Source organism: Amblyomma mixtum, chromosome 10, assembly GCF_055824585.1.
Source record: "Amblyomma mixtum isolate Tamu chromosome 10, ASM5582458v1, whole genome shotgun sequence".
NCBI lineage: Eukaryota > Metazoa > Arthropoda > Arachnida > Ixodida > Ixodidae > Amblyomma > Amblyomma mixtum.
The window spans coordinates 121470087-121723275 of NC_143021.1; the positions used below are offsets into that span (position 1 = coordinate 121470087).

Below are 253189 nucleotides of genomic sequence, written 5' to 3' on the forward strand. Positions count from 1 at the left end.
CAACGCGCTGAAATCAGACACATTTCATCAACGCTTCTACATTTCTCTTTAAAACGTCCTGAAAATAAAGGGGGAAAGACGGGTGTGAGAATTCAAGGAAGCGCCCATCGCTTAGAAACACCTCAGAAAAGTCTCAAACAGCCTGGTCCTCTGTGCGATTAACATCTCCCATTTATACCTTTGCAGTTTGTATTCACGTGAATAAGTTCACCGACGCAACAATCAGAAAGCCAGTATTTTTCGTTCCTACCCTTGCACCTGTTGCTTCGGAGCCGATGACACGCTGATGTCGAGCATATCAGTTTTCTAAACACGAACACACGCAAAAAAGACGTTATGCTATGCAACATTATAATTATTATTTGAGAATTGTACCACATACTATTCGGTGGGAGATGCGGCGCGTATACAGTCAAGCAGTTAGATTTCGGTTCTCTTTTCACGAAAACAATAAGGTTTTTAGAGGGTATGCGAAGAATTCACGCTTATAAATCAGTTACCTTCTGTGGTCTTGGATATCAGATCAAGCTCCACACGGAAAGAGTGCGAGCGATAAAGATACGACCGTGAAATGGGTTTCTGTTTCACGTTTTACCGTTTTACCACGAGACGGCGGAAAATCATTCGGGCTGCAAACAACCCTGTGCGTGGCTGCATCGGTGGAGTCGGCGTTTTTTTCGCGGATTACGTTTTCTTCAAAATCCAGCTGCATCGTTCGCTTACGGTAAGTCTATACGTTTATATTTTATTCATTTGGTCTCCTAAACCACTCTAAGCAGAGCTGTGTGTGCAGAACAGATTATGTGCGCAGTGACAAACGTCCTATCTTCGTTTCTAAGGCGGAAGCCATCGGGTTCTCGACTAATGCCGCTTATCTCTGTGCCGCTGTCTTTACTAACGCGCGGAAAAGCAGTCTGTGCGATGCCCTTGATGATAAGCCGCTCCTCGCGAGCTGTCTACTAGAGTTTTCGTGTTTCAAGGTAGACGCGCGGCCAGAAATGTCGTTTAGCCTGTGAATGACGGCCGAAATGGAACTGTGCGATAGTTAGCGCCGTGTGAGCTCAATTTACTTTGCACCTCCGAAAACGTACTTACATACACTCTCGTTCTGTGGTGGATTACATTTATTTTCTAATCTTTGTGTTATCGCTTGTCTGGACCTTGGAGTGCTGTTCTTTTTGAGGTGTGCATTTCCTTCCTACGTATATGGACGCTCGCTCGGTGCGCGTCGTGGGCGCCGACGTTTCAGCAAAGGTGTCTTGTAACGCTACAGACTGGAGCGCGAGACGTTTGTCAAAGTTGTAGTTAAGCAGCGCTGAAGGAATTCTTTTAGTGTGATGGTATAAAATTCATTGCCCGCGCGATTGGCCGGCGTGCTCAAACACCGCGAAGAACCCACGAGCTCCATCCCGTCTCCCCGCCGTTGCACACGTACGGATTCCTCCATGTCTGTCATCAGAGCCGTTGGCCGCCCCCGCTCGCCTGCGGGCACTTCATTTTGAAAGCTGGGTAAAGGTCGGCTCGACAAGAGGTGGCTTACATTTCTTTCCGAGTGGTTCGTGCATGAATCCCGCTCACGCGTGCACAGATTTCTCTAATACCATTTGCGCGAGAGGCAAAGTATGTGTTTCTGATTTTAGACTGCTAACTTACGAAAGCGCCGATGTAATTCGCCGCTTATTTGCGCCTAAAATTAAATTAAGCTCTCGTGTTACTATAGCTGCACCTCTTGAAAGCGTTAATTGCTTCATTTAAATACTTCGTACTTTGAGCGCGTTCAATGCTTTCGTTGATTTTTCTAGCAGCGTTGGGTTAGGCTACCTCCATGCAAGAAACACACCTCTTTACGGCGCTGTTGGGGCTGCACTTGAAGGAAAGACTAATTGCATTTCAGACGGTATTTTATCGTGACAGTAATTTGTTGTCTTAAACTCGCGACTGCTTTTGAAACGGCGCAGCTGCAGCCTCTGTGTGCAGTATGGGTTTTCTGAATAATGAGCGCGGCATGGAAGCGCTGCAACCCGCTTGTTTCTAAGAGCACGCGCAGATGTATGAGTATGCTGTTCCATCTTTGTGCTTCAAGTTATAGGCGCAAATCTGTGGTGAACTGGTCGCTTCTGCCTGCCGGTTTTGTATAGCTTGTGCCCGTTTGAGTATCGACTTACGTACACCCGGCCAAATCTTTAACTGGCTCTGGTGTTGCATCGATAAATGAACCTTGTAAAAAAGGTGCCTTTTGGCTACACTGCTGGCATATTCATGTTGTAATTTGACACGTGAGATGGCATTTCATAGTTTCTTTTTGTTAATATAACGTTTGAGTGGAGTACTTGCGTGTTTCGATCAAAGTTATCAGAAATATTCATCGTCTGCTGCTACGACCAGCCGAAACAAGCGGAATACGCACCAATGGTTCTGGTGGCGCATTTGCACTTACTCTAGGTAAACGACTTGTCCGCCATGAAAGGAGTGGTAGTTTACCCAGATGATGAGGCCATATGGACCAGATTCATTGCTGCGTCTGCCGCTTGTTTCAGCTGTTGTAGTGGCAGACGAATATTTCTGATAACGTTGATCTAAACACGCAAGTGCTGCACTCGAACAATATATGAACAAAAAGGAACCACGAAATGACATTTCACTCGTCAAATTACAGCATGAATATGCCAGCAGTGTAGCTAAAAGGCACCTTTTTTACAAGGTGCATTTAGCGATGCAACACCAGAGCCAGTTAAAAATTTGGCCGGGTATACCAGGCTTCACGCAGGGTATTTTGAAGCGCTTCTTCTATAGCGGTTATAAGAATAAATGCTGCAATATTCTTCTTTTTGGATCCCTGTGTAAGGTGCGCTGAATCTGTATTTTATGGAGGTGGCATTCTTAACACCTCCTTGCGAGTCAATGCAGATATGTGGCACAATTGTTCAATGTCTTCTGTTACAAATAATGTAAAAGGATTGCCATACAGAAATCAGTATCAGTACTGGATTCAGAGTAGAGTGCTCTAGGGATTACGGGTCTTTGTTACAATGTTTTGTGATGACACTTATAATCTGTCGTGTATTTACTGAAATGATTGCGCCGGCGTGATAGCTCAGTGGCTATCATGTTCGTCTGGCGACCTGAAAGGTGCAGGTTCGATTCCGGCCTATGCGGTCGCATTTTAATAGAGACAAAATGCTAAAGGCTTGTGTACTCTGCAGAGTTGGCCGAAATTATTCCGCAGCCTTTCACTTCAGCGTCTTGTAGCCTGTGTCGCCTTGGGTCTTTGAACCCCATAAAACCAAACCAAAAGATCAAGATTGCCTTTCTAGAATGGCATAGCCAGGATATGCCTTTCATTGTAAAGCACATGTGTAGAGATGGTATGGGATTTTTTTTCAGTTCCTCTGTTATTTTTTTCCTTTGTGCTGTACAGGTGAACATGCCCGGATGATTGACTGCAGACAACAGGCCTCAAGAATGCTTCTGAGGAAACTAGCGGGACTGTTACTTTCAACATTTATGTTATTGTGCATTCTTATGGTCCATGTATTGCATATTCCCGGCCTGGATAGCTTGGAAATAAAACTAAATTTGTAAGTATATTGATTGTGTCATTTGTGAACTCTGGTGACTTTTTTCAGTGGTTGTAGACTGTCTATAGGCAGTTTATAGATAATGGTCTACTAATAGTTTAGTAGACAGAGGTCTATAGACTGTCTATAGACAAAGGTCTATAGCACTGCCAGGCCACACACCTATGGAATGTCTATAGACAGACTATAGACATATGTCTACTGGACCAGTAGACTTTTGTCTGTAGACTGTCTATAGACAGTAATCTACAGGAAGTCCATGGCCATAAGTCTATAGGTCGTCTATAGTCCGTCTATAGACAAGTGTCTATAGACGGTCTATAGACAACTCTATAGGAAATGTATGACCATAAGTCTATAGATCGTCTATAGACTGTCTATAGACATGTGTCTATAGACTTCCTATAGACCTATAGACTTTCAGTAGACACTTGTCTATAGACTGTCTATAGACAAAAGTCTACTAAAAGTGTATGGCCATAAATCTATAGACTGTCTATAGACCAGTCTAAAGGATTTGTCTATAGACAGTCTATAGACTTCATAGACTAAAGTCTATAGACAGTCTATGGACTTTCTATAGAAATTTTTATAAGGGACGTCACTCGCTGCAGCATAATCTCCGCATGACCCAGTACGTCATGCAGCACACTGTATATATATGCCATCTTATCGGCAATAAACGTTGTTCATTACCCGATGCCGGCCCGTGAACAATGATTACGCGCAAACATGCACCCAGTAAACATAATGCTTTCGTGTTCCCGCAAGCATGTAGTCATAGGGGTCTCGGCCGAATTTCTTTCGCTATGTTGTATCGCACTGTTTAGGCCTACTTGGAGGTGAGAGGTTTTCGTCACTTCAAACAGTGAGTTAGAACACTAGAAAAAACAAACGGAAAGCAGTGCATCCTATACCTATCGGGGGAGGGGGGCGGGCTTACCCCTTACTAATTATTTCTTAAGTGCTCCTTTCAATTTTCCAAACATTGTAGCGCTTGCAGACGAGGGGCGAAAGAAGGACGAGAGAAGCGGTTGAGGAGAGCAAGCTGTCGGGCTAGTTGGTGATGCATTTTGTGATTAAGTTAGCGCAAAATACGGACAAGGGACAGAAAGAAAGGACACATAAGACATTCACGAGCGCTACTACCAAGTGTTGATTCCTGCGGTCGTACAAGACGTATAAAAAGAAAAAACAGCGAGCATGCTTGTAGAGAGGGCAGAAAAGGCACTTTGGTGTAGCAACAAGTTATTTAAAAAAACGAGTCGAAAAAGCACATTCAGCCGAATACACGTAAACAGATGTGTCACTCACACAATGCTCGGACAACATTTTAAGTAATAAGCCTCTAGAAGGAGCCTAGCCTTATCATTCCCGCTCTTGCCAAGAATCGTAGTTTTCTCAAATCTTGCCCTATACGTGCTGTCGCACGTAGCAAGGTGCCGTACGAAGTTCGCATTTGTGTCCTTATTTTCTACGGTATTAGCGTTCTCCCGTAGCCGGTAATTAATGCAGCGGCCAGTTTGGCCAACGTATGAAGCCCCCAAGAGAGGGTGATGCGGTAAACCACACCTGTGGCACATTTAACAGAGGCGTTCCCATTCTTCTTGTTGCAGCTCCGCCGGCACAACCATTGATGCGAGGGCAAAGATTAGACAGCTTGTTGTGTGCAGAGAACACCAAGGGCACATGGTGCCTGCCAGCCACTTTTTTCAGGTTGTGGGTGAGTTGGTGGACATAAGGGACCATCACCGGCTTTGAGGAAGGGGGCTCAGTTCGTTTCCGGGCGCCTTTTTCTTTGTGCATGAGTGTTTCAGCCACAGCTGAAACGACCGGTCCAGGGAAGCCTGCTGTTACGAGCTTCGAAACCTGATCATTTCTGCTCGGTTGAATTTTATGAGGGCAAGATTTTTGAAGAGCAGAATCCAAGCAAAGCGAGGCTATAGCTATTTTACCATCTAGGAATGCCCCGAGCCATAGCTGAGCAACACTTTGTTTGCTATGGGGAAGTACATCCAGCAAAGATGGTCTCGGCAGAACGTAAGCTTAAGGTCTAAAGAACGTAGCAACTGATTGTGCGGAAGTACGTGGATAAAAACGAAACCTTTTCACACTTGATTACAAGTAGTTAATACTAGTGAAATATGGTCAAGAAATGTAAAGTTCCCTGACCTTAAAAGAATTAAAAAATCATCAACATACCTGAAAACTTTATAAACTGGTCCCCTTGAAAAGTCAGTTTAAGTAGGCAGTCAACTGAAGGTTAAAATGTGTCACATAAAATAGGAGATACACATGAGCCAATACATATATGCCTTTACGCTGCAGAAAAAACTGGTTGTCAGAAGAGATAAAAGTGGCCTGCAGGTAGTAATTTATTAGTCTTAAAAAATTGTTTACCGAGATACTAACTACGTCAGAAAAGGACGAGAGACACAGGGCGCTGAACTAGCAACTTTAATATCGTAGGAGGGCGATCCGCACATTCTTATACAGTATCTTATATAGCATAAGTTCTTATACAGTGCTTATACAGAATACAGCACAGTGGTGAAGAAGTCCGGTGTTTGCAGATGAAGCCGGCGCGCGGGCGGGAAATTTGAACTGCACTCGGGGCAGCACACTCCCCGTCTGGTTGTAGGGACGCGCCTTACTCGCCCCTGTGGTTCACTTCCTCGCCATGTACCCTCCTTTGCCGTTTTAGTTACTTTAACAGCGCCACGAGCGCCACGGATGGCGCGGTTGCTGCGCGCACGCGTTGGAGAGACAGCCCTCTTCGGCTCGGGATTTGGCCGCGTGCGAACGAGTCACCGCAGTCTCGGCTCTTCGCCAGCGGGCGGGCGGCCTCGTGGTGGGAACAATCTCCCGCCAGCTCGTCCCGTACGGCCTCGGAGCTTCCCCCTTGCCCTTATGTGGGCGAACGTTCGCTCGCAGGCGTGATGGTGAGTCCAACGTCGTTGATTCCTCAGCGTATCTTGGTGCTAGTTGACGTTATTGTTGTTGTAGCAATAAATTACTTTTTTTGTGTCAGCCAGAGTGTCGTTCCTGTGTTCCATCAGAGCAAACCCCGCTGTGGTCGGCGTGCGATTGCTGGCGTACGCGCGATCAAGGGGTGGGTTCGGGCGGGTTTGAATTGTTGTAGCCGCGGTTAAGCGGGGAAAAACGTATCTGCAGCCCCCCCCCCCCTCCAAAGTGGGGCCCGCACTTGGGAGAATGGACGACTGTCCGCTTCCAGGAACGCTCTTTGTCCGGATTTGACAAGCGTGAATTTTGATCGCTAGGACCTGCGGTATGCTTTCTTGAGTGCGAGGTATATTGCGCTGCAGCATGTTTGAACTTTTCGACATCCTCAGCACATTTTATGCAAAGCATACTAAAATAGCCCAACCCAGCTCCTCGAGCGCGGCGGTGTCGTTACCATTGACCTTTCGTGACCTCCATGTCATACCACGTGATGCGTGACGTCACAGCAGATGAAAAACGAGGGCCCAACTCGCGCCGTCGCGCGAGGCATCGTGACCAAGGGTGACCACGGAGTGCGTGACGTCACAGCAGATGAGAAACGGGGGCCCAGCTGGCGCCGTCGCGCGAGGCGTCGCGACCAATGTGTTTCCTGCTTTTGCCGCTAGGTGCGCTGTAGTGAACACGTGATGCTGGAGCGGCGGTATACAAGGGGGTGCGCCTGCCTCTGCTAGGCGTACACGGGATAGAGATGCCTCCTGGAGACAGGGCTGCTCGTTGGAATGAGAAGCAAAAGTTGCGGCGTGCTGCAGAGACTGGTGAAGAGCGTGAAGAACGCCTAGCCAAGCGGCGTGCTCGATATGCAACTCGGCGATAATATGCTTCGCATCTGACTAGGCTTAACCTAAGCTAAGCCTCAGCCATTTTTTTAATCAAGTTTTTCTGCCCTGGAGTTTCTTCAGCACGAGAACCACTTGGTCTGCATCGGGGAAGCGCGAGGCCTAGCGCCCGCGGAGTTGAGTGAGTACGGACGCCGCGTGGGTGGTTCGAGTTTTATGCACATATTTCTGAGTTGTCTCTGTTTCGACTCCGGGAGTCCCGGCTCCGGGAGCCGGGCGGCCTGGGGCCGCGGGTCCCGCTACGAGCTCGATGGTGTTACAACCGGCACCGGATGCTTTGACACCGTCTGATATGGTGGGCGCCAACCACTGAGAAGCTGCTTCCTGCAGTGAGGGGGTAGTACCACCCCACAGTGCTCATGTCTCGTCGCGGCTGCGCGCACGTAAGTAACCCGTTTCGGGTCTTTCTTTTGTTGAGGGTCGTTGTCACTATGGTAGTGAGGCTTAAAGAGACAGTGAGGAGAGCTCTATTAATATATCTTTATAGCAAAATCCGATAGTTCAGCATTTTAGGACTTTGTTCCCGCTTGGCCGGCAGCGAAAGATGAATTTATTTCTAAGAAATTTGGATTCGAAGTTGGAAAAGTTTTTCCCGCCGCTGTTTCAAACTTGGGACTCTCTTATGGCGACACAGGACCAAGTGTCGTGAAACATGACGTGAAGCATGACGTGCACATGACGTAACGCAGACTCCGTGATTTCTGGCGGCTAGCGGTGCGGCCTAGCAGCAGCCGGAATGAAAGCTACCGCCGGCCGCACGTTGAAGGCATCTATAGACTATTGCGGCCGTCGCTACCGTCGCTTCGTTTACGTTTGCACCGGCTTTTTGCCAGCGTTACGATGTATCCCGCTCTCGAAGTCGTCAACGAAGTTCTCGCAAATAGACACCTTTAGCATACCGTGCACCTTGTTACCGTTAGCGGAGTACCAGGAGCCCGCCTACCGACGGTGAGCAGGCGCTGATTGGTGCCGATGCCGCAGGCGCGCCCATAGCTGCCGGGTATGTGGCGCCATCTGGTGACGTCAAAGAGATTTGAGCATGCATTGGCTGCGCGCGGGCTTTCGGAACTCAGGTACCGGTAACGGGAACACGGTACACGGTATGCTAAAAGTTTCTAATTACTTCGGCCTTCATTTCACTGACCTCAGCCCCACAACCGGGAACGTTTCGCCGGGCGAGCGTACGAAAACTCAAGGTGCTCTTTACACTGCCAACTGCCTTGTACGATCACCGCAAATCGTGCCATCATAGTTTTTCATCGACCGTGGCGATCATCTGACCAACCTCAACAGGCTCTTTTAAAAGTTAACTAGCATTTGGAGCGGCACTTGGAGTTCCTCTCCTGTTCCGCGCTTCTAAATCGAGGCGGGTGAAAACCAAGCGGGCATGCAGAGCGCATAGACGCGAAGCGCCATGATATACTGAAACTCCTCTGGCCGCCTGTGGCGCCGCTACAACATTCTTCGCTTACAACATTCTGGTTGTCTTTTGTCGGTCTTCCTTGTGTGATAAAAGGGAACTATGGGTTTCAAAACAAGACTTACTTCAGTATGGAACCGCGCAACCTCCGTTTGTCAGCCTCAGTGATTTGTGGCTTCTCATGTCCCAGTGGTGCTAGAACCATTGGTTCTAGCAACACTGTCTTGTCCTATGACGTCATCACGCTTTTACTTGCGAGTTTGGCCTGCGGCGGCGATACCTGTGTTTTCTCCTCAGTGTCCCTTAATGTCGCGTTTACACTTGGTCATTTCGGCGTCGATGGCCGGCGAAATCCACCGCCGCTGAAATATTGCCTCGTTCACATTTGCTGGCCACCACGTTTCCGGTCTTCGTCTGTGTGTCGTCTTCTCACGGCTTACAGAGATACGGCAAGAGGTTAATCGATGCTGTCTATATGCCGTAACCGTGCGCACGCTTACGTACGCTAAATACAGCTATTTTAACGGACTTTAAGCCATTTGTAACATTCTCACTCTTAAAACAGAAGCGCGACGGCGTTTAGCCTAGTGGCGCCACCTGGTGGTTAAGAGGGGAACCATTGTTGTCAACAAACCGACGCACCTCTTAAGCCTAAAGGGGGAAGAATCGTCACCCTAAATAAAAAATAAAGCATTTTATTTATTAATCGTAGGTTTTCTCATGGGCGAGATCAGACGAAGCGAAAGACCGGTGGCCCATTTATGGCCATTGAACGCGCTGAGGAAGGGAGTAACAGCATGGAGGAAATAACTGAGGAGGGAGCGTCCGGCGACAACCTTGAAGCCTAGTCTTAACAGTAAAAGATATAGTATAGAAAAAGAGAGTTTATCGCTCTGTGATCACACCACGTGATAGTGTGCGGTAAAATCTGGCGCGGATTAGCGCGGCAGACTGACTGTATATCAACCTCCTTGCTGTAGACGCCCGCGCCGCGGGTCGCGCATACGCGCGCACTAAAACATACCAGAATCAAAACATAAAGGACTGACTGGGAGAGCGAAAAACTGAAGGAGAAAACGGCTTCACTCGGCTTGCGAACGCTGGCCGTGTGACGTCACGCTCCCTTAGTTTTTTTTTTCCTCCATGAGCAATAGCGACGAATTCAGTCCGATGCGAGGCGTCATGCATCGAAGGGCGCCGCCATATTTGTCGCCACGGGAATGCAACTTCGTACTCGCCGTTCTATTGGCCGATGAGAATCGGCGGAACTTTTTCCGGCGGCAGAATTCGGTCCTGGACCAATCGGGCTTTCCGCTGGGTATTCCGACGGAATCTCTGCCGCGGCAACGGATTCCGCTCGCTCTCGCCGCCGAATTCCCAAGTGTGAACGCGCCTCAAGGCTTCTCGGAGCTGCCTGCACCATGTTGGAAGGGACACGACCACCAGACCGTGGTGCCGAGAGCGGACGCACCTTGCTGTCCACCACGTTTGTAACCTCGCACAAACCGAGCAGTCTCGTTCAACTCAAGAAAGGGCTTTGTTCATTCGAACTTTGCCCTTGCACGGCCGCCCGACACGTTTTGCTAGCGAGTTGAGCATTGCGCCACGTGGCCCTTGCGGACGCCGTTTCCCTTCCCGTGACTTCTGTAACAAATGTGTGTAAAATTACACATATTTTACAGAAAATTTTGGTTGCCACTAAGAAAATATCTTTTAGCGACCCAAGACGGAAAGCTTTTCGCGAATAAAACAGGCATTTTCTGTTCTTACAGAAGCTGCACCCGAAGTACCAGTCACGTGGCCCTCAGTTTTAGGAAAAATATACTTTAAAAATTCAAGCAACTCAATATAACTCAGTTTCTATGTCTGTACACTAAAAAAAGCCAGCGTAGGCAATTTTCCGCATGTGCGTTGTGTGCTGTGCGGTCTTGTTTTGCTGCGGTCCTGCTCTCTTCAAGATGGTTGCCGTCATAGAGACGCACAACACGTGCATTTTCTGCCCGGTTTTACCGACTGGGGTATTTCCGAAAGATGGTAAGCGGTGCCAGTTCCTACTGTTTGGTATGGATAATGTGCTATGACGCATGGTTTACAACAGTAAGTCTTTAATATGAGTCTTTAGCGAAACTAACCTTGTATGGAGCAGAATTTGCTAGCTCCACACGTAACTGGATGCTTCTATTTAAAGTAAGTTGCAGTTAAAAAAAAGCGTGCGAAAGGACTTGTTCTCCCTATTAAAACCTTCGGTCAATTGCAGAAAATTACTGCATTTTCACAAGGCACACTGGGTGAACTCGCCCAAAAACGTGACTTTATTTACTGAATGTTCTGATCAACCTGCACATTTATGCAAGCCACAAATTTAGCCATTTCTTGAATATGCAAGTCCACACATCGAACAATAGGGCTCTAGGATCGGTTGTCACTAAAATTCTTAGGTTATGTTTGGTTTAGTGGGGTTTAACGTCCCAAAGCGATGAGGGACGCCGTAGTGAAGGGCTCCGGGAATTTCGACCACCTTGGGTTCTTTAACGTGCACTGACATCGCACAGTACACGGGCATCCAGAATTTCGCCTTCATCGAAATTCGGCCGCCGCGGCCGGGATCTAACCCGCGTCTTTTGGTTCAGCAGCCGAGCGCCGTAACCAGTGAGTCACCGCGGCGGTGCACTAAAATTCTTAAATTTTACCAGTTATTGCACAAGTGTGTCTGGTAGTGTAGGGTATTCGTAACATTCTTGAGGTCTAAGCCGTCATGTAAAATAAAAAAAAACACGTAAATTGCTCAATTAGATCAGGTAAACTAATAAAAAAAAGCCGGAAAATGAGTTTTGGTCCACAGAAGACCACACGATATTCTAGCCTGGTGAGGGCGGTGAATGATGGAAGGAACTGATGGCGGTTCTGCTGAAAGTGGATTGAAATTTGCATGCAGGACGGACCTCGTTACGTTTGCACGTACATTGTTGATGCGCTTTCTATGGTGTAAACGGAGTCAATGATGTTGAGCTTCGTTGCGATCCTCTTGACATTGTTGCCGACAGTGGCAACATGGTTTTCGTGCGCACTGAATGCAAACTCGCAGCCACGGCGCTGAAATGTTGGCACTCACGAGGCCACAGCATGAATTTACGAGGAGGAATCGACTGCATGTTCTGCTCAACATTACATCAGTCGTCAGCTGCCAGAGAAAATCCCGGCACTGCCACATTGTGTGCACGGACGTACGTTTGCGGCGTTTTCTTTCTTTTCTTAGTGCTGAATGCAGTGTACATAAACGCTGTTACATATTATGCGCTTAAATATTGCATTTTGAGTTTTTTTTCTGGACCCAGACATCTTAAAATGGGTTACGAGGGTAACTGTGTTAAGTGCAAGAAACATTGAAGTGCTGAGTACATCCTGTTCGAAGCATGACAGGCCAATAAATGTGCATAAAGTAGAATCTGAGGGCACCGTACAGTCAAGGGCGAAGGTTATTATAATTGCTGTAGTATATATACTTGTAAGCAAATTTCTTGCCGCGTACTATCTGCTGCTGATTTTACAATGAGAAATGAATTCTACCGACTACAAATTGCAAACCACGCAGCGCCAACTTGAACGCCGAAAGGCCAGCGCGCGCTTCCAAGGCGCATATTTTTATGGGAAGTGAGCTCCCAGGCATAAAAGCACCATTATTTTCGGGAATATCGGGCAGAGGGGGCTGGTTTAACGGCCCTCTTAAAGTTCCGCGTCGTACTGGTAGTCGCGAGTTATTAACGGACTTTGGCTGCTGCAGTGAAGCGACCCTCCCCCCCCCCCCCCCCAAAAAAAAACAAACAAAACAGATGCCACGCGACTGGGCCCAAAAAGACAAAAACCAGCCTGCCCAGGGCATCTGCGTCCGTTTGAGGGATTGCCACTGCGGCCTTACGCCGGCAGACGAAAAGAAGAGCTAAACACGCAACGCTGCGTAAAGCACTCGGCGGCCGTTTCCAGCCGTGCCGAAGTAGTTTGCGCCTTTGCTCGCGGTGTCGGACGGCCGTATCTTCTCCACGTTCCATCCATCGCTTAAACGCGGCCGCGGCTGACGGGACCCGTCGGGACCCGCAGCGCGTCTGAAATACGGCCTCCTAAAAGACCGCTGCGGGACACTTACTCTGACCGCTGCGCCCTTCCCTCTTGCTCTGTGCCGACTGCGCCGTCGCCTGTGCACGCAGTTGCTTTTATTCTTCGGCAATTCTACTGCCGAATGAATTCTCCGTCAATAAAATTCTGAAGCGCACGTGCAACCCGACGGAACCACCTATTAAACATTTGTTCTTGCAAACCACATATAGATTGCTTTAAATTTTCTTTTTTCCCTCTAACTATTGAAATTTGGAATGGATTGGAGGCTCACTTCTCTCATTGCCAATTGAAGAGTTCGTTGCTCAGTTGCCTGACAATTTGACCGGTTGATCTGTTTTTAATACTTCTCTGTTACCTATTTCTATGCTACCCATGTTACCCATGTTACCCATGTTTTTACTAATGTATGTACCCACACCTTCTATGTCTCTCCTCCGAGACAGCAGTATTTCTAAATAAAAGAAATAATAAAAATGAAAGAGAGCACATTGAGACATTTAAGCAGAAAGAATATTTACCGTGCGTTTTGCCTTCTGCATCGCATAAATGGTAGCGCTATTTGGTGCTTTCTCTACAGAGACCTAGATTTAGCAGCTACTCTGTTCCACTTCGGTCATCGTGTTCACTCTCTGCGTCTTGACTACGCGGCGCAATCAAAGAGCCAACAGGAGCCCGTATGACGCCTAGTAGGGCCATCGAAGTTGCGACGGCGGGCGTTCAAAGTGAAAAAGTTTCAATGAAATGAGTAGCCCTAGTCAACCTTATTCATTTATCGGTTAGCGGGCTGAATAAAGTTGGCTAAGAGAGTCGGAACAACTACCCACCAAAATTTGGCTCAAAACTATTTGAAAGCTTTACTGGGAACTTTTGAACACTCTCTATAATCTCTTTTTTAATTTTCTACCTCAAGACCATAAAAAATCACTTCGACAGGAACGAGATCTCTCGCAGCCTCTTCGATAAAATCTGTAATGCGACAGCAAAACAAATAGAGAGAAGACGAGTACACAAGACATGGCGTTCGACGATCCCCTAAGGATCACTGCCATTCCATTGAAACTGTATTTATTGATTTATTCGTAAAACCTTACAGGGCCTTGAAGGAATTTGAGTAAGGAGACAGAAAATGATATATGTACAAGAGGAACTAATTAATACCGCATGAGATGCAAAGCAAAAACTAAAAGGAAACTGCAGTACACGGAGAAACTTAAAGGGCAAATATCCATTAATACCACATGAGACGCAAAGCAAAAACTAAAAGGAAACTGCAGTACTCGGCAAAACTTAAAGGGCAAAATATCCATAGGTGCAGAGTACTTCATACTAGAATGAATGCACGTCATATGGCAAATACACAGCGCTCAAGAACTCAGCTGCGGCGTTAGCAGGAAGCCTGCTCGGCAGCTGCCGAAGAACAGATGCACCACCTCTTTCCACAGCGATCAATTTAACGCCCGACCGTTGATTCCAGAAAAAAAATGCTGATGGTTTAACTTGGCTTAAGGCTGATGTGTAAACGAAAGCTTCACAGCATGGCTACGCTAAGGCGCCGCTTGTGGTTAAGCAATGATTAGGCAGGTGGTTTGGCTTTCTTGAACTTGCTTTCTTGCTTCTTCTTGGTTACTCCTATGTACTTTGTATTTTCCGTAAAAAAGATTCGAAATAAAATTAATTTGAATTTGAATTGGAAGCCGCTGAGGTGAACCGTAAAGTAGTGAGACTTGGTTTGAAGTTGGCTATCGTAGCATGCATGACTCACAAGACTCAAATCTTGCTTGTGCCACAGCCTTTCGCAGACTCCGCACACACACACTGGATTTCCGTAAACGTGCGGTGAAACTGTCTGGTCGCAGCCTCCAAGTCGGTCAGTCGTATGACAAACCTGATAGGCGTCATGCGGTAGGCGGTACGCACGGGCAATCAGCGATCTGGTCCTGCCATCAGAGCGCACATTAAGGAGCAAGGAACAACAGTGATCATCTCAAACAACGCGGAAACAGCAGCCAGTGATTATGACTTTCTGAGAGCGCTCTGGCACTTAACCTTTTTGACGTCATCACAGCCTGCCCTCACAGAGGGAACGCACATGAAGCGGCTATGCATCTGAGTGGAAGCTGCACTGCTAGCGGACTATAAACAACTGCATGCGTCCGACAGTATCCCAACCCACGGTCTATGCAACTAGCACGCGGTGCTCTACCACATTAGCTGTAACTTTTTAGTGCGTTAGCATTAGGAGGGTTAGGAAGGCGAAAATTGTCCGGCGGCATGGGCGTGTGTCCGAAGCCTCCGCCTGGTGTTTGGGAGAACCTGCCTCTCTCCACCTGCCAGCCGTTCCCATCCCCTCCCTCTCTACACTTTCGGGGGAGAGAATCGAGACGCCAGACGCCGAATGATTAAGAAAATGACCGAGCCAGAGGCAGGCTTTTATGCAAAACAGCCTGTTGGAAGGAGGCAGCGTGTCGTCCAAGAAGAATGCGCACACGCTGAACCGGAAACGAGGCCTGCGGGAGCTATTCTCTCTCGCACAGGTCGGAAACTGCAACGTGGCTCTCACGTGCCCCACGAGCGGCTGTGTTGCGATGCGCCACTGCAGTGGCGCATCGCATAAACGCATCGCAGTTGCGCCTCTACTGCTACGAGGACTCGCAGCGCTATAACAGTTCGAGGCAGTTTGCGTAGTTGCGCAGTCGGAATTACAAAGGAATTACAACTGCGAAGTCAAAAGCAATGAACTCATAATTGGAATGGAATCAGAACTGGAAGAGATAGGCGAGTGAAAGAGGAATGCTGTTGCGTTCCCACTGCATCAGTTCAGTTAATTTCCTTTAAATTTGTTTCCGTTGTAGATCGGTTTGGTTTGGTTTATTTGGGGTTAACGTCACAGAGCAACTCAGGCTATGTGGGACGCCGTAATGAAGGCCTCCGGTAATTTCGACCAACTGAGGTTCTTTAACGTGCACTGACATCGTACATTACACGAGCCTCTGAAATTCCGCCTGCATCGAAATTCAGCCGCCGCGGCCGGGATGTAACCCGCGTCTTTCGGGTCAGCAGCCGAGCACGATAACCACTGAGCCACCGCGGCGGGGTGATCTCTTTGTTGCCTGGAAAGACCTAACCTTGTGAGTTTTCAACAGCACTACCCTCGAACATTGCGGTAGACGTTTGAGCATCCCGCTATTGCAGAAGTGCCATAAGAATGTAGTGGAACGAGGGGGGGGGGCCAGCTAGGCGAGAATTCTCGTATGCTTCTTATGCAATGGTGACTGAGAGAGCCGAAGCCTTGGTTATGATAAGTATATAACAAGCATAGGGAATTGAGGGCTTCGTGACGAGGCACTTAAAAAAAGGCAAGACTCAATGAAACCGAAGAAAGTACAGGGAAATATTTCTTTTTTTTTTAATGTGTAGTTCATCAGTAGGAAATTAAAAGTTTTGTTGTGTTGGTTTTCATGGCACATAGGCGGCTAAGATCATGGAAGACAGTTGGGCTAGTTGGTGTGAATTCGTTAGTGACTGCGACATTGCAACTAGCGTGGAAAGCGCAAGGACAGCGACAAAAGGAACCGACGGGACAGCACGCTAGCGTGCTGTCCCGTCGGTTCCTTTTGTCGCTGTCCTTGCGCTTTCCACGCTAGTTGCAATGTCGCAGTCACTAATAGGCGGCTAAGGGCATCATGCGCCAAGCTCAGGAAATTAAAAGTGTAGCCACTTATTTCTGCACGCACTTATTAATGTCCAACATGTGCGCCCTTTAGACCAAGGGGCTCTAAAAATGCATCGAACGTTTTGCTATCGAAGAGGGGAGTTCTGTTTGAGCAAATAAAATGATAACAACTTCGAAAAAAAGATAAAAAACGCAAGTACAAAGAGGGTCCAATTTGTTGTGCTTATCAAGCAGCGCATACCACTATGCCGGCCTTGTTAATATTCTGGGTGTGATCAACGTTTTTAGATCCCTTTCAGTTTGAAAGCTGCTGTGCGCGGATTGTCGCCTTTCCGTTTCCTTCCGCGCGGTGGCGCTCGCCACGCTGTTTGCCCGACCAGCGTGGCCCTTCGCGTGTGCGCCATCGTCGCCGCCGCCTGATTTGGAGCAGCCAGCAGATATCAGCATAGAAGATATCAGCTGTCCTGTGCCAGTTGTTGGCAGCGACGCTTATCTTACAGTATACAAAAGCTTCAAGCAAGGGTGCTTAAAGCATCCCACCAAAAAGATGCTAGAGTTTACCAACATTGTAAACAAAGCAATCCCGATTTCTTTGAAGGAAGGTCTCGTTTTTGAAAGGGACGTTTTTTGGGAGGTGCTAGACGAGCTTGAATTGCAAAACCTTGCTCGGCTTGGATGTGCAGAGGATATGGCCACTTTTACATGCCAAGTGCTGCATTTTGTCATAGTGACACGCATGCACTTCTCTGCGAAAGACGTGAACCATCGGCTAGAGAACAGAGAAAATGTTGTCATTGCAAATAAAAAAGCTCGCCTTCAAGTAGCCATTCCCTCCGTGCTTCCGACTTAGTGTGTCTGCATTTAATGCTTGTCTGTGTTCAATGAAATTAACATTCTAAAAATGAAAGTGCAGGACGCTGCTCCTGCCTGTGCTATCATTGCAAATAAAAAGCTCTTCTATAGTTATTCCCTCCCTGCATCCAGCTAAGTGTGGCTACATTTATACTTGTGTTCACTGAAATTGGAATTCTAAAGAACGTGCAAAATGCTGCTCGCATATGCTGTGCTTCGTTGATAATATAGCGCGGAATTTCGTGACTGATCTAGAAGCGGAACATCGCTAGTTTTATCCTTTCATTAATGTTTCGTGCATTCTCCCGAATAAATATTGATAGCTCTACTCCAATATACGCATATCATCAGCGCTAAACGTCGCAAACGTGATGCGATAAATCGCAATTTAAACGATTGGTTTTTTTTGCGAACTGGCAACAGCCTGCTCTTTATCTCACCCTTACTAGTCAGGCGAAACAGTTCTTTAACCATGAGACCGAAGTTTCACCGTGACAGCTCCAAAAGTACAGCAAATCTGAGTTCGACGTGTTCGCTCCCAATGTTATCGCGGCTGAGAACAGGCTGTCACAGCAACTGCCAAGCGCGAGCGCTCCGGCGCCTCCGGGCCGACAGCGACAGCAGCGCCGCGTGGTGAGTGGAAGCGGACGGGGGCCGCTTTCTCGGGCGCGGCGCGGGGGAGCTTGCAAACTGAAAGGGATCTAAAAACGTTGGGTGTGATATGAAATACATTCAGCCAATGCTCTCTCAAAGCAGCTCGCGGTCTGAACCACTTTACAAAATCCTTCTCTTTGTCAGTTGTGCAGTGGTGGAATACTTTTGAAGGATCCAGAAGGAATTCATTATATTTAAGAGCGCGAAAACAACGTACACAAAGGGAAAAGCCAACAACAAAATAGTGAACATTAACCAACCAACTTGCTCAACATGTGCCGTCAGTAGAGGAGGCCTGTGATCTCGTTCCGATGGGACAAGTCGCCAGCAGGCCGCTGCGGTGGCTCAGTGGTCATAGTGCTCGGCTACTGACCCGAAAGAGGCGGGTTCGATCCCGGCCGCGGCGGCCTAATTTCGACGGAGGCGAAATTCTAGAGACCCGTGAACCGTGCGGTGTGAGTTCGCTTTAGAGAACCCCAGGTGGTCGAGATTTCTGGAGCCCTTCACTACGGCGTCCCCCATAACTGAGTCGCTTTGGGACGTTAACCCCCCCCCCCCCCCCCCCCCCCCCCCACGAAGAAATAGAAGTGAGCAGCAATATTCGAACGCTTCCACTGGAATTTGCTCGCTGAAAAACATGGAGGCATGACAAGGAAACTGAGTACCCGTTTCTTGGCTATAGCCTCCAGTGTGTAGTCGCCAAATCAGCTGCTGCTTGGCGCCAAATTACATTTAGAGTCGAAAGATTCAGTTGACGGATTACAGCCTCACCACAATTAATTTAATTTTTTTTTCTGGCAGAATTTCGAACGGCCCGCTGCTCGTGGGTGTCTAGCTTTGCAGAGTAATGCCCGGTCCTTAAAGGCCACACAGAAGTCTAGAGACTAATCCTGTTGTGACAGTGCACGAGCAGGAGAATTTAAAACCAATCAGCTTGAAGTAAAAACCCATGAAATCCCACTAAGAATAACGAATGGAACAGCATGAAACAGCCCATGCCTGCCAATTCGCGCTGTTTTATTGGCATTCAAGATTAAGAAATTAAAAAAAATTAAATAAATTGACACTAGTAGCTGTTTGCTAACAAATGTATGTTATTTTTACACTTCTGCAAGTCAGGAAACATTCGTGAGGAAATCACGAAGAAACCCTTCGTGAGGACATCCTAAATGTTCATTACTTTAGCTCAACTTTTTCAACGCTTGGGCAGTAATGGCTTAAATTGTGCCACCGCTTGCGTTGCGTCTCACTCTTTTTATTTGTCTTTGGGTTGTTTCCTTGATTTGCAGTATGATTTCGCCTTGTTTTGAGGTATTTTCTTGGTTCATAGTTATTCTCTCGTTGTTTATTCGATTGACAATGGAGTGCGTATTGCAACCGCGCAAAACGAAGAGGGACCCTTTGCGCGGCTGCAATACGCACTCCATTATCAACCACCAACTAGCCCGCCTTCGTCTGTTACTTATTGGATTGGGAAATGCGCCACTCTTGTTAGTTTATTTCACAGCTCTTCGAAAACATAGCGCAAAAAAGGACACGGACGACTCAGAAGTAGACAGGACAGGCGCTAACTTGAAACTTTGTCTTAGTGTGGAGGCTTGTACACTTCCTTCATCATTTTTGCCGCGTTATTTATTTGGCTCTTAACCTTGAAAAGCTTGAAAAGCGCATTTCTGCAGTAAGCTTCAGTACGAGATGTCTCTTTTCTGCTCGTTTGTTGCCCCGGCACCGTGTTTTTCTTTTTCATTTTCTTATTTTATCGTAATTTTTTGCTTATTTTCCACACGCTGTAATCTTGATTGTGCTCTTCTTTGCACATGCTCTTTGCTTGATGGCGGCGATCGGCTCCTACATAATTAGACGTGGTGGCACTTCGAAAATAAAGTTGCAAGTTAGCGCCTGTCCTGTCCACTTCTGTGTCGTCGGTGTCCTTTTTTTGCGCTATGTTTTTGAAGACCTGTTGCCAACTAGCCAAAACCAAGCTACTGTTATTTCAAAGCCGTCTTACTCGATGGTCTACAGGGCTCAGGAGCAACATCAAATAAAATACGAGGCAACAAAACAGTCGCTTGCCCTCAGCACCTCTTGGAGATCGCACCACCGCCGATGCCCTGTGGGCGACTTCTTTCGGCGCTCCCCAGCACGTGCTCGGACCCCGTGCACGGCGCCTTCGTTCCGCACCCGACCTCCCGCCGGAAGAGTGAGTGCGCTCGTCGGACAAGCCCCGCTTCTTCCACTGCGTCTTCCTTTCCACGCGGCGCTTTATTTAGGGCGTTGCGGCGCACCCTCGCTCACCGCTGTGCGACGAGGGCGCTGAAATGACGCTGCTAACGAGAGCCGCACGGGAGTGGAAAGCGCGCGCTTCCGTTGTGCTCTGTGCGGAAGTTGGCTTCTGGGGATGCCTCCCGCGACAAACGGAAGGGGGCGCATCAAGATAGTCTGTAAGCCGAACAGTGCATGCGCTGTTACCCCTTTCATAAATTACGCGGGCCTGTCATAGAACACAGGTATGGTTATTCGTCAGGCATCAACCCTTGCGAAAGGGGTCGTAGGAAAACGCAGCGGCAGGCACAGTGTATTTTTGGGCGAATTGGGCCTCTTTTTTTCTCTTCTGTAAATGGGCCCTGTTTCTTGAAAGACAGTTCAGTAATGCCGTGTACGAGGAAACATTCCTGTGTATTTGGAACGTTCGCATTATGGTTTTCGATCGTCCACCTGAGGAGGATTGTGACAGTTAAACTCCGCCTGTTTTAGGGTGCAGCGCAAAGGCTGCTGATCGTGTTCTATGATTCATGCGAGGCAAGCAACCCAACGAATGAAAATACAATGTGGATAATTACATTTCAAAAGGGCTTCCCCAGGGCTGGAGACACGTGAACCGTCCACGACGGAAACTAGTGTGCCTCAAGTAGGGCCCGGCACGGGCAGGAGAGTTCATTTTTCTACAAATGCCTGTAGACGTCGAGACGCTGCATTCTAAGAGATTTAGAAACTAAAAAGTGAAAAACACGTAAATATCACTAACCAAAAGGGAGCGCCAGCGTACCAGAAAAACAACGTTCACCTGTCGTTTCCAAGTTGCCTAGAGACGGTATTTTCGTGTTATGAAGCTTGAGAAATGGCTAGTGGAAGCAAACAGGTTTATGGTTCAAAAATGTTGTACAACTTTACAACTCGCACCTAAGGATTACAGTGCCGGAACAATGTTGGAGGGTCCGAACAAAACATGCTGACATCCACGCTTTCTGAATGAGAGCCCCTATGCGAGCGAATATTCAGGGCAAGAACGCCTTGGTCTTCTTCAGGCTCACATTATTGCATCGGCCTTTCCGGCGAATGTATATTGCTGCCATATAAGATGAAAACTGTTTACGACTGCCCAGCTGTGCACGCAACAAATCTGGACCTATGTTCGATCGATCATTGATCGACCGCAAAGGCTGCTACAAGTTCGTTGTCAAGCGTAGGTGGGTTATTTTCAAGGCCTTGGGGAAATCATTTCACGTGGTGCAGATCATCGCGTAACTTTTCTCCTTGTTCGGCGCCTGTTAGCCTTGATTCACAGCAGTAGGGCCTGCTCAAGCTAGCCTTCCAACCGACTATGTTTACAGTGTTGCTCCCGAGAGGTTTGTTCGAATTCACCCACTCGTGTTTGAGTCAGGGGGGAACTGCAGCTTGAGAAGTTCTAGTTTTAAGTGCAACACCTCATCTGAAGCTCGCTGATGCACGCTACCATCAAATCCAGCGTCACTTCAGGTAACACTCTTTAAAGGAACGCGGTACTTGGAGGCTAATGGGAGAATTGAACCGTTATACGGCGAAGGATGTAGCCGTAAGAATGGTCAGATCAGAAAATGAAATTAAATGAAATGAAATCGAATTTAGTTTCTTGCAACTGGTTGGTGACCTGGGCTAGAAGCTGTGCAAAATCTTGGAATAGGCCCTGGAAACAATTACATAGCATGCCAGCAGCAAACAGTGCGAAATTTTTTTTGAGAAGCTAGCGCAAAAAACGGACAAGGGAGAGAAAGAAAGGACACACAAGACATTCACGAGTGCTCGTGAATGTCTTATGCGTCCTTTCTTCCTGTCCCCTGTCCGTTTTTTGCGCTAGCTTCTCTCGAAAAATGCATAACCAACTAGCTCGGCAGCTTGCTCTCCTGAAACAGTACGAAATCGCAATTTAACCTAAATATATATAATTAGAAATTCATACACGCATACGTCAGTGCAACACTAAATAAAGAAAGCAACAGAGGGTTCTCAACTAATTAAAGAAATAGGAATAGTTCAGCAGTAAGACAAAACATCGTAAAGATTTCGACAATAATTGAAGTAACGACCGATGAAGGGACACAGACTAAAATTGCCCAAATTAGGGTCTCAGTCGCTTTGGGCTAAGTCCAACAGTGCCTTTATATTTGCTAAGAAAAAATTTAAGCTTACAGCCGAAGGTTGTAGTGTGTAATTTGTTCTAAACGGCGGCAGATCCCAAGTGTTAACACATCGAGTGTTGACAATTGTAGTTCCGCAGTCAACAGATGCAAGTTCAACAAAACTTCCTGCTGGGCTAGTTGGTAGGACGTAGTTGAAACATAGCTCAGCGCAGATGTTATATCTTGTCCTTTTGTCATTTTCATATTCAGAGTTACCTACTTTATCCTGTTACCCGCGCTTTTTTTAGAGACATAAGGTTATCTTAGGTAAGCGTGAGCCATGTGAAACTGTTAAAGTAGCCTGGAGCCGCCCGAATGTGCGCATGCGAAGTGAATGACTATATCATCGTGAATCATCGTGAAGTGAATCATCGTCACTTCGCCTATTCGCAGACGACTGCATTCTGTATCGACGCATATAATCAAACAACGATCAAGTCCTCCTCCAAAATGACCTCGACGAAATAACCAACTGGTGCACCCGGTGGCTGATGACATTAAACGTTACAAAATGCAAGTACATGACAGTATCACGCAAGCGCAATAGCTTAAATTACCAGTATTCTTTAAGGTCAATCCCCCTAACACAAGTCGAGTCCTACCGGTACTTAGCAATAACAATCACTAGCAAACTTTCATGGTCCGAGCACATCTAAACATAGTAGCTGAAAGTTCAAAATCGCTCAACAGACTGAGAAGGTACCTAGCCGTGTCCCCTCCATTCATCCGCAAACTCGCTTATGAAACATTCATTCGTACTAAACTAGAATATGCCTCACCCATTTGGAACCCGCACCAGTCATACCTAATTGAAGCATTAGAATCAGTACAAAGTCGTGCAGCCCGATTTATTACTTCATGTTACGATCGCAGAACCAGTGTTTCTGGCATAAAATCATCGCTTGACATACCGCCACTGTCTCTTCGCCGTAAAATTTCCCAACTCTGCCTTTTCCACAAATTATACTACAGTTTTCCTCAATTGCACTGCACACTTATACTCTCTCCCAATAGAACATCTCGTCGCATTTTTAACAGCCTGAGCCTACAGCGTTTACATGGTTCCACCAATGCCTTTCAAAAATCCTTCCTGCCATCTGCCATTGAACTGTGGAATGAGCTGCCTGAGGCAGTTGTAACTGAGCGCGATGCAAATAAATTCAAAACCCTGCTTTTATCTCGTTCTTTTCGTTAGCACACTTACAGTGTAATGCCCGACAATTTTCAGTACCACCTAAGCACATGTTACATTTTTGAACCCTTCTCTGCTAATCAGTGTTCCCGTTTTCTTCCTGTATATATAGCGTGATGGCCACTGTGTACCTGTGATTGTTCCCTTTTTCATTTTTCAATGCTCTTTTAACAATTGTTTTGCCTTCTTCACTGTTATATTTCAAATGTTCCTATTGTTTGTGATTTCGTATTTTTGCTCCCCCCTTATGTAATGCCCCACCTAGGGGTCCTTAAGGGAAAATAAATGATGATGATGATGATGAAATGTGTTTCTTGCATCCGTGAATAAATAAGTTCTTAGTAGCGCTCCGTGTATATCGTTTCCTTTCTCTGTGTTCGTCTTTTGCGCAGAACCAAGATGCACGTTTGCTATAAATTACTCATGCTTGTGGAAAAAAAGTACTTTATTTGCAAAAAATGAAACAAACGTATTATCACAATACGTTGATAATACTGTTATCACAATATTATCACGACGCGTCGCCTGCTCATCTACGGCGGTCATTGCTCCGGACAAAAAAAAAAACTTCTGGCTCGTGCCAGATGTCCGAACATCGAGGTGGTGGTGGAACTTTATTACCAGCGGATATGGAGGAGCGACCCGAAGTCGCCCCCCGCTTAAACGGCGGCCGCTATCCCTTGGGCAGCGGCGGCGTCTTCAGCCAGCTGGAGGAGCTTGATCTGTGTCCCCGGGTCCCATATGCTCCGGAAATGCCTGCACATGGTGCTATTTCGACAGTGGCTACGTTGCATCACGTGGCCCAGCAGTCGCATATAAAAGTGAGTGGTGTGAAGGCGTTCACCAATGAGCAGGTCAGCAGCAATATCGGCAACATGCTCATCATGCATTTCTGCCTTGCTCTACGGGTTAGTGAGAACGTTCCCACTTATTGCTATCGTAGCGACGACCGGTTTTTGTTGCTGCGGCCCCGCTCACTGGGCTTTATATGCATTTTGGCGCATGTAGACTCTGCTTAATAGCACACTACTTTCGGGTGACATCGAGGCATAGCTAGGGCCCACCGAAAAGGTGTTGCTGTGAGAACTACTCGATGGTAAAAAAAAAAACTCAACACACTGTATCAGGAATAGTTATTTCACAAAATGAAATCGAAAATGAAACGACAGCCATCACCGACACAATAGGTGCTATTGAGTAGCAGTGATAAGGTTTTGTAAACTTAAACGACAAGTTAGCGCAATCGAAAAAACAATCTCAGATATCGATGGGTCGGATGATTTTCCTGTTGGATAAAGTAGACAATTTACAAAAGTGAAGCTGGAGCAGAAATCTGATCTACGGGATTGAAGATGAAAAAAAACGAAACATTTCAGAATCTTGACAGAAAGTTGAAAGGAGATGTAATAAAAGAGAAATCGGGTATGACGCATATGAATGTAGAACGATTTCACAGAGTTTGGCGCATCAGAAAACAAATCACGGCGGGTTATAGTCACAATTCTGGACGAAAGGGAAAAGACGTTCATATTAGGCGTAGCCCACAAGCTAATAGGCTCGCCGTACTCTCTGTCAGAAGACTTCTCAAAGCGAATTCGCGAAGTGCGCAAATTTTTGTGGGACAGCGCAGCTGATGATAAAGCTAAAGGAGCTAAGGTAAAGCTGGTCTGTGACAAACCGATCATAGACGGGGTTGCGCTTTCCTGGGACAGTGAGAAAGGAGAACCTATTATACTAACACAAAAAAAATTAATGAGATACAAAACCTGAACCTAAAGCCGTGAAAATTGTGAAAACTAACTACCCAAGGTACGAAGCAGTGCTCCATTTCCAGAAAAAAACAGTCATGTTGTACACTGATTCTATGTACATAAACTGCACACATGCGCACATTAAACATAAAGACATTGTTTTCCACAAAACATTGTCTTTGGAAGCAAGTTCTCGGTCGATGTTGAAGATTTATTTTATTCTATCCCACACCAAGAGCTGTTTGCTTCGGTTCCCGAGTGTATTGTAGAGAATGGGCTAGTAACCTTTCCAAACGCCACTGGCATTACTGTTGAAGTCTTTCTGTCACTTCTAGAACTTTATCTGAGTGCGACAATTGTTACCATTGAAGGCAAGTCATAAGTGCAAAAAGTGGCATATGTATCGGATCTCGTGTGGCGCCTGTCGTCTGCAAGATTTTCGTCTCATGTATTCACAGAGTTTTAAGTGACGCATTCAGGAAGAACAAAGTAACCAAAATTATTATGTATGTGGAAGATTTTGTAGTCATTTTACGGAAAGTGATCCTTTGACCTACGACGACCCTGTGGTAGAAGTTTTAAACCTTCTTAGACAGGTTGAAAGTGGGTTAACTTTTACGCATGAAGTTCAGAAGGATAACAAGTTGCATTTCCTGAACCTTCAGATCTCGGTTCTAGAAGGCCTGGTTTGCTGGTGCTATAAGCCTCGCGCACGTATGGAAATTATGCCGTACAATTCATCACAGTCCAACATGGTGAAAAGGCCCGTTGCAGCCATGTGTTTACTTGAAGCTATTAATAAGTTATGTTGTCATGCCATTCAGGAAAGTTTCGACTCACAGATTTCTAGGCTGCTGTCAGCCGACTTTCTTTTAACCCTTTTATCTGCAGTGGCGGAAACAGTGTTGTGAAAAGTTAACGAACGACAACGAGCCAGCAGTGAATGCAGTAGATAAGGAAGAAAATGAAACGAGATCCAAGAAATAGGCCCAGGTAATTTCGTACTCACCGTGTGGCCCGCAACTTAAAAAATGTGGCCAACAAATACCAAATTCCAGTTGTTCTCGCTGCACCCTGCAAGCTGAAAAGCCTTTGCAACAGGGTGAATGGTGAAGGAAGAACGGGAGGATGCCTAAAGAAGCACGAATTCGGATATGTGGGTTGCAAGGTTGGAATCATTTATGAAATACCTCTCGCTTGCCGAAGAGTGTATGTTGGGAAGTCTGGATGTTATTTAAATAAGCGCGCACGGAAACATGAAAGGTGCCTTGAGCAGGGGATCGGAACGAACTGGGCTGTTCATTGTAGGTCTTGTGATCGCACGGTGAGATGCGCGCCGTTGCTGAAACAGAAACGAGCAGTCGGAAGAGGCAATGACGAGTCAACGCTGGTGTTGATTGGTGCGTTCCACATCAGGAAGAAGGGGTCTGATTGCGTCAATAGCCCTAACGAGAACAAGTTAAAAGACTTATCTACAAGTGAACAAGTACAAGGCTTATTTGACGAGGGTGTGTGATCCACAGATTCCTTGGCATTGCGCATGTACGCACTCTTTAGCATGGGCGCAGTCTCTTTACATAGAATCAGTGTATAAAATGACTGTTTCTTCTGCAAATAAAAAGAGTTTACAGCCGCGCTCTTTCGCGTCTTGTGATCTCTCCTCGTCCTTTCTCAGTTGTTTCGCTCTAAATGTATTCGTTTTCCACGGTGAAACAACCCGCCCAACAGAACGTTTTTTGACACTTCTGTAGTTGACATGTTAGCTTGCCATTCTGACAATTTTTCTGCTCCTGCGCAAATGCGCAATGACTTATAGACATCTTTGAAAGATCTTGTTACGATATGTAGTAACCGCTCTGTGGCAGTTATTGTTAAGGAGAGGAATCGAGAGAATCCCTGGATTGTTCTTAAGTCATTACAAATCCGCAGGATATTAAAAGAATAAAAAAGAAGCAAACAGTTACAAACACTGGTTCTTGCAAGAAAAGATTTTAGCTTTGTCATTACAGCTGAAATGTCAAATAGCTGTAGGTACAGCAGAATATTTTCGCCAGTGTTTACCTTAATATATCTTGCCCTCACGTCTTGCCCTGATAAATCCAGCAAACGCGTGCTTTTTCAAACCTAATACATATATCAAGGAACTGTAGCCTATCGTCGTTTGGAATTTCTGTTGTGAAGGTTAGACCGAAGCTACAAGAATTAAAAACATCGAGCACATTTTTCACCACATCGTCCAGTTTGTCAGACTGAGTTAGATTCATTACTACAAGGTAGTCGTCAACATATCTAAAAATGCGTTTAACTTTGATATATGCATTAGGTTTGAAAAAGCACGCGTTTGCCGGATGTATCAGCCGAGGACAAAAAAAGAAATTCGCATTTATCAATCGGCGCACTCTAAACTTGCGAAAAGGGGTATTGCCATGAATGCCTTCCGCGCTGCTCTCCATAAGTCGTGCGAGCATTGCATCACTGAAAGTGTGACACTGCAAAAGCTTCGCCTAGAGAACGCCGGGTTTCCGGATGAAACTCTGACATCTGTTGCAGAAAAGCTGCTAAAGGAAGTGAGACCTGGGAGGCAACAAAACCGTGTAAAATCCCCAACGACGCACTCAACTTGTGGCTATGCCGTATGTGCACAATATGTCGCAGCGTCTAAAAAAGGTGGCGAAGAAGTGTGGCGTCGATCTTGTATTGACTGCCCCGAGGAAACGTGTGCGCTTGAGCCCGCTCGTGAACGGCGAGGTAAGAAAGCCAGTGTGCACTACGAACCACCAAAAGAAGTTCGTTCCATGCAAAGTCGGTGTGGTCTACAAAATCCCGCTCACTTGTGGCAAGGCGTGTATTGGGCAATCAGGAAGATGCATAAATGAACGACTGAGAGAGCACCGCTTGGCAACGGAATCCATATCGGCGGGGGCGAATCTCGCTGCGCACTGCAAGCGCTGTTTTATCGAACGGTACCCTGGCGACCCTGACTCTGTACCTTGCACACCAATATTTCCAGAAACAATCATTCTAGGTACAATGAAAACTCAAGCGGAACGTGAAATTTTTGAAGCTATGTGATTTGATAGTGAAGGTTCAAAATGCGTCAACACCCCGTCTGTTAATCTGTCAAAAAAAGAAATCATGTTCCTGAGGCGTGGCGTTGCAACTGCGCATGTGTGAGTTCAGCTATTTTTCAGATGTCATATATTGATTGTTTTTCGAATAAACGGCAGTTGAAAACTAGCGTCTGTCCTGTGTATTTGTGTTCTTGTCCCGTGTGTTTACTAAGCGCTAGCAAATATGATGTCAAACGCTTTCCAACTAGCCCAAGTTTCCGCCTTAATAAGACGACGGGAAGCTGGCTAAATAGAAATACTTGGCTAACAGCACTGAAATACATAGATATTTCTTAAACACTAATAATAAAGCACCGGCATGTTTCTTACTTATTTGTGTAGTGTAGAAATGGCACATTTATACTCGTATTTATACATTTTACGGTTTGCACGGCGAGGTCCATCTTCAGGAGATAACGTTCGGTTTGGTTTATGGGGTTTCACGTCCCAAAGGGACTCAGGCTATGACGGACGTCGTAGTGAAGGACTCCGGAAATTTCGACCACATGGGGTTCTTCAACGTGCCTTGACATCGCAGAGGGCCTCTCGAATTTCTCCTCCATCGAAATTCGGCAGCAGCGGCCGGGATCGAACCCGCGTCTTTCGGGTCAGCAGCCGAGTGCCGTAACCTCTGAGCCACCACGGTGGGGCTCAGGAAAAAACGAACTTATTAGTAGAAGGAGACGCTATGATTAGCCCTAAATATACAAAAATAGCGCTAACGGCCCTCTGCCCTATTGCGCATGGAACGCCACATGTGCGCAGTTTGGCCGCTTCATGCGTTTCCAAATACACCGGTGCACCGCCTGGCGAAACTTTCCAAGTTCGTACCGTGGCGCTCCATCTTATACGCTGCCCGGCCCAAATGAAAAGTCAACACTAATCCCTCAATTGTAACGAAGCGGGACTCCGTTGGACGGTGCAGCGGAGACAGAACGGAGACAGAACGGGGGCAAATGTGGCGCTCCAGTTATTTGTGGCGCAAAGCGGCGGGCGCGAGCTGCTCCGCACTCTTCGCTCATAGCGAGATCGCATACCTACACACTGCGGGGACAAGGTCTCGGATGGATGGATGTGTGTTGTTCCGCAGCTTCCGACACGAGGAGCTGTACGTTTTTGGAATGGTTTAGATTGAAGAGCTGCGTCTAGTAAGCCACTCCGAGGCTCATTTGAGCGAAGACGTGAAAAACAAGAAAAACGAATTAAATATAGATTGCCACACGCACTCTATGTGTTTTGTTCTGCTCTCACCTTGTGACGACGAGAAAAGCAGAGATTAGAACATCTTCAAGCACAACAGAAGTATACGTGGCACTAAAAGCTCCTTGACAGAGCTCTCGTCCCAGTACAAAAGTGAGAAATACAAATATTGACGAAAGAACACTTGGAAAATTGCAAAGATGTATTAAGAATGATGCGAATTTCAGCGAAAACTGGTCGCTTAACGAGGCTATGATGTCAGCGCTGCAATGACACTGTCCTCATGGCCGAGAGTTGCAGCACCTTGAAAAACAAGTCGCGAACTGAACGTGTATGTGAAAATGGCTTGAAGCTTGAAATCACGCTCGAGTGCCGCTGGGACGCGATGTTCGCTTTCTCTTGATATTAGCAGGTTGGGATCAGGGGACGGACGCTTTCTAATCCCGATGAAATTAGCCGCCCGACATTCGTGTACTCTTTACTAAACGAAGCTCGTACGCAACGTTCCGTGTGAATCGGTTCTCAATAGCGGACATTCTTCGATAACACTGTTTGGAGTCCATCTCCGGAAGATGAATGATGAAAAACGAGGCGCGAATGTGCGACTTCCTGCCAGCGTTCAATTATTCCTCGTCTCTTATTTTCTCAGAAATTTGGTTCAAAATAAAATTTGTAAGGTTTTTTGAGCCTTCGACTTGGCCTGGCACACAACTCGAGGTATGTACGCAATATGCCCATGGCTTAATGCCAAATGACGAGATGCCGTGGTCTTAAACTCGAGCGGCGTTAAGAAAATTTAGTGCTTTCTTTTAAATGTGGCCGCATAAGCAAGCATGGTCTGCTTTTGATGAATTTTTTTCGTTTGATTCCTATATACTCTGGGCATTAAGCGGTTGTCTGATCTTTACTGCACTGCAAGTAAACTAAGCTCCATTTCACTGGTCTCTAACCACGTATTTCCGCGTAGTGATCATTTGTGCTTGAGGCGGTGTTCACGAAGTTCTCCTTCCGGGTACTGCCTTGGGCTTCCCTCATGCTCTGCCACGGTAGCGAGTGACTGAGTGACGGCGCAGTCATGAGCGACCATGTGCCACTTGATGCTGACACCACAAGAGCGCACTGGCTCGACGACCCGGAAGTGCCACACATCCTAAGAGGCTGGGAATCCATCGAGTAAAGCTGAAATTTGGGCGAGCTGGTAAGTATTTATCTTACGGGGAACAGTGCAACAAAGGCGGGACACACAGAAGACAAGAGTTGAGTAGCAAATGGTTTTATTGAAAGACGGAACGTGGAATATATGCAGGGGAAAAAAAAAGACAACGAAAACCTAGTCAAATGAAACTATGTCATGTGGGAGGCAAGATAGTCTATTTCTTTGTCAATCAATGTCACGGAAGGCTGGCTGACGCACTTCGTTCCTTGACTGTGGATAAAATACGCCTCCATGACATCACGTGTCACCTTGTGCCTTTACACCTTCACCTTGAAAGCAGTGCTTTTTCGCCACAAAGACAAGGTGACGCGCGAAGTCATGGAAGCGTATTTTATCCACACTCAAGGAACGAAGTGCGTCAGCCACCCTTCCGTGACATTGATTAACAAATAGAATATTTTGCTTCCCACATGACATAGTTTCATTTTACTAGCTTTTTGTTGTCTTCTTTTTTTCCCTGCATATATTGCACGTTCCGTCTATCAATAAAACCAGTTGCTAGTCAGCGCTTGTCTTCTGTGTGTGTCCCGCCTTTGTTGCGCTGCTCCCCATAAGATGGCAAATCCATCCTCATGAAATTCAGTAGCTACGCCTTCCTTCTCGCTGCACTGAGGGCCAAATTTTAAAACCCTTCTAGCCTTTATTTTTTCTTTTAGAAGATCAAATCAAATTTATCCAACATCATTGATGCTGGAGGGCACAGTCAAAAAGACAGTTAGTGGCTTGACAGGGACGGTGCCCCCTGGAGAAGGCAACCGTAGCGCAACATTTAGACACATTCGTATAAAAATGAAAAAGAAATAATATAGAAGTACTCACTGCGCAAGAATACTAATTGTACAAAAAAATAACAAGTGTAATACAGTTTACCATAGTGTTGAGCACATCGGCAGACATGCCCTAATAAAATCAGGAACATGCATGTAAACCATCACAATATATTTTACACACTCAATTAATTAAATATAGTCATTAGTGAGGATAAAGTTAAGTTGTGTATTGACGCCTACGCTACATGAAATCATTGTGACGATGAATGTTCTTGTTTAGCACGTTGGGTATTTGATACCGCAGCGTTTTTTTGCCAGAATTAGTACGAGGACGAGGCGTGTACCATGACTCATTCATTCTAGTAGTGTAGGAATTAGTTCTTATTGTCAATTCTGCCCATGTAATAAAGAAATTATTCCTTGTTCTGCGGTAAGTATGAGAGCGACGCATCAATATATCATGTCATAATTTTCTGACTAGCATAACTTCGAGTGAATCGAATATAGGTATCATATGGTACGCCAGCAATAATACGAACCGCTTTCTTTTGTAATTTAGCAAAGTTTGTAAATGTGGAGGTACCCCAACTAGTTAGCTGTAATTTTTTTGAAAAAGAAGTAGTTAGTTGTAGATTAGCTACTTAACCACGATGGGCAATAGATAGCGAACTTTATATAGAATGCCAATGGTCCCTGAATGTTCACCAGAAAGGTTATTAACATGCAGATTCGAAAACATGTTTTCCTGTATTATGGTTCGAAGGCTTTTTATTGATTTAACCATCGCTACTACAGGACAGGCTTCCTAAATTAATCTATATAAGCAATCTACGGCCAGCGTCATGAAACCCTTCGGTAAAAGCAGCTGCACTCCCTAAGTCCAGCAAAATACGTACTGCATTCGTCAGTGCAATTTAGCAGCGCTGCCATAGGGGCCCCGTGGTTGTAAAGCAAATAACGCGGCGGTCATACGCTCTGACCACGTGGGAGAGAAAAACGGCGCGCAAGCTGGCTAGATTCTAACTCCATTCTAACTGGCTCGAGTCTAGCTTAAGTTAGTTTTTCTATCTTCTGTTTATTTCGAGTGTTGGGCTGCCGTAAGCTTCAATACTCAAGCACACTTTAGGCTATCTGCTTAGTTACGTGACCAAGATAGCGAATAGATTTATTTCGTCTAGTGGCGATCGTTTCAAGAAAGGAAAGCTTGGTTCGACATCCCAATTCTATGGCATGAAACTAAAATAATATTGCTACTAAGACGAAGAAGAGGGTAGTGGCGCGGGACGGAGCGCTCGCGCTAGGCCCACAGCCATTAAATCATATTATCATCTGTCATCATGTCGTCCTTTTCCTAGGCTTGCCACCTTGTAACATCTGGTGGAGGTGCGGGTTCGTTCTCCTCATCCTGGTCCCTGGAGCATCGTCACCTTCTGCCCACCTTTGTCGTTGGCCGAGGGGACCTGGACTCCGCCGCCGGCTGAGCCCGAGCCCGACCTGACCAGAACCGACCAGCCGCTTTCCCCCGCCCCGTCCCCAGCCCCGACCACAACACACGACGACCAGGACCAGACGCAGTATGGCCCGACGACGACCCGAATCAAGACGGCACCCCGCCCAAGCTGTCCGGCGAGTCCTTAACACGTTCACTGCGTCGTGGCCCCCCGGTGGGTCACGCAACGCAGTCCAGCTGTGCTGGTGCAAACAACGAGGCGTTTCGTGCAGTGCGGCGACGATACGCTTCCACAAATGCATGGAAATGCGTTTCCACTATCATATCACAGACGGCGGTAGAGATATAAAACCCGCCTGTATTTATTGACACTGGCGCTTGCAATGCGTCTGATGATAAAGCTGACGGCTATCAAGAGACGCCGCAGAAAATGTTCCAGTCACCTGCTCCAGCCTTTTGTTCCGGCGCTTTCCACATGCGCAACGTACTTTTGAAAAACGCTCACAATGTGTGCAAGAGCTGAGCTGAAGGATTAGTCTGTCCTATTCGCCATAACTCGGCTCACTCTGAGTGCCAAGCCTCCTGGTCCTCATCCTTGTGCTTTACATTTTTTACGAGCATTCAAAAATCGTGATGGACTGTCAAAAATTCGATGGAGGTAGAGAAAACCAGAAGAAAAAACGCTGCGGTGGAAGCGGATCCGCCAAAATACGTTGCCATCCACTTCGTGCGGCACAACTTCTGCTCCAGCGAAAGTTAAGTGTTCAAGCAGGGACGATGACAGCCTCGAATAGTTATTGAAAGGGTCTTCTAAACTGTGGGATGGTAAGTCAAGCGTTTTCGGTGAAGCGGTCTCTGAGGATTCGGAAAATGGTGACGTTTAGGCTGCATTACCTGCCGAAAGCTGGAATGCGATAATGACTAGAGTTGGAGCGATGTCGTATTCTAGCTCTCCTGTGTTAATCAGCCTGCCGACCAATTTGTTTTCTCTTTTCTCGACTGATGACATTTGGGACATGATGGTTCATGAGACAAATAGGTATGGGAAGCAGTACATAGACTCGAACGTCCTACAAGAGAAATCGCGCGTGAAGAAATGGACTGAGACAAACGTGCAAGAAATGAAAGTGTTCGTTGGTGTACCGATCTGCATGGGTCTAGTAAGGCTTCCTGGTCTGCAGCAGTACTGGGCAAGAAGCGATCTGTACGGCATAAACTGCATTCGCCAGAACATGGCCTGCGACCGGTTTCTGCTGCTACTAAGGTTCTGGCATTTCGCAGATAACGAGGAACCGAGCGCACAGCAGGATCGTCTCTATCGTATTCGACCCCTGATTGAAAAATATGAGACGCAATTTCTGCTCAGTGTTGGAGCCAGGCAAAGAGATTGTGATGAAACGATGACTCCGCGGCGTGGGCGCCACGCCTTTAGGCAATACATCCCTGGTAAAGCCCACAAGTATGGAGTAAAGCTATACAAGGCCTGCACAGGAGGGCTATACACTGAAAGTACAAATATATGCCGGAAAATCTAGCGCATAGCGGGCATGGGGCATGCTGAAGAAGTAGTAGTAAATTTTATGGCTGGCTTCACCTGCTGTGGTCGCACACTTTTTGTCGACAACTTGCCGACAACATGCCGCTTGCGTCACGGCTCTTGAAAGATGATACATTTTTATGTGGCACTCTCCGATCGAACCCAAAAGGGCTTCCGAAAGAAGTTACACAAGCTACAGTAAAAAAAGGGGAAGTCGTTAGTCTTGAATCCCACAACGGCGTAAAGGTGCTGAAGTGGTTGGATAAACAGCCCGTTCTCATGATGACAACGTTGCTCAGTGTGATGCCAGCCTTGTTGATACCGGAAAAAAAAATTGGAGGCTTATCAAGGTTAAGCCCAGTGGATGCGAAGCATGTCCTTAGCGTTTGGAGGCATCTGGACCGCATACACGCCCGGCACAGAGACTGACGCGACGGCGGGCGCGCGCCGCCTCATCCCTGGCGTGACGTAACATATCACGTGATGCAGCGATGGTGGCGCCGCCGCAGCGTCGCGCGCGACGGCGCGAACCGAAGCGTGGAGGCCTCCGCCGGGCGACGTCCGACGGCGCGATATGAGGCCCCATCTGCAGCCGGCGTGACGTCATCACGTGACGTCACATCATGTGATCTCACTTCAAGGTCAATGGTGGCCACCGCCGCGAGGCGACCGACGGCGCGATATGAGGCCCCATCTGCAGCCGGTGTGACGTCATCACGTGACGTCATGTCACGTGACCTACTTGAAGGTCACTTGAAGGTCAATGGTGGCCACCGCCGGGCGTCGCGCGAAGGCCCGAAACCTACGTTAATATGCTTCGCAAAAAAAAACGAGAAAGGGTGAGCCGATCATGAAACCGCGCACAGTCCTCGACTACAACGCGGCGAAAAAGGACGTAGACTACAGTGACCAAATGACGTTCCACTACTCCTGCCTAGGGAAAGGGCTCAAGTGGTATAAGAAAGCTGCGGGGGAGCTCATCGTTGGAACTGCAGCTGTGAACGCATGGGTTGTCCGTTCAATGGTGGACGGTAAAACGTCGCCAATCATCGAATTCCGCGAAGAGTTGGCACGCGCACTGTTCGCCACAGCTGAGATTGAGACCGAAAGGACACGCGGAAGAAAGCGCGCCCATACGCCGGAAAAGGCCGATGGACCTGCATGGTCTGTCCGAAGGAGATGTACTGGATGCTACGCATGGCTCAGAGCTCGCAGAAGCTCAGAGAAGGCAAGAGTAATGGAGAAAGAAGCTGTTACATTTTGCGCAAATTGCGCGGGAAGGCCATTTATGTGTTTGCCATGCTTCAATCTTCTGCGCGAGCAGAACTCCTGAACATAGACTACGTTTTAGACATCGTGAGCTGGTGGCACGTAAGACGTTTAGTTGCAAATGCTGTGATCTGAACTGTTTTTTTTTCCTTGGGAAAATTATTCTGGAAGTGCTTCAATAAAATGTCGAGTTTGAGGTCTTGTTCCTGAGTCTTGGTGCTTAGCGAATGCTCAAACACAGGGTCACGTGGCGTTGCCCCACAAAGGGGAGCTGGTCGGTGGGTAGTAAACGTAGCAGGCAACGGCTTCAAAACGCTAACTCTTTATTGTGGAAACTTGTGCATGCCCAGGAAAAGAAAGAAGAATCCAGGGCGCGAGAGCAACAAGCCCCTCTGACACTTGTTCGGACCAGAACGACCGAAACTCTTAGCCGCGCTCTAGTTGCATAAAGCAGAAATTTTGTAGAAAGAAAGGGCGCCGTTTTTCTAGGACATCGTTCAGAACGTGCTTCAGTCGCGTTCACTGGGGATGAAGCGAGCACAGTCGCGGTAATAAAGACTCGATAAATTCTCCAGATGCCGTATGCTACGAGGATCTATTATCCATTTTGTTCTAATGATCCATTTGGTACTCTACGTCAGGTCATTATTTTTAAATGACGCAGCCGGGCCGTTCAAACGTCCATGGAACGCGACCTGACTATTGGCTCATTGAATATTGAACCGAAGCACGCAACGAATGGCGAAAGCTATCGTCAACGAGAGTATCCGCTGCCTTTCATTTATGTAATTGGTCGACTACTGCTTTCTTCTGATAGTTATGTCTCGCTTACGTCACGCGAAACACAGCGGAAAATGGACAGCGGATTCTTACAAAATACGGCCCCAGGTAACACAACTTCCTGGAAATGCACGGGCCAAGTGAACCACGCGATGACTTTCTGCGTTAGCACACATGTTTCAAGTTGCCCTCACAAGCTATAGAGCACCGAAAATGCCAGTAGAGCCATCTTTCAGCAGGTGGAAAAAATAGATGCAGAAGTGTGCCCCACCGGTGTGTCACGGCGCACCCGTGGGGAGCATCAGGTGATCCACCGGTGGGCCACGACGCGCAGAGATCACAACTATGCTAAGGAGCTACGCAGCGAACGTGTTAAACCCTGACCTTCGGCTGTGGGCGACCAACCGCAACCGTTCACCTGATCATCTGGTTCATCTTGGTGGCAAGCATTTCATCTTCTTCTATCCTTTGTGATCATGGTCATTGCCACCTCACCGTCCAGAGTTCAAGCAATCGATCGGGGCGATCGCTCGGAGGACTCGGGTCATGTTACGAAGACGAAGAGGAAGGCAGTGGCGCGGGACGGAGCGCTCGCGCTTGGCCCACAGCCATTAAATCATATTATCATAGGTCATCATGTCGTCCTTTTCCTAGGCTTGCGACCTAGTAACAATATATCTATTGCCCTTTATACACTTGCGTTCGTCTTTTATTTTCTTCATTGCAGCTGTTAGATGCAACATTTTTTGTGCTTGCGAATTTCAGAACTTTTGCGACAGAACTGTCCGAAGCCGAGAAGAACGATAATACATCAATCAAATTGGAACTTCAGACGCGCTAGGCTTTTCGATGCCTTGGAGCCCTCGGCCATCGCTGCAGCCCCTCGCTCTCCCTGTTCGGACTGGTAGCCACTATTTAAGCGAGCCTTGTTTGCACTCCTTCTTCTGACTTCCTCTCCCTTTCTCATTATGCCTGATGACAAATATCTCGAAAAAACAAAACAAAACTGGTAGCCTCTCGCGCTATGCTTAGGAAGTCGTCATCGCCGCGAATGTTACTTATGGCCTCTGAAGAGCGGGCGAAGGCTATGGCACGTCAAAGAGCGAAATCAAGCGAGAGACGCCATGCATGCTGCCTAGCAGTTGGGAAAGGATGCGGCTGCGTGCGGTGGCACGTGCTGCGTCAGTAGTAGCCAAGGAAACCTAAGATAGCTAATAAATAGCAAAACATAAATTACCCGGGGCATTGGACCGCAGAGTGCATGCACGGACCATTTTATCCCTTAGTTGTCCAGATTCTTCTTACAGAGTGCAGAAATAAAATAGACAATTGAAGTCAATCAAGCAAGGTCTATATAATGCCCTGCTTTTTAATGAACCAGCGAAATGAGCACTGGCTATTTCCAAAGGTCGCTGCCGCATGGGTTGTGGTTTACCTTTTGCGGTTACGGCTATCACAGTTCCCCCCTCCAGCAGCACTGCACCGTATTCCGGTGTGCTATTTTTTCGTCAAGCTGTTTTTACCCTGCTCTCTTCTTTCCACGTGCTATTTTTCCCTGAGCTGTTTTGACTGGCGCGCTGTTTTGGCGCGTGCTGTTTCTTTTCCTTTGCTGTTTTGTCGCTATGCTGTTCTTTCCCTGTGCTGTTTTGACGCTGTGTCGTTTTTTTCCCCTGTGCGGTATCGTCGCTGTGCTGTTTTTTTGTGCGCTGTTTGGACGCGTGCTGTTTTGACGTGGGCTGTTCTTTCGTGGCCCCAGCAAAAGGTATCCCGCAGGAACTATCCTATTAAAAATTAGAGGTATTTTCTTCCGTTACTGAGGTGCGAGCGGAATATTTGTCTTGTGGTGTGACCTGACTCCGCCAGGGCCGAAAGGGTTAACCTCGATGAGGGCATAACCTAAGCCTAATACCCTCGCCAGAGGAGGCGACGACGAACCAAAACCGAATCATGAGCCAACCAGGCTAAACACATGCTTCTGCTCGTCCTCTCGGTTTAACTACGTTGAAACCCAACCATTTTTTTTTCTTCTATATTTTTACCTTTCTGCAAGAGCGTCTCAATCACGCAACAAATGATTGATTCCCGAGCCTACCTTCGACTGATTGGTGGAAGATTTCTGCAGGGCGGATTCAAGGCGAAGAGGGACGATGGCTGTTTTTTTTTAGTCGGAGAATTCGCGTTGTCGCGGGGAAGTATAGGTGTTTTCGCACGTGTGGACAATAACGCCAACAAAAATGATTATGGGTTATAGAAATCTTTAAGTATAAAACTTCCGACAATCATTATCAGGAGGTCGTGTGTAAAAGATATCTATGCCCTTTTCACGTTCTGTAAACCAAGTTAAAACATCGTGTATTGTGTCTGTACAAGGGATAAAATCTTGCTTCTCTAAAAGGACTAAGAAATCGACCAAATATCTAAAAGGCCGGTGAACTTTCCCGTTTTGGAACATTAAAACTTTTGCATTAATGATTTGCTAACCAAAAGGGAGCGGAGAATATATGTAACCATTGTTATAATCACAGGCCCAAAACTTGATGTATCTCTAAAAGCTATCGGCGCCCGCTGCACTCCACGCTTCTGTCGATTTGGTACATTTCTGGAAAAGCCCCGCCGCGGTGGCTCAGTGGTTACAGCGCTGGGCTGCTGACCCGAAAGACGCGGGTTCGATCCCGCCGCAGCAGCTGAATTTTGATGAAGGCGAAATTCTAGAGGCCCGTGTACTGTGCGATGTCAGTGCACGTTAAATAACTCCAGGTGGTGGAAATTTCTGGAGCCTTTCACTACAGCGTCCCTCATAGCCTTAGTTGCTTCGGGCCATTAAACCCCAGTAAACCAAACCAAACCATTTCTGGAAAAGCCACAAATGATTGCGGGCAACAAACGACCAAACGCGGGATTCGTAGCTCAAAGGTGCACACTATATATAGCGCGAATGCCCTCACAGGTGCTCAAACAAAAGCATTCAGTGGACCCCGTGCGCAGGCGCATACTAAGAACTGGCTGATCCCGCCGAAGGGGTAATTCTCTGCATCGCTTAGAAGCTGCCGCCCTCGCATTGAAGCATAATTGCGTGAAATGGGCCATTCAGCACAGTCCTTTGAAGCTAGCTGTAAGTGCCCGTGCGTGCCGCTTGTTAAAAGATCAAAAGCTGTTAACAAGCGCAAGGCTCCGATGTGGTACATGGCTCCATTTTAGGCCCGCTTGTCTTCTGGTTATTTCTTATCACGTGCCGCTCTTTGTGTCCGTTAAAGCTCGCCTTTACACTGATGTCTGCGTCAGTCCATCATGAACTACTGAACCTTTTGTGGGACATCATTTATTTTTTTTCGAATTGATGAAAAGCTTTTCATTGTATAAGTGATGAGGTGCACAGAGACAGTTTTCAACAGATGGGATAAATTTGTTTCATTGGCACAAAATTTAGATAAAGAAAGCTGAATGCATTGGTCCCTTCACCCATATGGATTTCCTTACTGAGTTAGCCTGTAGTAACCACTTCATGAACATGTCCGCACTTGTTCGTTTGTTGTTGAACTTGTTCGCAGTACTTTTCTTGTCGTGGAACATCACTGGCGTCTACGCCTTTGTCCAACTTGCACAGTGTTGTGTTCTTTGCCGATGAGCCGAACAACACTCGCAACGCCAGCAATTTCTGATCATTTGTTTACCCTCCTTTTCAATCGGAAGGGACTCTGCTACCGGTGGTTCTGATTGCTTGGTGACTGATAATATGGTGCCCAAGAACAAACTCTAGATATCATATTTGAAAATTCACACAAGTTTCAGTAATTAGGCTCAGCCAAAATGGTAAAAAGTGCATTCCTCTTGTTAGTTGCCTAAATCTTCCGAGCAAGTGCACTTTGTGGTCGAGAGTTCTTCTATATGCAGGAAAAAGTAATCGCTTGCCGTGCATTATTATTTTTTTTTTGACAGATTGAATACAGCCGAAAACATGCAACATGGAAGAAAAAAAAGACATTTTAAGGGCTCGACTCGCTACCTCATATAGTGGTCACGGCTGAAACCATTTTTAAACAAAGGATTGAAACCTTAAGATAGTGGACAACGCAGCATAAATGAGACTACTGTGTCACACTGCCTGTTACGAGCAATTTAGTATGGGAAGCGATGTGGGACGTATATCTCCAATTTTCTCAAAAACCATAAGAAACACATTTTCCGAAGCGTTTTCAAAGGTCATGATCTCGATGGTCTTGTTTTGAAGGGATTTCGATGGTTCCAAATGTGATGAGTATATGTGCCTGTAGCTAGTGATGCAGTAGTTAATATGAGTGAATATGATTTCATTGTAGATCAGAACGAGGGTAAGCACGCAGAAATAAGAATAAAACCGTATGATTATTACGGAAAAAGGTGCGAAATATGCGTATGCGACTTTGTAGAAGCGTCTACGTGCTGGAAGTCAAGATCATTCAAAACGAACGGTAATGAATGCTAAATTCTTTCAACCCTGTGACCAGTACGTTAAAAAGAAATAAACCACGGTGGTGGGTACAGAAAAGTGTAAGGTTTTGTATTGTTTCTGAACAGGCTGCACAATTTCTCGAGTTAGCTGAGCTATACTTCTGGCCACTATCGAGCATTTATGAAGAAACGGCAAGTAGCCAACCTTCTTGCATTAAAAAGCAAATTACTTCCACAGTATTGTGAGAACAGTACAATGAAGGGGACATGAAAAGGGGCCACAGACAGGGTGCTGTATTCTTTAGGGTTTTTTTTTCGCATATCTATCGCTGATATTTCTAGCTTATATCGTTGTATATCTTTCTGAAAACATTTTGAAAGAGATATGTGAGAGAGAACGAGAGTCGCCTTAGTCCAGAGGAAATATTAAACAGAAGATAGCTCTTCTTTCTTACATTCATTGACTATCACACAAACTAAAGAAGATTGACAAGAAAGCAGACATTGGCATTTATATTTGAGCTAAGGGTCTGCAAAAGAAACATTGGGCACTATTCAAACTGAAGGCACAGCGCACGAAAGACAGGATGACTAAGACGGCACTAGAGTGTTTGTCTCTGCCTTAAGCAGGGAACACATGTCCGGCAACGCGTCCGGCGCGCCGCTCCGGTCGCCGCTTCCGAACTGCCGCACCACAGCTAACAGGGACACACAGGGAGCGGTGAGCATCGCTGCGCCGCTCAACTCAAGCTCCGCCCACAACCGGCGTCGCACTTCGCCGCCGCGCAGCAGTGCCTGAGCGCTGCTTGGCTTGGTGTACAAATATTGCAAGAAAAGACGGCATCGCCTTGTTATCAGAAAGACTGCCAGCTATAGTCGAGCGGCGACAAAGCATGCCTGCTTATATTGCGAGCTTTCGGCAACAGCACCGCTCGCGGGCGCTCCGGACGACGAGCTCTGCTGCTGACTGTCTGCCGTGGTCGTCGCTAGGCCTATAGCCTGCTTCGCATCGAAGCGGCAGGGGCCGGCGCTTCGGAAGTCGCCTGCGCTATAATTGAAGGCCTATTCTTCACTCCGCTTTGTTGTCCACAGCATCATCTCAAAATAAAATAATAGTATGGTCAGTTTTCGTGGCGCCTTCAGCAGCGGCTAGCGGGCGCCAGTCGAGCCGGACCCCAGCCTCGGGCCAGCTAGCGGCAGCTGCGAGGCGGTTCTCGAAACTAATTCGGTTTGGTTTGGTTTATGGGGTTTAACGTCGCAAAGCGACTAAGGCTATGAGAGACGCCGTAGTGGAGGGCTCCGGAAATTTCGACCACCTGGGGTTCTTTAACGTGCACTGACATCGCACAGTACACGGGCCTCGAATTTCTCCTCCAAAGAAATTCAGCCGCCGGGGCCGGGATCGAACCCGCTAATTCGCTCGTACCACAGTTGTTACTGTTACCAGCAACTCGGTATTAGCCAATGAACCAGAAAAATGATATAATTTTCTCATTTCCCTATCCCAGGGTTTATTATTTACGTCAAGAACACTCATTCGCTCGTTTTTATGACGCCGGCAGACGGGATCCAGGCTGGCCGGCCGGCAGGCTCGGCTTACTTCACGTTCGCACAAGAAAATACAGAACAGCCATGCTACCAGAAAGGATCCTTCCTAGATTCGAGCAACGGCAGTATGCCTGTGCTAGCGTGGAGCTTTCGGCAACGGCATCGCCTGCGGCAACGCCGGGCGATGAACTGCGCGCTAGTCCCCGACTGCCCTAGTCGTCGCTAGGCCTAGTGGTTTCGTATCGACGCCGCAGCCGAGGGCTCTTCGGGACTGGCCAGCGCTCAAAAAAGGTGCTACACTAGGCACCCCTTGTTCGTTCTCCCAAATCCGGGACTGTTTGAACGAAGACATGGTGTTTGGTGAAAACAGCGCTGTCCAACTAACCCTACAATTCAGCAGCCGACACACCGCTCACCACTGTACCTCTGTCGTGCTCACCTGTGACGTCGCGAACTCGACGTCATCGTGACGTTGGCGCTCTGCGCGCTCGCATTGGCTGCCACTGCCCGCCGGAGCGGCGTGCCGGACATTCGCCGGACGCGGTGCACCGGACATATCTACGCGGTTTGACGCGTCCGGCGGTCGCCGGCTGGCCGGGGCGGCGCCGCCGGACGCGGCGAGCCGGACCGGATTCGGAGCGCCCGCCTGACATGTGTCCCCGCCTTTAGTCCTGTCTTTCGTGCGCTGTGCCTTCAGTTTGAACAATGTACCGACTAGCCCAGACAAATACCTTACTGCATTGGGCATTGTTTACAACATCCCGCTTTCTTGTGGTGAGCAGTATACTGATACACCCAGGGGTTGCCTAAATGAAGTTTCCGAGCACGCTGAAACGACAGTATATAAACAATTTAATTAATTTGGTCTTTGCACATTGAGGAGTGCGGTTCATGCCGTTTCTTGATAAGTTCTGGACCGTAGCCAGAAGCAGAGATATGTCAACCCCAGCAACTGTGACAGCTGTTCAGATCATCGCTCTGCAGGAAAAAATGGGTCAGCATGCCCTATATATCTCCGGCAAAAACAGAGCTGACCTTCTTGGGCACCATAGTCAGTGATTCCTCATATCTTTTTTTTCACCAGTGGCATTTTGTGGTTGCTTTTCCTTCTTTCCTTCCTCTTCGTAAGGCGCAAATGCCTGTTAGTTCTCACGTGTTGTGTTCGCCATGGTTCTTGTCAATATAAAGAGCGTGTGGTGTTTTTTTCGGGTTAGCCCTTTCGGGTTTTTGCGCTGCAGTCGTATGTCTTGCAATGGCGGTTTGCACAACTATCCACTCTCACCACTAGCTAACAACCTCAATCGGATTCCACATGTTCCCACTCTTAGAGTTAATTTTCTCTAAACCGACAACTAGAATTGAATTTACAAATTATTTCGCCAAGAACTGCGTGTGGGCTGCATTAGTGTGCAATATCAAGGAGCTAATAAAAGCGTTGTTCGTTTTCAGTTCCGTGTAGATATTAATTTTTTGGCTCTTATCTTTATTTTGTTTTCAAACTTCCTGCCTCGTGAACTGCGCTATTTTCATATAATATGTAGAGATGGTACCCTTTCCAGTCTCTGAACTCCAAATCTTTACTTGCATCTGTGTCTTTTAACGTTTTACAGGTGTCACGAATGAAAGTTCCTCGAATGATTGATAAACTAACATCGTGTGTTGGGCGTACTACACTCGAACCCCGATATATCGAACACTATGGGGATCAAGAAATAGTTCGATATATTGTCACGTAGCGGTGACGAAAATCCAGCGAGCAGGTGCAGCGAAAAAGCCTTTCAGACGAAAATCTTTATTCTTGTGGACTTGCGCCCACAATGAACTGAATGACTCGGCGGCGGCGTAGCAACAAGCGTGCTCGGCGCATCGTTGAACAGAATGGCCGCCGCTCTCAGCAGGACTCAATTTAAAGCTGATAGCGAACCTTCCAGATATGCGTGCAAAGTTACCACAACGTTCTGGAACAACGTAGATTCGGCTCCGCCTTGATATGAACAATCGAGATAAATCTAGTCACGTCAAGCATCCCAAGCATAGTGATAAAGCAGCGTGCCGGCAGCTTTGAGGAGTGAACAAAGACTAGAAATATTCGTGGCAATATCGGTAATTCAATGTATAACAATGACAATACACGAACTTTAGAGCTACATAGAAGAGTACATTGCACCCGCGCTTCATTCATTTTTGCAACGATGTGCTTTATAAGGTGTACTGGCAGCTAACCGCTCGCTAGGCCTTTCTATGCCTAATCTGCTTTGCATCTAATCTGTAACTTAAGATGGTTTGCAGCTAGCCACTGCATATCAGAAAAAATTCAGGGGGAACTTTGACTGTCTAAAGTGCGTAGAAGCGAAAGCGTCTTCCACACCACTTTGACTGCCTCTGTGGCACTGGTGACGTCACCACTGGATGACGTCACACATAATTATTGACTAATTACTACGTAATGACCAATTACTAATTAATAGCTAATCACTGGTTAATGATTAAATACTATTTTCCTGCCAATTTATGACGCTTAAGCTCCGCCTTTTTCGAGTGGAACGCCTGAGCGTGTTGTAGCGCTGCCAGGGAGTCCACGGAACGCCACCACCCGTTCAGCGCGATGCCTTGCCCTTTGAACGCAGCGCTTTTTGAGAAAAAAAAAAATGGCGCAGTAATTCTCTGCCATCTTGGTGGATACCTGAACTGCACCGTACAAGAAGGGAGGAAGTGGGAGTGAAAGAAGAAAGAGAAAGAGGGGCCGTAATGAAGAAAATGAAAATTGTATTTGAGGAAAGGAAATTAAGCGGTAACTGTCCTACATATTGTCACGTAGTTGTGACTGCAGTCATACGAAAAGGGGACGCTGAGGGCGCGCGTAGGGAGAAGACGTGCGCACATCGCCTCCGCTTCTGATCGCTCATTATTGCGGTCTGTCAACTCGGACCCCACGAATCTTGGCACCATCGTCTCCGCGAAGATCAGCGGCACAAGTGGGCACCACTTTCATCAAAGTGGGCCCATTTGTGACAAAATTCGGAGATTTTGAAGATTTCGCCCACCGCCGCGGCGCTAAGCCTAACGGCGGTGGGGCGTTCGCCGGCGTTCGCCAGCCCCAGCTAGGGATTCCCCGGCGATGGCGGCTCCCAATACGGTTACCGGCTATGATCCGCTGTCCATGCAAGTCGTACGCATGGAGACAGCTCAACCCGAGGACCTTCCAACATCGGAAGATGACTATTTGGCCGATATGGTCAAAATCTGGAGACGCCGGCAGAAGACGAACGCTCCCAAAGCAAATGGAGCCGCCGCCCAGCACCAGGCGGCAGTTCGGTCCCCGAACGCTTCGCCAGGGAGTGTCGGTGGCGCGGCCTTGAAGGCCGCAACATGCAAACCCCGGTGGCGGCCGCAGCAGACGCCACGCAATGGACGCGACGAACTCATCGTGGTGCTCAAGCCACGCAAGACGCTGGATCTGAAGGCCACCTTCGCTCCAGGTGAAGCCGGAGTTGCCGTGCGCAGCATCATACGGGACTGTGGAGAGGTGCAACTCTCTGTGTGGCCCGTGTGGGACCAAAATGTGCTAGTGTGTGGGCTGAAGTCTGTGCCAGCTGCTGAGAAGCTCCTCGGCGATGTCACGCTGACGGTCGGCGACCGCCAGCTTCTGTTTTGCGGGCACGCCAAGGCTTCTGGCGAGGTCTGCAAGGGAGTGATCAACGTTCACCCCGGCGAAACGTCGGCCTCCTTCAAGCAGAAGCTGGAGTGGGGACACGGAGAAATCCTATCTGTGCGCAAGCTGGGCGGCACCGCCATCGCAGTAGTCACCTTTCAAGGGAAGAAGGTACCCCGCCAAATCTTCTGCAGCGACCAGGGCATCCCCGTGAGGCTGTACAAAAAGACGATCCCCGCCTGTCATCTATGCAGCACGGTGGGGCACCGGGCTGACATCTGCCCGCGGCCGCAGTCGGGACGCTGCGGCCTCTGCGGCTCTCAGGTGGCCACCACACCCGAGGGCATAGCACAACATGAGTGCACCCCCCGATGTCTGCTGTGCGCGGCTGCCCACTTCACCGGTGCTGCCGGCTGCGTCGGCAAGTACCGCAAACCGATCAAGCCAGGACCATCACCGACTCAAAGCAAGCGGAAGATGGCTCAGAAGCAAGCTCCGCCCACCAATGCCAAGGACAGCAAGTCCACTTCTGCGCCGGGCAAGTCCGGGCATGTCAAGACGGCTGTGAAGTCCGGGACCCAGGCGAGGTCGCCGAACTTCAGCGCTGGGGATTTCCCGTCTCTAGCGACCGCCCAAAACAAGGTGAGCGATTGGGCTAGGGCTGCCTCCGGGCCTCTCTCTCCCTCTCTCTCTCCAACAGAAGCCGCCCTACAGAGGCAAAATGTTGAACTTAGGCGCCAAACAGAATTCTTAGCGCGGAAAATTCAGGAGCTGGAGGCTAAGTTAGAGGGACGTAAAGAACCTCAAGCTGGTCCTTCCGAGCCTATGGAACTAGCCGAGCCGGAGGACCGAGATGAGAGTGCCTCGGTCGCATCCGGGCTGACTAGCGTGTCGCAGCAGGCGTCCAACACAGTGGTTGGTAGGCTTCCAATGGTGGAGTGCCGCCTGTACAATCTAGAGAGCGAAATTGATGCTCTGCCAGGTAAAATCATAGAAGCGGTCCGGTGCTCCATTCAGCAGCTTCTACAGGCCGAATTGGCAAAAATCATGCCTGCTATAGGGGCACAGGTTGCTGAGACAGCTCTCTCTGTCATTCAGGACCAAATTGGAGCTCAACTCAGTCAAAGCCGCTCTCGCTCGCGGTCTCCGCGACCAGACCTCCGCAGGCGGAAGGTGGTCCTTCGCCAGGCCACAGGCTCACTAGAAAACATTCCGGCCGCTCTCTCTCCGGACGTGCTGGTGCCTCTGCCTGAGGCCCCATCATCTTCGGGGATGGGACCTGCCCCCCAAAATTAAACAATCACGTTAACGATGACTAGCCGATCCCAGCGGAAAGCCAACAACAATTCGGAGCAATTCGAGATCATACAGTGGAACTGCAGGGGTCTACGGAGCTGGAAGAAACGGTCGCACCTCCAGCTCTACCTGCAGTCTCTCGGTACCGCACCGGCGCTCCTAGCTCTTCAGGAACCCGGCGCAGATGCTAAATTCACAGGGTATAGCTCGTTTCAAGGGGGTCCTACAACGTGCATCCTGGTGAACAAGGCGTACACCGCAGTCCCAGTAGACCTCGAACTGGAGACTGAACAGGAATACAGTATGGTGAAGGTCCTCCCGCTTAAGCGCCGGGACCCATCAATACATGTCCTTAACATTTACTGCCCCCCGCATAAGCCGCGCGTGACCTTCAACGAAATCTTCTACCGCGCGCTCAAATCGGCTGACAAGGAACCTCTAGTGATCGTTGGGGACTTCAATGCTCCCAGCCTACATTGGGGCTACCACTTTGAGAAGGCCAGAGGACGCAAGCTGGCAGAGCTCATCTCCACACTTCGTCTTACACTCCTCACGGATCCGTGTTGCCCCACACGTGTGGGCAACTCGGTTACGCGAGACACATGCCCTGACCTGACTCTCGTTACGAACACCAGAGACGCTACCTGGGAGAACCTGGGAGAGACTCTTGGTAGCGATCACTGCCTTCTCCGGGTTAGTCTTCTGGCGAAGGCGGCTCGCAAAAAGTGGAGCCACGCTAAATTGACCGATTGGCATAAGTTTCGAACACAAGAGATACGAGAGGGGAGACGCAAAGACAGCTCCGGCGGGCTTTGCACGGGTACCAAGGTACGACGGCTCAACTCGCGGACACCCTGTGCGACAGATATCTCTGCCGCATAGAGGACCCAGTTGGGCCCGAGTACGAGTACGCGGGAAAGCCGAATCCCGACATTGATGCCCCTTTTGAGTTACACGACCTTAAGGCGGCTTTAGCTAAAATGCGGCGAGGTACGGCTCCAGGTCGGGATCGCATAACAGTCAATCTGCTGGCCAACCTCCCAGATTCGGCCTACCTCCACCTGCTAGTGTACATTAACTAGATTTGGGACGGGCGTCCACTCCCTCCCGAATGGAAGACCTCCTTGGTCACTTTCATCCCTAAGCCAGGCAAGCCAGTGAATACCGACAACCTGAGGCCCATCTCACTAACCTCTTGTGTGGGCAAGCATATGGAGACGATGGTTAGGGATCGCCTCTCTCCACACATAGAGACCAAGGGCCTCTTTGCAGATACTATGTTCGGGTTCCGACCGCATATGTCTGCGCAGGACGTCCTCCTCCAGTTACACCGCTACATTATACGACCCACTGCCATGCGCCACAACGACAAGGCCATCCTTGCCCTCGATCTTAAGCGGGCCTTTGACAACGTGTGTCATGGCAGCATCTTGGCTAACTTGAGTACCACCGATTGTGGGCGCAAGGCATTCACATATGTAAGAGACTTTCTCTCGAAGCGTCAGGCCTTCCTCAAGATTGACGACGACGAATACGGACCATACACGATGGGTACACGGGGTACACCCCAAGGGGCGGTCTTGAAGCCCCTTCTTTTCAACATTGCCATGATGCAGCTTCCGCACCAATTGGCCCGGGTGGAAGGCATTCATCACGCACTCTACGCGGATGACATAACAATTTGGACTACAGAAGGGAGCCTTGGGGAAATGGAGGACCGCCTTCAGCGGGCCGCCACCATAACCGGTAGCTACGCTATCGGCTGTGGTCTCCAATGTGCTCCCGCAAAATCGGAACTTCTGCACATCAGATGCAATCCTAAAGACAACACGAGTTTGCAAATCCCTCTGACGGGAGGTCCTATCAAAGAGGTCGGGGCGCTCCACATACTAGGTCTGTTCATCCATAACCGGCTCAGCCCGGAATCCACTATTGCCAAACTCAAGCGCGTAGGCGAACAGGTAGGACGCATGATCCATCGCGTTTCTAACAAGCGCGGCGGGTTGCGAGGCAGGGACGCGCTTCGGCTCGCCCATGCCTTCGTGACCAGCAGGATCCTCTACTCCGTTCCCTACCTTCGCTCTACGAAAAAACAAGAAATAAGAATCGACACCATCGTTAGGAAGGCTACAAAGCGAGCACTGGGCCTCCCAGTGGCCACCTCCAATGCTAAGTTGTCAGCGTTGGGGGTGATCAACTCCTACCAGGAGTTACGGGAGGCCCACCTCGTGAACCAATATACGCGACTCTCACAGACGGCATCCGGGCGCCGCCTGCTAGACCGCTTGCACATCCAACACGAGTGCACTCCAGAGGAGACGTGTCGGATTCCGGAGTATGGCGTCACAAGCTCTGGGTCCCTCCACTCCCGCGCAACATGGACACACATACACACGAAGGCAGACGAGAGGCGCGTGCTCGGGCACTCGAACACCAACACGGATCCAAACAGGGTGTATACTACGTTGACGTGGCAGGGCCGTCGCCCCAATGGATTCTACACGGCCGCAGTAGTTCACCAGGATCAATGCGTTAACGGGCTCTCCTTTCGAGCTCGAAATTCAGCACAGGCCGAGGAAGTAGCCATTGCGCTTGCCGCCTCGGACTTGAATTCGAAGGTAATCGTGACAGATTCGCGTCGAGCCTGTCAACACTACCTGGCTGGCGAGATTTCACCTTTAGCCTACAGTATATTAAAGCGCGCAGTGAGGGAATCGGACCCTTCGCCCAAACGCATAGTTTGGACTCCAGGCCATCAGGGCGTTAGAGGAAATGAGGCTGCGGACGCGGCTGCCCGAGCGCTTACATACCGGGCACCTCATCCAAGCTCTTCCGGCTCGGAGATTGTGCAACCGCTTCTGCGGTTCAGAGAAATTCTGGACTACTATTGCAAACGCCATCGGCTTTTCCCGGTCCCGGCTAAGGGCCTACGTAAAGCTGATGAGCGACCTCTGAGGCGCTTGCAGACCAACACTCTGTTGTGTCCTGCAATAGTGAAACATTTCGACCCCAAAATTGATGGGCGCTGCCCTCACTGTGGGGAAGTATCCGATACCTTCCACATGGTTTGGGCCTGTCAAAAGAATCCTTCCCTTCCCCCCAATCCTTCCCCTTCCCGAGAGGCATGGGCGGCAGCCCTGCTCAACTGCTCGGGGCTGGAGTCTCAAAGGGCTCTAGTCCAACGGGCGCGAGTAGCGGCCTTGACCAGCGGGGTCCCGGACTAAGGACTCCACCTATGTAAAGGGCCATTTTTGGTCTGCAAACTCTCCTTTTGTTTATTAAAAAGCTTTCACCACCACCACTAGTCATACGAACTGAAAAACAGCGAGAATCGCTTCTAAACGGAACTCCTTATTTGGGCTGACTTGCGCCCGCAAAGAACTGAATCACTCGGCGGCGGCGGCGTAGCATCAAGCGTGCTCGGCAGCCGTCTAACAGAATGCCCGCCGCTTGTGGCATCGCTGAATTTAAAGCCGGCAAAGAATTTAAAGGTCTAGGAATTTAAAATTTACTGGTCAAGATCATGTACAGTAATCTGGAAAAACGTAGATGCAGCTTTTCATGGCTGGGATCAATCGAGTTTAGCCTGGTCGCTTCTCGCGTCATGAACAAAAATGATAACGCCCCTTTACTGCGGCCTTGAGCGGGAAGGAACGGACACTACAATGACACGCGGCGATATCTCAGCGGACACCCGTCATCGGTATGTAGAGGAAGGGAGGAAGAGGGAGTGAAAGAAGAAAGAGAAAGAGGAGCCATAACGCAGAAAATGAGAATTGTATTTGAGGAAAGGAAATTACGCAGTAACTGTTTCATATTTCGATGGACACCAGTAAAGGGTATGACACCTCTGCTGACAGGATTCTGATGTCCATAGGCTCCCTAGCAGCTAAAGTGCAGCTAGAAAGAGCAATCGACCATACTGAACAATACGCCAGGGCCAGAGGACTATCGTGCTCAGCAGGAAAATCAGAATACGTAAGAATAAAAAAAAGTACACGGAAACACAGCTCCCAAATCACCCTGAAACTCGGAAACAAGACAATACCTGACAAAACTGAACTCAGGGTATTTGGAATGGGGCTGCAAAACACAGAACGATGTAGCTAAACCATCGCCTCTATTAAGATGGTTGGTTGGTTTATGGGGTTTAACGTCCCAAAGCGACTAAGGCTATGAGAGACGCCGTAGTGGAGGGCTCCGGAAATTTCGACCACCTGGGGTTCTTTAACGTACACTGACATCGCACAGTACACGGGCCTCGAATTTCTCCTCCAAAGAAATTCAACCGCCGCGGCCGGGATCGAACCCGCGTGTTTCGGGACAGCAGCCGAGCACCATAACCACTGAGCCACCGCGGCGGCACCCTCTATTAAGAATACAACAGAGCAAGTCGCCGGAATCGTGAGAAGAGTCAGCAGTAAAAAGAAGGGGATGAGAGAAGAGGACACCCTAAGACTCATAGACAGCCTCCGCACGAGGAGGGTAACGTACAGCCTCCTCTACCACGAACTAAACATACGGACATACGCCCAGAGCTATGTCTCTCTTGACGTCGGACTCCGCCGTACCTTTCGCTGGGCATTTTTCATCATGCACGTACGCTCGCCAATCATCGGCGCCGACCTTTTATGGCGCTGCAGGCTCCTAGCTGACATGCGGCAAAACTGCATCCTGGATCCTGAAACGAGCCAAGTCGCCCAAGGGGTCTTTTGCCGCGATCTACCTCTGCAGCTTCTCCAAACGAACAGCACCGTTTCTGAGCCTTTGTCCAGCGTACTTGCCGAGTATCCGGATGTCTTCCGTCCCCTGTCTCTTCAAGCGCCGGTCGCTCACAGCGTGATTCATCATGTTGTGACGACTGAGCGTCCCGTGTTTACTCGCGCTCGTCGCCTCGCACCGGATGGCGTCGCTGTCGCCAAACAAGAATTTTAGCACATGCTGCAGCTTGGCTTCGTCTGTTCCTCCTCCAATCTTTGGGCATCACCTAACCACATGGTGTCCAAAAACACTGGTGACTGGCCCCTTCGGCGACTACCGGGCTCTCAACAAGGTCACAGTCCCTGAACTCTACCCGGTTCCCCACATCCAGGATTTTACATTGCCCTTGATGGCTGCACAATCTTCAGGAAAGTCGACATTGTGAAGGCCTATCATCAGATTCCTGTGGAACCTTAGAATATCCCGAAGACCGCCATTATGGGGTCTTTTGGTATGTTTGAATATCTGAGGATGCTTTTCGGTCTTCGCAATGCGGCCGAGACTTTTCAGCGCTTTGTTGACCATGTCTTACGCGGTTTGACGTGCTGCTTTCATGGTGAGAACACAGCGCAAAAGACATTCTGTCTTGAAGACATTCTCATCTTCAGTCTTATGGCAGAGGCCCACAAGTACTCGCAAGACTCAGCCGCTTCGGTCTTGTGGTCAACGGGCCGAAAAGCGAGTTCGGCGCTGCAGTGTTGGACTTTCTCGGCCATCGCGTCAACGCCCGTGGCATTAGCCCGTTACCGGCCCGTGTCACCGCCGTAAGTCCGTTTCCCCGGCCCACCATCACGCGGCAACTGCGCGAATTTCTAAATATACTGTAGCGCACCAAAAGACGAGGACACACGAGACGAGAGACGAACAACACGCCTCGCCAACTGTTATCGGCGCTTCATTCCTCGCTCCGCAGCAGTACTGCAGCCTCTACACGACCTTCGCTCGGGCCACAGCAAGCCGACCGCTCTTGCTCCTTCGATCAATGCCGCTGACCGCGTATTCAGCGGCATCAAAGTAGCCGTTGCCGCCGCGACGCTCCGGGTTCATCCGAAATGTGACGCGCCCTCGTCTCTCATGGTTGACGCATCGGACACTGCTGTCGGCGCGGTCTTGCAACAATCCGTCGCTGGTGCTTGGCAGCCAATCGCCATCTTTTCCATGAAGCTTGCGCCCACTGAGCGCCACTACAGCACCTTCGGCCGAAAGCGGCTCGCAATATATTCAGCCGTGAAGCACTTCCGCCATTTCCTCTAGCGACTCACCTTTCATATCCTTACTGACCACAAACCTCTGACGTCCGCGCAGGCATCCGGCAGCACCTTCTATGCCCCTCGCGAAATACGCCGCTCGCCTACATTTCCGAATCTACCTGCGACATTTGTCACGTCAGCGGCAAGTCCAACATAGTTGCCGACACTCTTTCTCGTGCTTAAGTGAATGCGACGGACCATGGACGGCCAATAATCGACTTCACTGCTATAGCTAATGCTCAACGAGCCGATGCCGAGCTGCAGCGGTTTTGCCTTCGCGACACCTCTCTGGTGCTGGAGGACGTCTTGCTCCCTAAATGCACCGTTCTCCTCGTTTGTGATACGTCGACCGGTCGCCCTCGCCCTTACGTGCCTCCACCATACCGACGAACCATCTTTGATGCCCTCCATTCTTTGGCCCATCCTGACATTCGCGCAACACAACGCCTTGCCACGGCTCGCTATGTCTGGCCTCGCATCAACGTCGACGTTCGCCGCTGGTCGCGCACGTGTCTCAGCTGTCAGCAAATGAAACTGCATCGACACACTGCGACTCCGCTTGGCACCTTGCCGTCTCCGGACGCACGCTTCAGCCACCTGCATGTCGATATTGTCGGTCCCCTTCCTCCCTGCGTTAACTACAGCTACCGGTTAACCTGCATTGACAGGTTCGCGAAGTGACCTGAAGCGATGCCCATTTTGCACATAACGGCGGAGTCAATCGCAAGAGCACTCATCACACTCTACGGTGTGCCTTGCACCATTGCGACTGATCGTGGTCGTCAATTTGACTCCACCTTATTTGCTAACCTTTCTCGGCTCCTCGGCGCCAATCACATCAAGACGACCTCTTACCACCCGATTTCCAACGGTGTCATTCACCGTTTTCACCGCAACTTGAAAGCTTCACTTATTTCGCCCGCTTTTCCTTCGCCACGGACTGAGCGCCTACCCTTTGTCCTGCTTGGTCTCCGCACCACAATTCGCAGTGTCTCCTCTACCTACACAGCAGAGCTAATGTTTGGCTCCGTGTCCCTGGCGAATTCTTCGAGCCGTCGCCAACCACGCCTGCTGACGTCTCAGTTTACACCTACCGTCTATGCAGCGCTATGAGCACTGTCTATCCCCCTCATAAGTGCCAGTATTCTCGTCGTCTCCACGTCCCACCCCCCGACCTTCAGCGGCGCACTCATGTCTTTGTTCGTTACGGTGCCGTACGCCCACCCTTACGGCCACCATACGATGGTCCGTTCCAGGTTATTCGGCGTGTTCCTAATCACTTTCTCTTGCTCTTTAATGGCCAAGAGGATATGATCTCGGTTAACCATCTTAAACCTGCCCACCTTCACTCTGACGTCATCGCCAACTGTGCCGCTGCATCCCCTCCCGACCATGCCAGTACTCGCCGCGTGCGATTCGCGCCAGCAGTATCCGCTTTTCGCCATTCACACTTCGCTCATGTCTTCATCGCTATACGGGGGCCCTAAGCGTGCCATCGGGGGCCGGCCGCAGAAGAGGACGGCAGCTCCAGCATGCCTGCCAAGCACGCGCCGACTGGATTCCGTGGCTGCTGAGGTGAATGCCGGCGTCGCGCTGTCCCGTTCCTGCCTGGCTGAGCGGGTCCAGCCAGATATATTAGTGGAGACCCGACAACGACCTGTGTCTGTGATTCCTCCCCATACAACAATGGGTTCCATGTCGCCGTCGAAGCGCCGAGGCGCCGGTGGTCTTGGCGTGAAGCTGCGTCTCTAGCGGCGTTCGGTACCGGTGGCTGCTGCGCCGCGAGGCTTAGCCTCGTAGCGCAGCACTGTGAGGAAAAGATATGGACTTGCCTCTTGGCGTGGTAGTAAAAACTGGGAAAGGTTGGTTTCCGCATTTTCCTGACAAGAACGGAGGCTGATGATACTAGTTTCAGACGGCTAGGATGAGTTAATCCGGTTGTTAAGGAAAAAGGTTGCGGAGCTCATGCGAAGCGCGTCCGCTCACACGGCCTCCGAATTCCCGGCCAGTTGTTTCAACATGACAGGAAGGCAGAGCGTGGACACAGGATGAAGGTGAGGATGTTTGACCTAAGACTGCACAATTTCTCAAAATAACGTTTTTGAGCGCTTTTTTTGGCATCGCATTGTCAGCGGTGCAGTACATTAGAATACAGCCGAGAGGTGCTACGTACGAAGACTAGGTAACAAATATTAAATACTTACCGTTATAACTATTAATGTTTGGCTGCTTAATTTTAGACAAGCGTATAGCGCAGACTAAGTAATATCGATATCAGTCTTCAGAATTTCGGAAATGCGGTTACCATAGATGTTGTGGGCCAACAAATTTGGCCACTTGGCAAGTTATGCGCACTGGAGAAATTGCTTTGCCTGCAAGGTTCTCAAAAGCACATGTATTTTGGTGCGATGTAGCCGTGATCTGTTGTGCCACAGCTCTTAGGGTAACCGCTATTTTGAAATTCTAATTACTGATATGGGTTTTACTTACGATAGGCTACAGACCTGCCAATAATTAACAATAAAGCCTAGCAGTAATAGTTAAAAATTATATATTCTATATCAATTAACAAGCTTGCTAGGTAGCACGTCTTAGGCGTATTGAGATGTAATACAACGCTGGCAATGATATGCTGAAAAAAGTGCTCTTCTAACTGAAGAACACTATTCTTAAAAATTCTGTAAAGTCTTACATGAAGCACCCTGGCTCTTCCGTTCAACTTCAGTATACTGTGTAGACGCTGTTCCCTTCTGTGTTTAAAAAAACATTCTCTGCAAACTAAGAAAAAGAACTGAGGGGTTTTTCGCGGAACTCATAAGAAGAAAGGCAAAAGTCACTGAAAGGAAGAAAGGCACAGGCAAATGTTTGAAAATTTTAGTATTTGTAGGGCTGCATCAATAAGATATTAGCTTTGTAAGCACCTGTTAAATGCCAGAAAATTGATTACAATGCAGAAGAAAAACAACCACTTGTCGCAGGCGGCATTGGAACCAACGACCTCAGCATGTCACATGTGGTCCTTTAACAACCGAGCTACGACTGCTGCTCGCCAATCTTCTATTTTCGGGGAATTTATGTTCCATGGAACATAACCTTGAGAGTGTTCAACAACCTTCACTGTGGGGACGGATGTCTTGTTACAACCCATTGTCCACGTAGCAGGTGATGGAATGGTTAGGGGAGCAGTTGCGCCAGTAACCCTCTTATGCTTCCTACTGTATCAGAGTTCTGGAACTGAGGCCCTCGTGAGGCTAATTAATCACCAAGGAAAGGGAATCGAAGGGCTCAATAAGATACACGCATAAAGAAAGCCTACGTCGTTGAATCCAATGGAGTCAAGGAAATGTTTGCATTTTTTTTACTTGCAGTTTTAAGCAATGGGACATTCATAGACACAGCCGCATTTTTTAATAGAGGCAGCAAAAAACAAAGGAGCGTTTAAAATGTGCCACTGTGCAGTCACATTAACAGTTTAAATAACGGTATTCTACGTAATGCTATTGAGCCTCTTTTTTTCTGTTGTGTGCTTCAGACAAGACGCTCCCCTCTGTTACATGAGGCAAAAAAATGTGGTTGACTTCCTGGCCCAGAGCACTTCACAGTCAGGCTTCCTCGCCGGAATGAGAAAAGTTATAATTAAATGCACTTGAAACTTACATATAATTGTCTAGGAAAAAGGAAAGATAATAAGGAGAGCGAAGGGGCAAAGCAGCGCAAAGAACACGGACCACTGAAGAATGACAAACCCACACGCTGATTACACCAACTGAAAACAGTTTCTCTCTATTATGTACTCCATGTTCTTTGCGCTGCTTTGCTTCTTCCTAATAAACCAACTAGCCCAAATTGCCACTCTTGAATAGAAGCGGAGCCTCTCGTAAGTTCTTCTCCAGTGTTACAGCCGCTTCGACTGCTTTGACCGACAAGAGGACGGCGCTACGGTGACCCTTGTATACACAGGGAGCCGACGCGTTCAGCAGCCAGTCATCGTAAAACATGAGATACTATACGACGACCGCCTGCTCGGCGAGTGGGATGTGCTCCTCCGCCTTGCGCCTGCCACGGTTGAAAGACGGGGCTACTTGCAGCGCGTGCAATGGGCAGCTGTAAAGGAGTGGAGGCTTCAGAGCGTAATCTGGGGTCGCTGGAAAGCTGTGTGCAAATAGAATGCCACATGATTTAATTATTTTATGCTGCAATAAATATTTGACGTCACTGCATGAGTGAGCAACGTTGGAAGCAGAGGCGAAGCTGGCTGAACTCGGTTGCAAGCATCGCCCAGGGCTTAGGTCGAACGGATGCTTTCAGTATTCAGGGGATAACATGTCGGCGTAGAGCGCCCGTCTCATCAATTGGAGTTTGTTTTATGGTTACAGCTCTGAAAGAGCTTAAACCTTTCTATGCTAGGGTAGCATGTAGTCACCATGTACCGAAAACATTAAGGGCCCTTGTCCAATCATTCAATCCGCAAGTTACCAAAAGTAAAAAGTTCACTCCCTTAGTCCCGTCCACTGGGTATGCGTAATCATGTTGTCGGCTTCTCCGTGTACGCATGCGAGAGCGGTTTAGTGCTTGGCCTCAAGTATGATGAAATTTCCTTCCTGGTGGGCAGCACAGCGCATTCTGCAAGAATTAACAAACCGGACACCGGGGGCTGCCGCAGAAAGGCGACAATTCAGTCACGCACTCTTGTCGTCTGCACTAAGTTATCGCCATATCTGATCGACGAGGTGAATAAGTGCATTAGGCGGCGGTGAAATTGCGAGGCCAGCTGCTGTCTAACGCTGTCGGCGCGCAGTGGACCGAGCCGCAATCAGAATAGAATTGTGCTGCGACGAGCCGCCTGTAAAGGTGCCCGCGATGCTGCGAAGGTGAGCTTGCCAGAAGGATCTGTGTTACAGTGTTTGAGAAAAACTTCTGAAGCTTATTCTTTCGAGCAAAGGCTGATGTGGTAGAGGAGTTGTTTGCGAAGTCTAAGTCACTTCAGTATTTGCTGAACAACTCGCCTGCGTTATAAAGGCGTGTTCCGTGACTGATTTCTGGTAGTAATGACCTGCATCCAGTCGCACCACGGCAGCAGTAAACCTAATTTCTTGCGAGCTGCCCTTGGGAATTGAGGATACTTCGCGGCATTCAAGAGCCTGTAACATCTGATAGGGGACTTGGGACATCCAATGACAACACACCGGAAAATTGTGGATGCGCATAAATATTTAAGATCACTCTTTTCTGTGCGATCTGTTGCTTAGTTTACCAACCGACATGTTATAATGCCGTTCAGGCAACATAGAAGAGTTTTATAGTATTAAGGAGAAGGTGGCAGCTATTGGAATTAGGCTTAATAAGTGGTGGTCCATTCCAACGTTCTTACAGTTTCAGTTTCGCAGCTCCTCTGGGGAGGAGGCTAAAGTGGCGGTCGTGGGAACTAGTGGCGCTGTAGTCGAGCTTTTCTGCATCGTCTGCTGTCGCTTGAATTTCGCTCGCTGCAGTTACGAGAGGCTAGTCAGATTTTTAGGCTGATTTGTCGTGTAATGGTGCTGTTAGCGTTTTGAAAACATATTTGGGGTGAAATATGTGCACTTGGTGACTTAAAGCGAGAGGTACACATGCCATCCTGCTTTGCGCCCAGCTGCACAAGTGGCAACAGAAACGATATCAACGATCATCATTTTTTAGAGCGCAGCTCTTTGGCGTCCGTTCCTGGGTTTCGCGTCGTCGTCGGCGTTGTCGTCGGCCTCGTAACCAGCTCCGCCCCCCTTTCATCCCCCCAGCGCTAGCAGCGACCGACTGATACCGCTGGATGCCGCTGACGCCGCTAGAGAGTCAAGATAACGTGACTGCATAGAACACCGTCGCCGCCATGCAGAAAGAGGAGGAAAGGGTCCCCCCCCCCCCCCCCTTGTTCTTGTGTGGCGGATAGGGTGCCCTTCAGTTGCCGACGCGCCGGTTATTTCACGTAGGCCCCGGCACGTCGACGAATACGTGACCACCTTCGCACGGCTAGACCTGGTTCTTAGCGCTGCGGAAGCGAGGGTATCATATTGTTTGTGTCGGCATCGGCGGCGTTGTCCCTGAAACCAACTCCGCAGCTGGGGTTGACTCACTATCGAAAATGTGAAACAGCTTATTTGCTGCGCTCAAATTTCGCATTAGGAAGTAACGTAATCGTCGGTAATTTTTTCAAACCGCCTCGCGATGAAAGCGAATTCAGAAGGTGGGAGCAGAAGTCGCCAAGAGCGCGTGCTGTGATGTAGACTGATAAGTGTGAAAATCCTTGAAGCGACAGTATACGTCCTCCACAGGCGATGCTTGCCTAGAGGCAGTCAGCCCGAATGAACTGATGCCTCTTTCCCGCTCGGCGGAAACCAGTACTACGCCAACTGCACTCACGGTTGGTGACCTGGTGACTGCGACTCTACCATCTACGGAGTGGCAACATGAATCCATACAGGACGAAATAACTGCGAAGGTGTGTGCAGTTTTCTACTGGAGGAAGCTAGCGGCAAGCCGTCTAGTGATTTCCTAGGCTGTTGTCGTGGAAGAAGATGGTAGCTGCTTCGTGAGCGGCTACAACAAACTGCACAAGAAGCTGTTCAAAACTGTATAGCTTCTGTCACTGACCTTGAAAACATTCTGATGGAAACAGATGGCTTATAAACATCTGTCCAGGAGTAAATACAAATATTAATGAACAGCCGACAAAGTCGGAAGGTATTCATTTATTTTATTTATTTACTTATTTAACAAATACGTCAGGCCCCATGTGGGCCCTAACAGGAGGGGCGAAAAGAATACAGCATTGTGAATATGAATTCATCGCGCGAAAATCACAAACACTGGGGCGCTATGCTGGAAGGCCCGAGTTTGCTGAAACTCGGAATCTTCCCGAGCTCTGGCGACGCCCTCAGATGAGTGAACTAATGGTAGCAAGACAAAATCCCACCCTTGTCACGCCTCCAACTTCATTGGGTTATCTCGATATATTCCGTGCTTTATCATCACATCGGCGCCACCTCATGGGCTTCTTGGGCGGTCTACAAAGAACGGGCCACGTGAGCCAACCGCCGGTGCACTTTTCATTTGTGTGTCGCTCCACCAAGTGCACTGCGTGTGCAATTAGACAAACGAGGTTTGTTGAACTTTATAATGCACTTAATACACCTTTATAAGCATTTTATAGTGTGCAAGATTTGGATTTAAAGCGCTTTGGAGTGATTTATGCATTATTAAATTTTGCTTTCTACCGCGAGGGAACGCTACCAACGCCCGTCATCAGCTGACCGCCAATGGCGACGAGGTACATGTGCAACGCTGTGAAGGATACGGAAGTAGTCCGCCAAAAAATAAAGAGAGGTGTATCACTCCGCGCTGTTCTGTGGCCGTGTGGTCTAACGCGTCACTCCGGAGAGTAGACAGGCAATGGGAGCGCGTGGGTTCAAATCTCGCATGGTGAAACTTTTTATCTCACATTTTTTTTTCATCGCAAGTTGAATTTCGCGTGACTTGAATGAGAAAACTCGTTTTGTTCAGAATCCCTTGAAGATTATGCCGTGTTCTGAAATGAACTGCATGCATCTGTTCATTTCATGCATTCCGCGTTAATGTGAGCTGTCCGAAATTCGTTGTCAATGAGATCGCACCGGCTTTTGGTCAGCAGTGGCGGTTATCTTCCCGATTCTGCAGCATTGTGACTATACTTTTTAGATGCAAGTGAGAGGTTTGTGCGAAAGATGACATTAGTTCGTCGGATTTAATTAATTAGCACAGTGGTGTGTGCTCTGCAGTGGCCCGATTAACAAGTGGCCATCTGCAACTTTCGATTTCGCCGTTGCCGAGGAGCCCACTTTTTTTTTGTGTGCCTCTCTTAAGGTACCTGGCATGTTATGAATTGTTCTGTGGAACCGGTAAGCGGCTGATCCAGTCTTCGCCAAAAGAGTCTGGGACCGACTTTGGCACTGTGCTGTAGAATAGCCCAAAGGACTTGGCGAGAACAATTATTTTTTACTGATTGCAATGTTCAATGCATAATGTGCCTTCCTCGTGAAATAGTTGGCCTTCACCATGTCAGGGCTGAACTTCGAAGGGGCCTTTACGCCAATGTAGGTCCGGTGGACGCATCCCACGACGTCTGTGATGCCGCCGCGCAGAAGGAAACGCTCCCCAACATACGCAAGCTCGGCCGCAGTCGTGGGCAAAGCGAGCCGCCGCTTCTGCAAAGCCGCGTCGATAAGCGCGTCGGAGACGTCCCTCACACAGCGGGTCACATTGCTTTGGTGGCGTCCAATAAAGCGGTCTGCGCCGACGTTCCTCTGGAAGTTCCCGGTCGCGAAGAACCGGAGGGCGCAGAGGACTTGCTCTTCGACTGAAAGCGAATGAAGCCCGGTACGCACTCTCCGCAGGCGTGGGTCGTCGTCTAACTATTTACACAACCATCGTACCGATTTTTTGGACAGGCGAAAATGTCGCTGGAATTCGTCGTCGGCCAAGGCAGTAAACGGGTCCAGCCGGCCGTACTGACATTTGCCGTCAGAGGAAGCGATTACACAGGCTGCTGCTGCTGCCGCCATGACAGTCCCGAGATGAATTCGGGGCACTTCACCGTTCACGAGTTTAGCTCCGAGTTCACCTGTCAATCAAAACCATTGGTCACGCCCCCGGCGTGCCGTACATAAATTATAGGCGTACGCGCTATGGGTGGGCCACTCCCAACATCCCTGCCGGCTACAGGTATGCTGCGCGGCTGTGCTGATTGCTGACAGACATGGACGATGCGGACCATCGAAATATAACAGGCAAAACGGACGTCATCGCTGATAAATCTAAGCACCTCTGCGAAGGGCACGCAACGTGGCGAAAGCCGCCGATTTCTTCGCTCGCATACCAAGATTGCACAACACTATAGCCTGTTGCAACCACGTAAGACACAGCACAACGCTGAAGGCGCGTCACACTTGCTTGCAAGGCGTCAAACACGGAGCACGACGAACCGGTGCTTGGAGCACGTCCTACTCCAACAACATCGCATCACAGGTATTTGGCTTGGCCGTCCTTTCATCGGTGATAAAGCTCAGCATCAATGTGTCAAACACATCTGGGATCGACAAACGATCGCTGCTCCAGACCCAGTGCAATAAAATGTTTGTAATTTCCAGCACGCAAGCACTACGTACTTCACAACCGTAACACCTTTCTCTGTTATAAGTCCGATTCCATTATTACAAACAGGATCCCTCACCTGCTCGAATGATATTAATGCGATGTCCCTGCGGTATACAGCGGCGATCGACGTTAGTGACCAAACCAGTCCGCAAAACCTTGAAGTGCGCGACGTTAACAAATACTTCGCAGATACGCGCGCCACCCCCTTCACAGCTTTTAGTCAGCGTCTGATGACATAGGATGAGTTGTGTCGCTGGGTAGCACGCTCTTCGCATCCGCAGTGCACTAAAGAGGCGTCACACACAACAGGCATACGTGATGAATCATTGAATACAGCCAAACAGCAATTTTTTTTCTCACACCGCATCACAGCCGCTCGCACGGCCAATTTCTACCGCTGAGATTCGCCAAGAGCGTACTAAAAGCAATGGTTGGCCATAGCGAGGTGCGGCAGCGGCCGTAGCAGCGGAGAGCTCCACCTGAGGTCACTGCAGAGAGCAGCAGTGACGCGGGGGTGCAGTGAATTTCAGTTTTTTGCTTTTGTTTATTATGCAAGCCAAAAGATGCATGACAGTTATATTTTGATATACGACAAAAGGAAATATATTATCGCAATGGCCGAAAAATAAGACAGATTCAGCGTGTAGTAGTTGCCCAGTATTTCCAGTCGAAGGCAGCGCTACCGGCGGCGTGTCAGCGCAGGAGCTCTCTTGTTTTCGACACGGTGGGCTGCCGCTCTAGTTCGTATGCAAGCCACGCTGCAAGCAATGGCCTCACTATCGCTTCTAGCGGAAGAAAGTGTCAAATCTTTGTTAATTTCCTAAAGCTATGCTTTTCAACCACGCTTCATTGGATTCAGATTTTAAAATACATTTGGAAATGAACAAAATGTTCATAATATTATCTGTTGCCTTTTAACGTATTCGAGAGAAGAGAAAGGGTTGATGCAAGAGTGCACCTAGTGCGCACAGTTCGTCTTCGGAAATGGAGAGACAGATAGAGCCTGAAAGAGAAGAAACGCCTTTGACGCGCCCGAAAAGGCGTGTCAAACAGCCGGCGGCGAGTGTGCAGATAGATAGCAGAGAAGTCACGATTTAGCGATTGCTGATATGGCGCTGATAACTTCAGGTAGCGCTGCGGCCTGGTATTGCGCAGTGTATTGTGTTTGAAGAGTGAAACAGGCGCGCAGGGTGCGCTTGTATCGCCTTTACGTGGCTTTATCTCTACATTTTATTGTCCGCTGCCTGCGCACGTTCCGCGCTATCTTCGTTCACTGACTGGCGTCATCGCAAACTCGGATGAAACTCGGGCGAGCGCCAAACTCGGGCCTTCCGGCATAGCGCCCCTGTTATGTTTTTTTTCGGTGCTGCTAATCTGCGCGTGTTGCTTGTGTTTGCGAAGATAGGTTCGAGCGAGGAAGAAAACGGCAGTGCGCCTCGTGCAGTGCCTCGTTCAGATATCGTTCGCCCCAACCTTATTGGTTGTACCCTTGTGCCATCCAAGCGGAACAGCCTTTCACCACGTATCAACAGCAGTTATGCCATATTCTTGTTTGCTCACGCCGGAGAAAATTAATTTACCTGCAGGTATGGGCGCGGCGCCGCCCCTCTTTACGAGTGTGTAGCGGACGACGCGCGAGATGTGTAGAAAAGCGCGACTGCAGCGCCGTTAGTTCCAGCGACGTCCACGATAGCACGCCATCAAGCGGCGAGTATAGGGAGCTGCGAAACTGAAACCGTCTAAGAACGTACGTTGGGGAAGGCTTACGAGCCTACATCAAGCCATGATGACCAGGTTGTTCAAAGCTTCTATGAAGATGTTGAATCGGTTGGTTGGTTTATGGGGTTTAACGTCCCAAAGCAACTAAGGCTGTGAGAGACGCCGTAGTGGAGGGCTCCGGAAATTTCGACCACCTGGGGTTCTTTAACGTGCATTGACATCGCACAGTACACGGGCCTCGAATTTCTCCTCCAAAGAAATTTAACCGCCGCGGCCGGGATCGAACCCGCGTCTTTCGGGACAGCAGCCGAGCACCATAGCTACTGAGCCACCGCGGCGGCAATTGGCAATGACCAAAGTAAAATCACAGTAGACTATACAGATGGGTGACTTCAATGCAAAGATAGGCAAGAAGCAGGTTGGGGACTATGTTGCAGGCGACTATGGCATAGGCTCTAGGAATAGCTGCAGGAGTTAATAGAGTGCGCAGAGAGAAATAAATTGGGGATCATGAATACCTTCAGTTGAGTTCGGTTCCGTTTATTTCAGTCATTTACAACGGCTGAGGAGAAAGGAAAAAAGCAGCGCACGCGGCTTGACAAAGCTGTCGTCTCCCGTAGTGATTCGACACTGGCAGGTAACAGCAGACGATGGCGATGGCAGGTAACAGTAGACGATAGAACAGAAATTGAACATAGAAGAGCCTGAAGGTAAGACAAAAAAAAAACAGAAAGACTTCATGCATGTGCAGTATGTGGAGGTCTTCGGAAAGGTGCATTTTAGCGACTCAGAATAGAAAGGTCTCGAATTAGCCTTGACGAAGAGGAAACGAAAGAAATTAGTGTAGCGGAAGCCCATTACTGTGTTAACGGCAAGGTGGAAAGTAGAGAAATTTAGGATATCGCTGCAGAACAGATATTCAGCTTTAACTGAGGAACTCGATGTCACAAAATTCGGTTCATTTTTGAAACAAAGAAACAAAAACAGCGCTGCACGGACGCATCTCGCCAGCGCGGGTCGTAACACCGGGGAGAAGGAAACCCGGAGAGCGACTAGCTTGGTTTGTGTGGCTGCCCCCTCCACCACCACTCGCCGACAGAACGCGCCGAGGGATTGCGTCAGCCATGACGTCGATTGTTCTAGACTGTCGGAGACATTTCTACTCGAAACCGACGGAGAGGGCGTAGCCTTGCGTGCGCTAAGAAAGGCCCTCCCCTTCTTCACTGGCGCGTCAGCGGCGGCGCCGCACACGAAATTTCTCGATGCTCCTCGAAGCCCCTCCTGGCGTTTTTACCAAAGGGGACGCGCGCCGGGGCGAGAAAGAGAAGGAGACTGCACAACTGATACGGTGTATAAGTCAGCGCTTGCCTTGGCGCGAAGAACAGACAGACGTGGAGAGAGCCTATATAAGAAGGGCGTTGACCGCTGTAGACTAGTCCGGGCCGCCGTTCAAGCTTCATCGAAGCGCTCCCGCTCGACTTCCGGGACAACACCACTCGCCCTAGCCACGGTCCAACGAGGCAGCGGGCGCCAGTCTGCGGAACGCATCGTCGTGAACTTCTGGTCGTCGGACTGTGGCAGTGCCCAGTGAACAAATTGTGTTTTGTTTGTTTGAATCTATCCTGTGTTAGTGCACTTTAGGTGCAATAATTATTTTGAATTTTATTCTCTTTCGGGTGTATCTTTGCACGAGTTAAATTGTTTTGTTTGTCTCTTTGTATGTGCTTGTACTAGTGATTGTGAAATCCTCTGTATCGTCTCATTGCTGTATAAACGTTGTTTTGTTTGTGAACCTCTGGCTCCGACCCATCCTCTTGCTTGCGACCGGCGAAAGCTGGGCACCAAACGGCCAAACCTCTTGTCACTTGGTAGCAGGTCTACCTGAGCTTGCCATGCTGAGTTGAGGGCATCGTCTCTGAGTCCGAGACAGCTACCCCCCCCCCCCCCCCCGCCCGCATCCTAAAGGTGTCTGGGAACGCATGCTAAAGCGCGCCAAGTTGGGTGATACACGATCTTAATGCTGAAAGAATAAATGATAATCTCGCAGCTATCATTAGAGAGTCCGCAGTAGAAGTAGCATGTGGTAGTATGGTTCGACAGGACACCGGCAAGCTATCTCAGGAGACGAATGAGCTGATTAAGAAACGCCGAAACACGAAAGCGTCTAACACTACAGACAAAATGAAACTGGCAAAGCTATCAAAGTTTAAAAATAAGCGCCAGGTAGACGACATGAAGAAGTTTAACGTGGAGAAAATCGAACATGCACTAAAGAACGGAGGTAGCCTTAAAGCTTTGAAGAGGAAACGAGGCATAGCTAATTACTAGATGTATGCGTTAAGACACAAAGGGGGCAATGCATTTATCATTTGTTTAATGTAGTTAATGTACCGGAAGAGTTCTACACAAACCTCTCCAGCAGCCAATGTAATAAGAACGTTAATGAGAGAGGCAATAGCGCACAGCAATAGGACATCCAGCCAGGACCGAAACAGGAAGTAAAGAAAGCTTCAGGACCAATGCACAAGGATACAGCAGCTAGTGAGGATCACGTAACAGCTCTTCTGCTGAAGGACGGAGGGAAGATCATGCTAGAGAAACTAGCGACCGTATATACGCAATGGCTTGTGACCTTACAATGGCTTACATGTTTTTCAGAGTATGTAAACATTTTATCCGGGCGCGGCATTTGAGTGAGCACAGCCTTGCTTGGTGTCGTCGAATTTGCGTTCCGAGTGTCGTCGTATGGAGCAACCTAATTGTCGTGACAGAGAACACACATCAGTACCGTAGTCATCGCCATTTTTCTTCAGGAACTCGTGGCATGCTCGTGCGACACCGTGCACTCTTATTTTCCGGTAAATATAAAAGTACATATTATGTTCTTTCAAATTTTGAACGTCCTGGACGCGATGTTCATCAGAAAAAAGAGACTAAAGTTGAGACCACGAAGCTGCTACCACCAACGCCCTTCAGCAACGACAAACAGGATCGCCTGGAAACAAGCCGCGATTATCGGAAGGGGAAAAAAAATATTTGGGTGTCATGCCGATATCTGGAGTCTTTGATGGTCCTGGCTATAGACAAGACCCTAAGACGCATTGAAGTCTAGTGTCTGACGGAAACCAGTCTGGTCGGGATGGTACATGACGAAATTATACGCCGCCGACCAAAAGAAAAGATGAGATGATGTTTCGGCTCCCCACGGGTGCCTTGTTCACGATGAGGTAGAACGTAGCTGCGTTGTCCATTTTATACACGGCACAAGAGCGAACCCAGGCACCTAGCGTAGAGGGGGGGCAAGTTTCCGTCATTCCGATTAAGTGTATGCGCTGTCGTTTGAATAATCAGTGATTCCAGATAGAGGCGTAATATCTTGTCCTTTTCTTTTTCGATGACACGTGCCTCTGCCCAGTCTATGTGGTGTTTGGCGGATACTGAGTGCTCGGCAAGCACATTTTGATCTGCGCGCCGGTTTTTGACGTCACTCTTGTGATCACGCAGTCTCCGCTCAAAGTCATCCGACTCGCCAATGTACAGGCGCCCAAATCTTTAACTGGCGTGCGCGAGCGGCGACTTTTCTGTGCGTCAGCGCCATATGACGGAGCGAAGTTGGAAACAGAATGAGGCTAAGCGCATGCTCACAAAGCACGCTCAGCTGGGCCCGTCGTCTGCCAGGCTGTTCCTTATGGTGTCTTCGACTGGTCGTTTCAGATCGCTCTAGAGCGCTCTGAGATGCAGCCGCACGTTCGGCTGGTCGAAATCAAGCGTTCTGACTACATTCGGCTGGTTCTTTCAGAGCATCCGCCTACAGCTCAGAGCGCTCTGAGGCGCTCCGAGAAAAACGTCGGAGCGGCCCCGAGATGTGTTCACGTGACAGAGCCACTTCCGCCGTTTCGCGGAGACGGATGCGAAGCCAGGGTAGCCAGGACACACCACGACCGGTCTGGCGAGGCCTAACGCGTCGGTTTTTACGCATCCGTTCAAGCAAGTTTAGGCGCTTAGGTATTAGACGCATTTAAAACGTCCCTGCTGTGTGGCTCTGTGAGGCGAAATGTCGAAAAAAACACGAATCATTACGTTGGGTACGCCATTACGAAAGTTACGTCCTTTTTCTGCTTCCTGCGCTTTCGCTCTGAAAGCTTGCTGACCATTCGGCTTGACCGGTCTCGCTATGCGCTCGGAGCTGGAGCGGCTCTCACTTTGCCAAATCCGAACCGGATCGTGGGAGCGACCAGTCGAAGACACCATTATTAAGGACGTCACCCCTTATTATCGCGTTTCGAGGAGCCGGCAGCGTGAGTAGGCGAATGGTTTTGCTCGCATTTTACGTTCCGAAGAACAGCGTTGTAGCAACGAAGCGAGGAAATAAAACTGAAAGACAGGCCGAACACTCCCAATTATGCGATAAGCCGGAGAACATGGATCGTTCATGTGTTACTGGCTGACGCGAACGCTTTTTTTCATCTGCATGAAGGGCGCTTATCAACACTCTGCGTGCTTTATGCTTTAGCGTGGCAACGAAACTAAAAGGCCGCTGTGAAACTGAAGTGAAGCTGCTCTGCAGCCGTGCTCGCAGCAGTTTGGAACAGTTATCATGATGCCACTCCGTGTATGTCAAGCGACAAGACTCCGAATTATAGGGATGTCATTGGGCGGCTCATCGCAGAAGGCCATGCTAAAGAATCCGGAGTGGCTGGGGCTTCAGTGGGCAGAATCATACGTGCCTACTGGGACGAAGGTCGAATCGAAGATGCTCCTCACTACCTCATCAGGAAAACAACAGAAGAAGAAGACTTGCAGATTGTTGCCTGAGCTAGTGATAACCCTTTCATAACGATAATGACCCATATATTCCATTCATAATGAACGACCCATGTTCTCCGACTTATCGCATGACTGGGCGTTTTCGGCATACCTTTCAGTTTTATTTCCTCGCTTGGTTGCTACAACGCTGTTCTTCGGAACGTAAAATGCGAGCAAAATCATTGGCCTACTCACGCTGCCTGCTCGTCGAAACGCGATGAGGGGTGACGTCCTTAAGAAGGAACAGCCTAGCAGACGACGGGCCCAGCTGAGCGTGCTTTGTGGGCATGCGCTTAGCCTCATCCTATTTCCAACTTCGCTCCGTCATATGGCGCTGACGGACAGAAAAGTCGCCGCTCGCGCACGCCAGTTAAAGTTTTCGGCGCCTGTACGCAGACGGGCAGTCCGCACATGGGATCGAATAAATGACATCTGGGAACTTTTTCTTCTTCAGCTTGTCTTTGACGTGCACAAGCTGACTCCTCAGCTTTCGAGCGGGTACATGCGCGGTCTTTACATCGTATGACCGTAATATGCGCGCCAAAGTTTAGCTGATGAGAGGGACATAGGGAATCGCAGCTCGTTTCTGGGTTGCGGGATTTGCCTGCAGCCTGGGACGTTCCAATTGACGCTGTACAGAGTCCATGACGTGTACAGGATAGCCACAGGTGGACAAGTCTCGCCGTACACGTACATATTCAGCAATCCGGTCTTTCCTCTGTAACACACTTTTTTTCGTCGGAGGAGCGAAGACACCACAGAACGTTTCTGGCAATCAGGGTGAACGGACTTAAAATGGAGATAACGGCCGGTGTGCGTGGGTTTCCTGTAAACGGTGAAATTTAGACGTGAGGACTGTCTGGAAACGAGAATATCTAAAAAAGGGAGATGGCCGTCGATTTCCTCTTCAGCGGTGAACTGTATGGTAGGTTCCAAACTGCTAAGGAGAATAGCAAAGTCATGTAAGTCGAGGCTCCCGTGAGGGAGCCGAAACGTCATCTCACCTTTTCTTCTGGTCGGGTCCTTCTAATTTCGTCATGTACCATCCCGACCAGAAGGGTTTCCGTCAGACACTAGACTTCAAGCATATTCGCCAGGCGTATGGCCAACCAATCATCACTGAGACACGACGCTATGTTTCGTTCACAACCCGGATCGCAGCATTCAAGGGGCACCTCAAGTTCAACCTCGACTGCAAAGCCCAAGGTTTGATTCCCCGTTCCTTACTTCTGCATCGGCCGGTTTGCAAAAGATTTGGGTTGAGCGTAGTTTCAAAGGCGGAACGACAGCTTCTACAGGCCAGGATCCTGGAATGCAAGGACAAAATCAGAAAACTGGAAAATGATGTATTTTTCGCAAGACGACGGCTAGAATTCAACTGCCCGGAAGAATTAACTAGCATACAACTGCATGCAAACTTCTAAGCTGGCCTTCGTTCGCGACAAGCTGAGCATGCTCACGAGAACAAGTTGGAGAGGCTTAGGCTGTGCCGGGGGAATAGTTCGTCGGATGCCCCAAAGCGTTTGTGCGGAACTTTTCCTCCTACCAGCCGAACAAGGCGGAAATGTCTGTCTTGAGCCTGGGCCTCAATGTCAACACTGGTCCCACCCCCGACGCCAAGAAGGTTATATGTGCTGCAGAGAATGCTTTAAACCAGGTTGAACCGTCGCGTCGAGAAGAAGCCCGCACACGCGTGGTGAGCGTCCTTTCAAAGCTACACTTGCATTCATCGATCTCTCCCCTCACGCGCCAAGAAAAAGAAGCTATTACAAGCCCCTGTATTGAAACAGATATTGTGACACTTCCGGCTGACAAGGGGAATGCCACTGTGCTTCTAGATAAGGGCGACTACAAAAAGAAAATGCTGGCCCTCTTGGAGGACGGTAGCACTTACGCTCGTCTCGCTCGAGATCCGACGGCCAAGGTGCAGAGAGAACTACAGAAATTGCTGGCTGATGTCTTTCGAATGGTGCCCCCGCAGCACAGGTCGCTGTATTACTACCTCTTATGCCATAATGGCTCAGCCCCTGCGATCTACGGCCTACCAAAGATTCACAAGCCCGACGTCCCTTTGCGTGGATTTTACGCAATAGTGGATTTCACGCGTTCGCCGCTTCAGAATCTGTCCAAGTTTCTGCACAGAGTTATGTCCCCTCTCGTCAGCAAGAGCCTTCCACACTTACGCAACACCCATGACTTCATCGAAAAGGTTCAAAACCTTGAAATCAACGCCGAAGAAATCATGGTTTCATTCGACGTAAAGTCACTCTTCACGAGTGTGCCGATTGACCTTGCCGTGGAAGTATGCACAGCTGCCCTTGAATCAGACCCATCACTGTCAGAAAGAACACCGATAGATGTGCATGACTTGACCCGACTTCTCAGATTCTGCCTGTCAAACACGTACTTCACTTTCGAGGGTGTCCCGTTCAGGCAGATTCATAGAGCCGCCAAGGGTGCATCGATTTCCGTGACGATCGCCAACTTGACCATGGGAGAAATCGAATGCCGCGCCCTTGCGTCTTTCACGCCTGCCCCGAAGGTGTTCCTGAGGTACGTGGATGACTGCTTTTGCATCCTGAAGAAAGAAGCATTACATCACTTTGCTATTCACCTTAACAGTTTGGAACCTAGTATACAGTTCACCGTTGAAAAGGAAATCGACGGCCATCTCCCATTTTTAGATATTCTCGTTTCCAGACAGTCGTCACATCTAAATTTCACCGTTTACAGGAAACCAACGCACACCAGCCGTTATCTCCATTTTAAGTCCGTTCACTCTGATTGCCAGAAACGTTCTGTCGTGTCTTCGCTCCTCCGACGAAACGGAGTGTGTTCCAGAGGAAAGACCGGATTGTTGAAGATGTACGTGTACGGCGAGACTTGTCCACCTGTGGCTATCCTCTACACGTCATGGACTCTGCACAGCGTCAATTGGAACGTCCCAGGCTGCAGGCAAATCCCGCAACCCAGAAACTAGCCGCGATTCCCTATGTACCTGGCATCAGCGAACCTTTGGCGCGCACATTACGGTCATACGATGTAAAGACCGCGCATGTACCCGCTCGAAAGCTGAGGAGTCTGCTTGTGCACGTCAAAGACAAGCTGAAGAAGGAAAAGTTCCCAGGTAATATTTATTCGATCCCATGTGCGGACTGCCCGTCTGTGTACATTGGCGAGTCGGGTGACTTTGAGCGGAGACAGCGTGATCACAAGTGTGACGTCAAAAACCGGCGCGCAGATCAAAATGCGCTTGCCGAGCACTCAGTATCCGCCAAACACAACATAGACTGGGCAGAGGCACGTGTGATCGAAAAAGAAAAGGACAAGATATTACGCCTCCATCTGGAATTGCTGATGATTCGAACGACAGCGCATACGCTTAATCGGAATGACGGAAACTTGCCCCCAATCTACGCCAGGTGCCTGGGTTCGCGCTTACGCCGTGTATAAAATGAACAACGCAGCTACGTCCTGCCTCATTGTGAACAAGGCTCCCGTGGAGGAGCCGAAACGTCATCTCATCTTTTCTTTCGGTCGGCGCCTTCTAATTTCCTCACCCTAAGCTGCAACAACGGTAATCTCCCGCCTACGTATGGAATATACCTAGGACGATTACTGCGACGCACTTCAGCTTTTTAATTTTTGGCTCAGTCAACAAGGCTTCCGTACGGAACCTGAAACGTCATATTACATCTTTTTGACCGCTGCCTTTTGGTCGGCGCTATTTCTTTCTTTTCACATTGAATCTAATACCGGAGATTTCGTCAAACCTTAGATTTCATCAGCGGCCTCCTACCGAAATGCTTCGTCTGACGCCTGAGCCGATGCCCGCGGCCGCGTCGTATTCGATGGTGGCTCCGATAAGCTGCTAAGACACAGCGGAAATAACGGTCCTACTTTCGCACGTACTGTAAATGCGGCTTTGCGTGAAAGCCACATTGACTGGTAATACCAACACTCTCCATGTTGCCTTGTTTTCGCAGCCCTGTGGAGCCTGTTGGACAAAACTTCATACATACACATTTGTGGACTGAACTCCACAAAGTGTCACTCCGCAATTTCGTTTTCAGGTACTTTCAAGTCGGGTTTATCTGCCTCCTGATGATCGAAGAGCCAGAAGGAACATTCTTTCTCCGGCGTCTGCTGAGGCCGTTTGACCAAGGAAGACAGATCCTGAGGACTAGGTTGACGCGCTTCAAGAGTGTTACTACTGCTAAACAACCTTCTCCGTCCGTGCAAGGTATGATGAATTATTTCTTGCGCAGAACAGAATTTTTGAATGTTTGTATTCAGGAGCGACATGTCTTCGGAGACAGTGTATTAGCACTTAGGAAAAAGTTTTCTAAAATATGAAGCAAATATTTTATAAGCGTTACAGTTCATCGATTTCAGCAACTCTGTTCACTGCTTGGATCACAAAATTGTAACAAATTACATTCATGAGGGATAGGCTGAAAGGTGTTACTATTACTTGAAATGTTTCGCGAAAGCAAGCCTCCATGTGCAAACGTCCGCAGAGAAATCGCTGAGTTTCTACAAATGCGCTTTTGGGGTACCACCTGGAAGTATACTAGATCCTTTCATGTTTGGGGTCTTCATTAACGATATTATTAGCAAAGACAACAGATTTCACTGTATCGCTGACGACACCACATTGGCATAACACCGCTCTAGATAAATTGCCAGTCTCGTGTTTGCTAAATCAGCTTCATTTAAAAACAGTGAAAAGCAGACACATATACTTCCGACAAAGAATAAGTTGTGCACGAAGATTACGCGCTAAATTCTGAAAGGCAAGTCTTGAATACACTTGAAGAGCATAAAACACTCCGAGCATATTTTATGTTTCACTCGATTAAGGAACGTAAAATTGATTAGTTTCATGAAAACTTTCTCTCTAGGTAGCTGCACTGTAATGATCTTGCAGCACTCTGCCTATAAAATGCGAACTTAAAATTACAGAGCGATCTGCTTACTGTCCGTTGCCTATCGGGTATTTAATAAGGTAATCGCTAAGAGAGTCACAACAACCTTAGAAGTTAATCAACCAAATGATCAGGAAGGCTTTCGTAAAGGATGCTCAACAATAGGCCATATTACCACTATCAGCCAGGTGACAAAGAAATGCGCCGAATATAAGCAACCCCTGTATAAAGCCTTCATTGATTACGAGAACGCGTTTGACTTAGTAGAAATCTCAGCAGTCATGTAGGCATTGCGGAATGAGGGTGTAGAAGAGTCTTATATAAAAATACCGGAATATATCTGTAACGGCTGCACAGCCACTGTAGTCCTCCACAAAGTCAGCAATAAAATCCCAATAAGGAAGTGTCTCAGGCAGGAAACACTATCTCGCCAGTGCTATTCACCGCCTGTTTACAGGAGGTGTTCCGAAACGTGGATTGGGAACAGTTGGGGATAGAGTTAATGGAAAACACTTTAGAAATATGCAATTCCCTGATCACATTGCCCTGCTGAAAGTCAGGAGAGGAACTGCAAAGCATGATCAATGAGTTCAGTACCAAAACAGAACTATGGGCCTAAAATTAATATGCAGGAAACAAATGCTAATGTTCAATGTCTCGTAATGGAAGACCTGTTTACAATTGGTAGGGAGGTGCTGGAAGTGGTAAGGAAATACGTGTACTGAGATCCAGTTCAGGAGGGTGAAATAAATCGAGGAATAAGAATGGGCGGTGCGCATTTAGCAGGCTGTCTCCGGTCACAAATGGTGGTTAAAAAATATGGCTAAAGTGAAAAGTATGCAAAAGCTACATCTTATGTAGTGTGCCTACTGTGGCCAGTTCCGCTGCTAACATGCGCCGACACTACGCTGCGCCTGAAGACGAAGTTGGCACGCTCTCTTGGTGCTGACTACGCCTGAATACGCTGCAAGATCTTACGTAGCAGCCCAGTTTCTCTGAGGAGACATAATAAACGCACCCCTACACTTGTCAGTACTCACTTATGTGGAAAAACCGCGGAAACACACGAAAAGGGTTCAACTTAAGGTAAGGACAACGCAGCGAACCATGAAAATTAAAATGATAAGTGAAACGTTAAGAGATCGGAAGAGGGCCGGGCGGGAAATAGCGCGGGTCAATGACATCCTTGAGCGGGGCATGGAATGCGAAAGCAAAAAACCGAGGGTCTCTTAAAGTTAACGGAGTGGATTCCAAGAGAAGACATGCGTAAGCAGAGAGAGGCCGAAAGCTAGGTTGGTGGTTGAAAGTAGGAGTTTTGCGGGGATACAGTCGCCGCAGCTGGCAAAGGACAGGGTTAATTGAAGAGACATGGGAGAGGCCTTTGCCCTTCAGTGGGCGTAGTCAGGCTGGTGATGATGATGATGAGAAAGACTAACATGAGCAAGGAGCATCATAAGAAAACCAATAGTCTTCCACATTGCGACTCTTGCTATCATGTCCAAAAACAGTCATTACGTGTAGACAATCTTTCTGAATTTCGCCTTTTTTAAACCGTGAATTTTTCATCTACCCATGTCACAAACTATTGATAAGGTTGTGCATTTTGAGTGGTATGGCACAGTTTTATGAAAACTAATGAGGATGTACGGACAATTAAATTCATTTTCTGAGCAACCGCAAATTAAATTCTTTAGCTTATAGCTTTCGCGTATTTGAATAGCCTCTGGAGCTATTTTGTTATAGAGTGAACAGCAGTGTACTTTCTTCCGTTTACCGGTGAGTCCGTTTTCTTGTATTTTGTAGTGTCAGCGCAAACGGATGTGCTGTTCTATTCTTAACAGTAGAACATCTCGTAGGAAAGTTAATCCTCTTTCCAGTCGTAGCCTCCATGCTTCTTGTTTTTTTTCCTTTAATGCCGTACAGTCATCACGATGCAGTCATCATGTCAGCCCAAAGACTGGCCGGCCTATGCAACAAGGTGCAGGGAAAGGCACAAGGAAGATAGCGGTTTTAAACATTTAGACAGATTTGCCCCGTGCATGAGCGGAGTCGTTTACCGAATACCCCTGTCCCGTGGAAAAAGCTGCACTTGACAAATTGGACGATGTATAAACGTCAGGCTACAGCAGCACCATGCAGGAGTAGGCGCATTAGAGGGGGGTGGGTATGTGGCCTATCATTATCGTCAGTGCCATGGTTGCACGTTTCAGTTCCGCGAAACGGTGATCTCAAATTGTTCGCGCCTAAACTAAGTAAAGAAGTGTACGAAGCCTACTGTCCATGTCCTCGTGCACACTTGCCTTCACACATAAAGTTAATTTCAATTATAACCGTGCTGACTACCATGCAATTAATCTTCGCTTGCAAAGCTTTTGTGCTACATACTTACCGACATTTCGTCACCTTTCGCTCAATGACAGCTTGCTTCTGTTTAAACATCGCTTTCTGGAATTAGTACAGTCCCACATACCATTACACTCATTTCGCTTGAACGCAACTAAATCATGGTTTAACCGGATGTTGCAAGCACTAAAAAACAAGAAAATACGAATTTTCAATGCTGCCAAATGCCTTGGCACTCCGGCATCATGGCAAAAACACAAAACTGTCGATTAAGAGTACTGCGAAATTTCGTAAAGCGAAGTTTAAATATTACTCCCACGACCTTCAATCGCTTCTGACGCACAGCCCCAAAAAAGTTTGGAACACCATAACGCCCACTGACACTCCTGCTCCGAGTTCCTTGTTGAATGAATGGTGTTGACATCCATCAAGGTAAATTCCAGCTTATATTCATAATTATTTTACTTCCGTATTCACGCAGGAGCCGCCGCGGTGGCTCAGCGGTTATGGTGCTCGGCTGCTGACCCAAAAGACGCGGGTTCGATCCCGGCCGCGGCGGCCAGAATTTCTTTGGAGGAGAAATTCTAGAGGCCCGTGTACTGTGCGATGTCAGTGCACGTTAAAGAACCCCAGGTGGTCGAAATTTCCGGAGCCCTCCACTACGGCGTCTCTCGTAGGCTAAGTCGCTTTGAGACGTTAAACCCCATAAAACAAACCAAACCATTCACGCAGGAAGACCATTCCAGTATTCCACCATTAGCAGATATAGATTAACAATACATCAGCCGCATATAAATAAGTGCCACTTGTGTTGCAGCCTTAATTAACAGTCTCAAAATATCAACTTTCGCCGGTGTAAATAATATGAATACGCAAATTCTAAAAAAAACACTGTTATATTCAAGCAGTATTCTGTTCCGTATCTTTCGTCAGTCACTGTTATCGGGAGAAATTCCAGAGGACTGGAAAATTAGCGAAATTATCCCCATCATGAAATGAGGTGACAAAACAAGCTCACGTAATTACCGCCCCATATCACTGACATCTCTCCCATGCAAGATCCTCGAACACATCATCGTATGAGGCGCTGAGCAGCATCTCGATAGTAACAACTTCTTTTTTACTAACCAGCATGGGTTCAGGAAAGGCTTCTTATGTGACTCCGCTAGTGGAGTTTACTAACGAACTGCTACCTAATATGGACGAGGACTTTCAAACAGACTGCGCATTCTTACACTTCTCCAAAGCATTTGACCGCGTCGCGCATTCACGTTTAATAGCTAAAATCACCTGCCCTAGCCTAGACTCATTAACGACCTCATGGATAGAAACTTCTTGCCATCTCGCAAGCAGTTTACAGTTGTTAACGGTTACCAATCTTCATTTAGCGACGTCCTGCCTGGAGTACCTCAAGGTAGCGTCCTGGGTCCATGCTCTTCCTCATTTACATAAACGACCTGCCATCAAACATTAATTCCACACTTCGCTTGTTCGCAGATGACTACATCATTTACCGCCAAATGCGCTCATCTGCCGATCACCTAGAACTTCAAAGAAACCTCGATCGCTAACCGCTTGGTGCACATCATGGCAAATATCACTAAGCACCAAAAAGAGCAAGTTAATGATATTCAGCCGCAAAAAAACTAACTCTTCTTTCAATTACTTACTGAATAATAATTCAGTGTTCCTCATGTGTTCATAAAAATACCTCGGCGTGCATTTCTGGAGTAACCTCTGTTGGTCCACTCACGTACAGAAAGTGACAGCTAAAGCATCACACACATCAGGGTATCTAAAACGCAATCTTCATGGAACTACAGCCATTACCCGTAGGCTCGCCTACCAAACATTTGTTCGTCTACAACTCGAATACGCATCTCCCATCTGGTCGCCTCATTAGGCTTAGTTATTTAATTTTCTGGAATCGTTTCAGAATCGGGCTGCACGTTTTTTTTCCAGAAACTACAATCATCCCTCGAGCATAACGAACATCAAATCATCGATCTCTCTCTCTACACTGCAATTACGGAGATTGATGGTCGTCATCTGCCCACTTCCCAGAATAGTCTATAGTGCCTACTCTTCAAGGCTGCCTCTTGTACAACTAAACCGCACCTCACGTCCTTTAAACAACCCTGTTTCGCATCTCTGCGAGAACCGTTGCATTTTACTCATCTGCCCTGCCGCCGGCTATCATTCACTGGAATGGTCTTCCGGATCACATCGTGAATATTCATGGCTCAACTCGTTCGAGGGCCGAAATAAATGCCATTTTTTCAAGTTACTAAGGTGTCATTAAACATTGCATAATGATGTTGCTACTTTTCAGTGAAGGTACTAACAGCCAAAAAGTTTTATATAAACGTGTTTCTCAAGGCCCTGTGATTACCCTTATATATGTAATCCCCCCCCGCGCGCGCGCGCACGCACACACGCGCACACACACACACACACACACACACACACACACACACACACACACACACACACACACACACACACACACACACACACACACACACACACACACACACACACACACACACACTCCATTCTTGGAACTTGTGAGGCGATATGAATTATTAAATAAATAAATAAATGTGGTCCCGTTGAGATTAAGGGGAAAATACATGCCTTTTTTCAGGACCGTTATGTGTCTTTCATGGGTTTCAGTCACTTCGTGATGGACGTGAACGTACACCATAAGTCTTCTATGTATGACCTAAATTTTAATCAAATTCGTGTACATTAGAGTGGTCGAAATTACTTTCCACCGCTTCTTTTTTCTTCACATGATAGAACCTGAGCACGTAAACATGTTTCTTGCGCCTCAATCGAATTTTCTGACTGGAGCCTGGGCCAGATCCGCTTAATTATTGCGCAGCAGTAGAACGTCGTCCCCACTAAGCTAACTCGGAGGAGGCCCGGTCCCACAGGAGAACGGTCCAAGCTACATTTCTCATTCCGCCGACGCCGCAGCGCTTTGGCCAATCTCCAGCTGGAGTTCTGCGACGCACCCTGATACAACAAAGTCGGATTTAGACGCTGCTTTAACGAGAGCCTGAATGCGGCATATACTTACGGCTCTAGAAGCATTTCAAACCATCATGAGTCCCAACGCTGGGGCCTTTTCAAAGCAGGCGTCGATAAATTTTCGTTGCAAAAAGCACATGGTCTGGAAATTAAATCGCGAAAAATGGTCGCTCCTCACGATGCCACACTACACATTTGCTATTAAATTGCACGTCAGCAGTTTTATGAAAGTGAGCATAATATAGTTCTATTGACTTCCGCAGCGCGCTTATATACAAGATGTGGACAGTGTTGCTCCCTATTGAGATCCACATTTTTACGGCAAATCTCGTGAGAATACGTATTCGCTATGATTCAAGTTTTTATTTTATTTTTTGCTTTAACATGCATCGGCAGTGGAATATAGTTGAGTAAAACCCCAAGTTGGGCGAGTTGGTTCACGGTGGAAAAAATAGCGCCAAGAAAACGCAAACGTTGGACAGGATGACGCAGACCAGAACTGTCCAAGTTCACCGCCAAAGGACGATTTCCAGACTAGCCTTTAGAAAACCGAGCGATCCGCGTCAACTACCTCGTTTATGCAATCAAATATTCCGTTGGATGGAGCCTGACGCGCGGTTCATAACATCCGTCATGGAGCCAGATGCACGCGAGCCCATCAAAGGTGCTCTTACTTTTCCATGTCACACATTCCTGCTATTGCATGGGCCTGCCCACTGGATCCAGCTGAGCCACCACTGCTGCCACGTGCAGATAGAGAAGAGCTCAAAGATGTGAGGAAGGAGGGAAAGAACAGGCGCGCGTCGCAACAACCGCGTCGGCCGAAGCGACGACGCCGGCTATCGTTAGATAATGTCCACTTATAAGCGTATGTGGGCATTGTGTCTGTAAACAGGGATGTTTGCCGGCGGAGGGGTCTCTAAAATGCAAGGAGATCGGTTTTTCTTTCTTGAAAAAATCCGCCGCTTGGCCGCGTAAACGTGTTGCCGCTAAGCGAGCGCACTGATTAGTAAGGCGGGAAAATTCCACTTTTTTACCGCATAAATATGTCGCAATTAATTACGTGTCCGCTTAGACTCTTAGCCGCAGAGCAACAGCGCCGTTGAAAAAAAAAATCCCGCCTCCGCTGCGCGCCGCACACACGAGCTCCTTAGAGCCATCCTAAATTTGACCCAAAAATTCACGGGGGGGGGGGGGGGGGACACCTTGTTGACCTAAATTGCGGTGAGGAGAAAGTCTTTAGCGCGGTGATGCTGCTTGTGTCACTGATGTGTGGTTAAGGTGTTAATTAAGTACACAAGTGTTCGTGAATCTCAAATGCTGGAGACACTGGAGGGCGTTTGGGAATGCATCCCTCTGCTTCGAAGCCTTCCTGCAAACACTCTCCAGCGTCCTACACAAGGAGAACTGTATATGCATTGGCAGGAAGTAGCGTAGCCATTAGCACACTCGGCTCCGGAACGGAAAGGTGGTGCACAATCTCATCGTGCATAAAGATATTTTTTCAGCTCTGAGCAGAAGAAGCGTGACAACCTACTTCTGACAACCTTCTACTAAAACATTCTGTCGACAACGATGAGGCATTAAAGGCTTGCGCCTTAAAATCCCCCGCCTACAGTGCGCGCTATATGCCTGACTTGACTAACAGTGCACCACCGCGCACTGAAGTTCGGTTTGACCTTGTGAAACACGGAAGGTAATTGTCTCATCCACATCGACATCGGAAGCTGTACCCCGAGACGTAGAACTCTCACTCTGAGTTGGGTTGACCTTCGCTGTGACTCTCGCTCTGAGTCACTGCGAGTTGGGTTGGCACGTCTTCAGCCATTTTTGTGCAGACATATTTTGCCACAGTTATGTGCGTCGTTTTTTCACGGCGGAACAGCCATTACGAAGCGAACCGCAAGCCGTTGCGTGGATGACGCCCGTCCGAATTCGCCCGCCGAAGCGGCCAGGAGGAAGAGATGAGATAACGAATGGAGAAGGGGCGATGAGAGAAAGAAGGGAAGAAGCAGAGGGGCGTTGTAGCCGACAGAAAGTTTGGATGTCTGCACCGAGGTCATCTTCCTAGAGACGCCAAAGCGCAGGAACGTCTCGTCGATCCCGGCTTTTTGACTCTTATATAGACCTCGTAAATGATGTTTTGGCTACAACTCCCGTATTAAAAAAATCCAACTGTGGCCCCACCTGGTATTATATCCTGGTCAAGCTGGTGTACAATATCCCAAAAGACGCGGGTTCGATCCCGGCCGCGGCGGCTGGAATTTCTTTAGAGGAGAAATTCTAGAGGCCCGTGTGCTGCGCGATGTCAGTGCACGTTAAAGAACCCCAGGTGGTCGAAATTTCCGGAGCCCTCCACTACGGCGTCTCTCATAGCCTTAGTCGCTTTGGGACGTTAAACCCCGTAAACCAACCAATATATTGTAACGTGGCGGCCAGCCGAAGAATGAAGTGCGATGAACCATGAACAAGAGATGATTTAATGGCCGCTGGCCTAGCGCGAGCGCTCCGTCCCGCGCAACTGTCAGCGTCGTCTTCTTTGTAACAATATACTAACAGCTTTAATTTCCCAATTTTAAGGCGAAACCCTTAGCTGCCCCATTAAGCGCAAACCCATCTGTGTGTGTGTGTATGTGTGCGTGTGCGCGCGTGTGCGTGTGTGTGTGTGTGTCCGTCCGTCCGTCCGTCCGTCCGTCTGTCGGGCAGGGCACTTTTTTCTTATTTCGTTTTTTTAAAGCCCAAACTAATGTCCGCCCGCCCGCCCGCCCGCCCGCCCGTCCGCCCGTCCGTCCGCCCGTCCGCCCGTCCGTCCGTCCGTCCGTCCGTCCGTCCGTCCGTCCGTCCGGCCGGCCGGCCGGCCGGCCGGCCGTCGGTCGGTCGGTCGGTCGGTCGGTCGGTCGGTCGGTCGGTCGGCCCGCCGGCCCTGCCGGCCCTGCCGGCCCTGCCGGCCCTGCCTGCCTGCCTGCCTGCCTGCCTGCCTGCCTGCCTGCCTGCCTGCCTGCCTGTCTGTCTGTCTGTCTGTCTGTCTGTCTGTGACAACACTCGATGGTACCCATAAAAGTCGGCGTTATCATCTGGCGAACGAATAAATTAATGATTGGTCGCACGAGGTTTCTCGGGACAACCTGGATTGCCCACGTCTCACCAGCGGCACCGCATGGCATCGCAGAGCAGTGGCGCGCCACTGCACCATTTTATCACTGCGCCAAGAGTGGTGTGAGGACTCCCAGGCATCTACTAATGCAAAGTAGAAAGACCAACGCTGCGTATGGGGGCATTAACCCATTTCCTGTCGCGTCATGCTCCTAAGGCGCAGCGCGGGCCGCGGTAAGACAGCGGATGCCTTCACGAAGTTAGCGCGCACGTCCGAAGGGGGGCTGCGGCGTTGCAGCGCCGGCTACGTGGGGCCATGCAGAGGTCGAAATGCAGCTGGATGGCATCATCATGTTGCATCACGTCACAGCGTGCGGTTACGCGTTCACAACGTGTGTGGACGGCGGGCTTACGCCTTCTAACACGTATGCAGTCTTCAGTGTCTCCGTCGGCTTTTTTTTAAAATACGCATGGCTTTTTCAAAACCCCAAGTAATGTTGCGAGTCACGCAATCATCTTTTCACGAACTAAGTATCGATAGGGCCTCCGTGAGCATCATTCCACACTGACTGGTTTGTCTAAATGAGACTTCTGCTCCCGGCGGCTAAAGACCTCACAGGTTTCCCTTACTTTCTCTTGAAATCGTTCGTAATTTTGATTTAGAATACAGATTCTGTTTGCATGTATGTGACTGAATATACATCGTGAGACGTTCCCGCAATGCGCTTAGTTGACCCGGGAGCCCGCAGCAGAGATCATCAAGAAAACCCACAAAGGAAGAGCCGCTCGATCTACGGCTGCAAAGCTAATTGCGTTCATTCGAGGGAATACTTTCACTCGATAATTGTATTTCTATTAAGGCTGATCGATGTGGTTTACGATCCGGTCTTACTATGATATGAAGATAGCTGATTTTAAGGACCGCATTCTTTTTGTTTGAAAACAATTTAAAAGCCACTTTATTGATTCACCCACGGATCCCTGTTGTCGGTTTCCACGTGGAGACGATATCGGGTATTGGTTACTGCGGAGCTCATGTTGAGAAAAAAAAAAGAAAAACTCGTTGTCGCTGCTTCATACATATTACTTTGTGTAAAATCACTGCGAGGGCTCCGTGCAGGTGTATTCACAATAAAACAAATCAAGGTCGACCACCTCGAGACTGTGCCGAAGAATATCATGCAACATTACATCTGCACCATGCGTATCATACCTTGTGTCTGATTTGTCTTTTCCGCATGTTTCGAAACCGGCAGAGAAAGACAGTACAGCTCTGGACGGAATTAGCATAGATGGCTCTACACTGTCTTGGCATTGATCCCAAACGAAGAACTGTTATGGGGTTATTTGCTTCCTGCAGCATTGTTTGTGGCCTCCAGTTCGCTGTAGAGAAAAATGTACACCCTTCCAATCATTAAATATTAGAACGTGCTGCATCGCTAAACGCCCCGTCTAAAATGCTTCTGTCGGCTACACAACCTGCTTATTTGTGTAGCAGATGAACGCATGACGTGGCCTTTAATTGTGCCTTTTGTCTAATAATCGGTCACTTACCTGATTAAGTCAGAAATAATTGAAAACCCCCATCACCTGCTACAACAGCAAAAAAAAAGTAGCATATGCTGCAATGCAAGAGAGGAATAAGCCGGGCTAGTTGGTTCATCATTTGAATAGAAACCGCGCATTAGACGGGACCAAGAACACTCAGACACATGCAGCGCCTGTGTCTGAGTGTTCTCTCTTCTTGGTCCCGTCTACTGCGCTGTTTCTATTCAAATGATGTTAATAATTCTTGCTACGCATCGACCCTAAAGGAAGTGGACGGCCACTTGTACATTAGAGCGGTCGTTACACAGAGGAAGCGAGATGGATCAGAACCACGGCTGTCTGGTTTGGTTTCACTCTTTGTCGGTGCTGAGGATGCAGGTTTTTAATCAATCCTGATTACATCAGAATCAGATTCATGTTTATTTAACATCATGTTGATGTTGGGTGCATCAACAAAAAGCCAGTGAAAGGCTTGACGAGGCTGACGCACTCCACAGAGGCATTGCAGTGGTACATAACATCAAAGCACTTTCGAAGAACAAACAAACAAACAAAATAAATAACAGATTTGGCATTAGCTGCACAATAATTCGGACTACTTATTTAATTGATGCGGGAGGGTGTAGCTCTGCATTTGATAGCCGTAATTTGTTCTCATCCTTGGTATATACCATTTGGGTGTCGCATCGTGTAGAGTACTTTGGCTCTTTGCATTATAAACCTGATTGCTTTACCATAGGGCAATTATTTTTATTAACACTGGATTTATAACGTCATCGAAGTAAAGTTTAATACAGTTGTGGTAGGCGGGTGATTCGAAGTAAATTGAAAATCGGTTCAGTGTGCCCTAGCCGAGGAGCATTCACCGCATTTCGTTATTGCTGCCATGGCACACATTGAAACAAAAGATCTTTTGCTGCAACATGCACCATCTAGCTAAACAAGAAGTTCTTCTAAACAAGCACGCATTTAATTGCTGCACGAACAAGCAAGCTGCGCAACCGAGAGAAGGATTGTACGCATTGCATTTAGAGACGCAACATGTGTTTTACAAAAAACTGGAAGGGTGTGCATAACAAGGTCATGCATGCGCAAAACTTCAAGAACTTGCTTGTCGTTATCCCGAACTTCTGGGCTCAATAGCGAAACGCCGCCTTGTTTTTTGGCAAGGATGACAGACCCCACCAACATTGCAAAACCATAGACAAGGCGACGTTCGACTGAGCCACCTTTGTAAAGTTTCTAATGAAAGTCTGGACATACTTGAACACCATATCTTTATTCAGTAGAGTGGAGAGCTGGGAGAGTCGGTACGCGTTTGTAGAAAGGAAACCGGCGCAAAGGCTGAAAACACAAAAAAGGAAGTCCATAGTCCAGCGTCGTCCTGTGTTCCTGTTCTGTGTCTCCGTCCTTTGCCATGGTTTCCTTCCTAAAATATCTTTATTCTTCAGTTGGTGGCAAGCAAAAGCTTGTTCTGGCCACCTTCTGCCCTCGTGCACACCGTTGTGCCTACGAGCAGCCTTCTCTTGCGAAGTGGTGGTCAGCATTGTAGCTGAATCATGTCGAGTTGTCTTTTAGTACGCGCCGAGAGCGCTACATAAGGTATGCAAGGGACCTTTGACGAAAAAATAAGCCTCAGTGAAACCGCATTGCACTTCCTGCACATACACACAAAGAACAGTTATATTTTGGCTCGAAGCATAAATTATAAGCACAGTGGCTCAGACTGAAACGGCATGTCTGCTCGCTCCGAAAGCATGAAGAGATATGAAATTTGCCTTGGCGTATTTTGTTTCCATTTCGAAATTAAGTAGGACGAAAGGCGGTAAATACGAGCAGGCATGCTGTTGTTGTTGTTGTTGTCTTGGTGGCATGGCAAATAAGCAGGCATGCATATCTCAAAGTGCCGACCTAAGAATTCTTTCTCTTCAAAAGCTGCCAACGCTTGAAAGCATTTCTTGTGCCTTGGGATCAGTCATTGGCCAAGACGGACTGGGCGCCTTCAAAAGGTGCGCTGTCTGAAGGGAAAAGTTTTTTTTTTTGTATATGAAGACTTTATAGAGATGAGTGAAACTAATTCTGACAGGGGAACATATTTGGAGCCACACTGTGCCCCCTACTGGTGCATAACCAGAGCTCAGAAACGCTTACTTTACGAATAAACAAATGCAAGAAATGCCCAATGCCAGTAATAACTAACCCTGTCTTGACATTTACGCGAATTAGATAGGAACTAACATACCCCAGCTTCTGAAAAGGCAGAGCCACGCCGGTGACCTAAACCTATTCGATATCGTTTTTCTTTCGCTGCGACGGTGACTGTTACTGACGAGTGATGTGTGCATGTCTAGGAGGCGTGACGGTGTCCGCAGGGTCGGGCTGTCCCTTCAGTGGCAGCGCACAGTGCAAGCTGTCTGGCGTCAGCAGGCTGCCTGAGGAGAAACGGCGACGCGAGTTGGTGGAGTTCTTTGAAAGCACCACCCTGGACATCATCAAAAGGTCAGGGACACTATTACAGTTCACTAAAAAGGGTGAACGCTGCGTTTGTTTTAATAGCGTTTGTATTAACTCCTTTATCCCTCGCACTGCCAGTGAATGAAACCGCCTTTCTTCCTGCATCGTTAATACTGTCGACGCCGAAATAGTGAAAAATGTCGCCGCCGGCTTTTTACGCCGCTTCTTTCTGTAGTGCTATACTGCCTTGAACAGACACTAAACAAATAAAAATTCATAGAGGTTTAACCCTGGCTACGCCCAAGATAGACCAACATGCTGTACAACGGTACATATTTTCCGATTTCTGCTCGTCGAGGCCTTTAAAACGACTTATGACCATTGTAGCTTAATGTTCCGTTTTAGTCAAAAATAACTAATTAACGGTAATTAATTACGACGTATAATCAGTACAATGCAATTCTAATCGGTATAAGCTGTCCAACAATATATGAGTCGAGATTATAGCCTAAAGTTTCATTTTAGTCACAATTAACTAAGGAACGGTAATTGACTAAGGCATGTAATTAGTGCAGTCTTATTGTCCGCAGTAGAAGTAGGTGGCAGCATAATCAACAGGATACCGGCAAGCCATTACAGGAGACAATAAAATCTGATTAAGAAGCGGCAAGACATGAAAATGTCTAACCCTACGGGCAGAATAGGACTGGCAGAGCTATCAAATTTCGGCAGGCCAAAATATAGATGCAGTGGTAGAAAACAGCAACGCATATTCGACCGCATGGGAGCCTTTTGGCATCATGTTCGCAGAACACTGCTTCGATATACATAGACAAAACTGAGAGCAGAGGTTGCGCTAACAGGCGACAGGCGCTAACAGCGTTATGCATGCGCGAGTGTCTCAAGATTTATTCAGTATTTGAAAGCCTGCTTTCAATTCAATGTAATCGAAGGCTTGTGTGTACACTGATTGCCTGTGTTGGTGATGAAAAATGCGGGGTAAATTACAAATCCTTGGTGGTCGCAGAGGCAACCACAGTTTGCTTTCGATTAAAAACAAAGCTGGCGATCAGCAGCATTCTATTACCTTAATCGGCAACCATGGTAGGTTTTTAAATACTGGAAGGATGATGTATTTTGTTCCGCGTCTCTCAGGCGATAAGTGTGCGTTTGCTAAAGCGTGGCCCGCATGGAGCGTTTTTCCGGGCGATTCGTGGGCGTCGACGGCACCGGAGCGTTTTTTTGCCGCCGGAGAGGACGTTTTTGCCAAATCGTCGGGTTCTGTCGAAGCAGAAAAAAACGTCGACGCCGCGCCGACGCCGGGAGAGGGCAGCGACAGAGGGCCAATGAGAGCCGGAGCGGGCATCACGTGACTCTGGCCCGAGCCACGCCGGCCGAGAGACGCGCTCGCGAGCTCTCTCTGACACTGTAGCTGCGTCGCTTCTCGGGTATCTGCGTCGTGTAATTGCGTCGTGCTTCCCGGAAAGACGGGCGTTTGGCGCTCCGAGGGTACCGAGTTCTAGTTCACTATAGTACCGGGGCTTAGGCTTCGGGTTTCTCGGCAGAAACGGCCGAGCAGCGTGTTGTCTTTCGGAGGAGTCGCTTTTAGCTGGCCGCGCCGTCCCTCAGGTAGCGCCATCTAGTGACAAGACGCCGAAGCTCATCAACGCTGTGTTGAAGAAATTTTTTATCCGTAATTACTGATAACTACAATGGGTGCGTTGCGAGCCTTTTTTCGTTCCAAGAAGAAAAACTGCAAATAGATGAAAATGTAGCAAGTGACTAAAAGCTAGACAACTGCTTCACCAGGTGTCGTTCTTGCGAGGTAATCAGTTGGAACTGCTCATCGCTACAAAAATGAAACAAGTGAAAGGAGTTAACCGCTGGAGAGGAAAGAGGAAGCCACGAAGCTGGTGGAATATGGAAATTAAGGAGGCCATCGAACAACGACGGGTGGCTTCAAGGGAACACAGAGAAGCAAAGAGGGCGCAGTTATCTGTAGAAGAAATAGGAAAAAAATGGGAATCTTATCGACAAAAGAAACAGCAAGTTCAGGTCCTAGTCCAGGCTAAAATAAAGCAGTCCTCTGATAAATGGCTGGCTGAAGTTCGCGAGGCAAATAAAGGGGGGCCAAGAAAATTCTGGAACCATATAAGCTGGTTGGGAAAAACAAATCAAAGAAAGCAGGAACAGATTATAGATGCTGAGGGAAAATGTTTGGAGGGAGACGATGCTGTGGACTACATTACGTCATTTATAGCTGCGTCTTTTAGCGACGCCAATGGGGTAATCTCCCCAAGTGAGGAGGCAACACAGGACAGCACAAAAGAGAACAGCTTAGAACTGACTAGTCTTAACTGGGAAAAGGCGGAAGCGAATATTCCTAAAACCACATCCGCAGGGATAGACGAAATTCCAATTAAGCTGATTAATGAACTTGGCCCAAGAAGCAAGGACGCGCTGATAAAAGCATTGGAGGCAGTCATAACAAATCAGCAAATTCCGCACAGCTGGAGACAGAGTAAAATGAATTTGATTTATAAAGGGAAAGGAGATAAGATGAACATAAAATCCTTCCGTCCGATTACGATAACATCTGTTATGTACAGGCTGGCAATGCAGGCGGTGAAATTAAAAATGCAGTCATGGGTAGAAGGGAATAGGATACTCGGAGAACTTCAGAATGGGTTCAGAAGGGGTAGGCGGTTAGATGATAGCCTGTTCGTGCTTACCCAATGCATAGAAATAGCTAAGGCGGAAAATAGACCTCTGTTTATAGCCTTTCTAGACATAAGCGGTGCATACGATAACGTGAACAGGGAACTCCTGTGGAGCATATTGAAAGATTTAGGTATTGGTGATGAGGTAATTGATTTTCTACAGGAAATCTACCGAGATAATGAAGTTGAAATTACATGGGAAGGGAAAAAAAGTACCACAACTGTAGGGGTGCACAAAGGATTAAGGCAAGGTTGCCCTCTATCACCGCTGCTGTTCATGCTTTACGTGATAAATATGGAAAGAAGGCTAGAAGAAAGTAATCTGGGTTATAATCTATCGTACAGATTAGGCGGAAATGTAGTTGAGCAGCGACTCCCGGGTTTAATGTATGCGGACGATATTGTACTGTTAGCAGATAGCCAGGAAGATTTACAAACTTTGGTTAATTGCTGTGGAGACGAAGGAGACGCTCTAGGATTCAGTTTTAGCGCAACTAAATCAGGTGTGATGATTTTTAACGATACAACTGATCAGGTGCTTACAATACAAGGCCACGAAATACCCAAAGTGGCCGAATACAAATACCTCGGGATATGGCTAAACGAAGGGCAGATATACACGGAAAAGCATGAACAGGCTCTTAGGGCAAAAGGACGAAGAGACGCCGGGATAATGAAACATAGGGCATTATGGGGGTACAACAAATATGAAGTACTAAGAGGTATTTGGAAAGGAATAATGGTGCCGGGACTTACTTTCGGCAATGCGGTTCTGTGCTTAAGGGCAGAAGTTCAGTCGAGATTAGACGTAAATCAGAGAGCTGTTGGAAGATTAGCACTAGGTGCCCACGGCAAAACCACAAACGAGGCAGTACAAGGGGATATGGGCTGGGCATCGTTCGAGGCACGGGAAGCTAAGAGTAAAATACTATATGAAGAACGCCTGAGGAAATTGGACGATAACAGATGGGCAGCTAAGGTATTTAAATATTTATACAGAAAGAACGTTGACTCACAGTGGCGGAAAAGAACTAGAAAACTAACCAGTAAGTATGCCGGTCATGAGGACGGAGAAAGAAAGAGCATTAAACGACAGGTTAAAAACGCGGAAGTTAAAAATTGGATGAATTCAATGGAAAAGAAACATAGTGTAGAACTATATCGATTCTGGAAAAGGCAGATCAGGAAAGAATTTTTCTATGATAACTCAAGAGGCAGTGCCCTACTTTTTGAAGCTAGATCAGGGTGTCTTAGAACGCGCAGCTACAAAAAGAAATTTAACGAAGAAGATGACACATGTGCAGTGTGTGGTAGATCTGTGGAAACAATTGAACACCTCATAATCAAATGTGATGGTATCCATCCGGATGTCGATGCAGGCACAGTCACTCTTTCTGAGGCCCTAGGGTTTAAAGATAACAATGGTCATGTAAATAAATCTGCAGTGGAAGTCAGCAAAAAGCGATTGGAGGATTGGTGGCTGAAAAGCAGAGATGTGGCATAAGGTTAGAATAGTAGGAAACCGTAGGCAAAGTTGATGGAGAATATTAATGAGAATTGCCAACACAGTAAACAAAAAAAATAATAAATAAAGAAAAGCTGAGCATGGTGGCAATTGCCACCACCCCGTTTCAAAGGGGGCGCTCCTATCCATCCATCCATCCATCCACACTGTATTTAGTTAGGCCTAAGAGCTTGAAAATCGCCAAATTATCTGAAAAACAAGGTCTAGTTATCGCTTATACCTCTACGCGTGGGCAAGAGTAGGCGGAATAAAAGCGAACCGCTACCATTTGAGCGAGCTATCACGTCGAAGAATACAGCAGTGACATGTATTTATTCCGAAGTGGGCGAGCAGGGCGCCGCCATCTTGTCAACGTATCCCGTAACGCGTCCGTAGCGCGCGCCGCTCGGCTGCTGACCATGCGGGAGTGAATTCGTCGACGCTGGCGCGGGCGTCGGGCGCGCGGCGCGATTTCGCGGGTAAAAAACGCTCCATGCGGGCCAGGCTTAACAAGTGCCAGTTTGAGCCAGTTTCGTTCCGTACACGTCCCGCCTGTGTTGGGCTGTTCCCCTGCAATCGGCTGCTACTTTTCCTTCCTGTTGTTCATTTTTATCTTCGCTAAAGCCGCACATCATTGAACCTACTTCCTTGTTGCAGTCCGCTAGGACCGAAATATGATGCAGTGCGAAATTAACGCTCAATTCCTCTCTTCTTTTTCTTTGATGCCAGCAGTTCCTGCGAAGGGCGGTGTATTCTGTCGAGGCGGCACTCTTCGTATTCTTCCATTTTGTGATGCTCTGCTTCATCTTCTTATAAGCTCATACTGAATGCATACGTTTCCGCCTTATGCATACGATGTACGCTTCGAAAAAAAAAATGGCACGTTTTTATTGTTATCCATTTCAGTATAGACGCTCATTACACCTCATTCGTGAGCTCTGCAGTCCGGACACAACTGTGGCGCCGTGAAATCGTGGAGTGGACGGGAGCAAATTTTTCTCTGGATTGAACAGTGATTTCTTTTCGGTGCACCTAATTGAATATTAACACCTCTTTGGGTACCTAAAAAAATTGGATTACGACGTAACCAGAAAACCCATGAAATCATTCGAATACTCCCACTCACAAAACGCCTACAGAATATTTATTTATTTATTTTATTTTATTTTATTTATTTCAATACCCTAAAGGCCCAATGCGGGCATTACATAGGGGGGGATTCATGAAAGAAAACAACAGATATAAAACACAGAATACAAACGGCTGAAAACAGAAGTAAACAAGTTAAGAAGGCAGGTACAAGTTAATAAGAGGAACAAAAAAAAACAAAAAAGGCTAATATGAGGTATTTGAAAAAAATTCACATGTAGCAAACCGCGCAAAAAAACAAGAAAAATCCCGGCTTCGAAAGTTGCTAAACACAGCATCTAACATTTTGCGGAACGTTACGGCCAGCACACACACACACTAGAGCAACCAAGAAAAAACAAAACAAAAAAAAAGAACGCACATCAACATATGTTAGAATTTTCTAAATAGGACCAAAGAGCTGTTTGAAATGAGGATGTTTCAGCGATAGTCGCAATGCTAGAAGGAAGCGAATTCCAGCGAATAGATGAAGCTCAGCGAAGGAAGCGAATAGATGGCGCTCAGGTCCCTTAGCCTGCTTCAGGCAACAAAGACTTGCAGTGAACTTTCTATTTACATATTTAAAATACATTGGACATCTCGATTAGCTTTAAATTCACTTGCAAGTTACCTTCATGCATTCTTCATGCAGTGAACTTCGTCAGCCCATTTGTCGGACTATGCACTCCATCATTCCATAGGTTACATCAATACTCGCCGTTGCATCTTTAGTACCCATTTCATGGCCGCATTTTATCTTCGTTTTTTTGTACCTCTTCCACGCTGCTCTCCTTCTGTCTTTATCTCCCAAATTTCCCTCCCAACGCAGAGTAGCATGCCAGCGATATTGAAACGCCTGCTAAATTCTCTGTATTTCTTTAAAGAGTCTCTCTCTCATCTCCTACATGTCCGTCTCATTGTGCTTTTGCCAAGGGCGCACTCATGGGCCCCTCGCGTCGTCGTTATGGCGTGTCCAGAATTGGAGCAAACAGCTGCGACTTCAATACGTCCGCTTGCGTCTCACTTTCCTTTTTCGATGCCGTGGCTCGCTGTGCAGTGCTGTAAGATGCCACAAATCCTGCAAGGCGATCTCGAAGAGTCCTCACCATGCTTATGTCGACATGCTTATGTCCAGTGCCTCATTGGTTGCCTCGAAAAGCTTCAACACGCGGCTACACGTGGACCCATACCCAACAATTCTGGACAAAAGCATTTTTGAACGAGAAAGAATTTATGAACGAAATGTTTTCATGTATTCTAATATTTCGCTATAACAGTCAATATATTCGCACATTTAGAAGAACTTCAGGAGGCCATACACCGGAGCAGACACAGGACGAAAGGAGGTGACGGTGACGACATCGCCTTGTGTCGTCAGCTCCCTCTATCCTGTGTCTGCTGCGGTACATAGCCCCCTGATGTCTCACCAACTGGCCTGCACATCTACTCTCCAACTTAGGAGAAGTTCGTGTTAGGCTAGATGTTGCATGTTGTAAAAAAAGAATTGTAGTGCAACCAAGACGTACACAAGAGAGGACCACACAGGACTAGCGCTAAACTTCACCTAACTTTATTCACTGACAGCTCAGCAAATATAAGGGAAACCAGGACATGCGCAGATACCAGCTCCCACATAACACTGCCAACAGAACCGTTCAAGATACGCCATTTCCGATTTAAAAGGAAATGTATCTTGCTGTTGACTCAATGATGAAATGAAATGTTGACTCAATGATAAAGGAGACAGATGCATCCAGCTAAGAGGATGATGGCAAGAATTCACATACAAAAGTTAGATGCAATTTAGCGCTAGTCTTGCGTCGTGCTTTCTTGTGTTCGTCTTGGTAGCGCTATAGTTCTCTTGTTCTATCCGTAGATCTCTCGTCAACACACTTGCATTCATTGCTATTGGCGTTTTTGCTGCTGTCTAAAGCATTACCCATTGCTTTTCGATGGCAGCCTTAATTGCTCTATGTGAGCGATGGGAAAAAATTTAAAATAATTTGCTACAAATCGGAAGAATAGACCCTTACCTTCAGTATTTCCGTTAGTGCATACTTACAATTTTACAATATTTAAAAATTTTGTCCGAGGATGTTGGACATCTCTTAATCCACATTTCAGTTCAATTTAATGTTAAATTTGTTTCAACTGCAAAAACCAGGGGGAGAGGGGAGAGAAAGCCAGAACAGGCTAGACGACTTTTCAAGTCCTACAATACCAGCAGCTCTGTAGTAGTTAACTGAAGAACCAACAGTGTAGTCAAGAAAGGCATCGGGCAGAATTATAAATTAAGAAAATTACAGAAATGTACTTGTGACTCTGCATTCAGAATAGGGCATTTAGGAGGTACAGAAGCGCAATAATGCTTGGTAATGCGGTATCTTTTATTGCTCACCATTTTCCTCTACGTGGCAGCGTGGGAGCGGAGAAAGCCGGCGATGTACTGGAGCAGCTCAACCAGAAGGTGCTGCAGGCGACTCACATATCCACTCTCTGCCCACGGAGGCGAATCCCGTGCGAGGCTGCGGCCTCGTTCCGCCAGCCGGACGGCACGTGCAACAACCTGAACAGCCCGACCTGGGGAAGCGTGGGCGAATGCGAGCGCAGGATCCTCCCGCCCGACTACGGTGACGGTGAGTTCGACTTCACTTCACTTCACTTTCATTTCACTTTATTACCTTAAAGGCTCCAGGATTACATTGAAAAATCAGATTGACTAAACAAAGAAAAAACGTAAGATACAAATATTATTCGCTGTTAAAGGTAGCAGCTAAACACTTCGCAAATGTTGATGGGCACGTGATTGCGGCGATGTCGTGTGGAAAGCCGTTCCAGTCCTTGGCTGAGCGTGGAAAGGATGACGATGCAAATGCAGTTGTATGCGTGCATGGCCGGGCTACTTGAAGGACATGACCAATGCGAAGGGAAATGCGTGCCGGAGGATTTATGTAGAGCGGACGACGAAGTGAGCTGAAATAAAATTTGTGAGACAAGCACATACTAGTAATACGACGCCTACAAGCCAGGGATGTTAAGCCTACCTCTGGTTTTACTGATGATATATACTGACATTATATGAATAGCACGAATGTATGAATCTTGTACGAACGAACTTAAACTGGAAAGCGCAACGCGGAAGTCATCGCAGGTCGATGCATAGTGCCATCAAGATCGGCCTACAGGTGGCGGCACCGTCGCTCGACTAGTGTCTATCGGCAGCCGGCGGCGCCCGGGCCGCTCAAACGCGGGCACAGCGGTTCGCTGTTTACGGAGGGTTTTCTGCCGAAGGAAACGTGGCCTCTGCTATGGGTGACTGATATACTTCCGAAAATCGTTTCATTGTGTACAGAAAAGCGTAAAATCAGCAAGCGCTACTTAAACGAAGCTCAGATTGTGGGAAAACCATGCAACCACATAACCACATTAGTCATGCAACCACATAACCTCGATTTTGTGATTTCCTCGCGTTTGCCTTATACCCGGATCATGGACCTCATATATTTATTGCGTCATACTTTTCTGGCGGAGGTTTTGTGTTTTCTTCGCCTTTTGAACAGTGTGCGCACCACTGCCCGTGGCACAGAAGTTGCACGAGTGTCAGACAGGCAAATTTAGTCTGACCGACTGCCAGCGGGTGCATTTCGCATTTCGCCTCGGGTGCATTTCGCCTCGTCACTGTGGTGAGACCCGGGGCTACACTTAGAAGATAAGCGCCATTCGAAGTGTACGTTTTCTAGCAACATATATATGCATACGTTTTCCCTCCACTTTTTTTCTAAGGCGAAGCCGCTGAGCCTGTATTCCACGACCGGCGCTTCACTGGGCAGAGACACGACGAACTTCGCGGGACAGTACTTCAGCTGCGGTGGTAACATTATCTCAGCCCGCGCTGAGGCGCACGAACTTTCCGTCCTGACCTGCCTGAAAGAAAAAATGACGCAGTGTGGGTCCCCAGCGCCCTTGAGTCGATGATTAAAGGCCAACTGCTGCACTTATTTGAGAATTTCGCGATATTCAAGGATTCAAAGCGTTTTTCCACTAGCATTTAAAATATCACCCTAATCGTCGATTGAATTTTGCGCTTCTCCTCAATGCACCGTAGGAGTGCAGGGAAATTTAGCGTGACGCCACGGAAGGTATTATTTCAAATCACCGCTGTCGTCCGTCACACCCTGCCCCGATTTGTTAGACGCTGCCAAACAACTCTCGGCAGGGTTTGCATTCGATGGCGTTAGTTTCTTTCCTTCAAAGCAGGCGTATGTGCGTTATGTACCGATACCTTTGATAACGTCATCATGCGCCCCCCCCCCCCCCCCCACCCACTTGGCATTGTGCGCTGCGGAGACGCTTGAAGGGCGCCCAGATTTTAATCGGCGATTGCTTCACTATTTCAAGTGCTAGCCCAAAAAGACTTGGCAAGTTTAGCTGCAAGTTTCACGCATTCGACCCTCTTAAGCTCGTTGATTACTAAAACCTATGCAGTTTCCTCTTAAGCGGATTAAATGCAGCGCTGGCATCGTACCGTCTGGTAGGTGTGTACCACTGACGAATGTTTCAGCCACGTGGAGCGAGCTCGCTGAACTTAGGCGAAGCAATGATTTTTGCTGCCAATTTTAAGTTAAGTTAATTCTGTGACCCTGGGCCAATGACTCTGAACGCGAGTGCAACTCGTTTAAAATGACTCTATGGCCGTGTGACAGTAGTAGTCTGGTCGACAAAATTTGGGGGCTTCAGCGATTAATTTTTTATATGTTCATGTGCAAACTTCGAATTTGTCATTGCTAACAGAGTGGAGATCACTGCGTGTGGGAGCACGCGGTTAGGCGTGTGAAAAGAGTTTTGAGGGAATGAAAATTTCTTTGGCACTGTAATTATCAGCAGTGCCAGTTTATGCAGAACATAAATATTTGCAAAAAGAAAGCACCGGAAATAAAACTTTCCGCATATTAATTCACTGTTCCAAAAAAATCCATTGTATCTGTTTTCTTGCGACTATTAAATTCGCCAAGATAACACCGCCACGTATATGAAAGGAAATAGTTAAGCGTGTATGATGTTCAATGCAGCCGGCGAGGTGGCTCTGTGGTTATGGCGATCGGCTGCTGACCCGAAAGAAGCGGGTTCGATTCCGGCCGCGGTGGTCGAATTTCGATGGAGACGAAATTCTATAGGTCCGCGTTCTGTGCGATGTCAGTGCAAGCTAAAGATCCCCAGGTGGTCGAAATTGTCCGGAGCCCTTTACTACGGCGTCCCTCATAACCTGAGTCGCTTTCGGACGTTAAACCATAAGAAACCATACACGATATGCAGTGCTATTACATTCCGCTCCATAGACTGATGTAGTACATATGTTGCTCGTATTCTCACAATTTTTACTTGTCAGGAGCTACGAACTTAGGCGGGAGAACACTCGCACTTAGCCTAGTACAAACGTTAGTTGGCCCACAATGACGTACCTTTATCGAGTTTGACCAAGTAATATTTGCTGTATCATTTACCTCTTGGGCACGATGTGAACCCTTAAAGGTTTTCGCACTTTTCTGGGACAAAATTTTGTCACTTTGCGACGTGGTGGATGCCCATTAACCTTTAAGTTTGACAGTAATAAAAAAATCATAAATGCCTTATGAAACTGATTACCCTAGCTAGAAGAAAAAACTCAACTTCATCGTGCATATGGAGGGAATAATATGACCCCTTTAACTGCTGACGGCAATGTGCAATCGCTTGGCAGCTGCATTCAGTTGTATGGGCGGCAGAGACCTGTTTGTTGTGGTTTAACACGGAACTTAGCGCAATGGTCGCTGTGTTTTAGACGGCGTGCTGCAAAGAACCTGCAATGAGGAAGACCGACGGAAGTAGTCATGATCCATCATTATGTACACGATGTAAACAATCATTGTCTTCATAACAGCGTATGGGGCAGGCATTTAAGTAGAAGCGCTCTGAAACGAGAATCAAACAACAGTCACGAGGAATGTCAGCCGTACGAGTGCAGGTAATGACTGCTGGCTAGCAGACGACGCGAGAGGGCGTCCACACTAAGGAGGGTTCGCAGCTGCGCCGAGAGGTGGCGACTCTGCTCCATCTTGTGGCCAATAGAATACAAAGTGGATGACAAAGACGCTCGGCAACACACCCAATAGGTGTACGTCTTGGCCAATCAGAAAATTGGCTGCTTATGCAGATTCTCTGCACACGGTGATTCAAGGAAGACTGAGTGATATTGAAAAATTGGCTTTTGGGGGTAAATTGCCCTTCGTGCGCCGCCATGACCGCGGCGGATGTGACGAAACGGGTTTTAAGTGGTAATTAGAGGAAGAATCAACCAGCATCAGCTAATTAACTTTATTTATTTTGGCAGTCAAGCGCCTAGTAGTAGTGACAAAATAGTAGGGAATCATCAGATCATCGGATATTACCATTAGTTGCAGGCTGTGGCGCTACGGTGCTCGAAATTTCAGCTCTCCTCACGCGGGCACCGGGCGCCTGCGGACCGTAAATTGACGGCGCGTTCGCGATGGGACGCATGCCATATCAGCTCCGTCAAGTGTCGCTAATTCTTTGCGGCGCATCAATTCGGCCTCTCTTGAAATTTGAGCGAGTGGATTCCTAACATCACCAGTACTCTGGAGCCACCAAATTTCACCAGGTGGGTCCAATTATCGCATTGCGAGGGGAGATTTCCACTTTGCTGCGAGGAGTAGACGCTACGCCTAACGGCTGCGTCGCTCCCGCGGCGGTGACACCCTTGATACTTCTCAAGATGACTTCTCAAGCCCCTCTAAGGGGCTACCACCCTTCCGAAATGGCCTGGACAACTGTTCCGGCTACCCAACCTGAAGCTCCTGCGGCACCTGCGCGTTTCGAGCACGAGGAGCTTTTCCAACTCGTCAACCGTCGCGGCAGAGCCGGCTCCAACAAGCAGGCTGCCACATCGACGGCCTCCCAAGCTACGCAGCAAGGCCTCACGCACGGGCCTGCCACATTACTTAGAAAACAAGTTCAGTCGCATCAGTGGAAGCCCCGTCCTATGCCACAGATGCACCTTGAAGACTACGTGGTCATCTTCAAGCCCAGGGTCACCGCCGACCTGCGGAATACCTTCCGACGTGGTGAGTTGGGCAAAGCTCTGAACTCGCACCTCGGCATCTCTGCTGCCGAGAACGTTCTCAACATCGTCTCCGCCTGGAAGCAAACTCTGCTCGTTGTAGGCGTACGGAATCCGCACTTCGCCGATCTCCTGATCGGCGAAATCAGCTTGACCACAAGCAAAGCCGCGGTGGGTTACGATGCAAAGACGCCTTGCGGATGGCGAACGCATTCGTCACCAGTCGAATCTGGCATTCCACTTCCTACCTCCACCTGCGGAAACAGGATGAGGATGCCCTCGAGGTCATCCTCCGCGAAATCATGAAACGAGCGCTGGACCCCCCGGTCTCTACCTCTACCACCTGCCTTATGGCACTGGGGAGGGTGAACACATTTAGGGAACTTCGGGAGGCCCACCTCAACAACCAATACACTCGTCTCCAAAAGACAGGGTCGGATCGCCGCCTTTTAGCCCGAATTCACATCAAGCACACTCAATTCACAGAGGAGAGATGCCGCCTTCCCGTACACTGGAGATGCGCCCTCCACGTGCGGCCTCTCCCCACCAATATGTCGAAAGAGGATCATAATGACAGGCGCCTGGCGCAGGAGGAAGCCTTGGACCGCGATTTTCGGAGAAAATCAGGAGTCGTCTACGTGGACGCGTCCGGCCCGGACCCCAGGGGATGGTACACGGCCGCGGTCGTCCACGAGGGTAAAACAGTAGACACCCTTACTTTCAAGGTCCAGTCAGCAATTCACGCAGAAGTGGTTGCCATCGCTTCGGCAGCCTCTGACACCTCCTCCAATACATAATTACCGACTCGCGAGGGGTTTGCCGATACGTCACACAAGGGTGGGTTACTCCCCAAAATTGCGGCCGAGACTCGGATCCCACGCACCGATCTGTCGTATGGGCTCCAGGTCAACAAGGCGTCCACGGAAATGAGGCAGCCGACGCCGCCGCCCGCGCGCTCTCTCTCCGGGCGTTTCCCACGGGACCCGACGCCGACCCGGACTTCGATTTCAATACGATTTACAATTTTAAGGAAATGTGCGATTATTACAAATCCACGCACCAAACTCTTCCCACACCGTGCAAAGGGCTGGGGAAGGTCAGCTACTCCTGCGCCTGCTCACCAACACGATGTTGTGCCCGGCAACTCTACAGCATTTCGATCCTCAATTCGACGGGCGGTGCTCACACAGTGGGGAGGTGTCTGGCACCTACCACGTGGTGTGGTCCTGCCAGCAGAACCCATCCTTACCCCCTATCCCAATCCCCACCCGAGATGACTGGGAGGCGACCCTGTCCGGTTGCTGCACCCTCCAGGCCCAAAGGGTCTACAGCAAACGCCAATGGGGTACCTGACTAGGCATCTCACCTAGTGGTTGTAAGGGCGTGATCCTTCTGGTCACGACCCCCAACACCTCTCTCTATGATTAAATAAATGTTTTCGCCACCACCACCACCCGGGCGCCTGCGGTTTACAACAACGCACACTGGCTGACGTCATTGAGATAACACACGCATTTGGCGTTTTTTCGCCGGCTAGAGCTATTGCAACAGGCGTGACGCGGCCATTTCCTGCTGCAACCCACTCGCCCGCCAGAATGTGACTGGTTATCAGGAGCTTCGAGCGTAGCCGCGAAAATAAAAAAAAAGTCAGTCAATTTGGGTTATAAGACCGAAGGCGGATGTGTGCTCTAGCATGACGTCAACTGCCGGTTGGAGCTACGACCTACCAGGTGGTGCCAGGCTGCCATTAAGTCACCACCCCTACTTCTTCAGTTTAGCTACTGTGCAAGCGTAATTCGATTCTCGTCCTCCTTCTAACCGCTGCTGCTCATTCCTCTTAGCTCGGTACGTTACGGGTGGTGCCGCCTGATTAGCGCCCCAGGTTCTCTCCTGGTTATGACCGGCTACATCTTGGCAAGTGAGCCACATAGTGGGCAGGTGAGAAGTGGCACAAGGCAGGTGCTATGGCACGTGTTGGCATCGGTGGGACTTGGGTTGCGACCCAGGTTGCCGTTCCCGAGCAGCCTCTCACGAGGCTGCCGCCTGACACAGTGTGCAGGTACGTGAGCAGCCTGCAACAAAATCGGCTTGTCTTCAGACGGACGGACGGACGGACGGACGGACGGACGACAGACAGACAAAAATTAGGGTGGGCTAGTAAAAAGGAATGAAAAATAATAGCGCCCGGCCAGCACATAATCAGACAGACAACGCCCAAAGTTTATTAGTGTTAACGCACTAATGAACTGAGAAAAATGTCCCAGGACCGTTACGAGTTTGCCATGCGATGGTTAGAATATTAGCTCTACTATGACACCACCTAGAGCACGACGACACCCATCCTTGTTTTCGGCGGTGGGTTGCGACCCAACCGCCTCCGGCAGGACGCCCAAGCTGCTCCACTACTTGTCGCCACCCAGCCCTCTGCCTCCTGTGCCCAAAAGTGGAGCGCAGTTATCTTTTCCACTCTGCCACCCTCTCTCCTTTTCTTCTTCATCATCTTCATTACAATTTGCATCTCTCCACTCTGCCGCCTGCCATGAGAGGCGCTGCGGACGACGGCGGCGGCACGAAACTGAGGAGCACGCTGTCGCTCTTGGCATGGCATTCTTTTGGCGTGCAGTGCCATTGGCTTTTTTATTTAATGAGATCTGCACTGCGGCTGAGGCACTGCTCTCAAGACCGCTCCGCTAGCTCACACCACACATGTGGCAGGGACGAGCAATACACTCGCGGTTCATTGGGATCTTCCAAAATATATGTTCGTCTCCCTCCTGCAGCGTGCAGGCACAAGGCAGGTCCAAAGCCGTGCTGAGCTCAAGTAATAAGGGCATGTTTACAAAGGAAAGCAAACAGCCTTGAGGTAACTACTTTTCCAGTGACTTAGAAAACAGCAGCAAAATATATATGGGACTGTGATTACTTACATTTTTTTCTCTTCCAACTTTTAAATGAGGGTGTTAATTACTTTAACTATCCTCAATTTTGAGGAAATATTCCGGTGCTTAAAACTAGATTGAATATGTGCGTTATACATAAAGTGATAATGTCTTATGTAAAACATTAAGCGCGAAACACAAAGACGAAGGACAACAGAGGAGGCACGTGAGACGATTAAGAAGCGTTTCTCCTCCTCCTTTGTCCTTTATTTGTTTTTCGCGCTAATTTCTTTACATAGCGTATAACGAACTACCTCGACAGCACGCCCTTCTGGTAATGTCTAGCACGTAAATCGCTTGTTCCATTTTTGTATCAACAAAATCTTCACATTTGGTTTTCTTAAGTGCCATGAATTCGTTAAATGCTTCACTAGTGTCTGTTGGAGGTAAAAAAAAAATCACTTGGAAGGAAGTCTAATGTAACAATGTACAAAAGATTTTGGCAAATATGACGAAGAGGTGTAAAATATTAGTTTAAAACACTTGCTAACATTTCTGCGGTTAACGCTTTGTTAGCTTTAGTTGACTCTTTCAGACAGGTAGTCGGGATACGAGAAAAGATGACTGAAGAAAGCTCCTGTCGTCCATGTTGGGTATCCTTGATGCGATCAAAATGTTAGACAGGTAGCCGGATTTAGCATTCCGAAGTATTACTTTAATGATTTCTGTATTTTAAATGCTGGTAATGCATCCATATTTCGGTTTTTCAGAAATCTGTTTAGAGTTTATTCTTTTCACTTATCGTTTTGAAGAAGTGTGGTGTCATGCACAATTTACGTGCGCATCTCGGTTTCACAGTGTTTCTGCAAGGAATTTGCTTTTTTACACAGAACTAAATACCTCTATGAAGCTATTGTACGCCTTTCTCGGGGAATAAGATCAGTATACGTTCTCCGAATTGGTATGGCTAATTTCGTCACTAAGGCGACTTAAAGTGCCTGTATTTATGTCCTGAGCAAAAGTGGGTGCTATCATTTATACCCTAGCCCTTTTTGCATCTCCGAAATTAGGTACATGGCAAAGGGTCAGTGATAGATGCTACAACTCTGTCTGCAGCGCACTGTCTTGTGGCATGTTTGTCAGAAAGAGTCCATAAGTGTAGCAATGTTCGAAGTTATGCCTGTAGGAGCAATGAGCATACACAGGGTATGTCCTGAAAGTAATGAGACTAGTCGCGGCGTGAGGCGTGCATGGACTAGATTGGGAAAGCGCTTTTGGGGGAAAGAGGGGGACCCTTCAGCTTCACAATTCGACGAGCTTAGTTGGGTGCGAGCAGGCGAGGCGAGTGGACGTGTTTAAACGTCTACCCATGATTCGTCGCTTCGTCGAGGAAACCATGGAGCGAACGTTGGAACAGCGCTACGCGATGAAGCCTTGCAATAAACTGAGTAAGTCACCTACCGAGTCAGTCAACGTGATCAAGACAGCATGTGGGAACGATGCGATGTCCAGGCCGCGTGTTCTAATGGCACAAAGCATTTACAAACGGTCGTGACGACGTTCACGACAAGCAACGGTCCAGGCGCCCGTCGATGACGGTTACGGAAGGTAACGTTGACTGTGTGGTCCTGAACGTCTTAACGGCCATTTTTAAATGCTTTGTGCCATTGGAGTCCTTGCGATCTGGACATTGCATCATTACCACATGCTGCCAAATGTCTCGGTCGGTGATTTATTTAGTTTATTGCAAAGCTTCACCGCGCCACGCTGTTCCAACGTTCGCTCCATGGTTTTTTCAACGCAGCGACGAAAGAGGGGTACACGTTTAAGTACGTCCACTCGCTTGACCTGCTCGAAGCCAACTGAGGTCTTTGCATTGTGACGCTGAAGGTTCCCCCTCCTTTCCCCAAAAGCGGTTTCCCGATCAAGCGCATGCACGCGCCACGCCGAAATTTGTCTCATTACTTTCAGGACAGACCCTGTAAGTTATGAAATATTACTCAAGGAGCTAGGATAGTTCGGTTTGTTTTTACGGTTTCGGCACCATATCGATATTCATATCTCCGCCAAACACTGAAGTAGAGTTAGGATCGATAAAAATTGAAAGGTTCAGCTAGCAGCAGTAAACAGCTTTCAGCATAATCATCAAGGGGGTCTGTAAATGACGGCAACGATGACGTTTGCAGATATTAGACAAACAATTTCTGAAACAAGCTTAGTCTGAGAAAACTCTTCAATGCATTCGTAACTTATTCATTCTTTCAAATATAAGCAAACATTACCGCCTCTTTTTATTTTCCTATTTACAAAAACACCGCTGTACCCTTCGAGATGAAACACACCACCATTTGCAAACCATGTGCCCGTGAACATGATATCTGTGAATGCGGTATTCAGCTCCAGAAAAAACACAAGAATCCCCGTATTTTGCCTGCGCTGACTTCATATCCAAATGCAAAAATGTAAGACACCCCAGGCAATTCCTTAAAGGGGCTGCGAAACACTGCTTGAAGGGATGGCGGCTATACTTGGGGCGGATTCTTTATGTCACACACGTGTTGACTCAAAAAGAACTACAGGAATCGATGCATAGGAACGGGAGTGATTCAGTGAAGAACTTTCCAAATACAAGGAAACAAAATGCTGCCCTTAACTCTATTCTGGCTGGGGTTCCCATTTCGCTCTCCCAGTGACGCAATTGGGAGAGGACCAATCAGAACAGCCTATCTTATCGCGTCGCGGAAATCTGCACATCATTGCGGCCTGTTCGCTGTAACTCATTGGCCGCATTTGTTTTTCCAGTCCCGGACTACTTGCTGGCAGGTCTCGGCTTCCGCTCGGACAGGAAAAGCGTCATGGTCACATGACCTACTTGCCATAGGCATGCCATAGGCTGCTTTCGAACTCGCCGCCAGAGCCGGGCTCCCCCTCAGTTACCGTACAAGGACGCTGTCATCTGCTAGCAGACGATGCAAGCCACGGCCACCACGACGCCGAAGCAACGCCGAAGCAACGCCGTGCGCTCGATCATGATACTGAGTCGATTTAAAGACTGTACTGTCAGCTTAGCGTAGGTGCATTACAGAACTCAGCTTCGGAGGTATGCTCGCCGCTACTGCTTGCGGCGAAGTTCGCAAAAAGTAGCCCAACTCGTTGCGGATAGGCAGATAGACGAAAGCCTTCGCAAAAATGTTGACAACAAGCTCTATAGCTGCTCCAGTATACGAGTGGTTCACCTGCGATGCTTTCAGGTAAGCGTACAGACAGCATGTCGCAAAACTAGCGAACGAGAACCTCTTGACGACACGAGCAAACAATACGCGCTCGCAGCTTCGAACGCGCGTCCGTGTGCGGTGGATTTCAAGAAAATAAACGAAGATGCAAGAACAAAAAGTATTGCGATGGCTCAGAGAGCAGCTACGGAGCTCATGTGAAGGTTTAACGCATGATATCGACCTCCAGGAACATGAAAAATACTCAAAATGCACACGGAGTCTAACTCAATATGGCTGCCAGCGCGGCGCGCAGCTATCGTCTGCTGCCTTCTCAGCAGCCCCAAGCAGCCCGCGGACTGCCATAGGCTAAAAACGAACGCGTTGCTATGGCGATGCAGGCAGGTAGGCGGAGCTTTCGGGCTGCCCGAGAAAAACAAATACCGGACTCGAGTCCGCAAGTAGTCCCGGACAGTCCGGGACTGAAAAACAAATGCGCCCATTCTTACCAAGGCTGGCAGCGTCGTTTCCTTCGTTCCAACAACCATGTGGACTTCCAGCTGGCCCAGTGACGCTTCATTGTCACGTCGATGGCGCAGAAGGGAACGTTGATCAATGGCCTTCTCTCACTTATCCGAACTCGAGCGCGAGATAATAGACACCTTTAGCATACCGTGTACCGTGTTACCGTTACCGTTACCGGAGTACCGGGAGCCCGACTGCGCATGCGCCGCCGTGTACCGTAAAAAACGCGCCCGAAAAGACTTTTAGCGTACCGTGCTCCTGTACCGTGTACCGTAGGCTCAACCGGAGCGCACCCTCGTGGCGGAAGTAAGAAAGAACGGAAAATAAAAAGCACAACACAAATAATAATGTAAGATGTAATGACAACAACGCCGCAAAAAGGAATCTTGTCTTATATGGTGAATTGTTTTATATATTTTTGAGATATGCACTAACAACAAACAAAATCGGCTTCAATAGTTATGTGAGTTACGTTCTCCCTCGGTCATCGTCATCAATCTACCTTCTCTCGAGTTTTTCTCGCATGGATGTTTTCTCGCGTTTTTGCTGGCATTTCATCATTTCGCTGGTATTGCTGCTTCGTCGTGTGTTTTTAATCGTGCGTGTATTGTGTGTAGCGACCGCACTCGTGCGTGAAAGGTCAAGTCGCAGCTTCAAGCATGCCGTACAGCGTCCTTGACGACCTCCTCCTGCTCGACGCGCTGTCATGGAAGTTGCGGCCTGTGGACGCGTTCACGTTGTTAACAACGTCCGACCACCTGGCAGCATCAGCGAAAGGCACGAACCGCAGCACTTCTTGCAGAAGGACGATGTCTATCGCTGGTGTGAAGCGATTGCGTTCACCACCCCCTTCAGGTCGCTGCGGCAGCGGGGCAGGCTGTGATGGTTGCGGGCACGCCATGGAGAAGCTGTAGAGAAGCTGTCAATTGCAAGGCGTGCTACTCTCCACGTGTTGTTGTTGTGATTTTTTACTTGAAATGGATGCGACATCGTTTGGCTCACGACCAACCGCGTTGACGCTGGCAGGCTGCCAACACCAGTGCAGTACATGATTATTCTAATAAAAAAAGATAGGATGTTTTTTTTTTTTGTGGGGGGGAAGAGGAGTTAGAAATTAAATATCAATGAAAAAAAAAAATAAACCAGGCACGGGTGTCGAACCACTTACCTTTCACCGGACAGCGGCGGGAGGCGAACGCTGTACGCCTCGGCTATATACGCAAGACTGAACGCAGTTGTTTGTATTTAAGCTTACTGCTGAAATTGCGGGTTACATCGTTTCAGCGCTCGGCGTTCAGCCCTAGAAAGCGAACTGGCCCTCCCAACTTGAGATTCCTTTTCTGCCTTGCGCAGACTACGCTTGCTCACCTACACAGGCATATTTCGGCGCTTTCGGGGTGAGAGCACTGGCGTCCGATCATCCCAACGCCCAGAATCGGAGCCCGCTTACTCGTTCAGAAATTTCTCACGTTAGTGCACAATGCAATAACTGAAATAATTTAAGTAAGCGAAAGTAAACAGGACATAATATACTGCTCAGGTCGCGTCACTTGGCCAACTGGGTGTGCGAGTCTTCGCTGAAGCGCTAATTGTGGGCTACTCGCTTGATATGCCGCCGCGCTATGCTCGCCATCGGCGACTTTTTCACGCAAAATCATCACAAGCAGCAGTAGCAGCTTCGAACCGAGATTAGGGCACTGTTTATCGGAAATATGATCAATAATGGCCATTGAAGGGAGAGAGAGAGCACAAAACGCTAATTTCTAGTACTAAAATCAAGGCGCAAGCTGTCGGCCATTACGTTATCACGGTAAGAAGCGCGTCCCGGTACCGTGGTCGCCTACGGTAAAAGTCGCGCATGCGCAGTCGTGTCCCCGGTACTCCGGTAACGGTAACGGTAACACGGTACACGGTATGCTAAAGGTGTCTACTTTTTAGCATAGCGTGTGCCGCTACCCCACCGGCATACCGTGCCCTGCCACGGCGCGCTGATGACGGGAATGTGGCGCCATCTGGCGGCCGCCCCCGGTGATCCTCCTCACATTGCCTATGTTCACTGGAAAATGTGAAACGAATGCCTTTTTTCTTTGTGTCCTTTCTTGGAACCGAAGCGAACACTTGTAGAATGCAATGGCTCGGTCTGGTCGATTCCGTCAAGCCGTTCTCAGATGCATATTTCATGGACGGGTACAGAGAGGTGAAAAGTCCTTCGATGCAGAATAGACAGAGCCTGTGGTGTTTCCTTTTGGCCTTGCTTCCTTTGAAGTGGTTTTATGTAAGGCAACAACGTGTCGGTTTTGTTGATCTAATACAAAACCCAAAAACATGTCAAAACGTATCATTGTTTATTAACACAGTTTGCAGTATATTTACTGCTTTTCCAATCATCGAGCTCCAGCCCAGTGACGTAACATCCACTGCTCAAAACGGCCACTGTGTGGTGACACCATCAGCGCCATGAATTTGTTTTTTCCTGCTAATTAAATGATTAAAAACCGGAATATACGGGGTACGACCAATGCTAATAGCGTTAATATAACTCATTCTATGCAACGAACAGGGAAAACAATGCACTGAGAGTGTGTTTCGTGGCCCTATTGAGCATGCAAAGATTGTGATCAGACGGAGAATCAGAAAATTTATTCATCACTGCGGAAAAAATAGCCAAGAACCAACCAGGGAATACTGTACCGGAATAACAAGGTCGTTCAGTGGTTTTGTAACCCCGCCGCGGTGGCTCAGTGGTTACGGCGCTCGGCTGCTGACCCGAAAGACGCGGGTTCGATCCCGGTTGCGGCGGCCGAATTTCGATGTAGGCGAAATTATAGACTCCCGTGTACTCTGCGATGTCAGTGCACGCTAAAGAACCCCAGGTGGTCGAAATTTCCGGAGCCCTTCGCTACAGCGTCCCTCATAGTCTGAGTCGCTTTGGGACGTTAAATACCAATAAACCAAACCAAACAACTTCTTTTGTCATACGAACAAAGCACCCATCCGTCTGACAGAGGAAAACCATGCTATTTCTACACCAGGTGTACCTATAGCCATTTTGCTTTGCCCACTGTTCGGTTGCTAAGAGTAGCTTCCTGGTTCCTGCCTGAGTCAGCTGCTGAGGGCACTGTAAAAAGTAGAAGTACACAATGAATCAGTCCACGCCCTTCTGCCGCCGCCACCATTGCCAGAAGTGAAATAAATAGAACTGGACATTTGTGGTAGCTGCTGATATTAAAGTATTACTTCATGTTCACCATTATTTCTTCTCTCTGCAAGCAAAGTTCTGTGACAAGTTGTCACTTTCCGTGTGTTCTTTTTCTAGCACGCTCTGTCGCGCGCTTTGGAGCTCGTCATACCGTCGTACTGCGAAAAGAGATCTTTCGGGGTCTCTGCAGAACATCCCTGATGTTGAAACAAAAATTCAAGGGGCCCTTTGGCTCTCTAAACTGCTGCTAGGCGAAAGCATTTCCTGGCGCATTGTTTGTTACTTTTTTCTTTTTTATTCGTCATATTGTATTTTTCATTTTATTTTTATTTTTCTTTTATTATTCTATTTTTATTTTTTATTTTCTTACTTTTATTTTTATTCCCTTTATTTTATTTGTGAAACCCATGCATTCACTAGATGCGCCTTTATTCGTGCCCAAACCCTGCGCCTTCGTGGCGGAGTGGTAGCGTCTCCATTTCAAATGGCAGAAGCCCTGGTCCGATTCCCAGCCTCGACATAGTTTCTTTCTAAGTAGTGACGCCGAAACGCGGACGCACTTGCTAACACGTCTTGGTCACGACAGTATGAGGAATTAAAGGCTTTCGCCTTAAAAGAGGTCAATGGGCAGCTGCCTGCACTCGCTGTCAGCTGCTCCGTGCTGCTGTTCGTGCAGGCGTCTCGTCCCCAAGGAGAGCTCGCAGCGGCCGCGAATTGCCCAGTGCTCGGCTCGTGTCCCTCCTGGTCCACGACGGCAGCGGCCGGCTGCGCGACGTCGACCGACGGGTGACGCACCTGTCCATGGGGTTCGGACAGTTCCTGGCCCACGACCTCGGCTTCATCTCCTTCGTGCGGCTGCCACCCCTCGAGTCCAAAATGGGTGAGGAGCCTGTCCAACGCAAGCAGGGCGAGGTATGGCCTCCCAGTTTCGCTGATATCCCATCTGATATCTGCATATTTCGTTTCGATACAGTGACGGTGCACATACTGGCACGGTCGAGAGAACGACTGCGCTATGCGCAGTAAATTAAATACAGATTTACTTCATAGTGCTTTAAAGTGCACGTAGTTTATTTGTTCGTACGAGTGCCTCTATTGGCGCCCGCTTGCGGACGAAGGAGCAGAAAGAGAGCAAAGATGCAACAGTAAACAGAAAAAGAAAATCGAGAAAAAGGAAACAATGTCCAAACGTGCCACATCTTTCCTTTCTCGTGGACTTTTTTTTTGTTCTTTAGGGTATCTTTTCTTTCTCATCTAGCATCCTGGTGTCGAGAACATGAAAGTTGTTAGCGTGAAAGATAAACGAATTTACAGTGTGCACCTGCTCTTTCTGTTTTGGGTTTTTGCTCGTCATTACTACAGCGCATTAAGTATACAAAGATCGTACCAATAGCCTAAGTCGCTGCCTAATAAAGATCTGACATGTGTTGCTAACAACACTGCTATTTTTCTGAAGCAACTAACCTTTCTGAAGCTTGCACGTTTCTAGCATTCTTTGCAAATGTGCGCCATTGCGTGAGATGCAACAGCCGCTGAAGGGAAAGAGCTTCGCTGTGCATTCTCTGCCTACTTTTATATATTTCTTTTCTTTTTATGCGCGAAGGCATGACCTGTTAGCGCACTGGTTTCACATCATAAACGGTTAGAGCATGAAAAGGCCGATTTCGTTGCCTCAGCGCAGTCCGAAATTATCCACTAAATCCGCATCTTCAAATAGCAAAAGCCGCTCACCAAGGCTTCTGTCTAACTGCATGCGACTAGAGTAATTCCTGTTATGCCCAGATATCCCAGTTTACGGCTGCGCAGGAATTTGACTTGGACCACTTGAAGACCCTCGAAATGCACACAGCGACATGCTTCTAATTTAAGTAAACCACTTTCAAAGCTACAGGACGCTTTGCTTTGTCTTGGGCGTCTCCCCCTCTTTTTCGAAGTGCTATCGCTGTTTTATCTGACAGTGGAGCGCGAAAGTGCATTGATCAGCGTGGGAGCCTCCCGCATCAATTACGCACCATCGATCGTACGACAGGTCGAGAGGACTCTTTGTAAAGATTTGTCATTAATGTGTGCATTTTGTTTTTCGTCCGTGTGTTCTAAAGATCTTGTAGTTAGAAGACAAAACTAAGGACAGAGTCCGGTCAGCTCTTTATAATGGGGATTCTTTGTTTATAAACGTAGACCGCAATGGTGGCCTAGTGCCTTCATCATCCGCCACACACGCGGGAGGTGCGGGTTACGGAAAGCTCCCCCTTTAAATTTTACAGTCGATAGTTGTCCGATTCGACTCAGGTAGAAACTTCGTTTTATTGACGTCCTCTTTCATACATCTGGGGCTGGCACCCCATGGCTGACAGCCACCCGTAAATTGACTCACGCTACTGTAGACGCTTTACAGCGGCGTATCATGGGGGCTACCATCTTTGATCACGTGATCACGCCGCCATTATACGCCCCCTGACCGCTCGGCGCGCGCCTCGTCGCGACGGCTGCTGCGTCTGCTGGTTCGGTTCTGACAGGCAGTGTTTCGGCTGATACGTTCGTAAAGGAGTGGGAAGACGACACTAAGTTTTGGCCAAAGCTTCGAAAGGCATGTGAGAAGACTGATTTGATCACTTTAGGCGGGAAAACGTAATCGGGCTTCATGTCACAAGAACCGCTGAGCTCTCCGTCTGCTCGTGGCAACGGGTGGATCGCCTGAATGCTTGTCTCTGCATCCGCTGAAGGCGTTGCTTAATGTTTTTATTGGTATTATCTAAAACGGCAAGGTTTATGGGTCCTGCGGCAGCACAGGGTTTTGTCGTACTGTGCGCATGCATGAGACACCGGTACAAAATGCTCACGTGCACATCGTACGCATTTGTTTACACCCTGTTAAAGGTGCTTAAGAAACCTGAAATATTTTCTACTGGTTTGCTAAACACACAAATAGAAAAGTTGCTAAAAATAGACACACAAATCTTACCTAATCATGTAAGCAGTACCATGCATCAAGCTGCCTTCACAAGCTGGCATGCAGTCGTTTCGAAGGATTCCGCGATATAATTGTTATAACACGCGCATGGCAACGCGTTCTTGCTACACTAAGTTCACAATTGTGTCAGCCTCACATATAAAATTGTGGTACGTTCTATGCTCGATATGCGGACATGGAAATGCTCGAGGTCTTGCTGGCGGTAAGCAATCAGCTTTACTCTTAGCCGGAGCCACTTTTAGTGATTGTCTCCCATGGACCGCGAGGATTTGACAACTAGCCTGCGCAGCAGCTGTAACGCAAATACTTTATTCCTGTCTTGGTCCATTAAAACCACGCTACTTGGAGCGAAGTTCCACAGTAGCACCAAGACGGCGCGTAATACACGGACTGACGGTAAGCGTTGTCCGCTCGCACGGCTATGCACTGCACAGTATGCAGTAGCGGTAGGTAGGAGCGAGGAGAGAACCCCTGGCAAATCAGCTTGGCGAACTGGAATGGCGGAATAGGCGAGCAAACCTGCAGTGTCATGGAATACCATTTTACGAAAAAGAAGATTTAATTGAAAAAATTAATCCCATCGCTGCTGAGATTCAGCTGCCGCAACTGTCCTCTGATGACGTGGATGACATATGTCGACTGCCCTCGAAATCAGATAAGATTCCTAGTATTATTCGCCGGTTCACAAGACAAAAAACCCGGGACCTGTGGTGGGCAAACAGGAAAAAGATAGCAAATGATGATCCACGTGCTTGATGGTCCACGTGCTTGAAAAACCTGACCAAAAAGAAGCGCGAACTGCTGATAAAAACGAAGGAATGGGCGAAGCAACACGACTTCAAATATGTCTGGCACACAAATTGGAAGGTGCTGGTGAGGAAATCTGATGGCATGCCAGCGATAGTCATTTCAAAGGAAAGCACAACTTGGTGCAATGCTCTAGGGGCTAGGCCCTTGCTAGGAAGTGCACCCTTCACACCCATAATGGACCTGCCTCCCCCCCTTTCCGCCAAACAAAGTCTCAGTTCTTCCTGCCATCTGCTCTAAACACTGAGCCTGCTCAGATAAAGAGCAGCATGTCCTTTTTTCACGTGAAAGCGCAGTCCCTGCGCAACAAAGGTGACGAGTTCGTATGTTTTCTTTCTGTACTTAACTTCCGTTTTAACGTAATAATGGTTACTGAAACTTGGTACCAAAACAGCGGTGAAGCCTTACAGTGGCCAAACTATAACACGTATGCTTAAAATCGTATTGTTTGTTGCAAACAAACAATACGATTTTAAGCATACGTGTTATAGTTTGGCCACTGTAAGGCTTCACCGCTGTTTTGGTACCAAGTTTCAGTAACCATTATTACGTTAAAACGGAAGTTAAGTACAGAAAGAAAACATACGAACTCGTCACCTTTGTTGCGCAGGGACTGCGCTTTCACGTGAAAAAAGGACATGCTGCTCTTTTTTTCACGTGAAAGCGCAGTCCCTGCGCAACAAAATAACACGTATGCTTAAAATCGTATTGATACTCTCCTTACAAAGTGGTAGAAATGTCTTTTCTGTGTTCTACCGACACCCAAAAGTAACTTCTCGAATTTTTTCAGCTTCCTTGATGAATACCTCCAATGGATCACAGAGAACAACCTAAACCTTGTTTTAGGGGGGGGGGGGGGCATAAACACAGATTTTCTTTCACCTTCAGCTAATAAATTAGTAGTTGAGTCGATACTGGAATGTAATGTATTTATTAACGTTATAAAGGTCCCCACACAATTACAAGCAGCCACAGCAATTGATGTCTTTTTTACTAACTCCCCACCAAATCAATTGAATTCTGGAGTTATTACTGGCCACACAAGTGACCATTACCAATATACCTGATTGCTTCAAGAGCCCCCTCTCCAAAAAGTGGTGTATTCCTAAGCATTTCAGACCGGCACATTAATGATGACACACTGAATCACTTTAGGGCAGCTAGATCAAATTTTTACTGGAGTGCTGTCCAGAACTAAAAGGACCCAGAAGATGCTTAAAATGCCTTTATTACCATCTGCGATGCAAACGTTTTTCGCGGAAACTCATACTGAGATCCAGAAATTAAAGTGACTGGCTTAATCCGTGAAATAAAGTGACTGGTGTACTGGCGTAATCACGTGCGAACGCCAGCAGTCGCGAATAGAACACGCACAGCAATGCCATGAAATGGAAAGGACAGTGTGCGAAACGACGCACAATAATCAGTGAATTAAGCAAGATTATGAGCTTCCTGACTGTCTCGCAAGAAGTTCTAAATATTGCCACATTCCTGGGCACTCTCGTGGCGCCGTCTCCCGGCCGAACAGCCTTAACCGCTATTCTGGCTAGCCTTAGCCATGGTGGCGGGCAGTGCTTTTTCTTCGTCGTCTCTTCTGTGTGGTGCCCTCGGGAGTCCGCTGCTGCCTGACGCTTCACATTAAAACGTGTCCTGGCTGTCCCAACTTTCTAGCCCTGACATATTTGGTGGAGGTGCTGGGTAACGTCCCGTGTACACTGACTCCGAATACGCCTTTGAAGCCAGTTCTCAGGGCGTAGACACAACCCCCGTCCACAAAGCGAACCGCCGCCTGCTAGGCCTACAGCCAGAGTTCAGCGGCCTGACAAAACCAAAGAAGATGACATCAACCACTGGTAGCCAGACCACTCAACGTTTTGGAGCTGACGCTCCGTTCGTGCTCCACGCGCCCCGGTCACCGCCGACGTTCCACGGAGGCAGGTTTGAAGACGTTGAAGATTGGTTGGCCAGTTTCGACCGTGTGGCAGCCTTCAACCAGTGGGACGGTGTGCGGAAGTTGAGGAATGTCTACTTCGCGCTAGAGGATTCGGCAAAGATCTGATTCGAGAACCACGAGACCTCTTTTGCCACCTGGGAGGTTTTTCGGCGTGAGTTGCTAGCGACATTCGGCAACAGTGAAAGCATGGAGCGCTCATTGCAGGAACGCGGCGCGTAGTACATCCGGCAGGCTACTCTTGCAGCCGCACAAATCTGCACGCCTACGACGCTGCCCGCAGAGGATCTTCGAGAGCTCGTCAGGAGCATTGTTCGCGAAGAACTAGCGAAACTCCGCTTCGAAGCTCCACAGCCCAGCGTCGCTGCACTGTCGGACGTGGTGCGGGACGAAATCCGGCGAGTGATGCAGCCAGCACCAGTGGTTCCGGAGCCAAAGCCCTACATCATGACCTACAGCGAAGCGCTTCGACGGCCAGCGGCAGTGGCACAAGCTTTTTCACCTGTGCCGGCTGTGCAGTACCCACGTCCAGCTGTGCCCACCACCGTGCCGCAGGAATTTCGGCCCGCAATGCGTAAAGCGGATGTGTGGCGAACGCCGAGGAACCGGCCACCCTGCTACCACTGCGGTGAGCCCGGTCATATCCTGCGCCACTGCCCCTACCGTCGAATGGGTTTAAGGGGTTTTGCTTCGGACGCTCCTCGCCCACGCTACGGCGAGCGACCTCAGGAGATTGAACAGAACTTGACTTCCAACCTGCAGGCTCTGACTGTGGCGCAACGTAAGTCTCGATCCCCATCGCCACGGAGATTCTCTTCTCCCAGCCGTCCATGAACCTCTGGCGAATTCAGAGGCACGTCCCCACGGCGGAAAAACTGAAGACGGCGTCCTCCGGGGGTAGGGCCGCCGCGGCTGGAAAGAGACAAGAGCCTCCACTCGACGATTTGCAGAGACGACGAGACCAACGACCACCTGACCCGACGAGCCCACCGACGAAGAGCCAGTGATTGGCTTCAACGGAAATACCAGTAACCGCCGATAACGTAGAAATAACCGCACTAGTGGACACCGGCGCTGATTTCTCTGTGATAAGCAGCCGGCTAGCCACGAACCTCAGGAAGGTTTTGACACCTTGGACTGGACCGCAGATCCGCACAGCCGGCGGCCATGTTGTGACGCCGACCGGCGTATGCACCTTGCGAATTCAGATCCGTGGCGTCACTTTTCCCGGCTGCTTTGCTCTGCTTCCTTCCCAACAAACACAAAACCTCCTCAAAATCTCCCAAAAATGGCCCATCGGGACATCTGGAATCTCCCCAGGAGGTGCTCATTTTTCCCGAACACATCTAAAAAACGTCCCCACAACTAGCAATGTCCAAAAAGTTGTGCGTCCCATGGAAAGCCCCAAAAGGTTAATGCTCGATTTCTCGGCTCTGGTTCAATAAAATTATTCCTCATTTTTCGTGCAGCCTGCAGGCATCCAAGCGCACATATGTGCCAAATTTCAGGTGCATGCTTACGTTACAGGTGGTGTAATCCACCTTTTCACTCGTCTGAATGCGTGCTGGCTCGGCCGTTCTGCACTTACCCGTTTACGTGAAATGTCCTAGCATTTTGCACACAAAGGAAATATGAACTCAAAAAGTCACCCGATTTGGCTCATATAAGAGCAAATAGCAGCGCCATACAGAAGTAATTTCAGTTTACTAGGTGTGCTCTTAGCACGAATTGCATCCTGTCGTCCATGCCGGCGACCGCACCATACACCACCACAATCAAAATGCATTCATGTTTCAGTCAAAGAAAAACAATACAGACCGAATTGAAAGTCCGTGCCGAAAAACTTACGTTCAACGGCGCAAATCTGAATGAATACAAACAGCAGACGCAAACGTATGCACCATTTAATACACAGTGTACATAACACTACGGCGCCATGCATATGATGGCCACATTTTCTCCAGCCCTGAGAAATCTGCAATATGAAGCAAGTAAAACAGAATACAGGCTGAAAGTTGATGCACCTTAAACGAGCATTCTAAGGGCTTCAAAAGCAGATATGCACATGCAAAAGCAAACGTATGTAAAGAGCAACTTCGGTGACAAAAGAAAAGACGAGATGGGCGTACGCTGCAGACACGCAGTTTCAGGTCACGGATTTTCTTCAAGTTGAAACCCTCCTCACGCTTAGAGACTCGGAGCAAGCTTCAGCGACGTGTTATCAAAACAGAAAAAAAATATTAGTTCTACTAAGCGAAAATAAAAAAAATGCGAAAAGGGCCTGCAGTATGCTTAAATAAATAAATTAAATAAATAATTAAAATAAACCAACATACCTTGACGACGTTGCCTACGGAAACCCAGGGATGAAATACAAGGCTGCAACATCTGAAACCATAAATTAAACGCAGGCTTCTGTCCTGCGCCTTCTCACAGCACAGCGAGCGCTCAAACTACGCGTTACACCCTCGTAACGATCCTGGGAGTTTTATTTTCTTGCGACTAAGTGTGGGGATAAGACTGCTTGGAGCCAGGCGGGAAGGTGAACGTGCTCAGGTACGTGCGATGGCGCGCTGCATCCATGGTGCGGCAGACCGCGCATGCGGCACAGTCCAGCGCGGGAGTCGAGATCAAGGCACGATTAATCCAGTGGGAGAGAGTCAATATAACCACGCGAACACTGCACAAACTATACCGCTGCGGCAGGATGGCTGCGCGGTGGCGAAGTTGGTAGAGCAGGCTAATCCATGCATAGCACTCGCAGAAAGAGAGTGGTGGGTCTCGGAAGGTCCTTCCCGCCTAGCTCAGACCGTAGTAGACGGCCACGCTGCCAACACCAACGTGCTGCAGTCGTCGGAGGCGCTGAGGAATGCAGGGTGCGTGCGAGGAGTCACCTATTGCCACGAACTCCGCTGCCACGAACGCCGCCTCGAACAGCGGCATCAGTAGGGCCGTGGAGCTGCGCAAAGGACTTGCGATGCGCAGCCGCGGCATCAGTTCCAAAAGGAATGGTGTGGGCACGCCGAGGTGCGCGGGAAAACTTCCGTGAATCCGTAGCTACGAAGTCCACGACAGCCCAGTTGGCGCAGTGACGAGAGCAAGAACTGCCGCGCGCTGGGGCTTGTGCTCGAACATCTGGGGCAGCGCGAATAAGCGTGCGCAAAATGGCGTCCGTCCAGCGAGGAAGCCGGGCGAGCGACGGGAGGCCATTACCGCACTTCTGCTAGACAGCGGCGCAGCGAGGAGTGCCGATAGTCGGAGACGCCTGGAGGGACCACCACACAATTTTGAAGTTGGGCGCAAGCTGGGAAAACGCTAGAAGACGGGAAAGATGTTGACCGCCGCTGCCGGCGGCGCGATGAAAATGCAGACCGCCGCCGCCTGCCTCAAGCATGGAGCCGACGGCCCACGTGCGAGAAACGCATGCACCGAGAGAGATGCGGGGTTAACCGCTTCCTTCGGCTGTTCGAATGAAACTGCCGTTTCATCTCTCAAAACGACGAGTGCAAGAGCAAAACCTTCTCTCCCCGCAGCTTGTGGCGCGAAGGAGAGAGAAAAGAGAGCGCGAGCAGTCGATTTTTATTTCTTGTTGAAAATCATTGGTCCCAAAACGTTATGCCCAGTTACATTTCTGGGACGAAAATGCATTAACTCGCTTTTGTTGCTGCTTAACACTCCAGAAAAAACGTTTCTAGACCTTTAGTGGGAGCACTGCCTTTTTGCTTGTGTTTCTATGTCGTGCCTCTATGGTCCGGAAACGTTTGATAAACGTTGTACTGGGACTGGGACATTCCATCCTTTTTTGGAGTTTCTGAGGAGGTTTTGTGTTTGTTGGGTTAGTGCTCTAAAGACCTGATACTCGGTTTGGATTTCCTCCGGGAATACGAAGCTGTCATCGGCTTTAAGGAGCTCATCGTCTCATTTCCCGCACACCGCACTGTTGCCGACGAACCCCAGCAACGCAGGACTAAGCTGCGGGTCTGCGATGATGACGTGGTGATTCCGTCGAGAACCAGCATGTTAGTAACTGTGGAGTGCGATGACAGCGCCGGCATCCATGAATTCGCTGGAGCCAACATGTCGCTGCTCCTGGGTCGGCAAGTGTGTGTAGCTCGCGGGCTTATAGACTTGAACAAAAAATGAGCAGAGCTTTTGATCACAAATTTCGGTTGTGAACCCCAACGTTTAGCGGCCAACACAACGATTGCTTGTTTTGAAGAACTCGGGGAATACGCCGGAGAGTACTCGCTGACGGGGACTACGAAATCAGTAGAGTCAACGAATGCTCCTGCTAAACTTGATGTGAACCCGAATCTCCTGCCTAGTGAAAAACGCAACCTGCAGACTGTCCTTGACTTTTTCCGGGACTGTTTTGCGTCAACCTCCAGAGTTAGACAAACGCCGATAACAAAACACCGAATTATAGTCGACGAAAGCCAGAGACCATTACGCCAGTCGCCGTACCGTGTATGTTCAAAGGAACGAGACGCAATTCGAAAGCAAGTTCAAGAAATGCTCCAGGACGACGTGATACAGCCATTGAAGAGCCCGTGGGCGTCGCCTGTGGTTCCAGTTGCAAAGAAAGATTGGACCCTACGGTTTTGTGTTGATTATCGACGCCTGAACCAAGTAACTAAGAAAGACGTTTATCCTTTGCCGGGCATTGATGACTCCCTTGACCGCCTGCGCCACGCCAAATACTTTTCATCACTCGATTTACGCAGCGGCTACTGGCAAATAGAGGTGGACAAACGTGACCGGGAGAAGACTGCATTTATTACCCCGGACGGTTTATACGAATTCAGGGTGCTCCCTTTCGGTCTATGCTCAGCTTCGGCACCTCAAATGGCAGTCCTGCCTCGTGTACCTGGATGATGTTGTCATCTTCTCCGACACTTTCGAAGAACAGCTCAGCCGCTTACGCGCTGTTTTCGAAGATATCCGTTCAGCCGGTCTCTCCCTTAAGCCAGAAAAATGTCACTTCGCTTTCGAGGAGCTGAAGTTTTTGGGCCACATTGTGAGCGCCAAGGGCGTTAGCCCAGACCCCGACAAGACTGCCGCTGTCGCTGCTTTCCCATTCCTGCTGACAAGCGAAGTGTGCGCCGTTTTCTGGGTCTCTGCGCCTATTATCGGCGTTTTGTGAAGAACCTCTCCCGAATCGCTGAGTCCCTTTCGCCTCTCCAAAGATAACGCACCGTTCTTTTGGGGTCGGGAGCAAGAACATGCCTTTGAAGAGCTACGCACGCGTCTTCAAAGTACACATACTTGGGCACTTCGACGAGGCAGCTGGCACAGAACTGCACAAAGACGCAAGTAACGTTGGTCTTGGTGCGGTCCTTGTACAGTGGCAGGATGGTGTCGAACGTGTAATCGCTTACGCAAGCCGCACATTATCACGATCTGAGGTGAATTATTCCACCGCCGAAAAAGAATGCCTAGCTATTGTGTGGGCAGCAACGAAATTTCGCCCCTATTTGTATGGCCGCCCTTTCTGAGTGGTGAGCGACCCCCACTCGCTGTGTTGGTTGGCAAGCCTCAAGGATCCTTCTATGCGACTCGCACGCTGGAGCCTCCGACTGCAAGAATTTGATGTCACCATTGTGTATAAATCAGGGCAAAAGCACAGTGATGCAGATTGTTTTTCCCGTGCCCCACTTCCAACCAACCGCGCGAACCTCGACGATGATTCCCTTTTCCTTGGGGTCATCTCCGCGTCCGACTTGGCTCAACGCCAACGAGACGACACTGAATTACGGTCCGTGATTGACTATCTCGAAGGAAGCGTTCGGACTCCGCCCCGCATCTTTTCACGCGGCCTCTCATCATTCTCTTTACGTGACGGCATCCTGTACAAAAAGAACTATGGGCCGACGGAGGCTGTCTATCTGCTCGTTATACCTAATGTCTTTCGCGATGAAGTCTTGCAGGCGTGCCACCATGACCCTTCCTCTAGTCACCATATTTCTCCCGAACTTTGGCACGCATACGGCAAAAGTATTACTGGCCCAAGCTCACGGTGGTTGTGAAACGCTACGTCCGAACTTGTCGCGAGTGTCAACGTCGCAAGACGTCGTCGACTAAGCCGGCCGGACTACTGCAGCCTATTGATCCACCACACGTTCCTTTCTAAGAAGTCGGCATGGATTTACTGGGCCACTTCCGGAGTCTTTGCTGGGTAACCGGTACATTGTAGTCGCCACCGACTACCTCAGTCGATACTGTGAGACGAAAGCTCTTCCCCGTGGAACAGCTGCGGAAATTGCCGCCTTCTTCATGCACAACATCGTGCTTCGTCATGGCGCACCCACGGTCGTTATAACTGACAGAGGGACGGCCTTTACCTCGGCGCTGACAGAGGAAGTTTTGCGACTCAGATGCTGCAGCCACCGACGAACAACAGCTTATCACCCGCAAACTAATGGACTCACTGAGCGCCTAAATTAGACGATCGCCGACATGATTTCCATGTATGACGACGACGACCACCGCAACTGGGATGCAGTACTTCCTTACGTAACTTTCGCATATAACACTGCGCTGCAGGAGACGACTCACTTCACACCGTTTCGCTTAGTCCATGGCCGCGAAGCCACGACTATGCTCGACGCAATGCTTCTTCCTGGTAGTGTAAACTCCGCTGTCGTGGGGGCCGACCGCTTTCTTCACGAAGCTGGGGCCGCCCGCCAACTTGCTCGTCAACATATCCGGCATCAACAAGCAAAAGACGCTCACCGTTACAACCATCGCCACAGGGGGTCACTTACCAGCCCGGAGAAAACGTTTGGGTGTGGGGCCCAATCCGCCAACGAGGGCGCTCTGAAAAGCTGCTTCGGCGGTACTTTGGCCCCTATAAAGCGATACGCCAACTCGGCGAGGTAAACTATGAAGTTCTCCCTCAAGGACCTGTTCTTTCCTCTAGACCCAACGTCCGAAGTTGTGCATGTCGCACGAATGAAGCCTTACCACGCCCGGTAACAGCTCACTCGGCTCTACCTGCGGGCCCCGAAGACTAAGGTGTTCAGCGTGCGCGCCCGTCGAGATAGTGGTCGGCCAGAACCGCCTCATGTAATCCCACACTCGCCCTGCTGTCCAACCACAACACGCTGCCGCTTGAATACTCTGTCGGAGAGAGTACCCACGCCTCGGTTTCAGGAATGCTCAACGACCGCGTGCTGCTCGAACTGGAAGTAGCAAATGTCCAGACGACTGAGAGCTGTCTCTCTCTCCTCGCATACGAGATCAAGACGGCCGAGAGAGTGGATTACGCGCCCGTCGACGATAACTGCTACATGCACCAGGACTACTGCCCCTCTGCACGGGCACCCCATGAACAGCAGGTGTTCGTGTGCCAAAATCCCGTGCCCGAGGGAGCCGCCGTCGGTCCACACGACCTGCCGCGCCGAAGGCGGCGCTTTCCAGAGGGGGGGAGCAATGCCACATTCCTGGGCAGTCTCGTGGCGCCGTCTCCCGGCCGAACTGCCTTAACCGCTTTTCTGGCTAGCCTTAGCCATGGTGGCGGGCAGTGCTTTTTCTTCGTCGTCTCTTCTGTGTGGTGCCCTCGGGAGTCCGCTGCTGCCTGGCGCTTCGCAGTAAAACGTGTCCTGGCCGTCCCGGCTGTCTACCCGTGACAATATGCTCACTAGATTAGGTACCACGAAATGCACAGTACATCGCCGAGGACGGTGTTCTTTGTTGGAACAAAGTCGTTAAGGTGGATGTTGTTGACCCACTTTTTCTACGGCTGATATTTTTTTCCTCCAGCAATCGCGAACAGCACGAAACCATTTTCACTCCGGCTTGTGCACTGAAATGCACCGCAACCAGGCATAGTGCGGCACTAAAAGCAGACTTTGAATTGTCAGCGCGTAACTCAACGAAGCTCGACGAGCCCCAGAAGCAGACGGCCTACACATGGCGCCGGCGGAAGATGAAAAACACAAGCAAACGATTCTTTCGCGCGCGCTTCCCCGGGAGACGGCGGGAGGGGCCATTCATCGTTCCGAAAATCGCCGAACAGAGAGACGAGAGATTAGGATGTGTGACAGTCTGCGGCGCGGCGGCAAAGTTCATAAAAATGCGATACTTTCAACACCAAGGGACTGCATGGGCCACTGCCCGACAGCGCCATCTGCTCGATTAATGGCGATGCACTGTCGCCTTCGCCGCGAACGTCGGCAGCAGAGCGACCGAACGCTGCGCTAAGAATTTATCTAGCGCAGGTCTCCTCGATTTCGCAGCACTTGCTGTACAAGTTCAAGGAGCACAGCAGCACAAACTTCCAACCGTGGCGGGTGGCAACCTGGACCCCTGATTGTGAGCAACCTGGCTACATTGGCAGATGGCAATGAAATTAATTATTGGTCGAGAGAGGTCACGTCACCTTGTGACGTCATCACAGCCTGCCTACCGGGTTGTGAGCAATCGAGTTTAAATACAGCAACCTAGATACAGAACCGAAACAAAAAGTAATTTCAGGTTGCTAAGGAACTAAACATTCTCAGTGCACCCATAGAAGTGATCTTACATCGTCTTTTTGTGTCTAAGCTATGTTTTCGCTGTGTGCCCAAAACGTTAGCGGCTGAAATGCTCAAAAATTGACCTTCGTGATCCGTTTAAATGATAGTCGTGAAGAACGCTTTCAGAGCTACTCTCGTAGCTGGTTTGCAACAACCAGAAGGACCCTGAGACCAAGATAGAGTACATGGCTTTGAAGCAGGTGCCTTTTCAGAGGCTTTATATTTTATCAGTAGTATGATTACGACCACGATCGCATGAACGGCGGTGGAGACTAATCTGGGAGATGAGAACAGTGCTTTATGGAATGAGTGCGTACCAGCAAAAAAAGGAAACGATGACAGAAGTCCACCACGCCCAAGGGCTGGGTATGGGAGAGATGATAAGATGCTCTCTAATTTCTCTGCCCAGCTCTGTTCTAGTGTTCAGTGTGATATCTGAGGCGGTGATTCATAATGCGGGGATGAATACTGCGGATGAATGAGAGACCATGCTCAGAAGTGCCGACCTTAGCGTACAACGATACGCTCCCCGCCTGGCAGCAGAAGCTGCGCGACTGTATCGTTGCTAGCCTTCCAGCTACGACGCTGCCCCTCCCCGGACGCCTGCGTGCGGACCCGGAGGGGCACGGGTCTTCTTCTGGTGGAAATAAAGTTCCTTCACTCACTCACGCTCAAGGGCTGCTTGGGTGGCATTAAGTTATGAAAAAGCGCACAATGAAATTACACTAAAAATATTGTTGGGCACTGAAAACGTACCAGTAGACATGTCGAAGGTTGCATAAGATTCTTTCTTCTATTTCTGCGTTTGAGGTGCACCTTTGTGGATCCCCACTCCTTGATATAAACGAACCCCGATAGGCCGTTGAGCACTACTTCTAAAATGGCGAAAAAGCGTCCTCTGACAAGATTAATGCGTGAAAATATCAGCGATCTTGGTGTAAAACTAAAGCGTATGTTTTACTTAGGATATACCGTTTATAGTTTTCAGGACAGCCTTCGTACATAAGCATCTTTAAAGACGGGCTATAACAGCCTGTCAGAGCAGCTCGGCTCAGAAGTGCAGCGGTGCTGGTGACGAAGAGGAAGCTTGGCGCGCGGCCTCGCCTGCGCAGGATAGAAACGCCTCGAAAACCGGCAGCGTCGACAGCCCGCTCACCAGCCGCGGCTACCGGGCCTCGTTCAATAAATGTGGATCGCCTTCCACATACGCACCTGGTCTGGAATGCTTATGGTAAAGAGGACTGCATGTGGGACCATGGGCTGGGTTTCAGTAATTTACTCATGACGGTGAGGTCTCTTAACGAATCAGCAAAATCATGACTATAGATGCAAGAGTGCCTGCACACTGAAAGGCAAGGCGGGAACGGTGGCGCTGGGACAACCCGCCGGTGAAGGATTCTGCCTTACCAATCCTTTACCTGCAAATGGCACAGTATCGATGGCGTTTATTGTGGCCAGACATTACTCTCTTGTCTCCGCCTAGGAGGGCAGCCAGGCGATGTCGACCCGGCGGACATGCTACCCATTCCGGTGCCCGAGAAGGACCCGCTGTCGGCTCGCTTCCACCAGAGCACGCTGCCTTTCTTTCGCTCATTGCCCTGCCTTGGATGTCGGCTGGGTGAGTATTGCTGGGGCCTCTCTTGCTGGTGTCTCGTATTCGATAGATGCAAGGCGTTTACAGAATTATTTCTAAAATGTTTTGTGTTCTTAGTTTCACAACCAGCACTTATAATTTTGCGAAACCGTTAATTCAGCTTGGAAGTTTGCGAGCGATTCTTTGACGGTCACAACGAAAAGAGCGCAAACTTCACGAAGGACGCAGAAAGGGGAGACGAGACACAGCGCCGGTATACTGCGCATACGGTATACTGCGTTCACGGTATACTGCGTGAGAAAGGAATTTTCTTTGGTAGTCTATGGTGATGAGGGTAAGGGTACTACTTTTTGTGTACATCAGCGAGCGTAAGGAATAGGTCTAGCCTCTCTTCTGCGACTGTAGAGCAATTTCTTATGAGTATGTCCATATATATGGCTGCATGGCTTTCAAATGTTTATTTGTTCCTGCTCAAAACCGCCGGCACGTTTTATGGCTTTCATGCCAGCAGATCTACCCGGGATGTCTGCAGCTGCGAGCTATTGGTGCGAGTTATTTCGCTATTGTTTTAAATCGAGCGCGGACGAGAACGGCGAAGATTCTGTTCTTCGACGACCGCCGAACACACTTCTTGCTATCGCCGCCGCCGTGTTGCTCATTTCTTTGTGGGCGCAAGTACGCCCCAATGAAAGTTTGTTTCAGTGATTCTAGAAGAATGGTAAGCTACGCTAGTCGGTATGGCTAGCCATGATACAAGTATGGCTGGAGAATATTTATAATGTACGCAACTTGGCCTAGAGAAAAAAATGGTACACTGCAGGGAATAAGGCGCCACAGAACGCACGAGACGAAGTAGGGCAACGATGCAGGCGCTATAAAGCTTCGTCTCGTGTGTTTTGTAGTGACTTATTTCTCTAAGTGTAGTATGCATACGCAAATAGGCCAGCAACAAACTTTACGCACGCACACACAAAAAAGTAAGCTTTGAGGAATCGGCTTTTCATACATATGAGAACATGGTGTTTTTATCGTTTAATGCGATTAGGTTACTGTTGAACCATTTCATGACTTGTTGGCAATTGTGCTGGACATATGGTAATGCAGTCGCACAGTCCTGGTGTCTAGCAACCCGAAGCGTGTGATCTGCATACTGGAATACACGGTAACGTTGGCAGGAATGACTCAAATCGACGAGATAATGATTAAATCATATAGGCGCAGGTACAGAACCTTGCGGAACACGGGATCTTAGTTGTTGGAAATAACTTCCACCCAGAAAATGATTTGTGAACAGTTAGAACGATAGTTAAAAAGAAGACGCAGAAAAGGTCCTCAGAAGCCAGAGTAATGAAATATGAAGTTTGTCAGACAACATATTGTGACGAAGACGACACTGGCAGTGGCGCGGGATGGAGCGCTCGTGCTAGGCCAACGGCCATTAAACCATATTATCATCATTCATCATGTCGTCCTTTTCCTAGGCTTGCCACCTCGTAACAATATGATTTGCGGCGTCGAAAGCGTTTGATACATTCGAAAATAGAGCACAAGAGAATTCATTTTCGTCAATAGCACTACTGAAGAAAACGTCACAGAGGCCATCAAGGCGTTTCTGCCTGTCGCGGCCCTTGGTAAAGCGGAACTGATTAGAGGAGATAACGGCATGACCCTCACTTGCCGGCCGCAACACATCTGAACGTAAATTGTTGCTGTGATCGGACATCGGTGCGTCTTTAATTCCTTTTATGCTGACGCTGCCAGAACAGCATGATGCCGCTGTTAGGCTTGTCGTTTTTCCACATTCAATAAATAAAAGGAATCAGGTAGAAAAAGTTCTACTCTGTTCGTCTTCATGTATGTGGTGGGAGACTTGACATGCGAATTTTTGAGACGTTCACCATTCCCACTGACGCCTGAAACCTAAGTTGCGAGCTTACTCGGGATCTCAGCGCAGCGCCACAACGCCGTGCCTATGGAGAACCGTGACGCCAAATAATCACCACTGACATGTCAAAGGCGTCGCTGACGACTGACTAACTAATGGAGGTCATGCTGCAAAGCACTGCACACCAGGATGCTCCGACAACTAATACATAGTTCTATAATAGGGAATGGACGTTTGGGTACAGTGAACACATGCATCTTGAGGGATATTTCTTTATGGGACATCGTTCAACGTACGCACAAGCAAACGCGACTATAGCTCTGCTTGTAGTGGATGGGGTCATGTGGTTTGCATAAAGTGGACCATTTCGGCAATGAACCGGTGTTTCTCACTACGGTTAGAAACATCCATTTCTTCCAGCTAAATAAAAAACTGCCCGAATCTGACGTTCATTAAATTTGTTATAGGCAAATTAAAACGAATCAAAAGCCATTGAAGCAATTTACAGCACGTTGGCGTGCCGAGAAACGCAGTAACGCCGACGGGTTTGCTCCGAAGCGGGAGGCTTCGCTTCAGAGCACGTCGCTGTTCTCTCTTTTGAGGTCCCTGTGCATCGATTATGCCGTTCCGTACGCTCCGTACGGTATGCGTGTGACGTCACCTAGCGGTTTCTTCGGCGTTTTTCGGTGCACCCGAGCCGCCACATCCTCTTTAGGCGTTCAGACTGATCGGACTTGGCCAAAAACGACGGTTGTTAGAGCAGCGACCCGCGGGCCCTGACCTTGTTGTGCCCTTGAATCGTGTTCGAAGGGAACAGTGCGCAGAATTATGTGAAGCGTCATGCCGCCCCGTTCGTGAGATGTGTCACGAAGTTGTTTATCAAATTTTCGAAACACTTGGAAAGGTACACAGGGGCTAGGCAGGCTGTTGTATATATGATCGCTTGCGCGAGCACCAGCTTTGAATGAAAAAGAAAGCAGCGTCGAATTTGCCTCTGCATAGCGGTGCATGCCTGAAGGCTGCGCGCAACAGGCCTTGTTTACTAAGGTAGCAGCTTGGGCGAGTTGGTGGTGGTTCACTCTAAAACAGCGCAAAAAAGACACGGACAAGAGGAAGAGACGTACACACGGGCGCTGCCCGTCTGTACGTCTCTTCTTCTTGCCCGTGTCTTTTTTGCGCTGGTTTAGAAAGAAAACGCCTTGTTTACGTTTGCCGACAGACAACAAAAGTTTTGGGAGAAGACACGAGAATGTGGCACCTAAGCTAGCGGAGGCGTTTTCGTTAAACTACGAATGGGATGATTCTGTGAACATGCCGCCAATTAACTTGCGTACGAGGGAAAGCTTCTTTTTTGGACTGGGTGTACTCCATGATGTGGAAGTTTGAGGGACTCGGCATTAAAGGACTCAGCACGAAAATTTTGTTGTAAGAGCAACGCCTTTTTTTGTGCAACCGGCAGGATTTCGGGAACAAGCCAACTCTCGAACGTCGTATGCCGACTTGTCCCCGGTGTACGGTGTCAGTGCAGCCATCCTGACGACGCTGAGGCTGTTTCGTGGAGGTAAGTGGACGAGATGTTATATTCAGCAGCGTAATAGAATAATGTAGGCGTTTCACACAAATGATTTAACAGAGAGTGAGCAAAATAAAAATGGCATTGTCAATCGTGGTTTGTCTTGGCTAATATAATGTTAGTATGCACACGTAAAACTTACTGCATTAAGCCTGACACGCGCAACAGCCTTGGCAGAGCTCGAACGATGCGCCAAGCTTCCCTAATGTCGCATCGAATGACCACGCAACGCGGACACACTGGCTCCAAAAGTCGACATTGAAACGAGCAATGCGCACCAGCACTGAATTCGCTGACATGATCGAATACTCTAACGTATCCTTCGCCGCCCAATTAATCGTAGAGTTAGATTTAGTCCTATCAGGCGCCGCTGGAAAGCTTCGCTATGCCTCTCGAGCAATGCCGGAAATTTGCGTCCATCCACTGGTCTTATTGCCGAGTGTTATGCATTTTAAGGCGTGAGGCGTTATACGGAGCACAATACAAGTCATCGCGTGGATGAATACATGTAATTATTTCATTTCAGCTAATGATACTGTCAATCACAGAGGTAATATTACATGAGTGGGAAGGATGAATTTGAATATAATAGCAAGTAACAAGAATGGGCAATTATCAGTAGAAGATAAAGCACCTCCGGAATTTCGAAATACAATCTTTTCGCTGGAAACAAAAGAACTAAAGATCATAAAGGCACAAAAACATCAGTTCGCTTTAGAGAGGCTATGTAGTCCTATTGCTCTGTCTCAATGGCGAACTGAACATTGTGAATATGATGACGGTGTTCGGTAAGAGTAGGTGATCATATAGCGGCGTCTGGTAGAGTGTTCCTATCTTTAGAAGTACGAGGGAAATAACTGAAGTTAAAGAAGTCATTTTTAAAACAGGTAATGGAATAAGTTTACTGCGGCTATGTGAAAGAGAGTGAAAGGGAGAAAGGAATAATTAATGGGAGAAAATGGAGGGAGGGTGTTGCCTACAGAGGTTGAAATAAGAGGTTGACAGAATGATGCCGCCCGCCGGTAGTTGTTGGTACCACCAAGGCCATCGGGAGAGAACGCAACCTTCTCTATTGTGAAAGCAGCGGGGGAGCTGTTTCTACGGTTTCAACCGACCAGCGTGACCATAGCGACATTGAGGGCGAGCTAACGCATTCGTCATTGCTTTTGGTAATAACGAAAGCGTCCATGACCCCGCTTTCGCCGTACAGACAAGAAATCAAATTTTTATAACGGCATGTTCGGGTTTCGCACCGACACTGATGCACCTGCGTCCGTTAATGTGCCATTGTCATTATGTTGAGCCTTTTCGGCGCCAGTATATATCTTGTTATTTTCATAGATCTCGTAAGTAACCTGTTTCGTAAGTAAAATCAGAAGTCGACGCCTTGTCTGTGCCTTTCACACTGCTCCTTTTCGTGCAGTTATACGCGGCTTAATATTTTGCCAACAAAAGATTTATTTTTCTTTCGTAGGCAACATATATTTTGTTTCGTTCTAAGTATCACTGCAAATAAAACTTTATTAGCGACACTATGATGTCCTGCAATAAAGAAAAGTTTTTCCGTTAATAGGAGCAAACAAAATTAATGCACGACACCCTTAAATCGCCTGTTTTCCCACATTGCTGAAAGAGTTAAATTTGTTTTAGAAGCAGACTGCCGCTAATGAAAAATCAATTGCTTTGTTTCGTCGTTCGTTTTGGCCTTTTTTTTAATTTGTGTAGCCCGTGCGAATGTCCTTCCGCGCGAACTGCGTTCCATGTAAGGAAAAATTAGGTCGATGGTTAGAGCTGGGCCTGCCCTCTGTTGCCTCTTGGCTCTCGCCTGAAGCGCTAGATTTTTTACAATACGATCAACCACCAATTAGCCCAGCTATCCGCCTTGATCCCTTTGCGAGCTGTTTGAGTTCGCTTGTGTGCACGCGCTGAATAATCGCCAGAGTGCTTATCATCTGTTAGCGGAATCTTTTCCTTTGTTTATCTTCCGCGCAGGTCTGTTGAAGAGCCGGACGATCAACGGATCCGAAGTGCTGCCGCCAAGCACTCAGCCGCTGAACGACAACTGCAGCTTACCGGCGCTAGCCAAGATATGTTTTCGCACCGGTGAGCTCGAACAGTGCATGGAGAGTATTTTCGAGCGTTATAGGGGACAATGTGCTATGCTTGTCGCGTTTCAGAGTGAATGAATTTCTTTAGCTTTATCGATGGTTACTTGGGATGGATAAACGACAATTGTTATGAACTAATACTAGCAGGAGATTCGAACATTGATTTGAGCAAAACTTCTGTGCCACAGGTTGAACTTCGCAGATTGCTAGACGCAAATGGATTTTCCAATGTTATACATAACCCAACGCGCATTCAGGACCTTTCATCGACGTTAATTGATGTCTTCATAACAAACATTCATGACTCAAAGCTTATATGGGGTGTTGTAGGCGCACATATAAGTGATCACTTGCCAATGTCCTTGATGACCACTCACTCGACTCACACGCTAGAAGTACAAGAAAATATTCCTGTGAGAGTAAGAGACATAAATGATTTCACTCTAGATATTTTTCGTTGCAATATAGCAAAGGCCGACTGGTCAGAAATTTTGAGCATAAAGGACCCTGAAGCTGCCTACAGCTGCTTTCACACATAATTTGTCAGTATTTATGATGAACATTTTTAGTATAGATCATTCAAGCCGTCACGCAGAGCAAAAAAACCGTGCATCACAAGGAACTGCATAAAAGAAATGCGCAGGAAAAGTAAATTGTACCAAGTGTTGTTAAATAATAAAAATGATAACACGCTCAAAGAGTTCAAAGCACACAGAAACAAAGTAAATAGCCTACTGCGCTACGACAAAAGAAGGTATTTCCACAACTTATTCAATAGTGAGGTAATGAAAAAACCTGACCTCGTTTGGCAGCACCTTAATCGCGTTCTCAATCGTAGCCCTGAATGTGGAAGCAAAACGCACTCGATTACTTTAGAAGGCGGAGTAATATCAAACGCACGTTTGGCCAATTCATTCAATGAATATTTTGTATCGCTATCAAGCAGTACTCATGATTCAAGCTGCATGCGATATTTAGGTGCAGGGACAGGCGACAGTGCGTTTTTAGCGCCAACTGATACAAATGAAGTTTTCAGCACTTTCATGTCACTCAGAAACAGCAACTGCTGTGACATTGAGGGGCTTCAAATACGACCGGTCAAACATGTCTTAGGCCTAATCTCCCCTATACTCGAACATATATTTAACCTTGTTTTTCAGCATGGGATTTTTCCGAAACAGTTGCAGCTTGGAAAGGTAACAGTTTTGCACAAAGGCGGTGACAAAAACGAACTCACAAATTACAGGCCCATTTCAATTTTACCCGTTTTTTCAAAAGGTCTGGAAAAAATAATCCATTCTCGCGTAATCTCATTCGCAACAAAACATAAACTAATCACAGATGCGCAATTTGGGTTTATGAAAGGGCTGTCTACCGAGACGGCACTTTTGACACAGAAGGAAATAATATTAGACTCTTTCGAGCGAGAAATGTGCGCATTAGGTATATTTATAGATTATTCTGAGGCCTTCGACACCATTAACCACGATACCCTGTTATTAAAGTTGCAACATTATGGCTTCCGGGGCGTTTTTCTTCAGTTGCTAAAATCCTATCTTCAATACCGCCGCCAGCAAGTTGTTATCAATAATCATTTGTCTGATGTACGCACAGTTCACGCAGGAGTACCTCAGGGAAGTATTTTGGGGCCTCTGCTGTTCTCGTTTTACATCAATGATCTGGTAAACATTGACAACACAGCAAAATTCATCATATACGCTGATGATAGCAGCACACTTTTAATAGGGTCTGATGATGAGCTTCTTATCTCACACGCAACTGTACTTCTAAATAAACTATATTCCTGAAGTATCGTTAATTCGCTTGCCATAAACAACAGTAAGACAAAAGCTGTTTTTTTCAGGCCGAAAAACCGTAACATAGACACGCAGGCCATACTCCATCTCGGCACTGCAAATATTCAGATAGCGTCGCAAGTTAAATGTCTTGGTGTTCTGTTCGAAAAAAATATGTCCTGGAATGCTCACATAGATGCAGTTGCAACTGAAATTTCTCGCATTACAGGGATCCTGTGCAAATTGCGATATTTTGCTCCTGTTTGCATTAAACGCCTTATTTTCAGTGCCCTTTTTACTTACTACTGTGACCTAGTGTGGGGTACAACTACTTCGTCAAATATTACTAAACGTCACCTCCTACAAAAAAAGGCAATTCGTATAGTTGCAAACGCGGCATACGATAGTCACACTGCACCCCTTTTCAGGGAACTATACATTATGTTAGGAGAAGGTAAGTGACGCCAACCAAGTAAAATACAGGAAAAACACGACGTTTCGGGACCGGCTCAGCCCCTTCTTCACGGTGTGACTACGGGCGAGCGCAGCTTGGCTTTTTAAGCCCCTGTGTGGAGGACCTGCGGGTCAATGGCCGCAGCCCATGGACGTAGGATGAGGGGAGAGTCCCCAGGGAACGATTAACATTCTCTCGTGTTTGCTGTATGTGCCACGACTCGAGTAGAAGCCTCCTGCGTGGGTTAGCTTCCGTTTCCAATACAATGGTGCTGTCGAAGTCAATTGGGTGGTCACACCCTTCACAGTGTTCGGCCACGGCGCTGCGTTGACGATTCATGTGACGGACGTCCGCTTTGTGTTGGTTCATCCTTTCCGCGAAGTTCTTCGTTTCCCCTATGTACGACGCCGGGCAGACGGAACACGGAATTTTGTACACGACGCCCTGGGCCTTTTCTCTGGGCTGCCGGTTTTTTGGGCGGGGGAGAAGGCGACCGATAGTGCTGGTCGGTTTGTGCGTTGTCAGCACCCCTTCTTTTCCGAGAATGCGACCGAGCGTCTCGCTCACGCCTCTCACGTAGGGGATGCAAACACGTTTCCGCTTCTGGCATGCGTCTGAGGAAATAATAGACCGGATTTTGTTTTGCCTTTCTTGTTTCCTGATAATGCGCCGGATGAATGAGCTTGGGTAGCCGTTCTTTTGGAGGTCAGAAATGACTCGGTTCTTCTCCTTCCTTTTATCTTCACTTGAGGAACATATGGAGTCGGCTCTCTTCAGTAATGACGTCACGACAGATGCTTTGTGCGGGATGGGATGGTTCGAATCGAAATGTAGGTACCGTCCTGTGTGGGTTGGCTTCCTGTGCACCGAGGACTGCAGGCCTTTGTCGTGCCTTGTAAGTAGGACATCCAGAAAAGGCAGGCTGCCCTGCTGTTCATGTTCAACAGTAAATTGTATGGCCGGTTCATCTGAATTTAGATGACTCTGGAGGTTTTCTATCTCTGAGGTTTTCACCACACAAAAGCAGTCGTCTACATAACGGAGGAATAACTTTGGCTTGGGATTAAAGGAGGAGAGGGCCCGGCTTTCGACGTCTTCCATGGTTAGGTTAGCCACTGTGACTGAAATTGATGCCCCCATAGCAGTTCCGGTTGTTTGCTTGAAAAATTCTCCGTTGTAGGTGAAAAAGGTACTGCGCAGACAGAGGTCGAGAAGGCGACATACCTCATCGACGTTGAGTGGAGTTCTCTCGTGCAGCGTTTGGTCGTTTTCGAGTGCGCGGCGAGCAACGGACACAGCAAGGGGAACCGGTACGCCGCGCACTCGAAAACGACCAAACGCTGCACGAGAGAACTCCACTCAACGTCGATGAGGTATGTCGCCTTCTCGACCTCTGTCTGCGCAGTACCTTTTTCACCTACAACGGAGAATTTTTCAAGCAAACAACCGGAACTGCTATGGGGGCATCAATTTCAGTCACAGTGGCTAACCTAACCATGGAAGACGTCGAACGCCGGGCCCTCTCCTCCTTTAATCCCAAGCCAAAGTTATTCCTCCCTTATGTAGACGACTGCTTTTGTGTGGTGAAAACCTCAGAGATAGAAAACCTCCAGAGTCATCTAAATTCAGTTGAACCGGCCATACAATTTACTGTTGAACATGAACAGCAGGGCAGCCTGCCTTTTCTGGATGTCCTACTTACAAGGCACGACAAAGGCCTGCAGTCCTCGGTGCACAGGAAGCCAACCCACACAGGACGGTACCTACATTTCGATTCGAACCATCCCATCCCGCACAAAGCATCTGTCGTGACGTCATTACTGAAGAGAGCCGACTCCATATGTTCCTCAAGTGAAGATAAAAGGAAGGAGAAGAACCGAGTCATTTCTGACCTCCAAAAGAACGGCTACCCAAGCTCATTCATCCGGCGCATTATCAGGAAACAAGAAAGGCAAAACAAAATCCGGTCTATTATTTCCTCAGACGCATGCCAGAAGCGGAAACGTGTTTGCATCCCCTACGTGAGAGGCGTGAGCGAGACGCTCGGTCGCATTCTCGGAAAAGAAGGGGTGCTGACAACGCACAAACCGACCAGCACTATCCGTCGCCTTCTCCCCCGCCCAAAAAACCGGCAGCCCAGAGAAAAGGCCCAGGGCGTCGTGTACAAAATTCCGTGTTCCGTCTGCCCGGCGTCGTACATAGGGGAAACGAAGAACTTCGCGGAAAGGATGAACCAACACAAAGCGGACGTCCGTCACATGAATCGTCAACGCAGCGCCGTGGCCGAACACTGTGAAGGGTGTGACCACCCAATTGACTTCGACAGCACCATTGTATTGGAAACGGAAGCTAACCCACGCAGGAGGCTTCTACTCGAGTCGTGGCACATACAGCAAACACGAGAGAATGTTAATCGTTCCCTGGGGACTCTCCCCTCATCCTACGTCCATGGGCTGCGGACATTGACCCCCAGGTCCTCCACACAGGGGCTTAAAAAGCCAAGCTGCGCTCGCCCGTAGTCACACCGTGAAGAAGGGGCTGAGCCGGTCCCGAAACGTCGTGTTTTTCCTGTATTTTACTTGGTTGGCGTCACTTACCTTTTCCTAACATTAAATTTCCCAACCAGACAGACTTCTGTCGAATGTTTTCTTTTGAGAACTATACATTATCACACTTCCTGATATTTATAAAACAATGCTCCTTAAGCGTTATTCTAACGAAATTAAACAGAATAAAACATTTTAGGCGGCATAGCAAACCTCACACCTAAACGAAAAACACGGAATACCCGCAGTACGGAACTGTGGGAAATACCCCGAGCACGCACTAACTATGATTACCAGATGCTACGTAATATGCTCCCGTCGCTTCTAAACAAACGAGTTGTTTCATAGCCACAATACTGTTTTTTTTGTAAATATATCATAGCCACAATAATTGCACTTTCTACCTTTTTCTGTATTGCACCGTACATTGTATACTTCATTAAACACTCTACTAATGTTGTAACTGTCTTTGCTTATGTCTTGATTTTGTGCAACATCCTCCCATGTCTGATGCGTTGTTTGTATTCTAGTTTTGTTGCCAATGCCATGTGTTTTAGGGGCCGTGAACCCCGTCAAGCCCAGTTGGAGGCTTTTTGTTCACGGTCCTCAGCATCTGTAATGTTGATGTTTGAATAAAATGATGATGATGATGATGACTTCGTTAACAACGTTCACGTATTTGTGCAACCGCCATGGCTGCTGCCGCCCTGCCGACCCTGTGACGATGACTAACTACACGCTGGTGGTCCAGGGCTCTCGACGCTCGCCACCAGGCCGCCTCGGGCTACCCCTACTCCGCACCCAACACGAAAGGGGATCTCTCCTGAGCACACACTAATGACACCGCCACTTGGAACGGCAGCGTGGCGTGGTGTCTGAACTAATCGGACCATCAAGTTATTCCTAGGGAAAGACCGTAGTTGTGAAAGCTATTGGTGCTGCTGCCGTTGCCGGTACGCGGCATGTGCCGCGTGCCCCTCAAAGTAGTTTGTCTAGCGCATTGAAGCTTCAGTTTGAGCAGGGCTCGAATACCATCTGCATGCGTAATTTTCGTGTACAGTCAAGTGACGCGGATAGCGACAAGCAAAGAACCCCCGAGGCTGTTGTGATCGCGTATAATGAAGCTTGCATAGTAGTCAGCTGCACTTTGGCCAACCTATTCAAGCTTACATTACAGCTTCATAATTTTCAGTCTGAAGGAGCACGTTTCTTCCAGCTGAGTGGTGAGTGGGTGCACGAATAGGCTCCAGTTGTACAAACATATTTATGTGAATGCTTGAAAATGAAGCTCTAGAAAACCGACCTTTAGTACGTTTTTACTGAAGGCATTACATCAATCATGTATTTCACTTGTCGCCCCATGGCAAAGCCCAATTCCTCTTCTTTATTGCCGATTTCAAGAGCCTGCATCCTTCCATACCATTTTCCGATATGTACTCAATATGTGCAATCAATTTTCTTGACGTCATGGTCTCGCTTCACGAAGACAGTTTAACTATAACAGTGTACTGTAAACTGATAAACCGACTGATCGCCAGCAGTTACTCTCTTTGATAGTAGTCATTTAAAGCATTTTGGAACAAGTATCCCTTAGAGTCAAGGACTTCGCTTCAAACAGATTTGCCGGGAACAATCTCACTTTAAACGCAACTGCACCGCACTTCATAGCTCGCTTACTAAACAAAAATACCCACAGTTATTTTTGCATGATCGATGGATGTTGGATGACCGCTCAGATCGATGGTGTTGGTATTGATGTCTTCTAATGGTTCGGTGATCCGGCGACACGTTGCGGAACAGACAGGACACTTCTTCGGGACTATGTGGTTTATTCACGAGCGCTCATCAGCGACCTCTCTCCGAGCCCTCTCTCCGACCTCGCTCGGTCTCCGCTGCGGTGCCGGCCGGTCTCTCCGGACTCCCTCGAGCTCCGATCTCCAGGTCCCCCCCCCCCCCCCCCCCCGGTCCGATCTCCGCCGGTCTCCCCCGGTCCAATCTCTGCTCTCTCTCTCCCCGTTTCGCGCCAAAAGCTCGCCCTTAAAAGCACTCTCCCAGCATTCTGGGGACCATTTTTGTGACCAATAGGAAATGCGCTTGGCAGAGCCAATCAGGAGAATTTTGTTCAAACTGAAGGCGCCAATAGCACGCCGGTGCTCACGGGGTTGTTGTTTACGCGAGCACCGCGCGAATTCCACGAAGACGTTACGCATTTCCGCTTGGTTACAGCACCGACGCACACAAACACACAAAAACACCAGCGGCGGCACAGGAAAGGCAAACTCAGCCCGAACCGCGCTCACTGCCCCGGTCGCGCTCTCCCCCCTTCGCCGCTCGTCTTTGGGGTATCCCGTCCGTCACGCGGTCTGCAGTCAAAAGCAATAAATTTGTACGCGACCCCCCTCGAAGCCCCAGGAGTCCGCGCATCGGCCGCGTCTTGCGGCCCGAACGCGGCCTTGCAAGGCCGGGCCTCCTCCTTGCGGTTAACCGTCGTTGCCGCCATCTGCCGCGTTTGTCTCAAAACAAACCCATTTCGGCGGCGCCGGCATGGCGGCTGCTCAAGGAGCCCCGACGAACAGCCAACACACACAACACCAAGGGGGCCAGGCTACCGGCTTCGGGGTGCATGCGCGATGGGTCCCTGAGCCGCAACCCGGCAACTCAACTCCTCCTTACCGAGAATGTTGTGCGTACACTCGCTGTACGCACAACACAAAACACGTTACAACAATAATACAGTGCGAAAGGACATACGAAACAAAGCGTACAGAATAGCACACCGAAACTACACACAGCTACCACATCCACAAGAGAAACTCGCGTCTTAACGACAGTCCCGACTCATCTTGCACACTCACATACGTAGCAAACGCGATATAAGAGAACAATACTTAAACCATGCAGTGCTAATGACAAATACATTCCAACCTGTAACCAAGACACATCATGAGTTATGAGTTTATTAACATTTTAGTTCTCAGTACAGAAAACTCTCAGGGCACTCCAACATTCTGTAACACGCACACGACGCCAGTTCCGAGCAGTTCATACCGCATTGTCTGTCATCACTGAAGCACAAAAGAAAAAACTCACACACAAATTCCGCACAACATTCGGTTATGTCTATGCGATGGCCTCTCAACACTGAGTCCTTCCACCCCTGGATCCTCCACTCCCACCTGCTGCATCCGCGCTTACTCGAGCCTTTTGTTTCAATATCGACATGCCACCGACGTCAGCTGAATCTCATATGAAGTGCATGGCTCCCTGTTGCGACATGGCGAGGCAGCTAAGGGTGGAGTGGCCCTGGCAGCGCGGCCGCCGACGATTTCAGCGGTGTCCTCCTAGGTCGAACACACGCACCTGCCGTCTACGACGGAACATCGGCGCGGCACAGGCAGTTCGCGTAGAGACGATACCTCGTTTGCGCCGCGGTCTATCTGACTCATGATCCTCGCCGGCGGTCAATGCACTCAGGCCACGCGCCATCACGATGGCCAGAGCCATGTTTTCGTTGGGCTTCATCATGTTTTGCGTGCTCAACTGCGATGGCGTGTTTGCGCCAGACGCCTTCCCCTCGAGCTGCACAGGCAAATGCACGCCAGGATCGTGCCGTGATTGGGGGTGCGCCGCAAACTTCCGCCTTGTTTCCGTGCTCTGCTCACGGTACATGACACAGACACTGTCCCCATCAGCTGATCTCCGTTCGTACGGCAATCTCTCCGCCGTAGCATTGCCCGTATCTGTGTCCCCTGTAGCTCTAGTCAGCTGCGTCACCTGCTCCTCTGGCGATGCCGCCACCACTGAGGTCGCTGTTTGAACTGCATCATTGGCGCAACACCCCTGCCACACTGTTTCCACATCGATGTGCAAAGACTGTTCACAGTGGACGCTCGCGCCTGGCGATTCGCCCGTATCCGCAAGCTCATGCGGTTCGACGCAAATGTCTTCCTTTTCCTCACGCGCATCGGTAACCTGGACAGTTTCGACAACAACCTGTACGTCACCCGGCTCGCTCTCAGGGCTCATCTCAGTACCGGCAGGTAGGGACTGCTGTTCTCTTTCAACCTCGACTGCCGACACAGCAACATCCGGCAACTCAGCGCCTCCGATCTCTGCATTGTTTGCCGGGACCTGCGCAATTCGCTCTTTCTGGAGAGATTCTTGCATTTCCCTGTACTTTTCTTTGGCCATCGCGAGCTGGCGCTCGAGAGACTCCAGACTCACATCGTCCAGTTCATTTCTGAGATAACCATCCCGCCTGGACCCAAATGCGCGCCTCTCGTAATGCCCACTCGAACACCTCAGCGCGGCCATCACACCTGCTGCTCACTAACCCTGCGGCTCGAGCGCTACGGAGGCAAGCAAAATGGGAAGGGGGACTCACTCTACCGTCGTGTCGGCGTCCATGGCTTCTGCGACCTCCACCGAGTCTTCTCACTCAGATGCCGCCTCGCCCTTTCCACCAGCTGCAGCACTCTCTTGCTCGTAGGCCTCTCGTTGCCTCCTCGTCGCTCCACAGAGTTGCAGCGCTCTTCATCCAAGGACACTACCCAGCTTCCGTCCCCTCTTCGCCTCCGACAGCTCCAGAGGTTTCCCACCAGGATGTCGCCTCTCTTCGCTCCCAACAGCCTCCAGGGTCCCTCAACAGCAACACGCTTACTTTCTCCGCAACGGGCGCCCAGGTGTACCGATGATCAGCCGCAGCGGTTGGGACTCACCAAGGCATTGCTCTCCGCTGGTGTCCAATTGTGCCCGTGCCCGTGTCCGCTCCACAGAAAGCCGCCGGAATCATCCTGCCGACTGCGCCAGTTATTTTCGAATGATCGATGGCGTTGATCTTGTAGCCTTCTAATGGTTCGGTGATCCGGCGGCACGTTGCGGAACAGACAGGACATTTCTTCGGGACTATGTGGTTTATTCACGAGCGCTCATCAGCGACCTCTCTCCGAGCCCTCTCTCCGACCTCGCTCGGTCTCCGCTGCTGTGCCGGCCGGTCTCTCCGGACTCCCTCGAGCTCCGATCTCCAGGTCCCCCCCCCCCCCCGGTCCGATCTCCGCCGGTCTCCCCCGGTCCAATCTCTGCTCACTCTCTCCCCGTTTCGCGCCAAAAACTCGCCCTTAAAAGCACTCTCCCAGCATTCTGGGGACCATTTTTGTAACCAATAGGAAATGCGCTTGGCAGAGCCAATCAGGAGAATTTTGTTCAAACTGAAGGAGCCAATAGCACGCCGGTGCTCACAGGGTTGTTGTTTACGCGAGCACCGCGCGAATTCCACGAAGACGTTACGCATTTCCGCTTGGTTACAGCACCGACGCACACAAACACACAAAAACACCAGCGGCGGCACAGGAAAGGCAAACTCAGCCCGAACCGCGCTCACTGCCCCGGTCGCGCTCTCCCCCCTTCGCCGCTCGTCTTTGGGGTATCCCGTCCGTCACGCGGTCTGCAGTCAAAAGCAATAAATTTGCACGCGACCCCCCTCGAAGCCCCAGGGGTCCGCGCATCGGCCGCGTCTTGCGGCCCGAACGCGGCCTTGCAAGGCCGGGCCTCCTCCTTGCGGTTAACCGTCGTTGCCGCCATCTGCCGCGTTTGTCTCAAAACAAACCCATTTCGGCGGCGCCGGCATGGCGGCTGCTCAAGGAGCCCCGACGAACAGCCAACACACACAACACCAAGGGGGCCAGGCTACCGGCTTCGGGGTGCATGCGCGATGGGTCCCTGAGCCGCAACCCGGCAACTCAACTCCCACCGTAGCTCATAATGATACCATAAAGTGCGCTGGTAAACAATTTCGAAGGATTCTACCTACCAAAGAGAAAACGAAAATTCAGAACATTCATACTAACCTTTGTCTTCACTCATTCTACAGCGCGTCCGTGCAGCCTCCTGCGCCACTGGTATCCCGTACAAGGGACCCCACCTAGCGTTTGTGAGGGCCAGCCGTTTAAGAGTGGGTCTAGTCATGTCTCCCTGTCATCATCATCATCAGCCTGACTACACTTACTGCAGGGTAAAGGCCTCTCCCATGTGTCTCCGATTAACCCTGTCCTTCGTCAGTTGCGGCCACTGTATCCCCGCAAACTTCTTAATCTCATCCCCCCACCTAACCTTCTGCCGTCCCCTGCTACGTTTGCCTTCTCTTGGTATCCACTCCGTTACCGTTAAGGAAAGCGGTTATCTTACCTTCGCATTACATGCCCTGCCCAAGTCCATTTCTTACTCTCGATTTCAACTAGGATGCCATTAACCCGCGTTTGTTCCCTCACCCACTCCGCCCTCTTCCGATCTCTTGACATTACACCTATCATTGTCCTTTCCATAGCTCGCTGCGTTGTTCTAAACTAAAGCTGAACCTTCTTTGTTAGCCTCCACGTTTCTGCCCCATAGGTGAGTACCGATGAGACACAGCTTTTGTATACTTTTCTCTTGAGTGTCCGAGTATCAATAAAAATCTTTCTTCATCATTACCATGATCGGCCCCAAAAGTTTCGACAATCCTAACAGGATTTAGGACATTCTAATGGTAATTGATCACCAGAAAAAGAAAAAAAAAAACATTAGTAGACCCACCCAGAGCAGTGTACAGAAGATCGAGAAACTTAGCGGGTATACTAAGATGAGCGAAAACCAAATCTCCGGAACTCATAGGCTGCCACTCTTAAAATAAGAGTCGTTGCAAAGTGTGTCTACACATGGCCGCATCTCATCACGTCAGTAGCACTGATTCACACTTTCATTTAAGCATTCACAGCAACTTCATATGCGCTCCACCCCATTCTTATTCTTCCAGTTATTTTCCTCTCATGATCCGGATCAGCTCTCACTGCGTGCTCTAAATAGGCATAGTCTCTTACTACTTCCAGCACCTCGCCACCAATTGTGAATTTGCTAGACTGTTGCTAAACTGTTGATTATTACTCTGGTTTTCTGCATGTTAATATGTAGCCCCATCGTTCTGCTCTGCCTGTCTAACTCACTGATTATGCTTTGCAGTTCATGTCCTGAGTGACTTAGCAAGGCAGTGTCATCAGGGAATCCCAGATTACTTAGGTATTCTTCATTAACTCTTATCCCCAACTGATCCCATTTCAGGCCCCGGAATACTGCCTGACGGACACCTTTCCTTACTAGAATTTTATTGCTGATTTTATGGAGAACTATGGTAGCTGTGCAATCGTTATTAATATCTTTCTTATTTTCACATAACATCTTCTACACCCTGATTCCACAATGCCTGCATCACTGCTGATGTTTCTACTGAGTCAAATGCTTTCTCCCAATCAATTAACGCTATATATAGGGGCTTGTTACATTCGGCGCCTTTCTCTATTACCTGATTGACAGCGTGAATATGGTCTATTATCGAGTATCGTTTACAAAAACCTGCCTGACGTTTTGGTTGATTGAAGACTAAGGTTGTCCTGACACTATTAGCGAATACCTCAGTAAATACCTTGTAGGCAACAGACAACAAGCTTATCGGTCTGTAATTCTTTAAGTCCTTGAAGTCTCCGTTCTTATGAATTAAGATAATGTTAGCGTTTTTCCAAGCTGTAGGTACGCTCGAGGTCGCAAGGCACTGCGTATACAGGGTGGCTAGTTTTTCGAGCACAATCTCTATTCCATCCTTCAACAAATCTGCTGTTATCTGAACCTTACCAGCTGCTTTCCCCCTCTGCATTGCTCCCAAGGGTTTCCTTACTTCTTCCTTGGTTACTGGCGGTATGTCCCATTGCTGTGCTCTACTGCCCCTCTCAGAAACGTTCTGACCACATTCGCTACTGCATAGATTTGTGTAAACCTCTTCGGCTACTTTAACCGTCTTTCCTTATTGCTAATGACATTGCCCTCTTTGTGTCTTATCGCATACATCTGGTTTTAACCAGTGCCTAGTTTTCTCTTCACTGTTTTTTGGATACCTCCGCTCATTAGAGCATGCTCAATTTTCTCCATGTTAAACTTTCTGATGTCGGCTACCTTTCGCTTATTTATTAACTTCGACAGCTCTACTAGTTCTATTCTGTCTATGGAGTTAGACGTCCTCATAGGTTGCCGTTTCTTAATGAGACCGTTAGCCTCCTGCGATAGCTTCCCGGTACCCTGTCGAACCATCCTACCGCCTACTTCTACGGGGCACTCCGTAATGATATCTGTGAGACGATCGTTCATTGTTTCGACATTATGGTCATCTTCAGTTAACCCCTTCACCGTTTTTTATATCGACGGATTTCATAACAAAACTGCTTATTTTTTTTATTCCTGATTTCGATTATTATTGCAATAAAAAGCATGCATTCGATCTTTGAAAAATATTTGGAGCAAACACAATGTAAAATTAGCATATTGAAGTTTATTATTCCTCACAATACAGAAAACCAACTTGTGGTTGGTAATGAGCGATAAAAATTAAAGAATGACCATCATCAGGCTAGCCTACAGTGAACGTCTTATGAGGAACTGCCAGAAAAGGAAACTGAGGGGGTTGCGTTGGAATGCTACTGGCGTTGATCTTCATCTACTGACGCGCACCCTCAAAGTTCACTTCTGAGCTCTCCTCTTCTTCATCGGAAAAACTGCTCAGCATAACGTCATCACTATCGTCCTCGCTCCCTGAAACAATGTACACTTCGGTGTCTAAGTCACCATCGTCTGAAGAAGATGACGACGAAGAAAAGCGTCTTTTCCGCGAAGACGGGCCAGGAATACACGCGTCGCCTCCGCCGGGTGCCATTTTTAAAACCCAGGTTGCCATACGAAAAAAACGTTTATGCAGTAGAAGAAAACGAAATAAACAGGTCAGTGCTGCCATCTGTTGACCAAAATGCCATCTAAGCCACGCACGAGCGCTGATCGTCCGAAACGCTGAAGGGAAGAACCTATTCAGCGAGGACGAGCTACAGTCGTCCAAAACAGTTTAGGGACAGCTTGGCAGGGACGAGCCCAGCTCGTCCAAAACGGTTAAGGGGTTAAAGCTGAAAATCTGTTCTGCAGAAAAATCCAGAATTCCTCTACTTTCCTTCTTAATGCTAATGCGTCAATAGAGTTCCGCTTCACAAATTTCATCCATTCCCTTTTCAAATCTAAGCTAATACGAGACCTTACCATTCTGTGGTCGCCACAAGGGACCTTTTCGGGGACCTCTGCATCGCTTGCGATGCGAGGGTGAGCGCACAGTATGAAGACTATTTTATTTTTAGTCTCACCATTGGGGCTCTTCCACGTCCACTTCCTCTTTTCTCGCTTTCGGAAGAAGGTATTCAGGATCCATATATTATTTCTATCTGCGAACCCTACCAATAACTCTCCCCTGCTATTCCTAGAACCTATGCCATAATCACCTACCGCCTGTTCTTCTTGCTGCTGCTTCTTCTTCTTCCGCCTGCTTCTTGGCTACCTTCGCATTGAAGTCACCCATCAGTACATTGTATGTGATTTTACTTTGATCATCTCCGATTCCACGTCAAGAAAAGCTATTACATAGCAGGATTCTAGGTTTTTGCGAAAAGCATAAGCTGATCACATCCAGTCAGCATGGATTTAGGAAGTTACACTCCACTGAGACCGCTCTTATTAAACAGAAGGTGCTGATTTTAGATTCTTTTGAACACAAAGAACTAACACGAGGCATTTTTATAAATTTTTCTAAGGCGTTCGATTGCGTTAATTATGAAACCTTATTACTAAATCTAGACAGATATGGCTTCCGGGGTTGTTTTTATAGTATAATTAAATCATACTTAGAGGCCCGTTTTCAGCAGGTTGTAATTGATAACACACTATCTGACCCCAAGCGTATTGCTGCCGGCGTACCCCACGGTAGCATACTCGTACCGCTACCTTTTAATCTCTACATTAATGACATTGTAAACATTGACCCTAACACGACTTTTGTTATCTACGCTGATGACACCAGCCTATTTTTCAGAGCACCATGTGTATCGAGTCTGGAAGTAGATGCTACGAGGTGCCTACGTTCGCTACACCACTGGTCACTTTCCAATTCGCTGAATATCAATATAAGTTAAACAAAAGGTGTGCTTTGCAGACCCCGGAATAAGTCTGTTTCTGAGTTAACGTTATCAATCGGTTCATCAAAAATACACGTCTCCTCTTCCGTTAAAAGCGTTTGTGTCACATTTCACGAGAACTTATCTTGGGATCTTCATGTTGATAATACAGCTGCCAAAATTTCAAGAGTAGTAGGTATCCTGTCCAAGTTTCGGTACTAAGAAGAAGAAGACGAAGACTTTATTTCCACCATGTGCAGTACACAGATGGAGGACGACGGAAAAAAGCCGTCAATAGGCGGCTTGCGAATCCGTCGCCCCACTTAATGAGCAGCGTTTGGTCAACAGCAATCAATTCACACAGTCAAACAAAAGAAAATGAAAACACTTGATCAGTGCAGAACAGAAGCAAAACAGAGTGGTCCGAAAAATGAAATCCCAGGATAAGTAAAATCAGTTATTCATCCTCAGTAAACATAGAGCGAAGCTTAGCAGTGGAGCAAATAAATAAATCAAAGTTAGTAGACAGATAATGGTTTAACAGTGATGGTAAAGAATAACATAGGCGTTCCATGCCAGAGTTCAAACGGGGTGCAACGATTTTCCAACATTCTCCATGTCTTGTAGCATAATATTGTTCATTCTTTTCTAAATTTGCCAGAGTACCAAGGTTATGTATGTTATATCTTACTTCATATTTAAATCTAGTACTCAGACGGTAGAGATATAGTTTATGAGCCGTAATGACATGCGCTCTATGAAAAAAACCTGCAGTTGTTGCATGATAACCAGCGTTGTACACATGACGTAGGTATCGCTTCTGCATGACATAATTTTTTTGTAGATTAGAGAATGTAGTTGTACCCCAAACAAGTTGGCAATACTTAACATGTGAATAAAAGAGTGAATTATAAACCAATAGTTTAAGTTTTGTAGAAAGAATGTATCTGAGACGACCAATTACTCCAGTTATCCGAGCTAAATTCGTCACTAGTAAGTTCACATGAGTTTCCCAGGACATGTGAGCAGTAAATGTCACACCAAGGCTTTTGAAATGGTCAACAATGTCAACAGGACGAGAGTTAAAAATAATGTCGGCATGAGGAAGGAGTGGCTTATTCTTTGCCCGAAAGATAACAGCTTTTGTTTTATTTGCGTTAATTGTCATAGAATTATAGGACGACCATTGTTGTAGTTGAACTATTGTGTCATTGCAAGTAGAGATAAGTTGATCGATATTATTACCAGAGAAAAATATGCTGGTATCGTCTGCGTATATGATAAATTTGGCATCCTGGTTAATATTAACAGTGTCATTTATATAAAGGTTAAAGAGCAAAGGCCCCAATATGCTGCCTTGTGGGACACCACAAGCCAGTGGTAGGACTTGTGATCGAGAGTTATTAATTTGGACTACTTGTTGCCGGTGGGACAAATATGACCGTAGTAAATGTAACGCACATCCACGTACACAATAAATATCCAACTTATTCAATAAAACTTCATGATTGACCAAGTCAAAAGCCTTGGAGAAGTCAACAAATAAGCCAACCACGATTTTCTTGTTCTCAAATTGTGTTAAAATATATTCTTTTTGGTGAAGCAAGGCTAATTCAGTTGACATATTCTTCCGGAAACCAAACTGGTAAGGTGTTAATACACTGGAGGTTTCGATGAAATTCAAAACCCTGCAATGAATTATTTTCTCGAAAGCCTTTGAAGAAATCGGCAATATAGATACAGGCCGATAATTGCCCAATTCGTTTCGATTCCCCTTTTTAAAGAGCACTACTACTTTGGCAACCTGCAACTTTACTGGGAATATAGACGTAGTTAAACACATATTAAAAATATTCGCTAGAACTGGTGCAATTACATCTGCAACGTATTTGACGGGTTTTATTTGAATTTCATCGATATCCCTACTGCTGCTGTTGTTTAAACTTCTAATAGTTGAAATCACTTCCTGCACTGTGACTGGCTGTAAAAATAAAGTTCTATCATTCCTCCTGTTCATATACTGACATGCGTTGTGGGAACTACCTGGTGTACTCATATTTGTAAAAAAAGTGTTCAAAGCATCAGCCAGTTCCTCCCCTTGCAAGTCCTTGCCCTTAATAGTAAGTTTGGATATGCAGCTCCTGCTATTACCACGGCGTAGTAACATATTTAGTTTGTCTCAAAGCAGTGCGCTCGGTGAATTTTTGACATCCACAAAAGATGCGAAGTAATCTTTGCGCGCAATGCACAATTTCTTGGTTAGTTTGTTTCGATATTGTTTGAAAATCGTCAAGTCATCAAGATTACGCGTGCGAAGAAATTTTCTGAACAGCCTGTCTTTTGTTCTCATTTGTTGGTAGAGTTCGTATGTTACCCATGGTTTCCGAATTTTCCTATTTCTTTGGCGCTTTTTTACAGGAAAGTGAACTTGGTAAAAACCTTTAAATATATCTAAAAATGCATCATAAGCATTGTCAGCATCGACCAAAGTCAGGACCTTTCGCCAGTCTACTTGAATCAATTCTTTTCTGAATGCATCGAGAGCCGCGTCAGTTACTGGCTGGTAAAGGTTTTCAGCAGGCGGATGTTTAGGAATGCTGGCAACATCTAGGCAAAAAAACACCGGAAGATGATCACTAATAGAACATGCTAATGAACCAGCTTTTACATCCGATAATACAAAATTGGTTATGAAGACATCCAATACTGACTGGCAATCAGTTGTTATTCTTGTTGGATTATTTATAACATTGTTGAACCCATTTGACAGCAGAACATTGGTAAAATTTGTACAAACAGGAGTATCAATACCCATATCAATGTTGTAGTCACCTGCAGCTACCAACATGCACCTGCTTTCCACAACAAACGAAAGAAAGCTTTCATAAAATTCAAGAAATGTTGGAATATGCCCACTTGGCGGCCGATAACAAACCGAATACAGCACTTTATCCGCAAATAAAGATAGAACTTCGTAATCGGGAGTTACAATACTGAAAGCGTCTACTAGTTCGCAGTTCATTTGTTCTAAAGTTAGAACGGCAACACCACCACCGCGACCACAAGGTCGGTTGAGATAATGTGTATTATAGCCTTCCATTCTAAAAACGTCACTCTCATTTCTGCTCCATGTTTCACTGAACATGATAACTGAAAAATTGAAAGAAAATTGGCTAAAGAATTCATCTAACAGAAGTGCTTTGTTTCGGACAGATCTGGCGTTTAAATGCACAGATTTCAACGCATGACGTCCCAAATGAGATACCACATTGTTCAAGTCATCTGGTGAATAGAAATCGTGTTCATCCATCTCTAGCTTCTCTGTTCAGGAATGATACTGGCTGGGCGCATCATTTGGGCAGAAGGCGGTCGAGGTCATCACGGCTTCTAACATGAATTGCGTTTGCACCATCAGACATTCTCAAAAGAACCTTTCCATGCGTATGCCACACGTATTTAAAACCAGCTTCTTTGGCCCAGCTCTTTGTTGCTTGTAGCAGGTCTCTGTTGTGACGGGTCAAGTTTTCCTGGATGAAGATGCGTGGATGGCTATCATTTAGCTTGCTCTTTTTACTTAACCAAGATTCCCTTGTCGACTGCCTTGTGAAACGGACGATTATTCCGGGAATTTTGCCTTTCGGTGCGGGTAGCCTGTGTACCGAGGCAATGTCATGCTCGACCAAATGTGGCGTTTCCAGCTGGTCTGCAACTCCGTTTAGCACATTATGCAAGTTTTCACCTTGCACGAGAGGCACCCCATGGATTTCTAAATTAAGCTGCCTATTTCGGGATTCAAGTTCGTTCACTTCCCGCCGCAGCTGAGCCTGAGCGGATTGGTTCTCATCCTCCTTCATCTCCAGTTCCTGTACCTGCTTTCTAAGTACCTTAAATTCATTTTCCTGCACGTAAATCGTTTTTTTCAGTTCCTCAAAAATGGCAGACATGTGCGTAACAGACTCCTCCATAGTTTCGACTCGAGCGGCGAGGGAAGGCAGGCATTCTAGCTTTAGATTAATAGATCCGAGGATAGCTTTTATATCCATGTCAGTCTTGTTTTCATCAGTGCTGCTACCACCTTGTACCGAGCTCCGGCAATTTTGGCATCGCCATGTTTTCTTTGCAGCTTCGGATTTTCCTTTGAATGACTTTTCAGCTATTCCCGCGCATTTTCCAAAATGGTATTCGTGCACACACTCAGAACAAGCTACACGCCCCTCATTTTCATGGAATGCTTCATCACAAGTGAAGCAGACATGGGCCATTGTTTCCACTACAGCAGAAAACCACAATAGGCCCGGCAATACAGCAAAATATACAAGTCTTTGGCAGCGACAGCAGCACAAGCACCACTACGCGTACAGTAAATAGGGGAACAAACTAACCTGCACAGTTGAAATCGCAGATCAAGAGATGTTCGCTGGATGCTGCCGTCGCTGCCAAATGACTGCCTCCCCGTGTGCTCTTGATTTATCCGTCTTGGATTCCTTCGTCAGGCGCGCAAGCGCAGTAGGGGCGTGCGGCGGTGATAGCTCCGGTGATCACGGCGGTGACGGTGTACGTAGCAGGGGCCTGGGCGTCACACAGCTCTCGGGAGCGCTGTGCAGTTCGAGCGGTAGAAAAAGCCAGGCAAAACCGCAATGTCTGATGGATCCTTCACCGGGCAGCGCTTGACAATCCGGGAAAGAAGGCCAGTCGTTGTATCTGCACAGTTGAAATCGCAGATCAAGAGATGTTCGCTGGATGCTGCCGTCGCTGCCACAATGCACTGCCACTACTTTCCACAATGCATAAAAAAACTTTTATACGACTCTTTGTTCACTAGTGTTATAACTTATTGTTTCTTAGTCTGGGGTGCAACCAATATTACAAAACTCCATGTACTACTGAAAAAAGCAGTTCGTGCAGTTAACAACGTTCCAAATGATGCACACACCAAACCTGCCTTTGAGGCATTACACATTGTATACATATTGTGCAATTGTACTCTGTCCTGCTGCGTAAAAAGTACACATCAAATATTAATCAAGGAACTGTATTTCTCGCTGATTTGTCTACACTATTATGCAGAGAACGCCCCTACAATAAGCGAATCGGAGACAATGTCTTTTTACCGCGAACGCGAACTAACTACGGCAGACAGATGTTGTCCTATAATATGCCGTCAATTTTAAACAATTCGTGAAAAACTGTAATTAGTGAAGAGTAACAAGATATAGTTTCTTTCTTTACTGTACTAACTCAGCCTGCTGTTATGCCTTTCCTCTTGACGTGATATGTTTGATAGTTGTGTGTTTTTTGATGCCCTAAACATGTATATTTTCGATGCAATGTGCTTTTCATTTCAATATGTCACAGGCATAACATACACTGTAGCGTTGTGTGATTGTGGGTTTTTGTGCACAATGTAGCTGCTGTAGGGGGCGGGGACCTGTGTCAAGCCTCTATAGGCTTTTTGTCCCCGCTCCTCACATCCTTGATGTGAAAATAAACCTGATTGATTGATTGATTCACAGAAGGTTTCAACGATCCGGTCATCATGGCTTGATGTAGGCGCGTAGGCCTGCCCCACCTTCAGCATATACCTTCTATTATATCTAATTACGATAGCTGCCACCCTCTCGTTAATACTATGAAACTTCTGAACGTTGCCAGCTATATCCTGATTGATGAGGAATACTACGTCTAGTTCTCGTCTGTCTGCCAATTCACGATAGCACAGTACGTGCTTGCCCTTTAGTACTGTATGCGCCTCATCTGTCCTCCTAACCTCACTAAGCCCTATGACATCCCAATTAATACCCGCTAATTCCTCCAACAGCACTGTTAAGCTAACCTCACTGGATAAGGTTCTAGCGTTAAACGTTGCTAAGTTTCCAATGGCGGCCAGTCCGGAGGCAATGATTCTTGGCACCCTCCGCTGCGTCACAAGTCTCACCGCCACCCCGGTCAGTTGCTCCGCAGCCACTGGGTACTGAGGGCCGAGGGTTAATTGGGTTGTTCATAGAAGGTTGCGGCCAAGTACTACACCAGGGTGGCCAAATCTTGCTCAGGTGAAAAAGTGCATTGTCGGTTCTAGTCACCGAGATCACGCGGCTTCCCAGGCCCGCTCGTACAGTTCCATCGGCACACGGAGTGTCCTCTTTATAAAAAAAACGCGGTGGAGAATTGGGAACACCGGAGACCCAGGGTGGGGCCGGCCCTACGCCTTGCTTGTGCCTTGCCTCAGCGCGAGGCCCAGAGACCGAACGTCACGAAAAAAGCAGCCAAAAAAGGCCAGCGCCCCAGAAAACGGAGCCGGCGAGGTCCGCCATCAAGCGCGGGAGGGCGATGAAACGGCCCACTTGAGTCTCCCAGTGCCGCAGGCCGGACAAACCGAGTGTTTTCCCGTGAAGGCAGGCGCCGCGACTAACTACAGCAGGGGAATGGGTGGACAATCCCAAGCTGCACAAACGGTCGAAAAACCGCCGACCGGCCGCAGGAACCGGCAGCGATGGCCGCAGGAACAGCCGGGGCCGCCGGCCGCGGCTGAAAATAGACAAGACCTAGTCAAATAACGGGGCTCAGGAGACAACAGATGAAGCAGCGTCTTCGTCCTCTTGCTTTGGTTACTTGAAGTCTAAGGTTGTCCTGATTCTATTAGCGATTACCTTCGCAAATACCTTGAAGGCAACGTACAGTAAGCTGATAGGTTGCAATAATTTGTCATGGTCGTCTTCTTTCTTATGAATTAAGATAATGTTAGCGTTCTTCCAAGCTTCTGGTACGCTAAAGGTGACAAGGCATCACGTATAAAGGGTGGCTAATCTGCCCTCCATCCTCCAGCAAATCAGCTGTGTCCTGATCCTCACCAGCTGCTTTCCCCGTTTCTATTGATCCTAAAACTTTACTCCCTCTTTCGGTAATGGCGGGATGTCCCACTTCTGTGCGCTCCTGTCTCATTAACGTTCGGATTGCATTGGCTACAGTATAGCTTTGTGTAGAATTCTTGGGCTCTTTGATCTATCTTATCGATATTGCTAATGACATTGCCCTCATTGTCTCCTAACGCATACACCTGGTTTCTACCTATGTCTTATTTCCTCTTCACCGCTTTTCGGTTAGCTCCGTTCTTTACAGCGTACTCAATTCTAATCAGATTACACCTACTTATGTCGGCTACCTCGCACTTTTTTATTAACTTTGATTGCTCGGCTAGTTCTATTTTGTCGGTAGAGTTAGACGCACTCATGCTTTGGCGTTTTTTAATTGGATATTTTGTCCCCTTCCTACCGCCTACTTCTAGGGCGCACTTTCGTAACAGTAGCTGTGAGATTATCGTTCACATTTTTAACATCGTGGGCGCCTTGCTCAGTTAAAACGGAATATCGGCCGTATTGACCGATATCGGAAACTATCCCCGCGGAAGAATGTTGTACGATGCATTAACCCCATATAAGCTTCATCGTAGAAGCATCACTGAATTTGTATGATATTCTATGACATCTGTATGACAACTGTCTGATTTTTGGAGAAATGTTGACACCTCTATAATAATTATGCAATTTGGTTGATAATTGTATGCTATTTGTTAGAGAAACTGTATGACTCCGTGGCATCAAATTTTTTCAACAGGGTTGGGCCGTCAACTCGCCGCCAAAAAGGCTCTCGCGTCGCGCGCCCAAACGTCTTCCGAGCTGCTTAGATTCAGGCATCCCGGCTTTGGGCCGTAAGGTCGACGAAGATATGTCGGAGGTATATAGGGCCGGCCACATCTTAAAACGCATCGCCGACGACGCCTTTAATCTTCTGCTATGCAAGGACTTCTTTACGGTCGCTTCTCTTCTGGAGGTGTGCCGGCACTTCGAGCAGGCCAAACATAGGCGCATTTCCTACCGTTTTGATCGGCTGCCGAACAGCACTGCCAGCTCCTCATGTGATGAACTGCCAACACTGCGGCAGCCTTCAGACCCGGCTAACTTGACCCACATCGTGCGCCGAGAACTGGAGGAGATGGCACCTGCTGTCTACACCTTGCAACTGCCGGGCAACACCTTGGCACTCATCCAGGCCGCCATCCGCCAGGAAGTTGCCAACATGGCCGTACCTCCTGCTCGTGTCGTGGACGACGTTACTTCCAGCTCAGATCCTCCAGTACTCTCTGCTGCCACTGCTACTGCCAGCTTCTCGCCTCGGTACCGCTACCGCAACCCTCATGAATGGCGTGCCCCGTCCCTGCCCCAGCCATTGGTCTCCGTCACCCAGTTCCTTCCCCTTCTTCGATCATCTGAGCTGCTACGCCGTACGTCGTTCCTCGCCACGTCGGTCATATCTTTAGGGGAATCCCCCTTGCTGGACTAGAAATGGTTTGGTTTATTGATTTATTGTGGTTTAACGTCTCAAAGCGACTGAGGCTGTGAGGGACGCCGTAGTGAAGGGCTCCGGAAATTTCGACCACCTGGTGTTCTTCAACGTGCACTGACATCGCACAGTACACGGGCCTCTATAATTTCGCCTCCATCAAAATTCAGCCGCCGCGGCCGGGATCGTACCCGCGTCTTTCGGGACAGCAGCCGAGCACCATAACCATTGAGCCACCGCGGCGGGGAGGAGTATATTTGTAACAACGCAGTAATTAAACTTCGACTTATTGATCAATTTGCTGTCATCCTATCATAAGCTTGCCGTCCCGGTTACATCATTTAATAGAGCGACCGCTCCAGTGAAGCGGTGGTTCCGGGTTTGAACCCCGGACCAGGATCAATTTTTCTTTAAGTGGAATGTTTCTGAGAAAGCTGTATAGCATTTCTTTGTAGATGGCTTCGCTTGGGTGGATGTCAATGAGTAATTACTCCCTAATTACACCCCACGTCCAGTACCCCTCCGTGACGAGGCCGCTCCGCCAGCTCGTGGGTCCAGAAGATCACCATCTCCGCATGGTCGCACATCCCGTTCTCCTCTCGACCGCCGCAAGTCATATCAGTCCAACTTTTGTGTTTGAACAGCGCAAAACACCGGGACAAGAGACGTCGCAAATGAGTACCCAACATGCCCAAGCTGCTCTCCAGGTCCGTTTCACTCCCGCCACTTCTCTGAAAAATATGTGAGGCATCACCCAGAGGTCACGCTGCGTCATTGACCCGGCCTGAAATTCCTCTTTCGGCCCTCGCTCCCCACAGTAATCTCCTGAATGTTTTTGTGCGTGGGGTCCCTGTCACTGCCGTCTTTGAGACCGGCGCCCACGTGTCTTCCCTGAGCACGTCTCTGGTTCGCCGCCTCAAGAAAGTTTTAACGCCTACCGCCACGCCCACTGTTCGAGTCGTCAATGGCAGCACTCCCGCCGTGACTCGAATGCGCATTGCACGAGTCAGCGTTGTCGGTCGTCAAGCTCCAGGGCTGTTTACCGTTCTGACCAGCTGCCCTCAGAACATGATCCTAGGCCTTGACTTTTCAACTGCCCATTGAGCCCTTATTGACTGTGCCTCTGGCCTTTTGCGATTGGATCTGCCTCTGCTCTGACCACTCCACGTGCTTCCCTCGCCTTCACTCCACGGAGTTTTCTCGTCTGCCGCCTCAAGCTGCCGCCTACATTCTTATGACGCCTTCTCCACCCGTCTCTGGTGGAGATTACGCCGCTTGCCCTGTCACCGCCGGGATTCTGCGGCGTGACATCGTCTTTCCCAACACCGTTGTCCACATCACCCAGAGCTGCACCTCCCTCCCTGTCCTCAACTTAAGCCTGTCTGCTCAGTTCTCCCCGCCGGCATTTCACTTGAGTAACCTGTCCCATTCACCGCTCGCAATTTGAGGTGTAGTGTGCATCTAAGAAACAGAAGAGTTCTTCGGTATTTCGCGCGTTTACATGACAAGTGCTACCATTTAAGTGCTGCTGCTCTCGTTATTTACGACACTTTGTACACAGCTTTGTAAGTCCCTGTAAAAAAATAACTGCTTTTTTTTTCTCACTTATAAAAATACCGAAATTTCCTCCTTATGTCAGAATACCAAATTTGAGCAACAAATATTCCTTCTGAAATAAAACAAAAATGGTGTCTGACAGGGTTAAGCTGGAGCCTTATTTTGCAAACATTTTTTTCCATTCTTCTAGAAAATTATTATTGGTAGCGGTCGCACGTGGCGTACCGCCTAACAGCAAGCAATAGACTCTCTCTTTTGTCTAAGGCGAGACAGACGAATGCAAAGATAGTGCAATGAAACAACAGCACACAAAAATGGCATTTTCTAACTATTATGAATTTGCTATGCAACTTTATGTCACTTCTTTTCGCTTGATCGTAGAAATTGCATACCCTCGCAGTTTGTGTGGTTATTTGCACAGAAATTGGTTGAATGCCTTTCCCTTATTCTATTTTTAGTATTAAGTTTGCTTTACCTCTTTCGATTGCCTTAAGCTCTCTTTAAACTCTTTCTTTACCATCTCAAGTCCTCAACATTAAAAAAGGCATCTCTGTTAAACCGAGTAGACTTGCAAAAGCTTGTATTTAACATGAATGGCTCATGGCTTTGCTTTTCTGGGTGGCCGGCGCATGTGGCACGTCTCAACGAGGTTCAGCAGATCTGATCTGCGCGCGCCGCAGATGGAAGATGATGAAGGCGACGATGTGCAATGCACAGCGCGAGAGTTTGTTGCAGTTTAATTATAGTGTACTAGAATATGCATATTCTAGTACACTATAGTTTAATACGAGGCGTGATTCGCTGCTGCGTAGCTTGGTTGCTCCTCCGTTTCAACAGCGCTAGTCCTGTGCTTTTCGCTGCCCTTTTTCTAGTGCATCGTTGCTTAGGTTTGTCGTATTATGACGTAGAAATGTTGTGCAATGTGTTTCGTGTTTTGTTCTGCTTCGTTCAGGTATGTCGTATTATGCATTTTGTTGATTTTCGATTGTTTTCTTCGTGCTTTGTACATAAGTTCATGTGCATAGAACATTGCTTCTCTGTAATAAATCACGTGGTTAAGAAAAATACAGCGATGCCTTAGTGCTCTCTGGCCAACGAAGTTGGTCTGTTCCCGCAGTCGAGGATTCGAATCCCAGTCGCCACAATTTCTACTTTATTTTTTTAATTATTCGATGTCCAGATCAAGGCTTCAGCAAAGAATATGTTTTAGCAGCTTTTGTCGTGAAGTGGAAGTCGCTCTAAAAATTCCGGCACTTTCAGCGCAGATTGCAGTGTCTGCCTGATTGAGCAAAACTCGTGCATATCAAGAAATACCTGACAACCGATCATTCATTTCTAACCTTACGCTTTACCCGGCTTTTTCAGGTGATTTCCGAAGCAACGAACACACGCCTCTGCTCCTGATGCACACCATATGGCTGAGGGAGCACAACCGCATAGCGCGCTCGCTGGCTACCAGGCATCCGAGCTGGAACGACGAGAAGCTCTTCCAGACGGTCAGGTGGGACAATGCAAACTTGGTCACAGTGCCTGTCTTGCTGCTCTCAGATCTGCAGGTTCCTTGTAATTAAAACACTCTCATCATGGTCCGCATTATCAGCCTAACTACATGTACACTCATTTATAATCTCGCCAATTAAACCAGTCGTGTGCCAGATCCGGCTAGATTATCACAGCTAACTTCCACATCGTTTCGCCCGCCTGTCTCTCTGTCGCCCCCTGGTGTGCTTGACGTCTTAAAGAATCAACTCGTTTACCCTATGATGCCGTCGGTCACCTTAGCTTTGGAATAAATGCCCTGCCCATGACCATTTCTTGTACTTGTCTTCCGCAAGCATGCATGCATATTATTAAGGCGGAAGCCTTTATGTCTCATCGTTGTAAGCAGCAGTTGTCGACAGAAAATGTCACGCTTTTCAATTGGTGGAAACGGTCGTGACATCACAGTGCGCGAATTTCAAACGGGGCCAATTGTACTTTTGCTAGTAACCATGCCACCAATTGAAGGGATCGTATAGTGATGCTCCAAGTAAGTGGGACTGAGCTTAGTTAATTGCTTAATTACCCAATAGCCTAATTAGCTTTACTTGTCAGGCCATATAAATAAATAAAATCGATTAATAGATTGGTCGAGCTCAGGAATCGAACCCCGGTCTTCGGCGTGAGAGACGAGCATGCTATCCACTCCGCCATGCCAGCTCGATGGTTTGTAATGAACAAAGGCGCGTCTAGTGAATACGGTGTCTTCGCTCACTCTCATCCTCCCCCCTTCCCTTCCGGCGAGGTTTAAGTGTCCACCGAGATATGAGAGCCAGATACATTTCCTTTCCTCAAAAACCAATTTACTGACGAGCGAGGCGTAGAACCGAATGGGCGATGGCGTTCTATGGACTCCTTGGCAGCGTTGCAAGACGCTGTCGCGTTCCACTCTTAGGGGCATCAGTGACCACACTTTAGGTCAAAAAAAAAAATTCAGGGGGCACTTTGGCTGTCTAAAGTACGTAGAGGCGAAAGCGTTTTCCGCACCACTTTGACTGCTTCAGTGGAACTGGTGGCGTCACATATAATTGAGTACTAATTACGTTGATGACAAATCACTAATCAATGGTTAATTATTGATTAATGCCTGAATACTAATTAAGTGCTAATTAATGACGCTTAAGCTTCGCCTTTAGATGTGGAACGCGACAGCGTGTTGTAGCGCTGGCAGGGAGTCCACGGAACGCCACCACCTGTTTGGCGCGATGCCTTGCCCTTTGAACGCAACGCTTTTTGAGAAAAGGAAATGGCGCAGAAATTGTTTCATCTCGGTGGACACCTGAACAGCACCGTAGAGGAAGGGAGGAAGTGGGAGTGAAAGAAGACAAAGAGGGCCCGTAATGAAGGAAATGAAAATTGTATTTGAGGAAAGAACTGTCTCACATATCTCTGTGGACACCCGTCAAAATTCAAGGGGGAACTTTTTTTACCTTAAGTGTGGTCACTGATGTGTGATTAAGATGTTAAGCTCCGCCTCTAGGAGTGGAACGCGACAGCGTCTTGCAACGCTGCCAGGGAGTCCATAGAACGCTATCGCGCATTCAGTTCTACGCCTCGCTCGTCGGTAAATTGGTTTTTGAGGAAAGGAAATGTATCTTCCTCATATCTCGGTGGACACCTAAACCTCGCCGGAAGGGAAGGGAGAAGGATGAGAGTGAGCGAAGACACCGTATTCACTAGACGCGCCTTAGATCATTCCAAACCATCGAGCTGGCATGGCGGAGTGGATAGCATGCTCGTCTCGCACGCCGAAGGCCGGGGTTCGATTCCCGAGCTCGACCAATTTTCTACTCGTTTTATTTGTTTATCTGGTCTCACTAGAAAGGTTAATTAGGCTAATTGGTTAAGTAAGCAATTAAGTAAGCTCAGTCCCACTTACTTGGAGCATCACTATACGATCCCTTCAATTGGTTTACATGGTTACTAGGCAAAGTACAATTGGCCCCGTTTGAAATTCGCGCACTTTGACGTCACGGCCGTTTCGACCAATTGAAAAGCGTGACATTTTCTGTCGACAACTGCTGCTTACAACGATGAGGCATTAAAGGCTACCGCCTTAAAAGTGCCCCCCTAAATTTTGTGAGACAGTTACTGCGTAATTTCCTTTCCTCAAATACAATTTCATTTTCTTCATTACGGCTCCTCTTTATCTATCTTCTTTCACTCCCAATTCCTCCCTTCCTCCACGGTGTGGTTCAGGTGTCCACCGAGAAGACAGAGAATTACTGCGCCATTTTCTTTCCTCAAAAAGCGTTGCGTTCAAAGGGCAAGGCATCGCGCTGAACGGGTGGTGTTCCGTGGACTCCCTGGCAACGCTACAACGCGCTGTCGCGTTCCACTCCTAAAGGCGAAGCTTAAGCGTCATTAATTAGCAGTTAAATAGTATTCAGGCATTAATCAGTAATTAACCATTAATTACTCATTTGTCATCACTTAGTAATTAGTACTCAATTACATGTGATGCCACCGGTGCCACAGAAACAGCGAAGGTGGTGCGGAAAACGCTTCCGTCTCTACCCACTCTAGACAGTCAAAGTGCCCCCTGAATTTTTAACTGTCGTTGCTACCCTGTCTCCCTTTTCTGTCTTCGCGGCGCTTAACGCCACGTCTATCATTTTCATTCCCGTAACTTACTAGGCTTCTTCAGAAAAAGCATGAAATGGAATAACGTGACTGACTAAAACCTTGTGAGCGCGTCTTGGTGAACCTTAATATTTGTACCTAAAATCCTCTCCAAGTTCGCAGAGGAATGACCGATTTATTTGGCCAATAAACTTCTCTTGGGCTACTTGGTAAATAATTATCTCGTAAAAACCTATAGCGCAAATATAGACAACCAAAGGGAGGAGGCACACATGCACAAGCGCTAACTGCTAACTGATTTTATTGCTGGACAGTGACACTTTATATTAGGCGATGCGATGGGAACAAGGATTGATAGCTGCGTTTGTGGTGTTTTGCGAGTTCCTGGTTGTCTTTTGCGCGCTTTTAATCGTTCTGGAATTGGTGACACAGGGAACATAGCGGAGCGTATGCGCAGGCATGCAGGAGCATAGCACACCAAACCAAGTTTCTTTACATGTTCTTTTCGTTTCATCGATAGTTAGCTGCTTTTAGGGACTCAAACTCGGCGCCAAAGATGAAAAAAGGCGGGGTGATGAAGATTCACTTCCAAATTTCTTTGTCTGAGAGGCTTCTGAATTTGGCTTTTGGCTTCTGAACTAATTTGTGCCTTGTCTGTACTCTTGCCAAAAATCTTTTGTCCCTGCGCATAGTTGTCCCTTCATATCCTTGGCTCTTACTGATATGCTCAATTCATTGTGCGTACTTTTCACCTGTTTTTTACTACCCACGTCAGGCTATTACCGAGGGGCAAAAGAGGAGCTGTTACCGCATGATTCGGCGCTCTAAGGTAATCAAGAAAAGAATAGCGTCACTCTGTGTGAAATCTGCTCTCCTACTGTCGTGCCCACATCAAATGCCTCAGAGTTTTAATAATGAGATGAGCCACCTTTTGGCTGAAGTGTTTCCTTATTAGGTTCTGGCTGCAGTTTATGAATCCCTCCAAGAATTTAAGCGTGGAACAGAAAGAAAAACAGCGGAAGATCGCAAAAAGACCCCTACGTCTGAGGTTGGGTCCTACATCCACAAAATGAGGTACAATCTAAAAAAAGTTGCAGGGAGGCATGACAAGTGCTTCTTCTTTTCTTGACTCCCAACAAACTCGGAAAGTTGTGTGCACGCATATGCAATGCCAGAAAATGTGGATATGAGAAAAATCATGAAACGCCATTTGAGATGCGTTCAGCTTGAGTGGTATCGCTATTCACATGTCATGCAGAAACTTTTTTTTTCGGCCGAAGTGGCCAGTGATTCATGACCGTTTTGGAGAACACGTCCTAGAATAAAAAAAAAAACTTCAATGGTATGTACGCACATTTAGTTGCGCAGGTCAAGAAGTGCCTAGAACGTGTGACGTTGTTCGAAGGAACAAGGATTCTTGGAAATAGTACAGAAAAGACGGCGCGGATTATTTTAGAAGCCTATGTCATAAAGGAACTTGACAGTGAGTGATTCAGGACACCGTCTTTATATCTCTTTGCCTCCGAGTGTGATTTCTAGAAGCGGCTAACTCTTCATGAAATGAAAAATTGAGTAAGCGTAATTGAATACGCATCTCCCGTCTGGAATCCTCATAAACAATGTGAAATTGATCAAATCGAGAGCATCCAAAGGAAAGCCATCAGGTTCATTCATCGTCGATATGATCGGTAGTTTTCACCTTCTCTTGCCTTGTAGGCTTTGAATCTAACCCCCTTGTCCGTACGCCGTGAGGTGGATTCATTGAAGTTCTTGCACTGCATCGTCAATTCACTTTATCATGTCACACCTAATGTCTACCTTACCCCAGATATTCCCAGATCAACCAGGAGCCATCACAGCCTTAATGTCAAGCCATACTTCGCCCATACTAATAATTTCAAACAGCTTTTTTCCTCGTACTATTGAACATTGGAACTTAATTCCTGGCATAACGCGGTCTCTTCCATCAAACTCATTTTTAAGAGCTATTGGTGCCACATGATGTTATCTTTGTGTTGTGTTCATTGTACATTGCCTCAATTTATTGGTTACTGCCTACACTTTGTTGGCACTATGTATTCAACCATGTTAGATGTAATCTTTTTGTGTGTGTATTGACATTGCCATTTTTTTCCAAATTTTTAACCCCACTCCTGCAATAGCCCCAATAGGGGCTGCAGTATGTAAAAATAAATAAATAAATAAATAAAAAACTCAAGGAACTTCGTTTGGGGTGCTATGCTTCTGCTTGCCTGCGCATGCTTTCCGTAATGCTGGCTGTGTTATCAATCCTTTTTATGCATCTTTCCCATCGTTTTCATCATTAACATCGGCTTTTACAGTTTGAAAAAAAAATCAGTTTGCAGTTAACGCTTGTGGATCTGTGCCGTCTCCCTGGGATTCATCTTGAGAGAAACAGCGCTGGCAGACAAAGGACCAGAACGAGAAGGACACACAACTGCGCTGTCCCTGTGGTTGTCTATGTTTGCGGTATTTTGCCAGGGAGCAACAAGTGATTGCTTCTAACTTGCGCCGCTACACCAGCTGGTGGTTGCAGCAAAAATCGTCAAGTTCCTCTGAAAACGCAAAACCTGCGAAGCCAGATTGGGACGTGTTCCGGGAGGCATGTGGCCCTAACCCCATCACCGTCATTGAGGAGTGCAAGAGCTAGCAAGAGCACCGCGAAAGAAGTTGAAAGGATGGTGGAGGAATCAACCATCCACGCGCAGCTCATCCACCTCTGTCAGGCTCGAGAGAACATGGTCAGAAGATGGCGAATGTTTTGCTAGCTGATTAAGAAGAGCACTCAAATCACGGACCAAGCAGCGCAGTATGCGGACAGCCACGCGATGCAGAACTGGGGCCAGTTTTGAAACCCACACAAGTGCTCCCTGGACATTAGCAAGATCGTGGGCCTTCTCGAGGCATATGGCCTGCCCATCAAAATCTCGCTCTAGAACTAGGAAGCCCTTAGAGCGCATTGATCGCCCCTCCGATGGCGACGACGCGGATGTTGAGCAGAAGGTCATTCAAAGACACAAGCTGCCCCAGTGGCTCAGTGGTTATGCTGCTCGGCTCCTGACCTGAAAGACGCGCGTTTGATACCGACCGCGGGGGTGGAATTTTACTCAGTGCGGAATCGGGGCGTAGAAGAAGGATCTCTTGTGAAACTTCTGGAAGATATCTATGACGACTGCACTGCTATGGTAGTTCTCCATAAGGTCAGCAATAAATTTCCAATAATGTTATTTGTCAGGCAGAAAGAAACGGTAATGCCATTCATCGCCTCTTTAGAGGAGACATTCAGAGGCGTAGATTTCGAACAATTGGTGGGGATAATAGTTAATGGAGAATGCCTAAGTAATCTGCGATTTGCTGATGACATTGCCTTGTTAAGTCATTCAGGAGGTGATCTGCAAAGCATGATCAATTCGACAAGCAGAGCAGAACGGGGGGTGTGTAAATAAACATTGAGAAAAACAAAGTAACGTTGAATAGTTCCGCAAGGGAACTGCAGTTCACAATTGGCAGCGAGGTGCTGTAATTGGTAAGAGAATGCGTCTACTTAGGACAGATAGCGACCGTAGATCCGCCTCATTACAGGGAAATAACTAAAGGAATAGGAATGGGGCGGAGCGCATATAAGCGATTCTCCCAGATCGTGAATGGCAATTTGCCAATATCCCTCAAGAGAAAAATATGCAACAGCTGTGTCTACCCGGTACTCACCTAGGGGACAGAAACGTGGAGGCTAACGGAAATGGTGGAGCCTAAGTCACTGACAACGGAGCGAGCTACGAAAAAAAAAATGATACGAGTAACGTTAAAGGGATACTGAGGCGGTTTTCGATTGATTGTAAAACATTTTATTCGCCGGAAAGAGCTTGGTAAGAGGTCGCGTTAAGAGGTCGAGAGTACGCAGCCCTCGACGACTTTATCAGCCCACTCCACCGCCAAAACTTGCGTTCTGGGGTAAGAGCTAGCCAGCACGGTCTCCCACCGCTCAAGAGAAGGAGCGGTAACTAGATCACCCGGAGGTGGCTGTATTTTGCAGTACCACAGGATGTGATCATAGGTGGCTCTTTGGCCACAGTGTTTACAATTTGGGTTGTAAAGATCTGGATAAATGTGCGCGAGGAGTGATGGGGTGCGTATCGATCTCGTCTGTAGACGACGCCACGTAACTTCTTGTTCTTTAGTCAGGCTTTTGTCCGGGGGGGGGGGGGGGGGAATTCTCCTGTCTAGTTTAAAATGATAGGTGAGATCATGATATGTGATCATGGAGTCCTTCGTGAAATTCAGGGAGCCAGACTCGTCCACTGGCCGGTCGACGAAACCTCGGGCTTTATTGTGGGCTGCCTCGTTCCCCGGATTCCCCGAATGGGCTAGGACCCATATCAATTCGGAATAATTTGGTGAGAATTTAGTTGCATTAAGGATTCTAAGAGAGGTGTTAGTAATTCGCCCTTCTGCGAAATTATTGATACCCATTTTGGAATCGCTGAGGATGATGCTCTCTTGGGTATGCGCTAGGGCGAGGGCTATAGCCGCCTCTTCTGCCGTTTCAGAGGATTTCGTTTTGATTGTTGCCGAGACGATGTGGTCACCATTCTCGTTCACAGCCACAATTGCAAAGGCATTGGTATGTTTACATTCTGCCGCATCTACATAAAGTGTTCCAGCGCACTGTCCGTATTTAATATGTAAGGCTTTGGCTTGTGCTTGTCTTCTACCCTCATGGCGTAAGGGGTGCATGATTTTGGGGAGTGTATTTGATTAGTAGGGCCGTCCTATAGTCGCGGGGTAAGTCTACTTTAGCATCTTTATTCGTAGGTTGAAAGTTAATTCCGAGTCTGGTAAGGATACTCCTGCCAGTTCTGGAATTGTCTAAATTCGCTATTTGAGCCAATAAATGGGCTTCTTTAAGTTCATTGTAGGTGTTATGTATTCCTAACCTCATAAGCCTTTCGGTTGAGGCATTTAGTGGGAGTCCTAACGCAGCCTTATAGGCCTGCCGTATCATGCTATCCAATTTGTCCTTTTCTGCTTTCGCAAAATTGAGATAAGGGGTGGCTTAGAGTATCTTGCTTAGCGCAAAGGCCTGCACTAGTCGGCATAAATCTCTTTCCATCACCCCTTGTCTGCGATTAGCTATGCGGCGGATTAATCGCGCCGTCGCTTCTACCGTGCGTTTTAGCTTAGTGAGTGTGTCAGTATTCTTTCCATTTGTTTGTAAATACAACCCCAGTATTCTCATGGTTTGTACCTCTTTGACAGATCATCCATTAACATAGACGTTTATGTGTGGGGGAAGTCGTGTTACGCCTACCTCTTTGTTTACGACGGACCAAGAATAGTTCAGATTTTTGCTCAGAACAAATGAGGCCGGATTCCCATGCGCATGCATCAATGATGTCCACTGCTGCTTGGAGTGTGTCTTCCATGTAGCCTTCGCATCCTTTGGTTACCCAAAGTGTGATGTCATCTGCATAGAACGTGTGATGTAGGTCTGGTATTTGTGCCAGTTTGGGGGGAATTTTGATGAAGGAGAGGTTAAAAAGGAAAGGGGAAAGGACGGAGCCATGTGGCGTTCCTTTACTTCCTAGTGTGATTGGGGCAGACTCTATTGTTCCGACCGTTATCACTGCTGTTCTGTTAGTGAGGAAGGATCGGATGTAGGTGTACGTCCTTTCTGCAGGGTTGATTTCTGACAAGTTTGTCAAAATGGCTTAGTGGGTGACATTGTCGAAAGCTTTAATAAGGTCTAAACCCAATATTGCTTTCGTTCCTGTTCCCTCGTCAGCTTCAATTATGTCCTTGTTAAGCTGCAAGAGTATGTCCTGGGTAGATAGTTGGGCCCTCAATCCTAACATTGTTTCAGGTAGGAGGTTCATTCCGTCCGCATAGTTTTGGAGCCTGTTGAGGATGACATGCTCCATGAGTTTGCCTAGGCATGATGTTAATGAAATTGGGCGTAGATTCTCAGTGCTGAGTTTCTTACCCGCTTTAGGAATAAAAGTGATTTTCGCGTGTTTCCACTCTTGTGGTATGTTGCCTGCATGCCAGTATTTGTTCACGAGGTCTGTAACCGCCGCGATCGACGTTGAGGTCTAAGTTCCTGAGAGTCTTATTGGTTACTTTGTCTGGCCCTGCCGCAGATGTTGTCTGCAGTTTTCCAATTGCGTACCAGACCTCTGCATCTGTGATGTCTGCGTCTAAATTTGGATTAGGAGTCCCCCGGTAGTCTGGTTGTGTGGTACCATCATCCGTGTTTAGATAACGTTCTGCTAGCTCTTTTATTCGGTCTTCAGTTGTAGCCTCATATTTATGTATGATTCTGTACAGTTGACTTTGTTGCATGGGACGTGTTTGTTCTGGGTCGAGCAGGTGTCTTAGAAGATGCCATGTCTTCTTATTTCCGAGCTGTCCGTTGACGCTTTCGCATATTTGGTTCCATTGTTGTGTTTGTAGAGTAAGTGTATGTTCCTCGATTCGCCTCTCGATTTCAGCGATCTTTTTGCGTAGTCGCTTGTTGTGTTTTTTTTCGTATTCCAGCGTTTTTGGAGGCCTTTGGGGCCGGCCACAGGTGTAAAAGTTTTGAGTCTGCAATCTGCTCCTCCTTCTCAACTGGCACCACAACGCTAGTGGAGCTGACATCCTCATTCAGGGAGATAACCCAGTCGCTAAGGTTAGAGATCTCCTTTCGAGCTGTTTTGTTGCGAAGTTGCCTGAACATGTCCCAATCCGTGGTTCGTATTTCTTTTGCTTTGTTTTTAAGTTTTGTCGTGGGGAAGGTGATGCTAAGGATGAAGTGATCACTACCAAGATTTTGCTCGGTGTTGACCCACTTTGCGTCCTTGACGTTTTTAGAGAGGGATAAGTCTGGAGATGTGTCTAGACATACACTGTTACCCATGCGTGTGTGGTTGCTCGGGTTGTTTAGCGTTGTGAGCCCTAGTGACTGTATGATTTGCCAGAGCAGGTTCCCTTTAGGAGTTGATTTGGTATATGCCCATGCTGGGTGTTGAGCATTGAAATCTCCTACAATTATTAGTCGAGCTCTAGCAGCCAGTTTTATTGTGTTTATCAACAAGTGTGAGAGTACATTGCCTTTGTTTCTGGGCAGATTGTATACATTAAGAATGAAGAGATTTAAGAATGAAGCGATTAAACATTAAACTTACACTAAGAATGAAGCGATTAAAATGGAAGAGTTCGACAGAGGTCTGTCTGAATTCGGATGCAGAGTTAAGAGAGAAATGAACGCCAACCAAGTTTGGGCAAAACAACACGACGTTTCGAAACATTCTTCGAATTCTTCATCAACTTGTGGCAGCAGGCGAGTTGTAGCTTGGCTTTGAAACGCACATATAGGTGACCACCAAGTCACTCAGCCTAAACTGCAAATCTAGGAAGGGCGTACGTTTCCGAGGAAGCGATTAATATTTCCCGGCATCTGCTGAACGCGCAACGACTGAAGCAGCAGCCTTGTGCGCGGATTTGTCTTTGTTTGCAACGCACAATGATTGCATCACTATTTTGTGGTCACATGTCTCGCAGTGCTTGGCCACTGCGGTTCACTGATTTTGACATCAGCTTTGTGCTGCTTCATCGATGCCTTGAAATACTTTGTTGCCCCAACCTACAACGCCGGGTACTGAGAGCAGAGTTTTTTGTACACAACGCCTTGGACTTTTCTTTAGGATGACGCTCTTTCGGGCGAGCCAGGAGGTGTCCGGTGGTGAAAATCAGCTTGGGTATTGTTCGCACCCCTTCCTTCCCGAGAATACGAGCCGAGGTTTTGCGGGCACCTTTTAGGCATGGAATCCATACGCGTCTTTCACGCTGGCGTATGCTAGTGCTAGGCGCAGAATTTTTTGATTGCGTCTTTTTTGGTTTCAGGTGTTACTTGGAATGAGCAAACTGTAGTATCCTTTTCTATTGCGGTCAGGGAAAACATAGTCGCCATATTCGCGATTACAACACCACGGAAAGCTGCGATCACCCCTCAGCGCAGCGCCGGATCCATATCGGCATCTTCTCCGGTCCTCAGTGTGTCGTCACGACCTCTTGACCAATCACAGGCGGCTGCGCGCCCCACGGTGTTCCCCGCGGCGCAGGACGAATATTTCTGCTAGAAAAAGGCAATTTGCACTGGTGTTTGACTTATTTGGAGTCGATATTCGAGCATACAGCATGGAAAACTATACGACGCCGCTGCCAGCCCGATTTTCACAAAAAGTGCTTCAGTGTCCCTTTAAGAGACGAAAGCGGGCAGAGGGAGTGAGGAATAAAAAGCGGGTTACGGACATCCTAGTCGAAATCAAGAAGAAGACATGAAGGCTTGGGCAATGCGAAGGCAAGATGAGCGCTGGTCCTTAAGGGTAACGGAGTGGATTGCAAGATAAGGCAAGCGTAGCAGGAGGCGGCAGAATGTTGGGTGGGCTGGTGAGAGTAATGCAGCTAGGTGCACATCAAATCCCAGCGATGGCATCACTGGTTGAACTGAACGTGGTGGCAATATTTACAGGACATTCATCAAGATTTTCAGCAACCGCTCGTCGTACTGCATTCCTGCGGGTGGTGTCATAGCATTTATATGTGCTTACATCTTTTATTCAAGTTGGAGGCTAGCTTCGGCAGGGGTCCGGTCCAAGGACATGTATATCTTCTGTAGCATATTCAGGTTGCCGCTGAGATGTTCACCAGGATTTCGAGATATGAGAGCCTCTGCGCCCTTTCATTTGCTCAAAGACCTTTCCGTTCCTCAAAACACAAACACTTTCGCATTCCTCCACGTAAGCAGACTTAAGTGCCCTCAAATTTTTTTCCTCCATCACGAACGGTGCCCTTCAGGCGCCGCCGGATATTTCGATCTAAAAATATTATCCCTCTGAGGTGTATATCCAGCACTCAATAAAGCCAGTTTGTTTGATGTTGAACAGAGTACCAATGAACAATTTGCACGCATTTAGAAAACTTCGTACAATGTGCCGCAACTGTAGAAAATCGCAGCGTCCGGGTACAAGGGTACCCGGAATCCCATCAGCATTCGAGAGATTGCAGGATTGATTTCTGTTTCGAAGATGCACATCATGCCAGAAATTCAGAAAAAAAAAGTGGCATTTTTTGTGGTTGAGAAATGTTCGTGAAAAAAAAACGGTAGGGTGCGTGATATCGAGCTCTAACTACATTGCGTAAAGTCATACGTTCCGCAGAAAACCCGGCTTCGTCGCCGTCATCGTCGGCGTTGTGCGCGAAAAAGCAAGCAGTCCGCCTTCCATCTGGATCTCGTGACCTTGTGACGTCGTGACATCCCTCCTATCGTGGCTGGTTGCACTTATCGCGAGTGGTTGCTCGGGTACATCAGCGTGAATTTTACGAGTCCACCAGTGGCTGTGTTGGAAATGGCCATCTGTCGGGTTAGTGGCGCATCGCTTAACCCATGCACCAGTGCGCCAGGACTGGTATGAGGACTGTCTATTAATGCAAATTAGTGAAAGACCAGTTGTGCACCGGCAGGTAGGCAGATAGTCGACAGAGAAGGATCTCTAATGCAATTGCATTTTACCCTCAAGAGCTTTATGTGATGATGAAATTCAGTATCTGTGTCTGCAAAGTGATACGCAATGAGGGCCCCAGGCCACTGAAGGGACACATTACCGCTATCGCAACATGCTGTGACGTTCCGTGCGTGAGCTACCAGGGCCCATATCTTCGGCGGAATCTTCTCTGTGCTCAACCGTCCTACTCCCTTGTCTCCCCTTGAACTGTCCGCGTTCGGCGGCGCCGCGTTGACGGAGCCCCCAGCGGCGGCAAGCCACTGAAGGGGTACAATGGTACAAAGGCGCCGGCGGGAGGGAAAGCCAGCCCAATTAGGCTGCCTGGCCGTACAAGGACACAGGAGAGGCTGACAACCCGACAAGAGAAGAAAACTGCCGGCGGGAGACAAACGACATTCCAACGAGGGAGGTCGGGGGTGCCGCGGCGCCGCCGTGGAAAGGAGGAAGAAAGAAACAATCCAGCCGGGGAGACAGGAGATCGGGCGTGGCCGGCGGAGCAGATATAGCTGGCGAGTGCGGACGAAACGCACGCTGAGGACAACATCGTTCACGAAAAGGGTCCTTGAGCGCCGAAGCCGGACGGCGCGCGGTTTCTGCCAGCCACCGACGGATCGCAACTCCGGAGCCCCTCCATCGCCTCCATGACGGCGTCGCCACGTAAGCTCGGACACCCCAGCCTCTGATGTACCATGTATAATTATTGATTACATCATTTTGTTTAAACTGAGCCATACGGTGTCTTCTTGCCTCTCCGTCCCGTGTGGACCTGCGCATTATGTCGGGTCGTCACACTGGTGTCAGAAGTGGTGTCTAAAAAGCAAATGTCCTCTGAATGCTGCGACATTCATGACTTCAAAATTGTAATGAAAGGGGAATCACGGGACTGATTGTGGGACTTTGACCCCCATTTGAGAGGCTTGAGGCACCGGAGGGCTGGAGCGGAAAAAAATGTCTGTAACTGACGGAGCTCCCACTCCACAGCCGTCGCTCGGAGCAAGCATGCTGGCATTAGGAAGCGTCATTCCGACGTTTACGGGGGATAAGACAGGGGTTCCAATCTGCGATTTCTTTTCCATGCTAGAAGAGATTGGGAAAATGGGGGGATGGTCCGATGCTCAAATGCTGGGAATGGCGAGGTGCAAGATGGCAGGAGCTGCTCATGATTTTGCTTGGCGAGACGAAAAAGTAAAATCCACAAAATCATTTGCGGAATTTAAGAAGCTCGCGTTCGAGCATTTCGACACTGAAACACGTCATGTGCGGGTACAGAGGTTCCGTGACGCCGGACAGATGGTAGGGGAGGACGTGCGAACGTTTGCGTCGCGGCTTCAGCGCCTAGCGCGCGATACGCTGAGTAGGGAGGAGGAAGGAGACCAGCTAAAGAAGAAATACGCGGAGGACCTACTTAAAGAGGAAATGACCGCTTTGTTTGTGGCTGGTCTGCAAAACCCCGTGCGCCGGTTCGTGCTCTCGCGCAAGCCGAGCAATTTCGACCAAGCCGTGGCGGCCGCATTGGATGAGGAACGAAATGAGGCGCTAACGGCGGCCGCAGCGAGAGTTCGCGTCATAGAGAGAGCGGTGCCCAACCCTGAGGTTGCTCTCTACAGAGCGGTTAGATCGCTTAGAGCAGCTGCTATCTCAGCAGGTGGAACGCCAGGTTGAAGCGGGCGCTCAACGGCGCCCATTCGCTGGAAACCGGAGACCGCCACAAAGCTACAGGCGCGGTATGCGAGATTTTGAAGAAATCGTGTGCTTTGCGTGCCAGGGTCGCGGACACATCGCAAGGTTCTGCCCAAACGTGCGCCGTGGGGAGCCACAAAGAGAAGCAGGCGAGACACGCCCTAAGCAAGCCTACAGCGAGGCTCCAGATACAGGGACAAAAAACTAGGTTGTCCTCCCCATCCTGATGAGTGTGGGGAGGGAGCAGTGGGTAATGAGGTGGTGGTGGTTTGTGTGGCCGACGAGGCATGCCCTGTTGTGCGTTGCAAGTTAAATGGTTGTTGCATGGAATTGTTGATAGACACGGGGTCAAAGGTGACCTTGCTTAAGGAAAGCAGCTTTAACACGCTTCGAAGGAAAGGGGACCGCGAGGTGTTGGAAGCGTCTGGTGGTATGGCAACCAAATTTCTAGGCATAACGGGGTATCCTCTTGGCATAAGTGGGCTCTACCGGTTACACTTCACTCTCGGCGGAATTGCATTGGAGCACCCCTGCTACGTATGCCCGGACACGGTGTCTCCGCCAAACGGAGTGTCAGGTATATTAGGGCAGGATTTTTTGAGAAAAGGGAAGGTAGTAGTCTCATTCTCTGAGGAAGAAGTTAATGCGGGGGGCTCAAAAGTTCCGTTTTTGAACAGGAGCAGGGCTGAGATTCGCAGTACCGATATTGACACCCGTCAAACATTGGGATCATTAGAGAAAGTATATTCGCGGGTTGCCGTAAAGCTGGTCGATGAGGCGTTCGTCCTTCCGTGGTCGGAGCACATTTTGTTCGCTTATGTGCCTGCAGATGTAGAGAGCGGCGCCGTGGGAGTGCTTGAACCGGTCGACTCTCTTAGTAATGGCCTGAAGGCAGCCGCGTGCCTCGTGACTGTTAATGACGCCCACAGAGTGCCCCTACGGGTGGTAACTGTAGCCAGCAGCCACTGAGCCTTCCCAAGAACAAAACATTGGCTTTCTTCACCTCTGCGATAGAGAAACATGAGCCCACCGATACGGTACTCGCAACTGTAGAGCATGCTAGTCCTTCGGCTCCTCCAAATGCGTTGTTCGATCTTTCCCACGTAAAATCCAGGGAGAGGGAGGCTCTGGCTGGTTTGCTGATCGACTACTCAGAGGTATTCGCCGCGTCCAACCTGGATTTGGGCTGCTGTGGCGTTATAAAGCACAGGATAGAAACCGGCACTTCATCGCCCGTTTACCAACGTGCGTACAGGATCCCTTACTCCCAACGTGAGGAGATGGAGCGGCAGGTGCAGGACCTTATTGATCGCGGCATTGTCGAACACTCAAAGTCACCATGGGGAGCACCGGCACTATTGGTGGAAAAGCCAGATGGCTCGTATCGATTGGTGGTGGACTACCGCAAACTAAATGCCGTAACTCGCATCGATCCATACCCCATTCCCAATATACAGGAGACGCTTTCTCAGTTGGGCTCTGCCAGGTACTTCACGGTAGTGGACATGGCGGCGGGATTCTGGCAGATAGCAATGGATCCGGCAGATGCTGAGAAAACGGCATTCAACACGCCCTCAGGGCACTATGAATGGAAAAGAATGCCGATGGGTCTGGTCAACAGCCCTGCTGTCTGGCAGAGAACCGCTGATGTTATCCTGGCGGGTCTTCTGGGGAAGCTGTGCTTCGTGTATATGGATGACATAATCATATACAGTGACAGTTTTGAGAACCACTTGCGCGATATTGAGCAGGGTTTGGTGCGACTAAGAGGAGCTGGTCTCAAGCTGAAGCCTTCTAAGTGCCAATTCCTCAAAAACGAGGTGAAATACCTCGGGCACGTTGTTTCAGCTGACGGCGTGCGACCGGACCCTGAGAAACTAAGGTGTGTCTCGGATTTTCCATCCCCGACTAGTGTCCGCCAGGTCCGGCAGTTTCTCGGCCTGATCGGTTACTACCGAAGGCACATATAGGAGTTCGCCAAGCTCGCTAAGCCGCTCACTGCCTTAACAGCCAAAAATGTCGCCTTTCGCTGGTGCAAAGACGAGGAGGATGCTTTTGGGGCCCTGAAGAGGAAGCTAATGAGTGCACCGCTGTTGCGCCACCCGGATTTTAATTTGCCCTTCGTTTTGGCCACAGATGCGTCAAAGTTCGCAGTTGGTGCCGTGTTATCTCAGGTTATCGAGGGCAAAGAACATCCCGTGGCTTTTGCTAGCCGACAGCTGAGCCCCACAGAGCAGAAGTACGGAGCTACAGAAAGGGAGTGCCTCGCCGTTGTCTGGGCAGTAAAGCACTTCAGATGCTACCTTTACGACCGCCAATTCAAGCTAGTCACAGACTGCCATCCTCTGAAATGGGTGATGAGTGTCAGGGACCCTAGCTCGCGACTCGCTAGATGGAATCTACAGCTGCAGGAATACTGCTTTGAGGTGGAGCACAAGTCAGGAAAGACACATCTGAATGCTGATGCGCTCAGCCGCACAGCTGCCGTGTCAACTATAGATGAGTTTGTCCCCGTAGTCGACCCCGCCGAATTACGCACAGAGCAGTGCAAAGATCCTGACCTGAAGCGAATAATCGAAAGCTTAGAGGGCGCACCATCTCACCCCGAACATCTAGGTTATTTCATTGGCGAAGACGGCACCCTGTGTCGGCGCACGAGGCCAACCAGGAAAGGGAGACCAGAGAAAACCGCTTGGGAGAGAGTCGTCATACCTCGGTCGTGGACAGAAAGGGTTCTTCGCGCGTTCCACGATGCGCCGTGCGCCGGCCATTTTGGCGTAGCGAAGACACGCAGGCGCGTCGAGCGTTTGTACTTTTGGAGTGGCATGCGACAGGATGTTAGAGACTACTGTGCGAAGTGTCATTCCTGTCTCGAAAGAAAAACACCCAAGGGACGCAGGCCAGCACCAATTCAGCCGTTCCCTGAGGTTTCGGCTCCTTTCGAGCGAACAGGTATGGATATAATGGGCCCATTGCCCACGACCACTTCTGGAAACAGGTACATTTTAGTATTTGTCGATCACCTTTCAAAATACGCGGAAGCGGTAGCACTCCCAGATCAGAAAGCAGACACGGTTGCAGGAGCATTTGTCGAACAGATCGTGCTCCGACATGGGTCTCCGAGGCAACTCTTGACAGATCGGGGAACGAACTTCGTGTCGCAGCTAATGAGGAGAGTTTGCGAGCTGCTTAAGATCACTAAGAAGCAGACAACACCGTACCATCCGGCTTGCAACGGCGCGGTGGAGCGACTAAACCAAACCGTGGCCGGGTTCCTGTCGCATTTTGTTTCGCGCGACCAGCGGGACTGGGACTTGTGGCTCCCGTATGCAATGTTTGCCTACAATTCCGCAGCACACGAGAGCACGGGCGAATCGCCATTCTTTCCTCTCTACGGCCGAGACCCGGACCAGCCTAGTGAAGTGCCAGAGGGCCCCCGTCGTGTCCCATTCGCTTCACTGGACGACTATAAGGTTGAGCTAGAATCGCGCTTGCAAGTTGCGAGGGACATCGCAAAGGAGGCCTTAAAGAAAGCGGCGAAGCGCAGGAAGGAGGTGCACGATCGCGGTGCTAGAGACGCGCCGTTTGATGTGGGGGACAGCGTGTACATCGAAAACTGCCAAAGACAGATCGGGTTGGCTCGTAAGTTGCAGACGAGGTGGAGAGGACCGTGCGAGGTTGTCGAGAAGCTTTCTCCGGTAAACTTCAGGGTCCGAGACGTGAACCGCCGCTTGATAAGGATACACGCAAATCGCCTCAAGTCGGCACCGGTTCAGTATTCACGAAATGAGGAAGGGGAAAGCGCAGATTTTGATGGGGACCGAAGTGAAGCGGAGCGCGCAGATTGTTCGCAAGAAACGCCCTCTCCTGCATTTGTTCGGCAAGCGCCAGAGGTTACGGCAGGAATGCCACCGGATTTACTTCATGCATTGCTGGAAGAAGGAGCGCGCGAGGTTGCCGCGCAGATAATGCCAAGAGAGGCTCCTGCCACGAGCCCTCGCGAGTCTCAAAGCAGACAAGGGGTCACAGAATTACTTGGTACGACTCATGAACGCCGATATCCGCTTCGAAATCGGAAAGCTAAGTCGGACTAATGGCGTAAACAGAGCGGAGTTGGGGACTGGTTAAGACTGTGTAATGCTGCAGCTCATAACATTGCTATGTGCTTATGTGTTAAAATATCGGAGTTGCTAGTTAAGCCTTTCTGTCATTAAGTAACACTTTTACACAGGATGCAGAACATGCCCGACTTCCTTTCGTTATCTATATTTTTTTTTGTCTGTGCCGTGATTGTGCTGGAAGTGGGAGCTCCTTTGTAACTGTGGTAAATTTATTTCGTCCAGTTTGGACTAGCAAGGAGAGGCTTGGGTGCTGAGTTTCATGTTTGTCTGTGAAAGAAGATCAGTGCTGCCCCTGGAGACGCCAGTTATGACAGCTGCGGCATATGGTGCAGTGCAGTGGTGTTGTGTGCAGCGAAAAGTGTTTTGTCGGACGGAATGTGCGAGGCGATTCAGAAAAAGAAGGGGAGCTGCCTGGACTCAAATGTTCGGAGAACATTCTTCTGGAGGGTGAGCGAGTGTGACGTTCCGTGCGTGAGCTACCAGGGCCCATATCTTCGGCGGAATCTTCTCTGTGCTCAACCGTCCTACTCCCTTGTCTCCCCTTAAACGGTCCGCGTTCGGCGGCGCCGCCTAGACGCAGCCCCCAGCGGCGGCAAAGCCACTGAAGGGGTACGGTCCGCGTTCGGCGGCGCGGCGTTGACGGAGCCCCCAGCGGCGGCAAGCCACTGAAGGGGTACAATGGTACAAAGGCGCCGGCGGGAGGGAAAGCCAGCCCAATTAGGCTGCCTGGCCGTACAAGGACACAGGAGAGGCTGACAACCCGACAAGAGAAGAAAGCTGCCGGCGGGAGACAAGCGACATTCCAACGAGGGAGGTCGGGGGTGCCGCGGCGCCGCCGTGGAAAGGAGGAAGAAAGAAACAATCCAGCCGGGGAGACAGGAGATCGGGCGTGGCCGGCGGAGCAGATATAGCTGGCGAGTGCGGACGAAACGCACGCTGAGGACAACATCGTTCACGAAAAGGGTCCTTGAGCGCCGAAGCCGGACGGCGCGCGGTTTCTGCCAGCCCCCGACGGATCGAAACTCCGGAGCCCCTCCATCGCCCCCATGACGGCGTCGCCACGTAAGCTCAGATACCCCAGCCTCTGATGTACCATGTATAATTATTGATTACATCATTTTGTTTAAACTGAGCCATACGGTGTCTTCTTGCCCCTCCGTCCCGTGTCGACCTGCGCATTATGTGGGGTCGTCACAATGCCCATCAGCGAAGCTTAACCGTACTCTCAAATTTTCGCGAAATATCCTTTACTGCGTTAGCTAGGTGGCATGAAGAAACAGCGTATCTGTGACAAGAGGGATCCTAAATTCCCCTGACGCAAACAAATAGCTGCTACGTGTAGCATACTCGCCGAAAAGAGCTGCGTGTTTGGTTTCTACGCAGTCGTGTTCATGGGTTAAAAACAAGTCGGATACAACCTGTGCTTATCAGCGAAACGTTTCAGCTTGGCTTCCCTCTTCTGGTGTTCTAGAATAGTAGTGAAAAATGCCACTTGAAGGACGATATACCCACAGCACTCAGGCAGCTCGCCATCTCGATTTCCAACCTTTTACTATGACCTCCTTAAAAGGTTTTAATGCGATATCACTGCAGTTGTCGTCCCACCAATACGCCCCCGATGTCCTAGACAGAATTCGCTGATTTTTCAAAGATAGGCCACGTGACCTTGCAACGTCATCACAACCTACCCTCAAAAGCCACCCTGGCTGGGCGAAAGATGTTACGTTATCTTGTGACATCATCGTAGCCTGGCCACCGGGATCGGAGCAATCTTATTTCTCGACACCAACAGAGATTGAGCACAGAATCAAAAATTAGAAAAACGAGGAGATATATTCAAATGTCGGCGCTCTTAAACAATAGCGGATACTAGCTACTACAGCTAGCAGTCCGAACATGTCGGTTGATGGGTCCTCAATGGCGAAGAAGCTGACGCCAGCACGCATACAGATTGCAGCAGATGGTGTGACATATGTGAAATTTAACGTTTTCGCATCCCGCCCTTAAAGGGATACTGAAGGAAGATCTTAAAACTGAACAAATGCGCTAAAAACAGATTCTAGAAAAGTGATTACATCTAAATCTAGTCGCCACTGCGCATATTTTTCAGCAGATGGTTTTATTTTCGATGTTTCTGGAGCGCGCGCCAAGCCCGCCCGGCCGGCGCGACGCGAAAAGCGTGACGTCATGGCATCCCCTTTCTTTCCCGCGGCGACAAATATGGCAGCGCCCTTTGATGCATGAAGCCTCGCTTCGGACCGGATTCGTCGTTTTAACTACCTTATTCAGCGCGTTCAGTGGCCATAAATGGGCCACCGGTCTTTCGCTTCCTCCCCTGTCGGTGATAAGAAAACGTACGAGAAATAAATTTGCTTTATTTTTTATTTAGAGTGACGATTCTGCCCCCTTTAGGCTTAAGAGGGCGTCGGTTTGTTGAAAACAACGGTTCCCCTCCTAACCACCAGATGGCGCCACTAGTCTGATCATCGTCGGGCCTCTGTTTTAAAAGTGAGAATGTTAGAAATGGCGTAAGGTCCTGAAAAAATGGCTGCATTTAGCTTACGTAAGCGTGCATGCGGTTATGCATACGATTAGCATCTTGACATATCTGTGTACGCCGTGAGCAGACGACAGACAGACGACGAGCGGCCGACGCAAAACTAAAAACTGGGAAAGCCGCGAGTAGCGATGGCAGCCGTGCTTCTGCGGTAACGGTGTGCGCGCGGGTGTAATGACATTTAGTCGAATCTTCCACAGGCGGCCGCCAGGTGCAGCGATACGGCAATAAATCGCGAAAAAAAAACGTGTTCTCCGCCCTTTTCGCTAAAAGGCTTGTCGCATTTATCAATTTTAGCTGTCAAGCTCTTGTTTACATCGAAAAGAGCAGCTCCAAAAGTTCGGTTCAGTATCCCTTTAGGGGACTTATGCACCCACGCAGTTCTTTTCATGTCAGCCTCTGTAATCCCCGACGTCCCTCTTATTTTCGTGCAGGAGAATAGTGGAAGCTGAGTACCAGCATGTTGTCTACAACGAATTCCTGCCTGCGCTCCTGGGAGACCAGATAACAGCGGCGAACAACCTTCGCCCACTCGCCTCGGGCTTCACGCAGTACGACAAGTCGGTGGACGCGACTTCGATCAACGAGTTTGCCACTGCTGCCTTTCGCTTCATGCATTCCAACATTGACGGTGAATTCCTGCGGTAAGCGTCTGTTTGCATCATAAGGAAGTGCCGCGATGGATCACTTAGAGCGAACTTGGCAGCCATAATTGGAGAATTCGTTTAAATATACGATAATTATTTCTTATAACCTGCCGCGTCACGGTGACGATGAAGGCCTAAGAAGAATTATGAGCGAAGAGGATTGGACTTGGAAAAGAATCATTCTGACCCTGGTATTCGCATATTGCTCTGAGTCGCCCTATTGTCGGAACACCTTTTAAAAGACTCCTTAATTCATGACTGCTAGCGGATCAAAAGGCGCAGGCGTGACACGGAAGCACAGGAAGAACGACAGACTTCCACTGAGCATTACAGCACGCACTCCTCAAATATACCAGCGCAACCAATCAAGCACTCGCACATACTATCGCAAACAAAAGTGGTATACTGCACGCAGCAAGAGCCGGAGCAAAGGAAAACTGCGTTGCAACGCGATCTACAGGCGGCATCTGGGATCGAGACAGCCAATGCGTGACCGTCATTATCAGCAGGCGTGTCGCTTGGCTCATTTCAATGTTTCGTGGCAATGTTTCGCCATAACTGTGGCATTTTGGCGGGCTAGAGCCCGCCAAAATGCCACAGTTTTCCGCTGCTCCCGCTCTCGCAGCGTGGAGTGCACCACTTTTGTCCCCGATAGTACCTTGTCAAAGCTAACACAGGTAACCACTTGGGTAATGTTGGTTTCAGTGTATTTAAGACACCATAAGGGAGGTGGAGGCCGGCTGTCGCACCAGAGTAAAAACGGCAAAAGCACCGAGTCACTATTCCGTGCATTCAAGCGCTTTCGTACCACCTTAGAAAAAGGGGTCGAAAACTGTGGGCTTCCGGTTTTCACTTACCTTTTATTTTAAAACTCTCAAAAAATTCATAAAAGTAAAAAAAAATGTTAGAGGAAGGCATGCGTGGGTAATGATCATGCCACTAAGCAGTTAGCGACCATCTAGTGTGTTATTCCGCTTTCCAACGGCTAAGAGTTCCATACTAAGCCCAACTGGAAGGCATAGAGAGCCACGAGTGTTCTGTCATCGCCGCTTGGCACCAGTCCTTTCAAGAGGCATCGTACATTATGACGCGGCATCCGTGACACTGTTGGGGGTGCAGCCTAGGAATTGGGAGGTTTCCGAGGCGTACGGGGTTCATCGGACAAGCGACACGTATGATAGCAACCATCTCGGGCCGCCGGGGTGGCTCAGTGGTTATGGTGCTCGGCTGCTGACCCGAAAGGCGCGGGTTCGATCTCGGCCGTGGTGGTGAAATTTTGATGGAGTCGAAATTCTGGAGGCCCGTGTACAGTGCCTGAGTCGCTTTGGGACTTATACCTCATAAATCAATCCAAATCAAACCAATTATTTCGTGTGCAATGCAGAAAAAGTGGATTTTCGCGCAAAAACAAGTCGTCACGCATGGAATTTCCGGGATCGAAGGCAGTATATTACGTGCATGACTTGAGGGTATAATGTCACAAAGCTCCCCACGGGATATCAGAGTCTTGGTAGTGCCGCGTTGCGGACCAATTTCTACCATTTGCGTTGCTTCAACGGGTATGTAAGCGGTAGCGAGCCCCTCCTTACCCTGTCGTTTTCTGCTGAATAGCTTAACGAAGACCTTGGTTCTGGCATTTTTGATTGATGCAGTTGCCCAGCTGCCGTCCTCGCTTTTATTGCGTAAGCAATACTGCGCCAGGTTTCGAGCCGTAGCGTAGCTGCCGGTTGTGGCCGAGATCAAACAGATGGAGCGCCGTTGTCATAGCAATAGTTTCAGCTGCGCTCCACCAGGCGGGAGGACCGTCACTGCACCGCCGCCGCTGCCGCGCGCCTAATCGCGCGCTCTCTACGCATGTGTCGGAATGTGCAGAGAGAGAGGAAGCGGGAGGGAAACGGGGAATAAATACACGCGTTCGCCTCGGGCAAAACAGTTGCTGCTTACTTACGCAACTTGCCCGGTTTAACCAGAGCTAAACCTCAGCAAATTTTTTTTAGCATGATCCACGCAGCACTTGCGGCAATGCAGGACATTCTTTGTCCGCCGTTACGGATGAAGATGGCCTGGTGAACATTCTCAAGGTTAGGCCACACGCAACGTATACATCCTGGAAAGCAGCCGTCATGCCTTGGTTGGTAAAGCAGCATAACAGACTTGCGGAGGTCGTGGGTTCGAATCGCACTGGCGGCACGCGGTGTTTTTGTTTTCTGCTCTGTAATCAGTTATCTTTCAGGCATCGAGCAATTCAAAAACTAGTGTTCCATTGATCAATGGCAGAAATAAAAAAAAATTCGGGTAGCAACTGTTGGTTACCTTCAACGCACCCCACGGACCATACTGCATTTCGCATCCATTTAGGCAGCAGCCGGCATCATTTCCCGCCCCATTGGGCTCGGCCTTCGAACGCCGTAGCTAGTGTGCGGTTGAGTGCTGTCTGTGTGAAGAGACACTTTTGCTATTTTCGTGCTAGACATTATCACTCCATGCATAACGCGTATTTACAATCTAGTTTTAAGTACCGGAATATTTCCTCAGAAAATGAAAATAGCAAAAGTAATAGTCTTGTTCAAAAGCGGTGACAAAAATAATTTAGGTAACTATAGGCCTATATCTACTTTGCCGTTGTTTGCGAAACCGTTAGAAAAAATTATTCACTCTAGGCTCCTCACTTTCCTCGATAGGCATTCCCTTATTACTTCAGCTCAGTATGGTTTCAGACCAGGTTTATCAACGGAGGTAGCTTTGTTACACCAAAAGGAATTAGTACTTCGCAACATTGAGAATAAACTGCTAACACTAGGTATTTTTATCGATTTATCGAAAGCCTTCGACAGAATAAATCACACTACTATGTTAGAAAAGCTGTTTTGTTATGGAATTCGAGGTATAACAGCTGATTTGTTAAGGAGCTATTTATCAGGAAGGTATCAATCCGTTTGCGTTGACCGAGAATTATCAACTGCCCGCGATATTAAATGTGGCGTTCCCCAAGGCAGTATCCTGGGGCCGCTTTTGTTCATTATATACATACACGATCTCGTAAACATTGAAAACTCTGCTAATTATATTATGTATGCAGATGACACAAGTATCTTTTTAACAGGAACAGATGCTAATGACCTAATAAAGCGTGGAAATCTTATTCTGAGTAAACTTAGTGCATGGTCTCTCGGGAATTCATTACTGATAAATTCTTCTAAAACAAAAGCTGTCTTATTCCGTCCAAAATCTGTCCCACGAACCTTCGATGAGATGCTAAAGTTAAATGACTCTGTTATTGAAATCTCTCTCGATGCTAAATCCTTGGGAGTAATATTTAATGAATTTATGGTTTGGGAGCATCAGACTGACTACCTGCGCACTAAACTCTCGAAGGCATGCTAAGGTATGCTAAGGAAGTGTATGTTTTTTCTCTCAATCCAACAAAACCGTCTAATTTATGTAGCCTTGTTCGAATCACATTTGCGCTAATGCCATTTAGTCTGGGGAAACGGCACCATGAAGGCAATGTATAACCTAATAATAGTTAAAAAAAAAGATCTACGACTGATTTCAAAGCAGCCTTATGATGCCCACGCATCTCCATTGTTCACTAAACTCAAAATTGTGAAATTACAAAACCTGTAGGACTTTAAGGTACTGTCAACACTTAAATCTGAAATACGTAAAGGCACACATACTCTCACAACATTGGGAAATTTGAAAAGAAACACATCTTTACGCTTAATGAAGTACACAGAACTATGGCACGTTCCAAGATCTCGCACGAATTATGGATTTCAGATGGTTCACTCTAGCATTCCACAGATTTTAAATAAATACCACCTCCGAAGAGAGAAATTGCGCGCACTTTCTAAACATGACTTGTATTTACTTTTTGTATAATGCTTGCTAATACTTCACTGTTCATTCCAATTCCTTATGTAATAGAGTTGTTTGAATTTGATCTCTATCGTTTGCAAACTAACTTCGTAGTCGTAATATTCGTTGCGTGAATCTGTGCTACTAACCTTTGTCAAAGCGTCCGCTGTCAGTTACTGGGAGGTGGGGCTAGTCAAGATACTAATGTGTAGCTTTTTTCCCACCTTCTCTACCACATCTCATGTATCAATTTCTTGCTTTGTGGTAAAATAAACTTAAAACATGGCGGAGCGTATAATTACCGGTATATATCGCGCATATATACTGTTACGGCAACTACCAGTAAAAGAGAAGCACAAAATGAATAAAACAGAGAATTTAATTTTTGTTAGGAATATATGACATCCCCGATATAAAAGGGATGCGAGAAAGATCAATCCATTTATGCTACAACAAAAGAAATGACATCAGGAGGCGTGAAAACTCTGCCGTTATCACTTAACATTAGAAAATCTCCTTTGTGTTAACTACTTCGGATATCGTGTTATGCTTTCCTTACAGGCGGGAAAGAAAAACATAAAACTGGTCACAACTGTACACTTGCTACGGTCATTAAGCAAAAACCGTCTGCGGTTGGCGAATATAATAATGTTTTTACAATATCGTTTGTCCTCTTCTCTTGGTAGAGTGCATATCTCCGTTGCACCATAAAGCGTCATTAACTATTGCGTTCTCGGCTCAGTGAATCGGTCTACCATTAGTCCTGGATGCAGCATCAGCCTCACATTCTAAACTGCTCGGTTAAATCCCCAGGGCCGCCGGACATCTCCCCCCCCCACCCCACATGGTACTCGCGCTTCTGGGCTTTTGGTCCTTTCTGCACTCGTGCCACGGCCTCTCGTCCCTCGCGGACCTCCGTGGCCCTCTACTTTTCTCTCAGTTTGTTTTTTGTGCACTTAACATTTCAGTCCTTCGCCATATTTCATTTATTTTTGACTCCCTCATTCCTGTCGCAACATCCGCTTGGATGCAGGCTTGCTCTCACTATTATCGCCGACTTGTATCGCATGAAAGTTCGATCCAGGAATGAATGCTTGAAAAACGGGCCTTGGTCCAAACCGTGAAACATAATTCAGAACTACCCTCCTCGGTGGCTCAGTGGTTAAGGCGTTAGTCTAACGAGCCGGAGTACCCGAGTTAGAACCCGACCGCGGCGTCCGCGTATCGATGAGGGCGAAACGCAAAAGGCGCCCATCTGCTGTGCGGTGTCAGTGCCCGTCAAAGATCCCCAGGTGGTAGAAATTACTCCGGGGACCTCCACTACGGCAGCTCTTTCTTTCTTCTTTCCCTCCCTCCTCTATCCCTTCCCCTAGGGCGTGGTTCGGGTGTCCGCAGAGACACCTGCGACAGTTACTACACAAATTCGTTTCCTCAGAAATCAATTTTCTTCATTCTGGTCACTGCTTTAGGACCACTAAGCGTGGCGCTTCGAAAGTGGCGTTATGGGTGGTGGTCGAAAACATTTATCAACAATTCAATAATTACAAAAATGTGATCGGGGTATGGCGGTATTGGCCCCTTACCGTCAAAATACTATGTGGAGCCCGTATTTTGGGGCCCCATTGGCAAGCAACGCCGACCGCGTCCGTTGAAACAAGGCCTTTTGGGCCTTGAGGTCCTGACAGCTGAGCAGGGCTGCCTCCCATTCCTCTCTGGTGGGGTTGTTTGACTGGTACGCCCGAACCATGTGCAAGGTGTCAGTCACCTCCCCACAGATCTGGCACGTGCGTCAAAGGATATGCTGAAATGCTTAAGAACCGCCGGGAACAGTACAGTGTTAGTGAGAATTTTGATGAAGAACCGCTCGTCAGCGCGATCCAGACCCTTACAAGGGGCCGGGTAGCGTCGGTGGTCCTCCCTGTAGTAATCGGTGATAAGTTTTAATGTAAGGACCAGATTGTCTGATTGGGAGTAGGCTTCCAAGTACAGACAGATAGAGCTGGGAAAGAGCGTGCGTGTGGCCTGATCGGCCTGGTGGTTTCCTTGGAGGCCCTAGTTACCGGGAGCCCAAATCAGGTTACACGGAGTTGATGCTTCGTATAGGCAGCTAGATTGCAGTATACGCCGGGCAAGCAAGGTAGCCCATCCCAGCTCATAGTTCCGACAGGCCCCTCGCGAGTCGGCGATGATGTGTTTCGACTTTGGATTAGTGATAGCGAGAGCAATGGCAATCTCCTCCACGTGTGTTACGCTGTAGGCTTTGAAAGTGAGCCTGTTAACTGTGTTTGTGTTGTGCGCGACTGCGGCCGTGTACCCCCCCCCCCCCCCCCCCGGTACTGGTCGGCAGCTTCCACGTAATACACGTGTTGATGATGACCATAGTATCGCGCGAGCGCCTGGCGACGACCGCTATGGTCTTCTCTGTAAATGTGGCGGGGAAGGGGTCGGACCCGGAAAGCGCGTATCAAGGGCTCTGGCACTCTATCCCTCTCCTTAATATGGTAGTCGTGTTTGATGCGTAGCCGGTCCAAGAGGCCTCGACTGGACGTGGCCTATGTAAGACGGGTGTATAGGTTGACTAAGTGGGCTTCTCGAAGGTCCCGGCAGGTGTTCACCACGCCCAAGGCCACAAGTTCCTGATTTATGTTCCATAGCGCAGCAAGAACTCAGGGCACTAACACAAGCGCTAACTTTTACTAAGGCTTTATTTGGTGCACACAGAATTTATACATGAAGAAAAACGATACGTGTCAGATTAGACAAGATAACTTGTGAACAACAACCTTAAAAAGCGCCGGCAACACGTTTCACCGGTTGGCATACTGCCCCTAGTATAAATATGCCATATCATTCTTTGTCGGCGACAATGACGGACTGCGAACGCAGCTTTCAGGTCCAGCTGTTTCGATTGCGGCGGCCTCGATTATTTCCCTTGTTATAATCTATGCGGATTTTTACCAGTCACCTGGCATTCTTTAAAACCAGGCTTGCATTTGCGAGCACGACAGTGCCGTACCAAATTGCTGGAACCACCTCCCCTAACTTCCCTATGGTGCTCGCTTAACCACTGATTACAGTAATTTGCCTGACTGCCGAATGTACGCCTTGCCGCATGAAAGCGGGATCTTGTAGATTATTTCCGCAGTGCACGGCACAAAGGGGTTTTTATGATCATAGAAGACAGCTGGGCTAGTTGGTGTGTATTCGTTAGTGACTGCGACATTGCAACTAGCGTGGAAAGCACAAGGACAGCGAGAAAAGGAACAGACGGGACAGCACGCTACCGTGCTTTCCCGTCGGTTCCTTTTGTCGCTGTCCTTGTGCTTTCCACGCTAGTTGCAATGTCGCAGTCACCAAGGAAAGGGTTTTTTATGCCGAATCATGTAACTATTCTAAACCCTGCTGTCAGGAAAGGTGGCCTTGCAAATGCGGGACAATCTTTCCGGTGCAGACATGCACGCCTTAATTCCCACTTTTTGTGCTGCCTTTTTGAGGAAGTGTGACAGCTTGTGGATATATGGCACCACCACCACCTTGCTGCCCTCTTCGCCATCAGTTACAGTCCTCTTGGCATTTTCCTACTGATGCAAGCTCTCAGCGACCGAAACTAACAAGTGGCTCGGGTATCCTGCTGCTCTGAGGCGGTCCACCTGCGTATAAAAACTATTTTTCATCAGGCATGCGCGGGACGGGCTCACTGCATTCGAAAAGCACGTCTTCATAACTCCTCGCTTCACCAGCTTCGTATGCGTAGACGAGAAGGGTAATAGGGGTTTCTCAGCATAGATTAACAAGAGAAATTATGGAGGCCGCCGCATTTGAAAGAGCTGGATCTGAAAGCTGCGTGAGCAGTCCGTCATTGTCGCTGACAAAGAAATATATGGCATTTTTAGACTCGGGGCAATATGCCAACTGGTGAAACGTGTTGCGTGTGCTTTTTAGGGTTGTTGTTCACACATTATCTTGTCTAATCTGACACGTATAGTTGTTTCTTCATGTATCAATTTTGTGTGCACAAAATAAAGCCTTAGTGGAAGTTAGCGCTTGTGTTTATCCCCTGAGTTCTTGCTGAGCTATGGAACATAATGCATACCCACTAGCCCGAACTGTCACCTTGTCAAGTCTCTGATTTACGTGGTGACGGGGAGGTCAAGAGACCGCTTGATGACTTTCCGGTGGATGACCTCCAGTTGGTCATCACCGTGTTTGCGCAGGTGCAAGTAGGGGGTTGAGTAGAGGATTCTGCTCGTTACGAAAGCATGGGCAAGCCGCAGTGCATCCTTGCTTCGTAATCCGCCCCGCTTGTTGGAGACCCGGCGGACCATGTGGCCCACCTGGTCTCCCACCGTGCGAAGTTTGGCTAGGGTGGTGTCGACCCTGCGTTGGTGGTGTATGAAGAGGCCAAGGACGCGGATCTCCTTGGCCTCCCGGATCGGTCCTGAGGGCAGAGTGATGCGACGAGGTGTTGTCCCAAGGAGAGATCCGTAAGGCCAATGGCTGCGTCGGGAAGGTTGGTTAAGAGCTTGACCGCAAGCTTATCGCTCTCGGGTGCAGTGCCCCGCTTCATCTTGCTTAAGGCCACCCAGAAGTCGTGGAGCTGGAACGGGGTGTCCAGCTCCGTGTTCTCTTCACTCGCATACGAGTACTTCACTGGCCGGGGGTCCGTTGTGGTGCTCTGGTATTGATCCCTGAGCGTGTGCGCTAGCTGTGTTGTCGTTCCTGTAAAGTTGTGCAAGGCCCTATGTAATTGGCGTCGGGTTTCCGTGCTTGTTTGTATTGGATCGATGAGAGCGCGAAACAGGCGCCACGTGCTGTGGCCAGACGTCTGGCCTGCAGCCGCGTTGCAGCGGCCCAGCCAGTTAGTGTCGGCTAGCTGACTTGCATAGTCCGCTGTCTTGATTGAAGGACTGCGCAGAAAAAGACCACAAACTTGAAGGAACACACGCCGAGCTCTGCATAGTCTCTCTGCATAGTCCACTGCCTGTTATGTGAGTTCGCGGAGGCGTTTTTTGAGGCGTCTGTTGTGTTTTTGTTTATCCATCGTTTGGTGAGGCTCTATCTGCTCATCGTGTTCTCCGAGTGTAGACGGGAGATTTGGACCAGGTCTTGTATACCGACTGGAAGGGGCCTACGATAGGTAGAGGTGCGGAAAGTCGTCCATTCCGGGACACAAGCTGGCGCACCTTTCAGAGAACGCATGCAAACGGTTGTGTTGATTATTTTATTTATTTTATTTATTTATGTACATACTGCAGACCATGGTTAGGTCCAAGCAGGACGGGCACTGTACAGACTGAGTAAATCAGAAAAATCACATGGCAACAAAAAGTAACATGGCGAAAAAAAAAGAAAAGAAAAAGAAACATGCATACAATTACAAAGCATGGCTGATGCCAAATATGTCAGTGTTGGTCCGTGTGGGGCAGATAGTTCCAGTCCGCTATTGTGCGCGGAAAAAAAGAAACTTTGAACAGATTTGTGCGTGCGAAATATGGTGCTAACAGGCTGGTGTGATAGTGGCGTGTGCTTCTTGCGGGCTGAAGGAAAAGATATAATGACGGGTCAAGTCCCAACTTACGGTTGAGCAAGAGGGAAAGAAAATCTAAACGAGTACCTTGTCGACGACACTCAAGGCGGGGAATACCATGAAATTGCATTATTTCAGAGGGTGAATCAGATTTGGAAAATTAGAGAACACAAACCTAACTGCCTTCCTTTGTATTTTTTCAATCTTCTTTATGTTGGATGCCGTATGCGGATCCCAGACTACACACGCGTATTCGAGTTTTGGCCTGATCAAAGATAGATAACTAAGAAGCTTTACATTGGGAGGGGAATTCCGAATTTTATGTCTCAGGGAACATAGTTTTCTGAACGCAGATGAACAGATGTTGTCAATGTGGGCGTTCCATGACAGATCATGAGTGATTGCCACACCCAAGTACTTCACCGAAATGACTTCCTTAAGCGGGGATGAACCAAGAATATATGCATGTTTTATCGGATTTCTTTTACGAGTAATGCAGAGAGAAACAGTCTTCTGCAGAGAGAAACAGCGATCACTACCCGAGTGTCCTCTGTATTCAGCCAGTCGGCATGGCGTTTGCTGCGTGCAAAGGCTTAATAGCTGTCGCTGTAAAACTTGCTTCCCGCGAGTACACCTCTTCACCCGCGCCCTCTGTGCGTGCAGCCTCAGTGCCAGCGGAGAGAGACTGCCGCCTCGGGAGCTGGACAAGGAGTACTTCCAACTCTTCGACTTCTCTGCGGTGCAGGACAGCGTGCTCCGTGGACTTCTGAAGCAGCCAGTGAGGAAATTCGGCAGGTAACTAAGGCCTGTTTTTTTATTCTCAGAAAGCGCAGGAAATGCATGCAAATATAATCCCCCACTGCATAAATATATTTTCTTTGTATTTTCTGACTATAGGTAGAATACTGTTTGATAAAGCGGCTTTCATATCCTTGTTCGACCAGCTACTTCGTCAAATCCTCACTTCAGCAAGAATACGCTCAAACCAGCGTCGTCGATTCGGTGGACGCGGTTTTGCGCCGCGCGTCTCTTTCCGTCATTACTCCTCTCTGCACGTGGCAGCGACTGTGATTCAGCTGGGGTGTGACGTCATCTCTAAATTTTGCGTCACCTCGCACGCCAACAACCCGGGTTTCATTGCCATCTAGGCTCCAGGTTTTTCTTTATTATTATTGCATGAACATTGTATGGCTCTGTTTACGGAGCTCGTCCGCACGATTCCGTCCGAACGAATGGGTTTACGCGAAAAAGAATTGTACCATCGCCTAGAGCATCATAAAATCTCCTGCGGAAAATCGGGGGGTTGAGGTAGGTTTATTTGTTAATTAATTAGAGCCAAAAATGTCTTTAATGCGTAAGCATTGTATAGCTATGTTTGCGGAACTTGTCCGCACGATTACATCCGAACGAGCAGGTTTATGCGATAAAGAATGATACCATCAGATAGAGCATCAGAAACTCTCGTTCAGGAAATAGGGGGGTTGATGTGGAATAATTAGTTAATAATTACAGCCAAAAATGTCCTAAATCCGTAAGCACTGTATGGATATCTTTGCGGAGCTTGTCCACATGACTAAGTCCAAAAGAATGGGTTCATGCGAAAAAGAGTGATACCCCATCGAATAGAGCATCAAAAAACTAGTACGGGAAAATGGGGGGTTGAGGTAGGTTAATTAGTTACTTAATTGCAGCCAGAAATGTCCAAAATGCACACGGTTTCGTGTCATCACGGCCTTGTCCGCCCGATTAGGTCCGAATGAATGCGTTTATGCGAAAAATAATAGTACCATCGGACAGAGCGTCAATAAATCTCGTGCGAGAAATCAGAGGGTGGGATAATTAGTTATTTAATTAGAGCCAAAAATGTCCAGAAAGTGGGCGGGGCCATAGCAAAAGTGGCACCAAATTCGAAAACGCCGGAAAATGCGGCTACACGTCACCGGAAGTGTGCGCGGAGCTAACGTGGAGCGCCAAGTTTTAAAATGAAGCCTGGCGCGAAGTTTGAAAACTCATGCTTGCGCATTTCTCCAATGCGAGTGCCGCGGTGATCTCTAACGTTTTTTTTCTTCTTGTGATGTGTCATGGCGTCATATGGCCGACGACGTCACAAGGGACCAACTTCTGGCGACAGATTTTGCGGACACTTCCGACGTCAACATAGTCATCTAATGCTTTCTCCTCAATAACGCGATCATCCAATGTGCACCAAAGCTTTTAAAGCTGCGAAGAGGGCTGGGAGGAGACGCTGATGCCGTGCGTAGACTCTGAGCCAGTCGCAAGACGGGCTGGCTAGCTGTTGACGCGAGGGGCTTGAGACGCACTGCCGCTCATATGGAGGTCAAAGGGGCATCAATAGCAGGAGAGTGGGGATACCTGGCCTCGGCGGAGATCAATGGAGCAACGGCACGAACTTGATAAAGAGATGGAAGGGCTTCAGCGAGTTGGTCTCGGATGACTTGCTGCAACGGTGCCAAGAGAGGAGGGACAACAAGGTGACTCAGGAGCACCAGAGAGAGCTGGCGCGCAACTCCCTCCCGAATAAACTGCTCGATCTGGTTTAGCAGTCGCGACGGTTCGGACGTCAGTGCCGTAAGCGGCTACCGATGCGAGAGCGGAGAGCGAATGAAAAGGCATCTCTTGCGTGGTTAGTCGCAGATGTGGCATTGTGATGTCTTCGAGAATGGGCGTTTGGATTTTTCTGCCAGGAGCATCCGGAGCGCGTCTCAGTATGCTTCTCATTGTGGTGGACCTTAGCGCGTTCTGGCATAGCAGCATGCCCATGCGCGCTGAGGTCACAACATCCTCGATTTAGCCCTTGAAGATGGTCGCAGCTGTGGCCTAGTCGTTTGAGCATATGCCTCACATGCAGGAGACATATGCCTCCTGCATGTGATGCATGTGAGGCATATGAGCATATGCCTCACATGCATCGATCCCCAGTGCCGTCGGGTACCTACTGGTGGTGCAACGTGTACGAGGATGTCCCTGCCTGGTGCTCTGCTTCTTTAGAGATAAATGCTTGAGAAATGGTCTTTGACCCAACCTTGAGTAAAAGAACGAACCTTGTGTCATGACGCGTTTTGAGCACAGATGTCCTTGAGCCATAAAAATCATCCTCATCAACTCGTGAACTTCTCACAAGGCAGCTGCCCTCGATCACACACGTCTTTGAGCGCGCTCAGCTTGCTCATCGCAGGCCTGCCGAAGGCATCGGCGAAACTGGTCTTGAAGGTCGGCCCCGTGTTGGCGTCGACCTCGTGGTTCCGCAACCACAGGTTCGCAACGTCCCTGAGGTAAAAAATAACTTTGACTTTCAAGCCGTCATCCGGCTCATTATGGGTGCTCCTGCATGCCAACCAGTCCTCGATGTCGTGGTCTGTCACACCGCTAAAGGCAGCAGGAACCCACTGGCGCAAAGCTCTCGCGAACACAGCGGTTGGCGGCTGGGTGGCAGAAATATTGCCTACAGAATAAGTAAGCGCCTTGAATATATTGAACATACTAAGCTGGAAATTTACATCGCGATAAGTTACTTATTTCAGAAAACAATATATCACGGAGTGATTCGACGACGGCGTATTCGACAGGGGTTCCCGTACACCCATATTGTGCCGCAACACCAGATAGCGGTAGTGCTTTGATGCTGGCCTTGTAGGAAATTAGAGACGTAAGCAGAAATAGAAGAAAGCAAAAGAAGGAAGAAAATATTATTAGTGTACAATCAGACAGATGCGGAGTAAATGCGATAGCAATCTTTCACTCGCCAATTTAATCAAATTCAGATTCAGCTTCAATTCCTCCTTCGCCTGCTCGAACATATTCCAAATCTGACTCTGCTTCAATTCTGACTACGGAACGACGCAAAATGAGTCACGTTATTAGACAACGGCGATTCCTCATACCACGGTGGCGCAACGGTTAAGCTACGCGCCCCTCCGCTGGATGTTTCAAAGGCAGGCTCCAGTGGGGCTTGTGAGACTCAGGTTGCTGTTCTCTAGCAATACGAGATAGCCTGGCTCTATCAAGCCTGAATTCTGCACACATTTGTCTTCAGGAGGCTTTGTTTTGTGTTTGCACGTAGTCCCGCTGCTGTCTGAGTCATTTTAATTTCTTCTGTGCCATCCTTTGTCCGGGGCGCCCCTCTTCTTCCCTACAAGCGGCAAGGGGCAGAGGCGGCGGGCCGATTGATAGGTGGCGGGCGGAAAGAGGCAAATCCTCCTAAATACAGATAACGTGACAGTTTTCGCCTACATGGCCCACCCAATGCTATCGCATCAAAAGCGCGTTCCATTTGCGTTCGCTTTGCACGCGGACACAAGTTGGTGTGCATGATTCCATGACGCGCGCCTCGTCCTCAAGATCTGTGATTGGGCCCGTTGTGTTAATCCACTTTCATGAACAACGTAAGACTGTTCCGTACATCTGAACGCACTCAGTATCCTCCGCTGTTTGTTCTGGCTTTGCCAGCGTTACCGACGCACTGCTCCGCTCTTGTTGCAGGTTGGGAGACCGGGCTGTGACGCAGATGCTCTTCCGGCACCCGGGGAGTCCCTTCGGCCTCGACCTGTTCGCCATAGACATTGAGAGGGGCCGGGACCATGGGACGCCGCCGTACGTGGAGTATGCGCGGCGCCTGCTCGGCATCTCTGTGAGCAGCTTTGAAGACCTGCACCGCCGCAACTTGATGCCGAGAGACGTGGCCGAGCTGTACGCAGACATATACGAGTGAGTGGAAACGCACCGTAGAGCAGGCATTCAAAAACGTACCAAATAGCTGGCAAGAATAAAACTCCCAGTTGGTGCCCCCCTTTGGACCAAGTGACAGCGGCGGTTTTCAAAAGACTTGGACGCAAATCTAAAATTTATATTTTTTTGGTACGTAATAATATTGTTGTGATTTTCTTGGGTTTCTTGATGTACTCTTGACTGGGGCGCCATGATGGGGGGCCAACTTTCATCTCTTTAGTTTATTTTCCGTTTTCATCTTTCCTAAATATTTTTTTATTTTGTTTCTTGGTACCGAACCCGTTTCAGTTATTTCAGTTAGATTTCCTTCATCATGAGTAATACAGTATTCATGCTGTCGAGGTCTAGTATGAGCCTCAACGTACAGTCTCTTTTTGTATTGAGCAGAAAAAGGCACATTTATTGCTGAGAATGTTTGGGTCCATAAGAGGTTTGTTCTATCGCTTTAAATCCGGGACGCGGAGACCGCACAGGACTGCCGTTTTGAAGCGGAACAGCGGTGCAGGCTGGCCTCAGGGACCCGCGTCTTCATGTCGCTGTAGCGCACTCACTAAAATGCCACACAGCTGTTATACTTGTGTCAACTTCGTTGGCAATCTGAATATCATGTCTGTTATTAGAACGCGATAATATATTCAGCAGGTGAGTTTGTATTTCTCCCCAGTTTTCCGTTTGCGTTCCCCTGTGGTGCGCACGCACTGCCAATGAATGGCCCTAGTGACGACTACACAATTCCATGTGGGTTCCGTATGTTGTGTAGAGAAGCCGGGTTGAACGAGCGAACTATACCAGAAAATCCCGTCTGGAGAAGTCGAAATCTGATATGCTTATATGCTCCAAATGACGCCATGCACTCCCTATGGGAATCGCGAGGAAACTGTACGGAAGGGATACGACAACCACATGAAAAATTTAATGAAATTGAAAGAAGAGTTGTGCTACTTGTAGAGAATAATGCATATTGAGTAATATCGCCGCGCTTAAGTACCGAAGAAGGTAAGATTTATGCAAGGTAGCGCTCCTCTTGTGGAATTCTTCTCTGTGCCTCTATTGCGCTATCTGTCCAGATAAATCCTTCCGTATGAAAAACACGTGTCGAGCACATGCATTTGCATATATTTTTCCATGCATGGGCTCCGAAAATTGAACAATTCTATATGAAACACTAATTTGTAACGCTTTAGTGAACTGTGCACTCCTGGCCACGTGTCTCTTGCCACGACACCGGCCGGACTAGAGATGTAAAATTTCAAGAAATTTTGAATGGCATGAAAAAAACCATTCTTTTCAGGGTTTTTTTCATGAAAAATTGGAAATTTTGAAAAACATGTCAAAAACAGATTTATTTGCAGCAGCACAACGATCAATGATAATGCCCCGAAGTTCAGTCGAATATGCAGTTATAGATGTCATATTGTGAAACGAACTTCTTGTTCTATTGCACCGAGAAAGGGAACATGAAAACTGATCTATAAGTCGCTCCACATCGGACTCAGAGTCACTGTCGCTGGATGCGGCACTACACGCACCAGCATGGATTGAAGTTGTGTCCACTGCTAGGTTCGACTGCACATACACGAGCTTTCGAACGCGTTCCCCTCAAAGCCTGTTGCGAATCCTTGTTAGCACGTTTTCGAAACGTGACCAGTTTCGTTCGCAGCTGGCGGATGATGGTGGTATCTGCAGCAGTCGGCAAGCCAGAGGAGTTAGCGGGTGGTTGGTGGAAAGGCCTTGCCACCAGTTAGATGGGGTCACGTGCTTCACTGAGTCCCAGATTCCTGTCCTGGATCAAATTCCTGCGGATTTCCTGTACTCTGCTACGTTGGAAATTAAGAAGCTAGGCTTGTATTTGGCTAAAACCACTTACGTGCACAGCAGCCTATGTTATTTATGCCGTGTGTGTCGCTGTGTAGAATTTGCGGCCAATTTGTTCTACTTCAGCACTGAGTTCAAGTATTAATGTGTTTTTAAGTCATCTTATATGTGACCTGGCCTTAAACCCGCGTACTCGCAACACGAATGGTTTAAAAGCACTACCGAGCACCGGCGATGACGTCTGCTCTCCAGACGTTCAACGATGCACACTGCAGTGGTTTTCAAAGCAAAAACAAAAACCTAAACTGAAAGCAAGCAATAACAAAACCTTGAAATTGCATTGTGAAATGTTCGATGTTTCTTTCCATTTTTTCTCGTCTGAAAACAAACAAACAAAAAACACGTTTTTTTTCCTAAGTTGCAGTGTTTTTTTCAGGCCTTCACATCTCTGGGCCGGACTGGGCAACGATGTTGGGAGATACCACCACTTAAGATGTATCTGCGTAGGCATCATTAGGCGCATGAGCGTGGTGCTAGAGTTGCCGCACATGCTGTCTTCGGGAGCAGAATTTCGCGATGGTTCGCCATCTAGCTCTCTATACAATAGCAAATAAAGCTGAAGCCGCTATCCCTTAATTCAGGAACCATGCTTTACGCAGTATTTTTAACCGGTTCTCAGTTAATTTTCTATTTCTGTTAGTCGGACTCGCTGCATTTTGATAAAAACGGTGTCGCAGTCAGCAGAACAGCTTGTCAGTCCGTTCTACATGAGCAGATCGTCGTACTCACAGGCATGCACACCTTCATGGTGCGTCCTGCTCGGGAGTGTTCACGCAGGCCTCACACGCAGGGACGTGCGTGACGTGGACCTCTTCTCGGCCGGCATGAACGAGCACCCTCTGCCGGGCGCCAGCGTTGGACGCACATTCGCCGCCATCATCGCCGAGCAGTTCCGCCGGCTGAAGGAGGGCGATCGCTTCTACTACGAGCACCGCGGCCAGGCGGGATCCTTCAACGAAGGCACGCACTCCGTCATTATCGACTGATTTCATTAACCGATCTGTCCCACATATGGAGGGACACCACCGCACTCTGCCCATTAGGAAACAATGTTCAAGTACTGACCGAAGAGGAGATCTACTGCGCAAGACTCTGCTTCAGCTACGGCCCGAAGAGCGTCGAACCGAGCTCAGGCAGCAAATGGCTTTAGGCATTTTCAATTCACCGAAATTAAGTCGAAATTCAGAATGGCGGCGGGTACGGAGAGGGGGGCAGACTTGCACTGTGAGCCTTATGGTTGTTAAAGCGCAATCTGAAAGACGTCGCAGCTTGAGGTATATATTGAAGCTGATAAAGAGAACATTCTGGTAGATAAATAACGTTTTCACTGTCGCAGCAGAAGTTAAATTTAATTCTTACACTGTAGATGGAAGCAGTGCTAACAGCTATTTGTGAAGTCGTCATTTGCAGGCAAATTTTGCAAAGAGATTTGATGCATGGTGCACAGCCGGAAAACACTGGACGGGCGACTTTGAAAGAAATTCAAAGATCTCGCAAATATTTAGCACGTCGGAATATAGCTCGCTGTGGTTCTTTAAAGATGCCGTCTAATCAGTCACTCTGCATCACGATATTATGATGTCTTCTTAGAATGCCAGTTACGTTGGGAGCAGGGGGCGAGTAAGTTAAGACGAAATTAGTTTGGTTTTTCAAGATAGGTTCTTTTGTTTCGCACAGTAATGACTCGCGGTCACATGCGCCTGCGGGTGTGACGATGTCGTCAGTGACCCTTGCCGGATACTTTTGTTTCGTAAGAACGCTGCCAAGTTCAGCGAAATTCTTGAAAAACGCTGATGACTCTGAGCATATTCTTCGAAAGCGAAGGACCTGACTGTAGAGAATGCTAGTTTTACAATACTTTACATGGCTACTGCTAAAGTGAAGGTACAGTTGGGAGTCGGTAGGTTTCCGATAGAGGCAGGTTCATAGTTTGTTATTGTTAAGGAACAGTATGACATCATGAAAATTAATGGTTGAAGCTGGGCAGTGTTTGTCCAAAGGTGAACAGAAAATTCAACCAGCGTAAGCAGCAGGGGATGACAGGTTAACCACAGGGTACCTTTCCTTCCATGTATAAAAGGTGTCATTCATAATGTACATAACAATTACTTCAGTAAAGATTCGTCCTCAAACTTGGCACTGCACCACCGAAATTATCGCCAAAAGCTTCCTTGCACCCCACTGTTCAACGAACCTTTGGTCTTATACAAGCACAAAGATAAATTGACAAGAGAATTGAAGGAAGCATCCATAAGAACCGCGACACATGCGTCTGTTGTTATCCATCGGTTGTTAACCTATCTGTTGCTATCCATGTCATACCTTGACGACTCTGAATGATTTTCGGTGTCGGGTTTTACTTACGTACATGCGCACTTGGTTGCAGGACCATTCTGTAATTCTCGAATAAGTGAAGTTGATAGTCAGCGCTCGTCCCGTTTTCTGCCGTGTCCGCTGTGTTTCGCGCTGATTTCACATAATGTCCTACCAGCTAGCTCGGCTTTCCGTGTTACTGCACCGGAATTAAACGATAACACGTGCTAAGAAATGAAAGAAAATGTTCGTATTTCTACGTTCAGCGGCCGGCACCAAGGGTTGAGTGCAACTGTTTTTACTCTAAACGTGCTTTAAAGCTCATATTTTTTAATGAACTGCAAAAGTTTACACGTGTGACAAAGGCGCGTTCGTGTTTGAAACTGTCCGGTGGGAGATACAGAGATACACGCAAGATACAAGTTGAAATAAAAAAATCTCAGACGTAAATAGCTGTAGTAAAAAAACGTTATCACATTATTAATGTTTGAACCTGAGGTGTGACCATCACGAATTGAATAAATTCGGCTTTAAATGCTTAGCAGTACGAGCAAACTAAATTTAAAATCCACTTTGTACATATCCCTCTTCGGTAAGATTGTCTCATAGGTCGACTCGCCCATTTGGTTTTATGCTATACACACCGAGTCTTGATGCCTTTAAATACTCGTTGGTTGAAAGGAAATCACCCTGATTGTGCTTTTTTAACATTGTGCCTTTTGTCGGTTGTATTTTTGCCCACGTTGTTGAAAGAAATAACCCTGACGGGGCTTTTTTAACACTGCTCCTTTTTTCGTTTGTATTTTTGCCCAGCCTAAGCCTGAGATGGACTTACGACCTAGTAAAAAAAAAGAATGAACAATTAATGGAAAACGACTTCAAGAGGCCGGTGGAACCGTATAAAAACACAGAACGATGAAAGGAGGCGCAAAAAAGCGGGCTCAAAGCCAGGAAAGCCAAAAAATCACAAGAAAAAAACGTGTTTTTTTCCCCCATGTTTCTACCGTGCTGCTATTTTTTTTGTAGTTGTCCCCGCAATTGCGTCTTACAATTGTGTCTTCCCTCAATATTGTCTTTTGGCAAATTCGTCTTATAACTGCGTAACCCATAGGCAAGACCTTCTACATAATTTTGCCTGCATTTAGGCTACGACATCATCACTTCAGTTCATTTGAAGAGATTCGAGTAGAAAGAATAGCCGAAGCAGTTTTCACCATTCCAAAAAGACATTGTTTTAATTCATCCCTGAGCCTCGTTCAATAAATCTCAGAAAAGGAAAGCCTGTGCGTCATGTGCATAATGCACAATGCTTAGACGACGCCAGCACTAATTGCGGGATTTTGAAATTCATTAAAAATAAAATATTAGATAGACATGCCTGACAGCTTTCGAAGAACAAAGGAAATATTAGAGAATGTGCTTTGGTTCATCTTTTTATTTATTTCTTTGTTCGTTTTTACCGCATGGGGACATATCGTATATTTTAAAATGACTATAATTTTGTCATTGATAAATTGCTCAATACGTTTGGCAACCGAAGGGTTCACGAAGTAGCTGTGAGCAATGTGAAGCGGCTTTATCTTTTTGTTATCCTGCTGAAGGGCTTCTTTTATTGCAATGGCTCAACATTTAATATTCCTGTGCCATATTCTTAAAGTAATTCTATCTTATCCACCCTAGGTGGGAATCTCAACCATCTGGAATTGTTCTCAAAGACTGAACACTTTCGTAGCACGCAGAAACACACTGGGCGAACCTATATTTGGCGACATAAATATTTACTGCCCCATAGCAATATTTAAATTGTTGCGGCTTGGGAAAAGCTGGGCATAGAGGAAATATTCTGAGAGATAGAATGGGCGCCACTCCGACTCTTATTTCTGCTACCATATTTACACTAGTAGACCAATAATGTGCATAGAAGTTTCTAGCTTATTTCTTTGTCAGTATATATTTAATGTCCATTTTAAACCTGCAGATGTAAAATCTTTTATAAATTAAGAAAAAGAACTTTTCGTTCTCGGCTTCTCAGTCTTTTAGCCGGCGTCGGAGAAACGTCAGGCTTCTCGAGAAAACTAAATATGGCGTAGCTATTTAGGAATGTTTTGTAGAAAAAACCTTGCATACTCAAAAACCTTGACTCTTGCTTATATCTGGCTTCCTGATGCGTGCAAAGCAGGAGGAAGTATTGGCAACAATTTGACTATTACAAAAGACGGCTCTAGTCACCTGGAAGTCTAAAATCAGCAAATAAAGTAATAAATCATGTCGAAAATTTGACGTGCAGTCGGGGAGATCGCGTAAGAATTTAGGCGGCGCATTGGATGCTCTCGACGGAGCAAATAATGAAAAACGATCGACCCTAGCATCGCAGTTTTAAATACAAGCTCTCGCAGCTGCATACTCATTGCTACGTGGAGTGTTTCTGATGAATCAGGACCCTGACTCCCTCCTTTAAGTGTCCTTCTACAGCAGGGGATTTTAGTGCCCGTTTTATCACATATTTTCGATCGACCAAACAAGTTGCCATCGAACATATTAAACAGCGCTATAGTTTAGAAGAATGGAATGCCGAGAACTTCTACTCATCGTGTTGTATATTTTTCATGGTGACTTTTTTTTTTTATTTTAGAATTATGTCAGACTTTGATGGTTCTGTTCCTTCTCTAAACTTGTGTTATATTCTGCGTTCGCTCGTTTTGTGCACAGCGTCTTGTGATTATATTTTATTTCTTTTTGCGCTCTATTTGTTCTTTTCTAGTGCTTACAGTAGTATGTATAAAACGAATAAAATAAAACACAAGTGGTGCCTAGCTAGTTATTCATTTATCAAGTTTTCGTTTTAGACCACTTTGTTTTGGGGCTAGGTATATCAGCTATGAGCGGAGACAGTTTTCTATCCATAAACGTTGTCCTAAGAAGAGAGATATTCGAACTACAGCACACGCTACGTGGCACACTGTTCCGTACAACCGCTTAACCTCACAGCCAGTCGTTGCGATCGCTATGCATTTTGTGGCAGCACACAGTAGTTACTCGACAGCACGTCCGACATGGCATGGCAGGGAAATCCCACCTCCTTCCTCTGCTTCGTGCGCAAACAGTCGCATGTTTACAAAGCCAAGCGATGTAGCCACGAGGTCTCACATAATATGAGAATAGCAGCTCTTCGGCAGCCAAGATTAGTACAGCAGGCGCTACAGGGCTCCCTCAGCGTGGTGTAATGATCACTTAGAACACGCAGTGATAATTTTGCTGGTTTGGCTATGGGGCACCCTTCATGTTTTCCTTGCCGTTGTAATCCTTTCCCTTTTCTGTCTGTCTTTTGCTACTTTTGTTATGTACGACTGCGTGCAGTGAATAAAAGACTGCCCGAGGTCAGCGGCAATTGCATGTTGTTGTGGGCCTTTGTCTTCAACAATGCTCTGTTGGTATGTGTAGAGGACTTATTTTTCCCATCTCTACACCTTTCATATTTAAGCTCTTCCTTCACAGTACCTACGTTGTGTTTATGGCGAAATTCTGTGCTACCCTCTAGTTACACGCTGTGTATCATCGCTGTAGGCATTCGGTATTGTCTTCCATATTTTTCTTGCCTTACTTGCATTAGTCATTGACTGTGCCACCAGCGTTCATTCGCACGTTTTTTTTTAATGTTCAATGTCCACATGCGTACTGAAGCCATGCGTCTGTGCTGCTTTCAGGCCAGTTGAACAGCATCCGGAGCGTCACGTTCGCCAGCGTCATCTGCCAGAACAGCCGAGCACTACGAACGATTCAGCGCCATGCCTTCTTGTTGCCTAGCGACAGGTGAGCCCTTCGCTGTACTCTTTCGCGTTAAGGTAGCAGTGGGGCAAAGGCAACCGTCAATAATTAGAAAAGCCGCGTGGAGTGTTTGCTCAAACAAAGGGAACTTCGCGCACCCATTCACCAAATGACAGTTGCATTCAAGCATTGTGCAACATGGCCCGAGTATATGACAAGCACATGAACTCTCACGTAGATTTGAGCACCGCCTGGGATGCACTTAAAGCTCTTCTATTATTACACTTGCTGAGTATACGACAAACCAGATAGCAGTGGTTTTAGATCAATGTTCTCTCCATGAAATTTGCGATAATTTGTTCTATATTTCCTTCCTCTTCCCTTCCTTCACCTGACTACTTCCGGTACCTAGTTCCGATACCTATAACATATTAAATATTGATATACCAAATACACTACCAGCTAAGACGTTATTGTACCAGGCCGCCCATAATTAGAACAAATTATGGCTCTCGAACTATGCTGTGCCAGATAAGAGTTCTGGCAACTTCTAGGAAAAAAGAGATCTCATCCATAAGTATACAAATGAGCGCTTATTCAGGAAAAAATTAACAGAAAAGCTTTCAGTAAAACCCTTGTAAACTTACACCGGTGAAAGTGTTCCTAATCAATTATGTAAATGTCTTTTTATTTTGGTCCACATCTTGATGTGCCTATGGTAACCTGCCATTGTAATTCGTGTATGCTGCTTTACATGTTGTGTTACTGTTACATATCTTACGCTGCATTGTTGTGTGGTGCACCAGGGGTATGAGCCTATTCAGGCTTACTATGCCTTTTGGCCTCCCCCTAAAGTTTGTGCACATGTTTGGAGTAAACAACTTCATTCGTTCGTTAGTTACAAGGAAACGCCTATCATTCATCATCAGCCTGACTGCGGCTAGTGCAAGGCAAAGGCTCTCCCATGTCTCTCCAATTAACCCAGTCTTTTGACAGTTGCGGCCACCGTATCCCTGCAAACTTCTTTATCTCATCCGCCCACCTAACTTTCTGCCACCCCTGCTACGGTTGTCTTCTCTTGGAATCCACTCCGTTACCCTTGAGGTCCAGCCTTTATCTTGCCTTCGCGTTAAATGCCCTGCTCAAGCCCCCATTTCTTCCTCTTGATTTTGACTAAGATGTCAATAACCGGGTTAATGACGCCTATGATCATCACGAGTCAAAATCAAAGTTAAGATTCTGAAATCCGTCAAAATCTATAAAGTAAGCGTGCATCAGTCATTTCGTAGTGCACTGTTAGTGTCACAAGTGTCGCAGACGTCGCAATGGGCGAGGTTAAGGCGCGGATCCTTTCAACGGTTACCCGCCTTGCCACTACGGAGCTTTGTGGCACATAAATTTCATTATGCCGGTGAACATGTGTGCCGTGCTGATCGAAAGAAGGAATTCGAAGTAAAGCGGCGTAACAAACAAAAAGAAGCTGATTATTTATGCAACCTTCAGGTTGGCGCGCTACACTCTGGCTAAAGGACTTGTTACAAAAAACAGGACAAGAGAGGTACGTACCTGTCTTGTCCTGTTTTCTGTAACTAGTCCTTGTGCCCAGTATAGCGCGCCAACCTGAAGATGAAATACCAACTAGCCGCCATTACAGCATTATTTAAGGAAGACGACATTTTGCAAATTTAGTATAACAAAAGGAATGTAACTGAACGCACAGGAATGATTACAAATAACCTTACGTAAAGTAAAGGCCAGCACAGCAGTAAGGAATCGGGTGGTGTGCAGTGTAGAGAAGTAGATTGCGTGGGCTTGGAAGGTTGTGTGTCAGTTGCGACAGGTTGTTTGGTATGACTGGCTGCGTTGACCACAAAAGCTCGGACAAGGGATTAATCAGCATGGCGGAACGAAACACCGGAAAAAATATAATAAAGGAAAAATAGAAAAAATAAGAGCATAAAAAAAAGGGGGAGGGTTAGAAACATAGAGTTTCTTACTATTACCTAGAGGGAAAGCTGGCGGCGCTGCACTTCAGCCACCATGGACGCTCAAAGCATCATGGGGCGGTGAGCTACTTGTTGCGGCACAGTCGTAATTTTTCGGGAACATGGAGTGGCACTACTAAGACGTTTCATTCCGAAAACACTGTTCGTGAGTGCGCAGACGACTTTCGCGCGAACGCAGTGTGCAAAACTCATAGTAGTAAAAACGCGACGACACACGATGCCAATAAAAGATTTTACTTTTCTGAATTGCCATTAAAAACCTCTTATAGTGTTTAAGCAACAACATTTTTTTTTTGAAAACATTGTAAAGAGGAAGATCATCAGCAGTCAGAGCAGCAGAACCGAGGCGAGGCGCGAGACGAGAAGACGACGATCGGCAGCTGAAGCAGCAGAGCCGACGCGCGGCGCGAGACGAGAGCGTGAACTGTTCCGGGTCCGGACCTGTCCTTGCTCGCTCTAACCGGCCTTCACAACTGTCAATAAAGGCCGTTACATCTTGGTGGAGGCTGCGGGATTCCGTCCTGGAGCTACGCAACCGGACCATCGCTACCCCCATGCCTGCCAATGCCCACCAGCCAGCCGGCTCTTCGCCGGCACCCGTTGCTTGCCATGGTGCGCTCCGCCAGCGCGACCCGGCCGTCTTCAGCGGCACGGACGACAACGACGTGGAGGACTGGCTGTCATCTTACGACAGGGTGAGCGCTCATAACCGATGGGACGACAGTATGAAGCTTACCAACGTAATCTTCTACCTGACCGGCGTTGCCCACCTTTGGTTCCAAAACCACGAATCGGACTTCACCACTTGGACCGAATTGAAAACCAGCTTCTCTGACATCTTCGGCCGTCCGGCGGTACGCAAACTTCGCGCCGAGCAGCGTCTTCGCGTTCGTGCACAGCAGAACGGTGAATCATACACTAGTTACATAGAAGACGTCGTCAATCTCTGCAAGCGTGTCAATGCGTCCATGGCAGAGACCGATAAAGTTAAACACGTCCTTAAAGGAATCGAAGACGACGCTTTCAATATGCTTGTGGGCAAGAACGTCACCTCTGTTACCGATATATTCGACCACTGCCAAAGCTACGATGAGCTTCGCCGACAGCGCGTTTTCACTCGGCAGCCGTCTCCACAGACAGACACAGTTACTAGCCTCAGCATGACGACAGAAGACAGCTCGCTACTGCTCCAGATCAAGCAGTTTGTCCGTGAGGAGGTTGCGCGGCAGCTGTCGCTTCTTCCTGCTGTTCCGAGTCCTTCTAACCTAACTCCGACACTTCAGCACGTCATTCGGGAGCAAGTGTCCGAAGCCCTGCCATCGGTTTCCTCTTCGCCTCCCGTCGCTGCGCCACTTACCTACGGCGAAGCCGTCAGGCGTCCCCGGCCAGAAACGTTCGTTTCGTACCAGCATCAACTGCAGTCGACACCATTTCGTCCTGCCCGGCCACCACCGCAACGTTTCCGTCCATGGCGGACACCGGACAACTTACCCATTTGTTATGCCTGTGGCATTCCTGGTCACGTGATGCGTCACTGCCGCCGCCAAGTGTTGTCCCCTGCTGCCGATCCCGACCCTCGAGGTTACGCCTACGCCCCTCCCCAGCCTTTTCACCGCACTATGCCTTCTGAGACCACTGCTTCCTCCGATCTCAGCCCGTCTATTCGCCGCCGTTCTCCATCTCCGCGTCGCCGCTCGGTTTCCCCGATGCGCTGTCGTCCCTCTTCCCCTTCGGAAAACTAGTGCCCGCAGTTCCGGAGGCAAGAACTGCGTGCTTGTCGCCAAGCTCAAGACCTCGACTTTCTCCGACAAATTTGATGGCGGTTTCTGTGGAGGGCACCGATGCTTTCGCGCTTGTTGACACCGGTGCTGCTGTATCTGTACTCAGTGAGAAATTGTGCCGCCAGTTACGAAAAGTGATGACTCCGCTATATGGTTTTATGCTTCGCGCCGCTAATTCGCAACTTATCGCGCCTTTGGGGGCATGTACAGCCCGAGTTACTATTCAGGATGTTCTTTATATTGTTGAATTCATCGTCTTCCCATCGCCGTCTCACGACGTCATCTTAGGCTGGGACTTTCTCTCCCAACATGACGCTGTCATCGACTGCACTCGTTCCGAAGTCGCCCTTCTTCCATTCGGCGACGACTCGGTGAACGCTTCCACTAACTTGTGCTCCAAGCTGACTGTGGCTGATGACGTCATGATCCCGCCGTGCTGTGCTGTGCTCGTCTCTGTTCATTGCGACTCTGCATCCAACGGCCCTGTCATCTTCATCCCGTCCGACTCCTTCGCTTCTCGCCACTGTCTACCACTGCCATTCGCCGTGCTTACCGTCTCAGCCGGCTGCAGCGCCTTGCCCCTGACGAATCCATTCCTGTGCCCCTCCACTCTTCTTCACGGTGAATGCTTGGGATATGTCCAGCCCTTTGCCTCCGTCGTCACCTGGGACCCCTCTGAGGACGACTCCTGCCGCCTGCAAGTGTCGTCACTTACTTCTTCCCCACCGTCTCCTGATCCCGCTGCCGAGGCCGTCCTCGCGGGCTCAATCGACGCGAATCTTTCGCCATCAGAGAAGACCCAGCTTGCGACCATGCTAGATAAGTTTCGGTCATCGTTTGACTTCTCTCACCACCGTTTGGGCCGCACTTCAGCTGTTACCCATCGGATCGACACAGGCGCCCATTCGCCGTTGCGCCAACGCCCATATCGCGTCTCGGCCACCGAACGCCAGGTTATCGACACCCAGGTGAATGATATGCTGCAGCGTGGAGTCATACAACCATCACACAGTCCTTGGGCTTCCCCCGTCGTCCTTGTCACCAAGAAAAACGGCTCTATCCGCTTTTGCGTTGACTACCGGCGCCTCAACAAAATCACCCGAAAAGACGTCTATCCGCTGCCCCGCATTGACGACGCACTTGACTGCCTGCAGGGAGCTGAATTCTTTTCATCGTTAGATCTCCGTTCGGGGTATTGGCAAGTCCCGATGGCCGACGATGACCGCCCTAAGACAGCCTTTGTGACGCCTGACGGGCTGTATGAATTCAACGTCATGCCCTTCGGACTATGCAATGCCCCTGCCACTTTTGAGCGAATGATGGACACCATACTGCGCGGCCTGAAATGGAAAACCTGCTTATGTTACTTGGACGACATCGTTGTTTTCTCCCCAGATTTCCAGGCGCACCTCGTTCGCCTAGAGCAAGTTTTGAGATGCCTCGCGGCAGCCGGGCTTCATCTCAATTTAAAGAAATGTCGCTTTGCTGCTCGCCAGTTGACGATTTTGGGCCACGTCGTGTCAAAACAGGGTGTTCTTCCTGACCCAGCAAAGCTTCGTGCTGTCTCTGAGTTCCCGAAGCCCTCTACGATGAAGGAACTTCGCAGTTTCATCGGCTTATGTTCTTACTTCCGACGCTTTATCCGAAATTTCGCTTCTATCATCGCACCTCTGGCTGGCCTTCTTCGTGGCAGTAGCGACTTATCAAGCTGGAGTCCTGCCTGTGACGAAGCGTTCACCACGTTGCGCCGTCTACTTACTTCTCCACCCGTACTGCGCCACTTTGACCCTGATTCTCCAACTGAAATCCACACAGATGCCAGTGGCGTTGGTATCGGTGCTGTTCTTGCTCAACGGAAACCGGGGTGTGCGGAGTATGTTGTTGCATACGCGAGCCGCACCCTGACGAAGTCAGAGCAAAACTACTCCGTCACAGAAAAAGAGTGCTTGTCAATCGTAAAATTTCGACCTTACGTATACGGCCGGCCTTTCGCGGTCGTCACGGACCATCATTCCCTATGTTGGCTGTCCTCCCTCAAAGACCCAAATGGCCGCCTCGCCCGATGGGCCTTACGCCTTCAGGAGTACGATATTCGTGTGATCTATCGCTCTGGCAGGAAGCATAACGACGCCGACGCTTTGTCTCGTTCACCTCTAGCCAATGAATGTACCTCTCCTCCCGCCATCGACTGCGCCCCCTTGTCATTGGACGATATGCCCAACGAGCAGTCCAAGGACGCGTGGATCACTTCTCTTGTACGTTATCTTTCAGACCGTTCTGTCGTGTCGGTACCGCGTGCAATCCGCCGTCAGGCTGCCCACTTCACTATTCATGATGGGATTTTGTACCGCCGAAATTATCTCCCTGATGGCCGCAAATGGCTCCTAGTGATCCCTGGACATTTACGCTCAGAAATATGCGCAGCCTTTCATAGCGACCCGCAAGCTGGTGTTGGGACTGGGGCATCCCACCGTTGTCACCACTGTTGGGACTGGGTGTCCGAGCCAGGAAACGGTCGAGGCGACGGTGAGTCAAATGAACGTTTCTGTACAGTATGTACAAGGGCTTTTACATGATACAAGGGCAAGAGCACCACGGGCAGGCACACAGAAGAAGGCGGCCCCGGCGGCGAGCGTAGCTCCGGCGTGATGGCTCTTCTGCTGCCCGTCTGCTGCTCGGGTTCAGCGCGGCTCCGCTTTTAAAGCCGCTGGTAACGGTTACGCCAGCCAGCCGTTCAAATCCTCCAATCACTGGCCATCGTTCAAATTAGACCAATGGTCGAGAGCCGGCGAGCGTCGGAGGGGTTCGCACCGACGGAGAGGAGGACAGGAGGAAGGGTCCGTGTCGGCGCCGCGGCGGCGGGATAAGTCACGCTGCATGTCGCGACTTGTCCGAGAAAGTCTGGGCCTGCTTTGAGCGCCGTCGGGCGCGCAGCGCTGGTTTAGACAGGCCCGCCAGCGAAATCGGAGCTCCGGCACTACAGCACCACCGCCGCCAGACAATGCGCCACGAAGACGAGCTACTTCCGCGTGGCTCGGATGCGGGGCGCGCTCGTACGCCAGGCTCCTCCAAGTTCTCGTCCGGTGTTCGGCCGCAGGTAGCTCCAGGCTCCTTTCCGAGAACGGGTACCGCTCGTCAGGACAGGATCACTGCTCCGCAGCTTAGTCGCCCAGGTGACTGCATCAGCTTCGCTCGGTCCTTCGGAAGAGCTTGCTTCTCAACATCGGTCGTTGATCGTTCTGCATCTTGCCAAGAACCGACCGACAACAAGCAACACCCAACACAAGCAAGTGCCTTCTGTCACCCGTCAATACACCAGACTTAAAGTCTCAAATCTCTGTTGGCTACATTTCTGTCCCCTTTTTGTTCCCTCTCCAACAAGAGACGCATGTGGGATACGAGAACTTGAAAGTAATTAACTCAAACAAAGTGTCAAACACATGAAACACTCTGAATGAAATGAATACAAAATAAATTCGCTCTCTTGAGATCACTCGGCCAGAAGAACACTCAGCTGAGGCCACAAATGAGGATATCAATTTTTTTCCCCCGATCTACGAGCGAACTTAACAGCTGTTCGCGAAGAGACAATATGTAGGTCACGAGGAGGCGAAGGCAGCCTTGCTTAGAACACACGGCTTAGTGCGTCTCCGCCAGCGTTTAACTCGGTTAAACGATACCCGCTACAGCGGAAACTAATGACTCTGCCTCTTTCGCTGTGCTGCGCTTTTCTCTCTCTCTCTACTACCGTGGTAGCTAATATCTCTGCCTCTTTCGCGGTATACGCGCTTTTCTCTCTCTCTGTACTTGTCTTTCCAGTTTCTAGGGGAGGTACAGTACGAGAGCGATTCGCTTTCACTCACTTGCGACTTGTGCCTTTCTTTGCGCTTCGCGCGCCAGTCGCGACGTTCCATAACGAGTGCGGAACGCCTCCGATGGGACCGTTCTTTCTTTCTCTCCGTTCGTGGGGGCAAGTCAGACCTTGCACGAGTCTTGACTTTCTCGCGCACCCGTTTGCCTTTCCGCTCGATGTGTGGTTCGCCTTTTCCCAGCCTTTTGATTTTGCACCTACTAAGTGGCGTCAGTTCCACTCGCGGCTTTCCATCGCGATACCTAAGCTTTGTCGAGCGCTGAAGCAGTTTCTTCTTGCCAATTTTCCTGCCCCTGTCACTGCGGCCTCGTACAATCTTTCGCTCTTTGAGCCGTACACGCGCTTTCCTTCCGCGCGCGTGCCGCTTTCTATGGGAGCGCGGTTTCTCCCGTGAATGCAGTGGAAAGCGAGAGCCCGCATGAGAGCACGTGCCTTTGCGCGTCTCGCTCTCTCTGTGCTGGCGGCAAGATTCACACTTGTCCCGCTCCTTAATTTTTCGCCTCCCGGGCAGCGCTCTCTTGAATCTCGGTTTGGTGCCTTGGTGCACTTTTCCGCGCGAATGTTTGCACGATTTCTTTTTGCAGTTTATTCTACTGCCCAGACCTATGTGCCCCGACACACTTATGCGCTTCGCTTTGCGCGATAGTAATGCCTCGCACATTTCTTTAGCTCTGGTTCTGACTCTAGTTTCAGGGCTGACAACGTGACTGACTTTACTGAAGTCATTTTGCCGGCGACGCTGGCGCTTCCGATGGTGGAAACCCGTTTTCGCGCGTTTGCCCTTTCTCTCTTTTCGGCGGCGCCTGTCTTTCTTATGCCTGCCTTTCATCTTTCGGCGCCACCACTCTTTCTTTTGCCTGCCTTCCATCGTCTTTCGGTAACAGCTCTCTCTCTTGAGCTTGCCTTTCCTCTCCTTTCGACGGCAGCACTGTTTCTCTTGTTTCGCTATCACCTTGTGGCGATAGCTCACATTCCTGAACTGGCGGTGCCTTTCCTTCCGGTTGCAGCTTTTTATCGTGAGCTTCCCTTTCACTTTCGCCTGTGAAAGCACATTCTGCTTCCGTCGCCTAAGTTTCTGCTCTCTGACAACGTCGCTTTGATTGTCAGCTGATTCATATGTGCTACCTAGATCAGGCCTGTCTTTGGCGCCTTTACTAGCCTCCTCCAAACTGCGTTCTTCCTTGTCAGCGTCTCTGAGTGCGCATTCGTCCTCATCTTTCTCGGACGGGCTGACGTATACCGCCCCTATGTCGTCTGGAACGTTCTGTTCTCCACTGTCGTCCAGCACCTTAGTTTCTTCAGGCGCAGACGAACCAGTGTTTTCTACTGACATTACTGCTGACACGCAGCTCTCGTCCTGCTCCTGACGCGTTTCAGCCAATTTCGGTTGAGGGTCGGCTGTGCACTCAGTCGCGGTGTTCTCGCTACTGCAGCTGCTTTCTGGAATGTCGCAAAGCTCAGAGCAGTGCGAAAGCACGGGACTCGTTTTGCATTCCTCGCCAGAGACACTAACGCACAACTCAGCGTCCGCAAACTCTCCATGCGCCTGCTTCCGTTGATCGTAAGTTTCGGGTTTCTGCATCTCTGCCGAACGCGCTGAACAACACGGTGTGCCGTCCTCATCTACTTCGCTTGCGTCGGCGCAAGTGTTTTCACTAATGTCCAGACGGACGTCCTCTCTGCCCTGTTCGGCAACTTCTCCTGCTTTCGACACGATAGGAGATTCGCTTTCCGGTAACTCCGCCACAATCTCAATGGGCGAGACCTCTGTTAGTGCATCGTCCGATGCTGTGACTACCTTATCCGATGGTGTAGAGGTTTTCTCAGTTGGCGAATGCGGGGCAATTCCCAATGTTACAGCAGCAGTTACATCTGCCACGTACGGACTACCTTCCTCTGTGCCGCACTGGCAGCTCTGCTCTACAGCTACGCACTCTACCTCTGCGTCACGATCCTCCGACCCTTCAGCATTTTCGAGCTACTCTAAAATGTCGGCTTTAAACTGGTACGGAAAATCGTTAAACGATGGGGTGCTATTCTCTCGCAGGTACCTTTGGCGAAGGTCCAGCGGTGACACGTTATATCTCGCCAGTAAGAAGCTTTTCAGCTCATCGTAGTCCGCCAAGCCGTCGTCCAACAGGCGCTTGACAACGTCATACGCTTCGATGGAAAGCAGGGCTACCAACTTCTGTGCCCAACCATTCCGCTCAACGCGCTTTCTCTCGCAGACGCGCTCGAACTCCGCAAGATATTTCGCCATATCTTCGGCGATCACGAAGGGCTGCGGCCTGTCTCTCAGCTGATGACCGTTGGTCTTACGCAGAGCGAACAATGTTCTATCTCTCTCATAAAAGATCTCGTGTGCTTCAAACTCCAGGTCCATCAGTTTGTTAGCGCGAGCACGTCGTTTATTCTGAAGCTGCCTCTGTTTTTCTGCCTCCTCGCGCTCACGGCGTTTTTCGGCCTCCTCGCGCTCACGGCGTCTTTCGGCCTCCTCGCGCTCACGGCGTCTTTCGGCCTCCTCGCGCTCACGGCGTTCTGTGATCTCTTCCCAGGCCTCATTGGCTTCCTCAGCCGTTACATTCTCCTTTCGCATGATCTCAAGAATCGCATGCTTTCGTTTTGCGGGGCCCAAATCAATGCCCAACTCTTCACAAATTTCGATGAGTTCCTTCACTTTGAAGTTCTCCATCGCGCACAATAGCCTCTTGTAGTTTGCCCTTTTCTTAGAATTCCCTTGCCGTTCACAACTATAGCGCTACTAGCATGACACGCGCAAGTAATTCCTTCCAAAACGCCTCGTTTACTCCCTCTGCACCAGCTTTCGTTTCAAAGCGCTCCGACTTGGCTCGAAACAGCAAAGCTCTCCTACAGTGCTACACACACAGTCCTACTCTAGACTACAATCACGTGTGCTAGAGCAGTCTGGCGAATTGAGGGGAAAACATCACGCACTCACCGCGCCGAGGTAGCTGACGCCGGTCGATCCCGCAGCTGCCATCCCTGTTGGGACTGGGGCATCCCACCGTTGTCACCACTGTTGGGACTGGGTGTCCGAGCCAGGAAACGGTCGAGGCGACGGTGAGTCAAATGAACGTTTATGTACAGTATGTACAAGGGCTTTTACATGATACAAGGGCAAGAGCACCACGGGCAGGCACACAGAAGAAGGCGGCCCCGGCGGCGAGCGTAGCTCCGGCGTGATGGCTCTTCTGCTGCCCGTCTGCTGCTCGGGCTCAGCGCGGCTCCGCTTTTAAAGCCGCTGGTAACGGTTACGCCAGCCAGCCGTTCAAATCCTCCAATCACTAACCATCGTTCAAATTAGACCAATGGTCGAGAGCCGGCGAGCGTCGGAGGGGTTCGCACCGACGGAGAGGAGGACAGGAGGAAGGGTCCGTGTCGGCGCCGCGGCGGCGGGATAAGTCACGCTGCATGTCGCGACTTGTCCGAGAAAGTCTGGGCCTGCTTTGAGCGCCGGCGGGCGCGCAGCGCTGGTTTAGACAGGCCCGCCAGCGAAATCGGAGCTCCGGCACTACACTGGTCACGGCGGTGCTTTCAAGACCTACAACCGGCTTCGCCTCCGCTATTACTGGCGCGGCATGTCCAACTACGTTCGAACATTCGTCCGTTCCTGCCCTGATTGCCAGCGCCGCAAGCTCGGTCATCATCATTCGACCGGCCCTCTGCAGCCTTTGCCTTGCCCATCCAGGCCATTTGACCGAGTTGGCATTGACCTGTATGGACCCCTTCCGTACACTGCTGCAGGAAACCGCTGGGTTATCGTCGCTGTAGACCTCCTGACACGGTACGCTGAAACAGCCGCCCTCCCAGCTGCTACAGCGCGGGATGTTGCCACCTTCCTCTTGCACCATTTCATACTTCGGCACGGAGCACCGCGTGAACTGTTGAGCGACCGTGGGCGGGTGTTTCTGTCAGACGTCGTTTCATCTCTCCTGCAGCAATGCAACATTACTCGCCGCACCACTACTGCCTATCATCCCCAGACGAACGGCTTGACTGAACGTTTCAATCGAACATTAGGTGACATGTTGTCAATGTACGTGGCGGCCGACCATACTGACTGGGACGTCGTCCTCCCCTTCGTCACGTATGCCTACAACACCGCTACGCAGAGCACTACTGGTTTCTCACCATTCTTCCTTCTGTACGGCCGTGAACCATCCTCGCCGCTCGACACTATTCTTCCTTACCATCCTGATTCGTCAGAAACCACAACCGTATCTGAAGCCTCCAGACACGCTGAAGAGTGCCGCCAGCTCGCCCGGTCATTCACGTCCGAAGACCAAGGGCGCCAGAAATACCGCTTGGATCACTCCCATGGCACCGACACTTTTCAGCCGCAATCCCTTGTTTGGCTCCGTGTGCAGTCTGCTGCACCAGGTCTCTCTAGCAAGTTGCTGCCGAACTACCAGGGACCCTACCGCGTCCTTGAGCGCACTTCTCCCGTAACTTACGTAGTTGAGCCCGTGACGCCATCACCCGATCTCCGACGACGTGGGCGCGAGACCGTCCACGTTTCGCGATTGAAGCCGCACTACGACCCCTGCGTCGTGTTGACCCCCTAAATCGCCAGGATGGCTCTTTTTCCCCCGGGGCCAAATGTAAAGCAGTCAGAGCAGCAGAACCGAGGCGAGGCGCGAGACGAGAAGACGACGATCGGCAGCTGAAGCAGCAGAGCCGACGCGCGGCGCGAGACGAGAGCGTGAACTGTTCCGGGTCCGGACCTGTCCTTGCTCGCTCTAACCGGCTTTCACAACTGTCAATAAAGGCCGTTACAACATATTTAGTTTTAAAACTGCGCCTGCTAATTACGAAATATTAGTTTTTGTAGTATTCATTACTGGGCAAATAGGAGAGCTAGCCATGCCGTATTTTGGGCGGACTTTGCACTTAAATGCTTTTCTGCTCGTTTGTTGCAATTTACATACGGGATATTGAATGTTAGGACATTCTTGATTATCGAATAGCGTTTATTTTTGCATTATTTTTTGGCCAAAAGTTGAAGTTCTGCAGTCGGTAGCTCACCGCCCCATGATGCTTTGAGCGCCCATGGTGGCTGAAGTGGTCTCGAGGGGTCTCCATGCAAACTCCCATAGACGGGCTGCCAGCTTTCCCTCTAGGTAGTAGTAAGAAACTCTATGGTTAGAAAGGAATGCGGCAGACAGACGTTCCTGAGAAGTGATCGCAAGAGAAGAGCTGGAGGTGAAGATAAAGAAGAGAAAAAAAATTGTCATAGAGTGGGTAAAGGACGAGTCTGGGGTGAAGGCCAAGGTGTAAGAAACGGTTTATGAAGTGCTGGATAAATGTCTGACCATGTGCAAGGTTTGTTTGAGACTTACGCCAGTGCCGGAATGTACCTGAGAGGTTTTAAGTGTTCTGTTTAGATCTTAATTCCTGCTTATTGTAAGGCTCTAAATCTCTGTATAAGAAATACCTCTCTATTTTCTGCCACTTGCAGAATTGAAGCCTGACTGAAAAGTAAACAGTCTAAGCACAGCCGCCGGAGTGGCTCAGTGGTTAGGGCGCTCGGCTGCTACCCAAAAGATGCGGGTTCGATCCCGGCGGCGGCGGCGGTCAAATTTCGATGGAAGCAAAATTTTTGGAGGCTCGGATACTGTTCGATGTCAGTGCGCGATGAAGTACCCCGGGTGGTGGAAATTTCCGGAGCCCTTTCCGGAGTACACAGAGACAGAGATGCAGACGGGACACACAATGACAACAGCTGAAGTTTAATACACGTTCAAGAAAAGATTCTCAGTTCACCAAATCACGTGTGCACATGCGCAAGAAACTCAACTTTGGAAAGATTTCCTTTCATATCAAGCAATCACGAAACTCACAGCGATGTGAAGTGCGCATTCTTTGGCATGTATGACAAGTCTTGTCCAGTGAGGGCAATTGAAGTCTTTTCCAGTGAGGGCAATTGAAGTTTGTAAATAGCAGCGTTGGAGTGGTTTTCTTTATTCCAGTTTCCTGTGTGAAGTGTTATACAAGGCCAGACGAGCCAGCAAGCAGGCTGAATGGGAGACTTTTGAAGCTTTTTTGCATTGATGAAGCAGGAGACAAGTGAGCAAGGACCCTTTCAGCTGCCCTCACTGGAAAAGAGCACGCGCACCAGCCTGCTGTGAATTCTGTGGTTATTTGATATCAAAGGAAATCTTTTAAAAGTGGAGTTTCTTGCGCATGTGCACACGTGATTTGGCGAATAGAGAATGTTTTCTTGAGTGACTATGGAACTTCAGTTGATGTCTAGCGTGTGTCCCGTCTGCTCTCTTCTCTGTCTGCTGTTTTATTCGCGCTAGTTAACATGTCGCAGCCAGTGCGCATTGCAATACTCTCGCTTTCCGCGTAGTGCAACATAAGAAAGGCGTGTCAAAAGGAATGCCTGCCCGCTATATGTGTACAGGAGGGGTGCGAGATACGCGTGATACATAGCACAAGTTCATGTGTTTCCTATTCATTCCGGTTTTGTTCTCCTTCCTCTAACTTTCCATTAAGGTTCAAACTTCAAGCAATTGCTTATTTTACCATCCCAAACCTCTTGCTTTCCTGCAAAAAGCATTCCTGAAAAGTGTACATGGCTTGGAAACTGAATATTCGTGTTTTTTTTTTTACCTCTTCCACCAGCAATCCAGTGATGAAATGCTCCCAGCTCCAGTGCCTAGACCTAGGACTCTGGGATGGTCCTTCCACTGCGCTTCAACGCCACGTGTCTGTGAAGAACTAGAGTTCTCTACTGAATGCAGATTCATCTGGGTCGTTGAGTAGCAGGCTCAATGTACCCTGCAACTCAACGACGCAGAGCGCACCACGCAAGTTTGCAAAGTGCACTGCTGATTTGCGCTATATCTGTGGAAGTATATAGGCCGTTGGATCAGGTGCACTTAAGTTTTATTCCTGCTCCTCGAAATGGTAACGGAAATGTCCTTTTTTCTGATCTGCACTAGAGACGCTACGAACCTTGACCGCCGAGTGTTTGTTCGTCCGCAACAACAGGAAGTGCCTGTTTATATGTTCATGCGTAAACTAATTCCCTCGGCAGCTTGTCTGATAAGAGAAAATTGTTACCATAATCTATCCTAATAAGCTATCCTAATAAAACATGATATTAAAAGTGAGGTTTTGCAACAACTAGATAATCATGAAAGTTTATTCTTAAAGGTTAATTACATTAATCACGCTTTTATTTTGGGCGCGCTGTATAGGCCTCCAGATTCTGGTACTGACTATATGCACAAATTGCAGGATCATATGCATTCATTTAGGAACAGCAAAATCATTATTTTTGGAGACTTTAATATTCCAAATGTGAATTGGTCTACTGGATCTTTTGAAAGTTCTGAAAATGCAGACTTAATTTCAGACCTAATGATTGTTCATGATTTTGTAGAAGTTGTAACTGAGCCAACAAGGGTGCGAGGGATGAGCAGTTCTGTTTTAGACCTAGTATTTGTGAGCCGCTTGTTTTCTGTGCACATTTCATCTGTATTGGAGGGAATATCAGATCATAGACTGGTACTTGTTTCTCTAATATTTACTTCTCGTGATAAACTACGCAAAAACTTGCTTAAAGTTGTAAAAGAATTTTCACGTGCGAATGATGAATCAGTACTTGATTATTTAGACATTGATTTCGACAGGGTTTTTGGTGAAGGTGTCTCGGTTTTGTGGGCTACTTTCAAGGAGCACTGTGAATTTTGTCAGCTGAATTTCATTCTAGACAAGAAAAAACTCGTCAAGAAAAAGAATCCATGGATTAATCGCCACACTATTCATCTCAAATGTAAAGTCAAGCGCCTAAAGCGTTCGAAACGGGCAAACACAGATCTTTTAGGAGAACTTGTGGCTGAACTTTCTTCGAATATTAGATTGGCCAGGAAACGGTACTTCACATAGTCTTTCCCGCAATGCATAAAAAGTAATCCTGCTAAGTTTTGGAATCATATCCGAGAGTCTCATAAGCCACTCGAAAAAATAGTCACGAATAGATGCGTTGTTTCGTGCCAAAAGAGAATTGCCACAGCTTTTAATAATTATTTCCAATCTGTTTTCTCAACTGATCAAGATGAAATATGCACGGTTTTGTTTTTGATTCCTTTCAAACTTTAGCCATTGTATCTGATGAGGGCGTCGTTGAAATGCTATCCGATTAGATACGAAGTGTTCTCCCGGCCCAGATGGCATCCCTAATGCATTTTTGCGGCGCTATGCTGAATCATTGTCTCGTTTTTTGTCCAAAATATTTCGTGCCTCCTTTTCTTCTTGCTCCTTGCCGCCTGACTGGCTCACAGGGAAGGTTATTTCGGCCTGCTAAAATTATGATTGACTCTCTGTAAACAACTACCACCGTATCTCTCTAACGCCATCCTGTTGTAAGCTTATCGAACATATCGTTGTCAATCATATACTTTGTACAGGTGTGTCTTCGAAGCGCAGGTCGGAGGCCGTTGATCAAAGACGCGTCACGGCAGGCACACACCCAGGAGTCACACCGAAAACCAGCACAGCACTTCGTTCTCCTCTTCGTCCCACCGCGTGAACGGCTACCGGTCGTTCCCATTACAGTTACCTCCCCGGCGAAAAGAAGCCATCCTGGCGACTTACGGTGACGAAAGAATTGTCGGATCGTAGTAGGGCTTAAGACGCTCGACGTGTACAGTTTCACGCCCCCGGCGACGATGATCCGGGGAGGGGTCAAGGGGCTCAACTATGTAATTCACGGGAGAAGTTTGTTGAAGAACGCGGTAAGGGCCGTGATAGCGGGAAAGTAGTTTCGTGGCGAGGCCGGGAGTGGAGGAAGGCACCCAGAGCCAAACGAGTGCGCCGGAGGGATATGATGCGGGAGGGTCCAAGGGGTCCCGACGGTGCTTGTGGTGCTGCTGGAGTTGTGTGGTGAAAGAGCGCGCAAGTTGTCGACATTCTTCGGCATACATGTGGGCTTCGGAGAAGGATGTGTTCTCGGAAGAATCAGGGCGATAGGGAAGGATGGTGTCCATTGTGGAGGTAGGCTCGCGACCATATAAGAGGAAGAAAGGAGAGAATCCCGTCGTTGTCTGCGTAGCCGTATTATACGCGTAGGTTACGAAAGGAAGCACTTTATCCCAGTTGGAGTGGGCGGTATCAACGTACATGGCGAGCATGTCACTGAGAGTGCGGTCCCAAGCAGCACACCAACAATGGACCGACGCTGGCATAATGCTGGTCAAAACCGGCTCGAAAGTCGTACCGACGTCGGCATTGGGACAAAAAGTTACTTTTTCCAACCTTGGCCTGATGTTCGGACCAACACTGAACCGACATTCATGCCACTCTCAGACCACTGTTCAGCCGCTCTACCAACACTGAACCGACATTCACGCCGCTATTGTACCCACTTTCAGCCACTCTACCAACACTGAACCGACATTCATGCCACTATCAGACCACTGTTCAGCCGCTCTACCAACACTGAACCGACATTCATGCCGCTATTGTACCCACTTTCAGCCGCTCTACCAACACCGGCTTGACATACCACAATTAGGCCACTGTTCAGCCTTTCTGCTAACGCTTGCCCGAAGTTTATGCCATTGCATTTCCAGTTCAGCGAATATTCACATTCCAGTTAATGTTCGCATTGGGAAAGCCATGGGTTTTGGCATTGCAAAGCTGCAATCGTCTCTTCTATACACATGCACAACAAAATGAGGCAACGAAAGAATCCAACTGAGAAACAATTTATTAAATAATTAGGCACCGTGGCTGGGGACGCGCGGTTGCGCGAGTCCTGCGAGGCAGCGAGGGCCGCGCAGGAGGCGGGACCTTGGGAAGGAGCCAGGGCCGCGCGGGAGGAGGATTTCTGGGAGGTGGGGGACGCTTGGGGAAGGGAGGGCACTGTGCTGGGGGCTGAAGCACAGGGGCTCGCAGTGGTTGCCAGGCCGGCAGCGGTACTTGGCAGAAACGCTTCGGCAAAACGCCTTTTGCGTCTGCCGCCACGGTCCACCGAACCTGGCAACCACTTCCTAATAAACCCCTGCGCTTCCACCACATCCGCCCCCGTCTTCTCACAGATGGCATCTGCATAAGATAAGCGTTCATTTTAGGCCAGCAGAAAAAGTTTGCTCGTTAACAGAAATCAAGATTATTTCAGCAACAGAGAAAACAGAAAAGGCCACAAGTACATGTTAACTCAAAGTGCGTGCCAAAATGAAAGGACTACAGTATCTAAATACAACTTAAGGAGAAAATACACCTGAAAGCTCTTCTAACCAACTGTATAAAGCTGCTGCGACATCACGGTCGACCACTTTGCACTACTAACATATGGGAGCACAAATGGCTGGCAGATACAAGGCACGACTACGATCCATGACAAGAGATGGATGTGACTGATGGGAGGGCTTTCTTTGAAAGGCATCTGCTGACTCATATATCTTCAGATGCACATGGAAGAAAACTGCAGATGACTACCCCCATAAAAACAGTAACAAAATATTCACCTGCAATGAAAAAGAAAACTGGTAAAGTATCAACTGAAAAGAAGAAAAGAAAACAAAGCGCAGCAGAACCTGGTGCATGTTCTTCCACTCATCTTTTAAAATTCAGTTAAAAGCTACTGCAACAACATACCTGTTGCCACCTTGCATAACTTCAGGGCAATAAATGACCACTTGCCCTTGCGGCCATGGAGGCTGTACATCCTCTGTACAGCCACCCCCATGATGGCGGTCATTATGTTGGAGCCCACCTCCCTCAGGCCCTTGCCCCCCAGGCGGACCAGCTGCTTTCGCTGAAAAGAAACACCACAGGTGCACAAGCTATTAGGCACAAACATCAATTATAATTTCATTTAGTTTAGCAGAATCGAATAGCTAAGACAATTGTGTGACTACCTGTCAACAGCCCATGCGAGTACCTACAATCATAATGCATAATTTCTGTATGATACAATAGCTTGACTAGTTGCTACCAGCAGAAAGCACCACCACCAATATGGACATTCTTTTTTTTCCCAGTTTACTAAGAGCAGGGAAACTTTAGCGATTAAGCAAAGGTGGCCAACTCCTACCCATTATGCTTTGCATCTTGGACATTATTATATTATAACTATAATGCTTTTTGCAGATATCTATGCGCTGGATGTGTTTTCTCTGCACAGCCGTTACGCTAAAATTAATTTGGTTTGTAGAACTTAAAGTTCCAAAGTGACTCAGGCTATGATGAGGGACACCATAGTGGAGGGCTCCGGAAGTTTCGACCACATGGGGTCTTTAACATGCGCCAATGACATCACACTGCACACGGGCGCCTTGCTTTTCGCCTCCATGGAAAACTGGCCATCACGGCTGGGTTTGAACCTGAGTCTTTGGGTTCAGCAGTCGAGTGCCCTAACCACTGAGCCACCATGGCGGGGCTCACTACCCTGAAATTGAGCAGTCTAATTAATGCTATACAAAGGGCGCTTATTTAAATCCCTAAGCACCTGAGTAAAGCTGCGTGCTTAGCAACCACATTTAATTAAACGATGTTGCTTGTTTTTGGCAGCAGATTAAGTAATGAAATGTGCATAATGTGAGCAAAACACAGGGAAGAGGTGGGTTAAAGCTGCCCCATTATTTGGGAAACCTAGCCGAAATAAAAGACGCGCTGAGAGAGGACCAACTTCCAGCTGTGTTCACAGCAGTTCATGCAACAGTATATTAACCGAAAGCACAGCTTCCTGTAAAACAGACCTTACAACAACCTTAATGTTAGCTACAAAGTCCACTGCTGAACTAAATTAAAACAGCACAACAATAAATGACAAATGTAAGGAAAATGAGGGGCTCGTTATGAGACACATACGAAGAAAGGCAGCCACAGGCAACAAAAGCATAGGGGATTTTTTTTTTGCTGTTGATCGATGTAAAACAATAATGTAATCACAGAAATATTTGACTGAGAAAAAAAATTTGTTGGAACCAAGTCTGTTATGCAACGACCGGCCACCGGCAGAGCTCTGGAAAACTACATCGAATGACATTGAGTGACACCATCTGAGAGCAACTGCCCCAAAAAAGCCTGTGACTGCACCGCCAAATACCAAGCTACTACAAGATGTGACAGGTGCAATGCTTCGCACAGAACCAGCATCAGTAGCTTGGTTTGCTGTTTAGCGCTCCTTCTCGCCTAAACGCTCTGATGCGACAGCAGTCTCGCAGGTGGCATTTTCTTTGCATTTCGTGGCTGAAACATGATGTGACAACTGGCACCTGCCGTAAGCAATATTGCGAGCACCACATGTTCAGCACTGCTACTGAGCCCAACAAATTGATAGGAGCCAAAGAGCAGATAAAGAGAGTCCCCTAACAGCTGTCCCGACACGTGATGCAGTTTTTGAAAGCTCTGCTACCGGCTGGGCATTGCGTACCACTTTTGCTTCCAACAGTAAATCTCACCACACAAGGAATCGACAGGGCGTTCCAGTGAACACTCTCAAAAATTCCTAAAGAAGCGCAAGTTCGATATGGGAAAACAATTTTTTTTTTGGAGGAACGATCTCTCAGCAGTGGTGGACATAATTTACTGCATAACTGTGCGTGTGTACCTGCAAATATTTCTTCTATTTTGAACTCCCTATTCTTAGGAATTCCTGAAAATGTTCACTGAAACAGCCAGTGTGTATATCAGCAAGCAACTTTCATGAACAAGACATTTACATTAACAAAACACACTGTGACAGCACACTCCAGCACAACAGTAGGAATTATATCTATGAAGAGCATGTTATTCACAGAGCACGGCATGCAAATACTCTTGGAGCTCAAGATTTCCTTCACAAACCTCGGAATTACATTATGCATGCAATTCGTTAGTAGGCATTCATTTTTTCCAGACACGAATTATCAGAAACATTAAATCACCAGTCCAGCAGCCACGCTGTCGTCCTGGACGGCAGCTTCCGCAGTGTCCAACTCCTCGGGGGAGAATGCGGGCAGTGCAAGGGTGGGAGGCGGTGGCGAGGGGGACACTAGCCGAGTCCTCTGCTCCAGCTGCCGGTCTGACCGCAGCAGCACGTGATCCTCCAGCCTTTGTAACCGCTGCATTAAGTCGCGCTGCTGCTGTCGGACCTCCAGCACCAGGCACATCAGCTTCAGCAGGGTAGCTGAAACTGAAGCAATCAACAATTTCAGTGAGAGCAGGTTAACCTGGGCGCAATAATATCATTTGCGCACTGAGGTACAATAAAGAACAGTATGAGGCTAACAGTAGGCAGCAACACACTCTGTACTATGCTCCTAAACTTCCACCAGTTTTTATCCTCCAGGACACTTCTAATTCATGTTCTATTCCTTGCTAGCCTAATTTAAATGCCATAAATGTCACCATGCACTGACAAACACCTAGGTGAAATGGAGCTGCTCTATGTGTGATAGCTAGCACAGAACCTGCAGCCTTGTTGTGTAAAGGACTTCTCAGTCTATGAGCTTCGCCAATTTTTACATGGCTTCATGGGCATTTCCACTGCTATTGCACCATGGCAGAGATGGCAGCAGTTAGTCGCAAATGGATTCTTCCAGTGTCATGAGAAGCATGTGCTAATAGAAGCGAGAAAGCAGAGCAGGCCTGTGCCCTTAATATAGCATTGCACCATTTGGAAAGTATTGCTCACGACAAAACCCACATTGGCCAAAATGCTGGAGGTAGACATCTGTTCTAACTGCAAGTGTCGGCAGGGATCAATGCATTAAAACTGCAACAAAGATAGCCCTTATGGAATTATAGCCCTTAGCTGACAGGCGAAATGCAACAAAGAGGTGGACCAAATGTTTCTTGCTAGGCACAGGAGGTGCCAAACCGTTGAGACATAAAACAAAAGCATTTGTTGGGCGAGTTGGTGTTTTTGATGATCCATAACTACAGCGCAAACGACAGGACAGAGATGAAGAAGGGACACCACACAGCGCTGACTCACAACTAAAGTTTATTGGATGCCAGAAGGTATAAATACCTCCCTGGCGGCCAGAAAGAATGCAGTCGACACTTACATGCGTGACTGACATAATAGTGTACCAGTCATATGCCGCCAAGCAAATCACATGCGCGAGAATACAATATAAGCAGTGACAGAATACAATATAATCAGTGAGCAAGCACTTGTCAATATTCGCAATCAAGGTATCTTCTTTCTTTTTCTGACAACGCGACAGATGAAGCACTGATGCATTCTTCCGAGAGCCTACCTATTAAGTGAGCTTCAATGATCTCCCTTGCTAACGAGTCACGGTTCTTTTCTAACACTGCACTTTCCTGATAGTTTGGCGCACAGGCGCACGCAGCGCTGTGTGGTGTCCCTTCTTCATCTCTGTCCCTTCTTCATCTCTGTCCTGTCGTTTGCGCTGTAGTTATGGAACATAAAACAAGGTCACATTTATCTCTTACCACGCATCCATTTTGCTGCAGGCAAGACAAGACTAAGAGCCAGCTGATGTGCTCCACAAGGCAGTTAGGCTGTTCAGTTCTTTCCTAAGCAAGAGGTCCTCCTTCAGAGCATGCCACTATTATTGGCTGCTTATCTCCTTCAGCACCCTTTATGGGAGCTTTGTGATAGCGCAATTAATTTTTTTTCAGCACATTTCGCTGCATCCCAGGCACTGCATTGACTTCCAACCAGTAAACTTTTAAAATACTTTGAAAGACAATGAAAAATTACAATATGGGCCTTGCTGACCAACCGCGACCAAGCGAACAAATTATGCTGGTAAGGAAACAAATGCACAGAACATGGGACTACTGTGTAGAGTGCAATTCGTAGGAGTGGCTTCCTGGTGGTGATGTAGGCCGAGAGAGGCAACAGAAATGCCAGGATCCAAAAGAACCCAACAAAAGCACAATATACAGCTCTTGGGAAGGGCACACAACAACCACTCCACTATGAATCACAAGAGGAGAAAGCAATGGAAGTACTAGGTTGTAAATTCCAGTACCACTTCAGTTCAATACAATCGTTTTTGATAAATAGATGTGATGATTTTCAGAGTGACCCCTTTCAAAGCACATAGTTTGAAACTAGAAATGTGCTCCTAGCACCGTTTCAAGAGCCACTGAGGAGAACTCCGTGCAAATATCTTCCTGAATAAGTATATTCTCTAGGTCTTTCTGGGCCTGTTGACTGCTGCTCGGCAGCAGCAGGTACAATGAGAAATTTAAAATTTGCTCTGTTTTTCTTTAAGGCAAAGCAGATCTAGCTTCTATATTTTGTTGTGTCACTTGATACTAGACAAAATAGGAGTGTAATTAAAAGAAAGGAACACAGTGAAAAGACGGGACAAGCAGCATTTATTCTGTCCTCTCACTGTGTCCCCATGTTTGGCTTGCATTTCTCTTTTTGCACAAAAGTAAACAAAGTGAAAATCTCACCATCAACAGTCCCAGCTGTCGACCCCTCCAGCTTGCTGGCTGGCGCACTGTTTTCGTTCACGCTCTCCCCAGCGTGATTCAGTGGGGCTGGAGATGAACATGCGTCATTGATGGCAATCCAGGAAGTACAGAACACACTACTGTGTACAACCACAATGTCACATTTCTATCCTAATTGAATGCAGAAATGCTACTTCAGGATATTTTTGGAGAAGGGACAGAACAGTTGCATGGCCAGGCTGTTTTGCATACAGGTGATCTTTTTAAAACACAATAGACACAAAATTACGAAGTTCAGAAACAAATTCCTGGTTATATAGAGATGCCCCCCAGGCAATAGTAACACTTCCTTTGGCCAAAAAGATATTTTAATTTGGTTTCAATCACAGGCTGTACAAAGACTTCATAATTCAAAACCCATCAAAACCGACACCTCCATGACAAGTAGTTGACGTGACAAACAATGTCACATCATGCAGATACCTATGACACATAAAAGAACGTTGTGATCCGACTGCGGCGGCGCGTTTCGATGGAGGCGAAACGCAAGAGGTGCCCGTGTGCTGTGCGATGTCAGTGCACGTTAAAGATCCCCAGTCGGCTGAAATTATCCCAGGGCGCTACGGCACCCCTTTCTTCCTTTCTTCTCACACTCCCTCCTTTTTCCCTTCTCTTATGAATGTCCACCGAAATGCGAGAGAATTACTGCACCACTTTCTTTCCTGAAAAATCAGTTTTCAATTTTTTAAATATGTGTCTATAGTACTTCAATAATTACATTTCTCATGCACCAGCATGGTGCATTGGTACCGTATTTTCCGGTGTATAAGACGCGGCTTTTTTTCAAAAATCATGCTGGTGCGTCCTATACAAGGGTGCGTCTTATATGCGAATATTTCGTTTTTTTTAGAGAGTTCAGAAATTACTCAGGTTCATATTCAAGCCTTTTTTACCGAAAAAATATCACTAGCAATGAAGCGGTTGCAACACGGTTAATACTTCAATACGGGGACCACATTGCGCAACTTTTTTTAGGTGAACTTTATCATGAAGCGACGGGGATGACGACTTCCGGGATCACAAACACACCACCGTTTCGGAGGCCCCAAGCAAAAGTAATGTGAAATGCCAAAAGATGACGACAATCACGCTTCTCGCCATTGTCAAGACAAGCCAGGACAAGCCGGCGTTCTTTTTTCAGCCACCCTTTGCCACTTTGTTTGCTCCATGTACGTAGTGCGAAGAGAATATTTCAGTCGCGTTGCCACCAGAAATGGGCGAACTTTTTGATAGCGCATCCGAAGGTGAAGACTTCCAAGGTTTTAAGTAGAAATAAAATGTTCTTATGGACATGTGGGAGAGTTTTTTCGTTTTTCTTTCTTTTTTTCCAAAACGTGGGCAGGAATGGCGTGAGTGTTGCCTTTTTCGACCACTTAGCGTTGCTTAAGAATTTCTCACAAGTACGGTGAATTTCGTGATGGTCGCGCAAGCGTGTTTAATTGATCCTCACTAGCCCAACTGGGAAAACTGGGGTGCGTCTTATATAAGGGTGCGTCTTATATAGCAACTTTTTCAATTACAGCCTGCATATATGGCGGGTGCGTCTTATACACTGGAAAATACGGTACATTTAAGGACACAAAAGAAACTGTCATGGCGAAACCAAAAACAGAGAGCGGAATATATGTCATGTGAATAGAAACCTGTTCGCAGTACTGTTAACGTGGGTAAGAGAGTTTGCCACGAAATGGTTACTGGCAGATTCACTGCTGATCTGAGAGCATGGCAAATGTAAAAAGCTGATGCCAAGTCTGAGCACGTTCCATTTCTCTGCAAGTGCAATTAGCTACGGTGGAGTTTTTTTCCCAGATTTTGCAAGCATACTACCATAAATCCCCAATCAAAACTAACACAATGTCGACCTTACATTAAATAGAAATGAGAAATGGTGTTTTAGTTTTAAGGTGGTTAACATCCAAAGGCGACTCAGGCTATGAGGGACGCCGTAGAGAAGGGCTCCGGAAATTTCCACCACCTGGGGTTCTTCAACGTGCACTGACATCGCACAGCACACGGGCCTCTAGAATTTCGCCTCCATCAAAATTCGACCGCCTTGGCCGGGATCGAACCCGCGTCTTTCGGGTCAGCAGCCAAGCGCCGTAACCACTGAGCCACCGCGGCGGCTTAACAAATGAGAATTCATGTCTTACGTGGTGACGGCAGCTGTACAACATCGTTGTGGCCCTCATTTCCTAAAAAAGAATTGCACATGAACGTCTTGTTGAGTATGCAAAATAATTTCTCATCAATAAAGAAATATGAGAATTTCAATTACCAGAAACTGCAGAGCTTTCTAGGGCTGAAGTGAACTCGTAGCGCCGCACCTTTTTTTCGGCGCTCTTGTAGGATCCTGCAAACATTCTCAATATCTCGACAAAAACCATGTAATCTCCAAGCAACAGTACGGATTTCAAAAAAACAAAACAACTGAGGCCGCCTTACTGGAAATCAAAGAAAAGCTAATTGAAAACATAGAAAATAAACTGCTAACAGTTGGCATATTCGTTGATATGAAAAAAGCGTTTGACTCGGTTAACCATAAGATATTGCTTGAAAAAATGCAGTGTTATGGAATACGCGGCGTTCCTTTAACCTTATTTGCTAGCTACCTTGACAACCGATCTCAAACAGCTATCATTAACGGTATTTCATCTGGGATCGGTCAGATTGTGTCTGGTGTGCCACAGGGCTCCGTTCTAGGACCAACGTTGTTCTTATTATATATTAATGATATCGTCAACCTTCATCCAGCAGACATTATAATCTATGCAGACGATACTAACGTATTTTTTTCAGGGCAAGATAGTAATATTTTGCAAGCAGCCTCCAATAGTTGGTTATCCCAATTGTCTGTTTGGTTAAAATCAAATAGGTTAGAACTTAATGTCAGGAAAACAAAGTACATACTGTTTAGAGCCAAAAATAAGGAAGTTCCGAACAACTTCCAAATTCACTTCGAGCAAGCTCCTATAACTCGTGTCAGCTCTACAATGTTCCTTGGAGTCATTTTTGAAGAACATTTACTCTGGACAGATCGTGTAAACTACGTTTGCACTAAAATGGCTCGCTCTGTTGGTATCCTAAATAAATTTCGCACAATACTGCCTCGAAAATTCAAACTACAAATTTATTTCTCTCTAGTCTTTTCGCATGTACAATATTGTTTGTTGATCTGGGGAACGACTACCTCAACCAATTTTGTGAAAGTACTTACTTTACAAAAAAGAGCTGTACGAGCGATTGATAACTTACATTACAGTGAGAGCACGGGTCCTTCCTTCCTCAACCATAGACTGCTAACCATCACGGCCGCTTACCACAAGAAGCTTGCTGTTTATATCAGAAACCTTATGAAAGGAAACTGGCAGACTTTCGAGAGCACATATTTAATTGCCCAAACAGCATACAGTCTTAGGCACCCTCAATACCATGCACCAAAATCTCGTACAAACTATGGGTTCCAAAAACTAACTCACATAATTCCTCATAATTAAACACGTATCCATACTTAACAGAATTGTCACTACAAAATATGTCCGAGGGCTGCTTTGCTGACTTGATGCCCGTTCAGCTGCCTGTATAGCAACACTCAGGCCAACAGACTATCAGTTTGAAAGCCTGTGAAACACTCATGTGGCAGAGGCATTGTTTTATTTACAATTAAAAGTGTGATTCTGGTTTCTAGGATTTAACAGCTTTAAGCTATGAAGAATGACGTAGCGGAAGACTCCAGATTAATTTAGACTACATGGGGTTGTTTAACTTGCACTGATATTACAGAGCACAAGCGCATTCTGCACTGCTCCATTTCACCACAGACAGGATGTAACCTGGGCCCTCGGCTCAGCAGCATGGACCACTCAGCCACTGCGACAGGCTAACAATTCAAACTGAACTAAATGTAAACAGCTGGATGAGTTGGTTCTGAATTTGCATTATGAAACACTGTCTCAGTGCACAACAAACATGGATGAGGAAAGAGCACACAACGCAAAGCATCAATTGATGTCTGGCATTTGTATTGTGTGCTCTTTCCTTGTCTGTGCTTATTGTGTGCCAAAAAATGTTTCATAATGCAAAAAAAAAATTACCATACTAAACCTTTCTGTACTAAATATTATTAAGCATACTGAGTGCAGCACTAATTCTGGGAACTACAGGTCTTCAAAAACAAGGCACTAATGAGTTTCAGAAGTAGTTCATCAGCTTACAAGTGCAATAGCTAACAGTTCATTCTGCTCCTCTTTTTCACAGCTGCCTAAGCGGTGCCTATCAACATGACTTCTTAGTCGTAATTTAGCCATGCAGAGGTGCAGACTCACAGAATCTACCAAAGAGCCCAGGTAGCACATGACGGCGGGCCAATATTGGAAATCCACTGGCAAAGCGTGGCCCTAACTAGGCCCAGAGTTGCCAGTGAGCATCCGATATTGGTTGTGCCACTCCTTAGCACATCCAACAATGCCCTGGTTGTCCGTCGCTTTACCAGTATTGGCTGAGCCCTCATTAGATCCTGGCTATCATGGGCCAGGTTAGCCAGGATTGCCCCACTGTTTGCCATTGCTGGCTGTGCCATCATCGAATCATGGCTATCATGGGCCATGTTAGCCAGTGTTGTTCCACTCTTTGCCAGAATTGGCTATGCCATTTCCGGGAGCTGGCTATACCCAGGCAGCACAACAACATTGGCCGAACGTCGCGCAAGTGTTGGCAAAACTTGGCACGAACATCGGTCCTACACTGGCATTTGGGCCGAGCGCTACCACTTCACACATTGGCCTTACTTTCATGCCAGTTTTGGGCCAACGCTCGGCCGATCAAGCGGCCAACGCAGTCCCGATGTTCGTTCTGCAGCATGGACCAGCAAAGGTCTCATACTGGCATCCAACTTTCAAACATTGGTAGCCAAGTTTCAAACATTGGTAGCCAGCTTTCGAATAATGGTTTCCAGCTTTCGAATAATGGTTTCCAGCTTTCGAATAATGGCATCCAGCTTTCGAACGCTGGCACATGCAATTAACCCACTCGCCAATGACCGGCACTGTGGTTAGATGTACATACATAACATTCTACCTAGCAAATATTCATAAATGAGGGTGCGAAAGAATTCCAGAAAAAAGACCCGTTTATTGCTTTGAGTTACAAGAATCACGCTTCTAGCGCACACAGGATGGTTTGCGCTACCACCAGCCACCCTGGGGACTCTAGAAAAGGGGCCCAAGAGCATGGTGGCAGAGGCTGTGGGAAAACAATTTATTTTCAAGTTTGGTGAGTGCCGATCAGGTTGGACAAAGCATCTCGGCAAGCTGCTGCGGCACGGCTAAGGCATCCAAAAAGCGCTCAACGGAGCTGTCCTCCAGTGAACTGATCAGTCATATCCGAAGTAATCGTTGCACTCCACTTGCAAGGGGGCTGCTGGACTGCATTCAAACAAATTCCTCGTCCAGTTCTTGCACGATGGCCTCACGAAGTGCCAAGCCTGCAAAGAGATGCATGATGTCATGGTAAGTTGAATTATGGCCATCACAGAACAAAAACAAACATAACAAAGATAACACCGAATTTTGTGAAACACAGTAATCGTGAAGACACTAGCAACATATTTTACAGGATAATTTTTAATTTATTCTTAAGAACCAGCCCCACATTAGTTGCACAAAGTGGAATTTAATTTACTAAACTTCCCTTACACCAAATGGTTTAATTTAGTTTAATGCGTCGTGTCGCACTCCCAGTAAATATACTCAATGCGAGATAAGGAAATTAATGTGATATTGAAAACAGATTAATGTATTATTTTGTTTTAATATCATAACTTGTGTCTCTAAATTGCGAGGTAATTTTTTATTCCAGTAAATATGCACAGGTTGTAGCGTCTCTTCCACACGGACGTCAAAACAACATTTTTGATCAGTTTTATTTAATGGGGTGAAAAATGCGGCTTGCGACTTTTGACGAAATACGCTGAACGCAAGGAACTCAGGGCACCTTTGTTTTACCTTAGTTGCTTCGCATGCATGCTATAGTTGGATTCGAAACTGCAACTTGAAAACCACACAAAAATACTAGTCTGATAGTCCAGAGTAATGCCCTTTTTCATTGCGAGAGAACTTGGGCAAAAGCTTTAACCAGTAATTGCGGATTTTCTATTGAGTCTGCAAGAGTAGAAGGCAAAAAGAAACACTACGGAAGTATTACACATATCCTTACCAACTAGTCTGCAGTGGAAAATTAATTAAGCGGTTCTGATTTCCGTCGTGCATAAGCGGTAAAGGACATATTCCCGAATGCATCCTATCTCAATTCATATGAGTTCAAACCCGCTGTTAGCCAAAGTAGTGAATCTTTAGTGAGTTCATCTCACCAAAGACGAAAAATTAAATTCTCACCATTCGGCCACAATTCCACTGCGCACGACGTCAAGCAAGCCATTTCGCAATGAGAGTGGGTACACAGAAGTCGTCCTCGTGCTTTTTGGCTCGCTCTCTTCTCCTGCCGAAAAAATAAAGGCGCATGTAGTCAAAGCAACATTTACTACAAAAACCACTTTAACTTCCAGACGTATATCAAGATAAAAGAGTTTTAGTACTTACAAAAGATCTTGCAGGCGGTACGAACAGCGTCGGAGCTCTCCTAATATATGAGTGTGGCTTTTCGCGTGCGCAGACTATGAACGGTGCTAGCTCGAGTGTGCATGCATTTTCGTCGCGTTGGTTTGCACGTGGTTGAGCTCCGCCGTGCAGTCAAGAATGTCTTATTGTGATGAGTCGCGCGGTTCCAAGACGAGCAGTGGAGACGATGGTGTGGGGGGGTGGGGGGTTGGCTGGAGGGGAGAGAGGAATTTTCCTTTACACAGGTTTTGCGGTTCCGAGAAAAGTCCTCGAGCTGAAAGGTGGAGACAGGGAGGTGGAGGAACAGCGAAGCGCGTAGCTGCGCGCGAGGGAAAACAGGTTTGAGAAAGTGACAACCAGAAAGAAAAAATAGCGCTTCGCGGGGTGGGGTGTTAGCCCGCTACCTGGAAAAGGGCACGGCCGGGAGAACAGGTGGGGAGATATTGGACTTGAAGACTTGAAAGAGAAAGGGAAAGAGGCCAAAACACGTGAAAAGGGTTTGGAATTTTTGGAGAATGAGTCACATGGCCACAGGCAGTACAGAAAGGAATATCTACAAGAGAGAAGTGGATGGGAAACACGGAAGCGTCAAAGTATTGCTACAAAGCTGCAGCAAAAGCCTGAAAATTTTGAAGTGAAAAACTTGGAGCTTCAAGATGCATTTCGCCAAAACGACTTGAGACACTCGCGTATTTTGTGGGGCCGTATGATGTGGCTTCTGTTAGTTCAAGATAGCTTAAAATGTTAACACATAATAACAAAAATATAAAGCAAAAAAAATATCCAAGCAGAATGCGCGCTCTTTCATAGTTTCATGTACCGTACATGCGCCAAACAAGCTAGGTTCACATGCGTCTAACGCCAGTTGTCAGTCCATTTATTCAGTGGTCGTCGAAGAATCCTCAAATTGTTTGTTGGTGTGGAAGTTTCGCGCAAAAAAGCAAAAACAAACAAAGGCATGTTGAATTGTGGTTCGCAACTACTTTCGACGGTTTTCATCAATAAAGGTCATGTTCGAAAGAAAAAAAAAACTTGCGAGTAAATATGCAAGGACGTGAGCAAGAGCTATATTGCCCCCAATGCAAATTACGCAACAGAAGAATAAAATGGTCAAAAACAACAATTTCCAACACAACGATTTGCAGAAAAGGAAGGAAATAGCAAATCAGAAAACACGGGAAAGGCGCAATCACGGGGCACGACGTAGGGAAGCGTAGGAATCGCTTAGCACGTGTCCGCGTGCGTTTATGAAGCACCCGCCTAATATTTCACGAGCGCAACGCATAATTCAAAATTACGAGGCGACTGCTTCGTTTCTGGACGTTGCCAAAACTGAGCACAATTTCGGTTTAGCGAATGCACTTGCGCTAATCTATTACGTTTGTATCGCGATCTCCCTGAAGCAGACACCAGCTGCGCACTGCGGCAGTGAATTCCTAGAGCGAATAAAAAAAAGTGATTTTTTATTCCAAAAATTTAATAAAATGAAACTTATTTGATTTTTGTTGAAGGCACCTGTTCACAATTTTTGTTGAAGGCGTCTCGGGTGTAATCAGAACGTTAATTCTGATCAACAGGACTTCGATCGCAATTCTAAACGTATTATTGCTGCTCACTGCGCAACCAGAGTGCAGTTTTTCCAACGGAATCATGGGTAGCTTTGCTCACAAACTGCAAAAGTGTTCGCTTAAAATATAATAATAAATAAAACCAAATCTTTGAACTCGCATGTTTTAGCGCGTTCGAAAATTATGAACTGCCGATATGGTACTCGACAATAAAATTAATTTTGAACCCATTTTAATGGATGACACAATGTTTACCAACGTTTGCCAGTATACTTTGAACACTGGATAAGCGGTGGCAATCCTAGGCCAATATAGCCAGCTCCCGGAAATGGCATAGCCAATTCTGGCAAAGAGTGGAACAACACTGGCTAACATGGCCCATGATAGCCATGATTCGATGATGGCACAGCCAGCAATGGCAAACAGTGGGGCAATCCTGGCTAACCTGGCCCATGATAGCCAGGATCTAATGAGGGCTCAGCCAATACTGGTAAAGCGACGGACAACGAGGGCCATTGTTGGATGTGCTAAGGAGTGGCACAACCAATATCGGATGCTCACTGGCAACTCTGGGCCTAGTTAGGGCCACGCTTTGCCAGTGGATTTCCAATATTGGACCGCCGTCGTGTGCTACCTGGGTATTGGCCTAGGATTACCACCGCTTATCCAGTGTTCAAAGTATACTGGCAAACGTTGGTAAACATTGTGTCATCCATTAAAATGGGTTCAAAATTAATTTTATTGTCGAGTACCATATCGGCAGTTCATAATTTTCGAACGCGCTAAAACATGCGAGTTCAAAGATTTGGTTTTATTTATTATTATATTTTAAGCGAACACTTTTGCAGTTTGTGAGCAAAGCTACCCATGATTCCGTTGGAAAAACTGCACTCTGGTTGCGCAGTGAGCAGCAATAATACGTTTAGAATTGCGATCGAAGTCCTGTTGATCAGAATTAACGTTCTGATTACACCCGAGACGCCTTCAACAAAAATTGTGAACAGGTGCCTTCAACAAAAATCAAATAAGTTTCATTTTATTAAGTTTTTGGAATAAAAAATCACTTTTTTTTATTCGCTCTAGGAATTCACTGCCGCAGTGCGCAGCTGGTGTCTGCTTCAGGGAGATCGCGATACAAACGTAATAGATTAGCGCAAGTGCATTCGCTAAACCGAAATTGTGCTCAGTTTTGGCAACGTCCAGAAACGAAGCAGTCGCCTCGTAATTTTGAATTATGCGTTGCGCTCGTGAAATATTAGGCGGGTGCTTCATAAACGCACGCGGACACGTGCTAAGCGATTCCTACGCTTCCCTACGTCGTGCCCCGTGATTGCGCCTTTCCCGTGTTTTCTGATTTGCTATTTCCTTCCTTTTCTGCAAATCGTTGTGTTGGAAATTGTTGTTTTTGACCATTTTATTCTTCTGTTGCGTAATTTGCATTGGGGGCAATATAGCTCTTGCTCACGTCCTTGCATATTTACTCGCAAGTTTTTTTTTTCTTTCGAACATGACCTTTATTGATGAAAACCGTCGAAAGTAGTTGCGAACCACAATTCAACATGCCTTTGTTTGTTTTTGCTTTTTTGCGCGAAACTTCCACACCAACAAACAATTTGAGGATTCTTCGACGACCACTGAATAAATGGACTGACAACTGGCGTTAGACGCATGTGAACCTAGCTTGTTTGGCGCATGTACGGTACATGAAACTATGAAAGAGCGCGCATTCTGCTTGGATATTTTTTTTGCTTTATATTTTTGTTATTATGTGGTAACATTTTAAGCTATCTTGAACTAACAGAAGCCACATCATACGGCCCCACAAAATACGCGAGTGTCTCAAGTCGTTTTGGCGAAATGCATCTTGAAGCTCCAAGTTTTTCACTTCAAAATTTTCAGGCTTTTGCTGCAGCTTTGTAGCAATACTTTGACGCTTCCGTGTTTCCCATCCACTTCTCTCTTGTAGATATTCCTTTCTGTACTGCCTGTGGCCATGTGACTCATTCTCCAAAAATTCCAAACCCTTTTCACGTGTTTTGGCCTCTTTCCCTTTCTCTTTCAAGTCTTCAAGTCCAATATCTCCCCACCTGTTCTCCCGGCCGTGCCCTTTTCCAGGTAGCGGGCTAACACCCCACCCCGCGAAGCGCTATTTTTTCTTTCTGGTTGTCACTTTCTCAAACCTGTTTTCCCTCGCGCGCAGCTACGCGCTTCGCTGTTCCTCCACCTCCCTGTCTCCACCTTTCAGCTCGAGGACTTTTCTCGGAACCGCAAAACCTGTGTAAAGGAAAATTCCTCTCTCCCCTCCAGCCAACCCCCCACCCCCCCACACCATCGTCTCCACTGCTCGTCTTGGAACCGCGCGACTCATCACAATAAGACATTCTTGACTGCACGGCGGAGCTCAACCACGTGCAAACCAACGCGACGAAAATGCATGCACACTCGAGCTAGCACCGTTCATAGTCTGCGCACGCGAAAAGCCACACTCATATATTAGGAGAGCTCCGACGCTGTTCGTACCGCCTGCAAGATCTTTTGTAAGTACTAAAACTCTTTTATCTTGATATACGTCTGGAAGTTAAAGTGGTTTTTGTAGTAAATGTTGCTTTGACTACATGCGCCTTTATTTTTTCGGCAGGAGAAGAGAGCGAGCCAAAAAGCACGAGGACGACTTCTGTGTACCCACTCTCATTGCGAAATGGCTTGCTTGACGTCGTGCGCAGTGGAATTGTGGCCGAATGGTGAGAATTTAATTTTTCGTCTTTGGTGAGATGAACTCACTAAAGATTCACTACTTTGGCTAACAGCGGGTTTGAACTCATATGAATTGAGATAGGATGCATTCGGGAATATGTCCTTTACCGCTTATGCACGACGGAAATCAGAACCGCTTAATTAATTTTCCACTGCAGACTAGTTGGTAAGGATATGTGTAATACTTCCGTAGTGTTTCTTTTTGCCTTCTACTCTTGCAGACTCAATAGAAAATCCGCAATTACTGGTTAAAGCTTTTGCCCAAGTTCTCTCGCAATGAAAAAGGGCATTACTCTGGACTATCAGACTAGTATTTTTGTGTGGTTTTCAAGTTGCAGTTTCGAATCCAACTATAGCATGCATGCGAAGCAACTAAGGTAAAACAAAGGTGCCCTGAGTTCCTTGCGTTCAGCGTATTTCGTCAAAAGTCGCAAGCCGCATTTTTGACCCCATTAAATAAAACTAATCAAAAATGTTGTTTTGACGTCCATGTGGAAGAGACGCTACAACCTGTGCATATTTACTGGAATAAAAAATTACCTCGCAATTTAGAGACACAAGTTATGATATTAAAACAAAATAATACATTAATCTGTTTTCAATATCACATTAATTTCCTTATCTCGCATTGAATATATTTACTGGGAGTGCGACACGACGCATTAAAATAAATTAAACCATTTGGTGTAAGGGAAGTTTAGTAAATTAAATTCCACTTTGTGCAACTAATGTGGGGCTGGTTCTTAAGAATAAATTAAAAATTATCCTGTAAAATATGTTGCTAGTGTCTTCACGATTACTGTGTTTCACAAAATTCGGTGTTATCTTTGTTATGTTTGTTTTTGTTCTGTGATGGCCATAATTCAACTTACCATGACATCATGCATCTCTTTGCAGGCTTGGCACTTCGTGAGGCCATCGTGCAAGAACTGGACGAGTAATTTGTTTGAATGCAGTCCAGCAGCCCCCTTGCAAGTGGAGTGCAACGATTACTTCGGATATGACTGATCAGTTCACTGGAGGACAGCTCCGTTGAGCGCTTTTTGGATGCCTTAGCCGTGCCGCAGCAGCTTGCCGAGATGCTTTGTCCAACCTGATCGGCACTCACCAAACTTGAAAATAAATTGTTTTCCCACAGCCTCTGCCACCATGTTCTTGGGCCCCTTTTCTTTACTCCCCAGGGTGGCTGGTGGTAGCGCAAACCATCCTGTGTGCGCTAGAAGCGTGATTCTTGTAACTCAAAGCAATAAACGGGTCTTTTTTCTGGAATTCTTTCGCACCCTCATTTATGAATATTTGCTGGGTAGAATGTTATGTATGTACATCTATCCACAGTGCCGGTCATTGGCGAGTGGGTTAATTGCATGTGCCAGCGTTCGAAAGCTGGATGCCATTATTCGAAAGCTGGAAACCATTATTCGAAAGCTGGATGCCAATATTCGAAAGCTGGAAACCATTATTCGAAAGCTGGCTACCAATGTTTGAAACTTGGCTACCAATGTTTGAAAGTTGGATGCCAGTATGAGACCTTTGCTGGTCCATGCTGCAGAACGAACATCGGGACCTCGTTGGCCGCTTGATCGGCCGAGCGTTGGCCCAAAACTGGCATAAAAGTAAGGCCAATGTGTGAAGTGGTAGCGCTCGGCCCAAATGCCAGTGTAGGACCGATGTTCGTGCCAAGTTTTGCCAACACTTGCGCGACGTTCGGCCAATGTTGTTGTGCTGCCTGGGAGGCCTTTACAATCGCTGATGAAGCTACCATCAATATGTCTGCAATAAGACTACTTATGGCAAGTGGTAACGACGACCACTGGGCAACGCATCCACTCCCCTCCGAGAGCTGGCTCGGCCTCAGCTTTTGCGAGCCGCGTCACCTCCGAGCTCCTGGCCACAGGCCAGTAGCACTCTTCTTTTGTCTCTGTGAGCCATCCGACAGGGATGACTGCAAGGCAGTCGTCCTCAAGAGGAAACTTCACCACAGCGAATGGTTTTGACATGCTGCACAGAGGAAACACGAAAAAAGATTAATGGGGAAACAAGGATTTTTACCAGACACTGTCTGTGCCATACTCTACTGGCACTTGCCTGTTTGGGTGCCGAAAACTTCACACTACCATGACAACTGACAGGTACTCTTACAACCATCTCGTTCTACTTCGCAACGCACTTCTGAACTTTCATGAGTTGAGAGTTACAAGTGTCACGAGCGCCTGCAATTTGGGACTAATTTAAACAATATTTCTGTGCCTGCTGTCATGTGAACCAAATAACAGCCAGCAATAGTGGCGTGCAACTTCACTGCATTGAGCATCAAACTGAGTGCAGTCTACCAGGAGCATAGTGATGAAAAAAGAAACCAGTAAAACGCAAGATTGACCAAATGAGGAAGAGAGAAAACAAGCGCGTTCAATTAGCGAGCTCGAAACTAGCACTCGCTATATGTAGAGTCACACTGATCTAGACTTTGTAATACAAGGCTCTGAGTAGCGGGAAGGGACACACATAAATAAAAAGTACTCTCAATTTTTTTTCTGTAACCGATCACTGGCAGGAGCAGCATTACTTCTGGCAGTACAGAAGAATTGTGTTCATTCATCCTGTTCTTGTCACATTTCTCTCATCGCACGGAGACTCGCAACGCAACAATGTCAACACTGCCATGGAAGCATTTGTCAATCAAGCACAAGGCATGCAGGCTGCGACTCTATGACGTCTGACATGCATGCCTGAACCAAGCGATTAGCCTCACAAAAGCAAAAATTGGCGATGAAAAACACTCAACTGCATCGCACGTGGCAACTGGTTGGTCATGGGGGCGCCGCAGAGAACGGCTCCGGAAATTTCGACCACCTGGGGTTCTTTAGAGTGCACCGATATCGCGCACAGTACACGGGCCTCTAGAATTTCGCCTCCATCGAAATTCGACCGCCGCAGCCGGGATCGAACCCGCGTATTTCGAGTCAGCAGCCGAGCGCCGTAACCACGTGACGACTGTCATTGCGATCATGATCATAATATCTATACACGTACATAAATGTACGATGTGCCGTGAGAAACAAACCCTCTCAGAAGCAATGCGCCAACAAGATTTGCCGGGATAGTGCGTTCACCCTGATGAAGGAACACACAAACACACACGACATTTAGAAGCGCTTCCTTTCGTGTACGTGTGTGTTACTTCATATTACCCCAACCCTTACACGCAGTTACACCTTGCAATGCGCCGCTGAGTTAATCAAAAGACAACTGCTGACAGATGCCTACAGACAAGTTAGATAAAGGGGCGACACACGAGGCGTGCTCATTGTCCTCACTCTTGACAAGTTCACAAGTAAATATTAGCTGACAACTAACATGAAAGGGAAAAAAGGACAGAATGTATACTTACGCAAGCAGTGCCTCCTGGTTCCCCTCGGTGACTCACGCGTGCCGCCACCAAACTTCAAAAAGCTTGAAGAAATAAAAATTCACAAGCGCGCGCTTTGCTGCCAAACTTCCAAACGAAATGACCACAAGCTATGGATTGGGATTGGCTTGGAACGCACGTGGGAGCGAGAGCGGATGCCTACGTTTATGCGTAAAGCGGTGGATAAATACACGTTTAGTTTCGGAAAATTTCTTTGAAGCTTAGTGTTGACAACACCGCCAAGAATAATTTTTATCAATTTTTTTACACTTCAATTTATTAATGAGCAAAACATCTTATTTTACGCGACAGCTAAGATGGAATGGCATGGCTACTTTTGACTACTTTCAGCTCAAGTTTTGGCTCCTTTTAAAATGTTCCCAACGGCAACCCTGCCCGCGAGTCATGCCGCGAGTGCTCGCGCTTGTTTTTCTTTTGTGGTGTGGAGGTGTTGGTCGTACTGCCTGTCTGCTGTCCCTTTGTGCGGCTGTTGCGGTCCTCGTCTTTCACCGCAAAGCTTCTGCATTTCGCCATGAATGCAAAGCAACGCAAGTACCGTATCGTTGAAAAAGAATACCGTGAGATCTTGCAAGATCTCGGTATTTCACAACGGCCGGTCGCATCTACGTCTTCAAGCTTGGATCAAGGCGGCAGGAAACGATCGCACTCCGAAACATCAGTCGACGTACGCACCCCCCAACTCTTGCTACCGTCCGAAGCAACCACGCGACGCAGAAGCGAAGTGCGCGCTGAAGACGCGTGATTGAAATCTATGACCGTAATCAATATGAAGACGATTAACCGATAGCGATTAATACGTCCCTATCGAAAAATCGCGTATATATGTGTCATATGTGTCTGGTTCATACGAGATTATGGAATATCTCGTATGATTATGGAATATCTCGTATGTGTCATATGACACATATGACACATATGTGTCATATGTGTCTGGTTTACAATTTTTGGGAAAGGAAAGGGAAGGGCTGGAGTGGAATTATAAGGCAATTAACAATAAAATATCTTCCATTGAAGTTAGTAAACTAAAGAAAGTAAAAAAAAATTTGGACGCGAAAAAAAAACTACGCGCCGTTCCGGATTCGAACCACCGACCTAGAGATCTACAGCTCACTACACTACCCACTACACCACTGCTGGCTTTTTTTTTCTTTCATGGTATTTATTTACATGGTTTTGTATACAAAGCATATATATACATATGTGTGTGTGTATATACACACACAAAAACAACTATTTACAGAGCACCTAGGTAGGCGCTACGTGGCAGAAACATAATAGTAACATATTATAACTAAAAGGCCGGTAAAGATAGCGCATCAGGAGAGGAAACCAATCCGGTACAAAGTCCGATTTTTTGTAAATGTCCGTTACCTGCAGCAACATTCGGCTAAAGTGAATTCTGGGCGAAACAACAGGTTCAACGTTGCGATCTTGCATGCGCGTTTTCCAAAGACTATGAAGTCCAATCAGAAGAATCATATCATAAGGATTCGAGTCAGGTTGGGAAACAACAAGGTAGCGCACACTGTAGGAATTTAGGAGGAAATCTTTCTGTAGCGTCCTTTGCAACACATCCCAAAACAAAATCGCGTCTTTGCAGTCTATAAAACAATGTTCAATTGTTTCAGGCACATTGCACAAGCGACAGTTTACAGAAGACACAAAAATGTTTTTCCTATCGAGCCACGTCTTGACAGGTAGAGTTTCAGTGTGTAATTTATAGAAAAATGTTTTGGTGCAAGGAGAAATTGGCATTTTACGCACTCGCTTTAAAACATCATGACCCATGAGCCCAACGTAGACGGAACGATACAGTGGGGGCGGGAAGAGCATGGATATCAAATCCCTGTACAGATTTTTGCGCGAAACAGAATATAAGTACTCATTTGAAAACCGAACTGTCAAAAAACGCACGGAGGCATAAACTTCCTGCATAAAGCCTAGTAAACGGGGTCGTTCAGTAAAATTGGAAGAAACTACTAAGTTCGGAAGTAGAGTCATGAAGTTAACCTGCAAGAATGCTCTAATAATTGGAAGGGAATAAGCACGAAAAAAGAAGAAACGGGCAACCAACTGTCTCACATACAGGTGCTCTAGGCCCAGGCCTCCTGCACAAACAGGCCTGAAAAGGTTATCACGCCGCATGGGCTCAAATTTGGAGGACCAAATAAACGTCGCAAATATACGATGGAAACGCTGTATGTAATGTCTGGCGCAGTGAAGGACCTGGAGTACGTAATAAATTCTTGTTGCCAGAAAGGTGTTGCAAGCCTGGGCTCGACCAAATATTGAGAGGCGATGCGGTACAAACGTCTGAGCATAACGCTCAACAGCCGGAACTCGCTCTCTCCAGTAATGGGCACTGGATTTGTAGGAATGAAGTGGAACGCCAAGATATTTAGGAGGCACACAAGACCATTCTATGCCAGCGTACAGAGGTGGAGTTGTGCCCCATGAACCAAACCATAGGCCAGAACTTTTGGAGCGATTCATTTGAGCACCAGAAACGATGCCGAATTGATCTATTGTGGACAACACATTATCAATGCTGGGCTTGTCAATGCAGAAAAATGCAAGGTCGTCAGCATATGCCAGCAATTTGACTTCATTACCCAAAATAGGGAACCCATGGATATTACTGTTACGCAAAACACTCAAACAAAGCGGTTCCAGGTAAAGAGCAAAAAGCAGAGGAGACATCGGACAGCCTTGCTTCACAGAAGAGCGGATTGGCACAGGGTTCGAGAGCTGGCCATTAATGATCAATCGTGTTGAACAGTTGCTGTAGCAAAGTTGCACCCCTTTAAGTACAGTAGAACCCACGTTTGCTCGCTCTAGAAGTGAAAACAGAAATGAATGGCGTACGCGGTCAAATGCTTTCGCAAGGTCAATCTGAAGGAGGGCAAGCTGCTCATGACAGCTGGGGGAATATTCAAGTATTGTCCGCGCAATGTGCACATTACTTTGAATGGAGCGGCCTCTCAAACCGCAAGTCTGGTGAGATCCAATGAGTACCGACATTGCAAATTGCAGGCGATTTGACAAGACTTTAGCAAAAATTTTGTAATCCACATTTGCCAATGTAATGGGCCGATAACCTTCTACGGAGCGCAGTTTTCCTTCATCAGTAGTTTTCGGAATTAGGACTGTGTGGCTTTTTGTAAAAGACTGAGGAAGGGCTCCTATATCCAGCCCCACTGTGAAGACCCGCAGCAGGACAGGAGTGAGAATAGATTTAAAAGCCTTGTAAAATTCGCTTGAAATGCCGTCAGGACCAGGCGTTTTTGAGACAAGTAACTGATCAATTGCATGTTCCACCTCTTCCTGCGTGAAAGAGCCGCTAATAACAGAACAATCATCTTCTGATAAAGGGCTCACTAAGGTGCTGAAATACGCCAAAATTTCCGAATTATACACATCAGGTGAAGCACTAAACAAGTCCGTGTAATAATCTACAAATACGGTCATCACCTCATTTGTACTGGACACTAGTCTGCCATTGGACATCATCCCCGAAATAAACTTCGCAGTCGCATGACGGCGCTCATCAAGCAAAACCTGTCGTGTCGGGTGCTCACATTGCAGATCACGCTTGGTACGAGATCGAACACGGGCACCCCGGTAACGTTCTGCATCAAATCGTTGTAACTCACTTTTGATACTAGCTAATTCATCCGTATATAAACCAGGTGCTTCGCATTCCATTTCATACAGATTGTAGGAAAAATTTGTACACCACTGCTGGCATGGCAAAAACTGCTTTACATTTCGATGACAAGACTTATGCTATGCTTCCCACTACTATAGAATTCGACGGTTAGGTGCGAGGACAAATGTTTATTTTTAAGGTATAAGGAGCTGAACTACAGCCGATTGCACTTCCACTGATATTGTGGATCTTGATGTGCTCTGTGATAAGCACTGAAAGATCTGATATTTGTATGTATTTTAATTTTTACAGCGCCTGCACCATTGATCGTAGTACTCTCATTGCGCACATATTGTTAACTACCGTCGGAGCTCTTGCATGAAAATACCTGGCGTTATTAGCTCAACTAAGCCCAGAAGGCAACATTTGCCTTCTGGCTGAACGTTTGTCCAAGCACATTGGAAACGCCTAACGTCATACTGTTTGGATAGGCGCGGTTTACAACAGGAGGGCACAAGCAGAGAATCAAGGAGAAAAATATTTGAAACAGGCCAAGAGTTTTTTTTATGCGTTGGTTGGGCACTTGTTAATCGCTTGTTCATCCCTTCTTTTCCGCGTGTTTCAAACAGCAAGGCCCACTCTATGAGAGGAACTCATCAGCGGCTATGTGTTTCGCACGAGATTGATGTAAGCTGATACGGTGCATATCGGAGCTCTTGTGTACGCACGAGTGTCGCGTGTCAGTTAAGGTATGCCACATATGTAATCCATACAAGTCACCTTTCCGTAGCGCGTGAACTACTATATATGCAGCAGATGTGTTCATCTGTGACATTTGTGACGCGTATGAGCTCGTACGCAGCCTATACGCGTTCATACGAGACACATTAATTTGTGACACACATGAACTCGTATGAAGTATATGTGCTGATACGAGGCGCATTTGTCGACACATATGGCTCATATGGTGCCCATATGAGTCAAACGAGGCACATATGAACTCGTATGAAGCCTATATGTGTTCATATGAGGCACATATACTGACACATATAACTCATATGGGCTGCATACGAGGCAAAGGGAGAGAACGAGTACCGTGGAGGCGCAATGCCTTCGCATTCTTCCCATTCGAGTTCCCGCAGACGACGTAACGTTTTTTTCTTAAGCTATATGTATCTCTTATATAAGCGCATGGTCAGCGCTGTCCTATCATGGAGCAAACGCACGTTACTGTTTACCCATTCCTGCTTTAATGGAGTGCTCGACACGTTGCGCCATGCATATATGTTTTGGTGCTGTTCTGCAGGTATACCGCATTAACTGCGACGCCCAAGCACATCAAGGTACAGCGTATTTAACGTTAGAGTCGAGAAGTTATTTTTATAAAATGCTATTTATAGTTTTTGAAATTCAGGCCTGAAAATCGGTGCTGCATGTATGTTTCTCCGACTCGCATTCTTTCATTGCACGACTGGACTTTTTACATTTACACAGAACGAAGACCACAACCTTAAAGGGGGAAATAATCGCATGCATGCATGCAACTTTGCATATTTTAGTTTAAAAAACTGAGATTTAAAAAATCCCACAGGAGGTTATGCGGGTTTTTACGAAGATATCATTATCTACGCTCCGAACTATATATGCTTATAAATAATTAACAATGTGCGAGCTATATATATATATATATCGCGCCTATCGCCGCAATTGAGAAAACTAAGAAGTCACAATAGCAACTGCATGATGCTCCATAGCAGTCGGCACTCCAAAGTTGCGTTGCCTATTGCAGGAATTGGCCAGCTTCTAAATATGGCAAAGTCAATGCAGGGGAAATATTCGAGAAAGTGGTCCAATACTGCCAACTTCTAAAAATGGCTGAGCCAAGGCGGGTGAAACGTCCGAGAAATTGGTCCAATACTACCAACTTCTAAAAATGGCTGAGCCAAGGCGGGGAAAACGTCTGAGAAACTGGTCCAATACTGCCAACTTCTAAAAATGGCTGAGCCAAGGCTGGGAGAACGTCTGAGAATCTGGTCCAATACTGCCAACTTCTAAAAATGGCTGAGCCAAGGCTGGGAGAACAGAGGCAACGCGGGGCCTTCACAGGGCTGTCGTTTGCCAACTCAGATCCTACATTGGACCGATGTCATGTGCTGCTTGGGGTTGAACCGTTCAGTCATGCCGTTGGTTTGGGGGTGATAGGCGCTGGTACAGCGATGAACGATTTTGCATTCCTTGAGCAGTGCCGCGACGACTTCCGATAGAAAAACACGGCCACGGTCACTGAGCAATTCTTTCGGGGCGCCATGACGAAGAACAAGACGGTGTAGGATGAAAGAAGCAACGTCCTGTGCGGTCGCAGATTGGAGAGGCGACGTTTCTACGTAGCGGGTTAGGTGGTCAACGTCCACGATGACCCAGCGGTTTTTAGCCGAACTGGTGGGAAGCGAACCGTAAAGATCAATGCCGACGCGGTCAAAGGGGCGGGCAGGGCAGGGTAACGGCTGCAATGGGGCGGTGTGGTGGCGGGGAGGGTTTTTGCGACGTTGGCAGGCTGTACACGACCGAATGTACTGTCCTACGAAGGGGTACATACCGCGCCAATAATGTCGCAGACGCAGGTGAGCATACGTCTTCAATACACCGGCATGGCCGTATTGTGGGTCTGCGTGGAAGGAGGCGCAGATCGCAGCACGGAGGTGGCGAGGAATCACCAACAGCCACTTCCGCCCTTCGGACAGGTAGTTACGCCGGTATAAGAGGCCATCACGAACGGCAAAATGGTGGGCTTGGCGACGAAGAGTACGGGATGAAGAAGGCGGCGAGGGATTAGAGAGGAAGGTGAGGAGTGAGTTGATCCAAGGATCCTGCTGCTGTTCGGAGAGCATATCAGGGACACCGAACGACGAGAAATCATAGGCACAGACGAGGGCAGAGGCGGAATCGCAAGGAAGTGGTGAACGGGAAAGTGCGTCGGCGTCGGAGTGCTTGCGTCCAGAGCGATAAATGACGTGAATATCAAATTCCTGCAGACGTAAAGCCCAGCGGGCAAGTCGGCCAGAGGGATCTTTGAGGGAGTACAGCCAGCAAAGAGCATGATGGTCGGTGACGACATAGAACGGCCGGCCGTAGACGTAAGGGCGGAACTTGGCAATCGCCCAAATGATGGCCAGACACTCTTTTTCAGTCACTGAATAGTTAGATTCCGCATTGGTGAGAGTGCGGCTGGCGTAAGCGACAACATATTCTGGATACCCAGTCTTCCGTTGGGCAAGAACTGCGCCCAACCCAACACCGCTCGCGTCAGTGTGAATTTCGGTCGGACAGTCAGGATCAAAATGGCGCAGTATTGGCGGGGAGACCAGAAGGCGACGTAAAGTGTCGCATGCGGCATCGCAGGCGGGTGACCAAGACGAGAGGTTCGGGCTGCCGGCAAAAAGCTGCGTTAAAGGGGCGATGATACAGGCGAAATTCCGGATGAAGCGGCGGAAGTATGAACACAAGCCTACAAAACTGCGAAGTTCTTTTAAGGTGGTCGGTTTGGGAAAGTCAGCGACGGCGCGAAGTTTGGCAGGGTCAGGAAGAACACCATCTTTGGAGATGACATGACCTAATATCGTCAGCTTCGTGGCACCGAAGTGACATTTATTGAGGTTTAGTTGTAGCCCGGCTGCAGTAAGGCACGTGAGAACACGCTGGAGGCGAAGTAAATGGGAAGAAAAATCTTTGGAAAAAACGACAATGTCATCCAGATAGCACAGACACGTTTCCCATTTGAGCCCGCTGAGAATATTATCCATCATTCTCTCGAATGTGGCTGGGGCATTGCATAGGCCGAATGGCATGACAATGAATTCATACAGGCCGTCTGGTGTGACGAAGGCGGTTTTCGGCCGGTCAGCAGCAGCCATCGGGACTTGCCAGTATCCAGAGCGTAAGTCTAAGGACGAAAAATACTCCGCTCCCTGCAAGCAGTTCAATGCGTCGTCGATTCGGGGTAGAGGGTAAACGTCCTTGCGAGTAATCTGGTTGAGACGACGGTAGTCCACGCAGAACCGGATGGAGCCATCTTTTTTCGTCACCAAGACAACAGGAGAGGCCCAAGGGCTGTGAGAAGGCTGTATGATGCCGCGCTGTAGCATATCGTCGACATTGTCACGGATGACGCGGCGCTCTGTGGGCGAGACGCGGTACGGTCGCTGGCGCAAGGGGGCGTGCGTACCTGTGTCAATTTCGTGAGAGACGGCGAACGCACGGCCCAAAGAAGGTTGGGAAAGGTCAAAAGACGCGCTGAAGCGTTGCAGAAGTTGCAGTAGCTGGTCACGTTGAGCGGGCGGAAGGTCGGTAGCGATGGCGCGATGAAATACGTCGGCGGGACGCGGATCGGGCGTGGTCGCACAAATGTCCAGGAGAGCAACCTCGGGACATGCACGGTTATCAGAGAACTCGTAGGCAAGTGCAGGGTCCAGTTCTTCGATACGACTGAGGCATTCGCCGCGAAGGAGAGAGGACGGGCAAGCAAAAGGGTTGGAGACATAAATGGCACAGTGACCACCGGGAATCGTGATAACGGCGAAAGGAATCAGAAGGTGGTGACGGCGGGTGGCAGCAGTAGTGGGTGTGAAGAGAACAGGGCTGCTGAAGGCAGAGTCAGGTAAGAGCGGGACGACGACAGAAGAAAAGGGAGGTATGGTGGTGTCGGCGGCTACGAGAAGTTTAGCGGAGGGCACAGGCAGGTCGCACAGGGAAACGTTACACACGGAAGATAGCGCAAGTTCAGCACGAGCACAATCAATCACTGCATGGTGGGTTGACAGGAAGTCGCATCCTAGGATGATATTGTCACGACCAGAGGAGCCGTGAAGGTAGACGTCGGGAAGAACCCAAGACCGGGAGCCTTCTTTTAATTATGGAGCCAGCTTCCACGACACAGAACAGAACAGTGCGCCACGAGAGCCCACCGCCGCTTCGTCGTCGTCTTCGACTCAGCGCGGAGGCCGCGCGGCGCGTTGGGCGCGTGGCATTATTCCCCCCCCCCCCGCGAAAGCAAACATCGTCTCGATGTGGAATGGGGTATGTACAGTGAGGGGAGGAGGAACAAAAAAAAAGGACTGGGGGTGAGGTGAACTATACAGCGCGCGCTAGATGAACATGCAGGGAGAGTCAAGTTCACACGTGGGGTAAGGAGAAAAGGTACGAAACAGCGTGAACACAGCGCTCAGTCACGCGAAAAGTACGGCTTTCAGCGCACTACATGCACGATTTCAGGCCGTTGACGCTGAGGGCCGGCGACCACAGTTCCATGGGGGACAACTTTGTAGTTGACGCTGTTCAGGCGGCGCAGGACTCTGTACGGGCCAAAATATCTATTTAAAAGCTTTTCGCACAATCCCTTGCGGCGCACTTGTGTCCACACCCACACGTGGTCGCCCGGCTCGTAGTGCACGTCCCTGTGCCGAAGGTTATAGTGTCGGGCATCGGCGGATTGCTGGACCTTGATGTGCAAGCGGGCCAGCTGACGGGCCTGCTCTGCTTGCTCCACGAAGTGGCCAGCTTCAGGGGGAAGCTCTGCGTCGCCGTACGGCAGCATGACGTCTAGCATCATGCGGACCTCTCTGCCATACACGAGACGGAACGGGGTAAACTGGGTGGTTTCCTGCGTCGCGGTATTATATGCGAAGGTGACGTACGGCAAGACCTCATCCCAGGTTTTGTGTTCAACGTCGACGTACATCGAGATCATGTCCGCCAATGTTTTGTTGAGCCGTTCCGTTAGACCATTGGTTTGGGGATGATACGCTGTTGTTGGTCGATGAGCAGTATGGCTAAGCTCTAAGATGTCACGTAGGAGTCGGGCTGTAAACGCCTTGCCTGGGTCAGTAATGATGGCCGATGGGGCGCCGTGTCTAAGCACGATGTCGTGCATAAAGAAGTGGGCAACTTCGGCGGCAGTACCTCGCGCAAGGGCCTTCGTTTCAGCGTAGCGGGTCAAGTAGTCTGTGGCGACTACGATCCACTTGTGGCCGGACGACGAGAGAGGAAATGGCCCCAGAAGGTCCATGCCGACTTTGTGAATGGTATTTGTGGCGGCTCGATGCACTGAAGCAGTCCAGGAGGCTTGAGCGCGGGTTTTTTCCGCCGCTGGCATTGCCGGCATGTCCGGACATAATGCCTGACACTTGAAGTTAGGTTGGGCCAGTAATAGTTCTGCCGGATTCGGGATAAGGTGCGGGTAACTCCAAGGTGGCCGGAAGTCGGTTCATCATGGCAGGCAAGGAGGACATCATCCCGCAGATCAGACGGTATGACGAGCAGGTAAGTTGTCGGACTTGAAGTAGAGTTCTTTTTATAAAGCACCCCTCTCCGCAGGCAGAACGACGATAGTCCACGAGCTAGGTTTCGTGGTATTTCAGGGCACCCACCTTCGAGATGTTCGATGAGCAGACGGAGCTCGGCGTCGGCACGCTGTCTGGAAACGAGCTCAGATGTACTGACCGCTCCAAGGAAGCTATCATCGTCGGTGGTGTCTTGCGGAGGAGGTTCGACGGGAGCGCGTGACAAGGTATCAGCGTCGGTGTGTTTCCGGCCTGACTTGTAGGTGACGGTGAAATCGAATTCCTGCAGGCGTAATGCCCAACGTGCTAGGCGGCCGCAAGGGTCCTTTAAATTTTTCAGCCAGCACAGCGAGTGGTGGTCGGTGACGATACGAAACGGTCTGCCATAGAGGTATGGGCGGAACTTGGCGGCGGCCCAGACTACCGCTAAACATTCTTTTTCCGTGGTAGAGTAGTTCAACTCAGCACGCGACAGTGCGCGGCTGGCGTAGGCAATTACTTTGTCGACACCGTTTTGCCGCTGAACTAGAACGGCGCCAAGACCGACGTTGCTCGCATCCGTGTGCACCTCCGTATCGGCATCTTCGTCGAAATGTGCCAGGATGGGCGGTGATTGGAGTAGGCGTCGTAACTCGTCGAAGGCACTCTGTTGTTCGTTGCCCCAGGAAAATGACGTGTCATCACGGGTTAGGAGCGTCAGAGGGCTGGCGAGCTGGGCGAAGTTTCTAATGAAGCGGCGATAATAGGAGCACAGGCCCAGAAAACGTCGGACTGCTTTTTTGTGGGAGAGGACCGGAAAGGCAGCAACGGCAGCAAGCTTCTCTGGGTCAGCGCGGAATCCGTCAGCACTAATGACGTGCCCGAGGAACTTCAATTCGGTGAACCCAAAGTGGCATTTTTCTGGTTTGAGGGAGAGGTTGGCGGATCGAACGGCTTTGAGGACAGTCCTGAGGCGGTGCAGATGTTCCGTGAACGTTGCGGAAAAAATGATGACATCGTCAAGATAAACAAGACAGGTCTGCCACTTCAAACCGGTGAGAACGGTGTCCATCATTCTTTGGAACGTGGCAGGAGCACAGCAGAGCCCGAATGGGAGGACGCGAAATTCATACAGCCCGTCTGGTGTAATGAAGGCGGTTTTCTCACGGTCCCTCTCATCAACTTCTATCTGCCAATAACCACTTCTGAGGTCGACCGAAGAGAAGTACTTGGCTTGACGAAGTCGGTCGAGGGAGTCGTCGATACGCGGGAGCGGGTACACGTCTTTCTTGGTCACACTGTTCAGCTTCCTGTAGTCGACGCAGAACCGTAGTGTCCCGTCTTTCTTTTTCACGAGGACGACAGGAGACGACCACGGACTGCTTGACGGTTGGATGACGCCGTCTGTGAGCATCTCTTCGACCTGTGTTTGAATAGCATCTCGCTCACGAGGGGACACACGATAGGGCTGCTGATGGATTGGTCGGGCTCCTTCATGCGTGATAATGCGGTGTTTAACTATCGACGTTTGGCGCACTTTGGACGACGACGTGAAACACGCACCAAACTCCCGCAAGAGGTCCTGGAGTTGCCTCTTTTCAGTGGGTGGAAGGCCAGGATTTATGTCTACGCTGGTGACCGCTTCGGCGTCAGCTCCAGGTGTGTCCTCCGCACAAGCAAAGCATTCAGCCACTTCCTGAACATGATCGACGTAAGCGATGGCTGTGCCACGGAACAGATGTCGATGTTCGTTGCAGAAGTTGGTGACAAGGACCTCTGTACAACCGTCATGAAAGGATCCAAGGCCCCGTGCCACCGCAACCCCCTTAGTGAGTACGAGGGAGACATTAGGCTCGACAACCCGGAGTCCCCTATGTGGCTCGTCGCAGGTAACTCTCGTGAGAATGCTGGCACGTGGTGGCACCGTAACGTTATCGTCGGCGACTCGCAGGGCGGACCGAGAACCCTGGTGCGCAGGCTCTTCTGTGGCCATTGCGGTAGAAAGCGTCACCAAGCGGTTCGGGAGGTCTATGATCGCACCGTGCTCGCGAAGAAAGTCGATGCCAAGGATGACATCGCGAGAACATTCGCGGAGAACGAGAAAAGTGGCAACGAATGTGCAGCCTCGAACCGTAACCCGGGCCGCACACATGCCGAGTGGTGCGACAAGATGTCCGCCTGCCGTGCGTGTGTCGGGACCGTCCCAGGGTGTCGTCACTTTTTTCAGGGCCGTCGCAAGCCGTCCGCTAAGGATAGAGTAATCTGCGCCCGTATCAACGAACGCGCTGACCTCCTTTGTGTCGACGAGAACAGGGATATCCAAAGAGACCCTGCCTTCAGCACGGCCCGTCGATGGCTGTTGTGGAGGATTCAGTCGGTGCGGCGGCGGAACCTGGTCGGCGACTGGGGTTGCGCTGTCGGAGCGATTCAAGCGGCGTGTTGGGGGAAACTCTTCGGCGATGCGGCGTTCGGCGTCGGGGCGATTAGGTCGGTGCGGCGGCGGAAGCGGGTCGGCGATTGGGGTTGCGGCATCGCGGCGATACAAAAGGCGCGTCGGGGAAAACTGTGCAGCGATGCGGCGTGCGACGTCGGGGCGATTCAGTTGCTGCGGCGGTGGAAGCTTTGCGTCGGAACGGCGTTCGGCGGCCTCGCCTCCAAAGGCCGCCGGAGCTAGTTTTCCCGACGAGGGCTCGAGGAACCACGTTGTCCCGAGGCGAAACGGGACCCAGAGGGCGAAGACCGGCGTGGAGAGGGCGATCGCGACTCGCGCCGCGGAGGAGATGGTGAACTACGCTGCCGGGTGACATACTCGGCGATGTCTTGAGGGCGCTCTCCAGGGCGTGGACGGGGGCTGTCGACAGGAAAACCGCGTAGTCCCATTTCGCGATAGGGGCACCGCCGGTAGAGATGGCCGGCCTCACCACAGCGGTAGCAGAGCGGGCGTTGATCCGGAGTGCGCCAGAGGTCAGTCTTCCGCGGTGCCTGGCGCCTATCCGCCCCAGTAAGGAGTCGGCTGGGCAGAGTGCACCGCGACCAATGGTGCGGTGTAAGGCGAAGGCCCAGGAGATGAGGCCGCGCGGCGCACGACGTCCGCGTACGTGACTGGCTGGACAGGAGTCGGATACGGCGCGGGATCGTATGGGGTCGGTTGCGGCGCCGGCACAGCTGCAGCGTCTTGTGCCCTGAGTGCCTGTCGGACTTCCTCGCGGATGACGCTGGTGACGGAATCGACGCGAGGGGCAAAGGTGGCTTGAAGGTGCTGCAGCTCCTCGCGGACCACGGAACGGATGAGTTCGCGAATGGAGTCCGGATTCGTCCTGGGATCATGGTCGAACCGGTCCAACGTTGATAGAGTCGACGTTTGGCGCAGTTCCCGGTCGTACTGATGGGATCTTTGCCGCAGCAATTTCTCCATGTGCACGGCGTCGGCCAGGAACTCCGCGACGGTGTTGGGCGGGTTCCGCACGAGGCCGGAAAAGAGCTGGTCTTTTACGCCGCGCATCAGGTGCCGCAGCTTTTTTTCTTCAGGCATGGCCGGATCGGCGCGATCGCAAAGACGCTTCACATCCTCGACGTACATGGCAACACCCTCATTGGGAAGCTGAATTCGAGAGGACAGTGCACGCTCTGCGCTCTCCCGGCGGTCGCTGTTGGCGTACGTACTCAGGAGCTGACGTCTAAAGTCCGGCCACGTAGAGAAAGTAGTCTCATGGTTTTCGAACCACGTTCGTGCAGAGTCTTCAAGGCTGAAGTAAACGTTACGCAGCTTTGTAGCGTCGTCCCAGCAGTTAAAGGTCGCGACCCGTTCGTATTGAGCCAACCAGTCTTCGGCATCTTCAAACAGGTCGCCGTGAAAGGGCTTAGGCGTGCGTGGAGTCTGAAGGGTGAGATAGGTGGGGCTGGCTGCAGGGACAGTCGTAGGCAGGGCGGGCAGTGGCGTCGCCATGAGTGGAGTGGTAGTTGAAGGCGCGTTGACAATAGGAAGGGCCTCGGGGGACAGGCCGCGGATCCTCCGGCTGGCACGATGGACAGGGGTGGTCACAAGAGGCGGACGCGTCGAGTCGGCCTCAGGAGTAGGGAGCATCGGCCGCACCTCCACCAGTGTCACGACCAGAGGAGCCGTGAAGGTAGACGTCGGGAAGAACCCAAGACCGGGAGCCTTCTTTTAATTATGGAGCCAGCTTCCACGACACAGAACAGAACAGCGCGCCACGAGAGCCCACCGCCGCTTCGTCGTCGTCTTCGACTCAGCGCGGAGGCCGCGCGGCGCGTTGGGCGCGTGGCAATATCGTGAGAGCACGCACTCAGCACAACAAACTCGATGAGATATTCTACGTCGTTGATAGAAACTCGTACGGTGCAGGCTGCGATGGGGTGAATGCGCTGTGAGGTGGCCGTACGGAGCGAAAAGTCAGACAGGGGCGTCGTCACCTTGCGAATTTTGCGGCGAAGAGAGTCACTAATCACAGACACGGCAGCGCCCGTGTCAACGAGCGCGAGAACAGGTACACCTTCGACAAACGCCTGAACCACATTAGCGGGAGCAAACGGAGGACTTGGTGAGTTCGCAAAAGACGCAGTTCTTGCCTCCGGAACTGCGGCATTCAGTTTTCCTCACGGAGAGGTTCCGGTCGCCGAAGCATTGCGGAAATTGAACGGCGGCGAGGCGAAGGCGAGCGGCGAGTCGAGTCGAGTCGAGACATAGACGAGCCAGTAGAGCCATTGGGCAAGGTCGGCTCGTGATCGTATCCGTGATCGTACGGGTGCGCAGCATCCCCATAGCGAGGCAAGCGCTGACGGCAGAGACGTGCGACGTGCCCTGGAAGCCCACAAGCGTAGCAGATGGGCCGATTATCGGCGGTGCGCCAAGGGTTCGTAGGATGTCGTCGTGTGCGAGGAAACGAGGCTGGCGGAAGTGGCATGGATGGGGTTGGAGCATAATAGGCAGGGCTGCTGCGGTACGTAGGAGAGGCAAGCGAGCGCGGTGTCCGTCGGACGGCTTCCGCATAGGTGAGTGGTGCTGCGACAGGAGGAGGCGGGGGGCTGGACGGCAGGACTGCAGCGACCTGCTCCTGAACAACACGGCGGATAGTCGGCGCAAGGGAGGGCGCTAGGTCGGCAGTAGGGCAGACAGGGTCTGGAACGTGATGGAGAAGAGAAAGCTTGCGGGCGATTTCCTCGCGTATAAAATCTTTCACGCGCTCCATGAAGAGGGTTTGGTACGAAGACGGGGGACCAAGGACCAAGCCAGCAAGACTCTCGGGAGGCGCACCAGACTGCCGCGTAGAAGCGCGTTGCTTGCGCAACTCGTCGAAGCTTTGGCACAGCTCGATGACGGCACTGACGGAGGTGGGGTTCTTCGCCAGGAGCATTTGGAAAGCGTCATCTGCTATGCCTTTAAGAATGTTATTAACTTTGTCAGCCTCGGACATCGAAGGGTTCACGCGCTTACATAATTCGACAATGTCTTCAATGTAGCCGGTGAATGTTTCGGTCGGTAGCTGTGCTCGAGCACGGAGACGTTGCTCGGCGCGGAGTTTCCGCACGGCGGGGCGGCCGAAAACGTCGGCGAAGCTTGTCTTGAATGATGACCAGGTGGGAAGGTCCGCTTCATGGTTACGAAACCATAAGTTGGCAACGTCTGTGAGATAGAAGAGCACGTTGCTCAGCTTGATGGAATCGTCCCACCGATTGTAAGTGCTGACGC

At 48.3% G+C, this 253189-nt stretch overlaps 2 protein-coding genes and 1 long non-coding RNA gene across 3 annotated transcripts; 1 reads left to right on the forward strand and 2 right to left on the reverse strand.

The window, feature by feature from the left end:
• Positions 1 to 71044: 71044 nt before the first annotated feature.
• Positions 71045 to 214448, forward strand: LOC149326809 (salivary peroxidase/catechol oxidase-like). The gene is made up of 15 exons (XM_089564679.1): positions 71045 to 72033; positions 73554 to 73723; positions 86780 to 86927; positions 94653 to 94870; positions 109840 to 110043; positions 124892 to 125026; positions 128347 to 128448; positions 130453 to 130563; positions 156631 to 156766; positions 177743 to 177952; positions 188007 to 188138; positions 191844 to 192068; positions 194755 to 194924; positions 199982 to 200087; positions 214349 to 214448. The coding sequence occupies exons 1-15, from the start codon at positions 71045 to 71047 to the stop codon at positions 214446 to 214448; spliced, it is 3156 nt and encodes a 1051-aa protein (XP_089420805.1).
• Positions 214449 to 214469: 21 nt separating this feature from the next.
• LOC149326810 (uncharacterized) lies at positions 214470 to 223450 on the reverse strand. Its single transcript, XM_089564680.1, has 5 exons — positions 223100 to 223450; positions 220603 to 220850; positions 218330 to 218489; positions 217652 to 217777; positions 214470 to 214504 (listed from the first exon to the last, which is right to left on the reverse strand). The coding sequence occupies exons 2-5, from the start codon at positions 220825 to 220827 to the stop codon at positions 214470 to 214472; spliced, it is 546 nt and encodes a 181-aa protein (XP_089420806.1). The 5' UTR covers positions 220828 to 220850; positions 223100 to 223450.
• Positions 223451 to 228388: 4938 nt separating this feature from the next.
• On the reverse strand, positions 228389 to 230499 carry LOC149326811 (uncharacterized). The gene is made up of 2 exons (XR_016286084.1): positions 229549 to 230499; positions 228389 to 228638 (listed from the first exon to the last, which is right to left on the reverse strand). It is a non-coding gene; the product is annotated as an uncharacterized LOC149326811 (long non-coding RNA).
• Positions 230500 to 253189: the final 22690 nt, after the last annotated feature.

Coding starts and splice junctions, on each gene's coding strand:
- LOC149326809 (XM_089564679.1), top strand. CDS start 71,045: ATGTCTGTCTTGAGCCTGGGCCTCAATGTCAACACTGGTCCCACCCCC. Junction 192,069..194,754: donor CTGTACGCAGACATATACGA/GTGAGTGGAAAC, acceptor CCTCACACGCAG/GGACGTGCGTGACGTGGACC. Junction 194,925..199,981: donor GGCGGGATCCTTCAACGAAG/GCACGCACTCCG, acceptor TGCTGCTTTCAG/GCCAGTTGAACAGCATCCGG.
- LOC149326810 (XM_089564680.1), bottom strand. CDS start 220,827: ATGTGCCTGGTGCTGGAGGTCCGACAGCAGCAGCGCGACTTAATGCAG. Junction 218,490..220,602: donor ACAGCGTGGCTGCTGGACTG/GTGATTTAATGT, acceptor GTTTCTTTTCAG/CGAAAGCAGCTGGTCCGCCT. Junction 214,505..217,651: donor TGCCGAAGCGTTTCTGCCAA/GTACCGCTGCCG, acceptor GTTGAGTTGCAG/GGTACATTGAGCCTGCTACT.